Source organism: Bombyx mandarina, chromosome 04 (assembly GCF_030267445.1).
Source record: "Bombyx mandarina strain Sakado chromosome 04, ASM3026744v2".
NCBI classification, from domain to species: Eukaryota; Metazoa; Arthropoda; class Insecta; order Lepidoptera; family Bombycidae; genus Bombyx; species Bombyx mandarina.
Window position 1 is genome coordinate 1,158,332 of NC_143211.1, and position 234,112 is coordinate 1,392,443.

General features: G+C 39.2%; 8 protein-coding genes and 1 pseudogene across 17 annotated transcripts; 3 read left to right on the top strand and 6 right to left on the bottom strand.

Annotated features, from left to right (window-relative positions):
* Positions 1–5,704: 5,704 nt before the first annotated feature.
* Positions 5,705–34,615, bottom strand: stai (stathmin). Of its 3 annotated transcripts, XM_028183671.2 has the most exons (8): positions 18,392–18,951; positions 13,679–13,753; positions 11,074–11,240; positions 10,376–10,590; positions 9,640–9,757; positions 8,831–8,971; positions 8,282–8,422; positions 5,705–8,002 (listed from the first exon to the last, which is right to left on the bottom strand). In XM_028183671.2, exons 1-8 carry the CDS (start codon positions 18,465–18,467, stop codon positions 7,928–7,930), a joined length of 1,008 nt encoding a protein of 335 aa, XP_028039472.1. In that variant the 5' UTR covers positions 18,468–18,951; the 3' UTR covers positions 5,705–7,927. The 3 variants fall into 3 exon arrangements, with proteins under 3 accessions (XP_028039472.1, XP_028039473.1, XP_028039474.1); XM_028183672.2 differs by lacking the exons at positions 13,679–13,753; positions 18,392–18,951 and adding an exon at positions 34,371–34,615; XM_028183673.2 differs by lacking the exon at positions 8,282–8,422 and having other exon boundaries at positions 18,392–18,959.
* A 1,043-nt stretch (positions 34,616–35,658) lies between these two features.
* Positions 35,659–40,239, bottom strand: Ocrl (Oculocerebrorenal syndrome of Lowe). Its single transcript, XM_028183679.2, has one exon. It carries the CDS (start codon positions 40,129–40,131, stop codon positions 37,567–37,569), a length of 2,565 nt encoding a protein of 854 aa, XP_028039480.2. The 5' UTR covers positions 40,132–40,239; the 3' UTR covers positions 35,659–37,566.
* Positions 40,240–40,480: 241 nt separating this feature from the next.
* LOC114249949 (BTB/POZ domain-containing protein 2) lies at positions 40,481–52,160 on the top strand. Of its 2 annotated transcripts, XM_028183676.2 has the most exons (9): positions 40,481–41,087; positions 42,881–43,085; positions 43,441–43,692; positions 44,361–44,478; positions 44,573–44,811; positions 46,530–46,677; positions 48,127–48,323; positions 50,264–50,461; positions 51,224–52,160. In XM_028183676.2, the coding sequence occupies exons 1-9, from the start codon at positions 40,825–40,827 to the stop codon at positions 51,383–51,385; spliced, it is 1,782 nt and encodes a 593-aa protein (XP_028039477.1). In that variant the 5' UTR covers positions 40,481–40,824; the 3' UTR covers positions 51,386–52,160. The 2 variants fall into 2 exon arrangements, with proteins under 2 accessions (XP_028039477.1, XP_089596555.1); XM_089740429.1 differs by lacking the exon at positions 48,127–48,323 and having other exon boundaries at positions 51,224–51,963.
* A 4,079-nt stretch (positions 52,161–56,239) lies between these two features.
* On the top strand, positions 56,240–63,814 carry LOC114249967 (guanine nucleotide-exchange factor SEC12). The gene is made up of 7 exons (XM_028183696.2): positions 56,240–56,598; positions 56,728–57,077; positions 58,314–58,452; positions 59,580–59,737; positions 61,189–61,432; positions 62,420–62,579; positions 63,571–63,814. The coding sequence occupies exons 1-7, from the start codon at positions 56,464–56,466 to the stop codon at positions 63,654–63,656; spliced, it is 1,272 nt and encodes a 423-aa protein (XP_028039497.2). The 5' UTR covers positions 56,240–56,463; the 3' UTR covers positions 63,657–63,814.
* Positions 63,815–65,078: 1,264 nt separating this feature from the next.
* NFAT (nuclear factor of activated T cells 3) lies at positions 65,079–179,346 on the bottom strand. Of its 6 annotated transcripts, XM_089740190.1 has the most exons (15): positions 178,833–179,321; positions 144,777–144,810; positions 86,186–86,453; positions 81,465–81,635; positions 80,666–81,007; positions 80,023–80,122; positions 78,006–78,188; positions 77,326–77,551; positions 76,949–77,136; positions 75,767–75,938; positions 74,477–74,527; positions 72,116–72,234; positions 71,040–71,201; positions 69,770–70,946; positions 65,079–69,478 (listed from the first exon to the last, which is right to left on the bottom strand). In XM_089740190.1, exons 3-15 carry the CDS (start codon positions 86,449–86,451, stop codon positions 69,474–69,476), a joined length of 3,162 nt encoding a protein of 1,053 aa, XP_089596316.1. In that variant the 5' UTR covers positions 86,452–86,453; positions 144,777–144,810; positions 178,833–179,321; the 3' UTR covers positions 65,079–69,473. The 6 variants fall into 6 exon arrangements, with proteins under 6 accessions (XP_089596316.1, XP_089596313.1, XP_089596314.1 ...); XM_089740187.1 differs by lacking the exon at positions 144,777–144,810 and having other exon boundaries at positions 178,833–179,346; XM_089740188.1 differs by lacking the exons at positions 74,477–74,527; positions 144,777–144,810 and having other exon boundaries at positions 178,833–179,346.
* Positions 108,652–110,681, bottom strand: LOC149503064 (uncharacterized). Its single transcript, XM_089740206.1, has one exon. The coding sequence runs from the start codon at positions 110,559–110,561 to the stop codon at positions 109,770–109,772; it is 792 nt and encodes a 263-aa protein (XP_089596332.1). The 5' UTR covers positions 110,562–110,681; the 3' UTR covers positions 108,652–109,769.
* On the bottom strand, positions 160,223–163,517 carry LOC149503065 (uncharacterized; annotated as a pseudogene).
* A 4,122-nt stretch (positions 179,347–183,468) lies between the features above and the next one.
* Positions 183,469–186,684, top strand: LOC114241170 (chromobox protein homolog 5). Its single transcript, XM_028171948.2, has 5 exons — positions 183,469–183,736; positions 184,097–184,216; positions 184,645–184,837; positions 185,427–185,533; positions 185,998–186,684. Exons 1-5 carry the CDS (start codon positions 183,638–183,640, stop codon positions 186,052–186,054), a joined length of 576 nt encoding a protein of 191 aa, XP_028027749.2. The 5' UTR covers positions 183,469–183,637; the 3' UTR covers positions 186,055–186,684.
* Positions 186,685–190,770: 4,086 nt separating this feature from the next.
* Zir (dedicator of cytokinesis) lies at positions 190,771–226,245 on the bottom strand. Of its 2 annotated transcripts, XM_028171947.2 has the most exons (39): positions 226,081–226,245; positions 225,901–225,973; positions 224,384–224,544; positions 223,930–224,140; positions 223,405–223,598; positions 223,085–223,225; positions 221,900–222,179; positions 221,407–221,584; positions 220,868–221,043; positions 219,969–220,149; positions 218,610–218,764; positions 217,798–217,916; positions 216,420–216,573; positions 215,422–215,610; positions 214,491–214,594; positions 213,375–213,543; positions 212,031–212,163; positions 211,413–211,512; positions 210,107–210,256; positions 209,416–209,593; positions 208,660–208,886; positions 207,142–207,323; positions 206,204–206,280; positions 204,252–204,413; positions 203,641–203,767; positions 203,112–203,284; positions 202,585–202,719; positions 202,047–202,187; positions 201,121–201,279; positions 200,087–200,263; positions 198,881–199,185; positions 198,258–198,429; positions 197,765–197,945; positions 195,707–195,834; positions 195,422–195,487; positions 194,943–195,059; positions 193,944–194,032; positions 193,386–193,532; positions 190,771–192,704 (listed from the first exon to the last, which is right to left on the bottom strand). In XM_028171947.2, exons 1-39 carry the CDS (start codon positions 226,113–226,115, stop codon positions 192,665–192,667), a joined length of 5,886 nt encoding a protein of 1,961 aa, XP_028027748.2. In that variant the 5' UTR covers positions 226,116–226,245; the 3' UTR covers positions 190,771–192,664. The 2 variants fall into 2 exon arrangements, with proteins under 2 accessions (XP_028027748.2, XP_089596308.1); XM_089740182.1 differs by lacking the exon at positions 225,901–225,973 and having other exon boundaries at positions 226,081–226,240.
* Between the last annotated feature and the right edge of the window lie 7,867 nt (positions 226,246–234,112).

Sequence of the window (234,112 nt, forward strand, 5' to 3'; positions counted from 1 at the left end):
AGGTAGTAGTTGAACGTTTTGTGGGATCTTGTTGAAAAGCTGTACACCCAGCCCCCTGAAAGAGTTGCTTATTTTCTTAATTCGAGCCGCCGGCAACGCAAGCCTATGTTTGTTCCTAGTGTTCACATTATGCAAATCGCAGACTCTGGGGAATTCTACAATGTTTTTACGCACGTACAATAAATTTTCAAAAATGTATTGGGACGCTAAAGTTAGAATTTTGATTTCCTTAAACTTGTCCCTCAAGGATTCCCTCGGGTGCATATTATAAATAGCACGAATAGCCCTCTTCTGCAGGATGAAAATCGTTTCGACATCGGCAGCATTGCCCCATAGCAAAATGCCATAGGACATAACACTATGAAAATAACTGAAATAAACTAGACGTGCCGTATCTTCATCAGTATACGTTCGTATTTTTTTTACCGCAAACGCTGCAGAACTAAGTCTATTCGCTAACTTGCATATGTGAGGACCCCACTGCAGCCTGGAATCAACTGTTATACCAAGAAAAACTGTCGAATCAACAAGCTCCAGTGTCTCTCCACTTACAATGATATTAGTGTCTACTTGTCTAACATTAGGTGTGGTAAATTTTATACATTTTGTTTTTTTGTTATTTAATAACAGATTATTAACACTAAACCAATGTACCACGCGCGAGATAGCATCATTCACATCGTCATAATCTTCCAATTGTCGTTTAATTTTAAACAATAAGGATGTATCATCAGCGAATAATACGACCTCGTGACGGGTTTCAATAAACTTTGGTAAATCATTGATATACACAAGAAATAAGAAGGGACCCAATATGGAACCCTGAGGAACACCCATATTAAGTAAGACACCGGAAGATCTCTTTCCTTTAACGTCTACCTTTTGGATTCTTCCGGATAAATAAGATTTAATAAGTTCTAATGAAACGCCCCTAATACCATAATGGTGTAATTTCCTCAACAATGTATTATGCTCAACACAATCAAAAGCTTTAGATAAGTCGCAGAATACCCCAAGGGCATTATGCGATTCCTCCCAAGCCTGAAAAATATTTTTAATAAGATCTACACCTGCATCAATAGTCGAACGGCCTCTAGTGAATCCATATTGTTTGTTATGAAGCAGGTTATTGGAATAGAAATGGTTCAAAAGCTGTTCCAAAATAATTTTTTCAAAAATTTTACTCAAAGTTGGTAGTACTGAAATGGGTCTAAAGTTAGTGGGGTCAAAAGTACTACCAGATTTAAACAGAGGTATTATTTTACTATATTTCATTAGATCAGGAAACACACCACTATCAAATACTATCAATACAGTCATTAAATATTGTAGCAAGGTAAGGTGCGATTATATCAATAATGGATTTTATAACCTTCATTGATATTCCCCATAAATCACCAGTTTTTTTAATATTAATGAGCTTGAAATTATCAATTATGTCCTTTATAGCAATATTTGTGAACTTAAAGTTAACACTGCATTTATCAACATGATCTTGCAGTAATGATTCGGCGACGGTAGGAGATGAAATTAAAGATTTTGTAGTAGAAGCTGGGATATCAGCAAAGTAGCGCTCAAAAGCACTGGCCACTTCTTGATGAGAAGTTATTATTTTATCATTGATTTTCAAAATTGATTCAGCATTGCTGTTTCTGACATTCCCAGTCTCCCTATTAATGATATTCCAAGTCATTTTAATTTTGTCAGGTGCATTTTTTATAAGATTGCCTAAGTGCAATGACTTGGCCAATGTACATACTTTTTTAAACAACTTGGAATATTTACAGACATACTCATGAAATGACTTATTATGATTATATGATTTTTCATGATAAAGGTCATATAATCTCTGCCTACTTTTGTGAATTCCAACAGTCGCCCATTCATTGAATGATCTTTTATTATGTAAGATCAGAGTTTTAGAAGTAAAGATGGCACTAAATTCATCATTAATGCAATTAAATAAATCCATGTAGTGAACATTAGGATCTTCACTATAACAAATATTCGCAATTTTTGCCAAAACTTTACCTCTAAACTTCTCCATACGTCTAATATTAATAGGAACAAACTGTAGGTTTCTTGAACTATTAACATCTGTAACAGATTTAATTTTAAAAGATATGAATTGTCCACTGTGGTCTGAACTTAAATGATTAATAATATATTTATGCAAAGGTTTTACGTTTGTGAAAATATTATCTATACAGGTTGCCGATGTGCTAGTTTTTCTTGTGGGCTCTGAAAATAAATTGCTAAGGTTATATGATTTTAACAATGTTCTGAATCTAATAGTGGCATTTGTATTTTCTAATAAATTTATATTAAAATCACCACAGATAAAAATATGTTTATTAGAAACAGAAAGCTTTAATAAAACATGTTCCAATATATTTTCAAAAGAATCATATAACGAATTCGGGGGCCTGTACACACTTACAACAATGAATTGCTCAAGCTCTACACATGCCATTTCAATAATCCGTTCCACAGAGAGGCTCACAATGTCTCTACGTTCCTTACATTTATAATTTTTATTAACAATGATAAGAGAGCCTCCTCGTATAGCATTCTCTCTGCAGAAGGAACTCATAACCTGGTGATTTTTAAAATTACAATTTAATTCATATTTTTTAAGCCAATGTTCAGTTACACATAGAAAGTTGACTTTATTGTAATCTAGAAACAAATCAATTTCAAGTTCTTTACCCATCAAACCTTGTAAGTTCTGATGCACCAGGTTGATCACAGTTGTTTTCAAAGAAACAGTATTTGTTGATGGGCTGTGTCCAAATAAATCATATTTACTGCAAGAGGTAAACTCTGTTGTCTTAGCATTTAATTTAAATTGCTTGGAACGGATTCCAAATTAATAGATGTCATATTTTTTTCCTGCTCAAAAGAAGCAGTAGGTTGATTAGCCAAATTCATGGCTAGATAAATGTGTAAAAAATAATGTAGCGAGTTTGCTACTTGTCTAAAATTGTAGCTACCTAAATAGTATTTGTTAGGTTTTGTCATACTAATACATTTATTTTTTATCATGCAATTAATGTCAATAGTGTAAAATATATTTTGTGACTTGCATGGTGTCATGACATAATAATTATTTACATTTGAAATTGTTTGCATAAATCATATCATTCATTGAGTCCCATAAACTAAATAAATCTGTTATTCTTACTGATTCTAAGAGTTGTTTACAGGCTATCGTTGCTAACCAATTTAGATCAAAATCTAAATTTCCTTACATACTAAAAATAAAAAAATTACTTTTCAGCTGCCATTCTAAAAACATTGAAGTTGTCCTTGCTTGGTTGCCTGGCCACAGTGGCATTTTAGGTAATGAAACTGCAGATCTTTGTGCCAAAGACGCCACAACAACTGGCTGTATGGATCATTACAGAGTTTATTCTAATGATTTACTCCCAATAGCTAAACAACGATTGCTTTCTTCTTGGAATTCTTGTTGGTAAAAGACTAGTTTTTCTAAAGGTAAACACTACGCTGATATTCAAGGCTTTATTCCTCCCCGACCTTGGTTCTGCAACTTCAAAGATTTACATAAACGCGTTACAAGTACGATCTGTAGATTAAGGCTAGGCCATACGTGTACCCCCGTCCACCTGGCTAAACTTCATATCAGGGATAGTTCTATTTGCGAATGTGGTCTTGACGAAGGCTCTCCAAATCACATGTTTTTCAGTTGTCCTCGTCTATCTTCATCCCTCTATGATCTCCTTCCTCCTGATATTCCTCGCCCCATTGATCTCAAATCTCTTCTTTCCCTTGTCAACTCCCCTTTCGTTTATATTCTTAGTTCATTCATTAACCAAAATAACATTAAGCTGTAGTTTGTCTGTCTTTTATCGAACTAACCCCTGTATATATATTGTGTGCGTCTTATTTGTTTTAGGTAAATCAACAGAGATCCTGTAATCAAACATTCTTAGCTACTCACTTAATTCTTAGTGAATATCTGTGACCTTGCTCGTTCACGAAGCCCGCTATAGAAAGCAGAGTATTATATACACTTGACATTGGCGAAATCTAAAAGGAAACGCCATAAACCTAAGAGATAGATAGATAGTAGGAGTGGATCGGGAGGATCCGAGATGACGTGTTTTGGCCGACTTCAACTGTTTACCATTTGGTCCGCAGGATCGTCAATGTAGTTACGGGCAGCCACGATGAGAGGGTTCTCGTGTCGTGCCGCTTTATCGAAATGGTGCAGCAAACAAACACAGATCATTGTAATAATTCTCAGGTACGCCAGTAGGCTGAGTTTCTTGCCGGATCCTCTTAGCGATTCTGATCCACTAGTAGATTTATTAGTAAAAAAAACTGCCCGAGCCGTCACGCCTTCTTCGGAGGTACTCGAGCAGTTATCGGCAAATCTTACGCGTTAGCGCTGTAGCCTTTACCTCACCCACTCTTCACGGTGAAGATATAAAGCCATTAGAACAACAACATTTGGAAGTCTGGAGGAAAGAGCTAAGGAGTACCATCTCTTAATATTGAAAAGTGTCCCCTGAAAGGGAGCCAGTTAAGGTGGCGCCATAGCAGCAAGTGGAAAGATTTCAAGAACAGCGCCATATACAACCACACTTCAGCTATGTTCCGATATGCACTACCAGCACTGTAAGATGTGACTTCAATTTAATATACTGCGAATGTGTTCCTTTATACTTAGCTATAATGGTCATTGCTTAAAACGGAACGTCGCGGCGTCGTATAGTTTATTGTCATCGAAGATTTATGGCGGGGTTTTCACTTTTACTTTCAATTTAATTGTTCAAATTTATTTATATTCGAAAAGAGAATATTCAAGTTAATGTCGCTTAAATTAATCGCTTATTAAGACTGAGTATACTTTTTAGTAAAAGAAAATATTGTTTTTCAAGCAATTTAATGTATAATAAGTTAAAAACCGTATTGTTGAAATGAGGCAAAAGTGATCAAAGCACTGAGAGCGCCTTACTCCAATGTTCACAGTAGAAAAGGCGACGATTTATGACGTCATTTAATTTTCTAGGATGCTGCGACTGCATACTGTCAGAACGGAACGAATTGCTCCCCGATAACAGCACTATCAGCATGGAATAGCGCTCGCAGTGTATATTGGAACATAGCCTTCACTGCAATCCAGCACACTTAATTCTTTTAAAAACTGCAATATCCATACCATTTTCACTTCCTACACTAGCTGTTTCGATGGGTCTTCGAACTTTAACTTGCTGTTGGAAGGTGGACACTTTTTCAACTTGTTCCCTATACAAGATAGCACCCTTTAGTTCGATCCTTCATAGTTTATACGTAAGTATTTTAATACGTTGGGTTTACCCCTTTTTTGCTGTCGGTCATACGTTGCGGCTTTCAGGGTGGGACAACTCAAATATTAATCTATGGTTGTTATATAATGACTGAGGTCTGATTTCAGGTCTCAAATTGTAGCAACATAGACGCTGTGTCGTTTACTTCTTCCGATAACCACGTAGCACCTTAGTCTTAAATAATAAAAAAATTAAGAATTTAAGATCAGTATTTATGATCTTAATAGAAACTGAATATTGTTTTCATTAAAGTTCACGTTAGGGTCGTAATTTATTGCCCTTTTCGGCCTCAGAAGAAATCTCTTGACACTCTGTATATTTTATATATGTAAAAACTATTCCATTGTTTTACGCAATAAATAAAAACAACATTTTTATTAGTATTTATGACTTTATTTAATACGACAATGAAACTACAAAAGTTGCCTGCACTTCAAACAGCATTTTACCTCACAAATTGAAGCACATTAAATCACGTAATAAAATATAAAAATAATAATAATTAAACGTTAATAACATCATAATTATAAGACAGGACATACCTAAAATATACGCAATAATCAAATAAAATGAACAGTATAATAATAATAATCGGAAAGCCTTTTAATTTGCAACGCTATAAATGTTTAATTACGATTGTGAGATATCTAATAGGCTACACAATACCCAAGGCAGATTGGTCAGAGGTTTTCACTTCTTCACCGAGAATCAAAAGCTATTAACTTACAACTAGTTCCCTTACTCACACAGTAGCGTTAGTAACAAAGTCAGAAGCTGGCAAGCTCGCCCGCCGCTCTCTTGGCGTCCAGCGTTTTAATCGTCACTTCATATATACATGTCTGACTTCATACTGGCCGCCGCTAAATCAATGCCAAAAATATACTATTATAATACCTTCACTTACAGGAGACCGACCCGCGTATTATACCATCCTAAAGGTCGATTAGTGTTGCACCCGACCGAGGTATCGATAAGTAACAACACTAGTGCGCGAACATCACAGAAAGCGGTTTGTGTCCAGCACACGCTACATCCGCGGCCCGGCTTCCCACCTCCACTACCAATAAAAAAATATAAAACGCTATGAAAGGCAGTTTTATATGTTATATTTTATTTTACTGATATCTCATCCAAGAGCAACTTCTCGAATAGTACGGAGGCACTTTCGCTGTCAACTAATCGACTAAGTTTATCTATTCAAACTGATCAAACGATTTAAGATACAATATCTGAAATTCAAGGCTTTTAGTTGTGTAAAGTTGATGAAAATCCTGGCAACATTTGATGGTAGAATACTATTGCCAGACGCAATATTGTTTTATGGTAGGTATGAAACGAGGAATTCTGGTATGACCGAGCACAAGCAACGACCAACACGATTAAAGACATCCGGCAAAAATCACGAAACCAAATCATTATTCATAAATATATATTATACTATGCGAGAACGGACAATAGCATTACGGCGATTATTATTAACGCGAAAAAAAACTTAAATTTAGATTATCATCCTAAAATACTGTTGCGTTATGACATTAAAAGTAATGATATTCCACTATACAAAGTAATCGATCGGAGTTGGTGTGCTCACCCCGACTACCTCTCTCTACCGAGCTGCTCATTGTCCCTTATCTTTCCATTTCCGTGTTTCCGAGGGACTGTCGCGCGATCCTACACGACGCACTGGCAGCTACCGGCGCGGACACGACCCGAAACGACCGACCTTCATTATTCAACTTCGAAATTTAATTATTCTGCATTGAACTATTAAAAGTGGCTCTGAGATCATTTTTAAGACAAATAGGCCGTACTGCGGTTAATAGTTGCCTTGCTACACGCAAAATCCATTTTTGTAAATAAAAACACGATTTTAAGCTGATAATGTGTAATAAGTTGGATGTCACACACGGACATCTGGTATAATGTATGGTATAACTTGATATAATGTATTTTTAAACCTTACAACACCAAACCCCTTCAATTAAGCACCCCCACAAATATAATAATCAAAATTAAGTATTGAAATTATGAATTTAGTATTTCGTAATGATGATATATAAAAATTAACCATTCAACCACTGACGCACAAACTATAATATATTTTATTGTATTTCATAAACGAACGCCCTAAGAGCATTTCCAAATAGTACTTTTTATTTAGCATACTTAGCGATTTTGCACGTTTTACATGAAGATATTAAGCCATAGGGAGCACGGCGACTCACGAACGTTCAAACTAAATCATCGACGTTGCCAGCTGTACGGCAACACTACGATATGCACGCGGCGATTACTATTTTTATATTGAAATATTAAGAAATGTACGCGGCGACGACGCGGAGTGCTACCGAGCCGTCTGCGGCCTGGCCAATCACTCGCAAGAGCTGTATTTCAGCGAAGCTTTTACTTGCTACATTACTCGCACCAAGTTCGGTTCACACTTAGCGTCGTCCTATTGATACGTAATGGCGTTTTTCACGGCTTCAGTGTCAACGTGTCAAATCTGACTGTTGATGTTGGTGGGCGTGTGTGACAGATGTCAAATCTGACAGTTGTGACGTGAGCGTGAGAGGCGTGTGTCGGAGGGCCGCGTTCTAGCCGGAGGAGGGCGGGGCCGCGGTCTCGGTGCGGGCGCTCTTGTTCTGCCGGACCAGCTCGGCGCGCCGCTCCTGGAAACGAGTATACGCATCGTTAGGTAACAGAGGGTGATACAACAGAAAAGATGACTCGTCAGAGTTTATAAATCTATAGTATATTGAAAAACTTCATATTGCTGTAATATACTATTAAAACTTCTCAATACTATTCTATAATAATATATCAAGTCAATGAATATGTCTACCCTCGTCACAAGTTATTTTAATTGGTGATGGAAGTTCAAAAGATATGAAATGAATATTGCATCCACTGCTACACCCCCCTGCCCATAGTCTCTGCTGTACACAAACCTCCTTCTTGACGAAATCGAGTTTCTTCTGTATTTCCTTTTCCCGGTTCAGCTCGGCAGTGGTCAGTTTGTTCTCAATGTCTTTAGTGATCTCCTCGACTTTAGCGGTCGCGGCCGAGCGGACTTCCGCCAGTTTAATATTCTTTAAGATGAATAAACAAAAAGAAAAAAAATCATAAAGGGTGATTGGGTGAATTAAATGAATAAAATAACACGACACGAGTTAATGTGACAAATGATGATGTAGATGGACGAAAATGAACAAGTTTTTATAACAATAATTGCGATTCAGCTCAGTCGCTCCCTGCATTCTGGAGATCGCAACTCATGGTCTGTCGGATTCGGGCGACTCGTCCAGTGTGTGTCATCCTACTAGCGGCCTCACCAGGCAGCACACTTATTATGAGGAGTAAAATGAATTTGGAAATGTTTTCAAAAATATTTTTCACATAAAGCCACAGGCAATCGCAGTACTTGTGAGTACAAAAGTGTAATTATTTACTGACTGTTGCTGTGCCGACGGTACCTAGAGACGCGAGTGCATACTAACATGGTTGCGTAGTTTCTCTCTCTGCTCAGCTTCAATGAGCAGACGTCGGTCGGCGGCCTGCTGCAGCTTCTCCTGGATGGCGCTCTCGAGCTGCTGGAACTTCTCCTGGTTGCCGGCGCGGACCTTGCGAACTTGTTCCTCCTGTGAGTGCGGATAATGTTTCATTAACGATCCTCTTGATAAATCCGTCTATAGCTGCATCAGGAAGACTGACAGAGATCCCAATAGACAAGGGTACTCGAATGGACGCCACATAATGTTTAGTTACGTATTCGGAGCTCGACGTATTGGGATCCATTAAACAAAGCCATTGACTATTGTCAAACATCAGATGCTGCTTAACCGAACCGGGATATAACAACACAATTACACGCCTCATGAATACGAGAAATTTTAATGTTCTTTTAATTCAGAATTATAAAAAAAAAAGGTTTTTCATATTCTTTCTTTATTTTTTTTATTGCTTAGATGGGTGGACGAGCTCACAGCCCACCTGGTTTAAGTGGTTACTGGAGCCCATAGACATCCACAACGTAAATGTCCACCCACCTTGAGAGATCTCACCCATACTGAGATCTTAGAACTTATAACATCAATTCTAAGATCTCAGTATAGTTACAACGGCTGCCCCACCCTTCAAACCGAAACGCATTACTGCTTCACGGCAGAAATAGGCAGGGCGGTGGTACCCACCCGCGCGGACTCACAAGAGGTCCTACCACCAGTAATTACCAGTTTTTCGACCAGCTTTAAATATTTATGGAGTATTTGGTTGGGGGTTCATTTGTAGTGGGTCGCGGCATACGTACATGTTCGCGCAGACGCTCGATCATCTTCTTGAGGTTCTCGTCACGCTTGTCGGCAGCTGTGGTCATCTTATCTTCGATGGCCTTGTACACTTCCGCGGTCTGCTGTTCCAGGGTCAACCTAGACAACACCATTTGATTAATACGCCACAACATTTTTTTTTATTTACCAATTATATACGGAGACATAGCCTAGATTTGTCAGATACGAAAGCCTGTGGCTCAAGATGTACCGCTGTTCGTATCTTCTGATAATAAGTGACTTAACGTGAAGTGCACTACTGCTTCACGGCAGAAATAGACAGGATGGTGGTACCTACCCGTGCGGACTCACCAGACGTCCTACCACCAGTAACAAAAACGGTGGCACTTTAAAACGCGTGCTAACATTACGACCTACCAGCCAAAGTTAGAGAACTATTGTTTAGTCGACTGTATAATTATGAGCAAGTGTTATCGACATAACCATCGGACAGATCATTAACAATGTTAATACCGACTACAAAGTTGTGGAACACTCACAACACTACGATTAAACGATGTTCATCAGAATATCGTGTAGCTTGCTTTTTGTCTGGGTGTTTCATATCTATATATCTATGTATGAGTAGCTGGGGCGCGTAATACAGGAAATCTTAGTTTGGGGCCAGATGACCGTGTGCGACTTTCCGCGATTATTCTTATTATTATCAACTAAAAAGTGTGGAGATACGTTACCAAATATGAAGACTGATATTACCTGGTCTTCTCAACGCCCTCAAGATGATCCTTGAGACGGGAGCGCAGCTCGTTGATGTAGGCTTCGCGTTTTTCCTCGTGGGTCTCCATCTTGGCGTCGAGAGCCTCCTTGGTGGCGACGATGAAGTTATTCGTCTGCTCGCTGCGGATGCGGGACGCCTCCTCGATCTTGGCCATCTTCTGAGCAATGGCGGCCATCTTACTAGCTTCCAAGCTCTAAATGAAACCACAAACACGTTTAAATTTACAAATGGCGAATTGAAAACTACGAAGAAAGTGTTTATCGCCATTAGGATTGGCAAAGCAATTGCGACCTAGTGTCCGAAGATAGGAGGTGGCATTCACATTGTGGTCCCGGTGTACACTCCAGACTAGCAACTAACCAAACTAGCTCTAAGTCCTGCTCGTTAACATCAATAATCCACCAGACAAATTAAGATTCTCTCGTACGTAAGAATGCCGGTAACATGCACACGAGATAGTTACACGTAGATGCGTGCCATGAATGGCAAATGGTATTAACAAATACACCGAATTTGGAAGCGGTAATTAATCGCATCCGTTGATACTTTAATCAGTATCACCTACCACTGGACCAACGAAGAAGTCAATTAAATTTTAAGTCTTCTTCTTTTTGCACATCAACTCACAACAATTACTGGTTTAAACTAATAGATGCGATTAGTGGAGTCTACTTACACGTCTCCTCTCTTCGGCTGCCTTCAGCTTCTCTTGGATTTCTTCGACGGAAGGAGTCTTTTCGGGTGAGTCGGCGCGACGGGGGACCGGTACGCCCACCGGCTCCGCGAGTATCACTTCGTACGCCAGACCGCCCTTCGACATCTCTTGGCAGCGGATTTCGGTGGCTATCGCACGATAGAAGAGCCTTATTATACTTCAAAACCATGTGACAGTAACAGTAAAATACTAGTGAATTCAGTTTTTTTGTCTTAGCTTATACTGAAAAAACTGCAAGCAAGTGCAGGTCGCTCTTCCTGTCCAAGCCTACGTGAATGATTAAAAATAAATTAAAAGTCGTTGGAATGTGCTATATCGGAATCATCACCGGCTCATCCTTAAAAACAACCAATAAAAATAGCAACGCAAAGAAAAAAGATTGCAAGTCTATTACATTTACATTCAGTTTGGATTATTTTTTAAATTAACATAATCCCCATCCCGAAAAGGCAAAGGAATACAGTACGTATGACATTAATATCAATACGCAATGTCTAGGTAGATTTTATCTCTGTACAGCCTGCTGGCTACGCACGAAGGGGGACGGGGCGAAGGTCGCGCCTGGATCAATGTCTGCCAGACGAAAGCTATTACGAAAAGCCGGCTTAGGCCGTCTTACCTACTAGTGTTATTGTAGATTATTTAATATGGCAACACGTAATATGGGCACATATTTCTACTTTAACTAAACAATGCTTTTTACGGGAATAGTACACAGTAACTAAACTACAAAGCGAGGCTTCATTATTAGGATCAGAATGACAAATAAAGTTTGATTTATTATTTGGACAATATCGATCGATTTTTTGACATTAATTAACAATTAAGTATCTCTAAAAGCAAAACTTATCAAGCGTTGTTGTAACATAGATAGCACGATTTTAGCTCGTTGTATTTAAAAATATACATATATGAATATAACATAGAGTATGTTTGGTAGGCAGCTGTTTGGTTCAGGCATTGCTGATGTCCATGAGTGATGGTAACCATTCACCACCAAGTGGGCCGTATGCTCGTCTGCCTATAAGGGCAGTAAAAAAGTTATAATAATAAGAAATATTACATATATACATTTTTAACATATAAAAATAGGTACCGCATTACTGTGTCTCTTAAACAAACCTAGCCTATTTGTTATGTTAGGTTTACAAGGTATTGTTACGAATTTTAATAAAATATAATTTATTTTGTACAAGTAAATTAAAAACAAACAAATTATTATATTTATAAATCCAATTATCCACCGCGCGAATCTGACAATGTAGATTAATTTAAAAGTTTGTAACCTGTTTTTTGTGATAGCTTTAACAAAAGTTGAGCAGTCAAATTAGAATGGAAAAAGCATTTTTAAATGCACGGAAGACAACAGATAAAAATGCTTCTTTACATCCGAAAAGTAAGCAGAGCTCTTTTTAATTTAAAGCCAAAGTGAAAACAATTTTGTAACGTCACGTAAATCTACCCTCTTTATTGTTTAATTAATCATAATTAAGGCGTAATGAACAGCCTCGGCGGGCGGCGATATAAAGCCTGTTAATAATACCCGGGGCTCAGTTTATGTGGATTTTTTTAAAAAGTTATTCCAGTTATGTCCAAGTTCGAAGTTAAAGAATTTGGTATTGCTTAATTATTATGAGGGTACACAATAATCCACCCCGAGACGGCCAATAGTTACTGTTGGAAAACATGTGAGCGTGTGAAATGTTTAACACACATATTTCAAGACATAAAAATTTGATATTAAAATCGTTTTCGTTATTCTTTTGTTAAGCTGTCAACGAGTATCAAGTTTATAATAAATTACTGAGGAGTTCACTTCTAAACCTACAACGTAATTTAGTGACTCCGTTATTCTAAGAAAGGTATTTTTGTAGACAGTAAAAATAAGAAAAATTACTTAAATCCATTATCTTGTAGATTGCGTGTGAGCTCCCATAATTAAATAAAGATGGGAGTTAATGACATCTCATATTATATTAAAAATAAACCTTATTAGTACTAAATAAGTACATGTTCACTACACTTTTATTCAATACCTTCCCCTGCTTTGTTGGGGCGGACGTGTATATAGCACCATTTGAATATAAGGTTTTATTTATACCTACATGACAATGGTGAAGAGGTGAAAGCCCTCGACCCTGGGTACACAAAGGAAAATGGTTGAGACAGAAACCGTCGAGTTGTTTTAAAATGGGAAAATCTAGGTTCCATACAGTGAACTAAAAGCGAATATGAAAAATAATTATTTACACGGGTAAACGAGCATAGTAACTCAATAGTCAGAATAATGTAATAAGTAAATAAGGTAGAAAGTAGGTCGTACTAACTCTGGTGAGCGTAGACACTACAGGTTGGATTAAGAGGTGCGCAATACACAACTGGATCAAGAGTGCGGTTCGCAACTGATAAATTCGGCGAAACATAATATCCGAAAATAAAATATAATCTTTGTGATGTAAGCTTAATGTGAAACGTATCAGAAATACAGCTAAAGCTCATGTCGGGGCGAAACAAAAAAGCTAAGCGACCAAATAAAACATTCGAAATTCTGCTGTCGGGAACTTACTGATGAATTTGACCTTCTTCGGCTGCTTAGTTCTTGGTTTACCGACCGGTTTCTTCGGCGCCGACCGCCGATGAGCTACAGTGAAATGTACGTTAGAGGGCAGTTGGAACACCGTCGCGAACCACCCCTACAGGAGAGACAACCACCCTATATCTTGAAACCATTCGAAGGAATCTTTTCGTAAATACTAGAAACAATGCTTATTCTCTTAAACATCAGAAAGTACTACTTAATCCCTAAACCACACCAAATTACTAAGACACTATGTGTTTCAAATAACCATAACTATGTGCTTGCTTAGTGCGAGTTTTTTAACGTTCTCGATATCGTAAAAGTTAACTCAAATTTGTATGTAGTTGGAACAGCGCCCCTAGCGACAAACGCAGGCAAACATTCCAACACCATACAAATTTGAGTTAACTTCTACGCTATCGAGAACGTTAAAAACTCACACCAAGCTCACTGAACGATTCCATATGAATTTACGTGTATTTGCAAAACATTCAGTTCGGACGTTAAATGGCCCTGGTGTTGCGTGACTCCCTGAAACTATCGATTGGAGGTCGAACAAACATTCGACTTGGAAATGTCACCGTCGTCGCTTTCAGCCACGGTCCGGGCAACGATTGATATCAACGATTGGAATCTACGTCAACATTGTCGGGCATGCATCCTACAGCACGCAATGTTCGATTTTTAAGTGAAAAATATTCTTCATTGGAAACTACCCTCCATTGACTGGATAGACATTATAACGTTTTTGTAATATTTTTATTTCATTTATTTTATATATTTTTTATTTAGTATTTTTTTAAATTTTTTACTCTTCGTTATACATAACATACAAAATTAAATTACTACGATAACATAAAAGACATTAAGTACAATAGGCGGGCGAACTATGACGATGTTTAAAAGCAATCATCGGATCGTACAATGTTATTCCCATGCCAATTTAAAAAGATATTGGTATAATTTTTGTTACCAGCATATTACAACTGAAATTACAAAGCTAGAGTAGTCAGATACTGGATGCTGCTGTTTTAAACGTCATTGAATATGTCATATTACTTCCTACGGATTTGGATGATTAATTTGTTTTGAATGAACGATGTGAGCATTTACATTTAAAACTTGGTTTACAACATAACACTCTAACAGCATCCCTTTTTTATATAAATTCCCGAAACTACTTTACTCTTACTTATGCTCTTTCGACCTGCAACGCTATCGTTTCTCACGAATTTCCACAAGAGGAACCCCAATAGCAACTAACTCTTGACAGAATGTTATCACTTAATTGAGAATTAATTACAATTATTGTGCATAAACATATTACTATTTAGTAGAGAAATCATGGTTGGAGAATTTGGCTATTTTATAATATTTTTATTGTATTGTTTAGAAACCCAACCCCGACTATGATGTGGAAATTCTTTTCAAATTTAGCTTTAAAAAATCTTGACGTGCCTACATTATTCCGCCGACAGTGTTATTCTCGTGTAGCAAGCATCTTGTATTCGATACACGACAAACGAAACTTCACGAATGAAAACTAATTTACGGTCTCATTTAAAGTTAGGAGGGGCGGTCCGTCTGGATAGTAGTCGGTAGGTAATAATGTTGCGGCACGACAGCGCGAGACGAGAGCCCGATACGTGACGCGAATGTCTGAGCGTACGGATATTTGCCGCAAGGGCGGATAATCCCTCATGGCAGGACCGAGCGCCGGTTTGGCCGGTACGAAATTCGAGAATTATACTCCTTCCAAATATGATATCATTTAAAGACCAGAAACATTGTGTGTTCCTAATTAGACGTTTATTGTGAAACAATTTGCGTAATTACTGGTGGTAGGACCTCTTGTGAGTCCGCGCGGGTAGGTACCACCGCCTAGCCTATTTCTGCCGTGAAGCAGTAATGCGTTTCGATTTGAAGGATAGGGCAGCCGTTGTAACTATACTGAGATCTTAGAACTTATATCTCAAGGTGGGTGGCGCACTTACATTGTAGATGTCCATGGGCTCCAGTAACCACTTAACACCAGGTGGGCTGTGAGCTCGTCTACCCAACTAAGCAATAAAAAAAATCCGTTAACTTTCTTACGATTATTTTACTTCTTGAAGCATTCGAGTAAAACTCATCAACTGTACCCCATTGCATTTTTCAATAAAGATAAATTTAGAAACTATCCGATTAAGCAAATAGTTGCGGTTACCCCCCGGCTTTCCACTGCGGCATTATTTGCGTAATCGTAACCGAGAGAAATCTTTCACGCTTGTATACCTATAACTAATGATGGCTTTACCATATTTGTGGCAAAACACTACAATGAAAAACCCGATTCGATAAATATTGAAATTGTCACGAAAGAAAAATATAAACATTTTCTAAAACCACTTTTAATGGCTAATATAAAGGAAAATTATTGATACTAAGAATTGAATTCGAACGACGCAATTACATCGAAAGGTCGGGGGTGTGCGTCGCAGCCCCGTTGGCGCCACACGAATACATGAAAAACCTGATAAAATATTTAAACCGAAAGCTCACAGTTTCACGAGTGGATGACATAACGCAATATTTCCAACTATGGTGCGGATACGAATGACTATATAGGTGATTATTTTTAGACGAATGCGGTCACTGATGCAAAGGCCATTGAAAATAGGAAAATACTCTCGGGAATGTTTAAAACACCCTCTTTCATTAGTAAATAGGTGTAACTCGATAAATTGCGACGCAGTCTCAATTTTCTACTGTAAATGCGGACAATGTGACGTTTTTTTCTGTAATTAAAAGCTTAAACTTTATCGAATTTAAGGTTTACTTAATAAAGATCGTTTTAGTTCAAAACTTAGCTCCGGTGTCCGGATATGATACTTCAAGTTGTGCACACTAACATTGTAGTGAGCGCAATGCATCACTCTGTTCCTTAAATAGTTTGGTTTACAATGTAAACGTAACAACTTATACCCTAGTGCCCTTGATATATTTGGCTACAATATTCGTATACAAGCTATATCAAAACCCTTTAATAGGGTAAATAATGCTCGTTGACAACCCTCTCGAATTTCGCCATTAAGAACAATGATGTACTAATGAGAAAACAAGTTGAATCCAATTTTGATGCTCATCTCTCCTCATTTCCTTTTGGCGTAGAGGGGTAGCAGTACTTGTTGAGCCAATTAAACCCCAATGTGATGTTGTACCCTTAACAATTATGTGATATCCATCCCCCCGATGTCTCTTTACAAATGGCCTGTTGACTAATCCGAATGAACTTGAAACGGGTGGAGCGTAACCGACTAGCTAACGTTTTATATTTTGCATATCAATCATGTCATAGCATGTCAATTATCATATTTTGTAGTCTTTGAGTGAATGTAATAAAACATATTTTGCTTCTGGTTCTTTTTAATTTTTTTCCATACTTTGGAAATTTACTGAAAGTAGAACTATAAGAACCAACGCAGTAGACGGCGGCTTGCCTGTGAACCTGTAATTGCTGATGTCCACGAGCAATGGTGACTATTTACCATCAGATATAGAAAAGACATTTTTTAAACCAGTGTGTTACGCGATTATTGTTTCTTTTTTAAATTCAAAATTTCTCCAATAGCTTATGTACCGAAGTGCTTGGAAACTGTTAAATTTTATTAGACTCAACTGCCGATACTGAAGCAATTTAATTTTGGGGTACAGAATAATTTAATTAACAAACAAAAAAATCAAATTTTACGCACATTAGGGGGAATGACGGATGATGTCGTTAATGCCGGATTTTTTCAAAGTTATGGGGGCGCGATTAAATCGTGATAGCGTGAGCAAACATAATTAACATTCACAGTAGATTAATCTGTAAAGTTTTGATATTAAGAAGTAAGTAGATGTATAAAGTGAAAGAAATATTAGACTTCAAAGTTTTCGTTCTGCGCAAAATGGTGGACGCATGTCGACGTTATAGCAACACATTCGGTACAAAATGGTGGACATTTTTTTCCACCGGTGTTAAATCAATAGTAAATAGGAAACGGGCCTGTGAAAAGATAAAAAGAAGAATCAATCAAGATGTTGCACTGTAAATAAGTAATTACATAATTATATATATCCTATAAGTTTTACGATCGACGTTTAGTAGGGTACAATGTGAGCTTATAAATGATTAATTTAAATTTTCAGCTTAAATTTACATAAGATCACTTGTCCGAAATAAATCGTAAGACTCATCTTTTTATTCATACTTATCTATTCCGTAAATTGTTTATAGTATATTGGTATATCATCTTAGTGTAGACGAAGCTTATAAAAGTAGCATGGAGTGTACAATGTACGTACCTAGAAGTCTTTGCAGACGGCTACCGGTCCGTATAATCACACCGGCGAACGCGCGCCGGCCGGCGTTTTTGACATACAAAATAATAATAATCGATCGAAATGTAGGTAGTTGCTAATATTATGTTGTTCAATTCAACGGGAACTATTTTGTTCATCGTCAGATATTCTACTTACCTCCACGTGCAAAATAAAGTGAAGACTTACACTGGAAAACTAGGTTATTTTTCCTGAAACGAACTCTTGGAAATATACAAACTTAAGATTTTTCAAATGGTTTCAAGCGCAAAATCACGACCGGGGTGTTTGTCCTGCTGCTGGATGGAGACGACGGTGATGATATGGAGAATGTATCTTCATGATCAAGGATTTCCCAACCTGCTGGTAAAACGGGTGCACGGCATGAGTGGCAGAAGCACTGCATCACCGAGTCCCTTACGAGTCCTATCAGCATGGTGATGATCAAATGGACTATCTAACGTGTGACGGAGTCACGTCGCGATGCCGGCGAACTGCGCGACTCTCGCCCGGAAACTGAGCGACGCCGGGGGGAGGGTAGTCGGTCGATAACTGCACCCCGCGCCTCGCAACCCCCGCCCTGCAGACCAGCCCCGTAGCCACCCCTCGCGCGCTACCGTCCTTAACTTGATAACCCACACAAGAAAATAAGCCTACCAAATGGAAAAATAATGTCACCCACGACGTCTATAATGTTCCCTAAATATCCTCTTTGAATAAGGATCGAAAGTTGCGGAAACTCTAAGATGATTTGGTGCTTTATATTATGACTTTCACAAAATGTTGGGGACAAATCTCACAAACTTATTCTTTAGAGTGTTTATGTTGAACTTGATGAAGTTCTCGTGAAAGACGTTGATATTGCAATGAAACGGATTAAGTTGTTTTCAAACTATTTGTACTAAGCAACTGTATAGGAACGGAAAAACAAACGAATATCCAGAGCAGCCTAGACTCGTGTGAGTCTCAACGGACTTCTCGCTCATAAAACGCCGAGCTGTCGAGGGGAGTCGGGGTGGGTTTGTGGAGAGGGTACGACAGGGAGGCTCCATGCGGAGGTTCCGCCGCCGTCTCGGCGCCGCCACCCGCAGCCAATTAACAGTCGGCAACGCCATGCTGAATTTGTTTCACCACTCAAATTGCTTCCGATTGATTTCCCGTTTTCAAATTTACCATTTCGAATATTACCTCAGTTCAAAAATATATTTTCAGCGACATGGCAAACCTGCAGCTTAAGTTATACATTTCAGGAACTAAATTCTTTTTCGGGTATCTGTTGTCTAAAGGGTCATAAAATTGGGAAGAGCAGCGGCGATGTCTTTTTAAGTTTTTAAAGAGCTTTGTTTCCAGCACAACAACCACCGACATTAACAGCGCATCGATGGTGACGGCTGAAGACGACAAAATGAATCGATTGCGGCCAACAACCCCTATTCCCATCCCCCTACGGTATTAACTGGGAATACCAAGACCGCACCTAATTCAACCAATGCATACACAGGGCTGTGGAAATACCGAGCACGAGGCTAGGCGTTCGATTAGGTCATGAACGAATACATAGTTATGTAGGATAATATACGTGGGCTCTGTCCTTAATTATGAAATCGTCTATCATGATGAAAATGAAAAATAAATACCGTTTTCAAAAACATTTTTAGAATATTCATGTTATTCAGGTTATCAATTTAGCATTTACATATTCACAAAAGAGCAAGTAAAGTTTTCATAATATTGAAGAACAACAGAGTTTCGATGAAGCAATAATTTAGAATACTGGATTTTAAAGCAAACTTATCCAAAGTGATTCTTAATAATGTAATAAATTATAAGATTGTCTATCAATGTAAACAGGCTCATCATTTGCACTTAAATTTAATGTTCTACCATCAGCAACATGATCGCATCTTATAATAGATGTGTAGCTTCGGCTCTTTTCGTAGCGGCAACAAGTAGAATCACGTGCCGGCAGGTTTTGGTCGAGAAAATAATTCTGCGGCGGAATCCGTATTGATTTTGCCCTGTTTCAAAGATCAACGTTTTCTTAGACATTATGAAACTTACATATTTGTGACGCTCAGACGATTTGAATTCTAGGTGCACTTCTTTTTTTCCCAAGGTTATTCAATGCTTCTCAGAATTATTTGATAAAAATTTTCATTTTAGTATTCTATTTTATATTTAATTATTGTTTGTGCATTTTTTTCTTGTTATAACTAAGATTCGGTTTTAAGTTCGTTTTCTTTCGCTTGTAGATCTTTAATCTTTTTATAGGCATTCAACGAAAACACCGATTTCGTTGATTTCGACAAATTCATAAACAACCATAAATAACCCTTATCATTTAGTTCTTCTTTCGTTTGAGCAATATAATTATGATTATCACGTCTAGAGGACTGATTACAGTTACAAAGTTTAGGTTCAATACGAATAGAAGGGATATGAATTATTCAAGAGTATTTATTTCTTTTTAATCACCTATAATAAAAAGCGTAAAAGAAAACAAAATATGTAGAAAGTTTGCTTTCTTGAACAACATTCTAATGGATATATCTTTATTCATTTTAAATCAGATTAGATAAACGATCTTCTGTAATTACTTAATATGAACTGTGACCTATCTGATCCATTTAAGGAAAACCTTTTTTCTTCTTTCACAACTTTTTTTTTGTAATCTATTACCGTTAAAATCGCCTAGTATTCTGGTATTCAAAATTTCAAATAAGAAGATTTAAATTATATTCAAAAATATCATAAGTGTGTAAAAGTAAAAACCTTTTTTCTTCTTTTACAATTTTTTTTTTGTAATCATCTACCGTCAAATTCGCCTAGTACTCTAAATTTCAAACAAGAAGATTAAAACTATATTCAAAAATATCATAAGTGTGTAAAAGTATTCAATTGTAGATTGGCTTTTTATCTTGCAAGAATACAAGAGTAAGCCCCTCAAATAGGGTAGGTAACGTTTCGGACAATCGTTCGTGGGTTGAACATCAATATCAAGTGAGGGTAGAATCGTCGAGGGTACATATTGTAATGACCTTCCCTCGAGTAATAACTGGTTTATTACAGTTTCATGAATCTACTGCGTTATTTTCAACTCGAAAGCAATTATATCGAGATCTACAACAGACTAGTAATTTAATTCCGTAACGTAAAGTGTGATCACCTATGCTTACAATCTACTAAGCAATTAGCATGGACATTTTTAGTATTATCAATAAAATTAAAAATGTTTTTTTTTTTAATTCCAATATTGATCTCAGGGCGAGAAACTACTGTGTTTTTTCATAATAAATATCCTACAGTACAGATATTGAGCCATTATTTTACCAGTCCTCGTGTTCCTAGTCTTATCTTTTTTAATACATATTCATCATCGCGTTCAGATCCGTAGATTTTAATTATATCCACGTCTGTGTCCACTTCTTTTTATGTGCCCTATTTTCGTGGTCGTGAAAGACCGCCAATCTAATTTTCCTACCATGTTGAGAACTCCTTATAATCTGACAAAATATTATAAGTAATAGAGTTGATTAGCTTCGTTTCCTTCGCTTTCATTACACGGATATAGTTTTCATGTAATTCGTTGAAATTAAAAAAAATCTCAACTATTATTTTCTTACAGATATATCTGTGATTATAATGGGAATGGGAATGTATTGAATATGTTTAAAATAAAGGTACGTGTGTCGCCATTGAAAGCCGTACGGACAGACTCAAGGATCGATCAAGGCCAAGCGATAACCTGTGCGCGAAATTTATTGTATCGAACTTCCACAGGGACCGCATAAAACAAAAGCTGTATATATATGTATTGATAACGTACATTACTTATACAACGATCGCAACAATATTCCCAATTAAGCTCTCAAGGTTTTTAGAAATCGTCTATCAAAAAAATAGTAGGACGTTTAGGTTTTAAAGGTTTGGATTGGGAAATTCATTATAGAGCGAACAAGCATAGCACGATTTATTGCGCTCTGCAACAACATCTTATCTGTGACTAAGTATCAAAACAGTGAAGTCTAACATCTAAATCAAAATAATTCAGTTCCGATTTGCCTGGAAAAAGTAGGGTTTTAGGGAAATCAGCGGAAAGAATATGGTTATACCTACCCGTGCGGGCTTCGATACGTCCTGCCACTGGTAATTACACAAATTTATAAATTTTGCAGGATCGATTTTCATAAAAGATGATATTCCTTCATCATGGAAGTCGTTTGTGAATACTCATGCTATTCCTGAAAAAAACTGGTTTCCGTCTACGAGATATGCGTATACCGGCCTTATTTTCCTTTAGCTTATGACGATTTAGCAAATAAAAAATAAAACGATATAAGGAAATTAGTAATTTAGACCGTGATCTGGTCCAGCTAGAAACTGAAAACCTTTATAGGTACAGGAACGAAGCTAGTTATGAAGCCTTACAATTTTTACGGTCAGAAACAAAAGTATTCATCAGCACCAGGTTTTAATTTTATCGCCCAACTAATTAATTATAATTATAATTTTATCGATATTTCTTCAGTGTATTAAGGACCTTCCTCGTTGTAATTACTAGGAATACAAGGAATGAAACTGGAATTTTAAAGCGGATTATTTTTTTGCTGTTGTTGGTTATTCTAGCTCATGGGTCACCTAGGAAAGGAAATACCGTTACCAACGTTGAGACATAGGTCGGTCTGAACTACTTGCATTGGAAAAATGCCCGTCTTATCATTTAATGATTCTATCTTTTTTTTTATTACTTATATGGGTGGACGACCTCACAGCCCACCTGGTGTTAAGTGGTTAGTGGAGCTCATAGACATCTACAACGTAAATGCGCCGCCCACCTTGAGATATAAGTTCTAAGGTCTCAGTATAAATTACAACGGCTGCTACACCCTTCAAACCGCAACGGATTACTGCTTCACGGCAGAAATAGGCGGTGTGGTGGTACTTACCCGTGCGGACTCACCGTTTATTTTTGAAATAACCGTTCTACGACACAAATTCAACTAAAAGAAAGACTTCCACGGTGAAACAATAACAGAGTGTAACAATAATCAAAAGATCACTTGTAAAAATAATTCAGTCCTAGTTCTTACATTGAAAATTACTTAGGAGCTGAATTTGAAAACGTTTGCCAACTTTCAGAAGTAATGGCGAAAGAGAAGAAACTAGAGCCAAATCTGCAGATTCCGAAATTCATTTTACAAATTATTTATGTGAAAGTTCCATGTTTAAATTAAAAACCGGTGTAAGTTGTATTAAATTTCTTGAAACGCGCTATTGAAATTAATTATAGATAGCTAGTAAGTAGCTGCTGAATAGTACCTAAGTATATGTGTACATATATTTAGGTGATTTTTCGCATTACTGGTGTTTTAATCGACCTTTTCAAGGACCTGGACACGTATGGTTTACGTTTTTTTTAAATTATTTATACATATAATTTTACGCTAAATGGCCTTTTTTAAATTTAAATATTCATTGTTTGCTTTTTTTTACTGAATTATTTTCAATATAAAATGAACAAATCGCAATAAAGAATAAACTACTATTTTTTTAGCTTTAAAAAATTAATCCCTGAAGAGGTGATTAATATTAATCAATTTCATCAATATTTATTTCTTATTATTTCATTTTCATGAATAATCTATATATTAATACGTGAAGCAAAAAATTTGTATCCCTTTTTACGAAAATTGCGCGGACGGAGGAGTATGAAATTTTCCACACTTATAGATAATATAGAGAAGAAGTGCACAATGCTAATATTTTTTAAAATAATGCATAAAAGATACATTAAGTCAATAAAGAAAACATTACACACACTACATACCATGTATTTGACTCAACACATGCATGCATACTATTTATTGTAAAACTTTTGTTCTTGGCGTCTGTTGTCAAATTGAGAATAGAATAAATATTGTTTGCCTTTGTTAATATTTTTTAGTGTAGTCTTGGCAAAATTTGTGATTATAGAAGTATAACATCCAATCAAATTAATTATAGTCGAATTTCGACTACTGCGGGACCTCTAGTGATTATTAATACATATGTAATTCAGAATGATGGGTATTAGTACTTAGCAGGAACTGCTCTGACTGATGATGACTGAAGAATTCTTCAAGCCGCTTCAAACGTGTTCTTTTATTAATTATCTATATTTCTAATTGGCAAAGACAAAATAGTTAATTAACATTTTATTCTCTTCTTTTTTCTCCACTTCTTTCTTTTTTTTATTAGTAGGTATTGACGATTTTTTATACCTTATTAAATCAAATTGTCAAAATTATTAAGTTTAAAATTATGTTTCATTTACTTCAATAGTTAACATATTGGCATTATACTCGTAACTGTCACAAAGGGAACACCGGACACGTTGCATGCAAACATTAGCATTACGGGATTTACGGGCGCGGCTTCACCGATGTCTGAACATCCACGTCCGCAGCTGATACGGCAAACATATGCTGAAGCAGAACCAAGTTCCAGAAATAATTTGCATTCGTATCCTTTTTGTTGGGTGGTATATTTAGAGGGATGCGCGTTTGAGTAACTTAAAGATTACTTGTAGGCGAGAAACGAAGAGAGAAGTTGTAAACAAACCTATTCACGTAGCATGACATTTAATAGCTTCCTCCTTTATTTTCTTATGGCAAAATCAGTATTTCTTTATAGCTAATATTTTTACTTCTACTTTTTAAGTAGAATAATTCTACTTTCAATACTTGTTTACAAAAAAAATATATAAGGAATAAAACTCAATTTCCTAGACCGAGCACCCCGAGCACGACGTCGTGCTAACTGATAAGGTGATCTTTCTCCTACCCTCTTTTTACACAATAAGTGTAAATAACCACTACGGGTTCAGTATTTTGCAATATCAGAATACAATGAATAATATAGACGCGACAATGACTGATATATATTAATCCGTAACAGTTTTTACGATATTAGGAAACGAAAATATTTATTTCAAGCTATGTTTAACATACGCCAATATATTTTGTGCATCCATATCAATGGTATAAAGACAAAAAGTAAAGATTGATACAATGTTGTGCCTCCGTGTCTTTCCTCGCTTACTGCTTCTCAACCCCGGCACCGATTTTTATTATTTTACGTAGCATGGCTGCTCACGGTTGAGCCAAGATACAAAATTTAGCACACGCCACTTTCCTATTTTAGCGTCTAACACGAAAAGCCGCAACGAGTTGAAGTTACGATTTTAGCTGGCTACGTGCATCAGTATTATCGGCGGCAGCTCAGCATACCCTAGGTGAGTCATCAAAATTCTCGCACAGTTTCCTAATACGCTCGAACTGAAATCCGAACAACTTTTTATGTACAGGCCGACAAATAGTTTCATTCAATCTTCATACAATGTACCGTTCGAATTAAACCGGTACACAATGACCGTGTAGGCTTTTGTTCAATCTGTATCGAATATGGAAACGTTTTACGGTTCTCTAAAAAGAATCTCGAACGAATACTGTTTTATTTTTCTTCATTGAAAGTATACTTTTAGATATAACAACAGAATGTAGAAGAACAGCCAATTGCCGTAAATTAAAGCTATTAATAATTATTAAGATTCAGCAATAATTATAAAAGAAGGCAGATTCAAACAAAGAGCCTTGCCGGTAAGTGGCAACTTGGTTATTGCTCTGATATTATTACAGCTTGTTCACAAGCGTCGAAGCCCTCTTAAGATCACGTGAGCTCTAAGATACTCTGCCCTCGATAGCATTAAAAATTTTGTTCCATAATCTTCACACTTGGGTTTGTCCGAGTGAGTCAAAACTTTGTATATTAGTCGCTGGCACTTCAGGGAATATTCGTTCGATAAATTCAAGATTGGAAAATTTTAAACCCTTACTTCTTGCAACAACAACTACTTTGACTTGTTCGCTTCAATATTACGCGTAATCGTTCTGCAATTAAGGACCCAAAGGTAAAGATCGTATTGTAAAATCAAAACTTTGTATATTAGTCGCTGGCACTTCCGGGAATATTCGATATAATTCAAGATTGGAAAATTATATACCCTTACTTTTTACAATAACAACTACTTTAACTCGATCGCTTCAATATTACGCGTAATCGTTCTGCAATTAAGGACCCAAAGGTAAAGAGACCTCTAGTAAACGATCCGATCTTAGTCTGTTAGGTATCCCACGTGGTATAAAAGGCTAACATTGATAGCCGCATACGCGTACAGACAGTGCGTCCCTCGTGAAGTCGTAAAAAACCTACTAAAAGCGCTACAGGCTCAGAGTTATACCAGTCATAAAGTCTAAATTGATGATCTTGAACGCCGTACACACGAGCGAGCGTTGTGGTCTGGGACTAAACAGACGTCTTGTCCTTTTTATGGTATACATATTCTGCATTGATCTTCTTATTTAACATTATTAATAATCTTAAGCGCTAATAAATGTTTAAAAATTGTTGGAAATGCATTTAGAATCAAATCAAACTGAAATTAATATGTTTAACAATATAAAAATACGCTCAAGTTGAGTTTTTTCGCTGATCTTTTCTACACTCCGGTGCTTTTAGAACCGACGCGACGGTAGAATGAATTAATCTAGTTAGCTTCATAAAGGCTAAATTTAGTCAACTTTATTTCATCGTCACATTTTTTTTCTTTCACCTAAGTTAAATTAACCTAAATTATTTAAAATATTTCGATGTTAATCCAGTGCATAGCTGCATGTTTCTAGAAAAATTTTCAACAATAAAACGTTGAGAAATTATGCTCCAAACGATAACATCTTCTACTGATATTTGACGCTAAATTTTGTAAATTGTAAATCCGCACATGCGAGATACTCCACTCTACTTAAAAACCCGATGTAATCTAGTTTCAGAACGTTGCTATACGTCAAGACCCTGGATCGATACCGCTCACTGCGGCAAACACAGACACACGACTACAACAATCACAAATAAGGAAATTGAACATTTTTGGTGTGTGCAAAATTATATCAAGTACGAGGTGAATCACGCTATTCTTTTGTCGTCAGTTCATTGTGCAGTTTTGTTGTTAATTAATGGCATGAAAGCAAAAAAAGGGAATTTCAAGCAATCAAGTTTAGATATTGTTATTTTTTTTTTGTGTATATTATTATTAATTTGCAGTATGTTTAAATAATTTATGCCCAAAAACAGAGGTTACTCGATCGACGAACTAGAATTACGTAATAAAACGTAATAAAAAGTTGCGCTATTGTAACTTGTTATTACAACTTTATGAATATTTGTACTATTCTAGGGTTGGTTTAAATCGGTACTGATATTTTAAATGCAAAAGTCAGTATGTTTGTTTTTAATCTTTTGGTATCTTTGAATTATTGCATACACGTTGTCAGGGGCACAGAAAAGGACATAAGGGTACTTTCATTCAGAAAAGCCAAAATTACTTAGATTATCTCTGGCATTTCAACTCTACGTATTGAAATGAATAAATTGCAAAATGATGCCTGGAGTACAGAAAAGTAAAAGGGACCCACCCAGAACAAAATATAATTAAAGTCAATAAGTCAGTAAGTCAAGCTTTTCCCAGGTGCAGTGACATGATTGCGAAGCTTGTAATTTGGCTAATAAAAGCCTATAAAAAGATGCCTTTTCAGTGTCCGAATTGATTGACAAGATCTATTATACATTAATGCGTATATGCAAATATATAATAAAATTTAGTAAAGAAAATTAATAACATTGGTTTATCGATTTCCTACTTATGCTAACGGTTTATATAAGATGATGCCTCGTGCATTTAGTTCCAAAATGTATGTGGGTACTGCCCATAATTTTCTATCTAAATTCAAAATACGGCGTTTTAATTGAAAGCAGCAAAACAAACGGGCTGAAAAACAAAAAATAAATCTCAAACTGCCTCGTTCGCCCTTGTCGCGAAATTATTGTTTCTATCTCTACATTCGGGTCCCTAATCAAGAAATATATTGAAGGGGAACAAACATCGCTACGAAAAACTTTCGCCTATAACTTTATTAGTCCTTAGGCGTCTCGTGTTCTTGCAAGGCCATCGCCCTATCTCAAATAATTATAGCCTACATACATACATGTGATGGTGTAGGGATGGCAGGTCAAAAGAAAATAAAATCCGTTATTTTATGTTTTATTTATATCAAAATCATCAGCTGACAGTCGTCTACGAGTGGACATGGATGGACTTTTCTCAGTTTGCGCTACTGAGCCTGGTTTTCGCCCCCTTTCAAAATTAAGAAATTTTTATTCTCGGTTTGTCAATCGTTTTTTTTTATTATTGCTTTAGAGTTCTGGACAAACATATTTTCTCTTTTAAAACATCAATAACAAAACAAAATAGACTTATTTATTTATTACCAAGGTAGCTGAACTAGCTCACGGTGTGAAGACATTACCGGGGCCCATAATCAGCAGAATATGAAGGCCACCACTCATTAATGTCTCAATTATATTGTTTAAAGGGTTTTTTTCTTTCCCTTCCTCCACCTATTCGATGGAAGCCTAAGAGGCTATTCCAGCTACGCCCGTACGGGTAGACGAGGCTACGGGCTCAACCTGAGAGAAATTGCTAACACTAGACCTAGCAAACGCTGTGGCTTCGCAGAATCTACCACCGGATCGGAATCGCGACCCACTGAGAAGATCCGGCGAGAAACTCAGTGGGCTGTGTCTATGCGCTCTGAAGCTTCCTTAAGATACTTACGTATCGTTACTAGGTTTAGGTAAGGGTTATCCCACTTAAAACCATTACGTATGGCTACCTCGCAGCAGAAGTAGACAGGATTATAGTCTACGCCCGTGCGAGCTTAGAATATTTATTTCTTAACACCAGTAAATGCGGTTGGTGATCACACTGCGCTGATATAATATTCAGAGAATGGTTCCTCCTGGTTCTCCGGTGAATTAATTAGTCGCCTTTTACGAAACCCAAGAAAAGAGAGGAGGTGATCCTATTCTAGATTGACACCACACGCCTAAGTAATAATAATCTAATTTTTTTTTTATTGCTTAGATGGGTGGACGAGCTCACAGCCCACCTGGTGTTAAGTGGTTACTGGAGCCCATAGACATCTATGACGTAAATGCGCCACCCACCTTGAGATAAGTTCTAAGGTCTCAAGTATAGTTACAACGGCTGCCCCACCCTTCAAACCGAAACGCATTACTGCTTCACGGCAGAAATAGGCAGGGCGGTGGTACCCACCCGCGCGGACTCACAAGAGGTCCTACCACCAGTGTTGACGCGTTTGTCATTATGGTCGATTTTAATCAGTGTGGGAAAACTAATAGCCTCAATTAGTTTCAATCACTTAGCTGGACTAACGTAAAACTTAAAATATGTTCTCAAATTAATAAACGATTTAAATAAATAATTTTTACGATACCTATTGTTTCTTATAATTTGAAAACGAATGTAACATAGTGGTTCTAATTTATTCAATTTAATCCAAAATGCATGCTTTTAAAACAAAAAAAGGTTTAGTTTTTTGGCGTACCGCGGTCACGCTGATCGTGATCTTGAACAAAAAAAAAAACAACGTGCCGAATATTTGCCGACATCAGGCAACCCTGAGCAAGTTTAAGTAAAAACCGTTGTAGTTGCCGAGCGCAGTGCTGCCAGCCTGCCGGTGCATTGTCCCGACGGTATTACTCATGCGTTCGAACTTTAATTACATTCGAGTTGTGGATCGAGAATTTAAGAACAGTGTGCTTAGTGAGAGCTTTTTAACGTTCTCGATAGCGTAAAAGTTAGGTCATATTTGTATGGAATGGGATCGTTTGCGTACGTTTGCCGCTAGGGGCGCTGTTCCAATTGCATACAAAATTGGCTTAACTTTTACGCTATCGAGAACGTTAAGAAACTCGCACTAAGCACACTGGGTAAATAAGGACAGAGTGGGCGAAACGAGTCACGCCTACACAGCATCACCTTTTCTAGACCGCGTACAAGACTCAACGCAACGAGAACAAAAACACAATTATTAACTAGCTGAAATCCTTATTACGATTCTGCATGGAGAAAGCAGTGTAGGAGGAGGACATTCTTTTATTCTGTATTCATAGTTGTAATTTCTTTTATGAACTAGAAACGTGACTCGTTTTGTTGACAATATCTTGACAGATCGTTATAAGTTGTATTCCAATACTTTAAACCAACACGTTAGATCGAGCAAGTATCGATTTATTTATTCCCCCTTATATACAAAAGTTAAAGAACAAATATACAATAACAATTATTTAGCTACAGACTGTCATTTACCATTTTTGACCCAAGGGTTTATCTTATCTATCGAGACGTGATACTCATTAAAATGATTAATATTATACGCATTTAAAAGTAAACAGACAATGATTGATAAACTGCAATGACGAAGAGAATAAGGACTCTTTGTTGTTTTACCGATGCACCGAACACTATAAGGATGGCTATAATATTATGTACATTGAAGAATACAAGAAAAAAATCCATTTATTCTACTGGAATGAATAAAGTTCCGCCTCGCAACGGCCCATTACGCTTCTCGGTTCGAGAAATTACATCGCCCTTCTTGTGTTGTGGATAAATTTACCTACAGCACTTAGACGGGATTACTCTACTCGATTTTCGCCCTTTTAATCAAGCTTCCTTGGAGATACGAGACTTCGCTGCGTGGATTCAATTTTAAATCGATCGTTAAATTTGAATATTGGATGGAGATTTAATATAAAAAATATAGAACTTGTGACCAAATATTTATTTCTGGAGGGTATGTACAGAAAAATACAAAACTTATTTAATATAACCATTTCATTGAGACTATGGCATAGCGCAATATACTGATGACATTTGATATTATTATCAATGGGCAGACGATCTCAAAGCCTATCTGATTTTATTGGAGCTCATCTATCTCAATTGTACAGTATATTGCTAAATCATCCTTCAAGCCGGAACGTATAATTCGCGGTAGAATTAGGCTGGATGGTGTTACCAACTCGAAGGCTCATAATATGTTTCCTTTTCTTATTACATTTACGAATTTCTAAACTAGTACCGTCATAGCGCTTATAAGGTTTAATCTCGCATTTATTCATTTTATAACGACATTTCTCGCAAATCTACTTCATCCGTGACCACGTGCTTGGCGGGTCTAATTGTGTCAATGATGGTTGCAAACCTCAGAAAATATAGGAAGTAAATATAATAATAGGCTTAGCATTGAGAATTGAATTTCAGCTTTGATCTTCAATCATGAATCTATACTAATATAATATTATAAAGAGGAAAGATTTGTTTGTTTGTTTGTTTCGAATAGGCTCCGAAACTACTGGACCGATTTGAAAAATTCTTTTTCCATTAGAAGCCGACATTGTCCCTGATGAACATAGGCTACTTTTTTTTATTTTTTTTTTATTTATTTTTTTGTTTCATGTGTGTTTTAATGTTTCCGAAGCGAAGCGAGGGCGGGTCGCTAGTTTAACATTAAGTTGCATATAGATTTTCGAACCAGTTTTTAAATATGCATACGACATATTGTCTCGTTGGGCCAAGAGTTCTTATCTTTTTGCGATTAAAATACCATACCCATACGAAGAAGCATCGTAGCGTTTATAGTCATTCAGGAACAAAACGAGTCTTCTTGTGGTCATAACAAAACGATTCACGCATATTCTTGTCAGATTCGATATAAGGTCGCGTATTTAAGAGCGCAATCGGTTGAGATTACTCCGAATGCGACGGTGAGATATCGTGTGAGTCACCCGAGACCGTTGGTCTTGTCCTTGCGGCCAACCGTCTCTCCCGAACGGATGACACATAACAAAAACAAACTTTCATAAAGACCTGAGAGATAATAATATGTTCGTTAAATTGAATCCTGTTTTAACGGTCGCGGCGCGAGGTTTGATAAATCGAGTGATGTCAGCTAGCCAAAATATTAACGTACATTTTAGTGGCAGTTGTTAAGCGTGACAATAAATCTGGAACGTACAGACCTTAATTCGTGTTTGTTACTCTCTAATGAATAAATTGCTTTGAGTTCATTTAGTTAACTATTATGGGGTACCAGATTATTACGGGCGCATTCAGAGCACATAACTGTATAATCTACAGCAGCTGGGCAGAGTTCAGAAACTAACGAAAAATAATAGAAACTCTGGCCTAGTCCAGAATCACAAGAGACGTGTTCAACTGCTTAATCTCCTGCCCTATTTCTAACTCCTTACGTACATTCCACGAAGTATTATATCTTGCGCGGATGAGTACCACAATTCCGTCTATTTCTGCTACGACGCAACCACGGGATCCAGTTTGAAGGCACAAACGAAGTAAAGGAATTTAAGCTTTAGTGTTTTGTTTCAAACTGAGCGGCGATACTCACATATTTAGCCTCCGATGACCGTTAGACTGTAAGGGCCATGAGACAGTCAGCTTTTCTTAGGAAAACACTAAATTGTCGTTGTCAAATCATACATGCTGTGTGAAATTTGCTGGTATATCAAATAGATTTTCGTATAAATAAATAAAAAAAGTAGTCGTAATTTTGGCATAATATTAATTATTGACTTCTGCGTATATTTTTACTGCACTTGTAGGCAGACCAGCCTTACGAGAGTAGTCACTGTCGTATGTAAGCAATGTCAGGGGAACAGCCTATTCGCCAATATTAGTTTTAAAATTATAACAACAATATAGTGTTTCATGACACGGTCATCGTTTACACTTTACAATGAGACGGTCCATTTGCATGTACTTTCATGGCGTAAAGAAGATCACCTTGTTTACTCAAACATATCTTTGTGAAGTCGTTCAACCAGTGACCTCCGATAAGCGCGAGTTCCGCAAACAAAAGATTAAATGAACACAATAGGCACAACGGCAACAAAGGCGTGTTCCCGATATCCTCCTGATGCAGTACTTTTGTCATTAACCTGCATTATATTATTAAAACAAATTTTACGCTTTATTCGTTTCCATTTTTGTAATTCCGACGGAGACCGTGAACTTTTTATGTCGCAAAAACAGAAAATTAAACCGTAAAATTAGTTTTAATTACGTCTACGACTCGAGAAAACCAAATAATAGTACTTACTTTAAAATTAAATTAATAGTGAGCTTAGTGCGAGTTTTATGTTCTCGATAGCGTAAAAGTTAACTTAAATTTGTATGGAGTTGAAACGTTTCCTTTCGTTTGCCGCTAGGGGCGCTGTACCAACTGCATACAAAATTGAGTTAACTTTTACGCTATCGAGAACGTTCAATTCGCACTAAAAACTCAGTATTCTATCCGTCTGCATGTTGTATAGTTTAATGGAGATTAAAGCCACAACATGAATAACACGGACAGCTTTGAGACATGAGGTCGAAGTTTTAGTTTGATTCGAATAACAGCTATTTTTTCTGACTTTACTTTGACTGAAACGCATGACTTACTACTGGTGGTAGGACCTCTTTGAGTCCGCACAGGCAAGTACCAACACCCTGCCTATTTCTGACGTAAAGCAGTAGTACAATCGGTACTTGTCGGCGGAATCAACAGCAATTGGCGCGTTCCAATTCAAATCAATCATGCGTTTGCATATTTGCAATCATTCCAATAAAATATTTTGTCTCGTTTGGGTTCCGGTAACCAATTTAAATCAGGAGGGCCGTGAGATCGTTGGGCCCAAACACATTGTTTAAATATCCAATAAAATACGACTTGTATAAACAAGTGCACCTGGTAAATTAATTATTTAGTTTTACAGCTTTTATTCATATGTTTTAATGTCTCTCTTGCTTTTTTAAATGTACGTTGTCAGCAGTATTTTCCTAGGCCCGTGAAGATTGAAGGTAGAATATTTTCATATAGTTTTATAGTATTTTCCAGAACACAGGACTGCTCGGCGGTAGTAACAGGCGGAATACCCTTGCGGGCTGAATATGCTAGTCATTACGCTAATTTATAAAATTTGCGGGTTTTATTTCGTATACCTTCATAAAGTGGAAGTTGTTAGTGATGTCGACCATTTATATCGTTTTCCAATGATTTTATCGAAATGTATTATTGTTAATGAAGGTTTTTTTCGGTAATTATTTAACAAACATAAACAGTCATTGCGGAATATTTGATTTAAATACCTACCTAAGTACCGAAATATTTAATATTATTTTTATTATTAATAAAACCAAACGGCTTCATGTCCCTGCGTGCATACCTATTTGAATTGCCAAAAATATTATAGTGTAGCAAAAAACGTGACAATGAAAAGCACTTAATGTGTTTTTTTTGCCAATAGGCTTAATGTAAAACAAATTTGCAGTCACACAGTCATTGTTTTCTAAAATAAAATAATATAAAAACAAAGAACTTACATTTAGTTTCAACTTCCATGGCTTCCACTTTAACCGACAGAGAATTCGAAACAGCTGAACTGCGTCCGACGATCACAACAGGCAAACCGATAATAAATGTAGAATTATTCGCAACAAACACTTTAACTCCTATACGCCGTTACAGCTGTTATTTCAAATTAAATTTCAAAGAAACAGAGGATGTGAAAAATAACGCGTTCGCTTTCTGTTTGTTGTGTTTGACACAACGGTCGAACGCAGAGTCGTGATTGGCTGAAATCAAATTTAGCGCCATGTGTTCCATCGATTGATCGTGATCTAGCTGCGTTCAGAAACGAAACAATCAGATCTATTCATACTTTACAATTATTGAACTTCTAATACTTTGTAATTAATTAAGCATCATTATTAGACTAAGCAAACAAGAATATTACTGTTTTACTTGTTCGTTTATTACGTTTTTACTATAAGCCACGATTTGCTAGTTTTAGGCTAAAACTCATTTTTATTGCTGTAGATAGAAGACACGAGCTCACTACAGCAGCAGCTATGAAATGGTTATTGGAGCCTATAGACAGTGCATCTCAAAACCGTCACTCACCTTAAAACCTTGCCTTGAAGTCTCAATTGCATGGCATAACACCTTACAAACCAGAATACAATGGGGGCCTCGAGTCTCAACTGTATCAACACACATGGGCAACTGTAGTTTTTTTTTTTTAACCTATAACGAAAGTTTCTTCCAGAGTTTGATGGTACAGTAACGAATCGCATCGGAAATAATGTATTTTTAAATTTCCAAATAACAGGAACGAACGCATTTTACTTAATTAACTTGATGATAAATATTGTCTACTTCGCTCCAGAGACCAAAACGTAGGTAACGTAAACCTAAAGGATAATTATTACTTCATGAACGTACTTGTAATTTTAGCTATTTACTTCACAACAGCGCATTTTAAAGCAGCAGACAAAAGAATTCCCTTACTAGCTCGGCGTTTATAATAACTATGTATTTGAATTACAATGCTTAGAACGGTCGTTTTTATTGTTTTTAATTATAAAATATTTGACCGTTATGAGGGTTAGGTATTTGTTAGAAATTAGCCTGAAATAATTTTTAAATGTAACTACAGCGTTTTAAGCTGTTTCTATTTCAATCACCAAATTTAATAAGTCATTGTGTACTATTTACAATTAAATATTGTTTTTTTCTAGACTTACTCCTAAAACACGTCATATATATTATAATATGAATATGTTATATAACTATAACTTGTCGTAATATTGATAGTTTAAAAGATGTTCATTTAAATAATAATTTAATAAATTAACAGTTACATTTCTGAAATACACATACATTTGAAGATACGTAATCATATTCATAAACTCATTTATCATAATTTGTTACAAACACAGTGAGTAACTATTTTATTTTAATTTATACACAAATAAATAGCAAATTAAAGGAAACCTTTTTAATTGAAGCTTATTCACATTCACACCTTTTAATAATAATATCACAAAGTAATATTCGTTTACAACATTGATTGTTCGTCATATTTGGCTACTAAAATTATGTTGTGATAAATAATTGTGATTAATAATACATAAAACTATCGCTAGATTCGTGAGAACCGATAGATTCAATGGTCAAATTTTTAGATGTTATGCTACTATTATTCAGATAGTTGTGAGGGTTAAAACCAAATAAAGCTTTAATTAAAATATTTAGCACAGAATCTTAAAAAAATCCATAAAGCGAGTTTTTAGTGAAAAAATGTACGATGGCATTTTTTGCATAGCGCAATACGGCTTTGAACTGAGCCATTTTTTAAATTATATAAGAAATTAACCAAAAATAAACGCAGGCAATTGAATCGCAATTAACAACTTTTTCAAATATAAAAAAAGTTTTGTTTTTATCTCATGCTAAAGAGAGAGGACACTATACTAAATAATGACGTTAATGCTTCTGTCCGTCAAATCCTACCGTTACTTTGCGAGAAAGGGACAGAGAATCCATTCTCCAACAAATCACTTGCAGTTATTTAAAACAAGCAGATTTCATTTATCTCTCCAAAACTTTTCATTTTCAATTGCGTTTCAATATGACTATTAATTTTAATAAGTACGATTTCTTCAAGTACCTATTCAATTGTATTAATTTGTGTGTTTAATTTTCAAGCATCGGTAATGTATCTTTAACGATAAGTTTGAACGTTCTACACACGAATGACGTACGAGAGAAGAGAGCTCTAACAAGTAAAAAATTTAGGAATGAGTTTCATTATAACGAAAGGCGAAAGCAAAGCTATTTGGTTAAAGCGACATTAATTATCTTTGTAATTAAAGGTGCGTTTTGTTTGGTATTAGCATTAGCAGTTGGATGTATTTAATTAAGCTTCAATTAAGTTTATTCTATTCAAATAGCGGAATAAGTTTTTTGTTATGATATTTTTTCCAAATTTTAAACTTTAAATGGCTCTAATGTAAAATTGCAAAAATGTCTCTTAAACCAAATAGCAATTCACCCTTCGTTAAATTACTTAAATATATAAATGTGATGAATGATTCGGTACATAACTAGAGCGTTTATGATCTAAAACAATTTCAAAGTAACAAAATCAATTTTAGAGTATTTATAAAAAATACAGAGGAAGGGGCTGTTTTCTTAATGAATAGAACCTAATTTTACATTTTTATAAAATCAAATTGAAGTATCTATCAGGTTCCAAGTGGATTATTCAGTTTTATAGATAAAATCCTAGTCCTGTGTATTAATTAATAGATTAAGTAACTATTTAAGTTTACAATTGTGAATTAGGCACTGAGAAATAACAAGGAACTTACTATGTTTAAATATTTGATGCAGAAATGACAACATGTGCATAGCTTCAATTTTTAAGTAACAATGTGAATACAAAAGTACACATAAAGTAATCTAGCCTACAATACAGGTGAATGTCAATTCAGTCAGCTATCATAAGTTCAGTACATGTAAAGTACTAAGCAAACTGGGATTGTGTGGAGATATATTTATAAGCCAGCTTTTTAATTTACATAAAAACATAAGTCAATCAATATGGCAGGATTACATCACTTTGATTAATTAAATTTCATAACAGAAATACAATTTATTTCAATCACTACCCTGGGTACTACTACTCACTTTATAAAATGTAGTATCTAAAAGTGCACATCTGAACAAAATGCTTTATCTTGAGAATATCAGATCACTATGATCATTTATTAAGAAATGGTAAACAAATTGGGCCTTTTTCTTGTCAATGACTTGTTTATTTATTCTTGTCTGAGGCTCGTGACTATTATTTGGATTGTCACGTAAAAATATAGAACCAAACAGTGTTGATAAAGTCTTCGCATCCAAGCCATTTTCTGCACTATGCTGCAAAGCTTCCTGCAAGAACTCACATAAGTACAAAAAGACATTCTTCCTGAATTCAGGCAATTCCATGACAATCTGTTTGCATTGAAGATAATTTGCTGAAGCTCTCAGACACACCGATTGAAGATTATATGGAATAATTGGATCTACTGTACTCTCTAGCAAAAGTAAGAGGGCTTCAGCTACTGAGTGAATGCTCCCAGGGATAGGATCTATAGAGCCGCTGTCTAACCAATCTCTAATTTGCAAAATTTCAGAGTGTAAACCAGGTTGCTCAAACAAATTGGGCTCTTTAAGGCCATGTAAGTAAATATGGTCTACCAAGAACCAAATTTCCTTTGGTATAGAATATGTAGACTGTTGTGATACAGTTTGATCTCTCTTATTCTCTAATTCAATCAGTTTGCCAACAGCTACTTCTTTGATTGGCACATTCAAGTTCACTAGCACTTCTATGGAGCATCCAAAACAGCTCCTCTGGTATGTTCCATTTACAGTTATGAAAATATCTTTGCCTCCATAAAGATGGAGCACAAGGATATCATAGAGTTTGTCTGTACCAGCATTCATTTTGCAAGCTGAAGTCTTATTTATGAGTACTTTCAGATGAATCTCGCAAACTTCATCAGCACATATACTTTTTTTGTAGGGTTCTACTATGAGCCACTCTTTACAGAAACTTGTATCATCCAATTTCTTTATGAATTCAAATTCTACAGGTAGTTTACCAGTATTCCTTATAGTGATGGTTTGAACTTGCAGTTCAAGGTACCTAACTGTACCAAAATCAATTTCAGTCCTGTCAACTTTTACTTGTGGTATCAATTCATTTTCCATTTTGTCTAAGTGTTTAATCACTTCTTCATAGACTTTTCTGTATTTTTCCTCATCTATTATTTTAATATATGAACTAAAAACAGCCGAGACTGGTTTGTGATCACTAATATTAAGAGAAGGATGACTCCTGTACGCCAACTGTGTAATTTCCTTTCCTTTCCAGAATATCCTGTCACACCATGCAGGGGCTCTGTTTTTCTCACTGGAATCCCAATTGTCCGTACCAGGATCATATTTGTAAGTAGGCTTAAAGTTAATAGGACCCTCAAGGTATCCAGAAAATACATTATCTATTTTATGTTGCTGTTTTAACTGATCCCACTCTAGTACTGGTCCAAAATTATGTTCACTAACCATTCGCTTGACAGTAGTAGGATCCAGTTCTGTAATCCTATAGTTCAGGTCACCTAACCAATAAATATGGTCATGGTCTTTTATTGTTTTAGGCAGTTGATTTGGTTGTGCAAATCTTGTTCTATTACATATATCTCGAAAATCTTGATTCCTCCTCTCATATTCTTCAACATGGGCTGCAAGATGAGAGTTAACAAAACATATGGAAGTATTGTGAATATCAAACCTTATGGATACTCCTCCTTTGTTGCCCATTTTCCCCATTATCCCAGTGCCTACAGTATCACAGATGACATTACTCACATGAGACACATGTTTGGCTTTTATTAGAACTATTAGCATCATTCCAACCAGTCTCACTTTTTCCAACTTTACATATTTAGCTCGAGGGTCAACATAGTTCAGCACAGCATGGTACCACTCATCTTCTCTAACAGTCTGGTCAAAGAGAAAAGTCTCTTTTGACAAATCTAATTCTTGAAATCCAACAGCATAAATATCAGGGGGCTCTTTGTCTACATTAAGCCACTCTTTGAGAGGAATAACTGGAGGTTTATCATTGACATTCCATGTACCACAAAAAATTGTAAATCTTTTGCAAAATGTATATTCCATCTCTTTGTCTGCCATTTTATGCTTTATTAGGCTTTCTCTGAATGCAACAGGAGCCGAGCTTTGAGTATGGGCTACTCCAGACCTTTCTACAACCATGGTATGAGCAAATATATCCTCTTCACTCTTTCCTTTATATTTTTTTAACCATACAAATTCTGGTTGTGTGGGGACTTTGTTCACTGCATCTATACCTCTGAACAGATCATCAACAAAATTGTCAACTCGTGGAGTTATTTGTATTTCGAATTTGAACTTACTGTTGCGAGATTGAAGGTTCAGGTACAATACTGCTTCGGGATCAGTCGGTTTGTTGTCGATTTCACATTTGAAACTATTGTCGATGGGCAAAACTATTTCTATGGATAAATCCGTGAAGGATTTCGGTGGGTAACATGATGTAAATAAACAAAAAACAGCTTTTTCATCTCCAAATTCAACAATCGCCAACAGTCTGTCTTTCATTACCCTTTCAGGATAAAGTACTTTGGCATCGCTCAGAAACGCCGAAACTCGTTCGCTAGACAGAAACTTTTCCTGTACAACAGATTTTATATCGTCCTGGTTCATTTTGCCGTATTTGAAACGTAATAATAAATTACATTATTATTAGCATTTTTTGATTTTGCCCAGTTTCGAGCTTTGACGCTGTCAAAAGTAATCAACTGTGTATTGTCAAAAATAAATTGACAATTTTGAAATATTGCCGATCGGAAATGTACATCCCCAGTCGGTCGATCAGATTTTTTATGTATTTTTTTGTAATTTCTTTTGAGTTGTACATTTAAATTCCTGAATATACTATTTTTCTTATTTATATGCTTTATTTGATCTATAATTGTTACTAAATTGAAAGTGAAAGAAAAAAAAATGCAAAAATGTTTTTGAACGAAAGTGTCTGAGCATATTGATTTTTGCCAGGTAGCGTTTACGGAGATTCATATCACAAAATAAACGAATATTTTTTATGAAAAAAACCGATCTGTATTTTGTTCCAGCATATGGCTGACACAAGTAAAAGATAGTGAATGGGAGCTTTGGACTATAAAATTAGTTTTTTACTAATAAAACTTTTCCTGGTGTCAATATTACATAATAGTCACAAAACTTGACAAAACAGAATATCTCAACAGCACCTCTGTAAACAGTTGCATCAATCAATACCTAGCCACTATTTCAGGTGGTTTAAAAAAAATTGTTTTCTTATAGATACATACTGAGCCTTGAATGTACCAAAAAAAACAGAAAATATAATTGTACACCATGGGCGAGGTACCGTGCGACTGGCAGTTGGCCTGCACCGAAATTAAACAACGAGGAGAGTATTTGCTTCAATCTGAACAATGGTCAGATTGTACCTTCCTGGTGGGATCTGAGCCGAACCAAGTTGAGGTGCGTGGCCACAGGCTCATCCTGGCAATGGCTTCTCCTGTGTTCGAAGCTATGTTCTACGGTGGAATGGCTGAGAGAAATGATCCGATCCCTATTCTAGATGTCCAGCCTGAAGCATTCAAAGCGCTTTTAGAGTGAGTAACTGAGATTTCAAAATTAATATATATTTTTATTGTTATCACATTAAGTGGTATTGAAGTGATTGCACTGTAAAACCGGAGACTCTAAAACTATCTGAATGTGGGGGCAGCATTTACATTGTAGATGTCTAAGGGCTCCGCTAACCACTTAACGCCAGGTGATTCATGAGCTCTTCCACCCATCTAAGCACTAAAAAAAGTGAGTAAAGGTTCATATTTTGAGGTGGCCGTAAGAAAACATTTGTAATGTATATTAACTAATATTACCAGTACATGATTAAATGGAAAATAAGTTAAAGTTAAGTTAAGATAAAAGTCTTTATCTCCACCTTATCCCACTAAGTGGGGTTGGCACAGCGATTTTTCTATTCCATTCTCTTCTACAGCCGTCATCTCAACACCGTTAAGTATGTATTTCATACGAATTTCGTCCGTCTATCCATATAAGTAAAAAAGTCAATTAAAAAAACACTTGTCTCTTTCTCATATCATCATTCACATACTCCATTCATGTCATCTTCAGTCGACCTCTGGCCCCTTTACCTTGCACTACCATTTCCATACATCTCTTAGTCTCATGCATCTCCTCTCTACGCATCACATGTCACATCAAAAGTGTCAGGAAAAATATATATTGGGTATGTTTGTCAGCCTGGATAATTCTGTGTGTATACAGTACACACAAATTTAAATTTAAATTGCCTTTCTATGTTATTGTTACTGAAACTAAAATGTTAGACTTTTTAAATTGCATTAATTTGGCTACTTTGGTTATTAATTCCAAATATTTTAAAATAATTCAGCTATCCTAGGAAAAATTTTTGTTATAGGGTGTAGATATTTTGTGAAAGGTAGTAAAATAATAGTAGCTAAACTTTATCAGGAAGTTGAGAAGTCCGATTTTGATACTAACATAAAAAACTACAAGTGGTAATTTTAGAGAAGTTCTCACCAGGTCACTTTAATTACTATTTAATTTAACAAAGATTTGAGTGATTTGAAATTACTGTTCATAAACAACATACTGGCTGTGAAGCATTCGAACTGACAAGTTTGAGGGTTGAGGTAGCCTTTATGCAACATGTGAAGAGGCAGTCTCCTCCCGGTGAAGGTGATGAGGCGACTTGAGGGGGTTGAGGATGCGCCGCATGCTACGGTCACTCTAGCGCGCTGACACCAGAAGGATTGTCCGCATTGTCGTCGTCGCTGTCGTCGCCGAACATGCTGTGGAAGAGCAACCCGGTCGGAAGTGTATCGCGTTCCGACCGCTGTATCCGGCCCAGCGGAGTATCCCTGAACACCAGCGGCATCGCCCGGGCGGCCTGGTAGAGCCGCTGTAGCGCGGAGACAGACGTCGTTGGTTGTCGACTATCGCCTCGACGACCCGTCAGTCGGGCGTCCTTGGGGTGGCGCCGCGTGTCTGGTTTTAGTGTTGACCGCGGGAACCTCCCTGCTCTGGCGGGTTCTGACCCCGGACGGAGATCGAACTTCGGGTATAAGAGTGCAGGAGAGTCGTTTAATGCGGTAGGGGCCTAAAATTCCTTGGGCCCGCGGTCAAGACCCACATACCCCGCGCGCAACCTAGGCGCGGGGACCTCATAGGGGGTTCGGACACGCCCCGAAAAAAATAATCGTGTGCTCGGTTGCCCTGCTATAGCTTTAATGAAAAAACTTCAAAATAGTAAAAATAGGCCCTTGATGGGAAATTACGTTTCACCATAGTATGCAAACTATATGTGGAAATGAGGAATATTTGAAAATGTGGATTATATTTTCGTTTTACACAGATACATTTACACGGATAACATCAACATCAGTTCATTCGATAAAGCATGTGAATTGTGCTATGGCGCCAAAAAGTACATGCTTCCGCATCTAGTCAAGGAGTGCACTAAGTATCTGTGGTCCGATCTGTACCCTCGCAATGCGTGCCGAGCCTATGAATTCGCCCGTCTCTTCGAAGAGAGCGTGCTGATGGACAAATGTCTCCAGGTAACGAAATCCCTGTATTCTTAAATTATACTACGGCCCAAATATTAAGTTAAGTTTAGGTACTGCATTGTCAAGGAGCGAACGCAAGATAAGGTGAGATGGAGACAACTTGTGAGGGCCCTAAGTATCAGCGGAGTACCCTATGACAACAACAACGTACTGCACTCATTACACACGAAATGCTCTACGAAACCTAAATAATTAACGAAGTTTGAGCCGGTTTTAAATTAATCTTAATGAAAATGTTGTTTATGGGGGTTTCTGGTGACTGATGGTGGTTTTTCAATTTAAATTATCTTGAAACTTTTCGAGTACGTTGTAAATCAACGGGTACCGATATATTTTTTTAATACAGATTATCAGCACTAACACCAAAGAGGTGCTCCACGACTGTAGCTTTGAGGAAGTGGAGCTCAACACGCTGATCACGGTGTTCTCCTTGGAACACTTGAACATCGACAGTGAGCTGGATTTGTTCGAAGCTGCTGTTAGATATGCCAAGGGACAGGAGAGGAGGAAGGACGACCGGAGCGCTAGCCCGCCTGCTGATGGACCGCCAGCCGAGAAAAGGTCCAAGAGTCCTCAGCCGTGTACTTCACAGGAGAAGGTAGAGAGAGAGTTCCACTCACCTTTGTTTTTATGAATTGAATTTATAGTTTAGTTACTCTGTAATAAACATAGATTATATACAAACATAGATTATAGATTAGATTTTACTGGTGGTAGGACCTCTTATGAGTCCGCGTGGGTGGGTACCACCACCCTGTCTATTTCTGCCGTGAAGCAGTAATGCCTTTCGGTTTGAAGGGTGGGGCAGCCATTGTAACTATACTTAGACCTTAGAACTTATATCTCAAGGTGGGTGGCGCGTTTACGTTGTGGATGTCTATGGGCTCCAGTAACCACTTAACACCAGGTGGGCTGTAAGATTGTCCACCCATCTAAGCAATAAAAAAAAGTTTATTTAAATTAATCATATTAACTGACAAAATTTAAAAATTTCAATCAGTTTTCGCACAGGATCCAATACGTGCAGTGAGGCCGTCCGCCAGCTGCTAAGTGATTGTGACCATCAAGCTTAGTTTGCATTGGTGGCGAAACCAAATTACTAAAGTAATACGTATTTGTGAAGGGTTAGTTTTATTTTATTTTATTGCTTAGATGTGTGGACGAGTTCACAGCCCACCTGTTCTATGTACTAGTTCGAGGGTAGGTAATATTGCAGGCTCGAGATCGGTATGAATATTGGTTGAGAACGATTTTAAATATTTAAAGGTGGTAAACGTAGAGAGCAGCGCTGAGAACAGTCCTGCCGCTACAACCGATGCTACGAAGCCAGATGAAGAACCGGAAACAACTCCAGTTCCTGAGGAGACCAAGAAGGAAAAGAGAGGTAGGCTGATTAGTCAAAAAAAACTTCGTTTGTCTTTGTCGTGTTACTGTTTCATAAAAACCCTTTTTTATACAATGACATAATTATTTTTAAGTTGAACCTAAGGACAACAAGCCCACCATCCGCAAGGCGATCGAGAAAATTCGCTTCCTGACGCTGACTCCTCAGCAGTTCGCCAAGGGTCCGGCCAAGTCCTCCCTGCTCACCGAGTCTGAAGCATTTGCAGTCCTCATGAACATCTTGTCTAGCAATGCTGATGTGCCCATGCCCAGAGGCTTTTCTACTTGCAGAGTTCCCAGGAAGCAACTCATTGGTGGCCCCCAGTCCTCCAATGTAAGTCTTGCTTGTATAAAATCTGCTTATAATATGCTAAAGCCACTGAATAATTTTGTCGATGCAAATTTACAAATGATTAATCATATTCTGGTATTTTGATGAAACTGAACATAAGTAGATGAGGACACGAGATAGCGACGCACCTCACTGTTCCACTGACCGACATTAGTAGATACGGACCATAAGAAAAGGTGTTGGCGGGCGCAGCACGACGCTTAGCTATGAGCGATGAATTTCAGTAGGAGGAACCATAAATAATATATATATTTTTTTTAACATTTGTATGTTTATTCTTTTGAACATCACTTAAAAATTACAAGACACAAAAACAAGCAAAATCTTGATAAAAAATATAGTAATCACAACTTTAAGTAACAAGGAAACAATACTTTGTAATAATAAACTGATTGATTCATATTTTAGGAGGAACATATGAAACAATTTATATCTGTACTTCTTAAAGTCTTTTTAGTGCAAAATATTTCAAGAGTTAAATTATATTCTAAAGAATCTTTGTACATACATATATTCCCAATAAATTAATTTAATTTAAAAACAATATTAAACAACAATATTTAAGTTGAAATGGTTAGTCTTGAATACAAGTGGATTAATAAACGGAAACTTTAAATAAAAAATAGCAAGTCGAACATTTTGATGATATTGGTCATCATATCTGGCCAAGGTGTTAAAATAAAATATTTAGACAAATTTTAACGTTAATTGAACGTTTTGAAGTTGTTGAAAATTATGTTGAAACATTCCATTACACAGACACGAGTGAAGCCAGCAGAAACTTCTTAAAAATTTCATTATTGTACCAGTAGCAATGTCGGGAGTCAGAATTCTAACAAACAAATAAGTATAAAGTTGACTTGCAATTTCAAAGTATAATCAGTCTTCTGAACATCATATAGAATAAGATCGAAGGACTGCTGATTAATAAATAGCCTTTGCAGCAGGCACTTGGAAGGAAAAAATTGTAATGATATATATATAATGTATGTCTGATAGTTATGTGTTAGATTTTTAAGTTACTGACATAGATGATAAGTAATTGTTACTAACAACATTTTATGCTTTTTTTTTTTAAACTGAAATCTATATATTACTGGTGGTACGACCTCTTGTGAGTCCGCACGGGTAGGTACCACCGCCCCGCCTATTTCTACCGAGAAGCAGTAATGCGTTTCGGTTTGAAGGGTGCGGCAGCCGTTGTAACTATACTGAGACCTTAGAACGTATATCTCAAGGTGTGTGGCGCATTTACGTTGTAGATGTCTATGGGCTCCAGTAACCACTTAACACCAGGTGGGCTGTGAGCTCGTCCACACATCTAAGCAATAAAAATATATATATATAAAAATTAATTGCTGTTCGTTAGTCTCGCTAAAACTCGAGAACGGCTGGACCGATTTGGCTAATTTTAGGTCTTGAATTATTTGTGGAAGTCCAGAAAAGGTTTAAAAGGTAGATAAATATGAAAATTGCTGGGAATTAAATAAAAATAACAATTTGTTTTTCCTTTGATGTGTCCTCCGTCGGACGGATTTCTTTTGTTTGTTTTACGTTTATTTTATACAAAAGGTATAGGTCTTTTATTTATCGATTGAGGCACTACGAAGTCTGCCGGGTCAGCTAGTAATAAAATAATAATCGCGATACAAATGTCAAAATCTGCTTAATCATCCAAGAGTTGGAATACATTGTGACAGATCCCGACGCTGACCGTGGACACCCCCAGCCCCGTGATGCTGGAGCAGGTGTTCGGCAACGAGTCCTCGCGCGGCCACTCGCTCAACGTGTCGCACCCGCACCACCACCACTGCGTCATGCAGTTCCCCAGGCACCCCAGGCTCGAAGGTCAGTGCCACTCCCACATGCACAGATGCGACCTGTCCAACGAGCAGGATGTATAGGACATGTCGTCTTCTCGCATTAAAACTGTATAATCTCAAAACTTGCTAAATTTTACAGGACAGTGTTTTAAAGGTTTAACATCTGTGCACCATTTATTTTTTAGTTTTTACCAGTCACATTATCTGTCTTTTAAAGTAAGATAAAATTATTTATTAATTTTGTTAATATGTAGTACCTAGTCAAAATATAGGTAAACTAAAAAAAACTAAAACTAAACTACGCTCTTTTGACAGTATTTATAAGAAAAATACTGGTGATACCAAACGATTCCGCATATTAACTGAATTACGAATATTGTTGAAAATTATATACTTTTAATGCGAAAAGACGATGTGACGGACACTAGTAAGAAGACGGTCAGGGAACATTAATGCAGTTAGATGTATTATAAGTTAAAGATTTTTGAGTAACTGGTACCGCGTGGGAGTTCGACACTAGCCTCTGGCCAGGTTAATGTCAACTGTATTTTTTTATTCGTATTTAAATTATAATGTATGAAATTAATTTTATAAACAAAACTACTTTAATTGTTCAGATGGATGGGAAGAGCTCACGGCCCACCTGGTGTTGAGTGGTTACCGGAGCCCCATCAACAACGTAAATGGCGTCATTCACATTGAAACATGAGTTCTAAGTCTCAGTTTTTACAGTCTAACAGCTGCCCCACCCTTCAAACCGAAACGCGTTACTGCTTCGCAGCAAAAATAGGCAGGGTGGTCGTACCTATCCGTGTGGACTTCGCAAGACGTTCAACCATCAATAACTACGCAAATTATAGTTTTGCGGGTTTGAATTACATTACACGATGTAATTCCTTTCTACATCGTGGATATCAATGGCGAATATTTGTAAAGTCCGTATTTAAAATTGAAAAAAATTACAAAAATTGGTTCATGCCGGCCGGATTCGAACACTGGCACAGTCGCATCGCTTTATACGAATGCCCCGGGCGTCTTATCCTTTAGGCCCCGACGACTTCAATCATGTCGTTTCGCCGGTTTTTCACAAACTTATGGTTCTTCTTGGAGCCGGTGGTACTTTGTTTTTCAATGATATGCAAATCAAAATAAAAAAGATTTCGAATTATATACACAATGGATTTATCAATTGCGCTTGTGAGGCTAATCAATGCTGAAAGAACTTAAGAGAAGTTTTTCAATAAAAATTAAAGATTAATATTCGTTTTAAAAAACATCCAAACACCGAATCGTGAACCGAACTAGATGACTGGAATCCAATAGAAGAGTTGATTTTCGTAAAAGATTTTCCATAGAATCGACCGATTCTAACTTCACCCAACATGAACAGTGTGGCTTCAACCGACGTCTCGGGGGTATCGTGCGTAGTAGCGCGGAGTGTGTTCACAAGTGCTCACATGACAAATATTGTTAGGTGTACGTATGTCATCAATGATGAACAATCCGGTGTTGAACGGTATCGGCGTGGAGCACATGGAGCGCGGGGCTGAGATCAGCAAGATCTACTGCCAGCGCCCCATCATCCAGCACACCGACTGCCTCAACACCAGCGTCCTCGACTGCTCCGTCACCTTCATGGTCGACAAGAATATCTGCCTCCTCGGTGTCCAGGTAGCAGACTATAATTTTTTTTTTCGCTAAATACCTCACCAGCTTTACTCACATCTGGCTAACATTTTTTTTTTCGAATAACTCGTCTTGATCCCAATCTCTGCCATATTTCGTCCGTATTCACTAGATTAGTCGGGTTAATCACAAAATAAAATCATTTCATTAGTTTTAATGTAACTGTTGTAAACGTTGACTGCGGAACCGTTTTTGGGGGTTTTTCAACCAGTATCAGGTATTTTCGTGCCATGATTGGACTTGTGTACGGTGCTGATGAGATGACAGTGCGCATGAGACCTAATGGACCTCACACAAGTCTGTTTTCGTATATACCCATATCTAATAGTATAGTAATGCGGACATAGTCTTGACGTGACATAGTCACACCAGATAACAGTCGCGCATGGAGCTTTTTAAGCCCTAATAACGCAGTCAGTATGATAATTTACGTTTCGCTATAGTTGGTGACGGGACAATGTAATTGCTTATTTATTTACTAACACTCAATGCTACCTCCAATGTTAACTCGGTAATCTCTCTCTCCCACTCTCACGAAGTTTATCCTTCTCACTTAGATGAGCTTTAGCCCCTGCAATTGTTAGTTCTCGAAGTAGTTGCACCGCGCAGCTTGCACCGGTAGGGTGGCTGGGGAGAATCTTGGCAATTATTTGCGACCGCCTTATCGATCCATTGACTGGTGACGGGCAGTTCGTGAGCACTCGTGAACATTATTCACATGCCGGGGTGTTTTAGTTCTGAATAGTTAGGTTCAATCTGGAACTTGGCACTTGCTAGGCTCCGTAGAACTCTGGAGTTCGCCGTAAGACAACGTGGGCCGGTTTTTGGCATCGTAAAAAAAAAAAGGAAGCAACGTGTTAACAATATTCAATTTGGTAATGTTGTAGAATCCACGTCTACAACTCAAAGCTGATTATGTAAAAAATGTTTACTTCGAAAATTCTTTTAGTAAAATATATTATTTAAATTAGTATTTGTTACATTTTTGCACATAAACCATTGTAACAAATCAGCATTCGTATTCACAATACGTATTTTTTTGTGTAAAGGAATAAGGTAAAGGATATCACACTTCAAAATAGCTATGGCGAAATTTTCCTTACTTACACGTGAATTTAAAACAGCTGGACCAAGGATCAATGACCCCGCGTGACACTGAGCAGTAAGCGCTCGCCCTGTAGGGGGAGTTCACGAACAATTTGCTAAAACGATAATTATTTATTCTTAGTTCATGTTCGCATACTAATAATTAATACTATTAATATTAATTAACATACTATTAATTAACTATCAACTACTGATTCATCTTTAAAGGTCTAATGTAAATAGAGATATATTAATACACAATGCATTGAATTATTAAATACACAATGAGCCTGGAGATCAGTAATACAGGTCTTTGAACCTAGTACAGACTTCAGCTCTTTCAAAGGCTTACAAAATAAATGAATTATAAGGTTAATTTCCATTTGTATTTGTACTATACCTTTAAGAGAGAAATAAATAAATTATTATTATGAATGTGATAAATATCAAATCAACTGTAGTCCGTCCTTAGCGTTCAATGTATTGGAGTAACAGCTATCTTACTGCTCAAAGCGGCTTGCTCTCGTCTGCCCATCAAACTAGATAGGCTAGATCGCTATCACCGCGTGGTCGCACAGTGAGGGTGGTCCGCCCGCACGTTCAATGTATTGGAGTAACAGCTATCTTACTGCTCAAAGCGGCCTGGTCTCCTCTGCCCATCAAACTAGATAGGCTAGACTGCGTGGTCGCACAGTGAGGGTGGTCCGCAGGCACGTTCAATGTATTGGAGTAACAGTTATCTTACTGCTCAAAGCGGCCTGTTCTCGTCTGCCCATCAAACTAGATAGGCTAGACCGCGGGGGGCGTGGGGTCGCACAGTGAGGGTGGTCCGCCCGCAGGTGCCGACGCAGGCTCCGAGCGAGGAAGGCGCTGCGAGCGCTGTGCCGGGCGTGGCGGGCTACTCGGAGCTGCTGTACGCGCACCTGCTGGACGCGGACGGAGCGCGCCTCACCTACACGCACTACACCAGCCGCGTACCCTACCGACACCTGCTCGACATCATGTTCAACCGACCCGTGTACATCCAGAGGAACAAGGTCAGTGACGAGGCAGGAGTGATGATTGCATGGCTATTACCGAATGGCGATGAAGTTGATGTGGTTGAGGCGATGATTTAATGATATTGCTTATATGGGTGGACGAGCTCACAGCGCATCTGGAACCCATAGACATCCACAACGTAAATGCGCCACCCATCTTGAGAGATAAGTTCTAAGGTCCTCGTGTATAGTTACAACGGCTGCCCCACCCTTCAAACCGAAACGCATTACTACTTCACGGCAGAAATAGGCAGGGTGGTAGTACCCATCTGCGCGGACACCTCCAAGAGGTCCTACAACCAGCAATTACGCAAACTATAATTTTTATTACACGATGCTATTCCTTCACCGTGCAAGTCAATCGTGAACATTTGTTGAGTACGTATTTCATCAGAAAAATTGGTACCCACCTGAAATTCGAACACCGGTGCATCGCTCAACATGAATGCACCGGACGTTTTATCTGTTAGGTCACGACGACAATGAGATGGTGAGATTAGGATGGGTTATAGTGGTTCGATTTGTGAATTGGCGGCGGTGCTTCTTACTGGTTAAATGATGATCCATTCCCTAACAAGCGAGGGATGTCCTCTTTCTCCCGGTCTTCTTTCTTCCTTTTCCTCCTGTACCGCTCGTTCCGCCGTCGACCCTCCCCTGCAGTCCCTCGTTGGGTTATTGTGTAGTTGGTTGCAGAGTGAACACTTCTGTCGACTGTGACCTTATAAACTGCTAAAGCCGACCGATCCTCGTTTCCGGCAGGTGTACAAGGTGGGGATAGTGTTCAACAAAGTGGGCTGGTACCCGATGGGCACGTGCGCGCAGCAGGTGGCCGTCGAGACGGTCTTCTTCAACTTCGGAATTGGGCAGATCAATGATTCGGTCCGCGACGGTCTCATCCGCTCCATCATCTTCACGTACTAGCGCCAGCGTCGCGGCCACCGCGTCGGCTGTCCGCGCCTGGCCTAGCCGCCTCCAGGCGCTCTCCTGACGTCTAACGCGTCTAACGGCATGTAGAATGTTTCACGTCGATACGATATTTTGTGTGTTAACGGTTTGTGTTCAGAGTGAGGGTCCGGTATAGGGTAATGTGGCTAATTCAAAATTTTCGAGGAATGGTAAACATCGGAACGGTATTTGTATAAGGGAAATTGTTTTTGAATGAAAATTACGGGAAGGCATTTTAATAATTCATTATCGTATTTTATGTAGGACGTTAGAATTACGTACTTTATCAGTCGTACCACGAAATATACGAACGTACCTCTGAGCTCTGTCTCTATCTTTGTATTAGAGATGGGTGATTGTTACAGGAATTAATATTATAATTAACCGATCTGAGAACATGAAACGTTAAATTATGAGTAAAAAAATCTTTTACAAAGAAATAATCGATTAACCCTTTGACTGCCGTGTAGGTCACCGGTGCCCTACGGGGCGTAAGTAATTATTTAAATTTCTTCTTTCGATCTTCTTACTAGGCGCTGGAATATCTAGTAGACTCTGGGAGAGACTTATCCAAACGATACAGTATATTGGGGGGAATCGAAACGCTTTCCAATTCCAAGATAAATTTTCAGAGGTTTTTCTTAGGGTAATACCAATAAAATTCAGATTAAAATGGTTCCGGAGGTATAAATGTTCATATACGATTAATGAATCGTATATGAAAATTTATTATAGATAGTTCATTGAAAAATATATACAAAAACTTAAAAAAACTAGCTTAACCTGATCCACCTTCCCTTTTGGGGTGAATCCGGTCACGTATGGGGACAATAGAGTTTTTCGATAGAGCTGGCACTGTTTAGTTGTTAGGTAGGTTACCTTTAAGTAATTAACTTTTCAACATCTATAATCAGTTACAAAACTCCCATGACTAAATTAAACTATTTAATATTCATAAATACTAAATAAAAGCCCTTTTCAAATCAACAAATTTAAATCTCACAAAAGCATTGTGACGACCCAGATTTGTCCCTATTCTACCCCTAGTTCCTATTCCTCCCAATCTACGTTACTGAGAATTAATTAATTTCTAAGAGACTTAAGAGACTAAAACATACACTAACAAACAAAAGAAGGCAAAGTTAGACAACCCAGGGGCGCGTTAGCAACAGAAATCGAAATAACTACTTCAGTGCGCCGCGTAGGGCACCGGTGACCTACGTGGCGGTTAACGTGTTAACAGTAAAACCTCCGTAAATAAAACCAGTCGAAAACAATCGAATTTACTTTATCGATTAAGTATCAGATGAACGTGATTTTGTGAACAATCGCCCATCGATGCAAACATACATTTTAAATTTTTAATAATAATAATAATAATCAAAGTAGCATTCCACTGTCCCAGTGTGTGTGTCTCTGAAGTTTTAGTAACCGAACTTCATTATTTATCATTAATCCCATAATATAATCGTACTACTTCGTATAAAATATAACCATAATATAATAATCGTAACCTATTCCTCTTAGGATAAGCAACGTTAAATTAATTAATTTATGTTACCGTTATGTTTCCTTTAAATATTTTTAATCACATTGTACTCATTGAGTTGTTACTGCTTTAGTTCGACATTCAATAAGTTGATGAAATTAAATGAAGAAAAATGCATTTCACTCGTGCGCATGTTTTGCTCACACTTTATCTTTCGGATTTATTTTGAGCCGTCAAACGCTATCTTTTGTTGTAATAGATTTCTATTTATTCTATTTTTAACAATTGTGATCTCTTTATGTTCGTTTTGACTAATGTATTGTAGTTTTAATTCAAGTTTTTACTACCATTTATTGTATACCAAATTCGTAGTTGTGACAATAAATGTTTTGAAATAAATGAATAGTCTTTTATTTTGGGAAAATATATTAAAATATGTTTATTAGGTCTTTGTCTAATTTTTTTTATTCCGACCTTAGCTGGTACCCTTGGGAGGCTATGTCAGCGTAACCGAACGAGTAGGTGAACCCTAATCTGAGGACGTTGCTAACAATAGCCCTAGCAAGAGCAGTGCTTCGCAGAAACTACCAGCGGGTCGGAAACGCGACCCATTGCGAAGATCCGGCGAGAAACTCAGTGGGCTATTTATCTATGAAATCGCCGTTTAGTAGGTATACAGAAAGCTAGTAATTTTTTCTATCAATTAAAATATGCGACCATTGTATCAATCCATCTCTGTGCAGTGGTCATTGTTCAATGCCTTTCTTGAAGAAGTCAGGTGTACGGGAACCAACAAACCAAAGGAATTTTGTAGTGTTTTTTTTATTTATTTTATTTTTATGAGTGGACGAGCTCACAGCCCCCCTGGTGTTAAGTGGTTACCGAGGTCCATAGACATCTACAACGTAAATGCGCCACCCACCTTGAGATATAAGTTCTAAGCTCTCAGTATAGTTACAACGGCTGCTCCACCCTTCAAACCAAAACGCATTACTGCTTCACGGCAGAAATAGGCAGGGCGGTGGTACCTACCCGCGCGGACTCACAAGTGGTCCTATCACCAGTAAAGTGTGCCTTTGGATATTTAATTTTTTCCGGCTATGAACTTTGCAAAAAGTTTAAGTCTGTCGGCGCAAGGTCTGGTGAGTACGGTAGATGACGCAAAACTTCCAGCCCTATCTCTTGTGGCTTAGAGAGTCTGTTATACCGTATGAGGTCAAGCGTTGTCGTGTAGGAGCAACGGGAACGAGCAATTAACCAAGGCTGGCAAGGCTTTTTACTGGTGGTAGGACCTCTTGTGAGTCCGCGCGGATAGGTACCACCGCCCTGCTTATTTCTGCCGTGAAGCAGTAATGCGTTTCGGTTTGAAGGGTGGGGTAGCCGTTGTAACTATACTGAGATTTTAGAACTTGTATCTCAAGGTGGGTGGCGCGTCTACGTTGTAGATGTCTATGGACTCCAGTAACCACTTAACATCAGGTGGGCTGTGAGCTCGTCCACCCATCTAGGCAATAAAAAAAAAAAAAAAAAGGCTGACTGGAACATTGCGAAATTATTCATTGTAGGTACATGTCCGCAGTAATGCTGGTACCATTTCGTATGAAACTTAATGAATTATACCGAGACTGGACTACCAAACAGTAACAATGACTTTTTAGGGGAAAGTTTTCTTTCGGGGCATTGCCTAGGTCTAATCAACATGTATGACCGCTAATGATTATCAAAAATAATTCATTTTTTATCGCAAGTGACAATTCATTTCTGTGTCTGTTAAGCAACGCAAGACATATCTTAACACGTTCTGCGAGTTCAAGTGGCACCCAGCTATCAAGTTTCATTACCTTGCCAATTTGACGGGGTTCATTTTTAGATCAATATCTTAATGTGGGTAACCTTTAAGCCGCCCTCCTGGCTGAGTCGTTACTCGCCCACTTGTCCTGGTGAAACTGGAAAGGCCTCCGGGCTACCAGTAATCCCTCAATCATAAATAAAAAGCTTTTGGCTTTTAGTGTTCAGTCCGTACACGTATTCAATAATTACTTTTAAATTTATCATCCATATTGATGAAAAACATACAGGTAGTGAAAACAAAATAATCAATTAAAAACGTCTGAATTCGAAAATGGAATTCCAGATTTTAACATTAAATTTAATTAGATTTAGAGTTTATTGCGAGCCATACATAAATTACGTGTAAAATGACTTTTTCGTAGGTAAAGACATAATAAGTAAATTACATTAATATTTTATAATAATTTTAATACTGCATCCCAACGGGTTGACCTTGTAATGAACTTGGATAACACCAAGGTAATGTTTAACGGAAACGCCATTCCGAGACCAATCGATGTTGATGGTACACCTCTCGAAGTTGTTCAAGAGTATACCTAGGACAGACCCTACAACTAGGTAGAAACAACTTGAGAACAAAGTGACCAGAATGATTCAGATGGGCTGGGCAGCGTTCGGGAACCTTCGTTAGGTCTTTTCGTCGCCCATACCACAATGTCTGAAGACAAAGGTCTATAATCAATGCGTCCTACCCGTGCTTATCTACGGAGCCGAAACGTGGAAACTGACTGTGCGACTAGTCCACCAACTAAAAGTTACTCAGCGAGCTATAGAGCGGGCTATGCTTGGTTTGTCATTGCGAGACCGAATACGCAATGAGGTCATTCGGGCAAAAACCAAAATGATCGATATAGCTCGCAGAGTTAGTAAGCTGAAGTGGCAGTGGGCTAGTCACATATGTCGCAGAATCGATAACCGTTGGGGTAGATGTGTTCTGGAGTGGACACGCGAACCGGCAAACGTAGTGTAGGACGCCCTCCTGCTGGGTGGAGCGACGACTTGCAAGGCAGCTAGCAGTAACTGTATGCGTAGAACCGAAGATCGGGTTCAGTGGCGAGCTTTGGGGGAGGCCTATGTCCAGCAGTGGACTTCCGCAGGCTGATGATGATGATGATGATGATGATAAATCTTTTCCGGCATAGGAGACCTGAAAACTTTTTCATACTTCCCGTTGAAACATATATTGTTTGGTGATCTGAAAATACTGTAAAGTGGCATTTATCGCTAAATAATTTGAGAGACCACTATCTCACTAACGCATATTATTTGTGCAGGTGGAGAATGAAATAAATTGATTGAACCGAATCGCTTGAAATAATTTATTGATTCCAACTAAAATTTCAGTAAATATATTTTACTAATATCTTACTAATACATTCACTACATTTCATTTCAAAAATCAGCATCCACTTCTTTCAACAAAAGACCTGGCTGTATGGGCTATACCTGTATCCAAGTAGGTTTGGAAGCATGCTGTCAGTTTTGACTTTTGTTATCAATCAAAGTTTGTCATGTTGGAAGTCTCGATTTCTTGACGAACAGGACCGATTCTTTGTCAAGTTTTATCGGATTCTCGTTGTTTTAACCATATTACTATTATTTACTATAATATAGTTAATACAAACAGACTCATGTGGCCTTCGTTAGCACCCAGATAGTGTTGATGTGCAGGATATCGTGTGTGAAATAGTGAAAATTAATGTTATAACTCAAGATGTCTCCTAATAGGTCTGATGGATTATTAGCTAAAGTTGATTTTCCACTTTACACGCTCCAAACCTTAACAAATCGACATGTCATTGTTGCTGGAGGAGGAGGAGCATCGAACACAGGTGTCGCAAATGGATTTGTGAGTATGATGCATTTTCAACAAACAAAATAGAATACTAAAAAACAAATATTTCGATATTGTCAGCTGTTTTGAATTTCAAGCAAAATTTAACATAAAGTTCACTATCCTAAACTTGACATTTTGTAGGAAATATTTGAACTGTCACATAATGGGAAGAGGTTTGTTGCTGAAGAGGTGATGCGCCATGAGACTGGTCCTAATGTCGTGATGACGTGTTCCGTAAGGAGCATCCAGAACCGGACGTATCTCACAGCGGGACAAGAGAGCCACTGTCAGCTGTACAAGGTGAACATCCGCATGGTGGATGCTGCTGAAATGAGACGAGGAAGTTTCCGGGCTGAGAATGGGCTTGTGAGGCGGAGGAGACGGACAGTCTCTGAAAATGATAATATATCAAAGAAAAACAATGTTAGTAACACAGAGAAAAGAATGTCATTTGAAATCAGGCCTTGTGATAGTGTGCAGACTGACTTTAGGTAAAAATTAATTTTGATTAATTTACACTGTAGTTCTACTTTATATTTCCGTATCATGGTTATCATTAAAATAATTTAAATTATAATTATACTATTAGTATGCACAGTTCTTATGTTAAATATATTTTGACTGATCATGTTTGTATTTTATGCTCTTATAAGCTAAAGATAATTTAAGATAAGATTAAATTGCTTGCACCATGCAGATTACTTATATACATAAAACATGTAACAATTAACCCTTTAATGAATAACCTCCATATATAATTACAATGAAAGATTATATTGTGATCTCTTCTCTAAAAAATGACAAACCTAACTTATCTTTGCTATTAAAAAATAAAAAATAAAGTTGTGGGTAATTATAGTTTCTTTGTTAAACAACTACAAAATAGCTATCTATTACTTAGTTATATTCATTACTTAGTGTATTTAGCTTATAAACAGGTTATAACTCATTAAAAATAAAAAAGATGGTAAGGTCCTGTTAAATAATAGTGTTTAGAATGTAGATAATGGGTAAAGTTGTTAATAATAATTAGTTTCTATTGATAGGGCTTTTTAAGTAAAGGTTGGCTTTTTGATGGGAAGGAAAAAAAGAGAAAAAGTTTTTAAATTAAGTTTTGGTTGGTTATGTGGCAGAATGATTCTAAATACATTGTTAGCTAAATTTACCTTTGGTGATTATCTTAAAGCAGTATGGGGAGCACCATCTGATCTCAGACTCAGAGACTGATCAAAGCATTTTAAATCTATCTAAAATAAAATAAAATATATATCAACGCTTGAAAGGCAAACGTGACTAAGTGACAATGCGTGAACTTTACAGTAGACTAATAAAATTTAAAGTTGAAATACCTGAAAACAAAATTTATTTTAACGAATCTAGCTGTAGTAGAATCTAGCTAGTAGCTGTAGGATTGAAATGATTTTAATAGACCTAGAAATATTTTTTTTTTGCGCATCGAATATGGTTATTTCCTATCATTTATGTACAAAGCAGTTATTGTCGCTTAGTCATGTTTGCCTTTCAAGCGTAGATATCTAAAACAGTTATATATCCTAGTTTCAAGAATGTGATAGCTCAGAGTTAAAAACCTTAAACCTAAATAGAGTTTAAAAGTGAATCCTAGATCCAGAGATTTAGGTTAATGAGTCCACCCATGCAGAGCCTCATGATGAACTGATAATGTTTGGACTATATGTAATTACAAAGTAGTAATCTTATTATTACAGTAATGATCCACTGCAGCGTGTTGTCAGGATTAGTAATAATGGGAAGTTGATGGCTACAGGTGGCATCGACACCAAGGTCAGAGTTTGGACCTTTCCAAAAATGGAACTCCTTTACGTACTGGAAAAGCATACTAAAGAGGTAACTTACCTAACATTATGAAATTGATTTTACATTTCATTAGTGATTGTAGTGTCATCTATTTGTATTGTAGTAAAAATAATTATGATAAATATTTTTGACAAGTATTTTATGTGGGTTCTCAACAATGGCTTTGAGGGGTCAGTCTGATCATAATTTGATTTTTTTTAAATATCAATTATAACATTCAATTAAAGTTGGCTGTGTGGAGTCAGCCTTTCCTAGAATAGTATTATCCCATCTTGTGAGTGTCACGCAAGTATATACCACCGATAATAGATATGCCGTGAGTTAGTGCACCAATCTTCCCAAAAATTAGTTTTTTTTTATTACAAGTAATTGTTAGTAGAGCAAATAGACAGTTTTTTCTATTGTAATTTCGACGTATTTCTGTAACTCATTAAATCAGCGCGCGCACAATAGAAGAACAATATAAGACACGACACGTTTGCCTTGTTATGATTACGAATGTAGAAAATACGTGACTCTCCACCAATTCATATTTTATGTGCTTAATGACCTTTAACTTTGTGATAGTAATGTATTCAGAGAAGCATTCGCTATACATTAATATTTTTTTTTTTTTTTAATTCGCTCGTTTGATGATGACCAAAGCACAAAGACACCACAATGTGAATGGCACTGGTCCAAGGCCTAAGATTAAAGCCTTGCATTAAATTAGATTCTTGCAAAAGAATTTTCCTGCCCATCAGACCTGAAGACAAAGTTAGCAGTATTGCCATGTTTCTTTATGCTTTTTCCATAAAATAACCGACTGATATTTGAATATAACAAACAGTAATATTTATCATAATTAACTAGCATGTTTCTCAATTGGTGTTATCAGATGACCAAGGACGGAATATCGATTGGCTTGTTACTGTGAGGCATCATCAGCCTATCTTTCCAATTTATTATGTTTATTTTGAAGACACCGTAATTTAGTTTTTATTTTGGTACATTAAATAATAATAATAATAACTTTATTTGACACCACATGTACAGAGTAACCATATTAAACAAATAATAGACGGTGACATAAATTGGCATAATATGTTATTGGACATAAATGTTATTAGACATATAATGGACATTAAATGTTATTTGTTCGTTCTAAACATTTTCAGTTGGACGATCTAGACTTCAGTCCGTGCGATACGACGTTAGTGAGCATCGGGAAGGACGGCCTGGCCTGCCTGTGGTCCACCGCGGGCCTGCGTCCCCCGCTCCTCACCCTCACGTGCCAGCCCCCTAACGGGAACAAGTACCTCTTCAGACGTTGCAGGTAACACAGATATATATTATAATTAAACTTTTAATGATACCAAAACCAGCCAGATACAAACAGTATAGAGATTTTATTACAAGTTAATACATACTATAATGCCAAAAGACTTTTTCCCCAACCTAATAATACACTAGCGGACCCGACAGACGTTATCCTGCAGAAAATCATTCAAGTCGGTCAGCTGTTTTGTTGCAGTATAGATAAATAACCTAGATACCGACCGCAGTGCCATCTGCCGGGCTGATTTGTGAATCTAAACCACCCAGGGTGCCACCCAAATGCACACAAAATAATTCATTCAAATCGGTCCAGCCGCTTACGAGGAGCTCAGTCACATACACACATATGGTAGAATAATATATATAAACGTATAAGTAATATTATAAAAATACCTAGGATAATTAATTAATTAGTTTAGGACTTTACTGTGTGGAGAAATAAATTAAGGCTTAGTGTATTGATTAATCAACTGACGTCACTATGTCCGTGTTTGCAATGTTTATAAGGAAATACTTAAGCAATAGTTCGTATCGAGATCCCGTATTTACGTTAAGGTGGCAATTGGATTACAAAGTTTATAAGAAGCTGCGTGGTATACACTCCACTCCATCATTAAATTTTTCTAAACTTGCTGAGCTGAAAAAGTGAGACGGAGCAAGCTATACATTTATGTATCGGTTCAAACCTTTATATGGTATGGACGTTACGTGAATGAGACTAACCTTGAGGCTTGAGGTCGAAGTCTCAATGATATTGTATCATGGCTGTCCCATCATTGAAACCGGACTAGTAACTGAAACATAAACCACGTATCTTGAGGTCGCGGAGCGCACCTTGTGAAGTTGACGTGTCCGTTTAGTTGTGCGTGTTGTATATACAACGTTCGTTGAATTAAATTTGAATTCCCAGAAATCTAAACCGACTAAAAAGGGGGAAGGCATTCGGAAATGCGTGTTATCTTGATATTGTTTACTGATACTGTCCCCGGAGCACTGTTCTGGATTGCTGCAGTTTAAGACACACGGACACAACGCACAAGTTGAATAGCAAAGTTTGCGAAAAACAATTGTTTATGAATTAAAAAGTTTATTTTTATAGTGTTCCGCGCGCGGTGCGAAGAGTCGACTCAGTTCGTTCTTATTCGCCCGCTAGGAGGCGCGTTACAAATCTTGATAAAGCCGATAGATGGCGTGGATTAGGAACAGGGAATTTCAGTTTTTTTTTTATTGCCCTTGTAGGCAGACGAGCATACGGCCCACCTGATGGTAAGTGGTCACCGTGGCTCCCGGACGTCAGCAATACCTGATGGTAAGTTGTCACCGTCGCTCACGGACGTCAGCAATGACAGGGGCAGAGCCAAGCCGCTTCCTACCATTAAGTACTCTCCGCAAGCCTCGTTTGAAGAAGGTTCCCTAACAGTGCGTATACACGCGTTCCTCTCGCCACAGGTTCGGGCCCAACGAGGACAAGGAAGACGCGCACAGAATGTTCACGATAGCGAACCCGCTGAGTCGCTCCGGCAAACAGAAAGGTCTGCTGCAGCTCTGGGACCCCAAGGACGGCTCTCTGCGGAAGACGGTGCTGGTGAACGAGTCTCTGTCGGCGCTGACCGTCCGGGACGACGGCCGCTTCGTGGGCGTCGGGACCATGTTCAGTGGCTCCGTCGACATTTACATCGCCTTCAGTTTGCAGGTCAGTCTATGTAAATACTCGGAGCAGTTTATATTGGTGGCGGTAAGCAGAGGCAGAGTCCACTGGAGGTAGGACGTCTTGAGAGTCCGCGCGGGTAGGTACCATCGCCCTGCCTATTTCTGTCGTGAAGCAGTAATACGTTTCGGTTTGAAGGGCGGGGCAGCCGTTGTACTATTAAAAGTGAGACCCTTACAACTCGACGACTGTAGATATTTATGGGCTCCGGTGACCACTTAACACCAGGTGGGCTGAGAGCTCATCCTCCCATTTAAGCAATAAAAAAGACTGGGATATATGGTCGAAATCATAATTGTATTAGAATTATTGACTCGGTGTTGCAATAGTTAGCAGCCCTGACTGTCGCTTTGAGGATCGTGGGTTCTATTCTCACATCGGGTAAACATTGTATGATCAACAAGTTTCTCTTTATTTGGGTATATCATTATTTATTTATGTATACTTAAATATATATGAGTATATTTATCTATCTTCGGTATTCATAGCACAACGAATCTTAAATTGGGGCCGGAAGATGGAGCGTGATTTGTTTCCTGTTATTTATTTATATATTTAATTTAATAATGATTGTATTTGAAACCGGAACGTGTGTGGTTGTGATTACGAAAAAATCGTCTCGTTTCGTTTGTGGCTCTGTTGAACACAAAATGCCTTCGACAGTTCGGTCAGATTGCGGACATCAGTGTGTTTAGTGCGAGTTTCTTAACGAGCGTAAAAGTTAACTGAAATTTGTATGGAATTACAACGTTTGTATACGTTTGCCGCTAGGGGCGCTGTTCTAACTCCATACAAACGCTTTTCACACGTTTGCCTACGTTTGCCGTTAGGGGCGCTGTCCAAACTCCATACAAATTTGAGTTAGCTTTTACGCTATCGAGGACGTTAAGGAAGTCGCAGTGAGCGAGTGAGCACGCAGTAGAGGCGTGCGCTCGCGGCTGACCGAGTGCAGTGCGTGTGTGTGTGGTACAGCGCGTGCTGCACGTGAGGAGCGCGCACCGGATGTTCGTGACGGGCGTGCAGTTCCTGCCGGTGCGCGGGTACGGGCCCGCCGTGGCCAGCCGCAGCGAGGCCGCGCTGCTCAGCATCTCCGTCGACAACTGCCTCTGTGTGCACAGCCTGCCCTACCGCGGTTAGTGCATGTTCATAGTAGTCATAGTCATAATAGTCATAGTAGTCAGTCATAATCATAGTAGTCATAGTCATAGTCAGTACGTGTTCATAGTACAGCAGCATAGAGACGGAGAGGTAGAACTACACCTTTTGAACTCATCGTGGCTTAACGAATAAGACGTCCGGTGCATTCGTATGTAGCGATGCACCGGTGTTCGAATCCCGCAGGCAAATTTAATACCAATTTTTCTAATGAAATACGTACTTAATAAATGTTCATGATTGACTTCCACGGTGGAGGAATAACATCGTATAATAAAAACAAACCAGCAAAATTACAATTTGCGTAATTGCTGGTGGTAGGATCTCTTGTGAGTCCGCACGGGTAGGTACAACCATCCTGTCTATTTCTGCCGTGAAGCAGTAATGCTTTTCGGTTTGAAGAGTGGAGTAGCATTTGTAACTATACTGAGACCTTAGAACTTATATCTCAAGGTGGGTGGCGCATTTACGTTGTAGATGTCTATGGGCTCCAGTAACCACTTCACACCGGGTGGGCTGTGAGCTCGTCCACTCGTCTAAGCAATAGAGACCGCGACGTGAGATCGATTAGTTACAGAGTCAACGTTTTTTTCGTTTGCCCAAAAATGGCGGGAAACATAAAAGCGTTTAATGAATATCTTTGTGTAGGTTGTAAATATAATATATAACATATTGACGCTTGAAAGGCAAACGTGACTAAGCGACAATGCATGAACTTTACAGTAGACTAATTTAAAGTTGAAATATCTGAAAACAAAATTTATTTTAACGAATCTAGCTGTATTGAATCTAGCTAGTAGCTGTAGGATTGAAATTATTTTAATAGACCTAGAACTATTTTTTTTTTGCGCATCGAATATGGTTATTGGCTATCATTTATGTACAAAGCAGTTATTGTCGCTTAGTCACGTTTGCCTTTCAAGCGTGAATATGAGAATCGAATTAATAATGTGGTTGTTTCTCCGCAGGCTCCGTGCCCATCTGGATCGCCATCGTTCTCATCATCTTCGTACTATTCTGTACGTTCAGTCTATGTTCATATTTAGGTATTTAATGTTTATATAAAATCAATATGTAAAATATTTATTTGTTCTTAAATGAATATGTAATAAAAGGGAATGTGTTAGTTTTAATAAATATATTGTTATGGTAATAAGCTCATGTACACATATTATATGTATAAATATTGATTAAATAATGTGAAATGTTGCATATGGTCTTTCATTGTTTTTCTATCCTATGTTATTCTTGGCAGAGCGGTGTGGTGCTCAGGATACAGCTCGCGTTGAGCGGTTGTGGGAGTCCATAGATAACATCGCGACGAAGCATCTGCTACCCATGAGATATTACGTCAAGGTCTCTATTGCCCTGACTAACGGCTGTCTCATCTTAAAAATTAGATAGAGCGATCGTGTTGCGATAGTACAGTAGTGTGCTCAGTGCGAGTTTTTTAACGTTCTCGATAGCGTAAAAGTTAACTCAAATTCGTATGGAGTTGGAACAGCGCCCCTAGCGGCAAACGTCCAATGAAACCTTGAAGTCGCAAGGAATCCGAAAATGAATCCACAAAAATAATTTTAAATTTCGAACTGTATACAAATTCAATGCTTTCGTCTATTCGCCCAACATGTATATAGTTACCTAAAGCTAATAGAATTTATTAAAATCTAACTTATCCTCTAATATTTTTGAATTTGCCTATTTGCTGTTAATAAAATAGTGAAGTGCTCGCTTCTCAGTCTTAGTTTGATAGGAAGTTAGTTTGAACCCGACCGATGTAGAGTACGAGGACTTGTAGATTATCGGGTGTCTGGAGTCTGTATGCTCTGATTTCGGCTGTTTCCGTCAACAAATATTCCTGAAGCCAGCACTTTACTTTGCATCGAATGAACCATCAAACCGCACAAATGGTGTAGAGATACTATAAGGGCCGAGTTACACCGGAATGGCAGCGGCCGCCAGCGAAGCCAGCGACCCCCGGCCTCGCGCGGCTTCCAGACTGCACGCGCCTAGTCTCCTCTTGACTAGTTTAGTTTCTTCATTCGGCAATGATAACCGTGTGTTTGGAGTGTCCATGATGGAATTGGTTATTATATAGGAGCGCGGTGCCGCGAGCGGCCTTGTCTCGCCGCGGGAGAACCACCGACAAGACGCACGTGGCACGCGGGTGTTCGCTTCACCGCGGGCGGGCGGCGGCTGTTTAAAGCGATTAATTTTATTCCGGTGTGATTTTATCGTCGCAGCCGTGCGAGATGAGCGCGTGTTAAGTAGAATCGTTGTTGCCTGTGTGCGGAATTTGAACACTCATGTTGTCGCATCACTCGATCCGGATACACCGGGCGTCTTATCTTTCAAATCATCACAGCCAATCCCTCAATCTTATAATTATGATACAATCGTTTCATGGTTGTGTAATTTTGAAAATTCCATACTAAAAAAAAAACGGAATATATAGGGTTTTAAAAAAAAAAATAAGTATTTTTATAACATTTATTTTTTAATAATTAATTACATCAAAACAACATACATTTAACCTTCGCGACCCTCCGGCAAGTTGCAACTAATTAGACCGACTAGAGATCCATTACTTAGTACATATAACATTGGATTTTGCTTTTAACAAAATTCATATTTTTTTCGTAAACAATAGAAAAATGTCATATTTTTTAATCTTATCCTTCAAATGACATACACACTTCAACACTTTTAACAGGCTTCTTAAATAAATTAACATATTGTTTTTTTTTGTTCCTTACAATGTGCACTTTAATACGAGAGGAGAATTTATACTTAAACAATGTTTATACCTAAACGTGAATTTGTCGTAGTCTCTAGTGGAAAATATCACACTTTTTTTAAAATCATTCAAAACGTAAAAATAATATTGGAAGGCCAACTGAATATTTTTTAAAAGAATGTGACAATATAACATTAAATTTTTATACTCTTAATATTATTATAGCGTGTGATTACAAAATTTTACACGAACATGTTCGGAAACATATGAAAAACGCATTTATGTTGCACATGACATGGATGTTTGGAAATGGTATAACAAATTAAATAAAGTTACAAAATTTACGGAATTCCATTTTAATTGTTTAATTATAAATTGAACATAACTTTTAGTATTTATTAAAAGCCACAAAGCGTCAATGGCAAGTTTTGTTAGAGTGTAAATTAATATAAATTATTGCCGAATGTTAATTATCACGCGAGCCGTTTCATTTTTCCTGTGTCGAACATAATCCAGAAATTTAAGTTCTATCGTTCGAGTAGTAGGGGACACACGGGCAACAATGAATAATAATATACATACCTACATTAGGTTTATCGTTATATTTATTGTTCAATCATCATTGGTTAGATTAAGTAGCCCTGGTTAAGTCAAAGAAACGAAAATATCTCATAATAGCGGATGAATTTGAAACATTTCATGAATTAATTAGAAAACGATATTCTTTAGAACATTTTTTCGCCGGAAGTTTCGTCCCTGCGGGCTTCACTTTATATCGCATGGATGGAGACACGCACTGGCTTGAAAACTAATCTATATTCTTTCCCAAGATCCTAGCTATCCCTGTGCCTTATTTCGTCAAAATCTGTACAGTGGTTTGGACGTGTTACTTCCGTTTGAATAATAGCATTTTTTTTTGTGTAAACCTCTAACAGTATAAGACTAAATTCCATAAATCTTTAAATAACGATATATTTTTTTTTTCAAAAATTAATCGAGCTACCCGCGGAACCTGCACGAACATCTGTTCGGTAGTTCCGGAGAATTCATTCACTCTTCATTAGTTGCCCCCTTTCTATATTTTTTTAAATTATTATTTTTATAAATGTCGCAATGTTATGTATTCATTTCGAATAATTTATTTTACGTTATTGTTAATTTAAATAATTGGCAAGAGCATTGCGTGAACATTAATTTCATTCGTTTCATTAGTCACGAAAGACACTGTTGCTATCATAAGTGAAAAACACTTCAACAATTTTTTACTATTATCAAAATACACATTCGATTCATATATGAATTAATATATAATATTTTCTTATTTATATAAAATATTATATATGATAGAATTACATGTAACACAGTTAATGTATACAATATTATGTAGTATAATGGTCCCTAAATGAAATAATGTATTTTATTTTGTTCTTTCTCTAATTCAAAATACTTACATGACATAGTTTTCGTTACATTTTGGACATGTTTTTAAGCAATACAGTAACATAAATATTGTATATTATAAAAGACAGGAGAGAGAGAAGGCGATATTCTTGTATAATGTCTCCAAAAGGCACACAGTTATCTGGTCAATGTGTCGGTCCTAGCAGGTGGAGGGTTTGTTCTAAGAACGCCGCCATTACAAACATACCCGAAAAAAAAAACTTACAACGCAACTGACAGCTGCTGTCACAAAATTCGCGGGTTTTTTTTAACCTTTCCTAATCCAGCGCTTTCGCTCATAATTCATACTCTTCCGATATGCTTCATATAACATATTTTAACTACACTACGATTATATTTAATAAATGGCACAACTAAATAATGTAGCATTCGATAATTGTATTAAATGAACTCTCGTAATTGGATAACAATATTTTTATTTAATTAATTATTATAATCTTTGCGCTAACATCACATCAGTACAGTTTTCCTTAAAAGTATAAAAGGTTACTACTATGTTGATTAATAACATATATTTTGCTATATATATATCACAATCTTATGTAAATATAAATAAATTTACGGCAATATTATAAAGCACGCGTGTTTATAGAGCTATTAGCGATGAAAGCGTCCGGGATATATGTTTATTGTTGTCTCATTAAATAATGACTTCACGTGATAAAAAAAATTATAATGTTTTAAAACTGATTAGATGCAATTTCACTACTTCATACTACACAATTAAGTTAAAATAGCTCTTGGGCTGAAAGGGAGAAGAGCTATTTTGATTGATAATAAAAATAATCGATTGATTAGATTTCATTAGATTGACGAAAATCATTGATTAGATTGTACTCTTCTACTCACTTATAGCTGGTAGATAACTCAATTGTTGAGTTAAGCTCGCCATTTTATATCTTTTCGCAATTATTATATTGTATTAACTGTGTGTACAATAAAGAATAAAGATAATCCACGCACGCGTCTTTATAATTTTGCCAGACTTAGATCTGGATGAATATGATGGGAGGCGGATCGTGTCGATCCAAGCGTTCTGTTTGTTATACGGAACTACATTTTATCAAGTTGTCAATAGCGACACTTTAATTCTAAATTCATATTTTATACGCAAAGGATAGACTATAGATATAACATATCGGACTAAAAAAAAAAAAAAAACATAAAATGTAGTTCAGTCTAACATTTAGTTTGAGTGAAACTAAACAAAAGGCGTGTACAAACGCGGCGCAATTATCGCGAATTCCAATAATGCTCATTACACACATCTTGATAATGTGAATCGACACTTTTTATGTGCTAATATAACAAACAGTGTGCTTAGTGCGAGTTTTTTAACGTTCTCGACAGCGTAAAAGTTAGCTCATATTTGTATGGAATGGGATCGTTTGCGTACGTTGCACGTCATTACGGATCCTCCTGATCCATTAACGGTGCTTTTAGGCACCACAAGCACCGGTCACCTTTCTCGTCGAACCCGTCGCTTGCAACGAAGGGCTCGACGAGCGAACTAACCCTTAGACACAGCCCACTGAGTTTCTCGCCGGATCTTCTCAGTGGGTCGCGTTTCCGATCCGGTGGTAAATTCTGCGAATCACTGCTCTTGCTAGGGTCAGTGTTAGCAACTCTCCGGTTGAGCCCCGCGAGCTCACCTACAAACGTTAGGGCGAAGCTGAAATAGCCTCTGAAGGCTATCAGCATAGGTAGAAAAAAAAATTTGCGTACGTTTGCCGCTAGGGGCGCTGTTCCAACTGCATACAAAATTGGGTAACTTTTACGCTATCGAGAACGTTAAGAAACTCGCACTAAGCACACAGACCGATTTTTTTATTTCTCACGCACTTTAAATATTTTTGCGATTTCATATGTCCGCATCGACGGGTACCGTTCTAACGAATTAACAGATTGCTTATTGAATCGGAACCGAACTTCACTTAAAACTAAAAAAAAAAAAACATAAATACAAAGCTATGCAGATATTTACAAAAACTCCAAAACAAACATATAACGCACCAACAAATACACATACATCAATCAACATTCAATAATTTTCATTAATATAACTATAACACGTTCATTTTCAAAATACATATTCTGCTTTTATACGCGTTAGGTTGGGAACCATCGAAATAAAAACTTAAATTCAAAACAATTTGTCGTACATATGTGTATGACTACGTGTCCATAAATACAAAGTATATTGTTTAAAACAAATCTACAGTATTTAAATTTATTGTTTACAGATAACGATATTTCGCTGGATATCCGTCATCAATTTCCAGCTGTTCCCAAACTATCACGCAAATATAAAAAAAAAAAAACGTATTAGCCCTGTAATACTGACTCACATGAAGAAGTACGTCGTAATTGACCTCACTAAAACATAATTTTAGTCATATAAACTAAAATACAATAGAAAATAATTTGAGAATCATGATTCACATCGCACACGTGACTCGTGCATACCTCGACAGTCCACGAGATTATAGTGTTCTTTCTACATACAGTAAACCTATTTAACGTTTAACATCCATTAAAAATTCACATAAAAACTGCATTTGAGCCCTCACACATCACATATAGAGAAATGCATTTAGATCGGCGCAAACCGACACTAATAGTCGACGGATCGATCCCGAGATATACCGCGGCATAGAGCCGAGCGCGAGCGACTTACACTGCAAGAAACAAAAATATCATTAATTTATCATTTAGTCTAATTAAAGCTCACTTAAAATCGATAACTTTACATAACTATTAACAAAATTCACAATAATTAAAAAAATAATAGTATGAAAAAAATTACATAGGATTACATTTTATTTACAAAAAATAATATTTGGAGATATTTTTATTTGGACTCGATCACTTGGTATTTATTTTACAAAATATAAAGACTACAAAATTGAGCAGTTGTTATTAGAATGATTAATAAATGAATCAATCGTAGTAGATGTCCATGTACTCACCCTGGTCGAAGGTGCTCGTGTTGATGTAGGAGAGCAGGTCCTGGTCGCTCATGTCCGTGAGGCCCTGCACCGGCGCCGTCATCTCCTGCGACACGGCCTGCGACACCGCCTGCGACACGGCCTGCGACACGGCCTGCGTCACGGCTTGCGACACGGCCTGCGACATGGCCACCAGCGGCGCCTCCGGGGCGGGCTCGGCGGGCGGCTGCTCGGCCGCGCTCTCCGTCGTCAGGATGTTGGCCGTGTTGATGGCTGACGTCACGAGCGCGTTCATCGTCGTGTCCGAGGTCAGGATCTCTGCGGCCGCGTTCAAGATCATAGATTTGACGGCCGCCGGTGGAGTCTTCACGGATGTGAGCTGCATCTGATCCGGCAGCATCATGAGGTCTTCGGGTGCTGTTCCGGTTGGCATCACCATGCGCTGATTGGCGTCGCATAGCATGCTGGGTGACACTTGTGGGTTGAGGATGACGTCGGGCGAGATGGCGGCGGAGGGCAACAGGTCGGCGGCCGGTCCCCGCGTCACCACCCCGGCGCCCGGACTCAGCAGGACGTCGGAAGCGTGGGACCCGCCCGATGGCGAGGCGGACGACGCCGACAAATGGTCGTCCACGCGAGAGTTGACTAGCTCGTCTAGCTTGGCCGCGTCGGCAGGCAGCATTGCCGCCGTGGCCTTCATAGCGTCCTCGACTAACGCCTCCATCTGTGCGTTCTGTTGCGATATCGCCGAGGAGGTTTCCATCTCGAGCTTGGTCATGTTTCCAAAGGGATTGAATCTCTCTTCAGCTCGGCCGGATGTCATCTGGTTGTAGACAATGAGTCGTTGCTCGTTAGCGGTCTGCAGCACGGTCGACTGCATCGCAGTATCCGTGATCATTAGCTCGGGGTTGAGGACCTTCAATTCGGTTCCTAAAGGATCCATGTTGTTTTTAGAAGAGATGAGATGCCTCATTGATTCCATAGTGGACATCGGTAACATCTGCGGATATATCGGACCGGAGTTTTCGTCAGTGTTGAACAAGGCCGCGGTGACGGACTCTACCATCTTGTCGGTCTGAGCCTGGGTCTGGATGGCTTGCAGTTGCTGGGTAAACGAAACGATAGAGGTCGGCGACTCTCCCTGGCTGGGGGTGGCCGGCGACAATTTCATCGAGTCATAACTGCTCACGAAGCTCATCTAATTTAATAGGGAAACATTTTTTTTATCGTTAGCTTTAAGTAATTACACGAAACAATTTAGTTTCGATTTGGAATATTACGATGCGCTTACCTGGGCCTGTGCGTCGAGCGACATATTCTCAGACTTGAGTCTCAGATCGACGACCTTCAGATCGTCGCTAATGTTACCGGTGGAGGTCTTTTCAGGTCCCTCGGGCCCACAGGAAGTGTCTGTGTGATCGACCACGGAGTGCTGGCTGGTCTCGTCCATCACCTGGTAATGGAAATCCCCATCGTATAACAATCAGATTGCGTAATTACTGATGGTAGAACGTCTTTTGAGTCCGTATGGGTAGGCACCACCACTTTGCCTATTTCTGCCGTGAAGTAGTAATGCGTTTCGGTTTGAAGGGTGGGGCGGCCGTTGTACTGTTAAAAGTGAGACCTTAGAACTCATGTTTCAAGGCAGGTGGTGGCATTTACGTTTTAGATGTGTATGGGTTCCGGTAACTACTTAATGTCAGGTGGGCCGTGAGCTCGTCCACATACCTAAGCAAAAAAAGAATCAGAGCTACACGAAACTATTACCCAAAGAGCCCCCACTCAAAACACGTTGTCACGTGTTTCGGATCGGGTGGTTTATAGATAGGGCAACGCAAAAAATACATTGAAAAAATTAACACATCTAATAAACATTCTCGGAGTAGCTTTCTTCTTTTTAATCGTTTCACTATAGGTAAAGCTAGGGGTAATAGCAAGGAGTAGCTAAAGCGCTAATGCACCTTATATTGCCAAAATTTACTTTTCGATTTAAATGGCCTATCTAATTCGGCTATATGTTGCTTGCTCAGATGCCTTTTATAGAATACAGTCGACTCTCGTTAATTCGAAACTCGAGAGACACTTAAAACATTACGAATTATCGAGTGTTTAAAATATAAAATGGTTCGAAATTTGTCAAGAGAAAATAAAGCTGTCGCGTTGTGGTAATTGAGCGTGCACTGTATTTTTGGTATGAGATATTTATTGTACCTTTATATGACAAATTAACGACTTAATATGAGACTATAAAATTTAGGCATTGCTCTTGGCGACTGGATTTGTAAAGAGATTGGTGTCATGGCGGATGTCGCGCGCTGACATTTTTGCGTTTGGAAACTGAACGCAGTCCTTGTATGAACTATTTACCTCACTCTTGAGTCCGAGAGGCGAGTGTGGGTCTGGCAGGATGACGGAGGGTCTGCGCACGGGCAGGGCGGGCGGCGGCATCGCGCCCCACATGAGCACCGGCCGCGCCTCCTCGCCACCTGTTGCACGCAACACAAAGCTGTAACCCATGTTCCCAAGTGTGGCAGCCCTAACTCCGTGCTTGTGCCTCACTAGCGTACCTCCACTTAGGATTTAGGTGCTTGAGCATTTCCAATTTATTTTTTTTCAATTTTATTTTTTTCAAATTTAGTTTTTGTAATACGTCTTCTTAATAAAAATAATGATTAACATTGTTCAATTACATGAAACACTTTGGTTTCACATAACAATGATTTCATTTGGTTTAAATTTGATTTTTTGAATCGCGTTGGAAAATCAATCATTAACTATAAAACGAAGACAATATTATAACTGCATCATAATGTATAATTATTATGTACATTATTGTATTTAATCGGAAAAAAATATATCTGAAATCAGAAACCCTAAGTCAAATATAAAAACATAGATGAAATGAAAAATTATTATAGTTAAAACAATATGAATACAACCATGCCTTAATTTATGTCAAGAACAGTTTTTTTATAATTCATTGGCATTTACAATTTTTATAATTCTTTACCAATGATTGACACTCTAATGTTATTTGTACAATCATTGACACTGAAACATAATTATTAGCCCTGTAAATTGTAACTTGTATTAATGCAGTAGCTAATTTCTAGCTCTTCTGCTTTATAGTTAAAAAAAAAACCTTTCTTCATTTGTAATTGATATTGTCGCTTTTCCATTTTAAACCTTGTAAAATAGAATAAGGACCAAGATAACATAAAATTCAACGTTGTCTTTGAATAAATAAATTCTTAAATAAATTATTACCGATATAAATAAATTGGAACAAACTCTTGATTTTCTGAATTTTTAAGGCAAAATGCCAAACTCTATTCTGTTATTATTTAAAGTTTCTTTTCGTTAATTCTCATTACCGTTTTTTTCAATTTAATCGTGTCACTCATTTTAAAGGGAATTTTAGAATATTTTTTGTATTTACGGTTCGCAGTAAAATCGATTGAAGTTCAAAACTGTATGGTTCATGTTTGTTAGGCAACCTTAGAAAGCACCTTAAGTGGAGATACGCTTCCAAGGGGGTTCAAATAGAGTGAAGCACGATTAATTTCTAGCTAGATGTTGGGAGGTTATGTGCAGTTTCAACCTGGAATCGATGTGTTGTGTCGGTGGGTAGTTATATAGCTCTCTGTAAAAGTGGATTATTGTTTTTTTTTTTTAACTATAATTTTATGAATAAAATTTGAATATGTATTTTTATTTATTCACAAAGACCCGGGAAAGTTACAAAAATTGTATTTTATTTCAAAGATATTCTTGTATTTCACATTTAGTTTCAATAAAAACCCGTTCAGCCACATCTGACGAAGGATATTTATTATTATTAATTATTTTGACACCTTTGGGCACCGTCAAACTAGGCGTTATTTTTTTTAAAACAGGTAAACTTTTTTTTTTTTTGTAAATATTTAATCAATTTTCTTTAGATATCCATTATTAATTTTTAATTTAAGCTTACTAAAATTTATAAAATTAAAAAATTTGGTTTATTTATAAAATTATACGTTGAAGTGCTTTTGTCGATTTATTATGGAAATATCCAAATTAAATCGGGATAATCGAAATTTACTTTTTGTTAAAAAAATGCTTTTCTCTTTGATGCTGTGTTGTTTTTATTGTAAAGATAAGATGAGTGTAGTTGCGTGAGTGTGTTGCACTGTCGAATGTATATGTGATCAAAACTCATTTTATAAATACATTATGAATACACGTATTTTTTAAAACAATTGATATTCGATGTCACGTTTTTTTTAAATATAACTCAATATTATGTAAGACAATCAACAAAAAATTACTATTATGTAATATGACAGTTTTTTTTTTTACTTTAATAGAATACAAGTGAAGCTAGATATGTATATATTTTGTTGTATTAGTGTTATCGACAGTGCGTCGGTGTGTAGTGTGTCGGTTTGTAGCGTGTCGGTGTGTAGTGTGTCGGTGTGTAGGTTGTCGGCTTAAAGTGTGTCGGTGTGTAGTTTGTCGGCTTGAAGTGTGTTGGTATGTAGTTTGTCGGCTTGAAGTGTGTCGGTGTGTAGTTTATCGGCTTGTAGTGTGTCGGCGTGTAGTATGTCGGCTTGAAGTGTGTGGGTGTGTAGTTGGTCTCCTTGAAGCGTGTCGGTGTGCAGTTTGTCGGCTTGAAGTGTGTCGGTGTGTAGTTTGTCGGCTTGTAGTGTATCGGTGCGTAGTGTGCGTATGCGTGCGTGTCAATACCGTGCTGGCGCGGGTCAGCGGGCAGCGGCGGCGCTCGGCTGTGGTCGCTACCTAGACAGACCTAGCTTGAACAAAAAGGAAAAAAAGAGAGAGTACGCCGTTTACGCATCAGTCATTTCTTCCAAAAACTTGTTGCTCATAAATATATATATCTATATGTATCTTATTTAAAATAAAAATAAAGAAAATCATGCAGACACTACAACCATTGAAAGCATTGCGCGGGTGCCGTCAACCAAAGCTATGTATGTATATATTTATTGTTAGTTAACTAATATGCTTAGTTTAAAACATAGAATGCACATTCGAACTGGACAACATGTCATGCTATTAACAGGATCGATTCGGTTGAAATCAATCTGTTGTTATGTAATAATGAACTCTATGATACAATTGAGATAAGTGTTAATTTCGCAACATTAAATCGATCTTGATATAAACCAGTGTTAATGCGCAGGACGAGCAGCAGTTCATCGCTTCTCTATAGATTAAAAAAAAGCTGTGATGAAACGACAAAATATTTCTTTTAAATATGTGTTAGTGTAAAATTAGCACTTATTTTTACAACATCAGCGAGATTGAGAAATTTCATGTTTTTTTTTTCTGTTCATAAAATTAATAAATTCGGTTACATTAATGTCTCAATGTCGCTAATTAAGGTGAAAAGCAAAAAAGTGATGAAAAATGAAGCCAAAATTGTTCAACAATGCTATTTGAATGTTCGACCATAGACAAAGAAAATTTTAATTATTTAACTTCTATATACTTTTTTGTTACTACTTAATCTATGATTGTACTGTAGTGCAAGCTATTTTTGTATAAATAACATTGGCTTACGTATGACGTTTGGCCTCACGGTAAGCTACGACATTTAGATGAATAAATACACCAATCAAACATCCGGGCACCGTATCATCAGCAATTTTGTATTCCATCGGCACATGGAGAAGCGGACATCTTAGTTCACATGCTCTTCACTAACATGTTCGTGAGGGTAACAATGACATTTAGAGAAGCGTCTGTCGTTTCCGTTTCTATAAATTAAAAATTGAACTAGACTTGAAAATAAACATGGCCGTTCGTTTGACGTTGACACATGTCATTCGGTGACACGATTTAATTATTTTTTTTGGATTTTATGGCCTGGTAACGAGACCTTTAAGCCATAACACGATTTAAAAAATTTGGAAAAACAAAAACGGAGACGAATCTCGCAACACCGACATGGTGTCCCCGGTGACGGGCGGACAGTACCGAAGCGGGTGGGGGGGTAGGGCTGGCGGGCGTTACCTTGCGAGTGATGGCGCGAGCAATGTAGGGGGCCCGTGTCGAGGGCGGGCGGCGTGTAGTAGAAGCAGTGCGGCTCCGACGCCTTGCCGCCCGACCTCACGAACAGCTGCACCGCCACCGCCTCGCTCAGGTCCTGTCGCCCGTACGCCGGCACGCAGCACACCAGGTGCGTCTGAGAACAACACACTCGTGTCAATTCGGCGCTGGTCACGGTGATACTAACCTGACTCCTTAAAACAAAAACCAGGCGGCAACACCGAAGACTCGTAATAATGACAAATAATCTAAAATTCGTTTCAAATAAGAATGTGAATAAAGTTGCGCGATTTTTTGACCCAAAAGGTGTCAAATCGAAAAAAAATAGGTAGTCAGTAATGAAAGGTAGGAATTTATAAATATTTATTTATAATCTAAATCTTCGAGTTTGCCGATTCCACTCATCCCACTGCTTGAGTAATCATCATCATTGTCGCCCATCCATAAATTATAGGGCGCGACAGTATTACAGCCTTGATTTTTAAATAGGTGTTTTTTTATTTATTTAAACATTTCAAGACAATTATGTAAGTGTGTATGGTTCATTAAAACGAACATTTATTTATAGTCTTCATAATTAAGCAAAAAATTCAATGACAAAAAAGAAAATAACATTTTTTTTGTTGTTGTCCATACTTTTTTATCGAACTTTGACAGATCAAGGTCATTGACGTGCACATTCATAATTGAAAAGCACTATATAGCACGCGATGTGACAATTGAAATACACCAACGCGTGAAGTCAATGACCTCATGTGGCGCGGGAGGGTCTTGAAACTACCTTCGTTTTCGATTTTTTATTTTTAAATATTATTTTTTCAACTTTATAGGAAAAGAAGTAACGAAACAAAAGAGAATACATAATAAATTAATCTTAAATCTTGAGGAAGCAGTGGTTATGGTCGATATTCGATCAAATCAAATCAAAAAATTTTGGGCGATCATTGAGCGAACCACTAGTTTGTACTAAATATGCAATATTTATGTTTAGTTTAGCAAAATAATACTAAGGCAGTTATTGAGACACATTGTTCACTATTTCTTTCTCGGCCCCGCGAAGAGTTCAGACATTGTGTATTCCTTCTAAGTATTATTCCGTTTTCGTTCAAAACATTCAGCAACAATCACGAATCATTCGTTACATACCTGTTGCAAAAACTCTTTGTCAGGCGTGACTTCTTCCTCCCAAGTCGTGCGACCCTCGTGCCTCTGACAGAACACCACCTTGGTCTCCTTGAGGAAGTTCTTGCCGAGCAGGTATAATTCCAGGCCTCCGGTGGCCGGACACGAGACTAATGACTTTCGGCACACCTCTGGTACGCCCGGCGGTTGTGCTGTGGAATACCATAGAATTGAAAGGGGCATCACAAATTATTCAATGTTAATTGCTGTATCAACTGAGCTTGAAAAAACATTGAAGACGATCACGCGTCGCTCTAACTTTAAGAAAATGCTGAAGACACGACACTCGTAATGTCCACCACAGCTTTACCAAGTTTCAAGTCATTCGTGATGATACTCACTGCATATGATCTGCGTGGAGCAGACCTGTAGCGTCTCCCGGTGTCCTGCGGCGTTGACGATGTCGGTGCGGAACACCATGCGGCATCGCGTTGACTTTTTCTTGCCGCGGGACACGTGGCTGGCGCTGCTCACCGCCCCCACGCTCCCCACGCCCCCCACGCTTCCCACGCTCCCCACGCCGCCCAGAGCCTCGCCGAAGCGGTGCTCCACGTCCACGTTGCGCTCCTGGAAACGTCGCAAACATAAATTTACGAAGTTAATCATTTCAACACCAACAAGTACCACGTTCAGATAAACATCCAGTAAACTTCCCATGTTTCGATTAGCACCATGATATCTCATTCTTCATAACAAATTTCAAACAAGCTTTAACGAAGGTGAGCTGCTGTGGGGTGCTCCTGTTACCACCGATGCCCATGGGCGACGGTCGCCGTTAACCCCCGGGGGATTCGAGTATTAATATATTATAACCCTTATAATTACATTAATAAGTGATCAAGATTTACGTGTCCATTGCTATGTTTTTGTTTCCAATAATTAGTGAGAACTTCAATCAGACTAATCAAATGTAATGACATTGAATAGATCCTTTATGGTATCGACAGGATTTAATTATCCTCTTAATCAATTAAGATCTAGATCAAAGTCAACAATAAAACGACCTTCCAAGTTCTCTTACCTTGAGTATACCAACGCAGTCGCACGTAACCTTCCAGTCCTTGGCCGGCTCCAAGTCTATCTCTATGATAACAGTTCCATCTTCCTTCCGTTCCTTGCACGGCGTCGAGTTCTTCCCGGAGACGCGGCAGGCCTGGTAGAACATGTGAGGTTGCACTCGTCCTGTGTCTGTGCCTATAAATACCTGGAAATCAGTGAAAATATTAGCAAAATACTCTTTATTTTAAGAGTGACTAGCGACCCGCCCTCGTTTCGCTTCAGAAACTGTAATTTATTATTGATTTCTCCACTATTTAATGGATGTTATTATACATATAAACCTTCCTCTTCAATCACTCTATCGATTAAAAAAAAACGCATCAAAATCCGTTGCGTAGTTTTAAAGATTTAAGCATACATAGGGACATAGGGAGAGAGAAAGCGACTTTGTTTTATACTATGTAGTGATTAACACGTTTACTACCATGTAGGTTACCGGTGCCCTACGCGACGTAATAAAGCAATTATGTCGATTTCTGTTATGCTGGGGCTACATAAGCGGGCTACGGCGAATATTCGTGTTATCGCGATGAGTGTGACCGAGTAGATCGTTGCAGCGCGTAGTATTTTGGGCGAAGACGATGTACTATCGGGGCACTGTCGGTAAACTGACGCGTGTCAAAGGGATTTGTCGCGACAATATTCGCTTGGGTGGCTAGTGGCTACCCTACGTCACTTGAGTGTCGTCCAGACTCTGATATGGTACAAACGTGCTCATTTTCTTGTACACCATAGAGTGGAGTAACAAAAAAGTGTTAGAATTCATTCTATTGTATTTAAATTACGTCTCTGTCGCACGGCACACCGCAACACAACCCGCACGATGTATCGCGTCAACGCGACACAAATCTTAGCCCAGCGTAATGTAGACAAGAACATTGCGTATGCCCGTACGCCATGTTTTTAGCGCGGCAATGCGACACGACTCTTCGCCTGCCAATGTAGCCCCAGCATTACTAAATCGTTGGAATATTTAGTAGACTCTGCGAAAGACGAATCTGAAGATACAGAGAATGAATCTATCATTAACAGATATATAAGACTAAAACAACCATTGACAAATAAAAGAAGGCAAAGTTAGGCCATCCAGGCGCCTTAATAATAGAAATCGACATAGTTACTTCAGTGCGTCACGTAAGGAATCTATATGGCAGTCAAGGGGTTAAGAAAACATAAGCGAATACGGTTGGATTGTTGCTTATGTCATAGACAATAGGTACGAATACGTCATGTTTCGTATGCTAAAACTGAAATAATTTAGGCACGCACCTATTTCTGAACTTTGAATCGATTGATGTTCTAAAACATTCGTATTGCACAATCCCGCCTATTGCTACTGTGAATCTGAAGGAAGGTAGGGTAGCCGTTTATTCAAAGTAATTCAGTCTAGAACGTCGCAGATTGGACGACAGAGGTCATATTCAAAGTGTCTTCAGAGAGTCCATTATTATACATACATATTAAACACACGACAACGGAAGGTAGAATGATTGAAACGAGATCTTTACATTCCATTTAGACATTTGAAATGCCTACAATTGCACAGTTTTTATCGCACTAAGGCTTACACTAAAGTCAGTGTGACAAATATCAACATTTTTTATTGCTTAGATGGGTGGAAGAGCTCAAGGCCCGCCTGGTGTTAACTGTTTACAGCAGCCCATAGACGTCAGCAACGTAAATGCAGTCATCGTCTGCGGTAGGCAGCGGCTTGGCTCTGCCCCTAGCATTGCTGAAGTCTATGGGCGACGGTAACCACTCACCATCAGGTGGGCCGTATGCTCGTCTGCCTACAAAGGCAAGAGAAAAAAAAACCACCCTGAAACACATGTTCTAAGGTCTCAGTTGTTACATACAACGGCTGCTTGATTTGATTTGATTTGCCCCACCCTTCAAACCGAAACGCATTATTGCTTCACGGCAGAAATAGACAAAAATCTACCGCATAACGCTAAAAAATTCATTTAATTTAATCTCACCTGTAATACGGCCGGCTTATCGTAGCCAACTAATTTGACCATCGGAAAACCGGTCCCGGAGTTATCTTTGACGGCTCCCCGACTGCCTTCAGTCTGATATCTAAAAACCAATAAAACATGTTTTGGTACCTAACATGGTTTTATTTCACGCAGATATGTATTTCCCTGGATTTCTTTATCTATAGGTACTAATATTATAAAGCTGAGGAGTTTGTTTGTTTGAACGCGCTAATCTCAAAAACTACTGGTCCGATTTGAAAAATTCTTTCAGTGTCAGATAGCCCATTTATCGAGGAAGGCTACTATATAACATCACGCTAAGATCACCACGCTAAGATCATCACGCAGGCGGATCACCAATAAAGAATGTTTCAAAATCGGGGTTTTTTCGCTTTTGAGAGCTTCCGCTGCGTGCGCTGCAGAAACGATTAAAGTTTCGCTAAAGTAATGTATGACAGAATAGTTCCCCTTTAAAAAATCTAAAAAAAAGTCCGCGACAGCATATGTCTATATATTAAGGTTGGCTCTCTATAACGTGTTTTATGCTAACCAAATTTGTTCTAAAATAAAGCATTATTTGTGAACTATTCCACGCGGACGAAGTCGCGATCAAAAGCTAGTTTATTTATAATAAGAGACTGACCTCGCTCTGTGTTGAGTTTCAGGCTGGCACAGTATCTGTAGCTCCACAGTGCCGTCCCTTGATTTGTTGGTGAGTGGAGCGGCGAGGCCCGGCGGTCCGGTCTGTGTCATGGCAGCCAGCGCCCTCCGCCTCGCCATGGCCTGTGCTAACTTCCCTCCGTATTTCCCGGCTAATTTGCCTCCAAGTTTCCCCCCCGGTCCGGCTAGTTTTCCTCCCCCGGGGTACTTATTAGCTAGTTTCCCTCCACTGCCGAGTTTTCCACAAGACCTATACGGATCTTGAAACCTCTTCCCTGGCGACTCGGTGATGTTTGGACTAGATATGCTGCAGCCCGGCCTTATTCTGTAATAAAGCGATACATGCGAATGAGCCATAATGTTCGTCGGGGCCACGACTAAAGATATAATTTTCGTAAACGCACCATGAATTATCAATCTTCAAAATTAAAGCGTACTGAAATTTCTTGTAATATGTTTTCATTCAATCGAACAATAATTAAATTTTTAAAACATATTTCAAAGAGGCAAGCGTTATGGTGGGGATGCGATGCCTTCGGTAAATAATGCTTCGGTCATACGCAATTACGTGCAATGAGCATGCTTCTTTTTACAGGATTAGTGTTCGTGATCGAGCACAAGAAACGATCAGTTATTATTTTTGTTAGTTTGAAAATTAAACTTAATCTATCGATTTTTGCTTCCGCGTTCTAATTGAACGTTGGGATTTACTTGGTACATTGACGTCACATACGTCGTGTTTTTTTGTGTGAGTAGTGATTGTATTAGTGGCGTCAACATACACGGGGACTGGTAGTGCTGATGCTGGCTGCACTCCGGCGGGCTGGACTCCGGGGGGGACGAACGCGTAAGCATCGGTAGCGTTGTCGCATTCGATCTTAACGGGCATCTCCGACTCGCCGCGATGCCGTTTCAACTCCGGATGTTCCCAGTCCTCCACAGTGTCCGACAATCTGCACACCAGTCGTTACAGCTCATGTTAATATTCCTTGATAATGCTGCACTATCAAGGTGAGATACAAATTTGTGGTTTTGGCGTAAATTTTGTGAGACGTACACTGGCCTAGCTAAGGTAGCTTGTCTAAAGAACGAGCAAATGCCGTATAAAATCTGTACCAACCAAAATATGGCAATGCACGCTGACAAAACAAATAAAGCACTAAAACCATAATGATAAGTCTTTGATTTGATAGGCATCATAATTACAAACCTAACAATGCGCGCAAAAATAACAGATAATCTAAGCATTAGATACATAGTTTTAGTTCATTGAGTTGGTACGGAGACAAGCAAGTTGTGTGAATCATATTAATTACCACGTGGCCTGCACGATACATTCGTATCATCTGAAGACTTTATCCGAGTTTGATAGCCACGTAAGCATCGTGATAAGATCCTCCTTGATCTAGTAGCTCGGATATCTATTTATTATCCGGATTATTATTTAAAGCCGGATGAGGTCATACTACTATCACTTGTAGCTGACATCATAACGCTCCCTCTAATTATAATGTAGACGCTGCAAATAATTTGGAAGGATCGAAGATTCAGTATTGCAATTCGGTTGACCATGCATGCATGCGTAGGTAGGTGTCTTTGGCTAGCGGGCCCAACTGAGAAACGTCTCTACAAAAGTCATGCTGATTAATTTCCTCGCTGCTGTCTTTCTGCTCGCCTCAAAAAAGAAGCCAACTAAAAACATTTTTCTTTAATAAAAAATCTCGTAGTATTTTTTTCATCTCACATGCAACTCTTGGACATTCCCAACAATGATATAAAACAGGCCTGAATAGACGGTTGTTATAAAACATTCGTCGAACACTTTTTATTGTGCTTTAATTTACCACGTTTTTAGTTGCGCTTCAGACAAAATGTGTTCATGTAGAATTTCGTAACTGATTTCCTGATGATTTAAATCTGAACATAGTTCAGGATCGAATCACAAAAGGAAAACAGAATTAGTTCGGTTTTTAAAACTGCGGCGTAACTAAAAAAGCATTGATATAACATAACATCCGTGCAACACAAAAAGCGAATGAAGGTGGTAGCCCTCTGGTTAGTTCCGTATATACATGTTCAAACTGTTTAGTTAATCTAGAGATATAGTGGCACAATGTCCAGGTGTCCAGTTTTTTAAAACTCATTGAACAATGATTCCACTTCATTACAACGAATTAAGACTTTGATCTGTTCATCAAACTGGAATGCATCACTACTTCTAGGCAGGATGTTATTAAAAAAAAAAGCAAAAGCAGTTCCATGGGAACACGACACAGACCTCAGTCGGTACGAGCACACCGAGCGACCTTTACATGGCATGACTTTTAGGGATTTAAGTTTATAGGAAGGGACCGATAATTTAACTAAAGACATAAAGGTCACTCTGGTCTGGTCTCGTCACTTCAGACCGGCGCGATGCTGTCACCAACGCAACTTCCCAAGAGACCGTTGTTTTTAAAACATCCTTCCCGAACTGCGCATATGGCGTGGTGCTGCGTCTTCATATTCTATCAGGCCTGATGCCCCGCACGAATCATTACGCAAAAAACCACGGTTCGATCCTCGGGCAGACTTTGTCTTGTGTACCAAACATGTTTTCACGAACGGCTTTAGCGTGTGCGTGATGCGTTAGACACTGACACGTAATTGTGTAACCGTCGGTCGAGTTTATCTAAAATTGAACGTGCCTTGAAGGTCGACCAGAGAATTCGCGTAAAAATCACTCTCGACTCATACATCTAGGTTTAGTTTTAAATCTATAAATAGTTTTTTATAGACAATTAAACGACACTTTACTGGTGGTAAGTACCTCTTGTGAGTCCACGCAGGGAGGTACCACCACCCTGGCTATTTCTGCCGTGAAGTAGTAATGCGTTTTGGTTTGAGGGGCGGGGCAGGTTCAGTTGTAACTATACTTGAGACCTTAGAAGTTATATCTCAAGGTGGGTTGCGTATTTACGTCGTAGATGTCTATGGGCTCCAAAACCACTTAACACCAAATGAGCTGTGAGCTCGTCCACCCACCTACGCAATAAAAAAAATAAAAAAACGCCTTGCATTTGATCCTTGATTTAGAATTGATGGTCCTTGTTCCGTGCGGAATGTAATAGAACTACCAGTACTGAAGTTAGCGCCCCTACCTACTAAGGACTGCCAGATTCGTGTGATCAATAGGTTTGTTTGTCTCTGTGTTTAATATCTATAATGAATACATTTAAACGTATATAAAATACTACCAGTCTCTAGTTCCAATAGTACAGGGAATCCAGTTTTGGGTCAGACGACTAAGATGAGATCATCTGACCGCAAGCTAGAATAATTTAGATGATTTGTTCCCGATTATTTATTTTACTGAAAGGTCCAAGAATGGTTTAAACGTTTTAAATTTTAAAGTTTAAACTCAAGCAGGTAGCAGGTAACAGGTACATACAGGTAAAACTTGTAATTTAAAATAATCAGCATTCAAGGTCCCTTCAGTTAGGATATTCACCTGTATGTATTACGGAAGCACATTGGGTAATAAAACCAAACCCGCAAAAATTATAATTTGTCTAATTATTGGTGATAGGGATCTTCATTTTTTATTTTTTTTATTGTTCTTGTAGCCAGACGAGCACACGGCCCACCTGATGGTGATTGGTCCCCGTCGGCCATGGACTTCAGCAATGCCAGTGGCAGAGCCAAGCCGTTACGTACCGTTAAGTACTCTCCACGAGTCTCGTTTGAAGAAGGACATGTCATAGCGCTCGGGAAACACCGTGGAGAGGAGCTCATTTCAAAGCCGGATGGTACAGACAAAAAAGATTTCTGGAAAAGCTCTGCGGATGGACGAAGTGGCTCCAGGTAGTATGAATGAACTCTACTCCGGTGGCGGGCGATGCGATAGTAAAAATGAGATGTCGGGATCATCTTAAACAATTCCTCAGAGCACTCCCCATGGAACATACGGTACAAAATACAGAGGGAACCGAAGTCCCTCCGCAGACCCAGAGGTTCCAAACGATCCGTGAGAATGCGATTATCGACAATTCGAACGACCTTCTTCTGAAGCCACTTGGAGATTTTGTGAACCGACATGGGTAGTTACCATCGCCCTGCCCATTACTGCCGTGAAGCAGTAATGCGTTTTCGTTTGGGTGGCGGCTTTTACGTTTTTAACTTCTATAGGCTCCGCTGATCATTCAACACCAGGTCGGCCATGAGCTCTTCATTTCTTCATTTTAACACCAAGTGATTATCGAAGTAATAGAAAATAAATACAAGTCTTACTTATTGTGCGCACACTCCAAATACCAAATATCTTTGACAAAGATATTCAGACTTCGACCGGGAAACGAACATGGACCATCTAGTATCTACAGTCAGTCAAGACAATTATTTTAAACGTATATAAAAGGTGATTATTTAAAACGTGTAAATACTGAATCATTACTGTATACCGTATCATCTGGCGTCTATTTATAAATTTTACAATATCCGATTTCTCGTATACTGTGGTTTTCGTGAACACGGGTGATCTTTCGCCGCCCGAGACCGTGGCAAATTGTTAAAAAACCACACGTAATTATCAATTCCACAGTAACCATCAAATAAATACAAATATATTTGAATAATGCGACGTCAGCGGACGACGGGCCTGAGACAAGGGAACATTATACGCATTTCTCAGTGAATGTAATTGTACTTAATTATGTTGTGTTCATTAATTGAATGCATACATATAAACGTAGTGTGCATAACAGTTTAATGAAATCATGATAAATCTTATCATCATCATCATGATCAATCATCATGATCATCATTTAACGGCCGTCTGGTGTAGTCGTAAGTGACATGGTCACTACACAAGGGGGTCGCGGGTTCGAATCCCGCCAGGGGAAGATATTTGTATGATAAATATAAATGTCTTTTCCAGGGTTATGGATGTATATTAAATATATGTATGTGTATAATAAAAATCTTACATTTATTTCCGTTGACTGGTACCTGTAACACAAGTTCTTTACGAACTTATCACGGGACCAGTTAGCTTGGCGTGATTGTTAGTAAAATATTTATTTATTATTATTATTATAGGTGGCTAAGGATTCGCCGCTAATGGCGAACCGCGGTGATCATTAATGATTATTGCTGAAAATTCAATGTGAAATTTTTTATAGTAATCCTTTCATTAAAGATGACGTAAATCGAATTAGCGCGTATTTATTAGTGACAAAAAATACCTTATTTAAATTAAAGTGAATACATTCAGTATTAGTTCATACTCTAGGATGGAATTAGTATTTTTTTATGTTAATTCACAAAGCACGAACCATATACATGCGTTAGTGTTCAACAGCTAACATTATGAGAACATTCTAGACGAATTCTTCTTTGATTGATTCACTAATAAATTGACGAAACGCAAAAACAACTATTGTTGGTGTACGAGACATAAAAAAAAATGAGCAATGGAACGTGAGCGCGCGACAAACACAAAAGCGTGTGGGATAGAGAAGATTACCTGTTGACTGGATCGGTCCCTAGGCCGCTGTCGTTACTGTTCTCGCAAGGCTCCGGAGGCCGCAGAGAGTGTGTGTGCGCATAGTGGGCAAGCTTCCCGAATTTACCCAAGTGAGACAGTTTCCCCGGGTGGGCCATTTTGCCGGCGTGTACCATTTTCCCGGAGAAGTGCGTTTTGCCGGGATGGGCACGCTTATGGGGCGCTCTCATCACCTTCCTGTGGACGCGAGCGCTCATCGTTGGTGCAGTTGACATAGTCATTTTCATGCCTGCCGACAGAAAGAGAATAAAAATTAGTTCTTTAAATTTTTATTGTCCAAATGTCTAACCGAGGATCATGATTTTAAATTTAAGGGTTTATGTTATCTTTATTATCGTCAAATAATCCTTTATGTATTCGAAATTATAATTAAGGTAGACAAGTTAAATAGAACGAAAATGTTGTTAATTAGGCCCTTTGACCAATGAATAACTAGACCAAACATGTCTCAAATGAGGTATAAATCTAGATAGTATTTTATAACGGCTCTCCTTAACCGGTACGCATAAATACTTTGCGGCAGAAGTAGGCAGAATATTTCAATTCCGTGGGACCGACAATACGCCCTATATAGTTGAGGACGACACGGCTAACACGACTTGCTTTATCACAAAAACTTTGGTTAAGTAAGTTGTCAATATATCATTAATTGATAGGAAATACTTATGATAATGTGCTATGAAATCATTACTGTCTTGAGGTACAACACTGCAGCCCTTCAGCAGCAGCGCTGGAGCCCTTCGTCCAAGCGACGGGTTCGACGAGAACGGTGACCGGTGCTTGTAGTACCTAGAAGCACCGTTAGTGGATCGGGAGGATCCGAAATGACGTGTTTTGAGCGATGTCGACTGCTTTCCATTCTTTCAGCAGGATCGGGAATGCGAGAAGACGGTATGTTTTCACGTCACATGCATTTATTTAAAGCTTTCTTATTTTCGTAACGTACTTTCGTATTTTCTTCCTTATCTACAAGTACAGCAATGACTTGTTGTTAGTATAGCGGACGCGGCGCGGTTAACTTTAACAGAATCGAAATGAACAAAAACTATATATCATATGTTAGATTAGATAGAAGTGATAAAACATTATTGTATTATTGTTATTATTAGTTCAAAATATGTTGGTGTAGGCCTAATTCTGATAACTGTTGATAAGTGCTTTATCGATATATCGTTGGGAGCTGTTAGGTAGTGGAACGCAAAACGTGAATTCAGCTGCTACTGAGTATCTATTCTATAATGCAATGCATATGAAAACTCCAATCATTTCAACCAAATTCAAAGAAATCATTATTCGGAAAAAAAACCTCCACTCGGCAGAGCTAAACAATTTCCTCGAGCGAGGTGAAAAAGAAACTGTCAAAATCAACGTCGATGCGTACGTAGCCTTCAGGAAATCGAGAAAAATCATTAACATAAATTGTATTTCGAGTGCAAGTCATACCGAAGTCAGATTTATCGTAATAAAAATTGTCCTTTTTTTTTTCTTTTCCTACCTATCCGGTTGCCTTAGAGGGCTATGCCAGCGTTGCCGAACGGTGAGCTCACGGAGCTCAAACCTGACGAAGTTGCTAACACTGGCCCTAGCAAGAGCCGTGCCTCGCAGGATCTACCACCGGATCGGAAACGCGACACACTGAGAACATCCGGCGAGAAACGCAGTGGGCTGTGTCTGTGGGTTAATTGACTTTTTTTTTTTTTTATTGCTAGATGAGTGGACGAGCTCACAGCCCACCTGGTGTTAAGTGGTTACTGGAGCCCATAGACATTTACGACGTAAATGCGCCACCCACCTTGAGATATAAGTTCTAAGGTCTCAAGTATAGTTACAACGGCTGCCCCACCCTTCAAACCGAAACGCATTACTGCTTCACGGCAGAAATAGGCAGGGTGGTGGTACCCACCCGCGCGGACTCACAAGAGGTCCTACCACCAGTAAAACACTAGCCGAACCCTTCGACCAGATCGGTGACCGGTGCTTGAGGTACCTAAAAGCACCGTTAGTGGATTGGGAGGATCCGAAATGACGTGTTTTGCTGCTTCATGGCGAAAGACTGTTGAAACATAATGCGCAACTAAGGTCATTAAATATTGGCAGACACGAACCAATTTGTCACCCGCCTGACAACAACGCACATCCTTCAGACATTACATAATGTTTCGAGGAAGCTGACTCACGGCTCAGATCGCAATCACGTTTTTATAGTGATGGCTATAATTCGCGATCGTAAAACTATAGCGATCGGGAATGAATAAGTAACGCGTTTGATCGACATTCGAAACGGTTCGGCCGGGCGGCGCGTGCACGTTGTTTAGGGATGTTTCTCGAATATAAAAACAATACGAAAAAATTGTTTTAACCCGACAGATAATTTTTTTTTTTGTATTTATAAATAAATAATAAAACCTATAGGTTTTTTTTTATTGCATAGATGGATGGACGACCTCACAGCCCACCTAGTGTTAAGTGGTTACCGGCGCCCATAGTCATCTACAACGTAAATGCCGGCAGTCATCTTGAGATATGAGTTTTGAGAGTATAGTTACAACGGCCGCCCCAACCTTCAAACCGAAACACATTACTGCTTCACGGAGAAATAGGCAGGGTACCTACCCGAACGTACAAGAGGTTCTACTACCATTTAAAAATATCCAAAATATATACTTTAAAATATATGTATAAGGCGAATTTAGGGTGGACCGTTATTTCCTATCTGTTAATTACCTGTTAAGTTATCCAACGTTGGCAATAATTATTATATTCTGTTGAGTTATTAAAATGCTAAATTTTAAGCTATTGGATAGCTTTTATAGCGGGCTTTGAGCGCGGCGACCGAATCTAGAAATTCCGTAACGAAAATAAAACCTAAAACCCCCCACTCCGCTTACCATGTAGCTCGCGTTCAACACATTCACACGTTGCGCTTGTATAGTGTTAGTGAATAAGCGCGCGGCGTAACGTCGCAGTGCATGCGCATCATGAAAAGTCTGTCCATCTCTCTCTCACGCGGTCTAGCTTATGAGTGTGAAGGGGACAGTTAATGTTTTGCTTTTGTTCATGTTTACAAATATAGCGTGGTCTTATTTTATTATTGTTTTAATATTAAATTATTATTATCTAATTATAATTGCATAAGTTGATAAAAAAGCTATGCAACAGCTTTACCGCAGCAGTCCCCGAGTGCCACACGTGTTTTTATAATTTAGAATCTCCATCAGAATCGTCTTACGAATACGATTAAAATAAAGTTTATTTCGGAACGAGCTGTTCTATAAAATACTTCGCTTCTTGTTCAAGTCTTTGTATCAATTAATTTCAAAACAATATTAATTGAAGTATCAAAATAAAAGAGTCAATGTTATTATCTTATACCTTTATGTGAGCAATTCTTGTATATATGTATATATATAATCTGAATCTCGGAAACGGCTCCAACGATTTTCATAAAATTTAGTATACAGGGGATTTCGGGGGCGATAAATCGATCTAGCTACGATTTATTTTCAGAAAATGTTATTTTCTTCGTGTTTTCAATAATCAACTTTATCGATAATGAACTTTATGACTCTTCCCGACAGCTATTGGCGAATAATAATACTATTTTTCTTAATTGAGAGGAACTAACTGCTTTAAAGACACAACAAGATGGCGTTACCAAAAAAAAAACCGTCATCATCTAGTTACTTATTATCTTTCATCCGCACATGTCTAAACATTATTCAATTGGTTCGTTTCATGCCGTAACCTAATAAACGTTTGTATAACACGGATATTAAGTGAATTACGTATTAGCCTACAAAGTGATATTGCCAATAATCAGTGAGTAGCCGCGTACAATAATTGTTTGATAACGATATTATTTTTATGAGTTTGCGACGTGGTGATATGAATAATGGCGCCGGTTACAATCCCTCGCCGCTCGTTTTTGGAGTTCCGTCGTCAGTGTGCTTAGAGCGAGTTTTTTAACGTTCTCGATAGCGTAAAAGTTAGCTCATATTTGTATGGAATGGGATCGTTTGCGTACGTTTGCCGCTAGGGGCGCTGTTCCAACTGCATACAAAATTGGCTTAACTTTTACGCTATCGAGAAAGTTAAGAAACTCGCACTAAGCACACAGATGGCAAAAAAAAACCAACGGTTTACCAGCGTTATGGCTGGGGATATGAAATAGTTACAAATATTCATATCATGTGAATACCGCCGCTACTTAAGTCATGAGATTGTGAAGTCTCCAATTTTGTATATTTTTTATTGCTTAATCTTATAAACAAACAGTTTTTTATTCCTCAGATGGGTGGACGAGCTCATGGCCCACCTGGTATTAAGTGATTACCGGAGCCTATAGACATCTATAACGTAATACCGCCACCCACCTTGAGACACGAGTTCTAAGGTCCCACTTTCAACAGTACAACGGTTGCTCCGCCCTTTAAGCCGAAGCGCATAACCGCTTCACGGCAGAAATAGGCAGAGTGGTGGTACCTACCCGTGCGGACTCACAAGACGTCCTACCACCAGTTAAACCTGTTCTGTGGGTACAATACCTCACAACACATGTCTGAATATTCTAACCAGAGCGTATGATTGCCACGCGCCGGCAATAGCCATGAGTGGTACCAGAAACACGTCCCTCCTAAATTTTCAAAATTCCCGACAGAAACATGTAAGGTACGTTTAAAAAAAATAGAGTATCCGAACCCCGGTAATGCTCGACACGAGTACACCTTATCATTGCCACCGCTGACTACTCCCCGAATCCTGACCATGCAGGAGCCAGTCACCGTCGACGCCCTAGACACGTCCTTACGGATCCATCGGATCCAATAAGCCTTATATTAAAAACCTTTAGCTCTAACACTAGGAGTAGGGACCCCGGTAACCGTACTCGTCGAACTCGGCAAAGAGTTCGACGTGCAACCAAACCTAAACATAAACCCGCTGAGTTTCTCGCCGGATTTTCTCAGCGGGTCGCGATTCCGATCCGGTAGTAGATTCATTCGCGAAGCAGCTACTCTTGAGTTGTTAGGTCTCCTTTGGAGGCGAAATAAACTTACTAGAATAATAGAACTTAATTATTTTTTTTTATTTCGCTTTGCCCGTACGCAACGGCTCGATAATATCTGCAAATGTACTCCAGTGCACGATGTTATTAAAAACTTTCAAAAGAGTAGAGTCTATGAGTATAAATATTTAAATTTAAAACATTAATTTTCGATTTTCAAATTCAATCAAATAACAAAGTACTTTAAAACGAGTTTCCCTTTGTTCCGTGTTTCTTGTAAACTTGTAAAATTCCAGAATAATTGAGTCAAATCCCTCTTTGTCTGAAGCAATCGTAAATTATTTCAATAAAAGCCGAATGGAATTAAATACTTTCGTAAGATGTTACACGGAATTCTATCAAACATTTTGTAGATATCGAAGTTCGTATTGTAACTTGTATCTTATCTTATCTTACATTAATAAAAAGTATCATTTTCTAATTTATCAACAGAAATAGCCCCAGTTAACTTCTAAATTTCCGGGAAAACAACTTCGGGACTCCCGCTGTAATGGTACCGTTCGAATCCCGCAAGAAGGTTTGAATTATTACCGGAAAAATGAAATTTTTCGTAATGACTAGTGGTAGGGCGTCTTGTGAGTGGGTAGGTACCACCGCCCTGCCTATTTCTGCGTGAAGCAGTAATGCGTTTCAATTTGAAGGCCGAGGTAGCCGTTGTACTGTACCACTGAGACTTAGAACTCATGTCTCGAGGCAAGTGGCGGCATTATTGATGTCTATGAACTCCGGTAACCACTTAACACCAGATGTGCCGTCACCTCGTCCACCAATAAAGCCATTAAATCTTGATTTCCTAAATTATGCATGAAAATAGAAAATTTATAAATTTAGGAAGTTAATTAGTGCAACTAACATAAAGCCAAAAGAAAAGGGAACGTGGACCCCGCGCGTCATCAGGTCCATTAATTGTATTATATTGCGTGCAATAATGATATTGGGTATACAAATTTTTTTTATTACTTAGATGGGTGGTCCAGCTCACAGCCCACCTGGTGTTAAGTGGTAACTGGAACCCATAGATATCTACAACGTAAATGGGCGCATCTCAAGGTGGGTGGCGACCCACCTTGAGATATAAGTTCCTGGGTCTCAGTATAGTTACAACGGCTGCCCCACCCTTCAAACCGAAATGCATTACTGCTACACGGTAGAAATAGGCCGGGTGGTGGTACCTACCCGTGCGGACTCACAAGATGTGCTACCACCATATTTCTGCCCGTATTTTATATTTCTTTATAGAGGCATGAATCAGTTTTTGTTTTTTTTCGAGACATAGAAGTCCGGGTAAGATTTGAACATACATATTTTAACCAATCACTCAATAAGATTACAATCAAAACATTTCGAAATTAAGCCGCGACCTAATTGCAAAAAGAAAAAAAAACCTTACAATTAATAGCAATCAAGTAATACAAAAGTTGCTATTAAATAAATTAATTTTTATGAAAACGTTTCTATTACATACCTATAATCCTTATGTGTCACACATACAAAACAAACTTGAAAAAAAATACACTGTAATGCATTATCACGGCAGAAAACAGGACGATCTAGTCACAGCACTCGCCACCGAATGCTCCCAGATCCACATAAATACGCCATTCCGTAACATATTAGCATTCGTATAACTATAGCGGGTATTGAATAATACTAAAATATATTATATATGAGTCGACTATTATCAAAGCCGGCAATGTGACTTTTGGACAATTATTGGTAAATCAGAAAAACGAATTATTGACTTTGTATTCCATTGGCAGTCACAAAACTCTTCTGAACGACATCTTAGATAAATAACAGGTTAAGTATTAACCTTTATTTAATGTAGGTTTCGAACCGTATTCTTTGAAGGAGACGATTATATTCAAATCAATCTGTATTGACATATCAATAACATTTTTTTGTCCAAATGCACAGATTGCCACCTTTGATAATAGACGACTCATATGTAAGGAAAGAATAAAATCGAGAATACACAAAATGAAACCTACTCAAGGTTCAGGCGCGTTTGTTATTCCAATTGAATTTATATTAGCTGAATATTGTTTATTTATAGATTTCTGTCACACAATGGGATCGCATTTTGATGTGCAGACATAAATTGTATCAGACAAGATCAATGTATGAGATCATATCGTTAAATAGTTACATAATTAACTGTAAAGTTTATGCTTACGGGACGCCCTACACATTTGTTTGTAGAAAAATAGTTTCATTAATATTCAAAAAGCTAGCAAGTTTGAAATGAAATCGCAATGATTTTACTAAAATACTATTAAAATATCGATTACGATGTATTTTAGATCACTATTTTAATTTCAACGTATTTAAATAAGGAAACACATGAATAAAAAATTTGATAAGTTTTGAGTGATTGATTCGGTCGGCAAAGCTATTTTTTCTCTTCCATTTTCTTCTATCAGCCGCCATCTTAACACTCACTCCTCTCTCTCTCTCTCATATCGTCATTCACACATTCCATCCATGTCTTCTTCGGTCGACCTCTTCCCCCTCTACCTTGCACTACCGTTTCCATACATCTCCTAGTCACATGCATCTTCTCTCTACGCATCACATATCCATCCATATCACGCTAACCGTCCGCTCTTTAATTTGTAGATTTGCTAATTAATTTGTTGAGTGATTCATTTTATAGTTTTCGTTATTACATTACTGATGATATGCGGTTTTGTGAGCCCGTACAGGTAGGGATCACAGCCAGTTTATGTCGCGAAGGTGAAAGGAAAATGGACATATCGCACCTTCAGAATTTAGTCGTCTTGGCCTAAAGGATAAGACGTCCGGTGCATTCGTGTTGAGCATTGCCCCGATGTTCGAATCTCAGGCGGGTACCAATTTTTCTAATGAAATACGTACCCAACAAATGTTCACGATTGTCTTCCACGATGAAGGAATAACATCGTGTAATAAAAATAAAACCCGCAAAAATTATAATTTGCGTATAATTTGCGTGGTAGCACCTCTTGTGAGTCCGCGCGGGTAGGCACCAGGTCTATGGGTTCCAGTAACCCCTTAACACCAGATGGGCTGTGAGCTCGTCCACCCATCTAAGCAATAAAAAAAAAGAATCGAAGTGGCTTAATCGAAAATTCTTGTTTTTTGGTAAACGCCAAAAATGTAATTAAAGAATTGTATTTTTTTCAGTTTCGATTACTTTAAGCCTTAATGCGCATACCTTAAAGTTTACAGTATGCGCTTGATTTATAAAAGTGTTAAAAGGTGTACTTTGTCCTTTTCTAGACTAAAAAATTAATTTAAATTTAAAAATTTCATTTTATAAACTTATAGAATACACGTTTATAAGTTGTTCGAAATATAAAACTCATTTTCTTAAAAAATTTAGTTAAGCCACTTCAATTCTAATAATGCGATATCTTCTTTAGCTGTAGAATTTTAGTTGTCACAAATCCAAATACACTTGATATTAAAAACAGTTTAATAAAGGTGTCCGTAAGGTGGGATAATCAGCTGTGTAAATTATGAAACTATTTTTAAAATGCCTCCAATGAGTAGGCGAGAAAGAGTGCGTGTTTTAAGGTTATTTATAATCCAAAAAATAATATTTTTACGACATCTTGCCGGTAATTCAACAAATGTTTGGCAAGTATATTTATCTTATTACACCCTGTTGTTTTAAACAAGTTTCCAAACTTAATAGGTTGATACACCATAACAAAATAATCATAAAAATTAACCTACGAAAATAACGAACCATAACTAACTTCGAAGTTACGAACGATAGAAGGGTCAATGTTCTCAAAAAAAAAAGAAAAGAATTTTAAAAGAAATAAAGACCGATTTACACAACTTCAGTTTCTCGATTACGAGTTAGCACAGTCGCCTAATGTGAACATAGCGTGTGCGCATGAAAGTAGGTGTAGGTATATAATAAAGTTAATCACTAATCACATTATATAATCAAGTAATAACAATGTATAAGAATAACACACACACACGCAAGCACGGTTATTTGGCTCCGAACCTAGATTCCCTGTATTACCGGCAGCACGATGCGGGAATGAGATGTTCGCTCAAAACCGTTTCATACTATTATTTCATTTTGTATTTCTTTTTTACAGTGGTTTTATAGAAAAATAATAAGAATAATTAGCGCAGTGAGTTTGATTCGCTGGTTTTAATCAAGACTGTGCCTTTTTTGTAATTGATGATTGAGAACGCATCTTTGGATATACAACAAGCAAGATTGTGAGTTGAAGATTTATCGAGCCCTCAAAATTTTCTATAAGATCAAATTTCACGGCCAATAATTTAGTTCAATTTGGAGTCATTAGATTTGCGTAACAGCGGGGTTGCGAGAGTGAGCACTCGACGATAGTGTCTCAGAGACTTGCATTGTGTAAATCGACGCTTATCCTGCCCTAGTGAAGTTCAAAACGTGCTTAGGCACCGTGCTTAACAGACCGGAGCCGACCACAAAAACGGTAAGTTGCAACACCACAAATAGTCCAGTAGCTATATTTAGATTTTAATTAACTTAATTATTACATTTGTAATTCAATTGAAGACGTAGCTAAGAAAACTAAATTTGAAGTTTTTTTATGTAGGTGTGGCAAAATTACCACGTGATAGGAGGCGTCCGCGTCGAGACCGAGGCGACTTGGTTGCGGTACCTCGGTCTCGTATTGGACGGTCGTTGGAGCTTCCATGCTCACTTTAAAAAGTTAGGTTCCCAAATGATGGCGGCCGCCGGCTCACTGAATCGGTTGTTGCTGAACGTTGGGGGGCCCGACGCGGTGGTACGCCAGCTCTACACAGGGGTGGTGCGGTCGGTGGTGCTATGCGGGGCTCCCGAATGGCGCCACACTGACCCGCGACAACGTTGCGGCGTTGCGACTTCCGTTCCATTCCATTCGAAATTCGAGCGCGGAGGTTCCAATTTAGGCGATTGAATCGCGACCCAGGACTTTTCACCTTCCGAGCGACACAGGTGCTTACGGGACACGGCTGTTTTGGCCCGCTACCTGCAGCTCGTCGCCCGGAGGGAGACGACGCCGAAATGCCACCACTGCAGTGGTTGCGACCAGGACATGGCGGAGCACACGCTCGCGTATTGCCCCGTTTTTGCGAAGCAGCGCCGCATCCTCGTCACGAAGATAGCACTAGATCTGTCGCTGCCGACGCTAGATTTTTGCGAGACCACGATCTCACGGAAGGAGGCGTCGGAACAGTAGAGGGAGAGCTCTTCTTCCTCCTCGGCGCTTTGCCACCGCCGCCGAGCCGGTGATCGGAGGACGGAGCTCGTTTGGGGCAAAAGAATGACTGTTTGAAGATTTAAAGTTTTTTAGGCTACATAATGATAATAATATATCTACATTAGCCAAGATAACGATTAAACATAGGCAGTGTTTTATCTACGAGTAGTCAACTGTATTAGCCCGATAATTATCAGTACATCATAAAATCCAATTAACGAAACGTTCAACAACCTATAGTCATGTTTAATGAACGCTGATGAATGAACTTACGTAGCTCTCTCTGCCTTTTACCGCCATCGATCGTAAGTCGGTACCGTCGTTCAAGGACACGGATAGTGCCATGGAAATAGCCAAGCCATATGAAAAAAATAACTTAAGCGCTGGCCGCAAAGAAAACAGGGTGTCGCGAATCAATAGGACGTGTCGTTCGAGCACAATTAACTGCAGCGTGCGTACGTGTGTGCAGGTTCGAGGTCGTTGCCCGCAGCCGAGAGCCGACCCTGGTTATCATCGGTTATCGGTCGACATCGCCGCGACGGTGAAAGTCCACGCCAAGTACCGAGCGATTTGTGTGCTTAGTGCGAGTTATTTAACGTTCTCGATAGCGTAAAAGTTAGCTCATAGTATGGAATGGGATCGTTTGCCTACGTTTGCCGCTAGGGGCGCTGTTCCAACTGCATACAAAATTGGTCTAACTTTTACGCTATCGAGAACGTTAAAAAACTCGCACTAAGCACACAGGTATCGTCGGTCAGACTGCCACAGGCCACTAAGGATAACGTTAATGCCTCGCACTCGCATAACTTAGATGTTTATTTCAATTGATTCAGCATTTTAGTCTAAAATGTATCAGTTTAATCGAAGTGCCAATTTAGTTACAGCCAATTTGTTGCAAACAAAATAAAAAATTGTGTACATACATACATGATAAATTTATCGCGAGAAAGCTTTTGCTATCTTAGCGTGATTAATACATTTATTTAGTTATGTCTTAGTACGTATAAAAAAATCCAATTAAATAAACATTTACAATCAAGCTTCCGTCAAGCTAAACAACGAGCTAAAACTTATTGTGTTGACAGTTGACACAGTGACTTCCGCTAGTACGCTGACATTTATGAAATATTTATCAATTTTATAAACACAATGTAAATATTACGTGATCGTACAAAAAAAAATGGGCGATTGTCGTAAGACTATGTAATATTCTATACCTACATAAATATGTATTATGTACGCTATCATTCTCTATCGTCGTGGTTAGCCACGTGATACGATTTTTTTTTATACTCAACACAGTATAGTGGACGTAAGAATGTTTAATGCATAGTATGTGTATATGATAGAGTTGAACCAAGTAAATTTTATTTAACATATATTGATGTCACAGTTTTGTTTGCATAAACGTTATGTAATGTATTGTAACAACAATGTATTGCGTTATTTAGGTTACGTATTTTCAATTTTTAAAGTTTTTTTTTGTTTGTTACGTTGTTATGAAATAAGATGTCCGAATAATATTATTGAGAGATTTGGCCTTGAACTTTTTGTCTACAACAGAGATAAATGTGTTATGTGAGCGCGTTCGTATGGGTAGCAGGATTCTCTGCCCATCGCTGACGGTGTGTTAAGCCCATAGTCGCCCACTGCGAGTGAGTTCGGATGGGTAGCCTGTTCCTGTCCGTTATTTTCTTGATGTATTCATCAGTTTTAAGGGTGGAAGAGTCAGCATACAGCGTCGCACAGACTTTATGAACTTTTCCTCTCAAATGAGCACATTATTGAGATCCAGCGGGTTGTGGATCTGGACGATTGGCAGATGGATCATTTGCACAACACACACATTTACTGGTGGTAGGATCTCTTGTGATGTCTATGGGCTCCAGTAACCACTTAACACCAGGTGGGCTGTGAGCTCGTCCATCCATCTAAGCAATAAAAAAAAGGCAAAATTATTTGAGGATGTGGAACGCGCGAATAGATGATCACGGTAGTTCCAGGTATTAGGTCGACTGAGGCAGCGATGGTAAAGATAATGGAGTCACCTCGAAGAACTCTACCTACAGAGCAGAGGGTCTGTACAGGTACCCTCTCGCAAACCAGACACACTCATATCATATACGTTCCTCTGAAGATTCTTCGCTGGTTCAATTGGACTTACGATTCATTCGTTGTTTACCGGAATCCACAGATTATTATAAAAATATTTATTCCGATCAATCTTTTTGAATAGCGGAATCAAACAAACAGCGACCACTCTCACAAGAAAACGACATATCAATATGGGTTAGTGACCGTGCTGCGCGGGGCAAGACAAACAGACACCGACGGATGTTTGTACACGACAGAAATATTGTCAATAAGTTTAGTGAAGTAGTCGCACGAACCAAGTCGTTTGTGGGACATAAATTTATTGATAACGTTACTGTGTTGTAATCTGTTCTAGTTCAGCTAGTTCTGTGGCCGGTACGTTATGACATGCAGCGGATGTATGCACTCTTTTTGTACGAACGGCGTTAGATTCTGAATGTTTTTATTTATTAATTATAGCTGACCCGGCAGACTTCGTAGTGCTTCAATCGATAAATAAAAGACCTAAACTATTGTATAAAATAAACTTGAAACTAAAAAAAGGAATCCGTCCGACGGCGGACACATCAAAGGAAAAACGAAATTGTTATTTTTATTTAATTCCGAGCATTTTCATATTTATCTACCTTTTAAACTTACTCTGGACTTTCAAATTAATTCAAGACCAAAATTAGTTAAATCGGTCCAGCCGTTCTCGAGTTTTAGCGAACAGCAATTCATCTTTATATATATAGATAGATTGCTTAGACGGATAGACGAGCTCACAGCCGACCTAGCGCTAAGTGATTACCAGAGCCCATAGACATCTACAACGTAAATGCCACCAACCTTGAAATACGAGTGCTAAGATCTCAGTATAGTTACAAAGGCTGCCCCATACTTCAAACCGAAACGCATTACTGCTTCACGGCTGCTAAAGTTCACGTAGGCTTGGTTACCGAAAACGGAGCTGGAAAAATGAAACGCTCGGTGTAGGTACTCCGTACCAAGTCACGTGATTATGTTGGTGCTCAAAATTCCGTAGGCAGATCCCAAAGTTTATAAGGAAACGCGTGTCAAACACGTGTTTACGAACGACTTTCAACACGAAAGAGGGTAATAAAAGTCAAACCTGTAAAAAAATTCGTAATTAGTGCTGAAAGAGAGGGTTAAGCCCACGCAAATACATAATATTTTTACGTTATCCTTGTTATTTCCTGCCGATAAACACGTATGCGTTTCGGTTAAATGGTGGGACAAACGTTACACTTAAGTTGCATTGCGATATTGATAGGTTTTCCCCACCTTCGTGTTCCATCGCGTAGGTGAAACTGCTCGGTAAAATTGCTCCAAGTGTTGTTGTTCGGAACTTGTATATATGTAAGTTTATCTTGAAAATTTCGTACAGAGAATCAGTAATTTTTATCAACTGGAGACTTCTATTCTAAAATTTATAAAATGCGATAATTTTCGCCCGAAGATAAAAATCAGCAACTTTTAGCGCCTAGTTTAGATATTACAAAAGACTCACGAGTGACCCTCACGCCCGTAATGGTTCAGTAAGATAAGGCTCATCGCTGAGCACCGTGGCCTGAATAAAAATACTCGATTTTTCATATGGCGCTCAACGTGTTAACATTTACTTTACTTTTTTTGTCGATAGAAGGATTACTGGTGCCCCGAAGATCTATCCAGTTTGACCCGGATAGGTAAGATTTGCTAACAGCTGCCCGAGCGTCTCCAAAGGAGACCTAACAACTCAAGAAAAGCAGCTGCTTTGCGAATGAATCGACTACCGGATCGGAAACGCGACCCCCTGAGAAGATCGGGCGAGAAACTCAGCGGGTTACTTTAACTATTATTTGGTGATCGGTTTACGGTTGTTTCGTATACAACAAAAAAAAAAGTTTAAAAAACTAACAAAATACGCTTTTATAGAAAATCCAACTAAAAAATAGAAAATAAATTTTAATAAATTTCAATTAAAAATAGTGTAATAAAAAATGATTTTATTGTAACAAAGCGTGGGGTGCTTTTCAGGATATTATCAAAATAACCCTTCTACTCATATCTGTTCATAAAATATTTATAACTACTGATACCATGTAATAAATTTGATTAAAATTTATTTTCTATTTTTTAGTTGGATTTTCTATAAAAGTTGTTAGTATTTTTTAAACTATTATTTATTTTTCATTTTTTAGTTGAATTTAAGTTTATTCAAGTATTTTTTTAAATATAGAATTGTCATCGGTCCTTAATAAGTATACCAAATTTCGAGTTAATCCGACGTTTTGAAGGGGGTCAAAATCATGTTCAAAGATTCCGTTACATACATACATACATACGTCTGAAGCTAATAAAAGCGTATTAAAAAAAAGGAAATTTCGGTCACGCATCGCCGGCGGACCACTCGTCCTTGCTCGCTGTTTCCTGCAAGTGCAACGGAGCTAGCTTCAAACGACGTTCCTTGTTCTATAAAATATTACAGGAAGAGACTAAAGCACAGGTTGATGACATTGTCTACGCAGGAAATTATTTTAATTGAGGTCATCACAGGGCCGGACTTGTTGCGCAAGACACACTTATTCCGGCCGACTCTGACGACGTATACAAAAACTTATCCTACGATAAAGTGCTCTTAAACGACAAGAGATATAATGGTATTCAAGTATGGCTTATTAAAGTTTTTGCCTAAATACAACTAGTGTGTTCACGGACGACGGGAATCGTAAAAGTTTTCTTTAATTAAAAAATACCTAAGACCACTCGCGGATTTTGTAATCGGCGCTAAGTTTGAAAAATGTTTCAAGAGCAGTAGTATTTTTTAGCTTATTACAAAGTCCCGGCCATTAAACGATATCCACACTTTTATTAGAACTACTGGCTAATCACTAGTCGTGACACCAGAAACCTGGTCTGAAGTGCAATGCCGCAGTGCAAATTATATATTTGCTAGATCCTATAAATCTATGAGACTTTGTCTTATATACTATAAGACTTATAGTAAATCTTCAGAATAAGATCCCTTCAACAAGAACAGTCTACAATTGAGATAAGCTGAACACGTGGGTCACTTACATAAACATTGCTTTTATACGCTTCCGTGCAAGACTTGTTTTTAAATTAGGTAATTAATTACTTCAACAAAAATTTACATACCTACATGACACGGTATATTAATGAAAACGGGTAGATTTTTGTCTGTCTGTCTGTGCGTTGGTGCTAATCTTCAGAATGACTTAATTTATTATAGTGTGGCTACGATTGAAGTACTGGATTTTATATATTTGATGGAAGAAGTTTGAAACGAGTTTTTTTATTGCACTTGTAGGCAGACAAGCATACGACCCACCTGATGGTGTGTGGTTACCGTCGCCCATGGACTTCAGCAATACCAGGGGCAGAGCCTAGCCGCTGCCTACCGATTTATTATATTACCGAATATAATATTTAAAAATAAAATCTAATATATAAAAAAAAATATATTTAAAAAAAAAAAGACATGCCCACTGAGTTTCTTGCCAATTCTTCTCAGGACGGAGGCTAGTTCTTGTGAATTGGCGGTAGTTCTTTTGACGTTCAACAAGTATGTACTTTCATTTATGTTGAATAAAAATTTTTTGATTTGATTTGATTTGATTATTCATATTGTTTTGAAACAGAAAACGAACTCCGGCCTATCGCTAAGCCCTCTATTTTTTTAATCTCGCAAACGGCGTGACATAGCAAACGGAAAACATCGTAGAGTGATTTAATGAAAATTATCTCTAGAAACGCATTAAGATTTTGTCTTTGTCAATATTGAAGAAAACATTACTCGATCTAATTGACACATCATATTTGTTAGTAGGCAGCGGCTTGGCTCTGCCCCTGGCATTGCTGAAGTCCATGAGCGACGGTAACCACTCACCATCAGGTGGGCCGTATGCTCGTCTGCCTACAAGGGCAATAAAAAATAAAAAAATAAAAATTACAGACACCTTTGTAATACATTTATTTTTGTTTCAATCCATCTACAAATATTAAAAAAAAAAGATAATATTCTGTCATTGACATTTACATTAATACTAGATTATGACCGAGTTTTGCTCGTTTTTTTTTTTTTTTTTATAACGCCATCTTGTTGTGTCTTTAAAGCGGTTAGTTGCCCTCAATTAAGAAAAATAGTATTATTATTCGCCAATAGATGTCGGGAAGAGTTGATTATTGAAAACACGAATAAAACAACATTTTCTGAAAATAAATCGTAGTAGCTAGATCGATTTATCGCCCCCGAAATCCCCTGTATACTAAATTTTATGAAAATCGTTGGAACCGTTTCCGAGATTCAGATTATATATATACAAGAATTGCTCGTTTAAAAGACGTATAAGATTGGTAGAGTAAGTATGATGCGTAGATGATGCTTGTTTGCACGTACGAGATCGCGGGCGCAACACGTTGTACAATAAAAAGGTCAAATAATGTCGTTCACATCAAGAAATGTTTGAAGAATTAATCGTTCGTGTTTATATGTCTTATACAATCGCTGGAGCAACGCAATTGACTTAATTTTAATAAGATTACGCTTTTATTTTGTAATTTAATTAGCTCAGACGGCGCACCTGATGTTAAAGGGTTATCGGGGTTCACGGACTGTGAATGCCACCGACTATTTTCAGATAGGTCAAAGTCTCATATTTATATTTTAATCTAATTTTGAGTGTGATTGGGACACAAGGAAATTAGAAATTAAATTATTGATTATGGAGGGCATAAAATGTATTTAAATGAAAAACGTAAATGCGCCACCCACCTTGCTCAGGTCTCAGTATAGTTACAACGGCTGCCCCCCCCTTCAAGCCGAAACGCATTACTGCTTCACGTCAGAAATAGGCGGGGTGGTGGTACCTACCCGTGCGGACTCACATGAAGTCCTACCACCAGTAAAGACTAATAAAGCAATAACAATCACTAATAAAGCGTAGGTAATTTACGGCATTCATATACCTGTCGGCGCAACGTCACTATTTAGTTAACTAAAAATAGTTAAAGTTAACTATTTCCTTATGTTACGCATGACGCTGACGTCATTATTTTAAAAACACCATAGAACCAGCCTCTCCGTCATACCATTTTTAAGCAAGACAACAATACTGTTAAACTTATAATAATTATTAAGCTAATAGCGTGTGGCTTCAATTATCTATGACCAACACGCCCTGAAATATGGTTTTTGTCCATTCTCGTCTAGTTCATTTAACAATACCAACCTAAGCTAGTTCTTGAAAATGGTCATGTTACACTCGACCTGGGACCGATCCATTGTCCTGGATACGACTATTGTGACCAATAAACCTGTTAGTGTAATAACAGGTCTATATGCGTGTCAAGTGTCGTCCATGCCGAGAGATTAGTGATGGCAAAAACGGATAAATTGAAAAAGTATTTTTTTTATTGCTGAGTTGGGTGGACGAGCTTACAACCCACCTAGTGTTAAGTGGTTACTGGAGCCAATAGACATCTACAACGTAACTGCCGCCACCCACCTTGAGATATAAGTTCTAAGGTCTCAGTATAGCTACAACGGCTGCCCCAAGGGTCAAACCGAAACGCATTACTGCTTCACGGTCAAAATAGTGGACTCACAAGAGGTCCTACCACCATCGTATGTATTTCAAGCTACTGCTAGGCTGATTCAACACTCGCAAATGCGTGAAAACGCTTTGATAACATTACGCGTCTCATTTCTAATATAGATGATCTAAGAAGGCAGCCGGTAATAGCAACACAGAGGGTCTGAGTTGATAAGGGCCTTACGTGACGACTGCTCAGACCTTGGTCTCTCCGTGACCCAGTTGCCGGCTCTAATAATGTTTACACGACCGCGCGTGTGTGTGTGCCTTATGTTATCTTTTATCGTTGACAAATGTTTTATGGATAGATAGTCTTTCTCGATAGTCGATACTAAACAGGCTACTTCATATTTTACAATGTGTGACGTTTTCATAGCGAATATCTTCTAGCCACGGTCCGAATAGTAATTGTTCGGAACCATATATTTTATGGGTGTAAATGGAAATTGTCGTTGACGCGAGTCTGGGTTCTGTCAATTATTTTAAAAGATTAATGTTAATATTTAAAAAAAAATACCTATTTAAATATCAATCGAACAACATAATGTTAAATACCGGATGTATTCTCATAATTATGAAGAAAACCATAAAATAAGGGCTATCCACCTTTTTAGTTTCACTCCATTTTTGCCGTCCAATAGATACGGATTGCATATTGGTAGAAAAAAAATTGTAGATTGGAAAATATTGACTATATTTGCCAGGGACGAAACTTACAGAATAAGATAGGTATTAAAATGCGCAACATGTTGTCTTGTTTCTCTCCAGTGTCACTAGATGGCACTGCTCTTTAGTTTTATGCACGTTTTTTTTCCTAATTTAGCTGATCGCCTTGAGAGGCTATGTCAGCGTATCCTAACAAGTAGATGAGCTCACGGGGCTTAAACCTGACGACGTTGCCTAGCCCTAGCAAGAGCAGTGCTTCACAGAATCTACCACCGGATTGGAAACGCGACCCACTGAGAATCCGGCAATCCGGCGAGAAACTCAGGGGGCTTTGTATGTGGGTTAATTTACTCGCCGAGCCTTTCATCGCAAGCGACGGGTTCGACCAGAACGATGACCGGTAATGGATTAGGAGGATCCGAAATGACGTTTTATGCACGCTAAAATGCACGCTAAAAAGAAAACAAAGTGAAGATTAGAATTATGGAATTATAGTTCAAAAATAAAAAATACATGCTTATACATTTGGTTCGAATGAACCAAAAAAAAAACATTTTTGTTAATCGATGATTTTAAGCCAAAGTATCAAAACTATTTTAATTCCATCGGGTCCTTGATGCGAGGCAAATTTTTCAAGTTAATCGAACGTCTTGAAGTTGATAAAAATGACGTTAAATCATTCGTCACATAAAACAGATACACAAACCGAGCTAATAAAAGCATGTCAACACTGGGATGGTCAAAGTTACCCGAGCGATGGTCCAGCTATGGTCGTGAGATTAACGATCATGGGCAGAGGGTAAAGTGGCTAATGGCGTTAACGATACTCACGAAACTGATCACACGGTTGAAAAAAAAAAACAATTAAAAGTTTTTTTTTTAATTTACAATTTTCATGCTGGAACTCTAAATAGTTTCGGTGTAAAAGGCCATTAAACAAAATGCAAACAGCCAAATGACTTAAAAACCTTTCGTTCCTTAATATTGCATTAGCACTTTAATGTTATTTATAATACAGTTTAGGGTTACAGTATAGGCATTGGAATTCTTTATTTTGCCCAAAGTATAAACGCATTTAAAAGTAGTACCTACTTAAGGCGATCTTATTTAATTTTATTCTTTTTCTCAGAGTTTACTAGTGTGCCAAAAACATGTTACGTAATACAGAAGATAATAAAACCCCGCCATCTCGCCGACAAGGCGAAAATGAAAAAAATACTTTTTCAATCGCCATAATCAAACGATTTTATCTTTTTTTTTTTTTTTTCCTACCTATGCTGATAGCCTTGAGAGGCTATTTCAGCTTCACCCTAACGTGTGTAGGTGAGCTCACGGGGCTCAAACCGGAGAGTTGTTAACACTGACCCTAGCAAGAGCAGTGCTTCGCAGAATCTACCACCGGATCGGAAACGCGACCCACTGAAAAGATCCGGCGAGAAACTCAGTGGGCTTATCTTTTTGTAGAGAGCAAATAAAAACAGTATTGCTCTGGTTAAAGATAAAATATATTTTGATATATAAAAAAAAATCTTCACATCTTGCCCCTTAAATTTGATTACGTTACTTTTCACGAAATAAAGACTCGCTGGATTTCAAACATATTTCAAATATAAGTAATCTATATAGGTATGTTCAAGCTTCAAACCTAAATAGATACTAATTATTTAATGTTAATGACATTGTATGTCACCTTCTTATTTCAGGAACTATGGTTCCTTGTTACGCCATAGAAGAAGCCATCTTTTGATGTTCTCGAAAGATCTTGAACGTTCTATTACGATGCGCAAGGTATGGAGTGAGTATTTGAATAAATTTTACTGCCATCTTTAGAGTATTGTAACATTAATGGATCGTAAACGGTTAACGAGGCCCTTTCTATGTTTTACGATAACATTATTGTCTCGAATGACGACGGGTACAACGCACTGAGATTTGATAACACGATGTTGCCAGTTTATTGAATCGTTTTACTACATAGTTTAGTAGATTTTTTTATTGTTTCATTTTCAACGCCCGTATCCCGGTTGTTTAACTGCTAATGTAGATTCGATACTGATGGACCAGTTACATTATTTTTTGCACTCATTGAATATGAATTATGTTCACGGTCACCGCGGTTGCTTGTGTGGGCGTATTGGGCCCGAGGCGGATCGTATGCTCACCTGTCATCGGAACCAATCACAGCTTGCGTTTAGCTAAGTGCTAGATCACATAAGAAGCACGTGACCTCTGGTGACAAAAGCTGTCATATATAAATATCAAAGCGTCAGGTGTGAGCTGAATCGACCTTTATAACTGTCGAGAGACCTCGTTATACCGTAAAGAATGATTTCGAAGACGAGATTCAGTTGTATGAATGGGCTCCGAGAGTTGTTAAAGTGAGAGTTGTTGAAAATGTTAGAGACCTTATAAAGTTGGTGCGGTCGGAAGATTCAGTCCGAACGGTCTCTGGATCCATTGACCATTAACGATATACTTCGACCAAGCTTCACAAATTCAAGCATTAGTATATTTAGTATTTATTTTCATCCGGGAAAACTAACAGATACAACATAATTTTATAAAAAAACCTATTCTATTAGTCTACTACGGTTTTCACAAATATAAAGAAAAATGAGATCAATAGCAAATAAATTTACGGAATAATTTATTTATTTTACTTAATGCGCAAGAATACAGTGGCGGCGTTTATGCCTAAAGTATTTTATCAGCCAACAAGGGGTGGGGTGGACAGGGCGGCGGTAGGCGCGTTGCTATATTGAAAAAATATGTACATATAAAAACGCACACGGTATAGATTTGTGCATTAACTGAGACATCAATGAAAATATGGCAGGGATCGCATTTTGAATTTACATCACGAATATTTGATTCTAAAGAAACAACTTTTTTTCCTCTAACTAATCCTTGGTAGCCTAAGAGACTATTGCAGATACGCGCGGACGGGTAAGTGAACTCACGGGCTCAACCTGATTGAATTTGCTAACACTAGCCTTAGCAAGAGCATTGCTTCGTTGAATCTACAACTGGATCTGAATCGCGACCCACTAAGAAGATCCGGCGAGAAACTCAAGTGGGTTAGCAACAATCCAATACATTTGGCTCGTAGAACGATCGGCGCGCGAGAAAAAAAAAACAGCACAAATAAACACATCGCAGACTAGCCTTGAATGTGTACGAAGCGGGGCAACGCACTTTACTACGTCGTTCGATAAATATTTAATATCATTTTATCCGCAGCCTTATCGATGTGGTTCACAAAAACAACGAAAGTTTAGGTCAGGTATCTTTTAAAGAGGTTAAATTATCAAGACTACGCGCCTATTAAAATGGTCACAAATCGGTACCCGATATCCAAAGAGAGACCGAGTAATCAAGTGGTTGTGAACCTTTTATACCAACAGATATTAGGTAGTTACCGCCCATAGATAACACAACATGAAATATGAAGGTTATTATTGAGTATTTCAAGTATTTTCAAGTCACCAATTTATTTTATAGCGAGTGGACGACTGGTTTGACGAGCTCACGGCCCACCTGGTGTTAAGTGGTTACCGGAGCCCATAGACATCTAAAACGCAAATGCCGCCACCTACCTTAAGATATGAGTTCTAAGGTTTCAATTTGTACAGTACAACGGCTGCCCCATCCTTCAAACCGAAACGCATTACTGCTTCTCGGCAGAAATAAGCAGGTAACTTAAACATTACTAAAAATTCAGGAACCTCGTGCCCACAATGCGCAAGGAGTTTTGCCGCGAAGATAGGCTATATAAGCCTTCTTCGAGCGCACGAGTGCCAAATCGACGGGTAGGAGTCAAAGTGGTTGCCATGGCCGAAATCGGTCGGATGATGAATCAAATATTACCCTATCCATTAAGTACATGTATTTTCTACATGGATACCAAGTTTCAAGTCAATTGGATGCATGGTTTAGTAGTTAAAACGGAACATCCGTAAAAACCACTGTAGATTTATATATTAGTATAGAAGTATAGATAAACCAAGAACCGAACATATATTAATGTAACATTTATTTACTTCTCACTGGTAAGTCGTTAGCATGCAAATTCTATTGACAAGATGCCCATCTCTACGCATCAAACAAGTAGGAAACATAATAAAATATAATATATTAATGGTGTTTTTTAAGCACATTACCATAAAAAAAACTAGTCGAATTTAAATTTATAATTGACAGATTCCGAACTGAAACTTTTTAGGTTACGTTTTAACTACCGCGCATTGGAATTCCGACCTTATTTTTCAGAGCTTAAAATTTATAATTAATTCTGCTGCTGCTCTGCAAGTCCGGTGAAAGGTTGTGTATGGCTCGGTTAATATGTAGGTGCCAAGTGTCGGACATTTATTTGGCACCACGCGTCCCAGAGGGCTACTTAAGGTGGATCTGAAACGAAGAACTTAACAAAACTTGACAGAGAGGAATTCTGTTTAGCTTACATTACCTATACTGAACTATACACTAATAACAAGAACAAACTACTATATTAAAGTGAACGATACTACTACCCACATATATGGTTACTGTAGCTTTTTTGGTATGTTTATAATTCCAGAACCCGCATTGTAATGCAAAGTGGGTCGGCGAATGTTCCTCGCATTCCTTTGTTATCATAGATGCCGCGTGTCGATTGATATTCATTTTAGTTATTATTAGTTACGATTACTTAACTTCGTATTTGGAAAAAATTACAATACACCCTAACAATGTGATAAGATACGAAAAAAAAGTCTTAGAACTGATATACCTAATTTCCCCTCGTGATCGGAGGCGTCCGTGTCGGGGTCAGGGTGACCGGTCTTCGGTACCTCGGCCTCGAACTGGATGGTCGGTGGAGCTTCCGCGCTCACTTTGAGAAATTGGGGCCTCGGCTAATGGCGACGGCCGGCTCTTTGAGCCGGCTCCTTCCAAACGTCGGGGGTCCCGATCAGGTGGCGCGCCGCCTCTACATGGAGGTGGTGCGCCGCCTCTACATGCGGGTGGTGCGGTTGATGGCACTTTACGGCGCGCCCGTTTGGTGCCAGGCCCTGACCCGCAAGAACGTCGCCTCGATGCGACGTCCGCAGCACGCGATCGCGGTTAGGGCCATCCGAGGATACCGCACCGTCTCCTTCGAGGCGGCGTGCTTGCTCGCCGGGGCGCCACCCTGGGACCTGGAGGCGGAGGCGCTCGCTGCCGATTACAGGTGGCGTAGCGACCTCCGCTCTAGGGGGAAGGGCGCCCTGGCGAACAAGTGTAATTCGAGCGCGGAAGCTCCAGTCTCGGCGGTCCGTGCTGGAGGCGTGGTCTCGTCGTTTGGCGGACCCGTCGGCCGGCCTCCGTACCGTTGAGGTGGTCCGCCCGGTTCTCGTGGACTGGGTGGGCCGCGGCCGCGGAAGTCTCACCTTCCGGCTAACACAAATGTTGACCGGCCATGGGTGTTTTGGCCGGTACTTGCATAAGATAGCCGGAAGGGAACTGACGGCGCAGTGCCACCACTGCGCGGACCGCGACGAGGATGACACAGCGGAATACACACTGGCGCGTTGCTCTGAATTCGAAGAGCAACGCGCCGCCTTCGTCGCGGTCATAGGAGAGGACCTCTCGCTGCCGCGCATCGTGGCTACGATGCTCGGCAGCGACGAGTCCTGAAAGGCGATGCTCGACTTCTGCGAGTCCACCATCTCGTAGAAGGAGGCGACGGAGCGAGATAGGGAGAGCTCTTCCCTTTCCGCGTCCCGGCCCCTGTAGGTAGCGGCCTCCCCCCGGTGAAGTGAATTTTTTATAGTGTAGTCTTGGCGAAATTTGTGATTATAGAAGTGGAAAATACAATCATAATAGTGTAAAAACTTACAATTCCAATTGATTATAGTCGAATTTCGACTACTGCGGGACTTCTAGTCTTATTTAATCCATCCATTAATTAAAAAATATTATAATGTTAATAAATATTTTTATTGATACGATACTAAGAATGTCTGACGTAGGCGACGACGTGTAGATCGCTATAAATAGACTCAAGGCCCAAGTTTTGGGACAGTTCTTTGACAGGTTCTCGGTCCAGCTGAGAATACGGTCTAGTAGACCCATATATACATATGTATAGCTCAACGTGATTCCAATTGCGCTGAGACCGATTTAACTGTATTCAGAACAGAAATTTTCTAGATACCAATCGTTTGGGCTTGTTTTAAATAACACCTAGAAGATTTTTTTTTATTGCTTAGATGTTTGAACGAGCTCACAGCCCACCTGGTGTTAAGTGGTTACTGAAGCCCATGGACATCCACAACGTAAATGCGCCACCTAAACGCGCCTCACGGCTTAAGAATTAATAAGTTATGTAGGAAAAGAGTTGAGTAGAATCGATCTATGGACTATCGTAGGAGCTGTGGCTAAAGCTTGCGAAGATGACGCGACTGTTTGCAACATGTGCCAAACAGCCAAACAGCCGTAAAACACACTAAAGCAATAATCGTTTGGTCGATGACCAAAGAGAAACACTTCCTTGTTGCGATTTTCGAGTAAATTCGAACGCACTTCTTCATGCAAACTAATTGTATTTTACGCGATAAATTAATTCTAGGAACGTTAATTAAATAATTTAATATTAATGTATTCGTTACGAGAACAACGTTTTGTACGAGTAATGCATTACAGATTAAAATAAATTTGCTCGCAAATTTTTTACAACGATTAATCATGAATTTAAAATATCGCGTCTTACTCGCAGATTATGGGCATTAATTACATTTTGTGACTTTGTTTAAGATTGGTGGTAATTTTTTTTAACATAATATATGCTACGTTTTTTTTCCATATAGATGGTACATTTTTTAAGAAAAATAAGAAAATCAGTAGGCATCGTCTTGGCTGTGCCCCTGGAATTGTTGACGTCAATAAGCTACAATAATCGCTCAGCATTCATCCGGTTCGCCGTGTTCTCATCTACCTACATTGGCAATAAAAAAAAACCTACGACCTACCAGCCGGTATTGATATGGTGAAGTTAAAAATAATTGTAAAAAGCAATGCTGGGGACGTACAAAATACATATTATTTATAATTTATCTTGGCATTGCTCATCAAAAACAAAGTACTTTAGTGTCATAGTGAAGTTTTGACGCCTTCGAAGTGATAAAGACGGTCTATTGTCTTTTTAACTATTAATGTCTTGTATATTTTCAGCAGCACTTTGTTTATTACTTATTATAGTCACTTAAAAACAGGATACTGGGGATCTGTTTGGTACTCTAGAAATTTCTGGAATCGCTTAGTCATAGTTCTGAATACCAATTCATATATGACATGTTTGAGAAGATGAGTATGTTATTGAAGAGAACCAGAGAAATTGAGGGGAATCCTTGAGGGACAAGTTTAAGGAAATCAAAATTCTAACTTTAGCGTCCCAATACATTTTTGAAAATTTATTGTACGTGCGTAAAAACATTGTAGAATTCCCCAGAGTCTGCGATTTGCATAATGTGAACACTAGGAACAAACATAGGCTTGCGTTGCCGGCGGCTCGAATTAAGAAAATAAGCAACTCTTTCAGGGGGCTGGGTGTACAGCTTTTCAACAAGATCCCACAAAACGTTCAACTACTACCTGTTCATAGATTTAAGAAAACTGTCAAGGAACGTTTGTGCAACAAGGCATATTATAAAGTTAAGGATTTTTTACTAGATGGCACTACGTGGGAATGAGGCGTTCGCTCCTGGCCTTTTCATTTTTCATTATTATTATTATTTATTTGAATTGTATTTTTTTGACTTGTTTTTTTGTATACTGTAAATATGTTTTCTTGTTTAAAAAAAAAGAAAATAGTTGAGAAAATACAAAAAAAAAAAAAAGCCCGCTGAGTTTGTTTCGCCGGTTCTTCTCAGGACTGTGGCTTTTTTTGGAACCGGTGGTAGAGTTAACATTTTCTTTTACATTTTGACATTCAACAAGTGTGTTTTTGATGACATCCAAGTTGAAATAAATGATTTTGAATTTGAATTTGAATTTGATTTTTCCTTAAAATACCTATAGTGCCTTTTGATTTAGAGACCCTTGTCAAGATGTGATAAAGCTTAATGTCGATCGCTTCGTGGCTAACTAATGTAATGCATTAGTCCGTGAACGTTCATCTCAACTACGGAGCCCTTCACTATCCGTGCGCACTTGGCCAGTTTTATTTACTTATGTCCTCATTCATCGCGGAAGCGAACATGTTATTGGCATGTTAATTTCATGTAACCGACTGCAGTTGCGCTGCGACTAACTTACAAACACAACCATTATGCTTATTTCTGTTGAGTGGCTTGCATAGGCAAGCGGCAAGCAATAATACGACCCCTGTCTGAGTGGTCACCGATACACATGAACATTAGCAATGCCTGTTGCAGTTGCTATTTTGGTGTAATCGGTTAGATCTCAAGGTTTTGGGACAGTTTGAAATTGGGTAATCCCAGAGTCCAAATGAATTGCCAATAAAAACAGACTTGCAAAGATATATATAGGAAAATGTAGGTACAGACAACATAGTTCGGTGGCAGTACCGTAAAACGGGTCATTAATCGGACTGGGAGCGCCACGAGCAATCGTGAATATTAGACTGTCTAGACTACATACCAGAGGGCATTTGAAAAAAATATTTTAAGATACTCCACCCTTGGTGGATCGAAAGACAATGCCTTAGACCTTAAGTCCGCAGTTGTACCTATTTTGCATAAAATTACACTTTTCATTTATAAAAATATAATTAAATGCAACTCACACATTTTTGTCTTATAGTTTTCTGACTTGACTGGAGACAGCACAGACTTCTGTTGAGCGAAATGAGATATAAGAACACATGGCTAGTTGCCTAATGTTTGCAGAAGGATGGCAAAGGAAGAGAGAGCAGACAAACTAGGCGGAGTGAGGATTATCTATTTAAACGGTGGGATGTATCATGCCCTGCAACCGTCATCAATGGTCAACTCTGAATTGACATAAGCAGACTTGAGGAATATGTGATATATTGTATGCTACTACTAATGTAGGCTACTATTGTTTATTTAGCACTAACAAGGGTAGCAGACATCATGTCGTAGAAAAAATATTCTAGAATCTGATTGCATAGGTCCCGATTGCAAAATAATGTAAATTGGTCTAATTGTAAATATTCATTATCCCAGAACCCACTCAAATGTATACAAAAAAAATAGCACCAAAATCGGTCCAGCCGTTTGGTAGACAACATGCGCACAGCACTTATATATAAAAATATTTATACAACTGTGATTATGTACGGTCTTCTTATGATCTCACATTGCGATTTGATGACATTTAAACGTGGAGGAAGCATTAGTTTGCACTTGGCACTGCACCAACACTACCTATTCCATTTATAGCAAGACCGTCGTCTCGTATATCGTATTAAAAGCCCGGGCCAGAGGACCTGACAAGGTAATGCGACCCGATTATTAATCAGCAGATACGGGAATGCGATCCCGACCACCTTGCCTTACTAACTTACAACTAATGGTAGTACTTCCTCGGAGTTCTTCATTGTAATACCATTCTTATCCGGTTTTGTGCACGTAACACTCCACTGATAACTTTTAATTATGTAGAAAAGAAAGAAGAGATTTCAGTTATATTTTATTTTGGTTGTATGATTTGTCCATAAATCTGTGATGCGGTCAGAAATTGGATAGGATATATACATACATATATAAGCAATACAAACTTCACATCGCCGTTCCCAATTTTTCGAACACACAAAACAGCTATGCGTCAAAGCTCATCGATCGATTAAGAAAAGCAGAAATATATCAGTAATATAAAATAAATATTAACCATGCGTACAAAGTAAATATCTATATTTTTCGTTAACTCTACCAAAAAATTTTTAAGCATTTTTTTTCATTCTTTACAATGATTATTGATAGTGTCGGTCTACTGAAAACTGAACATAGAGTGAGACGGTCACGCGTAGTCAGTCACGTAATAGCTTTGTATTGAAATAAATTAGGGATGTTCGCTGATTGAGCAATTGATCCCAAGTAGCGTGGTCGCCGTTCGCATTTGTACGTAGGTACTTTGTACGGATAGAACTATTGTTACTGTAATACTTGTTGCCATCAATTGCAATAGAAAAAATATCTGCCTTCATTTTTAGATTATTCCAGATTCTCTCCCTTTGTTCCTTTATAATTAACAGTAAAAATGGTGCGATATTTTCAATGTTGATCTTTTTAAACAATATAAACAAGGCATCTTTTTTGTGCTTAATGTTTTGTATTTTTATTCATTCTGATGTACAACAAAGCATACTTACTATCTTTATCCCTCTTCTCTCTCTCACACACAATATGGAATCAATATTTGTCACCAGCACATAGGATAAACGAATCTAGTGTTGAATCATTAATGTTGCTAAACCATTTACAACGGCTCTATCAATCGTGAGCATCAGTGTTTTTCATATTAACACTTCATCCACATTTACATCTACACCATACACTTCATTTTAATAGGAAAAAAAACAGGTACCCAGAGAATTTGAAGAATAGGAATTTTATTTAAAAAAAATACCATTTCCTCCTTCATGAGAGGATCGATTTTATTTTTCTCTGTCAAAAGTAATTTGAGTTATAGCTTTTTGTTATTCATTTTATTTTTAATATAAAGATGACACAAACACTGGCATTTTTCAGATTCTAGAAATCTCCTAATGTTTTATTTTTATTTTGTCATAATTAGGTACATCTTAATTACCCAGCCAGGAAACAGAGGAATACGATATTATGGGCAAGACGTTTCCTCTAAGTGGGCCATTAATTATTTCGTTTTAATCTCGGTCAGTTGTATCTATTTTTACACATCACATTATATATGAATTAAACAATCGTGACATTGCATTTATAAACAATTATTTCCAAGTTAGTATTGTCTTTGTAACCCGTGCCGCTTAAATCTAAGGCTGCGTCATTAGCCGATAAACACTGATATAATACCTACATAGAAAACTGAAGAAAATTTTCCTTCATCAGTAATATGAAGTATATATTTATCTTGGATCCCCTCGACTCTCATGTTACTCGGCAACAGGTGCGAGAGAGTGCTCAGCCGAACAAATGGCCCGGCACCTGACAGGGTCCCTAGACAATCTCCCGCATAGGGTCGATATTTGGTCGATTCAGTTATAATATATTTTGGATTATGTGGCTGGATAGTATACATATATATAACAAAACATTTACTTCCAAATCTATACTAATATATATATCTACAGTGGTTTTTACGGGTGTTCCGTTACAACTACTGAACCATGCATACGATTGACTTGAAACTTGGTATCTATGTAGAAAATACATGTACTTAATGGATAGGCTAATATTTATATGAGCCTTGGACTCTCTACACCAGTTGCGGGGGCGTTAATGATGAGAATCTTTGTTGGGGTGAGAAATAATAATGTTAATTTTAAATGCCCAGCAAAGCGGACGGGTACAGCTAGTAAATTTATAAAGTAGACCATAGAAGTATTTGTAAACGTTTTGGTACAGACTATTTCAAACTGATGTGTGTTATCTGTGCGAATGTAGACCGATATGACTTGAGAGCTAATATAATTCATTGTGTCTTTTAAAAGAAATCTGATTAAAGTTTTATTGAAATACTGCCAATTTCAAAAAATATTGACTTTCGGAACTAATTCGGCTTTTCTAAGATAGTTTCAGGTACGGTTGTTTAGCATAAAGGAAATTATTACTACCGAGTTGAGTTTCAAAATAAATGAAATAATTTCTCGACTCAAAATGAAAAATCTTTTTCCTATACATAGCTGAACGTTATAAATTATAAATTATGTACATTAACATTTTAATTTTTTTCCCTTGCTTCCTTAAGCCGAAGTAGGATGATTTTCACGTCGGTCAATCATTAATTTTCTAATCGCACCTCATCGAAAATTTACCGGTCCAGAGATTTTCTTATTTTTTTCGGCAAAAAGACAAGCTTTAATGTTTAAATTAAATGCAAAGTCCACTTTTACTGGTGGTAGGACTTGTGAGTCCGCGCGGATAGGTACCACCGCCCTGCCTATTTCTGCCGTGAAGCAGTAATGCGTTTCGGTTTGAAGGGTGGGGCAGCCGTTGTAACTATACTCAGACATTAGAACTTGTATCTCAAGGTGGGTGGCGCGTCTACGTTGTTGATGTCTATGGGCTCCAGTAACCACTTAACACCAGATGGGCTGTGAGCTTGTCCACCCATCTAAGCAAAAAATAAGGCAATAGCAAAACAAAGGTTTTTTTTTTCAAACGGTAATTTCGTCGATTGGGGGACACTAATTACTGGTTAATAATTTCTACGGAGGAAAATATTGATGAAACTAAAGTAAATTGTATTTGTAGGGTGGCTACACTAGTAATTTGTCAATAAATATTATTTTACATTTTATTACCTTGTACCCTGGACTAATCACAAAATATGGAATATGCCCTCATATCGATGAGAGCATATCCTTATTATAAGGACCTTACCCTTGAAGATATAGGCTAAGAATAATATATTAATCATTTATAAAAAAAAAACATTAGAGATGATAAACAAAAAACTATAATGCCTAATTGCTGACTTTCAATGAAACACAAAAAAAAAACAGTTATTTTTATAATAATGACAACCCTACCCGTGTTGATACATATCCACCGAGAGAATCACAAACAACTGTGCCTTGGGGATTGCGAACAGAAGTCTATCCATTTAATTTGTTTTAGTTGGAAAAAAAAAGGATTCGATAGTTGTTAATTCAGTGTATGATCTGAACAATACCGACTACGATAATCGTCGTAAGGATGAGTTTTATATTCAGATTTTTTTTAAATTTATGATCAACTACTCTGCTGAAAATTTCATAAATCAAATTGCCGTGTCTCAATCTTTAGCGAAAACATTTCTCGGACACACTGAAATTGAATTGTTTAACTAATGTGTGAATTTTTTGGTACGTGGCTATTAGGATACAGTATATTGCACACGATAATTATCAGTGTAACTATTATACTTACCACATAATACAGACTTGAGATCTTGGTCTCATCGGACTTTAATCCTGCATTAAAACCTGAAGATTCTCAAACATTCGTCCGGAGTAAAAAAATGTCGTTCATGGACATCAGCACTACCTGAGGAAATTCCAAGCCGCTACCTACTACCGACTATATATATATTTTTTTTTATTGCCCTTGTAGGCAGAGGAGCATACGGCCCACCTGATGGTGAGTGGTTACCGTCGGCCATGGACTTCAGCAATGCCAGGGGCACAGCCAAGCCGCTGCCTACCGCTTAATACTCTCCACAAGCCTCGTTTGAAGAAGGACATGTCATAGCGCTCGGGAAACACCGTGGAGGGGAGCTCATTCCATAGCCGGATGGTACGTGGCAAAAAATACTTCTGGAAACGCATTGTGCACTATTTATGTAACTTAATGCACAGAAGTACAATGGCGGACTTAATGCCTGAGGCATTCTCTACCAGTCAACCAAGGGTGGTGTAGAGAATCCTGTGGTAGGTGCATAGCTTAATGTGAAAATAACCAAACTGATAATAATACTTCATACATATTATATAATGTATTATTTTATTTACACCAAAATACAGTTTAGCCTAGTAAAACTATAGCACAAATTGAGTTGCTCTATAAAGAGAAACAACATTTAAAACTATTGCTTCATCACTTTTTTATGTTTTTTATGTTTCAATATTCAAAATTCCATCTATGCCATCTTTATAACATACTAGCTGACCCGGCAGACTTCGTAGTGCCTCAATCGAGAAATAAAAGACCTAAAATTTTGTATAAAATACACTTAAAACAAACAAAAAGAATCCGACGGGGGACACATGAAAGGAAAAACAAAATTGTTATTTTTATTTAATTCCGAGCATTTTCATATTTATCTACCTTTTAAACCTTTCCTGGACTTGCACAAATAATTCAAGACCAAAATTAGCCAAATCGGTCCAGCCGTTCTCAAGTTTTAGCGAGACTAACGAACAGCAATTCATTTTTATATATATGGATTAACCTCTTTTATGATAAATTGTATAAAGGTTACATCTCCCCCCTTAAAAAAAGTTTTAATGTAGGTACTACTCCATTACTGGAATAAGTTTGGTAATACGAAAGAGATTTGACTCAGACTTTTTATATAAACACATGCACGGTATATAGGTAAATACACGGTATAATATATTATGTGGTGCGGTTCGTATCTTCCACGAGCGCATTCGATAAGATGCATCGACTTGTTTGTACGTTCGATTATAATGACATATCGGTTCAGTGAACTCGTGTGACGCGCGAGACTGGCCGGTGGCCGCCTCTCACCGCACGGCGCGGCGTCATGAGTAATCCCCGGTAAAACTGTTTTTTTATTTATTTTGGTTTTAATGTTATTGTGTTATTAAGAAGACTGTTTTTAAAGCGTAGGTACTTATTTCAGTAATTTTAAAGATAATTATTTTAAAAGGCACATGATTCAAAGAATAATGCGGAATAAATACGTAGAAGGAAAACATTGTCGGGGTCTCACTCGTTCGGATCCACAGTAAGTACACATGAGTGTGTGAACGAACGTCTTTACAACGAGATCCTGCAATGGTATATAAATTCAAGAAAACTGTTAAGGACCGTTTGTGTAACAAAATCTTTAACAAACCTAATGATTATTATTTACTTGATGACACAACACGGTAATGTCGTGCCAAGCCCTTTTGTTTCATTTTATTCTTGCAATATGAGTTTTTGAAGTGAAAACTTCTTTAGCAAGGTCGTCATTTAAAGCTCTGTGAAATGTTAAAGCGATATTAAAAGAAGCTTAGAGTATACAGTTGTAGTCATACAATTAAGAACGATTTGAAGTACCAGCACTGCTTCACTTCACGGCGCTTTCCTTGCTATCGTTCCGTGCGAAATTTTTTTTACCAAGCCCCTGGGACTAGAGCACGGGTTTTTTTCAACAAAATATTCTTTTCTCAGCTCATTAGACTGTATAAAAGGATTTTCCCGTCCGCGCGTAGCTGGTCCCTTATGCTACCAGCGAATAGGTAAAAAAAGGTATAGGTAAAAAGGATTTTATTTTGCCAAAGGTGACTACTTTTTTTATTTTATTGCCCTTGTAGGCAGACGAGCATACGGCCCACCTGATGGTGAGTGGTTACCGTCGCCCATGGACTTCAGCAATGCCAGGGGCAGAGCCAAGCCGCTGCCTAAAAAACCTCTGCTTAGGTAAACGTGGAACATTTGAAGAATGGTTTAATACGTGGCAAAATGCATCAGAGGTTTGAAAATCATTGTTTTTGTGCAATGCAAATAAATGGTCGGCCATATTTTTATACGTCCAATTCTTCGAAGCGAAGTTTTAGAATTCCCTTGTAGATTTCTCATATCCTATAATTCCTATATAATATATTTCCTCCATTGTTTTTTTATGAAGCAATTAGCGTTATACGGCACTAAATTGCGCTAAAATTATACGAATAGAAATGACCTAAGACCACAGAGCCACAAAGCCACAAGTATGAATAGCCAGAAAGTAGTAATGCTAGATTCAGATCTAACGTATAAAGAAATCTATTTATTTTTTTGCCTATCAGAGTTATTCCAAGAAATATACAGCCAGTATGGAAAAAAAATTTCTATACCGAGTGAAAAAAAAGCACGAAAGTTATACTTGTGGTTACAAAAAATATTATCTCTTTTTAATTAAGCGCTGTGGCGGTATCTATCATAGAGCATAAGAAATTTGACAGATGCTTGAATCTGAACACAGTACATGTTTCGAACAACAACATTCGGGCCGTAGGTCTCCCGAGTAGTAGTAGTAACATACCCGCTCGGTGTTTTTTTTCCTACTTATTCTAGTAACCTCGAGGGGTTATTCTAGATTCACCGAGCTAGTAGGTGAGCTCACGGGGCTCAAACGGGGGATGTTGCCGACACTGGTCCTAGCAAGAGCAGTGTTTCGCAGAATCTACCACCGAATAACTACACTTGAGACCTTAGACCTTATATTGTTTTTAGCAAACAAATCGAAATTTAAAAACAAATCATGAATGGATGCGATAAAAACAACAAAAGTAGAAAATCCATCTTGTACAATTCTTGCGAACTCAAGTTCAAAACAACATCGTAAATAGACAAAACGAACAAATAAATTTGACACTTATGTAATTTTTAAATACGATATAAAATGATTTCCCAGTCCAAATACGTTGGGTCGATAATCGTGTGTAATTATATATATTTTTTTGTTGCTAAAACTAAAAATACATTTCGGAACTACCTACATACACGTAATTTTCGATCGTTAACATCTCCGATGTTGCGGTATGAATAATGCAAGATTTATTGAAATATAAACTTTAATTCTTTATACTAAGGTTTATGAACAAAATCAAGTTGTTAGTGTTCTCCGGCGTGTAGTCTCGCTGTTGCGCCCAGATTAGAAGCAACGTGTCCGAACAAAAATAGAATCACGAAATTTGCGTTTAAAAATAACACAATACGTTATGTTTAAGGAAAATGTATAACTTATTGAGATATCTTTTTATTTCATCCTTCTCAAGATCAGTAATTTTGTTCTTACGCAGTGTTGCGTTATGGTAATTAAGCGTGGACTGTATTTTTTGTATGAAATATTTATTGTACCACCGCCCTGCCTATTTCTGCCGTGAAGCAGTAATGCGTTTCGGTTTGAAGGGTGGGGCAGCCGTTGTAACTATACTGAGACCCTTAGAACTTATATCTCAAGGTGGGTGGCGCATTTACGTTGTAGATGTCTATGGGCTCCAGTAACCACTTAACACCAGGTGGGCTGTGAGCTCGTTCACCCATCAAAGCAATAAAAAAAAGCCTTTAGATTACAAATTAACGATTTTATATATGAAAATTATTAAATTGATGCGTTGCTCTTGGCAGCTGAATTTGAAAGGGGGTTTTGTGTCATGGCGGACATCGCTCCCTGACATTTTTACGTTCAGAAACTGAATACATTCCAAAATGCATTCTTCAACAAATATTACATTACAGTTAACAATTACTTCCACGTAGAGATTGTTTGCATTGAATGAAAGATTCAAGTTAAAGTTGAGTAACGAAAAGAATCATGTCACTTTCATTCAAAAACAAACTGTAAACAGGCATATACAATTTTCCAAGTCAATGGAAATATCAATCATTGAGCTCCTTCCTGCATTATAAACAATAGTGAGGTGACAAACGATTCTCTCATATCGATTTGAACACAATCATTGTACTCCAACGTACGATACACGAAATCTTCTCAGAAGCTTGACTGACATTTTAATAACGTGACCGAATTCTTTTACAATCAAAAATAGTTATTTTTTTTTAAATCTGTACAATGTCGACGGACCGGTCTTTTAAGTGTTCGCGCGTAGTTATTAGAATTTATTCAAGAATTAATTTATTTGAGTTTATATTCGTTTGAAATATTTAGTAAATGTTTTTTTTTTAGTATCCGACGCGACGTAGACGTTTGAGTTTAAAATTGACATGAACATGAAACGACTTGTCGGGTTCAGTGCAGGCCATTATCGTGCAGGTGAGCGAGAGATATTACTGTACTGGATAAGCTGATAAAGAAGGAGGTATATTTCTTATACCAATTTCAATTTCGTCAATTTCAACTAACCCATAGATAGGCACAGTCCACTGAGCTTCTCGCCGGATCTTCTCAGTGGGTCGCGTTTCCGATCCGGTGGTAGATTCTGCGAAGCACTGCTCTTGATAGGGCTCTTGATAGGGCTTGTTGGCAACACTTCCGGTTTGAGCCCCGAGAGCTCACCTACACACAAGGGTAATGCTGATATAGCCTCTCAAGGCTATTGGCAAAGGTAGAAAGAAAAGCGAGAGACCGGCTTTAAAGTGTGAGACCGGCGTCCTAATTCCGGTTCCATATAATCCGAAGGCTGGTTAAGAGTTGTGTACTCATCTGCCCACCTAATTAATATGGTGTGATACACAAGCTAAGCGGGCAAACTAACAGGTTTGATCATACCCGTCCCTTATTCAGAAGCTCAACCAGACCAGTCACAAGGGCTCGTTGAGACAGTTTACATTACATATATTTTTGTGATCCAGCGAAATATAAAACGCGCTGCCCAATCTCGAACCTGCAACTTTTTGAACGAAAGGCGGTCAAACTTATAACGATTACTGAGAAACTGTTGGATATTAGATGGGCAGCTAACCTCGCAGCTGTGACGCATTCTGCCCTCGATTACCTTCGAAGTATGAGGAAAATCCGTTCGGCCAAATGATTACAGACCTAAAATTGAGCGCAATAAGAGCGATATAACTATATTTAGAACAATTTAATTAACTGCACTTGCGTTGTCAAGATTTTTCTGTTGAAGTTTTATTTAATTCAATTGATCGTTTATAAACATTGTTGTTCTATTCGAAATGTAAAAATGAGATGATATCGTGACTTGAATTGTTTTATTAATTGTTATGTACAGTTAATATATAAATAATTTAATCAATTTAAAAAGGAATATTAACTCTAATTAATCATCATCAATATTAAGTTTAAAAAGATTTAAGACATTCAAAATGTTTAAAATGGGAAATTTAGATAATAAGCATATTCCAGGTTTATATAAATAGAGATAGATTTAAAACATATACATTAGTGTGTGCACAAATAGTTATAAACTTGACTTTTTTTATTGCTTAGATGGGTGGACGAGCTCACAGCCCACCTGGTGTTAAGTGGTTAGTGGAGCCCATAGACATCTGCAACGTAAATGCGCCACCCACCTTGAGATATAAGTTCTAAGGTCTCAAGTATAGTTACAACGGCTGCCCCACCCTTCAAACCGAAACACATTATTGCATCACGGCAGAAATAGGCAGGGTGGTGGTACCTACCCGCGCAGACTCACAAGAGGTCCTACCACCAGTAAGTAGTAGTAAGTGACATAGCAGGATACCGATATTCTGTGTCGGATCAATACAAAATCTAGTACAATAATAAAACGAAAACAATGTTCTTGATCGTATGAAATTATTTACATAAAATTATTTCGACATTCAATGTGAGATTGTCGAGCGAATAAACGACTTAACGATGAAGGCGTCGATAGAACGTGACACAACACTATTATGCATTTCCAGAACCTACGTCATGGCCGTTCTAGTTTAATATTGTAATGGTCTCAATCTAGAATAGCGAGATGTTATTTTCTAAACACAAAACTCTTTTTCACTAAATGCTTTTTCATTACGTAAAGTTTTATCCTACTCGACTCTTCTGTTCATCTTTGTTCACGTATTTCGGCTAAATTAGGAGTTTTGGCAATGTCAGAAACACAGCCAATCTGATGCGTAGTGCGTAAGGGCTCTTTTCAAAAACTATTCGAAGGACATATTGTGGTACTCTAGGAGCACTTTGAAGAGAGTTCAATTTAGAGTAAAAGGGATCTCTAGAATGCCATTTTAGATTAACGCCGTGGTTCCAGAACTCCGCTCCGGACAGACAGGCCGACGGAATAAAACCAAAGTCTTTCAGTGGACTCAGAGGTTCTAAACAACCCATTTGATTATACAGCATGGTGAGAATAAAATTCTGTGGAAACGGCACTGGATGAACTACGTGGTTCTGGGTAGTAAGGATGAAGTCTGCTCCGGTGGCGAACGGTGCTATGGTATAAAGGAGAAACGACGGGACCTTTTCAAATAGTTCATCAGAGATGGAATGGAATATACAGCAAAAAACCAGAGAGAACTGTAGTCCCTCCGTAAAACCAGACGTTCCAAATGATCCGTGAAAACGGGATTGTTTATTGATAATCCCAAAAGCCCACTTCTGTATGGAATCAAATTGGAGTAGCTGGTATTTGGAAGCCCTAGTCCAGAGATGAGAGCTAAGCCGAATCTCTGCTTTGTACAGCACAAAGTTTTGTTCGGTCAAAGTAAAAGACCACTTAGCTCTGTTTGAGAATATAAACTTCAGTTTATTATCATCATCAGGATAAACAGTAGCTTATCCGTTAGATGTATTCAAACTATAATCAAACATTTTATACACCGCTCCACATCACACGAAAGAATCGCGAAACACAAATGTGCCAAATAATATTATGTAGGATGTGCATTTATATCTATACTAGCTGTACTCGCCCGCTTCGCTGCGCATTTAAAATTAACATTATTATTTATTGTCATTATTATTAGGGAGTCCAACACTCATATAAATACTAGCCTATCCATTAAGTACATATATTTTCTACATGGGTACCAAGTTTCAAGTCAATCGGATGCATGGTTCAGTAGTTATAATGGAACAACCGTAAAAACCACTGATTTGTATATTAGTGTATAGATAATTATTATCTAAACATAGGTATCCCTCCTATAATTATTGCGATATTGGGAGAAATAAGACGTAGAACGTAAGGTAATTAGTTGTTAATTAGATAAGTATCGATTCGGGTCCCGGAGGCGAACGTTTCTCGCAATATGCAGCCACTACATGTTACAACACCTTCAACGATCGTAACGGCAATAGGTATGATATAACCTATGTATATATTATTAAGGTTTCTTAACATATTTTGCGTTCACAGGAATAATATCAAAATAAGATGCAGCCAAGCGAAGTTTTCCGCGAAACGAGTGATTTTGCGACAATGCCTTTCTTTGATGTATCTCATATTTTATTCGACTTTCCTATATCGTCTTCTCGTATTAAAACTGTATAATCTCAACACTTACAAAATTTTACAGGACAGTGTCTTAAAAGTTTAACATATGATATTTTTAATATTAATCATCTTTGCAACATTTATTTTTTAGTTTTTACCAGTTACAGTATCTGTCTTTTAAAATAAGATAAAATTATGTACATATTAATTTTGTTAATAGTAGTCAAAATATAGGTAAACTAAAAAAAAAACTAAAACTAAATTACGCTCTTTTGACAGTATTTATGAGAAAAATACTGGTGATACCAAACGATTCCGCATATTAACTCAATTTCGATTATTTTTGGAAATTGTACACTTTTAATGCGAAAAGACGATATCTCGTAATTCGACGAGTTGACGATTCCGTAAATTTGTTTTGTTGTTAAATCGAAATGACATCAAATGATCGTGCATTTTCTAGATTCATGGATTGCGTTATTAACTAATGACGGATTTAAATGTTTAGTTCAAGGACCAATGGTGTCTTTGTTGCATTCAGATAGCATCTAAAGTATCATTATCTAATAAATTTGCATGAAACTCTTCCATAATTCATAACTTAAATATTCTGTAATGTTTTAAAGAAAAAATAACAATAGAATGAATATTTTATCATTATTATTTATTCCTTAGGTTAGGAGAACTACTATCGGATCGGAATCGCGACCCGCTGAGAAGATCCGGCGAGAAACTCAGCCGACTGATGTATGAGTTAGGACGCACACAATGGCAGACCTCCTTCATTTCATATAATTATATACAGACAGACAGACAAACATGTGAGTAAATTCAAGTAAATAACCTATTTAATTTAATTCTATTTATAAAAGTCCATGTGTGTGTGTATGTTTCATATACTTAGACTCCGAAACGGCTAGACCGATTTCGATCTATTGAGAGAATCTTCAGATTGGTCTAGATAGGCTACCATCCACTAGGCCCTAGTGGCCTAGACCCTAGTAGCCTAGGCCTAATTCGGTAGCGATCGAAGTCATCAACGATCGGCCAGTAAAGCCGGGCTGGGTTCGACTAGTTCTAATATAAAAACAAGATTATTGAACCCACCGGACAAATTCACATGTAGGTATGTGAGGTACTTTCAATTTAAAATTCAAAACGTTATAAGCTTTAATGCACCATAAACTATGTAGCTAATCTATTGAATAAAATATTAAGTAGATATGATGCGTACTGCATAGTAAGATTAACGTACTTATTCAGTTTTATTGTTGATTCGTGACCGTCCTAAAGTTTTGGGCTTAACACAAACCATGATGGTTTGGTTAATTTTAATTTAGTCATAAATCATCTCTCTGTATCTCATTAAATATATTAAAAAGTTAATTACCTAAAGTTAGGTACTTATCTAACAACTAAATAACTAGTGCCAGCCCTATCGAAAAACTCTATTGTCCCCATACGTAATCTGATTCATCTCAAACGCAGGTGAATTGGGTCAAGTTAGTTTTTCAGTTTTTGTGTATATTTTGTAATGAACTATGTATAACAACACATCATACCTAGGTATATAAAAATGGAACCATTTAAATTTCAATTTTATTGGTATTTTACCTAAAAAAAATTAATAATTACCCTAATTACCCTAAGAAAAACCATTACAAATTTGTGTTGGATTTGGGAAGGGTCCCGATTCCCCCCGATCTAAGGTACCACTCTCACGAGTTGACGGAAACCCGGAATTTTTCTTTTGACAAAAAAAAAGTAAGATCCACACATCATAAGCATCGCGAGGACATTTGAGGCGTCAACCGTAAAATGACAAATAAAGTATTCATAACACTTTGTGTGGGATCATTAATTATTTAAGATGCTATCAATATGGAAAATGCCAAGACTCTGGCGAAGCCGCCATAGACCACTAAAGACATTGTCGAAGCTCATCAGAACGGTGCGGAACCATCAAGGGGGACACTCCTAATTAAAAAAGGAATTGCAATTCCCCCGAACACCCTTCGTAAACAATTAAAATAATTATTTAAGAATGTTGTTGTCAGTTTTGTTAATTAAAATGTCGTATTAGTACAGATTGCAAGTCAGTCGAGTAATTGTTTTTTTTTTACTTTACTTTCACTCTTCAAAATAGTATGATGTTTTTTTTTAAATATTTGTTTTTGCTTTACGCTATTTTCCGTGCTTTTTTAAAACTAATTTTAGAGACATAGATGAGCACATTTGCAATGTTAACCTGTCGGGACCGCGAGCACTAATGATCGATCATTCTACATCAATTACATTTTAATTACATCAATTACATCTTACTGGTGGTAGGATCTCTTGTGAGTCCGCGCGGGTAGGTACCACCACCCTGCCTATTTCTGCCGTGAAGCAGTAATGCGTTTCGGTTTGAAGGGTGGGGCAGCCGTTGTAACTATACTTGAGACCTTAGAACTTATATCTCAAGGTGGGTGGCGCATTTACGTCGTAGATGTCTATGGGCTCCATTAATCACTTAACACCAGGCTGTGAGATCGCTCATCCATCAAAGCAATATAAAAATAAAAACTATTTGAGATTCAGAAAAGCTTAATAGATCTGAATAGTCTTATTACGAACATTATTATGACGTTCCTCATCAGTTACGAATCACCGACCTCTTCATGAAAAGACGCATACTATTTTATATGCCTGCACCTTTAAATCGACTATCGGTTTTAAAATAAATACATAAATTAAGGTGTCAGACTATTTATAATAAAGCTAATATATCGTTACGTATAATAGCAGCACTGAGTAAACAATGGCAAGGATAGTGAACTGCGTTGTGTGGTCCCAGTTAGGGCGGGCTAGATAAACTATGGCTCTTCTAGTAGGTAGGTATTATTTTTTGCTATATAGTTTATATGATGCTTATCCGACTGTAAATAAAACAAATTACATATCACAATACAATATCTTCTTTTTCTCCATCTTATTCCACTAGGTGGGGTCGGCACGACTAATTTTTCTCTTCCATTCTCTTCTATCAGCCGTCATCTCAACACTCACTTCTCTCTCTCATATCGTCGTCCACACACTCCATCCATGTCTTTTTGGGTCGACCTCTTCCCCGTCTACCTTGCACTACCGTTTCCATACATCTACTAGTCACATGCATCTTCTCTCTACGCATCACATGTTCATACCACGCTAACCGTCCGCTCTTTAATTTGTTGATTACCGGGACTACTTTCACACTTCCTCTGATATACAATATATTATATGTGTATGTAAATGAAGCTCTCTTGGATATTTTGAATTGCCGGCGCATTAGCTACGACTATAAACATAATAGTATTACTGTCTATGGTGTCAGCATTTGACACTATGTTCATTTTACATATACGAGTAATTAGAAAAACTGCTCTCACTTTATACATTGAAAAAGACAATGTGCTTTTATAATTAAAAAATATTTCATTCAATGTTGCTTTCATTCAGTGTTGCTATTAATAGCTTTCAATGTTGTTTCTCTTTATACTTTAGTAAATAGCTACAGTAATTCTAACCATACAAAAAAATATTGTGTTTGCAAATGATTACAGAGTAACAACCTTGTTTTTTTTTGTTTTAATAAATAAAATATTACATATATAATGTTCTGTTCTAAAACAGATATTACAGTAGAACAAAATTATTTCATCACAATTGTTCATTTTCGATGACTATTGACAAACGACTGACTTAGATCACGTTAGACCAATACGTTGTAGAGGCTGCAACCTTGTTGTGATACGAGGGGTCTTTTGTCGACGGACCGCATTAATCGGTGGTCATTAGCGGGACCTAATAACAACAAGGCTAATCAACGCTGTTATCACCGTACCCACGACTTAGGTTTGTGGAACGTACAAACAAACGCCTTGCGGTGAACACGATTCCGATTACAAATTAACATTTAGAAACATATATTTTTTTAATTATTCAAATGTAAAATAGTCGCGTGATCCACCAAAACATGATATTTTTAAAGCGACTCCGTTAGGCGTACGAGACTACCGTGATACAATAAATAATTATACTGCAATATAAATCAGTTTGCAATTGACACGCGATAGCGATGAGAAATATTTTAGCTCATTCTCATATAATGGACTATTGCAGTGGAGAGTCGCGTGATCCACCAAAACATGCTATTTTAAAGGCACTCCGTTTCGTGGTACAACAAATGAAGATACTGCAATATAAACCAGTGTGCAATTGACACGCGATAGCGGTGAGAAATATTCTAGCTCATTTTCATATAATGGACTATTTCACTGTCGCTTTTATGTTGCAACGAGTTTCATCGTAACTTTGTTTAAGAAGTTTTCACTTTAAGAGCAATTCAATGGATAGGTCAGATAGGTCATGTCTTCTAAGCAATCTCTGAGAATACGAGTCCTTATGAAAGCAAGAATTATGGAAGAAATAATTTTATGATTTACATTTTCACTGACAAAATACTGCATAGTCAGGCCTTGGCACACACAATGCACAAGCAAGGGTTATTTATCCCAATTTAATTATTCATCAAATAATAATTACCTAACCCTCCAAACAAACAGAACGAGACACCCTTTAATAAATTACTAAATTAATTTAAAAGCATTTCAAACATCATCGTAGCTTTAAAAATAACAGACGTCTGGCTGTATCAGTCAACCAAAACTTTCCAAGACGAATACCTTTTAATCCGTAAGAATTTGGATTACAACAAAAGTTGATCTCGAATAAGTTGCCCTTTGTTCTACGAACACTTTTATACACTTTTATAAGAATCACGTTAGAAACTGGCTTTCTCCTGAAAGTGCAGACTGCCGCACAGCTGATCGTTGCACGTGACAAGTTCTGTTTTTAAATTCAAGGGAGTTGCTCAACCGCCGTCGAACAAAAACGAAAAAAAAACAAGACAATTTTTTTTCTAACAAATTGAACTTTTGCCTGACCTTTATTAAGTTCTTACGTCATTGACTGCCTTATTTATTTGTATATTGTCAATAATCCAATTGAGAATTTTAATCAGACCGTATTCAAAATAACCATTACATATTTACGTTCTTCACCTGCATACGTTGCATGCGTTTCAAAACGAAAAAAATAAATTAAAACAATAAAAGCATTAATAAGAACAAAAGCAATTGATGCAAAATCGAATTTCCCATCGCATTTAAAAAGTTCATTGAACGACTAATAAATAACACAAGTACTGGTTTGCTTAGTTGTTCTCGGTACGAATTATGTGAATCGCAAATGGCAATTTATAAACATTAGCTTGAATAAAGATTGAAGCGCTGAGGCAGCGTCCCTGTTTGGAGTACGTGCCGAGACTGGGTTGTTTGTGCACGTTGAATCTTGAGAGAAGAAATACTGACTATTGGGTGGATTAGATGCAGCTTTGTTCTTACCGAAAGGTCCATATTTATGGGCATAAACAACACAGTTCCCTTTTACTGTGCTTGTCGGTTGATTATCTATTTTATTAGTTTACAACCTATTGGCCACCTTAAGCGTCATCAATTTAAACATGGAACTAATTTGTTATTTATCTTTTCAACAGCACTCCATAAAAATAATAGAAAATACAATATTTACAACGAACCTGGCTATTTGATTGCCGTAAAATTTCGACATGTCGGATACGCTGTTTCGGTGTGGTGGGTATGGTCATCGATCGTAGATCGTCGATCGATGGGTATAGTAAATTGATAAATTTAAAACGTTTTCCTTCTTTTTTTGAAACCAATTGGGATAACTTCAACCTCATAATCAATTTAAGTAACAACGTCCGATATGGTGGAATTTATTAGAATTTACTAAGAGAAAAACAGGATAAGGAGAGTAGAGGACGAGTTTGCTCTGCTGAACTCTCATAGTTTAAAAAAAATACATATAGGAAGAAAAATATTGAGTAATCTCTAACACGTCGCAAAATAATCGATTTGTCTCCTAAAAAACATTCTAGGTTCTTGAATATCATCTCTAATAATAACGACTATCAGAGATGATATTCACTATTCGTTTGGGAAGGTAGCGTCACTTTGATGAACAACTCCTACTATATGAAAACCTTCACCGATACCTTCTAATGCATTTTGATTAGACACGTTGATACTTAAATGTTTCATATATGATGTACATATACTATACTAGTAGCCTACACAATTGAACGTTTTGCAAAAATGAAAATATCTTACCTATCGGAATATTTTGTAATACAGGTAGCACTCCTGTAACACGTATAGTAATAGGTAAAAATACGTAGGGGCATAGTTGTGATGTTTCAATCATAAAAAATACTCTTCTTTTTGTACTGGCTTCTACTCTTAGTCTCATATAACACGGTTTCGCAGAACACGGAACTATGTAGGAGCGTATCTACCGTGTTATAGGAAGGTTACATGTACTTAGATTTTTAAGCTATTGCATAGCTTTTATCGCGGGCTTTGAGCGCGGTAACCGAATCAAGAAATTCCAGAACGAAAATAAAACCTAACACCCCCATTCCGCCTACCATGTAGCTTGCGTTCAACACATTCACACGTTGCGCTTGTGTAGTGTTTGTGAATAAGCGCGCGGCGTGACGTCGCACTGCATGCGCATCATGAAAAGTCTGCCTATCTCTCGCTCGCGCGGTGTAGCTTATATGAGTGAAGGGTACAGTTAATGTTTTGTTTTTGTTAATGTTTATAAATATAGCGTCGTCTTATTTTATTATTGTTTTAATATTAAATTATTATTGTCTAATTATAATTGCATAAGTTGATAAAAAATACTATGCAATAGATTTAACGTGGCGGTCCCCGAGTGCCACACGTGTTTTTTTCTATATACGGGTGCAAGAATGGCTACCAACAGAACAGTAACAACATAAACTTGTGAAGTTGCGTTCAAACGGAACAGAGATAAGTGTAATGGGAGTTATGAGTAGAAAGAGAATAAAAATAGTACAAAAAAAAAGACATCAAACATAATTCATGTAATAAACAATAGAGAGCGCATGTAATAAACAATATGGGTATTTTATTTTATTATTAACTCATCAAAATTCAGACTATAAAACTGAATTGTCAGTATTTAATACATATTGTATGATTCACATTTATGCATAAACAATTTAAGGCAGATAATTTGTTATTTTGGGTCATCGGGGATTTACGCCGGTACAAAGATCGCGAATCGCTCCGCTTAACGTCGCGCCACACCAATAACGCTAGCTTCGCGCTTTGATTCATCAGGCATCACAAGCGATTCTAGCCTTTATCTGTTGTAGTTAAAAACCATATTGTTTTGCTGCTGTTTCTGAAGGCCGTTTAGCTTTATGCTAATGACGTACTGCAAATTCTAGCAAATATTACTAAGGCGGTATCCTTCGTGACATCATTACTCAAAGCTACTGGAGGTACAGAAGACTTTATAGCTCATAGTTAGAAATTAAATTCCAAGGGAAAACCGAAATACGGTTAATCAGATAGACGAGCTATGGATATACATAATATGTATATCGAAGGGAGAAAGGCCTTTTGTGAGTCCGCGCGGGTAGGTACCACCACCCTGCCTATTTCTGCCGTGAACCAGTAATGCGTTTCGGTTTGAAGGGTGGGGCAGCCGTTGTAACTATACTTGAGACCTTAGAACTTATATCTCAAGGTGGGTGGCGCATTTACGTTGTAGATGTGTATGGGCTCCAGTAACCACTTAACACCAGGTGGGCTGTGAGCTCGTCCACCCATCTAAGAAATAAAAAAAGGCTATTTGGTTTAAGCGACATTTCGCTTAACACGCGACATTTATCTTTGTAATAAAAGTGTCGTTTTATATGGTATTAGCATTAACAATTCGATGGTTTTAATTGAACTTCAATTAAGTTTACTCCATTCAAATAGCTGAATACTTTTTTTTGTTACTATAATTTTTTTAAATTATAAACTATAAATGGCTCTCCTGTAAAGTTACAAAAATGTCTGTAACGTTGTTGAGAGATGTTTATAACGGCAATAGGTTTCGGACGCATCTCGTCTAGGATCATTTATCTGTCGAAACCGAAAAAAATCTGGCATTTCTAATTGTAATTTTTATTATGGTAGGAATGGTTTATTCGTCCAAATTTCCTGAAAATATTTTAGGTAAACGACACAGACACGTAGAATGTGTGACATGTACCTAATTCATTAAAGACTTTGTTCCCTTTAATTAATTTTTATAATTCTACTAGCTGACCCGGCAAACATTGTTTTGCCATATATAAGATTTCTAGGGAATTTCTAGAGTAGAAAAAAAAACTAAGTTATTGTAAGTGTGTAAGGATGTGGTAATTGAGTGAAAGAGGTATGTAGTGCTGTGAACGATGAGGGAATATATAATAAAAATAACAAAACCTCATTCAACCACATAACACCTCATTATAACAAAAAAAAATGTCCAAATAAAAAAAAATATGTTAGGGGTGGACGGACAATCCTAATCACTTAGGGGTATGAAAAATAGATAGTAGCCGATTCTCCGGCTTACTGAATATGCTTAAAAAATTTCATGAGAATCGGTCAAGCGGCTTCGGAGGAGTATGGGAACGAACATTGTGACACGAGAATTTTATATATTAGATTACGATTTTAACGCTGAGAAAGATCACACGACAGTTAAAAATGGTGTGTGTGCAAGTCACATACGGCAGAAGTGAAACTTATAAATAAGATATAAATATACTGACTATCCCACTACACAGGAGCATACATATGGACAATGTTTAGTAGACGATAGTGGGGATGCTACGAAGAGTCGCACAAAGACGAGATCGAAAACGTCTGATGTGTTCTATCTCATTCTCTCGCCGGCTGAATTCTATACATTTATGTGTTTGTGTCTCTATGGACTTATTTTTTCGTTTCATCGAGTTAGAAATCACAACGATTCTAAAGAAGTTTCACTTCAACAATAAATGAAACTATAAATCTCATATTTTTTTATAGCTTAGATGGGTGGATGAGCTCACAGCCCACCTGGTTTTAAATGGTTACCGGAGCTACACACAGACAACAATTTCAATGCCATCGACAAAAACGACCTCGTGACATGAGTTCCAAGTTTCATTTCTAGTATAGTATAATAAATTACATATTTTATTTACTTATTATATATTAATAACTCTTTGTGGCTTTAGACACTGTGCCGGCTCGATTATTAAAAGGACATTTTTGTTACTTACTTTTTCAACAGGAATTTGGTAACCGAAACAAATGATGCAAAATCGGGTGGCACAAGCTTCGAATTATAAAAACATAAGTTTAAATGCAAATTTTTCAAGTTCTACAGTTGTTCGAATCTGATTTGTTTTAACCTGCTTTTAAAAAGGTGAAGGTTCTCAACACGACTGTATTTTTGGTTGAATGTGTGTTTTGTCTGATCTATTTTTTAATCACGATCTGACCTGTTCTTTTGAGTTATCCTTAATAATGCATGTTTAATTGACTTCTACTATATTGATCAAATTCTCGGTTTTTGAAAAATGATGAACGAACGCTACTATGAATTAAAAATGTCATAGTTCCTACTAGCAGAGCAGTCGCACGGGTAGGTACCACCGCCCTGCCTATTTCTGCCGTGAAGCAGTAATGCGTTTCGTTTCGAAGGATGGGGCAGCCGTTGTAATTTTACTGGGACCTTAGAGCTTATATCTCAAGGTGGGTGACGCATTTACGCTGTAGATGTCTATGGGCTCCAGTAACCACTTAACACCAGGTGGGCTGTGAGCTCGTCCACCGATCTAAGTAATAAAAAAATAAATAAAAAAGTCGCGGGCCGAGCCCCCAAGTCGAAAATGGGCCATCTAATGAGATGAATGATACAAATGGTATCGCAGATTATGAAAGCAATCAAAAATAGAACCGCGTGTACAGTTGATTGTACAGAAGGTTGGTCGTATCATAAAATCAACTGACATCAAACTATAATTGCAGCCAGTTAAACGTTGACTGTTGACATGAAGATAACGTTTCGTAAACAAAAACCCGTACTGTGCACCGAGCTAAGCAAATAAATAAATATTTCGAGGAATAAACGCTTTGTTTCCCAGATAATTGTTGTTTTCTAATCATTACACGATAAACGGGTCTTATGGAATACAGCCTAAAGTAAATGCGATAAATCATTAGAATATACACTACGATAATTGTGTTAAGGTTATTTTGGAGTTGTTATGTTTTAATTCTAATGTAAATTTGATTATAATTGATGTAATGGGAGGCACCATGAGTCGTACTTTTAATATGTGTGGATTCATCTTATATTATTATGTTGTTAGGTACATACTTGACATGACAGCTGTAATTTCAGAACAGTTACCTAGAATCAACGACAATTTCATTCACAACTTAAAACCCATTTTATCTAATACTAAATACTAGCTGACCCGGCAGACTTCGTTGTTCCTCAATCGATAAATAAAAGACCGAAACTTTTGTGTAAAATAAACTAAAAAAAAAAAAAAAAGGAATCCGTCCGACGGGGGACACATCAAAGGAAAAACAAAATTGTTTGTTTTTATATAATTCCGAGCATTTTCATATTTTTGCAAACTTTTAAAACTTCTCTGGACTTCCACGAATAATTCAAGACCAAAATTAGCCAAATCGGTCCAGCCGTATTCGAGTTTTAGCGAGACCAACGAACAGCAATTCATTTTTATATATATAGATAGATTAATTTCAATATTTATACATAATTACAGCTTAGAGACTCGAATATTCAATATCAGGTCTAGTGATTTTCCTTTAATTTATATTTTGCAACAACATCAAATTTACAAAAGATTGTTCAAAGATTAAGGTACGACCAAATAATTTAAAAATCAAACAACTATTGAGGTTTCGCTCCGAATTAATTATGTGCTTCTATTCAATGAAATGTATATTGAAAGATGTCCATTGACAACCAAGGGACAACCGGAGCTTAAATTAAAAGAAACCTTACTTCTTTAACATCTCACAGAAGCTTATGACTTTATAAATTTCCTAAGAAGGCCATATCGGAATTTTAGGAAAATTATGGCACGCTGTATCTAGTTACATATTTTTTTTACTGAAACGAGCTTTAGAAAGATGAAGAAAACAAACCGAGCACTACGTTCAGATATAAAACTGAACGAACTACGAACTAAAGTCACATAGAAAATGGAATAAAAATATTAATGACTAGCTGACCCGGCAGACTTCGTAGTGCCTCAATCGATAAATAAAAGACCTAAGCTTTTGTATAAAATAAACTTAAAACAGCCAAAAGGAATCCGTCCGACGGGGGACACATCAAAGGAAAAACAAAACTGTTATTTTTATTTATTTCCGAGAATTTTCATATCTACCTTTCAAACCTTCTCTGGACTTCCACGAATAATTCAAGACCAAAATTAGCCAAATCGGTCAAGGCGTTCTCGAGTTTTAGCGAGACTAACGAACAGCAATTCATTTTTATATGCATAAATGTGTAAATAAAATTTTACTTTTATTTAATTCTCTCACATAATTTTAATTACATACATAATTACATAATACATACCAAGATTTCCAGTGTTACGTTCCGAAAATGTTCACATTAAAAACAACATCACATTCGTCAGAAGAACAAATCACGGATTTTTACGTTGTTCATTCACTAGACGCGGGAGAAACGAACCAAACACTCCGACCGCGCAACGAATACTGAACACACAGCACGGACGAGGCAAACACCATTATTTAATTTGATTGGAGATAATTACGCGAAAACCGCAAGTGTGACGTGGGGGACGCCATTATCGGACCTTTATACTGTGTGTTCTTTCTTGGAACCGTGGGCACGCCGACGTTTACCATTCATCTCAATTAACATAATGTACGGGGGGTGACGCGTACTTTGTAACCAAACAACGATTTCGACAATTCGATTAAAAAAATGGACAGCTTAGTCGAGGCAGAAAGATCTGTGTGATTAGTGCGAGTTTTTAACGTTCTCGATAGCGTAAAAGTTAAATCAAATTTGTATGCAATTGGAACAGCGCCCCTAGCGGAAAACGTACGCAAACTTCCAACTCGATAAAAATTTTAGTTAACTTTTACGCTATCGAGAACGTTAAAAAACTCGCACTAAGTAGCTAAGAAAACGTGCATCCCGAATCTGACTAGTGTCGCCAAGGAAATCCGTCTAGATTCCTCGGTGAGTTTTTCGCTATCTGTATCTCGAAATTTATAAGATCTTGAATTTTTCTAACATTAGATATTATTCCTACTACATCGTAATGTATATGGTATTCGTTAGATGCGCAGGTGGTATTAATGATATTCTGCATATCACAAAGTCACCAATTCGGGACGTGTTATATGTGTTAATGTTCAACAGTGCTTAGTAAACGAGTACTATTTGTGATGTGATCGAGCGTTCATTCTATTTTATTTTAAATATTTATTTTCTACTTAAAAAAAAAATTTTTTTTTTATTGCTTAGATGGGTGGACGAGCTCACAGCCCACCTGGTGTTAAGTGGTTACTGGAGCCCATAGACATCCACAACGTAAATGCGCCACCCACCTTGAGATACAAGTTCTAAGGTCTCAAGTATAGTTACAACGGCTGCCCCACCCTTCAAACCGAAATGCATTACTGCTTCACGGCAGAAATAGGCAGGCTGGTGGTACCCACCCGCGCGGACTCACAAGAGGTCCTACCACCAGTAAATAGTAAGCAAATCGAAAAAATCAAATTATATATTCGTAAACGAATAGTATCGTTTCAAACTCCGTAGGTTGCATTAAAGATAGCGCGTGTTTCTGATAGCTCGGAGTCTGACGGAGTCATTAAATTTGACCGCAAATCGATATTCTAGGAAGCCACGTGTATTTTGTATCGGATCCATGTTTAGTTCATTATGATTATCCAATGTTATAGTTTTGAGTGGAACAGTCATGTTAAACTATTTAAGGACTAGCTTTTGCCCGCGACTTTGTCCGCGTGGAAATAGTTCACAAATAATGCATTATTTTAGAACAAATTTGGTTAGCATAAAAAACGTTATAGTGAGCTAACCTTAACATATAGACATATGCTGTCGCGGAATTTTTTAAAGATCTTTAATAGGGGAACAATTCTGTCGTACATTATTTTAGCGAAACTTTAATCGTTTCTGCAGCGCACGCAGCGGAAGCTCTCAAAAAGTAAAAATAACCCCGATTTTGAAACATTATTTATTGGTGCTTCGCTTGTATTGATCCTAGCGTGATGTTATATAGCCTTCCTCGATAAATGAGCTATCTAACACTGAAATAATTTTTGAAATCGGACCAGTAGTTCCTGAGATTTGCGCGTTCAAACAAACAAACTCTTCAGCTTTATAATATTAGTACAGAGACAAATATTTTGTGGACTGAATTTAGCACCAATAAGTCTGTTCTTTAAAACAGTGAACACAATTGGGCACCTCTTCCTTACACGATGCAGACTCGTAACCTCACAATTTTTGGACATGTATCAAGAACTAGGGAACTTCTGATGGAGTGCCTGGTAGTACAGGGCAGGGAGTCTCATGCCGCGCAGCACGTCTCCCGAAAGATGGACTGATCGAATCAGAACTATAACGAATTGCATTCTACACGTAAGCACCAAACGCGTGGGAGAAAGAGAAGATGGCGCCGGGTCGTAAGACTCGTCACTAAAGCCGTGATGGCCCCGACCACTCTGCCAAGAGGGTAGCGACGAAGAAGAAGACACATCAATACAGCATCAAATTGATTGCAAGAGGATTCATTAGTCGTAGTCCCGTCAGATTACTGGACCAAATCCGTTCTTCGTTGCATAGCACGACAACATCCAAGACATTATACATTTGTATGATTATTCTATTAACTTCGGGGTCATAGTGCCAGCGTAGTAGTAGCATTTTTCTAGTATATTGTCTTATTGATGGCTTGAGATAAATAATATGAAAATCATTCAGAAATCACAAAAAAGATCTTCAAGGATCGAAATGTCCGAATTTACATTACCTCTTTACGCGCATTAGTCCTACTAACAAAGCATTTCATGGTTTATATTAACACAAAAAAGAACGGGCTCTTTTTTGACTTCAAAGAAAGAAAGAAAGGAAGAAATCATTTATTCGCTAAGGATAGTTAAAATGAGTTATTACATAAGTTAAAAGCAGCATGTATGCTAATACTATTATATATTAATAATATTTGACATGCGAATTTTAGTGCAGTGCAAGATATAATGATATTATATTCATTCATCCATAATTCCACAAATAATTAAAAAATCCATATATTTTGAACGTCGTCCTTAAGAAAATCATCAATCTTGTAGATATTCTGCTAGTGCAGGAGACCTGCCTGAAGCCCTCGCGTCGTGACCCGAAAGTCGCGAATTACGTCATGGTTAGGAATGACAGACTCACCGCCTCCAAAGGCGGGACTGCCATTTACTATAGGCGGGCCCTGCACGTTGTCCCTCTCGATACCCCCTCGCTCTCACATATCGAGGCGTCAGTGTGCCGTATCTCGCTGACGGGACACCAGCCGATCGTCATCGCATCCGTCTATCTACCCCCGGACAAGCCCCTTCTGAGCAGTGACATCGAGTCACTGTTCGGCATGGGAGACTCCGTCATCCTGGCAGGCGATTTAAATTGCCACCACACTAGGTGGAACTGCCACAGTTCAAACATAAACGGTAGGCGTCTCGACGCGTTTATAGACGACCTTACCTTTGAAGTAGTCGGTCCCCCAACTCCAACATGTTATCCGTATAACATCGCGCTCCGTCCGAGCACTATAGACCTGGCACTGCTGAGGAACGTAACTCTGCGCTTGCGTTCCATCGAAGCAATGTCAGAGCTCGACTCAGACCACCGACCTGTCGTTATGCAGCTCGGTCGCCCCCACAACCCAGTCACAGCTACGAGGACCATGGTGGACTGGAAGAAGCTGGGCAAATGCTTAGCCGATGCCGCTCCACCAATCCTCCCCTGCGGCCCGGATTCAACTCCATCCCCCGAGGACACAGTCGAATCCATAAACATCATCACGGATCACATCTCTTCCGCGATCATAAGATCCTCAAAAGAAGTCGATGTGGAGGATAGCTTCCACCGCATCAGACTGTCCCCCGAACTTAGGAACCTCCTAAGAGTTAGAAACGCGGCAATCCGGGCCTACGATCAACTTCCCACGCACTCAAACCGGATTCGGATGCGTCGTCTACAGCGGGATGTAAAATCTCGCCTAAGCGACGCCCGAAATGAGAATTGGGATAGTTACTTAGAAGGACTCGCGCCCTCTCATCAAGCATACTGGCGACTAGCAAGGACTCTCAAGTCCGAAACTACCGCTACTATGCCTCCTCTCGTACGCCCTTCAGGCCAACCACCGGCTTTCGATGACGATGACAAGGCAGAGTTGCTGGCCGATGCACTGCAAGAGCAGTGCACCACCAGCACTCAATACGCGGACCCCGAACACACCGAGGCAGTCGACGGGGAGGTCGAGCGCAGAGCTTCCCTGCCACCCTCGGACGCGTTACCCCCCATTACCTCTGACGAAGTTAGAGAAGTAATAGACAACCTTCAACCTAAGAAGGCACCCGGCTCCGACGGCATCCGCAACCGCGCGTTAAAACTCTTACCAGTCCAACTGATAACAATGTTGGCTACCATCTTAAATGCCGCTATGACGCACTGCATCTTTCCGGTGGTATGGAAAGAAGCAGACGTTATCGGTATACGGGCAAACCGAATAATGAAACCGCTAGTTACCGACCGATCAGTCTCCTCCCAGCGATAGGCAAAATTTACGAACGGCTCCTTCGGAAACGCCTCTGGGACTTCGTTACCGCGAATAAAATTCTAATAGACGAGCAGTTTGGATTCCGCGCCAAACACTCGTGCGTACAACAAGTGCACCGCCTCACGGAGCACATCTTAATAGGGCTAAATAGGCGTAAACAAATCCCGACCGGCGCCCTCTTCTTCGATGTAGCGAAGGCGTTCGACAAAGTCTGGCACAACGGTTTGATCTACAAACTGTACAACATGGGAGTGCCAGACAGACTCGTGCTCATCATACGAGACTTCTTGTCGAACCGTTCGTTTCGATATCGAGTAGAGGGAACTCGTTCTCGTCCCCGTCATCTGACTGCCGGAGTCCCGCAAGGCTCCGCACTCTCCCCGTTACTATTTAGTTTGTATATCAACGATATACCCCGGTCTCCGGAGACCCATCTAGCGCTCTTCGCCGATGACACGGCTATCTACTACTCGTGTAGGAAGATGTCGTTGCTTCATCGGCGACTCCAGACCGCAGTAACCACCATGGGACAGTGGTTCCGGAAGTGGCGAATAGACATTAACCCCACGAAAAGCACAGCGGTGCTATTCAAAAGGGGTCGCCCTCCGAATACCACTTCGAGCACCCCACTCCCCAATAGGCGCGTAAACACCTCCGCCGTTAGCCCCATCACTCTCTTTGACCAGCCCATACCGTGGGCCCCGAAGGTCAAATACCTAGGCGTCACCCTCGACAGAGGGATGACATTCCGTCCCCACGTAAAAACGGTACGCGATCGCGCCGCGTTTATACTAGGACGACTCTACCCAATGCTTTGTAGACGAAGCAAACTGTCCCTCCGTAATAAGGTAACCCTCTACAAAACTTGCATACGCCCCGTCATGACGTATGCAAGCGTAGTGTTCGCTCACGCGGCCCGCACCAACTTGAAACCCCTTCAGGTTATACAATCCCGATTCTGCAGGATAGCCGTCGGAGCACCATGGTTCCAGAGGAACGTGGACCTCCACGATGACCTGGAGCTCGACCCCGTCAGTAAGTATCTACAGTCGGCATCGCTGCGCCACTTTGAGAAGGCGGCACGACATGAGAACCCTCTTGTCGTGGCCGCCGGAAACTACATACCCGATCCTGTAGACCGTTTGGTAAACCGTCGACGTCGCCCAAAGCACGTCATCACGGATCCTCCTGATCCATTAACGGTGCTTTTAGGCAATACAAGCACCGGTCACCGTCCTCGCCGAACCCGTCGCTTGCGACGAAGGGCTCGACGAGCGAATTAACCCACAGACACAGCCCACTGAGTTTCTCGCCGGATCTTCTCAGTGGGTCGCGCTTCCGATCCGGTGGTAGATTCTGCGAAGCACTGCTCTTGCTAGGGCGGTGTTAGCAATTCTCCGGTTTGAGCCCCGCGAGCTCACCTACACAAGCTAGGGTACGCTGAAGTAGCCTCTCAAGGCTATCAGCATAGGTAGGGAAAAAAAAAAAAAAAAAAAAAAAAAAATCATTTATGTGACCGTAATTTTCACTAATAAGATTTTCTTTTAGTTTTGTCTTAAAATGAATATCGTCTAGATTTCTTCATTTCTTTAGTAGTTTATTAAATATCCCAGTACCAGTACCTAGTATACCTAAGACATTAAAAACGAGCCCTTTTCAGAGCATTCGAGCAACTTGCACGCAAACAATTAACTATCGTGTTATAATACAACCATGTACTTGATGTCGTGTGTGCGTATCGATCGCGTTATGCAACACTTTACTGCGACTTGTATCTAGTAGTAGTAATTTATACCGAATAATATGTATGCCATTATTTTTATTTATTTTTATTGCTTAGGTTAGGTAGGGTGGACGAGCTCACATCCCACATGGTGTTAAGCGGTTACCGTAGTCATCAACAACGTAAATGCCACCACCTACCTTGAGATATAAGTTCTAAGGTCTCAGTTTAGTTAGATCGGCCCCACCCTCAAACCGAAACGCATTACTGCTTCACGGCAGAAATAGGCAGGGTGGTGGTACCTACCCGCGCGGACTCACAAGAGGTCCTACCGCACGTAAAGTAATCGATATTAAAGTTTTGGCGATGTTTCGTGTTAAAACAATACAATTGGGGGCACAAATTATAAACCGAATGTTTGGGGGTTAACCGAAAAAGGAAGATCTTCCACGGAGCGGGTGCTAGTGCTCCGTAAGCCGACGGTCCGTATTTTTTTTATGATTGTGGTATGACTGGTATCCCGGAAGCCTTTACAATTTCACCAGGACAGATGGGCGAGCAAATGCTCAGCCAGGAAATCTGAATGTTATATTATATCGGAACTTGTATTTAAGCTTATCTTGAAAATGTTGCAAGCAAGATTTAGGCATCTGTCAAGTATCTTGTTAACTATTATTGCTACCGCCTAAACTAGACAGATTTGCAATAAAAAAAAAATACATCGACGAGCTTCAAAAGTTTAATGGAATCGGAAAAAAATACGCTTACTCTGAATCCTCACGAGTACAGTTCTGGTCTGAATTTATCGCCTAATTACTATCAGTACCCTGCTAGGGGTAAAAAGAGGGTAAAATAAATTTATTGTATTTAGTAAAGAAGTTCTTACATTTATCATATCACTCAACACTTTTCAGTAATAAATTTTTGTTTTTATTAAGACACATCGTCAGAACGTGGTCAAGACAGACCAAGGTCGAAGAACTTGCACTCTTAAAGCCTGGCTCCTAAATCTTATTTTAAATTGCATTTTTACGTCAAACGCGTTAAAATCAATTTGCGGTTTTCGCGTTGGTCTGTGTAAATATGAATTTATATCTTTACTTTCATGTAGCAGTGTTTAACCACTATTTGCCATATAAATTCCCGTTTCTCGTATATGTTTCATTTAATGGAGTCAAGGATTATTTCGATATTCAAATAGGATATTCAAATGTACATCCGGTATTATATTAGCATTTAGGAGTTGCTCTCTAGAGTTTACGCTAGAATGTGTGGAACCCGTAATCTCCTTTGTACCAACAACCTTTGTAGCCGCTTCGTTCTACAGTACGTGAAGAGTCACCATCACAGACACGTGCCGTCCAGTCCGAGAATGATCCTCTTTCTCTTCTCTCTCTCTCTCTCTCTGTCCTTTCTCCAAAACGATGTAGCAAATTTTATATGAGTGACGTTTGGAGAAGTGGTTCAGAGGATCAAGGACTTTATACAAAAAATCCCGTTGGTCGAAGAATCAGGCGACGGACGAACCACGCTCGGCGAAAGCGAAACAAGATAAGAAGATTGTTTGTACAATTAATTTCTACAGTTAAATCATAAAAACGTTTTAGAATTTATTTAACTCAATTTCGTTTTCTACTCACTAATTTAGGCTGTATGACACGTGGATGCGTTTACCTGTAAAAGAAAAAAATATATAACAAAAAACCATTTTGTGTAATAACTATGCAGAAAACATTGTACAGGACTTTTTGGCGGGAACGCCAGAAGTGAAGTTGTGCGATTGGTTTTATTTTGTCTATTTAGTGTTTCTTCAGGTTTAAATGTGTAATGACGATGGTTTATTAACTGTTTAATATCTGTGAAAGTGCACAAATGTAGGAAAATGAAACAGCCGCTGGACAATAACTTCTCGGGATCCTCCAAAAAGGTCACTGAAAAAATCAGTAAATGACCACCATTTTACTGAGATTATAATTCATCCCATATCATCTCATTTCATTTTATTTCATCCCAGTCGATCAATGTCTCAAATTAATCATCTTCATTTCATTTCACTCCATATTCAAATTTTTTATAAAAATAAGAATATAAATTAAAATAAGATATGACTTAAAGGTCTTAGTTACCAGGTCATAAAATCCCTTGAAAAATTAATTAAACAGGACTTTTTGGCGGGAACGCGAGGTGAGGTTGTTTTATTTTCTAGTGTTCCTTCAGGTTTAAACGTGTGATAGCAGCGTGTTTGGCTGTTTAGCATCTATGAAAGTGGACAAATGTCGAAGAATTAAACCAAGTAAGTCGCTGGACATAGCTTCTCGGGTTCCTCCGAAAAGTCCACAGAAATCTAGGTAAATAATCTTAATTTTACTGAGCTTTTATTTCATCTCAACTCGCTGCATTCAATTTCATCCTAATTGATTTCATTGTCAAATAATTACCTCATCTCATTTAACTCCATATAATTTTTCTTAAAACAGAATATATGACATAATAATATGTATTTTATAAACGATTTTTTTTTATAAATAATTTTATAAACTTTTTCAAGTAATTAAACAAGTACACGACTAAACAAGTTTATAAAATCTGTCAAGAAACTGGTCCTAATAACATTCCAGGAAGCGAATTATTATAATTAAAAAAAAGAGAAAAAGAACTGTATTAATTGTTTTGTAGACACCGTACTTCTTTGAAAGTCACATACACAATACAATTATATTTACGATCAATATTTCCAAATTACACAACTCTACAAAAAAATATTCGTTCTTTGTCCTAATGTTTATACTAGGTTTTTGCGGTTAATTATTCACAAAAACGAAAATAAAATACCTTTTTTTGGTATAAAGTTTGCTTTTGTGATAGTTATAGTAATAATACTCATTATTCAATCTATATATATAAAATGAAACCCGTTTTCCGTTGTCACGACATAACATGAAAACGGCTTGACCGATTTGGCTAATTTTGGTCTTGAATTATTTGTTGAAGTCCAGAGAAGGTTTAAAAGGTTAGATAAACATAAAAATATTCGGAATTAAATAAAAATAACAATTTTGTTTTTCCTTTGATGTGTCCCCGTCGGACGGATTCCTTTTGTTTGTTTTAAGTTTATCTTAAACAAAAGTTTAGGTCTTTTATTTATCGATTGAGGCACTACGAAGTCTGCCGGGTCAGCTAGTTTATTTATAAATTTTAATTAATTTTAATACTTTCAAAAAAACCGCGCTAGGAGAGTGTAGTGTTTACGGTTACACGGTGCCACTAGATGGCACTCGAGTCATATGCAACAATCAGGTGTTTTGTACAAGCCCAGAAAAACTTAAAATGTCACGAAAGTGTAAATACGATGCTGATGCATTTTGTTATGTGGTCAATTTATTAAAGTTCAAGAGCAAACTGTTTCATGCCATGTATATTTTTTTCGTCTAATTACGATCTAAAATATAGAAATTTTATGCTTTGCAATCAAAGTCAAATTTGGTGTTGACCCGTGTTACTTATCTGCGCTTGAGCTAATTACAATGCTCTTGTGTGGGTTATTAAATGATAAATTTAACTAATGACAGCCAACTACAGTTAATATGTACAATACAATTATTGTGTTTAGTACAGTTTCTAATCGCAAAGTTGTTATTAGTCGCCGAAAAGAGGTCAACATATAATAAAAAGCATATGTAATCAATATTTGACTGTGATTCTCCTCTGACCTCTGAAATTATCGACTTGACAACGGAACTACATAGCTATCAGCAGATAGCATCCGTAATCATTCATTGACTCTGGTCATCAATAATTGTATAGTTTACATAAAAAGGTTTAATGTTTTTTTTTGGAATACGTGAACGTAGGGTTTGGCAAGTCAGGTATCGACGACCTCAAAATATGTGGGTGGACACGATCCGTGTCAAAAACGTTCTCTGTAAGGATAGTCTGGTGACGTATGATGCGAAAGAAAATGAAATGACACCACCTAGTTTATCAATTTCGAATCATCTTTCTCTCAAACGCTATGTACTGACATACCATGAATTTCGTTTCGACATAGCGCGTGACGTCACGTTTCATTTCGACCAATGGTCAGGCGTTTCGCAAAATTTGAATTTAGAGTGCTTAATTTCCATATTTATTTATTTATTTAAAATTAAATTTTCGTATTAAAATACAGTTAGGACGACAAAGTCACAGAAAAAAATAATTGTTAATAAATTCTGAAATGACCCGCACATTCCTCATCGAGGAGAACAACTGTACAAAGTAATCGTATGAATGGAACGCATTCGTTGCCGGCTAACGTGTAAACATTCGTTTTACATATACATATATAGTATATGAATTATGGACATACATATACATAATACGTTATAATGAAGTTGTAATAAACACGACCGCGCTGGCACACGACGTTCGCGTCATCTGCGCTGCATTAGTTGCATCACTGTTACACGTGGAACACATCCTATACAAACAGCGGTATCTGAAGGTTGCTTGCTGTATTGCTTGCCTTTAGTATTCTACGAGATTTGCAAGAGTTGTATATAAAAAAAAACGGTTTAACGGTTCGAGTGAGACACGGCCTAACTAATAAAGAGAATACGGATACGAAAACTACTTTTTTATTTATTGCTTATTATTGCTTTGATAGGTGAACGAGCTCACGGACGATCTGATGTCAAGTGGTTAACGGAGCATATTGACATAACGCTACCATTAAGACATGAGGTTGAAGACTCACTTGTACCGTATAACAGTTACTGCACCCTTCAAACCGAAACGTATTTAAGAGGAAAGTGGTACCTACCCCGGTGAGTTTATGATCTACCACCGGATCGAAAACACAACCCACTGAGAAGATACGGCGAGAAATTCAGTATATATTTTCGTCGTATTTTTCTGTAAATATCGGCTCGATTGTACTCGCTCTGATGCTGATATCCATGCACCAATGGTCACCACTCATCATCAGGTGGCATGTATACTACTCTGCTTACAATAACAATGTAAAAAAAAACATACTGAGACTAGAGAACTATCGTGTCTCAAGGTGAGCGGGCGTCGAGTCTGCAATAAAAAACATCTTTAATTGTTTACAGCTAAGTACAGTCACGGCCAATCATTCGGAACGATTAAAACGTACTCATTGTAGTTGTTGATTTATATCGATTTTTATTCGCAACGTCAACCAATTTTTTTTCTTACCTTTGCTGATAGCCTTGAGAGGCTAGTTCAGTTTCACCCTAACATGTAGGTGAGCTCACGGGGCTCAAACCGGAGTGTTGCTAATACGAACCCTAGCAAGAACAGTGCTTCGCAGAATCTATCACCGGATCTTTTTTTTATTGCCCAAGCAGGAAGACGAGCATACGGCCCACCTGATGGTAAGTGGTTACCGTCGCTCATAGACGTCAGCAATGCCAGGGGCAGAGCCAAGCCGCTGCCTACCAATTAATACTCTCCCCAAGCTCGTTTGAAGGAGGAGTCGGAAACGCGACTCACTGAGAAGATCCGGCGAGAAACTCAGTGGGCTGTATCTATGGGTTAATTCATTCGTCGAGTCCTTCGTCGCAAGTGACGGGTTCGACAAGGACGGTGACCGGTGCTTGAAGTACCTAAAAGCACCGTTAATGGATCGGGATCCGTAATGACGTGTTTAGAACCGTCAACCAAGCAAAGTTGTTTATGTATAGAACAAGTGAGCTGGTTTACTGAGTTTCATAGGACTTTTCGAGAACGAACAGAAGAGGGTCGTAATCACAGCAGGGGGGGGGGTGTAGAAAGAGGATTAAACTAGAATTTTCCTGGAGCCAGTGTGTCATCCACAGTGCGTTTCCAGAGGTCTTTTTTGCCACGTACCATCCGGCTATGGAATGAGCTCCCCTCCACGGTGTTTCCCGAGCGCTATGACATGTCTTTCTTCAAACGAGGCTTGTGGAGAGTATTAAGCGGTAGGCAGCGGCTTGGCTCTGCCCCTAACATTGCTGAAGTCCATGGGCGACGGTAACCACTCACCATCAGGTGGGCCGTATGCTAGTCTGCCTACAAGGGCAATAAAAAATAAAAGAATATGTAAGTAGATCAATAAAAACTCAAATCTTTCGACATTACACCAAAGTTCCACCTAATTTACTATGTATTGAGGAATCCAAATTACAGAAAAACTAATAAAGTGTAACTTTTTTTTTATCTTTTGGCATTTGAAATCTAAATTTTATTGAGAATATTTTAAACAATAAAACGTAAATCATAGAACCAAAAACGGCTAAAGTAAAAACCCTGAAAGAAGAATAGAAAAAGTTCCACCAAAAAAATGTGTTATCCTTACTTTATAACTAAGTATATAAAATAGTTTAGGACCATATACTTATTCACGGTTTAGGATTCACAACAGAATGTCAACGAAACAGTATCTTTTTAATTACGTCCAAGTCTGTCATCAGCCTCGGAGAAAATTAACGTTATATAAATTATATTTGAAAGTTAGATGCTTTCTATGAACACTTTTTGAATAGTGTAGTAAAATTACTCGAATAAAATTGAAATTGTATTAACGAAAATTAGCAAAATAGATGAAATCTGGCAAAGATCGGAATCTTATTAAAAATTCCGCACAGCACTCAGACGTTCAATCTATTCAGAATGGACAAAATATGGCCGCCCTTTGCTTTGTGTCAGGAAACGAGAAAAGCAATGTTAACAGGAGTGTCCATTCAGATAAAACTACATTCTAATAGGTTTAAAAACGGTTGAGTTTCAAGAGATATTAGTTGCTTACGGAGCTCCGTAGACATTACAACACCACCATATATGAGACGCCACTTGAGGAGATTTTAAAAAACAATGGAGGTGGTTATAAAAAAAAAAATGTTTCAGATATCGTAAATACGATTTCATAGTCTCTGAATGATGGTTAAAAAACCTTGGACATTCGCCTCAACTGAGAAATTATTGACATAGACACACGACACTTGGCCGGATTTTTTGAAATAACATCTAGTTTGCAATCACATCGTTACACAATGTCGGGATTTGAATTTTAAGCGAACAGAATCGAAACACTAACGAGTTTTCACGTTTAATTTATTCATAGAACAGACCAGCAAATCAATATTTGATGAGAGCGGAGATGCGTGATAGGATTCTGAAATGACACACGAATCGATCACCTCCGACCGCCATTTGCAACACGACGCTTCTACCATGTCGGAGACAAGTTACGGGTCTCCACTCACAAGTATATCTGCTCCAGCAGTTCTCAGATCTTGCCAATTTACGGGCAGAATTGTTACAGTGATATTATCTTGGGCTTAGTCCAAAAGACTGGCAAGTAATTATAAATTAATCAACCATGTTCATCCCAAATAAAACCAAAATTTGTATACCTGAACTAATATATACGTGACCATTCTAATTACATATAGACACATTCCTAAGCCATGAAAAATATACAACAAAATGAACGTCTCAATAGGGGCTCGTCGGGGTGGACGCTCGTTACTCTACAAACAAAAAATAAAAAATTTGAAAGTGCTAATTCGTATTGAGCAAAACTTTAACGTCTCCCAACAGGTACTTCAACGTTAGATACATGATATTGTGGTTAATCTATCCAACTATTTCTTTTACTAAAATTCGATTTGATGATATCACGCATCTGCTGTTTCCCGCGCGAATTATATCTAGAAATTTTTACGTTACGTTTTCTTTTCATATAAATAACCATGAATAATATGTAGTGTGGGTTAAACTTCTAGAAATATCTCTGATTAAACATTCAAAATACAGAACTTACTCGTCACACTCTACAGTATTCTTAGTTTGTCTATTCGTGGACATAAATCAAACTGCCTTTTCGATTAGGCACGGTCGCGACCTAGAGAATAGAAATATTGTTGCGCGCTCCGAGCCGAGAAGTATCTTCGGGAGGCGCGAGAAATAAAATAATTACAGAGATAGACGCGCGAACCGGTTGCGGAGTGTATCGGTCTCGGCGCGACCGTCAAGGCCTACTGATAACTCCGCGATTAGATAAACGGCCAGATCCGAGCCCCCCCGATAACGAGGTGCATTGCAAAACATATAGTCGTAACTTTATACAATTATTGTTGAATTGCCGCCTATTTTGCTTAGGCCTGGTCTATTTTTAGGTTAATAACAACTAATCATTATTTTTTTGTATTGCATTAATTGATTGTCACTCAAAAATTTCTAAATTTACATGCTAGTTTAGTTTATTGATAACATCATCACAAGTGAAACATGAGTTAGCATAATATTCAAATGTGAATGATAAGCATTTTAGTCGTTCGTGAGACGACGTGAACTGCTAAGAATTCGAAACGCCGGAAATCTATACTAATACTAATACTAATACTAATATATTATAAGAGGAAAGATTTGTTTGTTTGTTTGTTTCGAATAGGCTCCGAAACTACTGGACCGATTTGAAAAATTCTTTTTCCATTAGAAGCCGACATTGTCCCTGATGAACATAGGCTACTTTTTTTATTTTATTTTTTTATTTTTTATTTTTGGTTCATGTGTGTTTTAATATTTCCGAAGCGAAGCGCGGGCGGGTCGCTAGTAATATTATAAAGACAATAAAAACCGCGTCATTAAACTCCAGTTTTAATTACGAAATAATAGTAAGATAGCACCATATAATAGTATTGCATTGTACGTATGGTACTGTGTGTATTTCATATTAATACCATTAGGCAATATTATTTTCAATTACTAATTGTAATATAGGTACAGAATATTATAGAATCTTTATAGACTTAAATAGTTGAGCGACTTTGTAAATTCTGTTTGACACGTTCGTATTGAAGCGTGGCGCCGTCTTGCGCGTTACATTATCACACGTTATTACACGTTAGATATATAAAAATAAACTCGTATAATGGCAGACAGACGAATGGCCGCTTGTTCGCGAGATTTCACAGATCATTCAATGTACCTTTCGCCTATACACAAATTGTTACTTCAATTATAGTCCTCAGGTTAGAGCCCTGTGAGCTCACCTACTTGTCAGGTTATGCTTTTTCTTTGAGCCGGGGTGAACCTCCTACAAGGTCCCCGCGCCTGGGGGCTTGCAGGGAATGTGGGACTTGACGATAACACTAAACGACTCCCCAGCACTCTTACACCCGACGTCCGATCTCCGTCCGGGCTCAGAACCCGGTCAGAGTAGGGGGTTCCCGCGGTCAACACAACAACCACCACTCGGCGCCACCCCGAGGACGCTCGACCGACGGGTCGTTGAGGCGATAGTCGACGACCAAGGATGCCGGTCGCCGCGGTACGGCGGCTCTACCAGGCCGCCCGGACGATGCCGCTGGTGTTCCGGGATACCCCGCTGAGGCTGGCATAACCTTTTAACGCTACCAGCTTAGGCAGTAAAAAAATCTATTATATTTAACGCAATAAATTGTCTACCCTTTGTCGATAAGCTTCTGTCATACGTAGGTATATTATGTTATAAAAATTAGCATCCTCGCTCCAAATCTGCTCTTTGTGTAAGAATGTAGAACTGTTACATCACTCTTATATAAACATACGACATGACAAACGAATTTTATTTGTTTTTTACAGTACCTAATAAACGTGCAAACGTTATGTTAAAAATATTAATACATTCCAGACAGCCGTTATACAACAGAATTGAGACTACGACCTCATTTCTCCAAAACTCAAGCATTAATATATTTATAGTACAATCCAAATCATTAATATCCACAATTCTATTACAAACGAAAGAGGAAAAAAAGATTTTTTTTAATGATCAAAACAGTTTTAGCGTACAAAGCGACAAAGCCTTTTTCAAAATAACACGTATGTATTTCGTTTCGGATGCAATCAGAATCAAAGCATTTGCACTGAAAAGGGAAACATCAAGCCAATCAGTAGTTACGATCGATGGCACCCGGAACTGAATATCTGCGTTCTCGAGGAAAACAGGAAAAGAACGAATGAATGAATCGGTTCTCCTTTGAAAAGCTTCGATGGTTTATTGGCAACCGGGCGTCCGTTATTTCCGCAGATACAGTAAGATTTCACCAAATCCCATTCTCAATTTACGTATTGCAAATACGAGTGAACGAGCTCACGCCCCGACTGGTGTTAAGTGGTTTATAGAACCTACGGACATCAGTGTGAATACCCTATTCGACTTGAGACACGAGGACTTTGTCAATTGTAGTATAACGGCTATCCCAAAATTTTAAACGGGACGCAAGTCCTTCGTGGCAAAAATAGGCATGCTATCTCTTAACCATGAAAGTCATCAATGAGCGTGTGTTAAGTACGTATTTCACTAGAAAAAAATTGCATTTGCCAGCAGGAATTGAACAAGAACAGTCGCATCTTTCAATACGAATTACGAACACACCGGGCGTTTCATGTTTTTGACCACGACAACTTTAGCATCGGAGTAATGGCGTGGCTATATACCTTTAGCATTGCTAACGCTTGCCTGCAAGCGACAGCGAGCACTCACCACCAGGTCAGCCGTATGCCTGTCTGTCTACAAATACCATAAAAAATTCAGAAAAACCACCACAGCACCACAATTTGCGGTCCGGTTTGAGTGGTAGCTGTTATTCTAGTGGACTCTTAAAGTGTCGACAGGCCTTAGGTGATCAATGGCCCCCGCTCACAGCAGACCCGCTGAAATACGATGACAAATATGCAAAATACCCATCGAATATATATTAATTTACAAATATGTATATGGTAGAAAAAATATGAAACATTAAATACAAAAAAAATGCAATTGGCGGTCTTATCCTTAAGAGCCATCTCTTCCAGATAACCATCAGGTGGACAAAATCATTAAGAAACAATTACACGCGGCGTACCAATAGATTGAGAGAGATAGATGACACGCATTTTCATTACTTCTTACGTCTTTGTAAAACAGTACCTATCCATAAAATTTTTCCTCGTCGCCATTTCACAGAAGAAAGTTGTTGAGATGTGTTAACGAATGGATGGGCCGCGTTCATTTTTTTCCATTTTTATATTCATAAAGTGCGTTAACCGCATTTTTCGAGGTTACATTGAACGAATAACGTTACAATCGACCTTTTCATCGCGTTATCTCGTGGGCTTAAAACGTTAGAGAGTCGATTCGTTTTTTTAGCGTAGCGACCCTTTTGTTCCAAGTTCATATGCCTGTCCATTAACTTGTGTTTGCCTGTCACTGTCATCTAACAATGTGTACCAATCGTTTCTGAATATCTACTACGTCACACGGACAGACAGATATATTGAAAGCGTATTTTTTCATTCAATATCGAAGGGGAGGCTATTTGGTTACGCGACATTTTTGCAACTTTACAGGAGAGCCATTAAAGTTTAAAATTTGGAAAATTTCATAATAAAAAGAAACTTCTTTAGCTATTTGATTAGGGTAAGCTTAACTGAAGTTTAATTAAAAACATCGAAATATTGATGCTTATACCAAATAAAACGGACCTTTAATTACAAAGATAATATCGCGTATTAAGTGAAATCTCGCTTAAGCCAAATAGCTTTTCACTCCTCGTATATATACATACACTTTCATTGTAAACTTAACTGTTTGTTTTTTCAAATAACTTAATTATTATTAAATTGGACGTTTTTCAACTGCTGCGTTTAATCCATACGAAAGCATTATTACCCGTGAGTCGTCGTGGCCTAACGGATAAGACGTCCGGTGCATTCGTGTTGAGCGCGATGCACCGGTGTTCGAATCTCAGGCGGGTACCAATTTTTCTAATGAAATACGTACTAAACAATGTTCACGATTGACTTCCACGGTGAAGGAATAACATCGCGTAATAAAAATGAAACCCGTAAAATTATATTTGCGTAATTACTGGTGGTAGGACCTCTTGTGAGTCCGCGCGGGTGGGTACCACCACCCTGCCTATTTCAGCCGTGAAGCAGTAATGCGTTTCGGTTTGAAGGGTGGGGCAGCCGTTGTAACAAAATTGAGACCTTAGAACTTATATCTCAGGTGGGTGGCGCATTTACGTTGTGGATGTCTATGGGCTCCAGTACCACTTAACATCAGGTGGGCTGTGAGCTCGTCCGACCATCTAGGCAACAAAAAAAAGCAACCCTGCCACCTTTCAGAAAATGACAGTAGCTACAGTTTACATTTTTTAACACATGATTCTATAACCCTGTCATGTCAGTGCATTGTTTTTTTTTTAAATAACTAGATTACTTGAAAAAGTACTAAGGAATTTGGCAGAATTGAGAAATTACCATCTTCTCCGCCGTTTTCAAATACTTGACAATACGTTTTGTGAGTGAAATAGCATATCCATAGTATCTAGAACTTACTTGATGTTTAAATTGGTTCGACTTGTTTCTATACATATGTACGTACGTTATATGGATAGAGTATTTCACCTTAACTGCAGTTGTCCCTTTCGTGTTCAATAGGTTTGAAAGAGAAGGCAAACCTATTTCTCGATCTTCGGTAATCAAGTTTTTCCTTGAAATTTGTACCAATAATATAAAACAAAATCAGCCTACTAACTAGAACTGACTGTTAAACAAACGACAAGCAGTAAGTTTTTAAGGCAATAAGAATGAATTTGATTATAATCCGTTAACAGTCAGTTTATGATAATAATGATAACTCACCGAGTATATAAACGTAGTAATATGAACACAGCTGTACTAGAACGAATTTAGTATTTACGTCAATGCATATTTGCATCATATTACTATCGTGTTCTAGCTCATACAACAGGTCGGAATGCAGTTGAGCAAATAAAAAAAAAATTTTTTCAATATGGCAACGCTAGAATTTTTTTTTTAAATGATCTGTGTTCGCTTTCAATTAAAACGTTCAATGAATTAAAAATATCATATTGGAAGTTCAATTTACTTGAATTCTCTGAACACACGATGAGCTTAAAATAATTTTTGTTTATATAGAACTCCCTTATGGGCACATTCTGCTTCAGTGTAAATTCAATATTAGATATCAAACTTGATGGTTAAAAAAATTTACGATACCTTTACGGTTGTAAATTCAGCGAACACTGCCCTTGTTAGGACCGGTGTTAGAAGTGTCCAGGCTGAACCCCGTGAGCTCACATCACGTCCGGTATAACTAGGATAACCCTCGAAGCGTTACTAGCTTAAGTATCTACAAAGGTAGGACAAAAGAAAGTTTATACTGTCATGATTTTCTTGCAAGAAACGGAACCTACACATTTCGTATTGTCGGTCTGTACGTACATATAACACAGTCATAACGTATATAATTTCCATTTGAATTTTAATGGTTAACGTTCATTGTACCACGGAATTATTGCTCTAACACGTCATTACGGATCCTCCGATCCTTTAACAGTGCTTTTAGGTACCACAAGCACCGGTCACCGTCCTCGCCGAACCCGTCGCTTGCGACGAAGGGCTCAACGAGTGATTAACCCATAGGCACAGCCCACTGACTTTCTCGCCGGATTTTCTCAGTGGGTCGCATTTCCGATCCGGTGGTAGATTCTGCGAACTCCGGTTTGAGCCCCGTGAGCTCACCTACACATCAAGGAGAAGTGAAATAGCCTCTCAAGGCTATCAGCATAGGTAGGGAAAAAAGAACGTAATTATTTGGATTTTGTAACGAAACAATATAAAATATTCCGTTTTAGAAAACTCAAAGATCAGATACAGATATAATTGATAAGGATTATAATTCATTTTAGTATTAATTGTGATTTGCATCGATGAAGAGAATTAAGAGCGCAATTCACAAGGTCAAGGCTTATTAGAGCGCAGTATACGCGCTTTTCGCACGACAATGCCAAAACAACATCCGTCTCTTTTCGACTCGTTTACAAAGTGTTTACCTAAACGAGATAGCTGTACAACTCAAGAGCACGAGACGTTTAGTAGCGTCCGTCCGCATTCCGGCGCTGAAAATAAATCATTAACGAAATTAGACTTTGTCTAGGTGATACATCACGGCGACAAGAAACAATTGAATTAACTTGCAATTACTTAATGTGTACATTATATAGTACTATGTTAATAATTAATTAATGACTCTCTACAATAATTACGGTCTGGCGATGTAATGTTCTCTAAAATAACACCAGTCCATCTATTCTTGTACTCATAAAAGCGGCTGGGAATTCATGGGATAGTTGGTAGCAGCGTTCTACGTACAGCATACTGGCATTGCCAACCGACATTTACTATTGTGAAGCTGTACGATTTGTATTTGTAAGAGTTTGAAGGGTAGTAAATTTTTTTAAGAAATTCTACTAAAACTTCGACTTCACATTTCAAAGCGGGTAAGGGGATATTTGTGATTTTTTAACTTCAGTACGTAGTCGTGACCTAAAGGATAAGCCGTCCGGTGCATTCGTATCAAGCGATGCGACTGTGTCTACGAAATATCTACGTACTTAGCAAATGTTCACTACTGGTGGTGGTGGTGGTAGTACTGGTAGTTAGAACGTCTTGTGACCGGCTTCGGTAACCACTTAACATCAGGTGGGCCGTGAGCTCGTCCACCACCATAAGCGGTAAAAAAAAGTAACGCAATTGGATGTCGTAATCTCAACAACGGCCAATAAAAAAATAGTTGACAGTTCGAAATGGCGCCGCGTCAGTTTTCAAAAATCGTTAACGTCTCCCAGTAGTGTGTCCGCACGCATAGTTGTGACGAACGCCGTGACGTTGGCTGCGACCTGAGATCCTGAATGGATATTTTAATCTAGTTTTTATTTATAGAGTATGGACATGTTTTTATTGATACTCCTTAATGTGTAGGTGTCTGTGCGTAACAAGTTATTTTAGTATCTTTTTGTTTTTTCTATATTCATCATTGATACAATATATTATTATATAAAGAAAAAACAAAAACAATTTGCTATTTTAGTTCATGCGTCCGTTCGATGGTAAGGATAACTTTTACAACACAGCTGAGACTGATCTCATGCCTCGAAAATGAGCATTCACTTTCTAATGTCTATGGACTGTTTTTGCCTTACCACTCTTGTCAGAGCGGTCGTGATCGCGTCGTTCAGTATCACTGCTGTGGGCAGATGATACGTGCCGCATGAGTAATCGGCATTTCTCCCGGTCTGTGATGAGCCTGGTACACTCAACCGCCAACTGCCGACTTCACTTGGTCGATCCATCGCATGGGTAACCTTCCACGCGGTCTGGTGTCTTCTAATTTGCCCTGATTGATAAGGCGCTCTATAGAGTAATTTCCTCGCCGGGAGATAAGCCGTTATGAAAGTCATCTATGGACTACGGTTACTGGTGGTAGGACCTCTTGTGAGTCCGCGCGGGTGGGTACCACCACCCTGCCTATTTCTGCCGTGAAGCAGTAATGCATTTCGGTTTGAAGGGTGAGGCAGCCGTTGTAACTATACTTGAGACCTTAGAACTTATATATCAAGGTGGGTGGTGCATTTACGTTGTGGATGTATATGGGCTCCAGTGACCACTTAACACCAGGTGGGCTGTGAGCTCGTCCATCCAACTAAGCAATAAAAAATAAAAAAAACCGTATACAAGCAGGTGACACGTGAGCTCGTTCATTCCCGATCCTGCGGACAGAATGGAAAGCAGTCGACGTCGCCCAAAACACGTCATCTCGGATCCTCCCGATCCACTAACGGTGCTTTTAGGTACTTCAAGCACCGGTCACCGTTCTCGTCGAACCCGTCGCTTGCGACGAAGTAAATTAACTCTCAGACACAGCCCACTGAGTTTCTCGCCGGATCTTCTCAGTGGGTCGCGTTTCCGGTCCGGTGGTAGATTCTGCGAAGCACGGCTCTTGCTAGGGTTCGTGTTAGCAACGTCATCAGGTTTGAGCCCCGTGTGCTCACCTACAAACGTTAGGGTTACGCTGAAATAGCCCCTAAGGCTATCAGCTTAGGTAGGAAAAAAAAAGAAAAAAAAGTGAGCTCGTTCACGTTCATACGTAAAAAAACATTGCCGAAAAGTGCCGGGGGTCACCATCGACCAGAACTAGGAAACAATCAAGTATTACGTAATGGGCGACTTAAGGCCAGAAAGGAACGGAAGTCGAACAAGAACGCATGGTTACTTAACAACAATAGGATAGCGGTACCGGCTCACAGTCCGCCCTGCCAATAGTAAACGCAAGTTGATGATCGCAGTGAGCGTGATAGACTGAGACAAGGCTTGAATATCCTGTGAATCCCTTACTGCATTTAACGAAACCCACGAGAAGAGATGGCTTGGTGCTAATCTAGACCGACACCAGACAGCCATTACACTTCGAAAGCCCTACCCGGACTCTTGCGTTGAAATAAGATTCCAATCGACAGGTTAACACAAGGTAATTACATAACAACAGCCTTGTACGACTTGTGGAATTAACAACACAAAAGCTGGAAGGACGCGGACGAACTGTTACCGGTTACCGATGTGGCCAACTTATGAACTTTGTAACGATTCGATGTTGTAATTGTGTTATTATAACAGTATTTCTCTTTGAGCTTTTTTTAGCGTATATGGTTGGGCGAGCTCACAGCCCACTCGGTGCTAAGTGGTTACCGGACCCCATAGACATCTACAACGTAAATGTCCGTCGCCCACCTTGAGATACCTATGAGTTCTAAGGTCTCACCTATAGTTACAACGGTTGCCACACCCTTCAAACGGAAACGCATTACTGCTTCACGGCTGCAATAGGCAGGGCGGTGGTACGTACCCGTGCGGATTCACAAGAGGTCCCACCACCAGTACTTAAAGCTTATATGGAACATGTATGAATTACAGTCTAAAAAAATTGCACTGATATTCTCCTTAATGATTAAAGACTACAAAACAACACCATTTCATCAATCAATGTAAAACTATGAATTGAAAGGAATTTGTTCACTGTTGCGCCACGGTCACCAGAAAAGCATATCGACGCGGTGGTAAGGGTACTTCCTAATCCACAAAAGCACGCTACAGCTTCCGATTGAATAATGAAATTAATATAGTTTGCCATCATTTTAATGTTGCAAACAATAGTTACGTATTATGATCAATGACGAATGCCTCAAATTGAGAAAGAAGCCTGCCATGGTTTGGGTCCAGGCACTTCGATACTATGAAAATCTTGTCAATCAAAACTATTTTAGCATGGATTTATAGTCTGGGCATCAACTTCAACTTATTACGAATGATGTTGGCTCTTTCCTTTTTACTTGCACAGAGCTCCTATATTAATGTGAGTCGATACTACCATGTGACGTGTTATGTTCTTTCAAGATCTTAGTATATTACTCAAATGGCCACCCCATTAGCATTAGTAGCATGGTGTAGTTGTATCAATATGGGGTGACTTCTATCGCTCTTATCATTAGGTGCACCAGAATAGATTAGCAAAAACAACATTCTATCAGTCCAATAGCAAAAAGGTTGCCTGATAAGTTATTCCTATTCGGAAATTGTAAATTTAATTAAATTATTAACATTAACAGCAATACCAATCTTCACAAATAAAACTAAAACTGATCGTCAATTAGTTAAAATCGTGTACCATACAGACAGCATTCAATTTAAATATTAATTACCAGCTTAAAATTTACGCATATAATTGAATTATCAAACTAATAGGTGGTCGTCAATGTTGAATGCTAATTGTGAACAGAAAAATAGATAAATGAAACGTAATATTTTAAAAACATCACGTACCTTTTTATAATGGATATCCCAAAATCAATACGAGACTGTATACGAACGTGATAAAATCAAGAAACTGGACCGTTTCAAAGATAAGGTACAAGATGCTTGTTAGCACATCCGTGATAACGTACAGATCGCACTATTTAACTAAAATTTTGTTATTGGCACTACATAACGATTCAGCGAAGTATTTTAGCACCGAAACATTTGAAGTAGCTGTTTGCTTCGGGAGGCTGAAGTAATCTCGTCATAACAATCGGTATTTACATGTTAATTTGTTTCGTACATTACCCGGTGTTGTTGAAACAATAAATTGTAGCATTGTATCATATATTTCAACTACAACAAAAACTCATTTTAATGTTTAAGGAAAAAAGAAATGTTACGAGCTGCGGTTACCTAATTTCCAAGAACAGAACCTTTCATAATTAATATCATAATCCTGTATTTAATTATTTAATTTGTGTATTACGTCAGACGCGTAGGCAGACGAGCATACGACCCACCTGATTGTAAGTGGTTCATGGACGTCAGCAATGCCAGGGGCAGTGACAAGCCGCTGCCTACCATTAGACACAAGTACTTTCCGCAAGCCTCGTTTGAAGGACACCTCGGGAGGAAATCCGTCCGTGGAGGGGAGTTCATTCCAAAGCCGGATGGTACGTGGCAGAAAAGGTCTTTGGAAACGCCTTTTCGATGAAGGCAGCGGTTCCAGATAATATGGATGAACTCTGCTCTGATGGCGGGAGGTATGATGATAAAAAGGAAATGAGGGAATCATCTCGAATAATTCCTCAGATACAGATACAATTATAACACAGATGAGTGGGCGAACTCATAGCCCATCTGGTATTAAGTGGTTACTGAAGCCCAAGTAATAGCCCAACTAGTTATATACGTATTTGTATCGCAAAATTGTTACCGAAATGCGAGAACTGAACATCGGCCCGATGTCATCGCTTGATACGAATAGTCTTACCAAGTCAACTTCAAACTTAAGTTCTTAATAAAATAAATAAATAAATAGGTAAAGCTACTTATAAATAAAAAATCTGCGTTAGCTCACCGCCAGTTGGCAGTGTTCCCAGGAGGCTGGCAGCATTTCCACGCTGGATAGCTATGCTAATTCTTTGTGCAAAATACGTACCGGCCTTCTGGTCTCCTGAGGCCTCCAATAGTTTTTTTTTAAGGTCCTTAAAAAAGCTTTTAGCAGATGGGCCCCAGGGGCCCAAAGTTTCTACCCCAAACGGAACAAAAATGAAATCTTTAGAGAGATTTTCATATTTCCGCCGTTAGAGGCCTCCAGCCGTTGAAGCAGCGCTGCCAGTGTTAGAATTAGTCCTAGGAAGATGTGTCGGTGCCATGGTATCTACACAAGTCGCATCCCAAACGAGCGGTCGACCCATCTTCCAGGGAATAATCGACATACCGTCTGGTCTCTTACCATCGCCTCGCACCAAACCATTCGGTTCTAGAATGGCTGGCACGCCGGCGCTGACAAGGGCCCGACGGATGATGTCATTTATGCTGGCGTAGCGGGATATTCTGCCAGCGTTTTTCACGCATGACAGCCCGTGGTAACCAAAGCGGTCGACAATGTTGCCACACTGGCAGTGATGCTGAACACAGCAAGGTGCCCCCAGGCGAAGACAGGTTGCTAAACGAAAGCTATTGTCGGACATTAGAGTGCCGGTGTGAAGTGATGGATGGGCCTGCAACCATAGCCCCGATTCCAATTCTGCAACTGCGAGGAGGCGAGCACGCTCTGTTGAATCTCTACATGAGTCAAGATTTTTACGTATTAATTCACAGAGCGGCTCATCCCACAATCGCTGAGAAGTCGGGACCGTGGCAGATCAGTATTAGGGCAGGCTAGTAACTACTCATTTCTTGCTTCAGTCATGTAAGTGATTTTTGGAAAAAATTAAATTTCAACACTCACTGAATTTAAATTTAAGAAAGTATCTGCACACTAAGCATTACACTCTTATTACCTGTTTAACTTATATAAAGTTCTCTGCGCAAAAGGTGCTGGAAAAGGAAAAGTTTTTCGGGGAATTTTTTTTTCTCGTATTTATCTGGTGCCCTTTGCTATGTCCTTGAAGATTGTACAACATGGGCGTTTTGGACTTTCTCTGGGTCGGTATATGATCATTGGCAGTGCTGTGCTTTCTTTTAAATTACTAAAAACTAGAAACTATGGGGCACCAGAACTACGACACAAGTCATCACTTTCGGGAATTAACCTATACTGTAGTGTGCTTAGTGCGAGTTTTTTAACTACTCGATCGTGTAAAAGTTAACTCAAATTTGTAGGGAGTTGAAACAGCGGCCCTGGCGGAAAACGTAATGGAGTTGTTCTAACTCCATACAAATTTGAGTTAACTTTTACGTGATCGAGAAGTTAAAAAACTCGCACTAAGCACACAGGATGTAAAAAAACGCGTTATGGATCGCTAGTAAAAACAAACATCAAATCATGGAAACGTAACACCGATTACGAAATTCTCGCACATTTAATAAATATTTCTACATGCACTGACAAGTTCTTATCGTGTATATTTCGGGCGAATGTTTTATGCGAAAAAACAAAACATTCCAACGTAATTACTTATCGACCCATTTCTTCGGTCAACGACACTCCATTCATGAGTCGGACCTAAATTGACTATCTTATCTGTGGCTTCCCTGCACGGTTTAATTACCTCCCCCATGACGTCGCTTCTTTGAACCTCAAATCGATTTTATAAAAGAGCAAGCACTTAATTAAATCTCACATCTTACATTCATATAATATTTACGAAGTGAGGGTAATTTCGTTTTGAAGCGAGTCATTTCGTTTCACTTTGGATGCTTAATAAGCTGAAAAAAATTAAATTCTCCAGTGGAGCAAAAGAGATACCGTGTGTACCACAATTTCATATTTACATAATCTTCGTTTTTTTTTAAGCACATACGTTCTTTTTGATTATTATACATTATTGATATATGCGTTCTTTCATGTTTCATATTAGATAGCAAAACTTGTTATCGTTGTGGTTTTCATTTTGTTCGGAGGTTTCAATTTCAAATAAACTGTGACACATTTCCCTTAAAATAACAATGTTGAATAAACTATAAACAACGAACAACTGTTACAACGTATACATAAGCAAAGACAAAATAGTTAAGTTTCATTTTTCCCTCTGTTTGTGAATGGATTTTCTTTTTCTTTTTTGTTTGGTAACTTTTGAAGAGTCTTTTATCTATTAGCAAAAACAATTTTCAAATAGTAGTTTGAAATCTATACATAAAAAATGAATCGCTGTTCGTTAGTCTCGTTAAAACTCGAGAACGGCTGGACCGATTTAGCTAATTAGGGTCTTGAATTATTTGCGGAAGTCCAGAGAAGGTTTAAAGGGTAGATAAATATGAAAATGATCGGAATTAACATTTGATGTGTCCCCCCTTGGACGGATTCCTTTTTTTTGTCTTTATTTATCGATTGAGACACTACGAATTCTGCCGGGTCAGCTAGTATCCAATTAATTTATAGTGCATTAATACTTTTTGTTAGTTACATTAGAACTAGTCGAAGCCGACCCGCTTTGCTGACCGTTCTTTGATCCGATCGCTGCCAAACTTCACAATATCACCTGCTAGGGCTTTCTGAAGGTTTCCAAAAAACTTCATCGGAACCTTTTCAGAAATCTGATATTTATATACACTAGAGGTCCCGCAGTAGTCGAAATTTCGACTATAATTAATTGAAATTGTAAGTTTGTACACTATTAAGATTGTATTTTATACTTCTATAATAACAAATTTCGCCAAGACTACAATATAAAAAATATTAACAAAGACAAATAATATTTAATCTATTCTCAATTTGACAACAGACGTCAAGAACAAAAGTTTGACAATAAATAGTATGCATGCGTGTGTGTATCAAATACATGGTATGTAGTGAGTGTAATGTTTTCTTTATTGATTTAATGTATCTTTTATGCATTATTAAAAAAAATATATTAGTCTTGTGCACTTCTTCTCTATATTCTCTATAAGTGTGGAAAATTTCATACTCCTCCGGCCGCGCAATTTTCGTAAAAAGGGATACAAAGTTTTTGCTTCACGTATTATTATATAGATAACTACTGGTAGGATTATTACATAATAATATGAGATCGGCTAGGCCGCGAAATCAATTTTAAAATGATGCTAGCGAGTCAATTAATACATTTTATGTCGCACTTATCCTCTACATCGATTTGACAATAGTTATTTTATTCAGATTTTCTTGGACGAGAGCATTAAGTGGTGTTTATCGTAAATTAATATATACAGAAATTTCCACTTTGTATTTTTCTGTATTGATTTTTATTACAAGAGGTTCACCCATCATCTGACATCCGATTCTATTGAACAATCGTCATTCACGAACCCGTGTCTCTTCTATCTTCTATATCGTTCCTCGCTGCTGAGGATCGCGACCACATGTGACGTTTTCCACTGTGTTCGATCATGCGTGGCATGGACCACTTGGTACCGACTACCACCAAGTTCTCTTACTAGATCTTACAAACCCGTGTAGTATAAAAATTTTTGTGTTAAAAATTCTAAATGTTAAAAACGTACCTCTCTGAAAGTAAAGCAACTAATGTGAGACATGTTCACTTAAATCAAATCAGCTAAAACGGTGTCTGATTGCATTTGCGGTTCAAATGTTTGAATAAACAAAAGTATGTTACCGAACTCGAATCCATGTCAATGACCAAAATCACCAGGGCTGAGTAATAGTGCAGGTTCCTCAGTCATACGGCCGTCGCGTTCATCAGCCTCTCGTAAACATAACGCGTGCACCCGCTCTCTTGACCCGGCTGATAGCGCCACGTCGATAACATCCTGATATCGGGTCGCTCGACTTACAGCCAACCGTTTTTGCGTTCGTGTCAAGCTATAATACATTTTAGTAAAACAATGACTATTCGATTTTAGTCGGCTGTTGTGTCTGACGGCGGAATTAAATGACGCCTCCTTTCGGAAGCGAGGCACTGCAATTGTTACCGTAAAATTTGTTTCAGTAAAAAAAGGTTTTTTACTGGTGGTAGGACCTTTTGTGAGTCCGCGCGGGTAGGTACCACCACCCTGCCTATTTCTGCCGTGAAGCAGTAATGCGTTTCGGTTTGAAGGGTAGCGCCACCGTTGTAACTACTTGAGACCTTAGAACTTATATCTCAAGGTGGGTGGCGCATTTACGTTGTAGATGTCTACGGCGCCAGTAACCACTTAACACCAGGTGGGCTGTGAGCTTGCCCACCAATAGCAATAGAAAAAAAAAACTCGACATTTATAAACGCGGGTCCCGAAATTCCGACCAGTTGGATGAATGATTAAATTTAATGCTTGTTTATAATAAAAAAATTGGGTATTTCTATTTACAATAAAATAGTTAAATAATAATGTTAAAATTTTTATTGTTTTTTCTTACCTATGCTGATAGCCTTGAGAGGTTATTTCAGCTTCTCCTTGACGTGTAGGTGAGCTCCGGCTCAAACCGGAGTGTTGCTAACACTGGCCCTAGCAAGAGCAGTGCTTCGCAGAATCTACCACCGGATTGGAAAAGCGACCACTGAGAAGATCGGGCGAGAACTCAGTGGGCTGTGTCTATGGGTTTAATTTACTCGTCGAGCCCTTTCGTCGCAAGCGACCGGTTCGACGAGGATGGTGACCGGTGCTTGAGGTACCTAAAAGCACCATTAATGGATCGGGAGGATCCGTAATAACGTGTTTAGGACGACCTCGACTGTTTACCATTCGGTCCACAGGATCGAGTATGTCTTATTCATAATGAGTTATCAGAGCTTTAAAGCCCGTTATAAAAGTAATGCCAAAATTGTGTGTTACTCATAATAAACATGATTAAGTAAAAGAATTAAAATACTTTATGCTTTAGGTAATCACGCGTTGATTATTTTCATTTTAAAATACTCTACTTATCTAACGCTTCGGATCCTGTTATCATCAAGACGTCGTCTGACGGTCTGTGAAGTTGTTACAACAGAGATCAAACAGTAAGGCCACGATAAGGTCTTATATTTTTGAATGTCTAGAATAAGCATATCAACGAACGCGGCGTACCTATATTATTTGTTTGCTTCTCGAAGTTTCCGTCCGGAACGGAAAGCTTGACCGAGAATCGTTTCTGGAACTCGAAAGTGGCGGTCCTTTGATGTCATTGTAACATAATATTGATTGAAAATAAACCCAAAAATTATTATATATAATATATTATTATTATTATTATTATAATAATTTATTTCGTAAGATTACGTCTATCGCGTTTTATAATTAAACTGTTGTTTGTGTTGGCTGGCTTGCATCGGTGCAAAGTTCTTTAATTCGGAGAAGGTCTCGATTATATCGTACCATGTTTTTATTCGTTTAAAAGTAATTTGTAGATAGTTTACGGTTGGCTGGCTCCAGCAGTTTGGTGATAATGTATGGCCAATGGTTGCGATAGAGAGGATAGGAAAGTTTTGTTAGTTAAAAAAAATAAAAAAAACGTATTTCGTATTCCCTGTAATTATTAAAAAAAAACAGCATTACAGCAAATATTTATTTTGGTGTCATTATCAGAGATTGATTCTATTCTAAGGAAGATGTGAAGAATGCAACCCACAGTCTCTCAACTAGCTCGTTTGAGCTTAGGCTACGTATTATGAAGGTTCCTGTGCAGTTGAAATTGCGATTTCCTAAGTGCAAATTCGCTTTATAATATTCCTGTTTATCATTTCGTGGTTTTTTCGAAAATACGTAATCATCTTTACTATTCATAAATGTTTTTGCATGCTTGCTCTTAACTTTGTTGCGCAATTAATATTTATTGAACTGTGTAAATATTATGCAGTATTAATACATTGTTGCATGTTTTGTGCGGTCGATATCTCGCATGCATACGCATCTACACATTGCAATACATTCGTTGAGTATATTGTATTTTACTGAATTATAAAAGCCGTGAAGAGTGCGTGGTCTAAAGTATTTTTTATTAATTTTTTATTGCCCTTGTAGGCAGACGAGCATACCTGATGGTAAGTGTTTACCGTCGCCCATGGACTTCAGCAATGCCAGGAGCAGAGCTAAGCCGCTGCCTACCGTTACACTACCGTTAACCTAACCTTTTTTTTCCGGTCCGGGGGCCGAACCTCCTACGAGGTCCCCGCGCCTAGGAGGCGCGCGGGGGTATCTGGGACTCGACGATCTGCAAGGTGTTGGGAGCAGACCGCGGCCCAAGGAATTTTAGGGCCCCACCCACTAAACGACTCCCCTGCACTCTTACACCCGACGTCCGATCTCCGTCCGGGGTCACTGTTAACCTAACCTAACCTAACGTTGTCCGTCGCACATTGGCAAAGGTAATGTCAGAGGCCTACTGCTGAGGACTTCTCTCAAATCTCGTTTGAAGAAGGTTATGTCAGAGCACTCGGGAAGCACGTAAGTTGTATTTTTTCAAGTTTGCCTTTACTCCAAAATCACTTTTTACCTCAACCATACGTAATTGGCGTTCACGACTTCCTGAGTAAAGTATTAGGTCACGCGTGAAAACTTGAGCTCTTAAAAACTAGCAAGGACGAAAGCCGTCAGCACTTTTTGTCTATATTTCGTTCTAATAATGTTCGTAGCGCTTCACCTAAATCAATTAATTTTCATTTTTCAGGTTGTTTAATGCTAAATAGACAAAATTGTGGCCCTGAGTATTGCGTGGGTTCGATTCCCACATATCGGGCAAACATTCCATTGATGAATAGGTGTTTGTTTGCTCTTCATCTGGGTGCTTATTATCTATATATGTATATATTTAAACTATATAAACGTATACAAATATGTATGTTTCTCCCTGGTATTCATAACACGGGCAATTCTAATTTGAGATCGGATGACCATGCGTGATTAGTTCGCAATTATGTATTTATTTCAAAGGCATTTGAAATCGAATCGCGAGTGATTTTTATACGGATTTACGATGTATAATGTAACATTCGAATAGATCATTTCGTCATGACTTTGTCATTGGACAATGATCAAATATCATTTTTTTTTTTTTTTTTTTTTTATTGCCTTTGTAGGCAGACGGGCATACGGCCCACCTGATGGTGAGTGGTTACCGTCGCCCATGGACTTCAGCAATGCCAGGGGCAGAGCCAAGCCGCTGCCTACCGCTTAATACTCTCCATAAGCCTCGTTTGAAGAAGGACATGTCATAGCGCTCGGGAAACACCGTGGAGGGGAGCTCATTCCATAGCCGGATGGTACGTGGCAAAAAGATCTCTGGAAACGCACTGTGGATGACCGCAGTGGCTCCAGGTAGTATGGATGAACTCTACTCCGGTGGCGGGCGGTGCGATGGTAAAAACGAGATGCTGGTATCATCTCGAACAATTCCTCAGAGCACTCCCCATGGACATACGGTACAAAATACAGAGGGAACCGAAGTCCCTCCGCAGACCCAGAGGCTCCAAACGATCCGAGAGAATGGGATTATCGACAATCCGAACGGCCCTCCTCTGTATGGAGTCAAATGGAAGAAGCTGGTATTTGGGAGCCCCGGCCCAGAGATGGGAGCAGTACTCCACGCGAGGCCGGACTTGTGCTTTATAAAGCAAAAGTCTTTGTCCAGGCGTGAAGTACCGCTTCGCTCTGTTGAGGACTCCCAGCATTTTGGACGCCAACTTGGCTTTGCCTTCCAAATGACTCCGAAACTGGACATCGCTCGAAATGTCGACCCCAAGTATCCCGATACTCTCGGAAGGTTGCAGGGATACTCCTTGGAATTGCGGCGCCATGACAAAGGGGTCCTTCTTCGCAGTGAATGCGCAAACCTGTGTCTTCAACGGGTTGAATTGAACTAAGTTCGATTCACCCCATTTGGAGACTCGCCCCTCGATCAAATATCATTCGAAGAAACTGAACACAATGCGAACTGCGCATAGTAACATCATGTTGCGATTAACATCTCGGATGTAGCAGTAGCTATAGTATGAAAGAACCCCAGCAAAAACCTGAATCGCGCTAACAACATTTACTTTCCTTACACAAATTAGGATTATCGGTATGTTGAACTGCCACTTGAGAGAAGCAATGAGTTTCTCGCTGGACCTTCTCAATGGGTCGCGTTTACGACCCAGTGGTAGATTCTGCGAAGCACTGCTCTTGCTAGGGCTAGTGTTAGCAACACTCCGGTTTGAGCCCCATGAGCTCACTTACACGTCAAGGAGAAACTGAAATAGCCTCTCAAGGCTATCAGCATAGGTAGGAAAAAAAAAGGTTGACTTTGCGGATAAAAATCGATAGGTTAAAGTCCCGTGAACTCACCTACTCGCGAATCTAGCATAAGCCATTGAGGTTACTAGAATACGTAGGAATAAAAATACCGAACAATAAGACCCGCTCAGTCGAAGATCGTTACATTGTTGTTCCCTATGAACTGGATTTCCTCTGGAGTTTTCACGCTGCAAGTTGCAACATCAGCGCGTCATTATTCCCATTTAAGCAAACAACGACTAATAAAGAAACCTATTTTGATATGGAATTTCCTACAAACGAGGTCAGCGACCGAATAGGTGTGTCAGTAGCAAATAAGTAAGTGGCTTCCGAGGTCTAATATACGAGATGCGGGGCGTAGCCAAGCCAATATGTCGTGGATCGATCCTGGAAAAGATGTCTTTTTTTTTATAATACTACTAAAATCCCACTTGTGGTGTCACAATCTGAGGAATTATTTCTAATGCGCTCATCCACAAGCCGTTTTCAGAGACCCTTTTTTCTCCACGTACAATGTAGCTCTGAAATTAATGTCCTTCTTTAAACAAGGTTTGAAGAAAGTCTTAACTGGTAGGCAGCGCCTCAGCGGTGCCCCTATTGCTGATGTCCATGAGCCTATATAACCACCCCGCATCACGGGGCCGTACGCCCTTATACTATGTCAGGCATTAAAAAAGACTTCCTTAACAACTTTCCCAACTTAGCCTGATGGTGCGGATGCGTAGAATAGCAAAGCTCCATCCTTTCCGTGGGCAGTAGTTTCCTACGAGTATTATATCTGCATACTGCGATTACCGACGGGCGTATTGTAAGATATCAAGAGTAGGTATACTACCTATTTTCGTCGCGAACCAGTCACGCAAGCTCACCTTCACTTACCCACACAATTACATATATATTTTAAAAGCCTGTGGCTCTGGCGTCGTCATGATTATCTTCCATCAGTTGAGTAGCTGTGGGTTTGTCTTCATAGAATGGTAAATAAAATAAATCTATAATTAAAACAAAAGTATATAAATAAAATTTCTGAAAATACGTAAATTTTTCATATACCTACATATTAAGATTCTACAGTGCATTAGATAGCTCTTAAGTTTTCGTAAATCGTAGAAAAGATTCTCAAATCCAGTCACAATTAAAAGATTACATTTAAGTACCTTTCTTTTTATTCGCGCTATTTTAAGCTTTAAATCAACACTTAATTCTAGCGTATCAATATTACTGTGTTTAAAAATAACCGAGGTCGAAATATTGATAAACTTTGATGAAATAATACCTAACATCACAGTCTTGCTTTGTATACGAAAGAAATAATGTACTTTTCGTAGAGATAATTACTATCCTCTTTTTTCATTAATTTACTTTTTTTAAATCCAGTTAATAGTGTATTTAATTCTGAAGATTATTAGCGCTCCGATTTGAGGCAGTCCGTTAAATTGACGACGGTGTTATGTTTGGAAAACATCTGGTGCGTCACGTGGCGATGTGCTAAAATTGGGCCCCTGTTCATATTTTTTCCTGAACTATATGTTTTTCTACACCACGGCTATCCAAAGTAATGTAATTATTGAAATTCGCCAAGCGAACTTCAAATGTTTCTAAACATTGAAAGTTATTGTCTTTCTAAAGGAAGCTTACCATCCATCCGCTTGATAGTAACTGGTTACCAACAGCATGTATTTATTTATTATACTTCATATAAAGGTAAATATGTAAAATAAATAAAACTAATACTAAAAGTAAATAATGTTTATCGAATTGATTATGTATTATTATTACTCTCACCAAGGCCGGCCACCTGAAGTTCTGCACAGTTAAGATAACGATTATGCCAGCTACAAACTCTTCGTCTGCTTATATAGTACCTGTACATATGTATATTATTTCAACTAGACGTGCTCAGTGATTTCGAAAGCATTGAACTTGTGTGCTTTTGCAAATGTGTCGCGGAGACCGGTAAGGGGCTGTGGTACCATGTCTCTCTACTATTTCGGTAAAGACAAACAGCGGGGACTAGACCACAGCCGGTAACTTAATCCTGAGAAAAAAGTGGTTGTGGCTCTTTTGAAAGGAGAGCTCGAAGGGAATTTCTGCCCGCTTGAAACTTACAAGCTTGACCGGTCGCATCAATTGGAGAGGTCTATGTTCAGCAGTAGACAGTGAATAGGCTGAGATGATGATGATGAAACGTACAAACACTACTCGATCACCCTTTCAGCTAGTCGACACCCTAAGGCACTGGAATCACTGGGAATTATTCTGGAATTCAGAATGATTGACTTTTCGACTTCATATAAATTCAGTCCGTGGTCACATCGCGTTCATCCTCAACATCGCTGTTGTTCCTTGCAGGGTTCGTAAGCTGAGGGAACTATTCTTTCTTAATAAAGTGGTACTTTAAAATTTATGCATACGTCCAATCCGGACTTATGCGAGTGCGGTGTTCGTTCACGCAGCCCGCATCTTCATATACTTCATCCAAACTTGTGATACCGGTTGGACTACGGTCCAACGGGTATTATTAGTGCTTTCAAGATAATATTGAATCCATATAAAAATCCATATAAGCATATAAAGACAGCGTCGGAATGCTTTTTCATAATAAGACACGGTAAACTTATCTTAGTTGACCGCAAAACCCCCGGCCAACCGTCAACGGTACAGACGCGTTGTGGCCATCATAAAACATTATATTTAACAAATGCCTGAACCTCGCTAACAACATTTGCAAGATAAGCTTGCATATATACACAAGTTCCGAATAACAATATTTGGAACGTCGGTCTACCCAGTAATTTCACCCGCTCGTTGGAAGATCTTCCTATGTCGTTAACATCGAAACGTCCTTACTGATCCTTCACTCACACGGTACTCGTTGAATATCTCAGCGATTCCGATTCGCTTCTCGATTTCGCTCACTCGTCCTAAAAGCTGAAATGGTATCTGGGCCAACAGCAATAACTCCATCCAAAATAAGAGCGAATTCTCTTTCTGATTTTCATTTTTATGCCCAGAAAGCGTATTGATTATATTAAAAAGTATAGTAAGTACTACAATTATACTTTTTTCATATTGAGTTATATAAAATAACACCCATCAACGTTAAGGTATTTCTAGAATATTAAGTTCACCGGCCTACAATGAATGTTATATATTAGTCAATGTAGTATTTTATAAGTTTCAGTTAGTCGCACGTGCGCTCTCTGATCTTGATTCTAGATAATTACACATGATAAATAACTAACGTAGTACCACATCGGCACACGCGTACATCGTTATACGTTAATTATAAAAACTATTATCAGATACAACCACAAGTTCCAGAATATACCAAACTAATGAACATAGCAATCGAAGCGGCGTCCAACAAGTTTGTACACATCTTAATAACTAGAGCCCTATCATGGTTCACGGTGTTACGAAATACGATATTATAGTTTATACCATTATATTTTATATTCTGGAAGTACTAAAATTTAAGTATTTCATCACATGCTACTTTGGACGTCAACTCTTTACAATTTTAAGAACTAAAACTGATGTTACGTGTTTGTATTTAAACTTACAGTGTGTGTGACATATAACAGTGACATACACTGCAGAAATTAATTGCACTTGTAAAACACCCTCCCAGATGCAAATTGTTAGCCCACTGAGTTTCTCGCGGGATCTTCTCAGTGGCTCGCGTTTCCGGTCCGATTTGAGAAAAGTATATTAGAATTTTGGATTAAGCCACTTCCATTTTAAAGATGCGATATATTTGACAACTACCTGCATCACGCTAACGACATTTTCAGGATAAGCTTGCTTACATATACAGTTCGAAACAATAAACATTTAGGCAATCGGTTTAAGAATTATTTCATCCACCCGGTAGAAAATTTTCTCTGTGTTGTTCCTTCAGCATACCATAAAAGGGTAGTAAGCGACAGGCGCCGGCTCCGCTATACCCCTGACATTGCAGATGTCCATCACACTCACAATCCACTCTCACTCATTATCGGGTGGGCCATGTACAGCTTACTGTGCCTTATAAGGCAAATAAAAATAATGACTTTAACCACAATAACTATTGAGTTAATCTGTGACACGGTCGAAATTATTTTAATTTACCTTCGGTTGTGGTATAAACCAGTTTTTGGTTGGCTCGCGTTGCGGTATTAGCGCTATGGCATTTTTTAATTGATCATTCTAGTTTGTAATTAGTTTGTATTGAGTGGCATCGCGATCGTGGACGTCTTGATCAAATCAAAGATTGAAGAACTGTTATAACAAACCGGTAGGTTCAATGACATTTTATTCCCAGTATCCGTAAATGACTTCTGTCGCAGACGAACAAGCCATTAGCTAATTCCCATCTAAGTACTTACTTTTAATAGAACAGATTTGCAAGCCTTTTCATAATGTTTCATATTTTTGAACGAAGCAACGAGGAAATCATGCCTATCGGTTTGAATATGCTGTTTGCTTAAAAGAACTAAGCCATGAGTATAAACACTACAATTTGAATGCCATATTGAAGCCCAAGTCCCAATTTTATGGTAATATAACTGCCGCAGCCTACAAAACAAAGAACATTACTGCATCACGACAAAAACAAGCACTGCGGTGGTAACAACGCATGTGGGTTCACCAGATGCCCGGTGGTAACTAGTAACTACGCAAATTAAAATTTTACGTACTTGATTTTTGACACGATTTTACTGTTAGTTCTTAGTAGTTATATAAGTATTTAATAAGAACAATTGGTACTTGTCTGTGGGGTTTGAACACTGATAGACGCATCGGTTGATCTTATATCATTGGTACACCGAGTACCTCAATACCAGCGTAACTACTACTCTTTTTCCATTTAGGCCTATCATATGCCATCTCTGCACTTAAACCTTCTCTCGTATATCCTCTTTCACAGAGTCCATCCAAATCTTTGTAAGCCACTAAAAAGACTTCCACCCGTTTACAACAAAAAAAAGAAAAAAAACCTATTTCTGTTCAAGTTGAAGAGAAAAAATGTCAACAAGAAAGAAAAAAATCATAACTACGCATATCAATGAATATATGAAAAGGAATGCGTAGTCCAATCGCTGTTTACTTGCATCGGCACTTGAAACTTTAATTACACAATGATACTTACTTGTAATAAGATAAGGAAGGGGCCAGCAAATGCTTCGTGATTCAAAATAATGTTTTTTCCAAAGAAAGCCGATTCCTTTCGTTACTTATTTTTACGGCAATGACAGTCATGGCGGCAAACGTACATGAGCAATAAATAGTAAACATAGCTAAGGTATGTTTCGAAGTTTCTCTACTTGGCTTGGCTACGGTAGGCAGCGGCTTGGCTCTGTCCCTGGTATTGCTGATGTCCATGAGCGAGCGTAACCACTCGCCATCAGGTGGGTCGTATGCTCCTTTGCCTATAAAGGCAATATATTTTTTTTATTGCTTAGATGGGAGGATGAGCTCACAGCCCACCTGGTGTTAAGTGGTTACTGGAGCCATAGACATCTACAACGTAAATGCGCCACCCACCTTGAGATATAAGTTCTCAGGTCTCAAGTATAGTTACAACGGCTGCCCCACCCTTCAGACCGAAACGCATTACTGCTTCACGGCAGAAATAGGCAGGGTGGCGGTACCCACCCGCGCTGTCTCACAAGAGGTCCTACCACCAGTAAAATAAATAAATAAAACTCAAGCGATTCTTGTTACTATTAATGGGCTCACTGACACAAATAGGTCCATGTCCAACAGTGGCCTTATGTGGTCTGATGATAATGACTATACATTCATTAGCACTCCGTTTTCATACCAACACTTCACTGAATGTGTGTAATTCAAACATCTAATCAAGACAGTATCAGTTGTTGGCTTCACCGTGCCTTGGCTCATCGTTAATGTCTACAACGACGCTAACCACTCACAATCAATCTTCATTAACAATAAGTAAGCGACTTTGAAGTAATGAAAAAAATATTTCTTTTGCGGAGTTAATTTTTCAGAAATTATAAATTAACAACTGATGCTCATTCATATCGTAATTGAATAGGTTGAGTGTAAAATTTAAGATAAGATAAAAATCAACAATAAAGATTAGCTATTTAGGGAACTATGTGGCATTTTATACTATTTTAACATTAATAAGCCTTCAATAAAAATGTCTTTAGAGTCTTTCACTTTCATGAATTTCAATTTTACGTTTCATGAATATTGTAAGTTAAACTATAATAATTTAATAATAAAGTAATTTTGTTCTAAAATGTTTTTGAAGTAGTTTTTCAAGCAACTTAAATTAGGTCCTTACATAATATGAAATTAGCGTTTTGTCGTACTGACTACACTTTGATCTGAAATATCTCCTCTTTGGTTAAGAATTCCAAATTCAAATGTATAAATTCATTTAGCTGGTACATTTGAGTTTTGAAAACAGTCATTCATTTGTTTTTTCTCATTATTTTTTCTTTGGCGCCGCTTATTACCTACCGCACAATGGAAGACATGAAATATCAGTATATTTAGGAATACGAGGTCTACCGTGGCATCAGTGCTGCAGAAACAGTTCGAAGGATTAATGATGTGTACGGCACTGGTGTCGCAAAATCAAGCACGGTACGTTTTTGGTTTCAACGTTTTCGTTCTGGAAATTTCGACCTTCAGAACCAACCCGTGGACGGCCGGAGATCAAAGTGGAAAATGAAGAATTTCAAGGCTATTGTGGAAGCGGATCCATCACAAAGCACTTCAGAGATAGCTGCAGGTTTCGGGGTAAGTGAGAAAACTGAAATAATCCACTTGAAGCAAATCGGAAAAGTAAAAAAACTTGAACGATGGGTAGGTACCTCATGAATTGAGTGAATCGAACTTGCAAACACGCGTCGACCGCTGTGCTATATTGCTCAACCGGCAGAATAATGAAGGGATTTTAAATCGAATCATTACTTGTGATGAAAAAGGAATAGTGTACGATAATTGGAAGCACTCGTCGCAATAGCTGAACCCTGGAGACCCAGCCAAATCCTGTTCTAAAGGAAAATCGACCCAAAAAAAGTTACTTAGGAGTGGTTTGGTGGACTCGCGCCGGTGTCGTTTACTACAGCTTTCTAAAATCTGACCAAACCATTACGGCAGATATCTATTGTCAGCAACTGCAAACCATGAAGAAAGAACTAGCTGCTAAACAACCAAGATTGATCAATCGCTCCAGAACACTGCTGCTTCACTAGAACGCAAAACCTCCCACTGCATAATAAACAGCCACTAAGTTAGATGAGCTACAATTGGAATGTCTGTGACATCCACTGTACTCCCTGGACCTTGTTCCAACAGCTTACCATTTTATCTGGAATTTGGACAACTTCTTACAAGAAAAAAAAGCGCTCCAAAGCACCTTGAAAGATTCTCATTACTGATTCTCGCCCCATGGTTTTTTAGTAAAGGAACCATTGAACTACCTACGAGATGGAAAAAGTGCATAGATAACAACGGTGCATACTTTGATTAATGAAATATATATTACAAAAAAAAAAACTTTATATTCCTCCTGTAAAAAATGCCAATTTCATATGTAAGGACCTAATATTATATTATATTATTAAATTATACTATTGCATCACCACCACAGCTACATCAACCACTTGTAAGTCTCTCAGACTGAACTAAAACTTACAAATTCTATACTCAATTTTAAAGCTCGCGATTTAGAAAATACAAATAAAAATTACAGATTAAAATGACAAATTATTATGTATGTTGCTTCTTGTACACTGGAACATTTTAAACCCTTTTAGGTCCAGAGTCCTCACCAATTAGTCATAGAGTTTAGTCTTACATTAGTCTTAGGACCGCAAAGGGTTTATGTGAAAAATTTGAACGGAATCATGTGATAATAAATGTATTATTGTAGTAATTGTTTTGTAGGACATGTTTTTATTCGTTAAATGCATTTTTAACTGTTTTGATTTTGTTTGTTTTGACACAAAGAATCAAAGAGCAAGTAAAAAGATCAAATGATTTAAAGTACTAATTATAATCAATTCTCAAAACAAATAATCAATTGTTCTAGTGCCTATTCACAGATTGTGGAATTCAATTTCTTAGTTTTGATAAACATATTCTGGTCTCAAGATGATAAGTATTTTATTTTAATCTTCTTCTTAGTCTCCACCTTATCCCGCTAGGTGGGGTCCGCACAGCGAATTTTCTCTTCCATTGCTTCTATCAGCCATCACTTCAACACTCACTCCTCTCTCTCTCTCATATCATCATTTACACACTCCAACCGTGTCTTCTTCAGTCGATCTGTTCCCCTTCCACCTTGCACTACCTTCTCTATCTCCTAGTCACATGCATCTCCTCTCTATTTTTTTGTAGCCTAATATTTGTGTTTATTTTATAATTTTTAAACCTATTAATATTTATTGTAAAAAGTTAAAACTTTTATTTTATTCTATGATTTACAGGCAAGAAAGAATGTAAATACCTATGCGACGTTTAATTGTACTGAAAAAAATAATAGGAATACCAATTTTATAAATTTCAATGCAGCTTTATATATTATTCTAAAGTTAAAACAAACCTGTGGGGTTAGCCTGATAAGTTAAAAGAAATCTAAAATAAATGTTTAAAAAAAACATGCAATGTTCTTATTTCAAATCTGGACTTGTCATTTCAACAATTAGATTGTTCAATCAACACTATTCAACACAGTTGTATTGAACATTTTCTGACCTTACCTCTGGTGCCGCTCGCATGATTTCCCGGTGTTCCGTTTTCTTTGATTGGCCGCCCGTCCGCAGTACATTTTAAAAGCATTTTGATGATCACTTTTTACGTCTCATTAGACATTTCCTTCAATATTATTGTTACCTCGAACCAAAACAAGCACGACAGTATCAATGTAGTTGTTTTCTCTATACCGCCAACTGATTGGTAGTTCAAAGTGACGTCAAAAGTCAAATTGAAATAATCGAGTGGAATAGACACTTCAACTGTTTTAATTGTAAGTTTAATTAGAACACAAGTTGATTAGTTGATATTACACTAATTTACACAATAGCTATGTTTATATTACTAAAAAGCACTGATAAATTTAACGCAAACCACTCGTTTGATAACACCACTAAACACAACAATCAAGCCAGCAAGAAGGGAACGACACGACTGAAATGAAAGTTGCTACGAAACGAACGTACGGTCAGCCGTGTTTTGATTGATACAGGCAGGCAACTGGCAAGTAATGCAACGAAAATGAATGAAATAAACATGAAGTTCGTCAAGATGTGAATTTCGTAGACAGAACAGTAATTTTGTTAGGGTTGGCATTCAGTCTCTTGGAATAAAATCCCTTAAACAAACACTTTTTTAATACGCTTTTATTATTTATATTATTTGCTTCTCTCAAGTTTTAGATATCACTAGTAGGATTGACGTAGACATTTAATTGTAGGCATTATTTAGATTACGAATATTGCAGACTGTTGTGATGACTGCTAGTTTCAGAGCTAAATAAAAAATTCCGTGTTTAAAATTTTTATTAAACCAATTTTATAAACCAAGTTATATACATAAATTTTTAATAAGTGTAGATATTATATTTTTGTTACGCAGTGACACAGCACCATTCTGAATTTCATATTTATTAAAATTACTCATTGTATTTTTACTTTTCTAATTTCAAGATACTGTTAACTATTGCACTGTCGATTGCATCTATAATTGAGGTGACACCTGTCATGTACTTATTGTCAATTTGTCAATGTTTTGTATTCATGATCACTTTGCATCATAGACCTATATAGTAGGGACACGACATATTGTTCTATACGTACAATTGCTTATATAAATAGCACCCATTTTGAAGGCACATACATAAACATATATCTATCTCGTTCTTACTCAGCACTTTAACTCGCAGGAAAACAATATAACAGTATTTCAGTGCGTACATAAAATGAAACATGAATATACGTAAATGTCTCCGTCTCCGTCTAATGAGGCCGAAAATCCGCCATGTTTAGCGCGCCAAATGTCATTGTCGCGTCAGTTCGGCCGTCTGTTGTGGGTTGTACATTATTTATTGACTTTGATATCGATTTAATATGATTGCTTATATAAAATTTCATATTTTATCATGCTTAAAACATACAAAAATAATAATTAAAACGTATTTTATAGGATTTCAAGAAAGTCGATGCCCCAAAACTATTATCTGTATATATTTAAATTCATTATGGAGCCCTCATCCGAAAAATCGGGCACCATTTTTCGGTCGGAATCTATTGATCATGACACTAATCATAAATACCTCTTTAAAATATGTCATCAAAACATATTTAGACATTCTGTTTAGATATTTCGGGAAAAAGGCAACCGACAAAATCTCTTCGGAACTATTTAAATAAAATAGTTTTATTCCGCAGTGAGTAAAACACTATTGTCAACTCGTTAAATATTTAATAATTAAGTGATTTTAGAGAGGAAGTCACAAGGAATGACGTTTGTAATTTTATTAACGAATAAATGTTCTGTAGGTGTTTTTTTTTATCAGGCGGTCCCTTGATAAGTTTAAAATTTGAATCACTCTCAAGTGAGAGTGATTCAAATGATGCGGCGTACCTTCCTTGAGGTGCGCTGCGGTAGTGTGTTACGGACTTTAGAGTCAGCAAAACAATTAAAATAGATTGTAATAGTCTAAGAAAAACACGTACTCAAAATACGATAACATTCAGCATGCTAGAAATGGGCAGATGGCACTGTACTACGCCATATCTTTATGTTTTGCGGCAAACGACAACTTTATAAAATCAGTGTAGCAAATTTTAAAAATCGTCATTCGTTTAATTGGCAAATTTGAAGCACGAACTCGTCTTAGATTTCACATAATATCTAAATTACATCATCTTTGCACATAACAATATACTTACTTCCTATTAAAGTATAAATTCTACAAATACATTCACTCAACAATATTTAAAATAAAATGAGCCAAGAACGTTTATCGATAAAACCTACTAACATTAAAATCTTCTGGGCAGCACTAAAACCGCCATGTTTTGTGGCCAGATGACGTCACAGTGGCACGAATTTTTTGTTGACGTTTCATTTCCATAGGTTTCCTACTTCAGTGTCACTTTGTTGGTACAACTAAGTAAATCAATTAATTAAATACTACTATCGTCAACCGACATTTAGTGCTGGTATAGCATTGTAAGGCTGTACGGATTGCTACCACTATCCTGGCGACTTTAGCAAAGAAACAGCTTCCTGGTTTGAAAGGTGCGATAGCTTTTATTCACGGCAACTTGGACTTTGCCTTCGTGCCTCAAGGTGAGAGGCGGGATTCATTCATTGTGATTTTTATGTGCTTAGGTAACCATTTTAAACTAGATTTGAGGTAGGCTGTGAGGTAGTTCATCAAAGCACGGTTTTTTCAACACAATTCTGTAACGCTTTGGCCGTAACTTGCGGACAGAGTGTGCCAACTGTCGATATATTACCATCGTGGTAATATATCGATGGTCCCAACTAATAAAGTTACAAGTGGTCTTTCCCGTCATTTCGCTATTGCGTTCTTGAATAAACAAGCGAGCTTTTTGCATAGATCTCATAGCTTTTGTTTTAATGTAACATAAATGAGAAGCTATATTAGTAAAAATAAAATACTTTACATGTTTACACCAACCAGATTTTTTTTACTAAAAAAATACTTCCAATGGTGACAACCTTAATTTTTTTAATCTATTTCATCTCACTCACACGTTAAATTAAATACATAGTCCTTCACTGCTTATTTAATTCCTCAAAATAGACAAGCTGCATTATTTTTTTCAAACTAATTTTGTGTAACTAATGAAAAAAGTAGGGAAAATAAAACATGTCATACAATTACTTTTTTAACAAAAGCAATAACAACAATGTGAGAAAGATACAGACAGAAAGAAGTGTTTTGCAATGTTGGCCAACGCAAGTGAGTTAGAGATAGGTTAATTTGCAAAATCGATATTTGGAAGTTGTAGAGAAACTTTTGACTAACATTGGAAATTTTTAATCAATTTTTGCATTTTAGTTTTTCTTTTTTTAATGACTGTAACTTAAAATACTATTAAATATACATGCATTATAAAATTTATTAAAACAAATAATTAATTAATTTAAAAACAAGCAAAGATACATTAAGCAATACTTCTAGTACATACATAATTAAGACTTCTAGACAATTTCACTATTTCAATTTTATTTAGGTCGGTACTAATATATCATAGTTCAGTTAGAAAAATAAACTCGATAGCACTGCAAAATCTGTCTTTCCTTTTTTTTTTACCAATCAAGATAATGGAATCAGGTCCAATAAGAAACTGTCTTCCACATTGCCACTTGGATCTGTCAAGACCAACTGAATTATTCAGTTACTATTCAGTTTTGGTAACTTATTTGATCTGATTCAAATAATAATTCGCCATTAGAGAGCTTTCCTTAATATATAGTTATCTTAAACTCAATCGTTGTACAAAGTTCCGAGACTAGTTTAGAGATGTACGTTACGACAATTTTTACTGACTTTTAAGAAGGGCATTTCAGTTTACAATTTACTTAATACAAAGTACATAAATCTTGGGTAACTAATAGCCACAGAAAATATTGCATTATTACAAGTACGAAAAATATTCTTCTGTTCTTCAAGTGTGCAAATATTCGTAATAATTTTATAATCACTTTGAAAGTTATGAAATTGGATCACATAAACTTGTAATATCTAAATAAATCTAAAATTTTGAAACTGCGACCGTATTAGAACCCGATGATAAGGAGCAAAAAACCGAGACGATCGGATGATCTGAAAAGTTTTATCAGAACACAAAGTGGACTTTGGATATGCACAGATTGAATCCAAGCTCTTTCGTAGACTTAAGGGTTCCATACGATCTATGAGAACAACTTTCTTTGTACAGTTAACTGAGAATAAAGGAGAAGATAGCAGGACTACACGCGGTCATGAGTAATAACCACTTAATAACACACATTCAAGTGACATTAGCCTTCTATCTCTTGTAAAACTACATTAATGTTCCCTACACCACATTCCCAACCTGGAAAAAATCAATAGACTATGTACTAGAACTTCTTGGGTTGCTCGAAAAGTTTCTATATCGCCATTTACTGGCAGGGCTAGTTACATTTTACAACAATAATATTCAAATAGGATGCCCGTAATCCGATTGCCATAACGAAAAGGGATAAACTAATTTAAAATTTAAAAAATCATGTAAATTCGAAATAGCTTTGCATTAATAGGTACTTAGGAAAACTATCGCTGTAGTTATTGACAATATGAATTTTTTTTTTTAAGTTGGACAATAATAATTCCTCCAAATCATTCGACCGAATAGGAAATCGAATGATTCGATTGTCACTTTCGTTACTGACTCAATAAGCGGCGCCATATATATTTTGAACGCGCCATTTTGGGAGCTTGATAGCAGCGACGCTTACGTGAATTCTCGTGATTTTGTGAAAAAGTGCCGCTCTTTCTCAGCACAGCATGGGTAAAAAAGAGAAGAAAACGGAGACCAGTGAAGCATCGAGCGAGGAAGAATATGTTGTGGAGAAAGTTCTTAACAAACGTACAGTCAAAGGAAAGGTCGGAATATTAACTAAGTTTATTTTGAAGTACACATTCCACGATATTAATATGGAAAGATTCTAAAGTTTTATTAATTTCGGTTACCATTGATGTTAATTTTAAGTGAAATGAAATTTAATGAACATGGTTTTACCCGTTTGTTTTGATAACCAATTCGCGGTAACCTTAGTGCTTAATGCTAAGTACACTAGCTATTCGCAGCGGTTCGGACGCTCAGGTTCTCATCTTGTTAATTTATACAAAAAGCGAGGATAGTTATGTTGATCATGTTTTTGTATCCAAACAAGGTTTCATGTCAGGTCTTAAATTTGAATTGATTGGTGTATTCGGTTTTTTAATTTGCTATTTTCATTTTAGATCCAATATTTATTGAAATGGAAAGGCTATAAGGAGGAAGAGAGTACTTGGGAGCCTGTTGAAAACTTAGACTGTGAGGAACTGATTAAAACTTTTGAAGAAAACAGGAAAGAAAAAGAGGTATAGTCAAAATTCGTAGTAGTGAGGAATATATGTAACTGTGTCTCGAACAATTTATTGAAATTATTCACTTAACTCAATTTTCAGTGTTAGTTGAAAATGGAATCATATAATTTATAAAATCATACTTCTCTTACTATTGAGGAGCTGCGTAATGACTTTGATCTTTAAGCATATTTTGGGTCACTAAATTCCAACAGTTTTAAATAATCAATACTTGCAATGTCATAATTAAAACAAGAAATAGAAATTTCATCTATTAATGGTCCTATAATTGTGTGTGTGAATGGTTTTGGTTGAAACAAGTGATTTCACCCTTCTTGGCTTTTGCCAATTGATTAATTTTGATACTCACAAATAATTTCGAATCTTTTGTTTTAAATTGCGTTTTACATAATAATATATTAACTTACATGTTGCCTTTCCAGAAATCTTCAAAAAAACCTGAGGACCGTGCTAAGAAGCGAGTCCGTGAATCAAGTGAGGAGACCAGTTCTGGTAGGAAAGGTCGGGGGGCAAGTGTTTCGTCGGCTGACGAACCAAAAGAGAGCAAAAGGGAAAGAAAGGAAGAAAAAAGCAAAACTGGCTTTGATAAAGGACTCAAAGCTGAGAAAATTATAGGTATAATATTTACTCAGACATTGCTGGGCATTCAAAGAGAAAAAAGTATAGTATTTATAGAGTAGTTGACAGTTATACGGAAAACATTAAATGTGCTGAAGTTTTAGAATACACAGTAATCGTAACATTTCCTATAACACCGTAGATTGGTTCCGCATTATAGGAAAAGTGCTGTAGGAATATTCTTGTACAACAAGTTTGTACACACAATAAAATATAACCAATTTTTTTACAATTCAAAGAGGTTGAACATTAACTTAATAAATGAACTTAATTTAATTTTATAACAACACAATATACAACAATGTGCAAATTTCACAGTACAACAGAAGTATAATGTGTTAAATCCCTGCATTATATGGGGTAATACTCGTGTTATATGAGGGACTGAAATCGCCTAATATAACATAATACATTAATACACTAACGTAATACATTATAACAGTAATGTGTTATAAAGGGATCACTGTATTATCTAATTAATATGCATAAGGCATATTATGGCATGTAGAATCCAAAATTTCCTTTATTTTACAGTTATAGAGAAATATATTTTACTGAAATAAAAAAAAGTATATGTAAATTTCAGGCGCTTCAGATGCTACCGGTGAACTAATGTTTTTGATCAAATGGACAGACTCTGACGAGGCTGAACTAGTTCCAGCTAAAGTAGCTAATGTTAAATGCCCGCAGCAAGTAAGTATTTTTTACTCTTCTGCATTGTTTGTATACATTTTTTAGTCACAACCAAAGCAACTTTTATGGAATGGTTTGATTTAAAAGTCTAAATTTCTACACATCTACAATAAAAAAATTAGAAATGTTTGGCATAATTCCTAAATCTTTGATAATTTAGAATTTAAAAAAATACTGTTCTTGGAAGAAACAACATAGAGCATCAAATACTTTGTAGACTGTCTTATTGTGTTTACTTTGTGTTCCAGTACTTATTTCTGAATCTGACTTCATAAACTCGATCAATAAAAATCCCATTACCTGACAATGGAATCAACTAAGCTTACATTTATATTTTGTTCTACTAATGAGATTTAGGGTGTGTAATGGTACAAACAAGCTTTCTCGTGACTTATTTTATAAAGTTGCTATCTGTATAGGTTTTATTAATGTCATGTATGTAACATTTAAATTTTTTGCCACAGGTAATAGCATTTTATGAAGAAAGGCTAACTTGGCACACGCCATCCGAATCTGAATAATTAGAACTAAGTATTGCATAAGTGTTTGTATGGACTCAATGGTGGTGTCTGTTGTTTTTAGTTCATCTTCGAGAGTTCACAGAGCTCGGAGTGCAGCTGCATTGTAATTCTACATTTTATTGATTTTATTTTTAAACCTGCTGCATAAATTAAAAATTCTGGCTGGCAAAAACTGGTTACATGTGACGTCATTTGGGGCCAAGAAAACGAACTAATCATATATTAAACACTGATTTATAATTATAATGATTAGCCACTTATGACATCTGCATGGATCATTCTACCTTGAAACTAAGAATAGGTTAAATGATGAATTATTTGGTTTTATTTGATGGTTTAAATTATAAATCTTTATTATTTCACAAAAATAGTTTGTGAATGTTCAATTAAACTTAATTAAACCTCCTTTATAAATTGTTTCGTAATTGCTGTCCAGTTGTCTATTGCTTCAGACTCGATGAGGACATGCAGTTTTGTTTTGAGAATTGTTAGTTTATTTTTAATTTAAAATACTTAAAAATATATGAATGACTATAAAAATGTATTTAATAAAATACACAATGAACATAATACTTGTAATGCAAAACGGTTTTTGTACATTTAAATAAACAAAGATTTTTTTTAACAGAATTACTTGGTATATTATCCTCTCCCCAGTGCGGAGTCCTCTGAGCGGACTCCACAGATACGTGAAATGTCAAATCACATTTATCTATCAACAGTGACCCGTCCGCTCAAAGGACTTCAAAGACGCGGCCAGTGGCGGCAACAGTGCCGCGTCCGCTCAGCGGACTTCCTATATTAAGGGCTATTACATTATTTTACTAGAGTTCTCGTTCTAAAGTACTTTCAAAATCGACTAAGCATGAATAGGTTCGCCTTATTACATAAAATTTGTTTGGTCTGTGGTACAAAAATTTTTCAAAATCGTTGATTTAGTTGGTGGCAATTTCAAACAGTGTTTCACAACATGTGCAGTATAAAAAAAATGTATTGGAACTTAAGCCATTTGGTTTTTATTTTATCAAACACTTAGTATTGTACAAAAAATATATAATTTTACATCCAGCAAGGTCTTTATTTTTTAATAAATGGAAAACAAAAGATAAGATTTAGGTAACCGATTATATTTCTCATAGAACAGTTGCAATATAATTCAAGGTCAAGTGTAGTCTAACAAATTACATAAAGAAATCTTATTGGAATTATAAATCTAGTTGGAATTTTGAATAATTCCAATTAAATTTTGAGAAAATCACGTTTTTCTAAACCTAGACCGAAAAAACCTAGCCAGCGCAAAGTCCGCTCAGCGGACTCAACACATCATAGACAAAATTAATTGACATGCACATATGCGCATTACGTGGAAAGTCCGCTGAGCGGACTTTGGACTGGTGGTGCCATAATAAATTTTGATGCGCACTGGGGAGAGGTTATATAACAGTCAATTATTCCGGACGGTATAATATGACCCATTTACTTCCGAAGTATAGTAATCGGCACGAGTCTTGAGCTCTTGACACGCGCAGAAGTTTATTTTTGGGTTTGTTTGGGGGAACGAGGTAAGAACATGGGCGGCGCGGTGCTGGTGTACGATGCGCTTGATTGAGCTGCTGCTAAAGATCAACCAGTCCAAAACAAAGATCATGATCGTGGATAAATCCGGCGGCACCCTTGACGAGAATAATATTCTTGGCCAATACGACATCGTCAAGACTTTCGTGTACCTCGGCTCGATTATTTCCAATAGGGGTGTATCGGAAACCGAAATAAGGCGACGCATCGGAATGGCCAAATATGGAAAGATCGGAACATACTCAAGAAGACGAAAGTGCAAATTGTTGAGACGCTCGTTTTCTTAATCTTTTTGTATGGGGCTGAGACCTGTTCCTTGAAAGAGTCTGACAGGCGACGCATAGACGCGTTTGAGATGTGGTGCTGGTGGCGCGTGTTGCGCATCCCTTGGACGGCTTTCCGGATGAACGCTTCCATCCTCAACGAGCTAAAAGTTGACCAGAGGCTATCCACCAAATGCCTATATAGAGTGCTTCAATATTTTGGTCCAATAGCAAGAAAACCCTCTCACAACCTGGAGAGACTCATAGTGACGGGTAAAGTGGATGGAAGACGATTCAGAGGTCGGAGCCAAAAAAAAATGGAATGACTTTTTTTTTTACCTTGAGAGGCTATTTCAGCGTAACCTTAACTAGTAGGTGAGCTCACGGGACTCAAACCTGACGACGTTGCTAACACGACCCCTGGCAAGAGCCGTCCTTCGCAGATTCTACCACCGGATCGGAAACGCGACCCACTGAGAAGATCCGGCGAGAAACTCAGTGGGCTGTGTCTATAGGTTAATTTACTCGCCGAGCCCTTCGTCGCAAGCGACGGGTTCGACGAGAACAGTGACCGGTGGAATGACCAAGTGTCCGAGCATCTGGACAGAGACTGAGCCACGCACTTCACTGCACCACTGATCGACATTAGTGGATACTAATTACAAGTAAAGTTCACAGGCGGGCGCATCACGATACTCAGCATTGAGCGATCAACTGGAGGAGGAGGAGGTACGTTGGGCGCACGGCCCCCCACTCTTTGTCGAGAGCTCACGACTCGTGCTGATTACTAAACCAGAGTACGTGCAATAACAACCTCTTGTTACTATTGGTGTATAATTAAAGGATAATTATTTAATTTTAATAAGATTTCCGTGAGTAACAAGTGCAAATCGTGTGGCGTCGCGGGGTCGTCGTTAGCTCTGGCTGCGTGGGTCCGATGGGGACGCTTACTGTTGTACTGTGGTGAGAAATGGTCGTGCGCCCACCAGGCAAATGTGCTCCGAACACTTCGACGGCTCTCGACTGAAGGTCGACCATCAACTCCAGCACTCTGATGGCCAGATAAGTCTCATTCCTCATTTTAGATTTAATACTGAATGTAGTGCAATAATTGTGTGTACTTACTGCTGATGCCGCGCGGCGCGGTCCCCGGGCTCTCGCATATTGTTGGGCCGCGAGAGAACAGAAAGTGCGCGCGTCTGCTCTCTGCCCGGAATAAAGTTCCTCAACAAGGTAGAGCGCGCGTCACGTAAAAAGAACGCTGGAAGAAAGTGGAGGGGGTGTGTTTGCGCATGGATACACTCGCGCACGAAAATACTAAGTTTTGTTTTATTTTTGAAGTAATCCTTCGCTCGCGGCTTCGTATATTGGTTATTGGTATGTACAGTTTAGTAGTTCTGTACTCTCGTAGCTGTATGCAGTTACATGTTACAGGAGAGCGCAGAAGGATATCATAAGTTTGAAGTTAAAGTAGTTTATGAAAGTTAAAGTTAAAGATACAAAGTTAAAGTTTAGGTAAAGTTATAAAGATGATAATTTCTCTTGATGTGAATTGTACGATAGTTAGTGATGCACTCTCTTGACTGTAATTAAATTCATATTATATTATTTGTTGTCACGCGGCAAAAACTGGATCGCGTCGCGAGTAAGCATAACGTTCTGGTACTGTTGGTGGTCGGCATTCCTTAACAATAATAAAATTGTACGGTGGTAAGATCGTACATGGTAGGTACATTAAAAAATAATATATAAGATAGAATTTTATGAAATAGAATTAAAAACATGTTTAATTTCTGCGTATAGTGTTTAATCTGAATACGAACAGACAGACAGACAGACGGACGGACGGACAACAAAGTGATCAAAGGGTTCCGTTTTTTTCCTATTGAGGTACGGAACCCTAAAAATTAAATTAAAGTCGAAACTCCTTCCATTAAGTCGTCGTGGGTGACGTGAAAACCTGATGAGGACGCGGTGTTGGTGCTATCGGTGGCCATTTTATCGTCGTCGCTGTCGTCACTTGAGCTTTCTTCATCACTTGAGTCAGAATCATCATCCCCTACGCGAATAATAATATTTTTCGTCATCATGTCTACCACATGATCGCTTTCAACATGGCGTTCAAAATTTACATCAAAATGTCGTTTTCCTATATAACATTTTATATATATGATATGCTCGGAGACTGGTCAATGTGTAACATAATGTCATCCAGACATCAATAAATTAGTAACACGTCCTTTAGAACTTCTCTTCAGTTTGGTCAAACGCGAAAATTACGTTAGTGCTGTTTCAAAGTTGAATATTTTAGTCTTCCCCCTAATTCCTATTTAAGTAGCTAGGTTTACGTCGTCACGGTACGCGATATTTAGGGAAGCAATCTTGGGTCTCGCGGCGGAGATTGAGAGTTCAGGGTAGTTGGACGGCGACATTCATCTGCCATGACCTCACCGTGAGCTTAGTTCGAAAAATCTACCGTTTTTCTTCAAATGCTGGCTTTCGCTTAGTGAAATAAATGAGTTCTTACAAATTAGCATTCTGTATTAGTGATTATTGTTTTACGCTGTGTAAGCCTACTGCGGCCACATCGATACGAGCTGTATTAATATTAGCTAACTAGTGAGAGCACTCTTGACACACTTTACGTTATGAACATATGACTTAAAAAACTAAGTATAGTACGTTTACTTCCGCGCGCGACCTCACGCGGGACCCACCGACAATGTCGCCGAGCCTCATAGTTCTTGCATGTACTCATCCAGTTTATTTAAATTCCAAAAAGTCTTATTGAAATATCACTCTAAAACGTATGTATGTATTTATTATGTAAATTACAAATATTTTATGTGACGTACACAACATTCAATGAAAATAAAACTTTTTCGTAATATGTTTGACTTTTATTTGATTAATAACTAGAACAAATTAATACAAGTGTATTTTAATGATATAATAAATTCTGAAAGAAATAGTTTGAGAGTTTTTATTTAAACTATATATTATTATACTTCATCTAACGATTTTATTTTACTGTTTTCGTGGGCGATAATAACAGGCTTTCAAAGTAAGTTTAGTTTGACATGTAACTTGTGTACTTGATGTCCATGGTGACGATGACTACTGGTGACCACTGGTGACCACTGATACACACCAGGTAGGTTTTATGCTCGTCTAGCTAGGAAGGCAATAAAAAGATATTTGAAATTTATAATTTTCGTTCAATTTATAAGCATTAGGGTAAGTTAAGTCTTCACAATCTGAAATTAGCATATTTTACTCCGACACTTGCAGCTGGAATTGCATCTTTAATGTAAATAGTATCCCCACAAAAATATATTTTTTTATTGAATAAGCAGAATTGGGATATAAGAAGAAGTATTAGCATATAAATACTGTGGTTAAAAATACATTTTATCCCTTATATTTTTACTCAGATAATACCTGATTAAACATATCACCAGCTTTTTCTAAATATGAAGTTGAATCATTGAGAAAAGCACTAACAATTTTATTAAAATTTATTGATGATCATGGCATATAGGTACCCACCGCGCAACTTGACGAAACATTGTGGGAAGGAATGCAATTATTCCTGATTTAAGTATTAAGTTATTTTGATTCAAAGATGATTTTTGACCAAGATATAAAAAGGAATCTATGAAAGTAAAACGGGAATGAAAACTCATGAAATTAGACAAATTTTGGACTGGACTTCGCATTAATGACTCCCAAGTGAATAATTGGCGACGAAGATGAAACTATTTTATTCTTTTTATCAATAATAAGAGCCAACTAGGGCCGTTACCGAAGGAGACCGACGAAGAATCCCAGTCACACATTATTTTAACAGTATAGCATCGAAAGGTTATCTTGATCTCCTGACGTTTTTTTTTTAAATTAACAGTCTAACTTGGCCAGTCAAAGGAAACGTTCGATGAAATGGCAAATGTTGAAGATAAATTCTAATACGTTATTTAAACAGTAATGAGAAAGCGAATTAATTTGGCCCCTATTTGTGGCCAAACTTGCGGTACGGCACTGGGAGTCAAGAGCTATCGGAACTAGGTATACCGAATCTGAGCATCCCCGTGAACTGCGGCGGGGCACGTTGCTCGTGGAATAGACGACCGCTCGGGCTAAAAAGGTCTATAGGAGACCGCGCGGTGGAGGGGGGTAGCGTCCCACATGCTAGAACGACGACCTGGTGGTGGAATCGGTCCTGTGAAGGCCTTTTTGTGAAGAGATTTTTTCAGCAGGTTCGCTGGTAGCCTAAGGGGCTATACCAGCTTCTCGCGGATGGGTAGATGAACTCACGGGCTCAATCTGAGAGAATTTGCTAACGCTAGCCATAGCAAGAGCAGTGCTTTGCTGAATCTCCACCGGATCGGAATCACGACCCACTGAGAAGATCCGGCGTGAAACTCAGTGAGCTGGAGGGTTTAGTTCAGCCGCGGACGACCGTAGACTGGTGATAAATTTAACCATAGTTGACTACGCCTTAACTTTACATTGCAAAATGAGATGTGAACTTACTAAATTTGAGATTCATTATTAATAAGTAGCTTTTGAAATAGAATGAAGTAAATTTATGTCGCATAACGACAAAGCGTACCCCGTGAATATAATTGGAATGACTTAAATACATTGGGATTCGGTGGGTGCGTGTGGGTAGGAAACGATTTCAGTATTATATAGCAATGTTTATTGGGTATATTAACTGTGATTCTAGATATATTATTATAATTGTAGCGAAATTCGAGACCTATCCTTGTCTATGCCTGGAACTTGTAGTCAACCTTGTTCACTCCGTTGCTGGAAGAGAAAAACAATTTAAATTAATGTTGCGTTAAGGGCAAGCGTCGGTCGCCCGGGGGCCGCGCCGGATCCGTTCGGAGCCAGTACCTTATTAACATGTTTGTGTGCAGTGGGGGGCAGGAGGAAGACTAGAGAAGTCAAAGCTTGGCTTGTTCAATGTCGAGGCAGTTCTTTATCGAATTATTTTAAAATACTCTGAAGCGTTTAGAGCTATTATTATAGTAGAGTAGCTGGTGATACGAGGGCACCTGATGTTAAGTTGTTACAAGAAAACAACACGTCCTCACCTTTATCCAAAGATGAAGTCGAAATTTTAATTGTATAACGGCTGCTTCATCGACAACCAAAATGTATCACAACTTCGTACCACATGTTGACACCGATGTCGCAACAAGCTCTATCAACGGGGCGAATCGTCTTAAGAGGTAGACCTTGCGCGCTATTTGACAACATACCACGTTATTTTATTTATTTTTTTATTGAGTGGTTACTGGAGCCCATAGACATCTACAACGTAAATGCGCCACCCACCTTGAGATATAAGTTCTAAGGTCTCAGTACAGTTACAACGGCTGCCCCACCCTTCAAACCGAAACGCATTACTGCTTCACGGCAGCAACAGGCAGGGCGGTGGTACCCACCCGCGCGGCGTCACAAGAGGAGCTGGGCGTGGAGTACCTGAGCAGCGCGGCGTGCGAGGGCGGGTGCTGCAGCAGCGGCTGGAGGCTGGCGGCGAGGCGCTGCAGGTTCCGCTCCAGCTCGCGCTGGTACTCGCGCTGGTCCAGACCGATTAGGTTCTTGTTCTTCTTTAGAGCGTCCTGACACCTGGCAATAGTTACAAAATTTTTCTTTATTTTTTTGTGTAATTAATTTCCAAATGAAATTACTGATTTTTATGCGAAACTCTGATAATTATACATATAAAGTGAGAATTTATTAAAAAAATTTTTTTTTTCAATCACCACTACTTTTTTAATAGTTTTAAACAAATTATTTTATTTCAATTTGTTTGTTTACATACTAGAATTTATAGTTACATATATTGTTATAAAGAAAATTGGTACCCGCCTGCGGGATTTGAACACCGGTGCATCACTCTATAGGAATGCACCGCAAGTCTTATCCTTTAGGCCACGACGACTTCAAAACTGGAGGTCCGTGTTGTGATGATGAAGGGACATTTAGTTGAGTGCGAGTAAGAGAACGTGTGTGATAAGGCAAGCAGTCAGAACTTACTTCTTGTAGAAGTCCTTGAAGGTGAGCCGCAGCTTGTTGGTGAGGCGGGTGGGGGGCTGCGTGCCGTCAGCCACCGGCGCTAGGAACACCTGGCCACGTCACAACATCACATTACAACAACACTCCCGGTCTGTCGAGTTAAGGATCACACACGATCAACAACGTTCGGACAGCACGACTTAATGTGGTACAGGACGGGGTCGCCCATCTTTTAAAATTTATACTATATTATTTATTATTTATTTAAAATGTATTATAACATTGTTACGCCGGTAAGAGTATCTTCTATAATCGCCATCTATCGTCGAATAGCAGAAACGAATATAGGGGAATGATACTTCGCCCCGCTTAGCTTACTATGCAGTTATAGTAATGAGCAACAGACGTTAGTTAGTCAGTAGTTAACGTGTAGCGATCCACCGCGGTCGCTGCGCGAATAAACATGTAATTATACGTAGTGCTTTATTGACCGGTCCGATGAGGTTTCCCGAGGACAACACACAATGGACAATCAACCAACGCACACGCCTCCTCCTCTCCCCCTAAACCTCACACGAATATCGAAAGAACTAGTAAAATCGAGAACGCTCGAGAAGTATAACGCCATCTATTATCAAACAGCGGAAACATATCGATACTACTCGATCAGTTAGAAATGTTCTCAATAGTTGTAGAGATGTCGTATCGACTATAAAAGCATTGCAGAAATGACACGAAGGCGGTTGGTAAGCGGAACTACTCGAAGCGAAACAGCGAACGGATCACCTGAAGCGAAGCGGAAAACGTGAATTGAGAATTTTAAAGTGTTCCTTAAGTATTTGAAGTGTTTAGAGCTTTAATTTGTACTTCGGTAAAAGTTTTACTTATCTCGAACCCCAGCGCGTAACAATTTCTATAATAATAACAATAAATTATAATATTTAATTATAGTAAGTATAAAAGTTTGTAATTGAATAGTTTGTTCGCGGAACTGCAGCGGGCGACTTGTAGTAAGGGGACCTGCGCGAGCTCGAGCGGGCCCTGGTTGACGGTGGTGGTGACGCAGCCCTGCAGCACCATCTGCAGCATCTTGGCGTCCGCCGGCTCCGCGCTCGTGGCCGCGCTCAGCTCGGCGACCTGCACGCACAAGCACCCGTTGTACTAAATAACGTCTACTGTCTCTTGAAATTTTCTTTTCATTGATAGTAAATTGTGTATGTAAACTTCTAATGTTCGTTACAGATTTAAGATTACATTTATGTATATATTTTCAGGGTAAGGTCGAAGGCTCGTTTTGACATTGTTGAAACAAAACATAATGACAACGGTACTATAAATACGTACATTCTAAAAAATAATTCTATATAATAGTTTTTACATAACAAAAAGTACAATCGACTATTGTATTCGTGCCACTTGCTAAAGTTCAACGCCTTGTTCCTTGTCGGATAGTTGAAATTATGTACAGTATTCTGGTGTTAGCTTGTCGGGCGACATACCTTCTTCTGTATGTCCTCGATGGCCACTTCGATCGGCGAGAGGATTATTTGAGTTTTCTGGACCACCTGGAACGCATCCATCATATATTAAAAATAAATGTGGTCAGTCGTCGTCACAAAAGTGTTCTGTGTATTAGTTTAACTTGTTTAAGAGAAAATTTAACTACTTTATGTGATTGATTAAAAACATACAATCACATCTATCACGCAGTACAGACCGCTGAGGGCTGACACACTTCACTCTCACACTACTGGGGGACTGTAGCGGCGTGGTGGTTACGTCACCTGAATCCTGGTCTTGACGTAGGGGAAGTGGTGGGCGGTGGTCAGGATTGTCTTCCGCTTGCACTGGTCCACGATGTCTCCGTGAGCCCGGCCCTCCGCGGTGAACGGGGTGGCATACATGAACCTCTCTGCGCGTGAGCACTCGTTAGTACCGATCCAGCTTTAGGGCTGGCGGCCTACGTACAGGATATTAGCGTGCGAAACATTTGGTACAAATTTTTTTTTAAACTATCACGCTTCGTAACTGGTCCCGTGCTAAGTTCGTAACGAACTTGTGTTAGAGGTACCAGATTACGGAAATGTAAGATTTTTATTATACACATACATTTATTTAATATACATCCATAAGCCTGGAAAATACATTTTAATTTTATATTTATCATACAAATATTTTCCCTTGGTGGGATTCGAACCCGCGAGCCCCTTGTGTAGTGACCATGTCACTTACCACTACATTAGACGGCCGTTAAATTACTACATTATAGGATCCAGTGTTGTATTTATTGTGTAAATGGGCGAAGGGACTCAAAGCACACGTGGTTACTGTCGGTGTTAGACTCGGTATGAATGTCACCACTCGCTTTGAGACATGAGATGGAAATTTCCAGAGCTGTTATCAACTATCCTACTCTTCGATCCGGAAAACGCGAGTGCTTCGCGGCAGAAATAGGCGGCATGGCGGCACCTACCTGGGCGGGCTCACAATATGTCCTGCAACGTGTACTTTAAATTAACAAAACCAAGCTTTATTAGCAAGTTGATTTTCTTTTGTCACCCTGGTCTGGTGTCTAGCTACGAATAATAAAACTATGGAACAATAACTCGCCTTCAATTACACTTTAGATTATGGTTCCATTTACGCACACAAATAAAAGCAAATACAACGACACTAACACTCTTTCATAAACAAAAGCTCGCACGCGATTGGTCGCCCCAAGGTCACGGTTCGCAAGCGCCGCCCAGCGCACTCTTATGACGATGACGTTATGCAGTAGTAATTAATTCACTATTACTACTACTACTATACAAGGTGTAAGGCACACGACTTCCACTTTCAAGTATGTACATGGCCTCTTTTTGAAAGTGTATGCTGCATGTTATGCTATTTTTGCAATGTGTCCAATTTGTTCCATTTCTTTCCAAGCGTTCTATCACAAGCGGCTATCCATTTTTTACGTTAAATTTCATTTGTCGGAAATCTGCAGCAATAAAATCATTTCTTATCGCTGCATAGTATCATACTTGTTACTTAAATAAAACTTATGTTTTATCCGAGCAGTATAAAGAACTACTAATGCATAGAAACAGTAACCGTACATATTGCATAACACGGATAGTGTTATGCAATATGTACGATAGTACGATAGTATGAAATTTTACGATGTTTGTATACTTACTTATGAAAGCTAATTCCACTGTCTTTCATATCTGTATGGCTTTTACACCATTTCACGACACACGATTGCATATTTGCAAAATTAAAAAGCGCAAAATAATAATTATCTGGTCAACCGAAAACTGACGCAACACGACCGCACGACACGAGTGCCACAGCGAACTGGCGCGCCGTTCTGTAGCTATTTTAAGCCCCGCCCTCCGCCGTAGCTATTTTCGTGGAACCATTTTTAAAGCGTCATTATTTTTCCATAGTTTTATTGGAGTTTACTCCTTTAGAATCGATTTACATATATAGGCCCGGGGTATGAAAATTATGGGGACCAAAATCGTACTAGCATGTCACACGAAATGCGTTATGCGCATTTCGTGTGACATGCTAGTACATGCGCCGGCAGTCCGCCACAAAGCCTCGTACTGATCGCGCGTTTCTCTCATTATTGTATTTTCATATATTTGTTAGTCGTTTGTTTTGTGTCTCGTTAATTTGTTAATAATCTGTAGTGTATCGTGTTGTCGTAATATAGAACTATTTCTCGTATTGTTTCGTTTAATTTTTTATATCCAGTAAACTCCAGTCGTGCGTCGGAGCGGACACACACACTTTTTTATTCGTAGGTGTCTAGTGTCTGAGGCCCCTCACCCCCACCGCCCCCTACTCACTGATGTTGTGGTTCCGCTCGTAGTGCGTGAGGCGCCTCCGGAGTTCGTGAGGCTCGAAGTACGGCTCCACGTACGTGATCTGGATGTACGCCTTGTCCGGGTCCAGCGTGGCGGGGTCCACGTTGTTGGAGTCCTTGATGATGACCACGTTCTCGGCCCCGAAGCGCTGGCTGTAGAAGTTCTGCGGGACACACGTCGCGTTAGACTTGAGGCATTATTTACTGGTGATAGGACCACTTTTGAGTCCGCGCGGGTGGGTACCACCACCCTGCCTATTTCTGCCGTGAAGCAGTAATGCGTTTCGGTTTGAAGGGCGGGGCAGCCGTTGTAACTATACTAAGATCTTAGAACTTATATCTCAAGGTGGGTGACGTATTTACGGTTGTAGATGTCTATGGGCTCCAGTAACCACTTAACATCGGGTGGGCGGTGAGCTCGTCCACCTATTTAAGCAATAAAAAAAGGCTCGTGATGGGACTGTGCGGGGGCCGACCTCGAGTCTGCTGAAGATCTCGGGCAGCTTGGTGAGCGCGTGCTCCTTGTAGACGAACTGCTGCAGGTGCAGGTCCCCGAACAGCTGCCCGTAGAAGCACACGCGGAAGTACGTCCCGAACACGCGCTTCCCGTGCAGCTGCTCGATGCGGGTGAACGCCTCCTGCAGCTTGCTGACAATTGCACATTTTGAAGTAAGTAAGTCTTTTTTTTAAATATAAAAAATATTTATTTTTCTTAGGATTGCGCCGCAATCGAATTCAGAAAAATATTCAAAAGCACATCTGAACATTATATATTTGAATCTATTTTTTTTTGTTTTTATACGATTCGCTTCGGATAGGTTTTTACTCGGTGATCGTTATCATGGAATTCGGAAAAGTCTCGAATTATTTTGATACAGCATGAAAATATTTTAAACTAGCTGTACCCGTCCGCTTTGCTGGGCATTTAAATTTTACATTATTATTTCTCACCGTAAAAACCACTGTAGATTTATATATATTAGTATAGAAGTATAGATAAGAACAGAAATGAGATTAAGCTGAAATCGATTCATATTTAACGAGACGTGACGCCTAAGATGACGAGACAGCGCGTGGAGTGCGCGTGGAGTGCGCGCACCTGTGGATGTTGGCCAGCTTCTTGTAGTCGCGGTGCTCCTCTGCGATGGGGATGAGCAGCTTGTAGAGCTCGTTGACGGTCTCGTACATGCCGGCCGCCATGAGCTCGCCGGCCGCGTGGTCCAGCAGCGCCTGCAGCTCGTGGTGCGTGAGGTGGTGGTGCAGCGCGTCGGGGCAGCTCTCGTCCAGCGCGTTGTGCGTGACGCGGTGCAGCAGCTGCGCGCCCCGCCCGCGCGCGCCCAGCCGCTCCGCCACCAGCGCCGCGCCCTGCGCCAGGCACATGCCCGCCTCCGCGTGGTTCGAGCGCTGCCACACACGACTACACTTCACACCGCACTACTTATATCTCAAGGTGGGTGACTTTTTGGCAGGAACGCGAGGAGTGAAGTTGTGTGATTTGTTTTATTTTGTCTATTTTGTGTTTAAATGTGTAATAACGGTGGTTTATTAACTGTTTAATATCTGTGAAAGTGCACAAATATGGGACAATGAAACAAAGTCGTTGGACGTAACTTCTCGAGATCCTCCAAAAAGTCCACTGAAAAAGTCTCAGTAAATTACCACCATTTTACTGAGATTATATTTCATCCCATATCATCTCATTTTATTTAATTTCATCTCAATTGATTAATGTCTCAAATTAATCATCTTCATTTCATTTCACTGCATATTATCATTTTTCATAAAAAAATAATATAAATTAAAATAAGACATGACTTAAAGGTCTTAGTTACCAGGTCATAAAATCCCATAGATAGTCAAGGTGGGTGACGCATTTACGGCGTAGATGTCTATGGGCTCTAGTAACCACTTAACACCAACTTAGCTGTTAATTCGTCCACTCATCTAAGCAATAGAAAAGTATTCAAAAAGCACTATGTATTAAAATGATCGAGATTTGGTGACATTAAGAGCAAGTCTCAGTTGTATAGTACAACGGCTGCCCCATCCATCAAACTGGAATTAATTACTGCTTCACATCAAAGGTATACAAGGCTGCGGTACCTACCCGAGCAGAGTCACAGACCGCAATACCACCAATTTCTTAGGTCATTGACTCTCTAACCCTCATTTCCAACACTGTCGGCACACTGAACCAGGCAGGTTGGCACCACTTTGAAGTTACACGATGTGCGCACTCTCTTCGTGATGTCTGGGTTCCTGTAGACCGCAAGCTGGCGCACACCAACCTACAGGGACCTCTCACCTCCATGTGCTTCTGCGCCATGTTGTTCAGCCAGGTGAGCCTCAAGTCCGGGCTGTGTTGGTACCCTCGCGCCACGCGGTGCATGAGGTCCAGCAGCATCTCCGGGTCCTCTGCGTACTCCTTCATCTTCACCGTGTCCGATAGGATCATGTGGAGGTTGAACACTAGATCTTTCACCTGCAATATAAAATATATACAAAACATAATAATATGTAGGAGTCATTTCTACATGGGGAGCTGCGTCTCATCTGAAGAGTAAAGCTATATGTGGGGTCTGGACGGCGCGACTACCTTCTGGGGACTTAGGTCATTGTCTACGCGCATTTAGAAAATGTTTGTTTTATTAGGTTTTTTTTATTGCTTTGATGGTTGAACGAGCTCACAGCCCACCTGGTGTTAAGTGGTTACTGGAGCCCATAGACATCTACAACGTAAGTGCGCCACCCACCTTGAGATATAAGTTCTAAGATCTCAGTATAGTTACAGCGGCTGCCCCGCCCTTCAAACCGAAACGCATTACTGCTTCGCGGCAGAAATAGGCAGGGTGGTGGTAGCTACCCGCGCGGACTCACAAGAAGTCCTACCACCAGTAAAAACTAGAGTAGGTACATATACTTATTGATTATTCAGATAAATTTTATGACATGACATCTTGGCGATAAAATTACTGCAGAATGGATGTCAGGAGCGGTCCTTATCCGCGACGGAGCAACTCAAAGCCGCCGTCACCCGAAACATGTCCAATCAGATCCCTCGGATTTACTCTCGGTGCTTTTAAACCGTTCAAGCACCGGTCCCCTTCTTCGACTACGACGAAGAGTTCGACGAGCGAACTAACCCATAGACACAACCCACTGAGTTTCTCGCCGGATCTTGTCAGTCGGTTCCGATCCGGTGGTAGATTATGGGAAGCACTGCTTTTCCTAGGGCTAGTGTTAGCAAATTCTTTCAGGTTAAGTCCGTGAGCTCACCTACCCGTCCGCGCGTATATGTATATAATAGGTAGGAATAGATAGAGGGTGGTGAGGTCGGACCTGCTCCGGGAAGGTGGTGTCGTGCATGTCGGCGTCGCGCTCGGCGTACACCAGGATGGTCTTCAGCGCGCGGCGGAGCGACTCCTCGCTGAAGGTGGTGGACGTGCCCACCAGCGACGACAGGGACATCGTTATCTGCATCTTCACGCGACTGAAATTCTGGAAGCCGTGCGGTTTTACTATTTTAATGTAATGTCATTTTTTTATATAGTTTTATTAAATTAAGATTTTTGATATTTTCTAAATGTCAAATTTCTTTGGTTATAAAATTGTAATTCAAATATTGCTGGAGAGTCCGTTCGAAGAAATAAGGGCCGGTGATACCGTCGGACAAACTTGTAGCGTTCTACGGTGAAATGTGACTTAATATGTGTTCACGTTAAAATTTGACAGCTATCGCTTTACCAAGATGGCCGCTATGAGCTGTCAAAGTTCTAGCGTCCCTATTGAAAAACACTACACTAACGTTCTGAACAATCAATATATCCCTTACTCAAGTCTTATTTTAATTTTAATGATAACTTTTATATATGAAAAATGATGATATATGAAACATGGCATAAAATGAAATGAAAACGAGATGATATGGGATGAAGTATAATCTCAGTAAAATTGTGGTCTTTTATTGAGACTTTTTCAATGGACTTTTTGTAGGATCCCGAGAAGTTACGTTCAGCGGCTTTGTTTTATTTTCCCACATTTGTGCACTTTCACAGATTTTAAACAGTTAATAAAACACCGTTATTACATATTTAAACCTGAAGAAACACTAATTAGACAAAATAAAACAAATCATGCAACTTCATCCTCGCGTTCCCGACAAAAAGTCCCCTTACTCAGTCTTTTCAAACATCACCCGAAGAGTTTTGAATTAGCGTTTAACGCTAATGACGATATAGCGTTAGTCCGGACGCGGCGGCACTCACGTTGCCGAGCAGGTAGTGCTGGCGCATGAGCGCGTACAGCGCCGCGGCGGCGTGCGCGCGCGTGCCGCCCGCCAGCGCGGCGCCGTGCCGCAGCAGCACGCGGCACACGCTCCACTCCTCGCCGCAGCACGACCAGCCCAGCTGCACACGTCCACGCACTCAACTGTACTGTATCGCTACTGTACTTTCATAATTAAATGTGTGCTGATGGTAGGGCGTGTTCTGAGTCCGCCTGCAATCCCGCCTATTTTTGGCGTGACTACTGCTACGCGTTTCGGTTTGAAGGGCGGGGCAACCGTTGTACTGTAAAATTAGAACTCGAATCTTATGCAAACGGTGGCATTTACGTTGTAAATGTCTATGGGCTCCTGTAACCATTCATTCATCCATATATATAAAAAAAGCTAAAATGATATTTTCGCGGCAGAAAAAGCAGGACAATGGCCCCTCTTGGTGCGGTCCCGCATTACGTCATTACTAAAATCTACATAGTCGAATCTCGGAACTTTCAGGTTCGTATTACTGAAGTATATCGTACCCTGACGATGAGCGCCCGCACCGTGGCCAGCATGTTCTGCAGCACCACCACGCTCTGGTTGCGCTGCAGGGCCCGCAGCACCACCTGCAGCGCCGTGCTGCAGATGCTCTGCCCGCACTCCAGGTTGCTGCTGGCCTGCAACCGACGACCTCACACTCTCCACAACGAGCTCAACTTTACGAAGCGCTAGTACCGATAATTGTGACGTCATTTGGGGTCAAAACACACAAGTACAAATCGATCATCACGTCGATGCAATGTTATCTCAGTTCAGCAACGAAAGTATTCTCCTGCCGAGGTTTGCGGTATAACTGAACCTTTTTACGTTTCAAAACCACGATTGAGCACGTATGACGTTCGTTACTCGTTGTGATTGGTGTTAAGAAAATGTCACAACTATAAAATTTCAACTAATGATTGAATATTAATTCTTTATCTATACAAAGTGATCGAAGGATAGATTAATTCGATTAATGGACATTTGTTGTAGTCTGTATGTGGCGCCATGAACGGGAGACGTCGTGTACCTGGACGATATTCTCCAGGGCGTGCAGGAGGGTGAGGGAGAGCTCCCCCGCGAGCGCGGCGGCGAGCGAGGGGTTCGGTGCGGCGGGGGAGGGGGCGCAGTCCCGCCCTCCGCCTCGCACCCACTCCTTGCGCCATCGCTCACGCTTACACCCACCGTTGGACATGTTGCCCCCTGGAGAAAACAAATATTTCGGGATATTCCTGTATGTCTAGTTTATGATTACAGCATCCTCCATCAGAGCAGTCTGTCTGTACCATTGTGAGCACTGCAGCCTGAGGCAGCATGACTGTGTGTATTGTATTTTTGTTGTCCTGAGCCTCAGTACTAATGACGATCAAAAAGTCCGTGTGCCTCACATTGTATGGTTCGATTGAAATCGTGGAGTGCGTTGAGCTCTTGCGTAGTTCTTGGCAGAGCGGTCTGGCAACATTCCCTATATCACTACAACTACAGACACTTCTATTCAGTCATTTCCTAATCGGGTTTTTAATTTTTGTTATTATGTACGTGCCCTGAATAATGGTTACCTTTCCTACGCATGATGAAGTCGGACCGCGCCGATCCCTGGCCGAGAATGACGTCTTCTAATTTCGCCTTTATGTCTGTCGTCTTACGGACGTTCTGCTGAGCGCACTTCATGATCTCCTTGCGCCCCTGGGGACATACGTTACACAAGCTTAGACACAACGGACCGAAGCTTGTGGAGCGCTCGCGCATTGTACGTGTCAAGTACGTTAATTTTTTTTAGAGGGATTTTATGACCTGGGAACTAAGACTTTTAGGTCAAGTCTTATTTTAATTTATATTTGTGAAAAATGATAATATGGAGTGAATGGAATGAATACGATTAATTTGAGACACTGGACGTAGCTTCTCGGGATCCTCCAAAAAGCCCACTGAAAAAGTCTCAGTAAATAACCATCATTTTACTGAGATTATATTTCATCCCATATCATCTCATTTTATTTAATTTCATCCCAGTTGATTAATGTTTCAAATTAATCATCTTCATTTCATTTCACTCCATATTGTAATTTTTCATAAAAATAAGAATATAAATTAAAATAAGATATGACTTAAATGTCTTAGTTACCAGGTCATAAAATCCCTTAAAAATGGCCGGAGGAGGGCGACGTACCTTGTACTCGTGGCAGCTGAAGGCGAGGTCGATGAGCGCGAGCAGGGTGCGCAGGGCGGAGGGCGGCAGGTCGGCGGCGCAGGGCCCGGCCCACTTCAGCACCCAGGCGAGGCACGTCACCAGGTTGCGGCTCGTCTCGCTGTTCAGCGCGGCGCGGCCCTCCTGGGGAACATTCACCACGCTTAGCCACGAGCTCCTCACGGGGTGCCTCGCTGAGACAGTACAGCTGCTGACTGTACTATTCGTTCTTTTTCCCCTACCTATCCGCTGGTAGCCTAAGAGGCTATTCCAGTTACGCAGACGGGTAAGACGGTTCAATGGTGATAGGACGTCTTGTGAGTCCGCGCGGGTAGGTACCACCACCCTGCCTATTTCTGCCGTGAAGCAGTAATGCCTTTCGGTTTGAAGGGTGGGGCAGCCGCTGTAACTATACTTGAGACCTTAAGAGCTTATATCTCAAGGTGGGTGGCGCATTTATGTTGTAGATGTCTATGGGCTCCAGTAACCACTTAACACCAGGTGACCTGTGAGCTCGTTCACCCATCTAAGCTTTAAAAAAAAATGAGCTCACGGGCTCAACCTGAGAGAATTTGCTAGCACTAGCCCTAGCAAGAGTAGTGCTTCGCAAAATCTACCACCGGATCGGAAACGACCCACTGAGAAGATCCAGCGAGAAACTCAGCGGGCTGTGTCTGTGGGGTCATATTATAATATGCAACTATTGTTTGGAACGTTTAAATTATGGTAAATTATATTAATTTCATTGTTCAATCGGAAGCAGTAGCGTGTTTTTGTGGATTAGTAAGTACCCTTTTCACCGCGTCAATCTTTTTTTCTGGTGATCGTGACGCAACAGTGCACAAATTCCTGGCACTTCATCATTTACATTGATTGATGAAAATATGTTGTTTTGTAGTCTTACTTAAATCATTAAAAAGCATTTGGGAGTCTTAACGACGAAAGGAAAGATCTTCTACCGAGCGAGGGATATTGCTCGGTAGACCGACGGTCCGTATGTTGTTGTTCGGAACTTGTATATATGCGAGCTTATCTTGAAAATGTCGTAAGCGAGATTCAGGCATCTGTCAAATATCTTGTGTTCTGTGATGGCTACCGCCACAAGCATATCAGCGGAATTTTTAAGACTGTAATTGATACATGTTCCATATGTATGCCAAACTCAGTGAGCTGTGTCTGTGGGTTAGTTCGCTCGTCGAGCTATTCATTCAAAATCAGCGATCGCGTCGGATGATCATCACTAGCATCTTCCAAGCTTTGTGATATCTGTGAAGGCTTCGTCAAACAGAACACGTACTTAGCGCTGCGTTTCAATGGCGCACTGTTTTCATGTTTTTATTTATTTATTTTTTATTGCCTTTGTAGGCAGACGAACATACGGCCCACCTGATGGTGAGTGGTTACCGTCGCCCATGGACTTCAGCAATGCCAAGGGCAGAGCCAAGCCGCTGCCTACCGATGTCACACAAATTGACTAGATGAGCCCAACGCGCAAACTTGACGCAACGTAACATCCGCCAAATCATAGTGCCTTTCTATAGCAGTCTGAAAATTTAAAAGTATTAAGATGTCGAGTGATTCACATATGGCATTGTATAACCATAGGTATTTTCTAACTAATTCTATCAATTTTTCGGGCATTATCCAGTATTTTAATGCACATTCACTCGGACGCTAAAATAAAATTTGTAAAAAATTACAACGCCTGACGTCAAAGCGTCCTAACGCCGCGACAGAGCGCTGTGTACTTACAGCGCTGGGGCTCTGTTTGACAGTACATTACCACAGTAGTACAACACATCTCGACGTCATAGCGCGCCGTCAGTTTAGCGTTCTGACGCGCGCTAAGTACGCGTTCTGTTTGACGAAGCCTTAAAGGTTTGGGTCCTCAATGAGGCAGCTAGCGGAGTGGCGGCGCGTACGGACACACAAACCTGTTTGTAGTCGACCGGGGAGGGCGGTGAGCACAGACTCCCGAACTGACTCATCTCGCTGTCTAGCTGAAGAATTTCTGTTAATAGAAGAAAATTAATTAAATATCTGGTTTTCAATATGTATTAAGTATTCATAATCGTTCGTTTTAAGCCAGGGACTCCCAAACTTATTTTGTCTATTGCCCACTTTGAGAATAAATAAATTTTTAGCGCCCTCATTTTTCACCTACTTAAATACCACTATAGCTAGAGCTCAGTCGGTGTCTAAGAGTCCTCCTAGATGAAATTACAAATCATCTCCCAAGCCTCTACACAACGCTCCCTTTTTTTCTGGGTCTCTAACCGCCCCCCTTTATTTATTTATTTATACTTTATGCACAAAACAAAACTTGTACACAGGCGGACTTAATGCCATGGGCATTCTCTTCCAGTCGACCTTAGGGTGGTGCAGAGATAATAATAACTTTAGGTCTACAGCGCCCGCAAGGGAATCGCCCACTTTGGGAAAGGCTGTTTTAAACCAATGATATGTTAGGTTTTATCTGAATTTCATTAAATCATCTTATGATTGTATTGTCAAACCTTCTGCCACTGTTACCGTTCCCCTCTACCCCTTTGTTAGTATGTTCTCTAACATTCGGTTATTATTAATTTTAATTTCCATAGCTCCTTTCCTTATATCGCCGATGTTTCAATGCTGTTGAGACTTCGGCCTCATGACTCAAGACAAATATGTGGATTAACAGAATAGTAATAAAATTTTAAAAGTATTTATAAATACGTACTACCGTCTTTTAAGGGAAGCAATCCCATTTTCACATTTAAGATTAAATATATTGCACCGCAAGGTTCATTATGGATAAAGTATAATGCGGATTGACCCTTGTTATATATTGCACTGTAAGGTTCATTATCGATGGTGTATAATGCGGACTGACCCTTGTTGTTGTTGAAGCCCCTGTAGAGCTGCGGGTAGGCGTCCATGACGATGCCGAGCAGCGGCAGGTACAGCGAGGCCACGCGCGCCTTCAGCTCGGGCTCCGCCAAGCGCGGGTCCGCGTCGTGCGCCGTGAGCAGGCCCAGCACCGCGCCCACCGCCGCGCTCTGCAGCACCGGGCTCCTGCGCCAACACACGCAGAAACGCATTAAGATACGCGTCCATTGACCCGCGCCTTTTTAAGCTATTGCATAGCTTTTATCGCGGGCCTTGAGCGCGGCGACCGAATCATGAAATTCCGTAACGAAAAAAACCTTACACCCCTCACTCCGCCTACCATGTAGCTCGCGTTCGACACAATCACACGTTGCGCTTGTGTAGTGTTTGTGAATAAGCGCGTGGCGTGACGTCACACTGCATGCGCATCATGAAAAGTCTGCCCATCTCTCTCTCGCGCGGTCTAGCTTATGAGTGTGAAGGGGACAGTTAAGGTTTTGCTTTTATTAATGTTTAATATAGCGTGGTCTTGTGTTATTATTGTTTTAATATTAAATTATCATTGTTTAATTATAATTGCACAAGTTGATAAAAAATGCTCCCGAATGCCACACGTTTTCTTTTCCTACCAAAGCTGAGAGCCTTTAGAGGCTATATCAGCGTAACCTTAACTAGTAGGTGAGTTCTCGGAGCTCAAACCTGACGACGTTGCTAACACTGACCCTAGCAAAAGCAGTGCTTCGCAGAATTTACCACCGGATCGGAAACGCGACCCACTGCGAAGATCCGGCGAGAAACTCAGTGGGCGACCCGCGTCGGACGCACCGCACGCAACGGATTCTATTTTGCTTTGTATTCCGTCTGGTGTAGTGGTAAGTGACATGGTCACTGCACAAGGGGGTCGCGGGTTCGAATCCCGCCAAGGGAAGATATTTGTATGATAAATATAAATGTCTTTTCCAGGGTTATGGATGTATATTAAATATATGTATGTGTATAATAAAAATCTTACATTTATATCCGTTATCTGGTACCTGTAACACAAGTTCTTTACGAACTTATCACGGGACCAGTTAACGTGGCGTGATTGTTAGTAAATATTTATTTATTTATTATTATTTATTTATTCTTTGCTCATAAATACCGGTGCGTTCTGTTATATATCTGTACTGAACCCTAAAATGCTGATACCCTCGAACCGCTGACTAGACGGTCCGAGGTAGAGACCTTAGAGGAGACCGCAGAAAAGTCAGTAGAGAGTGAACTGTCTTAGCGTACGGGTGCGGCCGCCGGAATGGCTCTGAGAGTTATCATCCATATTGTATAATCCAAATAAATAGTAAAACGACCTCAGGGCAATTTCCCATAACAGTTTGGCGCAGGCGTTGCGGATAGTGGACGCGGCACTATGTGAAATCACACAAAGCAAAACAAAATCCGTTGTCTGCAGTGCGGCGCGGGCTAATGGACGCGCCTTCACGCCAGCAACCACAGTTGCATATAGACAAACCAATGTACTCACTGCATCTCCAGCGCGTTGGCCAGCTCAGCCAGCAGCAGGCCGGGCAGGTAGTGGCGGGACCGGAAGTCGTGGGTGAGTGCGGAGGCGGGGGGCGGCGCGCTGCTCGATCCCCCGGAGTGCGCCGAGGGGGCGGGGGACGCCGCGCCGCCGCGACCCCCCGGGCCCCCCCCGGGAAGGGACAGGGACACGTAGTGCTCGTGGGAGCACACGATGCGCAGAAACGCCAGCTGAATACGAATATTTTATTTATCACTAGCTCTTGCCCGCGACTTCGTCCGCGTGGAATAGTTCACAAATAATGTTTTATTTTAGAACAAATTTGTTTAGCATAAAAAACGTTATAGTGAGCCAACCTTAACATATAGACATATGCTGTCGCGGACTTTTTTTCAGGTCTTTTAAAGGTGAACAATTCTGTCATACATTAATTTAGCGAAACTTTAACCGTTTCTGTAGCGCACGCAGCGGAAGCTCTCAAGAGGGAAAAAACCCCCGATTTTGAAACATTCTTTATTGGTGCTTCGCTTGTATTGTTCTTAGCGTGATGTTATATAGCCTATAGCCTTCCTCGATAAATGGGCTATCTAGCACTGAAATAATTTTTCAAATCGGACCAGTAGTTCCTGAGATTAGCGCGTTCAAACAAACAAATTCTTCAGCTTTGTAATGTTGAATATAGATTAACAATTCTGCATAACCGAATTTTGTAATATGCAAACAACGACTCTGTGGGCTATGGCTAATGCTCCAGGAGACCTTGTAGTGCACGAGCGGCACGGCGTCGGGCAGGGACGCGATCTTGGCGCTCATCTGCTTGTAGTAGGTCCGGACGAGGCTCAGCACGTAGCCGCGGTCCATTATGTTGATGAGGTCGAACAGGAAGAACGCCAGGCTGTTGTTGAGGCTCTGCGTCAGCCGACTGTTCTTGCCGTAGCTGCGGAGTCAACAATTCTTTTTTAAGGAATTTTATGACCTGGTAACTAAGACCTTTAAGTCATTTCTTATTTTAATTTATATTATATTCTTATTTTTACGAAAAATGATAATATGAGGTGAAATAAAATGAAATGAAGATAGTTAATTTGAGACATTAATCAACTGGGATGAAATGAGATGAGATGATATGGGATGACATATTATTATAATCTCAGTAAAATGGTGGTCATTTAATGAGACTTTTTCAGTGGACCTTTTGGAGGATCCCGAGAAGTTACGTTCAGCGACTTTAGTTTCATTTTCCCACATTTGTGCCCTTTCACAGATATTAAACAGTTAATAAACCATCGTTATTACACATTTAAACCTGAAGAAACACTAAATAGACAAAATAAAACACATCACACAACCTCAGCGTTCGCGCCAAAAAAAGTCCGCGGAGTCGTAACGTTGCTCAGATTACAGTTGCGACCGCAAAGTTGAGAGGCACCGGACGAATACCAGTACTCACCCGGATATGATCTCGGAGGTGACGCAGTTGACGAGGGTGGTGAGGTCGTCGGTGAAGGGCTCCGGGAAGCGCGCCTTGCGGGCGGCCTCGTGCGCGCCGCTCCACTGCACGTACTCCGACATCGACTTCACCAGCAGCTCGAACAGCGCCCTGCCGACACCGGTATTATGGGCGCGAGCGCGTCTAGTCAGAGGCGGATTATCCGTAAGGCTTATTACTAGTTTGAAGTCGTCGTGGCCTAACGGATAAGACGTCCGGTGCATTCGTGTTGGGCGATGCACCGGTGTTCGAATCCCACAGGCAGGTACCAATTTTTCTAATGAAATAATACGTACTCAACAAATGTTCACGATTGATTTCCACGTTGAAGGAATAACATCGTGTAATAAAAATCAAACCCGCAAAATTATAATTTGCGTAATTACTGGTGGTAGGACCTCTTGTGAGTCCGCGCGGGTAGGTACCACCGCCCCGCCTATTTCTGCCGTCAAGCAGTAATGCGTTTCGGTTTGAAGGGCGGGGCAGTCGTTGTAACTATACTTGAGACCTTAGAACTTATATCTCAAGGTGGGTGGCGCATTTACGTTGTAGATGTCTATGGGCTCCAGTAACCACTTAACACCAGGTGGGCTGTGAGCTCGTCCACCCATCTAAGCAATAAAAAATAAAGTATTATGAGCGCTCGGGTCTAGTACTCTATTTCTTATCCTTGGAGGTCTCTTCAAAATTAACCTTGTTACATTTGGAACTGTTCAGTTTGTAAACTTCACTCATGGATATAGGACCTTATGCTTAGACTTATTTTTTTACGCTCAGTTTTACGCGCGGTGTCAGCGGCTACCGGGACCCATATAACCATTTTAAGGCCGAGGACGAACTTGAGATATGAGGTCCAGATTATAAGTATAAAGAAAGTCTTTTTTGTTTTTTTTTTTAATATTTATGGCGCGCTTGCACTGTTGGTTAAGGGTAAAGTAGTTCGGGGTAGTGTGGAATATCAATAAGGTAGTGGAGAAAGAGATAAAAAATATGGCGCTGATTTAAGTGATTAAGTGTATTATAATATGATTGAAGTAAAATTATGAAATAAATGTTGTGAAAATTAGTTCTGATTAAAATTTTGGAATTAAGTTATAATTAAATAGACTTTAAATGTTTTTTTTTACTACAAAGGAAGTCAATAAACCAACAGACACAGGAATTTTATTTAAAAAAAAATGTAACTAATAGGCATATGTATTGTTACAGAGTTAGCGGGATGGCGCGCACTATCACCGCGTGACGCCCGCTAGAGTGAGAAGGTTACCAGGAGTTCTGCATGGCGAGGTCCCTGGTCACTCCGCTGGCGACCACCCACTGCAGCGCCAGTTCCTCGTGCAAGATCTTGCAGGACCCATCCATCATTACTGTACGATCAATCGAACTGTTATTTTTATTTCTGCATAGTTAACATGTCGCACCTTTAAAATTATAGACACTCATTTTGAAATATTTGGATTTCGTCTTTAATTCAAAAATGGACCTAGACCGACCCTTTTCGGCCACTTTTAGTAATCAAATTACCAGAAGTAGAGACTAAGCTATCTATCGGTCTCTTTCACTCCGTCCCCTTCCTCTACGTTTTTTCGGTTTGAGAACTGCAATCGATGTTTTCCAAAAAACACATTTTTCGAGTTGGGTTTTTATAATTGTAAATTCAAATTCAAACTCAAAATCATTTATTTCAACTTAGATTTCAGCATAACACACTTGTTGAATGTCAAAATATAAATAACAATGTTAACTCTACCACCGGTTCCAAAAAGAGCCACAGTCCTGAGAAGAGACGGCGAAACAACCTCAGCGGGTTGCTTTTTTGTTTTTTCTCCAAAAAAAATTTTTTTTTTTTTCGATTTTTGAAATGTGCGATGTGTGGTGTCCTTACCAGCGGGCGGCAGCGGCAGGCCCACGTCCCGGTCGGCGATGGAGGGGCGCGGGATGGTGCACTGGTACTGGATGTAGGCGCTCAGGATCGAGCTGCGCCCGTGGGCGTCGCACGTCGCGCCCTCGTTCAGGCCCTGCCGGGGGGCGGTGTGTACAGAGGGGTCTTTAGTTGCTCAAAACAATGGGGCGTTTCAAATCAAATTAAATAAAAAAATATATTTATTCAACATAAATGAAAGTACATACTTGTTGAACATCAAAAAGAACTACCGCCAATTCACAAAAACTAGCCTCCGTCCTGAGAACTAGCAAGAAACTCAGCGGGCATGTCTTTTTTTTAAATATTCATTTTTACAAGTGGTATTATATAACGTAACAATTATAGCAATATTGAAATGCCCGGAGCGAGCAACTCATTCCCACTTTGTGCAATCTTCTAGATAATCATTGACTTTATAGTAAGCTTTATTGCACAGATGTTCGTTGATCCCGGAACAAATAAACACGCTATGTATACTCGCGATGACCAAAATGATATTGGATAGAATCCCCACCACAAATATAGAATTCATTATTTTTTCAACATAAATCTACACCGTTTTTTTTTATTGCTTATATGGTTGGACGAGCTCACAGCACACTTGATGTTAAGTGGTTACTGGAGCCCATAGACATCCATAACGTAAATGCGCCACCCACCTTGAGATATAAGTTCTAAGGTCTCAAGTATACTTACAACGGCTGCCCCACCCTTCAAACCGAAATGCATTACTACTTCACGGCAGAAATAGGCAGGGCGGTGGTACCTACCCGCGCGGACTCACAAGAGGTCCTACCACCAGTAAGAGAAGCAAGGTCGAATTTCCTTTCTCATGTGGATATGATGGAACTATGTTCGTTCTAAAATTGAACATTCTTTTATTTTATTTCTTAATTCTTTAAGGGATTTTATGATCTGATAACTAAGACCTTTAAGTCGTGTGTTATTTTAATTTATATTCCTATTTTTATGAAAAATGATAATATGGAGTGAAATGAAATGAGAGGCACTCCTCTCACACTGGAGAAATACAATCTCAGTAAAATCATTTACTGAAATTTTTTCAGTGGACTTTTTGGAGGATCCCGAGAAATTAAGTCCAGCGGGTTTGTTTCATTTTCCCACATTTGTGCACTTTCACAGATACTAAACAGTTAATAAACCATCGTTAATACACATTTAGAAACACTAAATAGACAAAATAAAACAAATCACACAACTTAACGCCATAACGTCCTATGAATAATTAATCTAAAAAGTCGAACTACCCACGAGTAAGGTTTACGCTGAGACAGTGAGACTCACGGTGATGTCCGCGAACAGACTGGCCAGGCAGGTGAAGGCGTCCTGCGCGATGTTGAGCGGCTGGCCGTGCAGACTGGGCGGCGCCACCAGCAGCCGCACGAGCTTGTCGCTGACCACGGGCAGGTAGCGGGCCAGCACCTCCACGTTGGCCGACGATAGCTCCGATATGCTGCCCATAGATACAGTCCACTGAGTTTCTCGCCGGATCTTTTCTTCTTCTTCTTATCAGCCCACAGACGTCCACTGCTGGACATAGGCTTCCCTCAAGCCTCGCCACAAATTTACTGGTGGTAGAATCTCTTGTGAGTCCGCGCGGGTAGGTACCACCACCCTGCCTATTTCTGCCGTGAAGTAGTAATGCGTTTCGGTTTGAAGGGTGAGGCAGCCGTTGTAACTATACTGAGATCTTAGAACTTATATCTCAAGGTGGGTGGCGCATTTACTTTGTAGATGTCTATGGGCTCCAGTAACCACTTAACACCAGGTGGGCTATGTGCTCGTCTACCCATCTAAGCAATAAAAAAAAAACATAGACACAGCCTACTGAGTTTCTCGTTGAATCTTCTCTTCTTCTTATAAGCCCAGACGTCCACTGCTGGACATAGGCCTCTCACAAGCCTCGCCACAAATTCTCTTCAGATTCCTCTCAGTGGTTCGCGATTCCGATCCGGCGGTAGATTCAGCGAAGCACTACTCTTACTAGGGCTAGTGTCAGCATTTCCTTCAGATTGAGCCCGTGAGCTCACCTATCAGTCCGCGGTAAGTTGGAATAGCCCCTTAGGCTACCAAGTATTTGATAGAGAGAATAAGATATGCTGGAACATAGGGCACCGCTACTTTCGATAAGTTTCATAGCCAACTTAATTACGAAACGAAAGCTAACAAACAGTACTAGATGTGCGACTCTCACACGGGCAGGTACCACCGGCTTGCTTGTTTCTGCTGCCATGTAAGTGGACCTACGCTTCATTATACAACAAAACCGTGATTTTGACCTCATGTCTCAAGGTCATCAATGTCCATTGACTTGACAGCCGCTTCAAGCCAGACGGTCCGTGAGCATGTTGGACCATTTGAACCAATCGAAAAATATTCTACGTTGATAAATGAACCTACCTAGTCCTGAGTTCCGCTTCCATGTTGTTGAGGCCGATCCTCGGAGGGATGTTCCCCTCCTGCACGGCCTCGCACGCCATCGCGAAACGTTCGATGTATCCGTCCTGTAAGTGCGGGCGCGTACGCAACATGCGTCACTAAGTGTCAAGGTAACACGTCTGGTGCATTCGTGTCTAGCGATGCACCGGTGTTCGATTCCCACCGGCGGGTATCATTTTTTTTATGAAATACGTACTCAACATGTTCACGATTGACTTCCACGGTGAAGGAATAACATCGTGTAATAAAAATCAAACCCACAAAATTATAATTTGCGTAATTACTGGTGATAGGACAGTTGTGAGTTCGCACGGGTAGGTACCACCACTCCGCCTATTTCTGACGTGAAGCAGTAACGAGTTTCGGTTTGAAGGGTGGGGTAACCGTTGTAAGCCGGCTCAAGGCGGGTGGCGGCATTTACGTTGTAGATGTCTATGGGCTTCGGTCATCACTTAATATCAGGTTGATCGTGAGCTCACGTACCTATAACCAAGGGCAGTCTGTTTGTCTTGTAACCGTACACGAAATCGATTCGGTTCTGTCACGACTTCAAGATTCACGATTATTTAATAAATAAAAAAGAACTGTATTCTTTTGTAAAGTAATATTTGTACACAATTAGTATTTTCTCCTTATTCAAAATCAGTAAAGACGACAGATAGTCGCTGGCCGAAGCTATGAAGCCGGTCTTTATTTATACTTATTTATTTATCATTTGTCTGATAATTTTTTTTTCCTAATAGAGCCAAGAACAATAAACGGTTTTTGGACAAAGTAATGTCCGACCAGCATAAATTAGTGGAATCAGTTAAGCTAAAAGCATAGGCCCTGGATGGAGAAACTTTATTTTTTTAAATCTGTTAAGAATTAAGGGTGTTCCGTTCTCGTTTACCAGGGGGTGAACCGTGGTGTGAGGGTCGAGGCTGATGTTGAAGATGGGGCGGTGGTTGTCGATCCAGCGCGTGCCCGGGAGCTGCACGTCCGGGAAGATGTACGAGTAGTTATCCGGGGGCTCCTCCTGCATCACCGGCAGGCTGAACTCTCCGCAGGACAGCTTGCCGTTGCGGCACAGCGGCAACCACTGCGGGGACAGAGCGTGCTCATGACTTGGGGCCTTAGATGATATTGTTGCCAAATACGGACAAGGCTGATTTCGACCTTATGTAGCAAGACACACGGCGGTCTTCTCTCTGTAGTGTCTATGTGCTGTACTAACCGCTGAACATTGATATCATTATACAAGTACATACCATGAAATAAAAAGGCCTTGAAGGATTAGTTTAAAAAAAAATGTTTTTAGCGTCGACCAACTGATTTTATGTCGCGTTTATATTTATTTCCGACATTTCGAATATGGTTACCGTGGTCGCGTACGACTGAGGTGTCGTCGACATTTCAATATCGCGCTAACTACCGTCAATTTTTCTGGACTTTTAAGCATTATTTCACACAAAACGAACTAATAGTATCTTGCGATTAGTTTGTGAGTTTGCTAGACTTGAGTTTGCATCTTCACGACAAGACAAATCCAGGTTTTAGAACGACACACCTCAGCCTGTATTTTTTTTTTTCAAGGGGTTTTATGACCTGGTAACTGAGACCTTTAGGTCAAATCTTATTTTAATTTTAATGAAAACTTTTTTATATGAAAAATTATATTATGAAATGAAATAAAGTTGATTATTACGAAGCATGGCATAAAATGAAATGAAATGAGATAATATGTAAAATGCTGGTCATTTACTGAGACCTTTTCAGTGGACTTTTTGGAGGATTCCGGGAAGTTACAATACAAGAATCATTAAATAGACAAAATAAAACAAATCACACATGTATTGTTTTATGGCCTATGTACGCACAGATAACAATTATTGAACGTAGTGCACTTACAGAGTATCCAACAGGAGTCTCGACGTTCTTCTCCAGGTCGGGAGCCACGGGCTTCCTCTGGCACGAGATGTGCAGAAACGTGAACAGCAAATGGTGCTGGTCGCCGAGGTCCGCGGGCAGCTTCAGCTTTATCTCGTCGTAGAGCGATGGGTTTCTGGGAGACGACACATTACTTAACTTAAGAGAGGAATATTCACGACAGGGGGCGCGCAGTGGCTTTAACAAGCTGATGGTCGACATACAGCTGGCAACACAGCAATGAGTGATGGGCACTACTAATTTTCAAATTCTCTGTTCTTCTTCTTTTTCTCTACCTTATCCCACTAGGTGGAGTCAGCACAGCTAATTTTCCTCTTCCATTCTCTTCTATCAGCCGCCATCTCAACACTCACTCCTCTCTCTCTCATATCGTCATTCACACACTCCATCCACGTCTTCTTCGGTCGACCTCCTCCCGCCCCCTCTACCTTGCGCTACCATTTCCATACATCTCCTAGTCACATGCATCTTCTCTCTACGCATCAAGTGTCCATAATACTCTTTCAATGTTCTCTGTTATGGCTTTTAATGTGTTCCAGCCTATAGCTTAGAGCAGGGCTGTCTAGAAAAACGGCTGGATTTCATGCAGCCCGCAACGCATGTTTTAATCAGAAAATTGTTTTGAATATATAAATAGTTTGGATAATAGAAGTCTTTGTCAAAACATATGATCTATATTTTGTATAATATAACTTTATTCTTGTAACATTGCATTCTCTTGACATCATTTAAAAGTGAAGCTATTTATCTTTTACTATTATTGTGAGAATTACCGAAAAGCATTTATTACCCTGTATTTTTTTTAACTTGAAAGCTGAAAATTATTTTTTCTGCGTCCCTCCAGTTTTTGTAGTAAAATTAATTAGCCCGCAAAGGTATGTAGTTTGGACAGCCCTGACTTAGAGTATCCTAAAACAGGACCCTTGATGCGGATGAAAATTTTCAAATTAACAGGACGTCTTTAATTCGGTGAAAATTACGTTGAAAGATTCCGTCACACACAAGATTCCGTCCGTCCAAAAAAAATCACACCGATAGTGGTTACTTACCATAGGATTAAAGGTCTAAAGGTATACTGGTGGTAAGAGCTCTTGCGAGTCCGCGCGGGTAGGTACCACCGCCCTGCCTATTTCTGCCGTGAAGCAGTAATGCGTTCGGTTTGAAGGGCGGGGCAGCCGTTGTAACTATACTTGAAACCTTAGAACTTATATCTCAAGGTGGGTGGCGCATTTACGTTGTAGATGTCTATGGGCTCCAGTGACCACTTAACACCAGGTGGGCTGTGAGCTCGTCCACCCAACTAAGCAATAAAAAAAATATAATATGAGCAATGACTAACTTGTTATGATAGATGACAGTGGTGTAGGCTTCGGTTGTGAACTCTGAGCACGCGCTGCGGCCGAATATGGCGGGCAGCGCCGCGTCCTCCTGCTCGCCCGACATCAGTTGTATACGGACCTGCCGGCAAGCGCAGTTAGCTCACGGGGTCAGAGTGGGGGTCACTGGAGCTCATGCAGGGTAACGGAGTGAGGACCGCTGGTGACATGAGTCGAAGCGTCGGCTTCGCATCAGGATTATATTTTCTTGTGATACGACTTTACTTTACCACCATCTTCGTCGTGGAACTTATGTGGCCACAGCAAATTTCATTCGTAAAATTGTTATATGTCCGCGGGATGGAGCTTGGCACGGTCTGTCACGATACCCTCTGGTTCCTAGCTTTGCTTCCATCATCACTTTTTCTATTCATTTCTATTCAATTATTTAAATCTTTTTTAAAAAAGATCTTGTCTCAATTCTGTATAACAGGTCGCATCGCGGCATATGGTTTTTTTAATGCCTTTATAGATAGACGACTATATGGCACAATTTTTCGGTAGGCAGCGGCTTAGCTCTGCCTTTGGCATTGCTGAAATCCATGGGCGACGGTAACCACTCACCATCAGGCGGGCCTGATGAAAAAACCCTGATGCATGGTCACTGTGGTACATGGACGTCAGCAATGTCGATAGCCGAGCAAAAAGCCAAACCGTTACGTATTTTATTTTATTTTGATTTTTTTATCACACGTGTAGAAAACACAGAATTATGCAAGAACTTTTGAGTAAGCTATTTCGACTACAAGCAGCCAGTGCTGCGCGCTGTGCTCACGGTGATGTTCCTGGCGGAGCCGGCGCGCGAGGTGTAGGCGGCGAGGTTGAGGTCGCGCACGGACAGGTACATGAGGTTGCGGTACTGGTAGTGAGGCACGGCCGGCGCCTGCAGCGGGAAGGACAGCACCTCCTTGCACGGACGCACGTTCTCGTCTGTCCCACGGTACACAAACAACGGTCGCTTTGACACGGAACGAAACCAGCAAGGGACGGCACAGTTAGGTACCACCGCCCTGCCTATTTCTGCCGTGAAGCAGTAATGCGTTTCGGTTTGAAGGGTGAGGCAGCCGTTGTAACTATACCTGAGATCTTAGAACTTATATCTCAAGGTGGGTGGCGCATTTACTTTGTAGATGTCTATGGGCTCGAGTAACCATTTAACACTAGATGGACCTTGAGCTCGTCCAACCGTCTAAGCAATTAAAAAAAAACGGCTTCCAGTAGATACTTAAAATCTAATGGGTTATGACCTCATCTACCCGACTGAACTGCCACAAAATCATCAGAGAATAGCTATTTGTCTTTTTCTTTCTTCACACTATTACAACCGTGGCGTATATAGAATTTCACTGGTTTACTTTGTGTTTAGGCAAATTACATATATCGCACATACGGTGCTTATGCAAATTATGTAATTTTCCAGGAGAAACGTTGGAAAATTCAACATCTCATTATACAATTCTTATATAGTTCTGCTAGACTATAGAAATAAAATAATATTTAAACTACAACTTTAAACTTCATCGGTAAAAGCAAACATCTCTCGCGTCTCACTAGTAACTATTAAAAAATGTATTTTCTCATATTCAGTTCAGTGTTAACAAAAATTTCATAAGTGACTTTATAGCACCGTATGTGCGGTATTTTAATGAAGCAAAACTTTATACCTATTTATAACAGGGACTAGATTGACAGAAAACACATTTTCGATACTGAAGAATTCAATTTAGTTCATACCCTGTTACATTTTTAAGCTAAATTGTACCCTATATTTACCAAAACTTTATCTAGACACATGTGGTTTTTTTTTATTGCTTAGGTTTGTGGACGAGCTCACGGCCCACCTGGTGTTAAGCGGTTACTGGAGCCCATAGACATCTACAACATAAATGCCGCCATCTACCTTGAGTTTAAAGTTCTAAGGTCTCAGTATAGTTACAACGGCTGCCGCACCCTTCAAACCGAAACGCATTACTGCTTCACGGCAGAAACAGGCGGTGTGGTGATACCTACCCGCGCGGACTCACATGAGAGCCTACTACCAGTAAAATTATATTTATATATATAAAAAATATATTTGTATAATCTCATTGATTTTTGACTTAAATAAGAACAACCAAGTGACGTGTTAGCTGACCTCCATAGGGGCTCAGTTTCGCCAGCTCCGGCGTGAGTCCGTTCTTGACCTCGTCCGGGCAGGGACACACCTCGATCTTGAGGGTGCCCGGGATGCACTTCAGCTTCTTGGGGGCCGAGCTGGGCCGCTTGATCTCGGCCAGGAACTTGTACAGGTCCTCGTCGCGGAGCTTGTCCGGCTCCTGCACGGGACAAACATACCAATGGATGCTGTAGATCGACAGTTTTTAGGTCTGCTGCACTAAGCTACTAAAATAAATAAATAAATAAATAAGCTACCTTGACGGTACTGACAAGCCTCAAGGATTATTAAGGATAACTCAAGTGGTGAGAAAGAACTACATCTCTTTCTCAGTCTTCCTCTCTAGCTCCTGCTATTATAATACTTTAACTCAACAATCATAGCGTTCTCTTCTGCAGCATCGGCTCCTAATTTCTTTCTGATTTTGTTCTCTTTTCTGATTTTTTATCTATGGTCGCGAAGCATTTGTGCGTTCCGATTTGAAGAGTAGGATGATCGTAATAGTTCTGAGGTCCATCTCTTGCATTCTCACAGGAGTTGTGGTCCAGTGGACTCCAGTAACCAGTTAATACCGGACTGCTCATGAACACACCCGCCTGATCGCTACGCATGCTATAATCAATACAGAATTTCTATGGCGACTCTAATGCTCTCACAGGATTTGGAGAATTTTGTCCGTCAGTGCAGTCTTTGTAAAATTCTATCATATTAATTAATTATCATATTAATATTAATAAATTCTTTATCTTAATGTCTGTCTAATTGAATTTTATGACCATTGTCAGATAAACTTCATAAATAGCTGTAAATGTTTCAACGTACAATGATTTCTTGGCATTTAGTCGACTTTTGCATCAGTTTCGTATATAGATCGGAACCTGTTTGAAGAAGCTGGTGAGCGTGATGACGACGGGGCTGAAGGTGGGCAGCGCGGCGGCCAGGTGGTCGGGCGGGGGGGCGCGGCGCTCCAGCGAGCCCTTGCGCGTCAGCGAGCCCCCCACCTCCCCCGCGCGCCGCCGCAGCGCCTCCAGGCTGCTGGACGACGCCTTGCGGTCTGCGGACACACGCACACACGCACACGCGCTAGTTACTTCAACTATTAACTTAGCTTATTGATTTCCGAACGCGGTTCCATCAGTTGACTTTAAAACTAACCTCTTACGTTGGCCTAACCTTCTACGAGGTCCCCGCGCCTAGGAATGCGCGGGGTATGTAGGACTTGACGATCTGCAAGGTGTTGGGAGCAGACCGCGGGCCCAAGGAATTTTAGGGCCCCACCCACTAAACGACTCCCCTGCACTCTTACACCCGACGTCCGATCTCTGCCCGGGGTCAGAACCCGGTAAAAGTAGGGGGTTCTTGCGCTCAACATTACAACATAGACACGCGGCGCTCCATCAGCCGACCGTGCACTAACCCAGACTGTTGGTGTTGGAGCCGACCGACAGAGTGTCCTTGTCGGGCTGGTCCCGGTCCAGGCTGTTGGAGCCGCTGAGGATGTTGAGCAGCGACACGGCGCTCCACGCCAGCGGCATGCGGTACTTGCCGAGCCGGGAGCACGCCGCCTGCGCACTCGCACGCACCTTCTCGCGGTTCTGTGAACAGACGACGTCGCTATATCTCCGTTCTACTACTGCACTCCGTCAAGTTATGGAACAAACTCCCTCTACGACAGACACAATGTCGTAGTTTCAATATCATTGAATACATTACTGCTTTCTTTGACGTAGCAGTATGGACATCCGTGATTCTTACCAATAGGCAAAAGCTCAATTGCCCCGCTGACGATACTGTTGTCTTTCATCTTTACACATTAAAAACTAATAATTGCGGATTGAATTTTAAAGTAACAAGATTCATATTCTCTTAATATTTAAAGAATAAATGAAACAAGAACAAGAAAAACGAACCTTATCGTCCTTGATATAAGGTTCAACACATTCGTTGATATCACCCTGAAGGACTTTCTCCACCCTGATGACTAGAAAAACATCCGGCGACGGGTTCTGGACTTCGAAGATGGCGCTCCTGCTCAGAGTCGAAATGTCAGCGTGAGGGATATGAGCGCTCAGCATCTGCCGCGTGCACTCCGAGTTCAGATTGAAATAAAAATTCTCCGATAGCTTCTTCCTCTCTTTAGCGTCGTAGAGGGCCATCGAGGCGAACAGAGGTTCGACGTCCAATTCCAGCCTTGAACAAACAGTTCATTCATAATACAACTATTTGCATTATAATCACTCTTACTGTTTACGCTATCTGCAAGGGATACATTGTTTAAAAATATTTTGAACAGATTCAAGAGAGCATCAATGATAGTCCCGTTCCTTTCCCTGTATATCAATGCCTGTTATGCCTCACATTACCCATGTCATTGGACATTGAGAAATAAGGATTATTATAAATTTACTTTTGAATTGTGTGCATGAAATTGTGTGATCTAGTGATAAGTGAGTGTGACGCTAATTTTTTTTTTTTTTATTGCTTAGATGGGCAGACGAGATCACAGCCCACCCGGTGTTAAGTGGTTACTGGAGACCATAGACATCTACAACGTAAATGCGCCACCCATCTTGAGATATAAGTTCTAAGGTCTTAAGTATAGTTTACAATGGCTGCCCCACCCTTCAAACCGAAACGCATTACAGCTTCACGGCAGAAATAGGCAGGGCGGTGGTACCTACCCATGCGGATTCACAAGAGGTCCTACCACCAGTAAAATATAACAAGTATAACCATTAATATTAATGTTTTGAACTAATAATGTGTTCATTAAGGTATAATATAAATAAGAAAAGAGTGGCCACTCCAGGAAGTATAGTGTTGGAAATATTATTATAATAGGAAACGGACCTACGGTGAGTTCCTAACAAATTACTAACTATCCTATGGATTGGGCTCTAAATGTAATTTAAAACAAAAAATAAGAACCAAACCCAAACAGTTACTATCAACTAGGACTAAATTCCCGGTAGTAGAAGGCGCAGACCGTATGTTTGTTTATTTACCTTTCTCCCAGAACTGAGATTTTCTTCTTAATCGTAAGTTAATAATTTAGTTTTAAGAAAGCTCTAATAAGACAACATTTGGGTACTAACTTCAACTGGTGGCAGACCACTAATATCCTGTGTCCCAGTAGCTCGCAGGGCATCTCCGCGGCCAGGCGACGCTCCACCGCCTCCTCCTCGTCCAGGTACGGAGTGTACAGTCCCAGGAGATCAGCTTGACGGTTCTCCAGCCTTGTAAACAAATGTCAACATTCAGCACCTGTCAATGAATACTAGTATGCCGTGCAGGATATCTTAAAAAGACTAGAGAGATTTAATTATAAGTCTTAATATTCAGATTATGTTATATTTGTAGTGGGATGTGGGGCATATGACTTCTTTTACATATTTCAAGAACTTGTTCAACTAACCTCCTAGCCTCATTGGCGGCATCCACCTGCTCCAAAGGTTTTCTCTCGAATATCTCTGGCAGTAGAGGATCTGAGGAGGAGCTTCTCAGATCGAGACTGGCCCACGAACCTCGAGGAGTCAGTGTCTCGTTGCATGATGACGATGACGAGATAGAAGCCACCGATTGACGTCCGCTTGACGGTTGAGATTCGAACTGAAGTATTTATGTCGGTTAGTGATATCTCAAAAGACTATTAAATGTTGTTAATTTAACTATGATTGTATAGTAGAGTTGAGTATACTTTAGTGCACACCAAAACAAAATCTACATTGAAAATTAATCAGTAGGTATAATATATTTGTATATGTACAATAGACAACCACTTTAGTATGAAGAAACTTTGGGAAGAATATAACAGGTTCAATATCAGGTGGACAGCGAAAGGTGCTCAACATAGATACCATAAATTAATTAATGAAGCATTTTTGTAAGTTTAATGCATCCTAATGGTTAGCCTCTAATAGTAATAATAAATTAAGCCAACCTGTTGTGAGAGAGCCTCGTCATTAGTAGACAAGAAATCAGCATCAATCTCATAGAGGTGCCTCGGTCCAGTTTGAAGTTTCTCCAGCCGTTCAGCAAGCCTCTCCCTTCCACATGACGAGCCTGAGTACGCTCGGTACTTGTATTCCACCACTGAATAGTCAGATGTGTAACAACGGAGGCAATCACGCACGAACATTGGTGCTTTTGTTCTGTTGACATGTTTTAATTGGTTAATAATACTGCCTCAGTGACATTTTGCTGTTTTAGTTTTTATACATACCTGGGATCCTCGAAAATTTTAGTTTGCCCTGACACTAGATGGACTGTTAGTTACATTGGAATGCAGTGTCAGACATATATGCTAATGTGTTGTGGCATTTATAGAGTCAGTGATTGTTTATCATAGAGAAGAAAGCTATTTTTTGTGACTAATATGCCACTAAAAAACTTACAAGTCTTCATCAGGTAGAACATGGGTTACTGTTCGGATTCGTCTCGGTACATAGATGAGCTCCATGTCAACTGGTGGGTACGCGAGAGGATCTCTCGGTCCCATCAGCCGGTCGCACACCTCCTCGTAATCCGGTGGTTCGATCATGTCGCTCAGTGATATCTATATTCACAATAATTCAATTGTTTAATTTTATTAATGACTTATTAAATTATAGCTTCCTATACAGCAAGATGAAATTACTAACATCATTAAAAGATGAAAAGCTTAAAATCAAGGTTGACAAAATCATATTTGTTTTTAATGAAGCTTAGAATAAAATTAATTTGCATTTCTGACTTGTGAAACTGTCAAGGGTTTCATAGAATCAAAGTAACTGATAAATTTTATAATTGTTTTCTACTTTATCCAAAATAGTATAGTAGCACCTACACATGGGATATTATCTATTCCACATCTTAAAAATTCTTCAAACTCAAACAAATTTACCACCATTAAATAATAACAAAATTTATAAAAGACTAGCTGTATCTGTCCGCTTCGCTGGGTATTTAAAATTAACATTATTATTTCTCACCCCCACAAAGATTCTCATCATTAACGCCCCCGCAACTGGTGTAGGGAGTCCAACACTCATATAATTAGCCTATCCGTTAAGTGCATGTATTTTCTACATGGATCCCAAGTTTCAAGTCAATCGGATGCCTGGTTCAGTAGTTATAACAGAGCATCCGTAAAAACCACTGTAGATTTATATATTAGCATAGATAGCTAAATAGAAATTACAACAGGCACTCTTTTCACTAGCAGTGACATTTTCCAGATAACCAGTCTCAAAATGAAAGTCAACTCAAAGCTATAACATATTGCAGTATCTTGACATATTAACTAAATATACTTAATGGACAATCTTCAAAATCGTACACAATCTAATATTTATAATCTTCCAATTAGATTAGTTTTAGATATACAATATAAATAAAATAATATGTTAACGATATTTAAGGGCCATGGCTGACACATGCTAAGTTCCCAAATTGAAATCATTTACTATAGAGTTATAGTAAATGAATAGATAGTTACAGTGAAAAAATTTTTATATTTTTTAATTCCAACCAGTCTGATTCAAAAAGGTGCCTAAGAAATGTACAGGAAATTTAAATGTTGTGTTCTCTTTAGTCAAAGTTTAAAGTAGTATAGACAGTATAGAGTGCAGTAATAAAATAATTAACATATTTATTTAGATGAACCAAGCCTACAATTTGAAGTCAGTTTTTCTAATCAGATATATTGGGTCATCTGACCCCAACGAGGATTCACTTTACTTGGAACTAGAGATATATATTATTATATATATCAATATAAACATCTATATTTGTTTAAATGGATACATATATAGATTTAAACACTTCGCTAAAGAGCAAACAAACCTGATAAGCAATTCTGAGCATGCACTACATTTATGGAAGAACGGGAAGCTATGAATCATTCACCAATGGTTAGTAGACTACAACTTACTGAAGACGAGCAACCAGATAGAGTCCCGACCTTCGACTGGTTAGAATACACCTTACGGGCCTCCCCCACATTCCTATAAATAGGTGAAAATCAATTTCTAATATATATTTTTAACTGAACCCTTATGGCATGCATCGGTGCGTGCAGATACATTAGAACAAGGGCATTAAAATCATTTACCCGGAAGATTGTTGATATTTACGTCCCAGAGTCATTTAATATTTAAATGTGCGACCGACTCGTTGTAATTTGGTGTTATAACAATTATTGATTTCTTGATTAACCGTTGAAAAACAAGAAATACAATTTTTTGTTTACTAAATTTGTTATTTTTGACAGAATAAATGACCTGCTGTCGCTGTCAAATAGATCGATTGAAAATATCGATTTTGTCATGACGCATTCAGATTAAACGTTTTACAAATAGAATGCTGAAATAATAACCACGGCTACTACAATATATTCGAAGCCCCGAAAATTATAAAATGTATTAAAGACGTAACATTAAACTTCCAGAATAATTTTAATAAAGTTTTAATTGACATAATCGATATGTCATAGTCAATTTACCCATTCCATCATTAGGCTCCATTTGTATGTTTAAACCAACATTTTGTTCCAACGTGAGGAACAGGGAAGCATGAAAAATCTGTGAAGTATCTGGCATCTTTCAGAAACGGTCTAATACAATGCAAAATATACTGTGTAGTTCATATAAAATTTTGCGTTAAATAAAGCGTTAATAGACGTTTTATCTCACCATAAAATTTAAACAAACGTTTAATACAAACACGTGTGAAAGTAAGTCACGAGAATCACGGAAACGACGCATTTGCGTTTTAATCCATTTTTAAAGAGCACGTTTTTAGATAATAATATAATAGGATTAGCGAGTCGCATAGCAAAGGCTTCGTAGGCACGAGACCCATCAGCCTTTATGAATACGCATCCAACAAACAGTGAATTTTAGTTAAATTGTCCAATATTGTCCATAATTTATTAATCTTATGAGAAAAAAAGACGAATAAAATGTGATATTTTTCTTTTTGGTACTTGGTCAGGCGAACAAACAAAGAGTCTGGATCTAAATGGATGTAGGAGTATACAATCAAAACAAAATGTTGTTTATTTCGAGACTTTCTGTTACAATTTCAAATCTGTTAATCGAATCTTAAAACAGACATTCCTGACCTGACCTTTGGGGCACAATCAGACAGGAGAACGGAGGACAGTCATGAGGCTCACAAACACGTGCTCATCACACTCACACAACCACATGACATTAATAAATAGTGCACAATGATTTATGTTTTATTATTTGTTTATGACCAGTGTGCTTAGTGCGAGTTTTTTAAGGTTCTCGATAGCGTAAAAGTTAGCTCTTATTTGTATGGAATGGGATCGTTTGTATACGTTTGCCGCTTGGGGCGCTGTTCCAATTGCATACAAAATTGGCTTAACTTTTATGCTCTCGAGAACGTTATGAAACTCGCACTAAGCACACAGAGGACCGTACAAAATAGTCCGACAAGAAATTCATCAGAAGAAACGGGTATGCGACCGCAGCCACCTCAACCAAATACTTATCTAATGTCCCTTCTTATTATAAACAATACTTTCACATTAAATTCTTATTTAAAAAAAATCCCTTCATATTTAATTAGCGGTGGTACAGCGTGCTGTGAAGCCATATTGAGTTTCGGTTTGAAAAGCCGGTGATAATTCATTTGAGACTTAGATCTTAAGCCTGAACGTGGCTGCGCTCATAATAAAATCTCGGCACTACTATTAACAAACTGGGCAAATATTTATCCGACATGACACCAGGTCCTTTGTATCATTACTTCAATTCTTTTTTAAAATTTTTATTGCTTATATGGGTGGACGAGCTCACAGCCCACCTAGTGTTAAGTGAGATATGAGTTCTAACGTCTCAGTATAGTTACAATAGCTGCCCCGCCCTTCAAACCGAAACGCATTACTGCTTCACGGCTTCACGGCTGAATAGGCAGGGTGGTGATAACTACGCGTAATGACACAAAATATTTTTTTGAGGGTGTGATTTTTATTACACGACTAGCTGACCCGGCAGACTCCGTAGTACCCCAATCGATAAATAAAAGACACATCAAGGGGACACATCAAAGGAAAAACAAAATTGTTTGTTTTTTTTTAAATTCCGAACTTTTTTATATTTTTTCACCTTTTAAACCTTTTATGGACTTCCACGAATAATTCAAGACCAAAATTAGCCAAATCGGTCAAGCCGTTCTCGAGTTTTAGCGAGCCTAACGAACAGCAATTCATTTTTATATATATAGATGTTATTCCTTCACCGTGGAAGTCAATCGTGAACATTTGTTAAGTACGTATTTCATTAGAAAAATTGGTACCCGCCTGCGGGATTCGAACACCGGTGCATCGCTCAACACGAATGCACCGGACGTCTTATCCTTTAGGCCACGACGACTTCATCTTTTTTTTTTTTTTTTTTTTTTTTTTATGATTGAAAGTTTACTGGTGGCCCGAAGGCCTTTCCAGTTTCACCAGGACAGGTGGGCGAGCAAAGGCTCAGCCAAGAGGGGTGGGATTTGCTAACAACTGCCCGAGCGCCTCCGAAGGAGACCTAACAACTCAAGAGCAATTGTTTCGCGAATGAATCTACTACCGGATCGGAATCGCGACCCGCTGAGAAGATCCGGCGAGAAACTCAGCGGGCTGATGCATGGGTTAGGTTGCACGTCGACCTCTTTGTCGAGTTCGACGAGTACGGTTACCGGGGTCCCTAAGCCTGCCCCTAGTATTAGAGCTGAAGGCATCTAATGCAAAGGTTATTGGATCTGATGGATCCGTAAGGACGTGTCTAGGGCGTCGACGGTGACTGGCTCCTGCATGATCAGGATTCGGGGAGTAGTCAGCGGCGGCAACGATAAGGCGATTATCATGACGCATAGCCTTATCGAAGTATCGTTCCGACGCTGACTTCATGTATTTCCGAATTGATTCGAGGCCCAGGTCGTCGTGTAGGTCAACGTTCCTCACGAACCACGGAGCCCCGACAGCTAACCTGCAAAAGCGGGATTGTAGGGATTGGAGGGTGTCTATGTGTGTGCGGGCCGCGTGAGCGAACACCACACTCGCGTAAGTCATGACGGGCCTTATGCAAGTTTTGTAAAGTGTCACCTTGTTCCGAAGGGACATTTTACTCCGCTTACAGATCATGGGGTAGAGTCTACCGAGAATAAACGCGGCACGGTCACGGACTGATTTTATATGCGGGCGGAATGTCATCGATGCATCCAGGGTAACGCCCAGGTACTTGACCTTCCTGGCCCAGGGTATGGGTTGTCTAAAGAGAGTAATCGGGGGTGTGAGATTCCTCCTCCTAATCCGGGAGGAAATCCGTGTGGAGCTTCCCCTCTGAAATAGCACCGCAGTACTTTTCGCTGGGTTGATGTCTATGCGCCATTTTCGGAACCACTGTCCTAGGGCTAGGGCTGCGCTCTGAAGCTTCTTCGCGATTAGGGACTTATTTCTACTAGAATAGTAAACAGTCGTGTCGTCGGCGAATAAAGCTAAATGGGTCGGCGGCGACCGGGGAATATCGTTGACGAATAAGCTAAATAGGAGGGGTGAGAGGACAGAGCCTTGCGGGACTCCAGCTGTGAGAGGTCGTGGGGAGGAGCGGGTTCCCTCGACTCGATATCGAAAAGAGCGGTTCGACAAGAAGTCCCGTATGATGAGCACGAGACTATCCGGCACGCCCATGTTGAATAGTTTGAAAATCAAACCATTGTGCCAGACTTTGTCGAACGCTTTTGCGACGTCGAAGAAGAGAGCTCCCGTGTATAACGGTTTTGGTCGATTAAGCCCCACAAGAATGTGCTCCGTGAGGCGGTGCACCTGTTGAACGCATGAGTGATTTGTACGGAATCCGAATTGTTCATCGATAAGAATGCCCTTGGATGAGACGAAGTCTCTGAGGCGTTTGTAGAGCAGACGCTCATACAGTTTGCCTAGAGACATGAGGAGACTAATCGGGCGGTAGCTCGTCGGATGATTTTTTGGTTTACCGGGTTTATGTATGCCGATAACGTCCGCTTCTTTCCACACCGCGGGAAAGATACAGTTCGCCATAGCGGCATTGAAAATAGATGCCAACATCACGATGAGTTGGACGGGTAGAAGTTTAATAACGCGGTTAGATATACAGTCGGAACCGGGAGCCTTGCGAGGACGTAGGTCTTTGATCAAGTCTTTAAATTCTATCGGGGTGACAGGTGGTAACGCATCCGATGGTGGCAAGGAGGCTCTGCGTTCTACCTCACTGTCTACTAATTCTACATGAACAGGGTCCACGGATTGAGTGCTGGGCGTGCACTGGGTTTGCAATGTATCGGCCAGCAGCTCTGCTTTTTCGTCATCATCGAACGCCGCGAGTCGGCCTGAGGGGCCTACGAGGGGGGGCATAGTTACTACCGTATCCGATTTGAGAGTACGAGCTAAGCGGTAGTAAGACCTTTGGGAGGGCGCGAGTCCTTCTAAGAAATCAGACCATCTGGCATCTCGGACTTCGGCGATGCGAGACTTTACGTCGCGTTGTAGGGCACGCATTCGAATACGATTTTCCGCGGTAGGATACCTGTCGTAGGCGCGTATCGAGGCGTTCTTAGCTCTAAGGAGTTCCCTAATATCGTCGGACAATTTGAAGCGGTGAAGGAAGTCCTCCGCTACAACTTGTTTCGATGACCTATCTAATGTCGAGGTGATGTGTGACGTTAAGATGTCTATGGCTTCAGCGGTATCCTGAGGAGACGGGATAGAGTCCGGGTTAAACGGGAGCGATGGTGGATCAGATTCAGCCAGGCTGATGCCCAGCGTGTGCCAATCCACCACAGTCCTCGTGACGGGAACGGAATCGGGAGCGCGACCGAGCTTCATAACGACGGGACGGTGGTCTGAATCTAACTCTGAAACTACTTCGATCGAGTGTAAGCGCAGAGTTACGTTTTTTAATAACGCTATGTCGAGTATATCCGGGCGATGCGCGATATTTAGCGGGTAGTGAGTCGGGGTTAGCGGAGCGACGATATCGAAGGCGAGATCATCGACTAACGCGTCAAGCCGCCTGCCATTCGGGGTTGTGGTGTGTGAGTTCCACCTGATGTGTTTACAATTTAGGTCGCCCGCCAGAATGACAGAGCTCCCCATACCGAGCAGCGCCTCGATATCACTGCTTAGAACGATCTTATCCGGTGGAAGATAAACGGACGCGATAACGATCGGCGCGTGTCCCGTCAGTGAGATTCGGCACACTGATGCTTCGATATTAGCGAGCGCGGGAGGATCGAGCGGAACGCAATGCAGGGCTCTTCTATAGTAAATGACGGTACCACCACCACGGGCAGAGAGCCTGTCGTTCCTGACCATGTTATAGTTCGCGATTTTAGGGTCACGGCGCGCGGGCTTAAGTAGGGTCTCCTGCACTAAAAAGATATCAATTTGGTGGTCACGCAAAAAGTCAGAAACCTGATCACGTTGATTTGCGAGACCGTAAGCGTTAAAAAATCCTATCGTTACGGATAGGGGCTTTATTCTACTTATATACGCCATTGATTACCGGCGGAGTGAGGGGAGGACGTACGTATTTAATGACGCGTATACGTCGGCGTATTCCTGCACAACGGCGATAAAGTGTTGTGCAGTGGAGGCAGCGCGAATGGCGTCGCCCAAAGCGTTAACGCGCTCAAAGTTGATCGACTGAAAGAAGTCGATCGCTAAAGCGAGATTATCGGACGCGGTCGGAGGGCAAGTCGCGGGAGAGGGACGAGTCGCGGGGGCGGGACGAATCGCGGAGGAGGGAGTTGTAGCCGTGTTCGTGTACGGCAGCGGTTTTGCCCAGGCCGAGACACTGGGCACCGCCGCCGGAACGAACGCTGGCTTAGCCTGCGACGCAGAGGGTGCCGAGGCTTTGATGTCTGGGCCGGAAACTCGGAGGCGGTTTTGGCGGGCGACGCGGCGATTTATTTTAGGGGCTCGGGGGCAACCACGGTAATTCGCGGGGTGACCCTGTGTTCGACACAGGACGCAGCTAGGCGGTTCCGTCGCGATTTTTTGGTCGCGAGCGCAGAGGGCCGTGGCGTGATCGCCCAAACACTTAACACATCGGGGGCGTGCGTGACAGTTACGGGAAGAGTGCCCGTACAATTGACAGTTATGGCACTGGCTAGGAGTGCCTTTTTTATGGGGGGCTTCGACAGCGATACCAGAGAGCCTACAGACGGTCTGTGTGTTAAAGATTTTCTTACCCTCGGGGGTAGGCTGGAGAGCGACTAGAACCATATTATATGGCTCCCTACCGCGACCGGTGTGCATACGGTGCACAGAATTCACTGGTAGGCCTTGTTCTAACAGGTCGGCTTTTACGAGCTCTACATCTAACTCTTTAGGGATTCCGCGTATTACAACGCGGAGTTCGCGCTCCTCCTGGAGCGTATACGTATGGAAACTTATACGCTCCTTACGGAGGTAAGAAGAGAGGGCCCTATGGTCGTCGGGTGTTTGAACCTTAATTTGAATGCCGTTCGCGAGGTTACGGGCATTCGTGAAATTTATATTTTTGGCCTTAAGGGCCAGGCAAACTCGATCCCAAGCTGCCTTCTCCTGAAGGATAACCGGGGGAGGGGTCTGGGTTTTATTTTGTGCCACCGGACGCGGCGACGGAGTGGCACGGGCTGGGGGCGCAACGGGAGTCTGAGGGCGGGGGCGCGACGCGTTCACGGCTTTGCTAATTTTAGCGGCCGCGGGAGCTCGAGACTCCGCGGCACGCTTCTTACCCTTCTGTACCAGGGTGAATCCATCCGTCGATGAGGCGGGGGCGAGGTCGACCTCCATGTCCGAGTCAGAGTCGGAGCACGAGGAGGCGGGTGCAGGCGACCTACGAGCAAGTGTAGGTGTTTTAGAGGGCGCGACGGAGGCCGCGGATGATCGCTCAGCTGAAACGATGGTCACGGCGGACGACGCAGCAGCTTTTCTCGCCAGTATAGGCGACACGGGAGCGGCAGGCACGACAGAGGCTGCGGTGCTCAATGCAGAAGCTCTGCACGCAGGTACAGGCGACGCAGGAGCAGCGAGCGCGGCGCAGTCCTCGAGAGGGCTCGCAGTGTGATTGGCCTTGAAGGCCAAAAACTCCGAGGCGAGCTGTGGGTGGCGAAGTCGGAGGAATTCCGCGAATACAGCGTCCATGATCGCTGAGTACCCAGGTGGGGCGGCCCCGGGTCTTGAAAACACTCGCCTTGCGGCGAGGCCCCAACTTCTCGGACCTGAGCGGTTCTATTGAACACAGGTGGCAATGCGGCGCGATTACTACAGGACAAAGAAAAAGCACAACAAAACAGAAATTACGAAAAGAAACAAAACAAATAAATACTTGCAGGAAACCACTTTGTCGGCAGATGTACCACGAACACAGAAACAACAAAAGGAAACAAAACAAATAAAAACTTCCAGAAAGAGCACTTAGTCGGCAGATGTACCACGAACACAGGCCGCGCGAACAATGGCCGGGCTAACAAAAGCCGGGCGAACAAAGACCGGGCGATCGAGTGGACGATGAGCACGTCCGCACGTGACGGGTGCCTCTATCGGAATGACTTCATCTCCAAACATTCCATGAATATGAACATCTTTTTCTTCAAAGACTCTATGAATATGTTTGGTAACAGTGTAAGAAGATGAGCGTTTATACAGAACTCTAGTCTAGATATCCATACAGGTTATTTGTGCAGATATCACGGATATGTAACAAATTGGTGTTTTTATTGAACTAGTTTACGACGCCCCTAGTGTTTATTAGTGGAAGCCTATGGACATTGCAAAATAAATAGCGCCACCAACATGAATTTTTATTTATTCATTTTTAATATATCTCTTTGACACCCTTCAAATGGGAACGCATGATTGCCCACCAATAATAGACAGGACGGTGATACCAACTGTTTTTGTTTTGTTTGTAAGTGGTTACCGTCGCCCATGGACTTCAGTAATAGCAGGGGCAGAGGCAAGCCACTATACCGAACCAACCGAACTATACCACTACTTGGACTGAAGCTGAAATTTACAAATGTTCCTTGTTTGGTTTTTGTTACATAATGCTATTTCTACATCAGTATATATCAGGCGCACTTAATTCAACAGAAAATTTATACGATTT

What these genes read in the sequence shown, in the direction of transcription:
- LOC114249967 (XM_028183696.2), top strand. Translation starts at nt 56,464, where the DNA reads ATGTCTCCTAATAGGTCTGATGGATTATTAGCTAAAGTTGATTTTCCA. An exon ending in TGGAAAAGCATACTAAAGAG is followed by an intron (nt 58,453 to 59,579) that starts GTAACTTACCTA and finishes AAACATTTTCAG; the next exon opens with TTGGACGATCTAGACTTCAG. An exon ending in ACATCGCCTTCAGTTTGCAG is followed by an intron (nt 61,433 to 62,419) that starts GTCAGTCTATGT and finishes TGTGTGGTACAG; the next exon opens with CGCGTGCTGCACGTGAGGAG.
- LOC114241170 (XM_028171948.2), top strand. Translation starts at nt 183,638, where the DNA reads ATGGGTAAAAAAGAGAAGAAAACGGAGACCAGTGAAGCATCGAGCGAG. An exon ending in AACGTACAGTCAAAGGAAAG is followed by an intron (nt 183,737 to 184,096) that starts GTCGGAATATTA and finishes TTTTCATTTTAG; the next exon opens with ATCCAATATTTATTGAAATG. An exon ending in ATGTTAAATGCCCGCAGCAA is followed by an intron (nt 185,534 to 185,997) that starts GTAAGTATTTTT and finishes TTTTTGCCACAG; the next exon opens with GTAATAGCATTTTATGAAGA.
- LOC114249949 (XM_028183676.2), top strand. Translation starts at nt 40,825, where the DNA reads ATGGGCGAGGTACCGTGCGACTGGCAGTTGGCCTGCACCGAAATTAAA. An exon ending in TGATGGACAAATGTCTCCAG is followed by an intron (nt 43,086 to 43,440) that starts GTAACGAAATCC and finishes TTTTTAATACAG; the next exon opens with ATTATCAGCACTAACACCAA. An exon ending in CGTGTACTTCACAGGAGAAG is followed by an intron (nt 43,693 to 44,360) that starts GTAGAGAGAGAG and finishes AAATATTTAAAG; the next exon opens with GTGGTAAACGTAGAGAGCAG.
- stai (XM_028183671.2), bottom strand. Translation starts at nt 18,467, where the DNA reads ATGCTGATAGGACTCGTAAGGGACTCGGTGATGCAGTGCTTCTGCCAC. An exon ending in CAGCCGAAGAGAGGAGACGT is followed by an intron (nt 10,591 to 11,073) that starts GTAAGTAGACTC and finishes GGTTTCATTTAG; the next exon opens with AGCTTGGAAGCTAGTAAGAT. An exon ending in GAGAGAAACTACGCAACCAT is followed by an intron (nt 8,423 to 8,830) that starts GTTAGTATGCAC and finishes TTCATCTTAAAG; the next exon opens with AATATTAAACTGGCGGAAGT.
- NFAT (XM_089740186.1), bottom strand. Translation starts at nt 178,911, where the DNA reads ATGCTTTTAAAATGTACTGCGGACGGGCGGCCAATCAAAGAAAACGGA. An exon ending in GGGACCGATCCAGTCAACAG is followed by an intron (nt 81,636 to 86,185) that starts GTAATCTTCTCT and finishes ACTGGTGTGCAG; the next exon opens with ATTGTCGGACACTGTGGAGG. An exon ending in CTCGCGCCATCACTCGCAAG is followed by an intron (nt 74,528 to 75,766) that starts GTAACGCCCGCC and finishes AGGTCTGTCTAG; the next exon opens with GTAGCGACCACAGCCGAGCG.
- Zir (XM_028171947.2), bottom strand. Translation starts at nt 226,115, where the DNA reads ATGACTCTGGGACGTAAATATCAACAATCTTCCGG. An exon ending in CTTATATCAAGGACGATAAG is followed by an intron (nt 221,585 to 221,899) that starts GTTCGTTTTTCT and finishes GTCTGTTCACAG; the next exon opens with AACCGCGAGAAGGTGCGTGC. An exon ending in ACTGTCATCTATCATAACAA is followed by an intron (nt 216,574 to 217,797) that starts GTTAGTCATTGC and finishes GTCGTCTCCCAG; the next exon opens with AAACCCATCGCTCTACGACG.
- LOC149503064 (XM_089740206.1), bottom strand. Translation starts at nt 110,561, where the DNA reads ATGGTGGACTCGCAGAAGTCGAGCATCGCCTTTCAGGACTCGTCGCTG.
- Ocrl (XM_028183679.2), bottom strand. Translation starts at nt 40,131, where the DNA reads ATGAACCAGGACGATATAAAATCTGTTGTACAGGAAAAGTTTCTGTCT.